This window comes from Apodemus sylvaticus, chromosome 5 (assembly GCF_947179515.1).
Source record: "Apodemus sylvaticus chromosome 5, mApoSyl1.1, whole genome shotgun sequence".
NCBI lineage: Eukaryota > Metazoa > Chordata > Mammalia > Rodentia > Muridae > Apodemus > Apodemus sylvaticus.
In genome coordinates, this window is record NC_067476.1 from 154155572 (window position 1) to 154443929 (window position 288358).

The window sequence follows — 288358 nt, forward strand, 5'->3', positions numbered from 1 at the left end:
CGGTCTGGCCTGAGCGACAGGCCCAGACAACTTCTGCTTCACCTGCTACCCTCTGACCCAGGGTTCCTCCAGAACCTGCTGTCTGTGAGCTGTTCCTTAGGGACCACTAGCTAGCTGAGCCTTTCCTGATTCCTCTCCTTTGCTGGGGAAGGGCGCCCTGACTTCTTGGACACAAGAAGCTATGGCTTTTGCCAAAGTGTCTGTCTCTGATTTGCAAGCTCCAAACTCAATTGACCAGGACTGGGCCACCTATCACCACGTGCCACCCAGCACATAGCAGCCACTGTGACCCTGTTGGGACAGATTAGGAATAAAGATCATCACCCCTTTCGATAACCAGGAGAGGACTCATAGCAGAGGCTGCGCCGGCTTTGGCGCCAGGGGGAAGTGACACGCGAAGTTTGATTGATGATGATCTGGGGACCCTGTCCTGGTAGTGAGAACAGGAAGTGGTCTGGTGGGGGGGGGGCAGGGCTGACAGGTAACCCTACATCCGGCTGATGTAAGATGCAGATTACCAGGCTCCTCCCCCTTGTGACTCTCCGTCCCATAAGTCTGGATTCCAACCCAGGAATATGGAATTTTGATCAAGGCGCCAAGGCAGAGGTCTGGGATGATTACTGACGAACACAGAGCCAACCTCCAATGAGCCTCCCAGCTTACAACCTCTCAGAGGCAGAAACAAGGTAGCAAAGTCGAGCTGGGCAGTGGTCTCAGATACCCCTTCTCGATTACAGTCACCAGAACAGTTTTTAAAAGCCAAGCCCGGGCTGCAACTGCAATCTCAAGAGAGGAGCTGTTAAGACTTAAGGAAACCGGAGGCTGGAGAGATGGCTCAGCGGTTAAGAGCACCGACTGCTCTTCCAAAGGTCCAGAGTTCAAATCCCAGCAACCACATGGTGGCTCACAACCATCTGTAATGAGATCTGATGCTCTCTTCTGGAGTGTCTGAGGACAGTTACAGTGTATTTACATTAAGCTATCCATCACCGAGCTGGGTGTGGCTGGTTAGGCATGCCCATAGTCCCAGCACCTGAGGGGCAGAGACAATGGGACTGCTTCGTTTGAGGGCAGCCTGGGCTCCAGAGGGAGGGAACTGCTCTTGGTGCCGAAACCAAACAACTCTCATCTTTCTTTTCAGAAATATTTGCCAAGTAACTGCTGCAGGTGCTGAGACACGGGCTACTGCAAGGCTATCCCGCTACCCCGGTAACTGTGAGCAGGCTCTCCTGACTCCCCAACACACTATGGATCCAGCGGAGACCGGTTAAAACATCCTGTTCCCAAGCCGCAGCAAGGCACTAGTTCAATCTGGACACGGGGCTTTCAGCATAAGCACTTAAAAAAAAAAAAAAAAAAAAAAAAACCAACCAGCCAACCAACGAACAAACAGACTTTGTACATGCTTCCTGATGAGGAGCCTGAGGTGACAGCAACCGATTCAGAGTCCACACCATTGCAGGGCCTAGGCCTGACTCTGCACAGGTTCCAGGCTTACAGAGCACCTTCTGGTGGTCAGGGCATAAAGGAGCGTTGTACTGGGGACATCCAAGTGTCTTAGGGGTGGGGACTCCAGCCAAGATCTTGATCTCAAAAGGAAACGCATCTTCTTCCCAGGTCCTTATGACAGGGGCCCAAGGTCGGACTCTGAGATTTGGCCAAGGGAGCGCAAGAGAACCACTGTAGTGGAGATGAGTGAGCTGTTGAATCCTCAGCCACCCCACCTAGCCTCTGCTAACCCTCAGCCCGCTGGTCCTCAACCTCCCGAACGCTGCAACCAACCCCTTAATACAGTTCCTCATGCCATGGCGACCTCCAAACTGTGAAATTATTTTTGTTGCTACTTCATACTGTAATGTTCCTACTGTTGTGAATCACAACATAAACACCTGTGTTTTCCAATGGTCTCAGGTGACCCCTGCGAAAGGGTCTTCTGATATACCCAAAGGGGTCATGACCCCCAGGTTGAGAATAGCCGCTCGACCCCCATGAGGACTAAACACTTCCGGTCAGGCGGGCATCTATCGCCTGTGCCTGCCCAGAGTCTGTCTTCCTTTATCCTGTTAATGGCTCCCCATGCGGCTGCTCAACTGAACCCCATGTTTGTGAGGCAATTATTCCTCCACTGAATTATACTGCAGCCTCTGGAAAGCTGCTCTTGAGATAGCCTTGATAGATGTATAACACAGTTGTCCCATCATGCCCATCAAGGAAGAGAATAAAAGACCTGGACCTGGCCAGTCAGAGAATTTTATCTCCAAAGACATATGGGATCCACAAAGGTGGGGTCCATGACCGCCTTATTCAAGGCCTTATGTACAGTGGATATAGACATGAATGGAGCTTGCATAGATGTTTGAATAGAGACATGTTTGGCTGGACAGATGGACAGATGGATGGGTGGATGGATAGATGGGTGGTTGTTTAGATGGGTGAATAGATAGATAGATAGATAGATAGATAGATAGATAGAAGATAGATAGATAGATAGATAGATAGATAGATAGATAGATAGACAGATGAGTAGATAGGTAGATTGACATATGAATGGACAGATGGATGAGTGGACAGATAGATGGATGTGTGGACGGACAGATGGATGAGTGGACGGACAGATGGATGAGTGGACGGACAGATGGATGAGTGGACGGACAGATGGATGAATGGATTGACAGATGGATGAGTGGACGGACAGATGGATGAATGGACGGACAGATGGATGTGTGGACGGACAGATGGATGAGTGGACGGACAGATGGATGAGTGGACGGACAGATGGATGAGTGGATGGACAGGTGGATGAGTGGATGGACAGATGGATGAGTGGATGGACAGATGGATGAGTGGACGGACAGATGAATGAGTGGATGGACAGATGGATGAGTGGACAGACAGATGGATGAGTGGACAGATGGATGAGTGGATGGACAGATGGATGAGTGGACAGACAGAGGTCATGACTTTGTATGTGTGTTCCCTTTAACTATCCTCCGCTCCAAAGCTAAACCTCATGGGGATAAACACTCAACTGCCAGGACTGCCCCCCATCTCGTCTTACTGTGCCCAAGAGCAAGCTAAGCTCCTGAAGGAAAGATGACTTCTCACTGACAGAGTGCTCCCATATGCCAGCCTTGGGAAGACCCAGGCCGCGCGTGCCATGAGGGACACTAACTTGGTCGTCCTCCAGAAAAGCAGGCATCTTCTCAGACCGTCTCACTCTGACCTCTGTACCAAAGCAGAGTTCTTGCAGGGAGGGCTCGGACCAGGCCCTGCCCCAGAGCGGTGTTCTTGTTAGAGCTTGGAGCAAGGGGGCTTTCTTTTCTCTGGGCTAGCTTGAAGGCTAGAGCCTTGGGCAGGGGAATGCATACTTTTAATTCAGAATAAATAACCAAGATCTTCAGGCAAGGACTGAAGGCAGAAGACATGGCCTTGGGACAGAAGGCATGGGGTTGGACAGAGGCCCTGACAGAGCAGCTGGGGGCTTCCTCTTGCTCTGCAGCTGGCATCCTGGTCAGGAGCATTTCCATGTCCCCAGACTCCCCAGCAAAAGCACAGTGGGAAGAAGTGAAGGAAGTCACTGGGTTTGAAGCTTGCAGCCCATTTGGTCAAGTTAAAAATGAAGTAGAAAAGCCAAGTTCTACATTAGCTGCTCCAGAAGTCTTGACTATCGTGCCTAGCCACCTGCTCCCTCTCACTCTTTTCTTTTTAAAAGATTTACTTATTTATTATAGGCAAGTACACTGTAGCTGTCTTCAGATAGTCCAGAAGAGAGGGAGTCAGATCTCGTTACAGATGGTTGTGAGCCACCATGTGGTTGCTGGGATTTGAACTCAGGGCGTTCGGAAGAGCAGTCAGTGCTCTTAACCACTGAGCCATCTCTCCAGCCCCCACCTGCTTCCTCTCTTGTGCTTTCTGCCAGTGGATTTGATCTGGGAAATGCACAGGATGACCCCGAGGTCCCCTCTGGTGCCAGCCTTTTTTGGCCATGTCTTGGTTCAGACATCACCTCCCCAGAGAGACCTTTCTGCCTGCCCCCAAGAAGGGATAAACTTTCAACAGTTAATCCTTCTTTAACATAGGTCCTAAGTTTTGTGTGTGTGGGGGGAGATAATTAGGTTCAAAAATTTCACTGTGAAATTCAAGATTTGTTCATGAAGGTGTTCACCTGTGCGCTTCTGTGTGGAGGAGGCCAGTGGATAGCCTCAACTGCTTCCTCTGACATGGTCCTCCTTGTTTTGTTTTGGGATAGGGTCTCTCGCTGGCCCCGAGCTTACCAAGGAAAGTGTTGCTAGTGGAGCAGTAAGTCCCAGGGACCCGCCTATCCACGCCTCCCTAGTGCTGGGATCACAGGCAAGCACTCGCACAGTGATCAGAATTTCGTTTTTGTGTTTTTCTAATATGGGTTTGGGGGCTTGATCTCAGTGCCAGCTGGGCAAGCGCTTTGTGGACTGAGCCACCAGAGCCACCAGACAGCCACCAGAGCCACCAGAGTCACCAGAGTCACCAGAGCCACCAGAGTCACCAGAGACACCAGAGCCACCAGAACCACCAGAGCCACCAGAGTCACCAGAGCCACCAGAGAGTCACCAGAGCCACCAGAGCCACCAGAACCACCAGAGAGTCACCAGAGCCACAAGAGCCACCAGAACCACCAGAGCCACCAGAGCCACCAGAGCCACCAGAGCCACCAGAACCACCAAAGTCACCAGAGCCACCAGAGTCACCAGATCCACCAGAGCCACCAGAGTCACCAGAGCCACCAGAGCCACCAGAGTCACCAGAGCCACCAGAACCACCAGAGCCACCAGAGCCACCAGAGCCACCAGAGTCACCAGAGCCAAGCTTCACTGGTTTCCCGGGTCTCTGCCAATGTCCTCAGGTCTTCAGTGTCCCCAGGACACAGAGTATGACAAGATAATGGGCCCAATGCTTCCCCCTGGGGGACAGATGAGGGACAAAATGTGAGAAAAGCCACTCACTCCCTGGTCGGCTAGTGCGATGGCACCGGGGACTGGTAAACGGGAGGCTGTGACAATCAATGTCGCTTTGCAAGTTTGCACCAAGCCCCAAGCATAGGCTTGTGGCCTCTCACGGTTCCTACAAACATTTCATCTGATTGGACGGCTCCAGAGACGCACTGCATGCAATGGTGTTTTTAAAAGAGGGGAGAACCTCTTCTGTGTTCACGGAGATACCCTGCTAAGTTCATCAGAGAGTCCCTGAAAAAAGCAAAATAATAAAAAAGCCACAGATAAAAATAATAATAAAGTACATATTAATAAGGAGCCGGGGGCGTGAACACACACACACACTTCCAAACTGACCTTTCAGAAGGCCAGTGGCTCCCACGGGAACAAACACAAATGTCTCACCAGGGCTGGCACTGAAAGGTAACTAAGACCAAGGCAACTCAAAGGCCCCGGGTCTCATTCGATCTCTTCCCAGAGTACAGAATGCAGCCTTTTCTGTGCCTCGGTTCCCTTTGCTGCCAACCGGGGGACCCGTCAGCATCACCCTCCTGGGGTGTGACAGGCACAGACACCAGCAGCCCACACTTGCAAGGACCTTGAACATGGCTCAGGGCTCAACTGTTAAATTCCCACTCGCCTTGGAGGAAGACGCTGTGGGGTTTCCAGTCTGTGCGCTGCCTGGATCCTGACTGCAGGTCTGTGCGCTGCCTGGATCCTGACTGCAAAGTTTAAGGAATAAGCCGTAAATTCTGGCCACAAACCTCACATCCTGCCAATGGCCTCCGTGACCATTGGCTGCACAGGGCAGAAGCTGAACACTACAAATCCAATCAGAAAAGTAGGAGCCCTCTCTTCTGGGTCCCTGAAGCAATCGCCCCTCCGGTTCAGTGCATTCTGGGAGTTGTAACTGCTCTCACTGCTAATAGCATGACTTAATGACATTTTACTGCTGGGATCTGGCTGACTGGGGTAGGAAAAGGATCAAAATCACCAGGCAGAAGGAGGCGTGCTCATAATATCAGCACTCCAGAAGCAAGGCAGGAGGATTGCTACAAGTTTGATGCCAGCTTGGTCTACATAATGCATTTCATCTAAAGATACATTGCTACACTGCCACCCTCAAAAAAAATCAAAATGGGAGAGATGACAAACCCCTAGTACTTCAACTCTATTCTTTTACTATTATTTAGTACATACACCATGGTGCACGTGTGGAGATCAGAGGACAGCTTTGCAGAGTCAGCCCTCCCCATCTACCATGTAGGTTCCGGGAATCGAACCCAAATCCTCAGGCTTGACAGCAAACCTCTCAACCTGGAGAGCCATCCCATCACCCTTAAACTATATTTTATGCCTTTTTATTGAAGCCAAGATTTTTACAAAACAAAAAGCCTCCATGACAAACTCCTGGGAGTTAGAGAGGAGTGACAGGTCTGTTTGGAGACAAAGTGGACTCTGGGAAATGACATACAAAGAACACCCATGCTGCCTCCCTTCAAAGTTGTTATCGTTTTTGTAGGTTATTGCAAGATTTTAGCATTTATTTTTGTTTTTAAAATGTCTTGGTGACTGGGTTTCTTGCTGCTCTCTGTGTCTGGGCCTGGGAATGACTTGCTCCACAGTCAGGCAAATCCACTGTAGGTGACTTCTAGTCACCGGGGACACAGGTGTTAGGGCTTCAGCCCAGGACTCACACACGTCAGGAATGCCCTGTACAACTGAGCTGCATGCCAGTCACTGGATTTGTGAGACAGGGTCTTGTTTTGTGGCTCAGCCAACTTTCAACTCACAATCCTCCTGCCTCAGCTCCCCCATGCAGGGATTACAGGTGCATGCCACCACATCCAACAATCTGCGAAGTCAGGTGGTGATGGGGACAGATGCTAAGCCACAGACCTCCACCTTGGGGCGCCACTGTCCCCCATCCCCAAACAAGGCACATAGCAAGCATCCTCTTTGCTCCCCGGTTTGAATTTTTATTGTATTTTCTTTTTTGAAACAGAGTTTGGGGCTGGAGAGATGGCTCAGCGGTTAAGAGCACTGAGTGCTCTTCCAAAGGTCCTGAGTTCAAATCCCAGCAACCACATGATGACTCACAACCATCCGTAATGAGATCTGATACCTTCTTCTGGGGTGTCTGAAGACAGCTACAGTGTACTTACATATAATAAATAAATTTTAAAAAAGAAAAGAAACAGAGTTTTACATAACACAGGCTGGTCTTAAACTTGCTATGTAGTCAAGGATAGCCTTGAACTCCTGGTCCTCCTGCCTACCCCTCCAGAGTACTGGAATTAGAGGTGTGTCCTTGTGTCCCTGGTGACTAGGAGATACATCCTGACAACGGCTTTCTCTCGAAAGCTAGGTGAGCGGAGCCTTCTATGAGCTGTGTCCCCCAGCACCGCCCCCTCCTATGCAACCGGCATGCGCCAGTGCCCACTTGTCACGTGAAGTCCTCTTATTCTCTGCTGTCTCTGCGTGACCCGGAAATGCAAACATCCCGGCCTTCTGCACCGCAGCAGCTCTCCTCCCTGCCCCGTTAGCACTGACAACGACATGTCACATTCAGGCTAAGGGCTGACATTGGTCATGTGTAGCAAGAAGGAAGTCTCCTGGAGTTTGGTACAAAAATATGTGTAATCCTTCAGGAAGGACCCTGGAGTCTCCTTTGGTGGGCAGAAGGTAATAGCTCAAATTTAAACACACACACACACAAGTAACAGCAAAAATGGCAGGAAGCACAGTCCCCAGTGGGCCTAGTCTGAGGGCTTCAGACAGGGTCTCAATTAGACCCAAGAACACCCTGGGTGTAGTAATATCCATCACGCTGCTCCCCACATCAGGAAATCGGGGCCCTTGCCGGTGCTGATGTTTGGTACTTGAGTTGCTAAAATAGAAAGCATTCATATGGAACCCCACAGTGTCCTGGACACCATAGTTAGAGTGCCGGGAAGCAATCGGCTGAAAGGCAGGGAGGATTTCCTCCTGAACATCTCCTCCATCCACACCAGTGTCTGTCCCCTGCCTGAGCTCCCAACAGCTTCCCCAGCGACCACTCCGACCAGGCTCCAGGCCTCTCCTGTCAGTCCGTGCTGGCCTTTGAGGTTAAAGAGGCCACATAACCTGCTGTGGAAATTTTGCCGTGTCTCTGATAGTGAACTTCAGATCCCTAACTAGGTCCTTCAGGACTGAGCTGTCCTGGCACACATCTGTGGTCTCGGCTTCCATTGCCCGCCTCTCTGCTCTTTTGCTGGCTTCAGCCTGGGCACAGACTACCCTGGCAGGCAGCCTCATCCCCGGGTGCCTGTGTGAGCCTCGGCGGGAGCCTGTGTGAGCGTCCGCGGGAGCCTGTGTGAGCGTCCCCGGGAGCCCGTGTGAGCCTCCGCGGGAGCCTGTGTGGGTCAGGACTCACTGAGAAGAGTCCTTTGCAGATGTGAACAGGTGACGATGAGACCATTCAAAAGCCAAGGAGGCTAAAGTCCCAGGGCTGGGGCCCTTGGAAGGGTGAGCACCAATCAACCCACAAAGGCCACAGCAAGACAGAGGCAGAGTGCAGGGATGCAGCCACCAGCCGCAGCAGCCTGGACTGCCTGAGTCAGAAGAAGCCAAGGTCCACGCTGAGCCTTCAGAGAGCACGGCCCGCCAGCACCCAATTCCAGACTTCTAACCCTTAGCACAGTATAGAGGGGCTTCTTCCCACGTAAACAGCACGGTGTGTCGACCAGCTACAGTAGCCACAAGGAACCGGTCTAACCAACTATGTGTGCATGCATGTGTGTTCATATGTATACATACATGTTCAAATATGTACATACATGTGCAGGCAGACATGCACTTGTCTCAGAGCACAAGGGCAAACTCTTGCCCACCAGCTCCATGTCCAGCATGCTTAACAGGAAACGGGCAGATCAGCTGCTGTGAGATCAATGTGTGTGTGTGTGTGTGTGCGCGCGCGCACACACATATGTATTGGTATATTATTGGCCTGTGTGTGTGCATGTGAGGGCCATCAGGTGTCTTCTGCAGGCACGCTCCACCTTATCTTTTTGAGTCTGGGTCTTTCCAGGGAGCCTGGGGCTGATGGCTTCTGCTGGATTGGCTGGCCAGGACCCATCTGGCTCCGCCCTCCTCTACCCGGGCCTTACACGCACGCATCCATCCCCAGTATTTTTGTGTGAGCGGGTGCTCAGATCTTCATGCCGCTACAGTAAGCTCTTAACACACTGAGCCATCTCACCAGACCATGGCAGCCGTTCCAAATACCGCTCAGCTCAAAACTTACTATTACTCTCTTATGTGTAGGGAAACTGAGGCACAGGAAAGTGAGGTTCCTCACACAACATCACACAGCTCTTAAGGAGCAGATGTGGATTGGACCCTGGGACCAGCACACACAGGCTGTTGATTTTCTGGGGTATCATAAATTGTTCCTGGGATTTCCCCCTGGAGACTCACAGAATAAGAGGCCTTGCCCTGCCTTTCAGGGACTTACAGCCATAAGAAACAGCTTCAGAAAATTCGAGTCTGCTCTGGAGAGCTTCCTTCTGTATTGCTGAGTTGTGGGAAGACAGGTTGGGCTGTCTGGGGAGCCAGTGGGCACTAGCCAGGGAGGGGTCCTGGCAGCCCTGTCCTCAGCCTCCTTGCCGGCCACCGTCCTCTAATGACAGTGAAGAAAGATGTCTTTATTGCCCTGAGAGGCAAGGCTAGGGGAGGCACCTTCTCTGTCTGCCTCAGTTTCCCAGCTCTGCCTTTTTCATTCTCTCCTGTGTCTCTCCTTCCAGGCTGTGTCAGAGAACATCATTGGGCTGGAGAAAGACTCCAGAGACAAGGTCTAAGTGATGTGATGTCAGCGGCAGTCAGAAGTTAGGGTGGTGTCTGCGAGTACCAGAGACAGCTGAGCCTGCGCCTCAGATTGACTCTGTCGCTTTCTTACTGGGTAACCCTTAGCCAGTTCCCTGGGCCTCACTGTGCCTTCTCTGTGCCTCACTGCCCTCCTCCAGGGAGGAGGGTATGGCATATACCAAATACAGTCTCGGAAAAAAGGAAAAGCCATTGTAAGCTAAGGCAGACAGCCCAGACAGCTGAGTCAACACAAAGTTAACGGGGACAGTGGTGGCTCATCCCGGGCCAGGCCCTACACTTCTCCTTGTGTATGTGACTTTTGGCAAAGCTGGTCTTTCTGTCCTTGCCCGTCAGATACCAACGCTGGGTACGCACTCACCGCATGTTAAACAGAGCTAAGTCTTTTGTATGCATGGTTTCGTGTGACGCGTGCCAGTCCTACGAAGACTATACTGTCATTATTCATTTTTTGCAAGTGAGGGCATTGAGGCTTCTGACGTCATCACATCTTAACCCAATCTGTGTCATTTCAAAGCTCCAGCAAGTTTTTAAAAAGACCTTAAGAGGTCCAGGGGACTTTGGGTGTAGTTCAGTCAGTGAAGAGATTGCCTGAGTTCAGTCTCTAGAACCTCATATCCCAGGCATGGTAGCTCACATCTGTAAACCCAGCAGTCTGGAGGTAGAAGCAGAAGATCAGAGATTCAAGGTGATCCTCGGTCATAAAATGAATTTGAGGCTAGCCTGGGCTCCATGAGACCCTGTCTCTAAAGAAGGGGGCAGGGTATGATCTAAAGAACATGTATTGGAAGAATTTTGGCTGATGCTCAGTTTCTATACAATGTTAGTTTCTATCTTTAATATGATAGAAGTTGCAACAGGCATTCACAGAGCATTTGTGATGAGAAAAATTGTGTCTGGAGTTTGTTGGTTCCTACAATCACCCCCCCCCCTTTTTTTTAAAGCCTTCTTAGAGATTCCATTTTATGGATGAGGAAATTAAGATATGGCAAGGTGAACTTAATTTCCTGATCTCCCACAGCTGTGACGTGGCCAAACAGATAGCCCAACCTGGTCAGGGAGCCAGGGCTTGGGAGGGAGCAAAGCTCATCCCAGGTTTGTTTATCTCTGAAATACTTTCCATCACCTTTCAGATAACACTGAACACTCCCCTTCTACATCTTTAAGCTCCTCTGGGGCTTCAGACCAATTCTGCACAGCGAGCTTGCGGGTCTTCCTTGCCGTGCAAATGTTTCTATCCCGTGCCCTGGGACTGCCCATTGGCACTCTCCCTGGGATGCGGAGGCTTTGTCCAGTGGGCAGCTAGGTTTAATGGTGCCCCTTGCTTTTTACTCTGGGGAGCCCTAGGCTGGGAACAGTGATTGGCCTATCTCAAGTCAGCTAGCTGTCTGTGATGCCTGGAGCTGTCTTCTGTGTGCTTTAGTGCTGTGTCATGTTGGCAAGGATCAGTCTGGCATTCTGCATGCTGCCCATGCAAGCACAGCGTTGTACACACAAGTACCATTCCTGAGCACTTGAATACCAGCTGAGGAGTGGGACAGGGACCTGTGTCCTCCCAGGCCTTTGTGGAGAAGCAACGTTCCCAGCCCAGAGCAGAGGGTCACAGTGACCACAGGAAGGCACAAAGCAGGAGCCAGGTTTCTCCTCTGAGTTCTCCCTGTGTCCCTCTCTTCCTCCCTCCCGGAGTCAGAATCTGGCATTTGTCTGTCTGTCCTGTCGTCCTGCCCCTCCCCACGCCCCCACCCCCAGGTCAGAGCATCTATATCTTAGCTTTGCTTTGTTCTGCAGTAAAAACCCACTCCAAGGCCTTGACATGTGCATGGCCTGCCTGGGAGCATCACTCTGACACCTGATGTAATATTAGCGCTTTTTTTTTCTCTTGATGTTATGTCACTGTACCAGTGTCAGTTAAGCACACTAACAGAGGGCAGGGTAGACTGGCCCTAGGAAAAGGTCCCAAGCGCTGGCAGGATCCGGCTTTCAAAAGTCCCGCTCTACTAAAAATAAGCTGAGGTTGAAGGTGGCTAAACACACCTTTTACAGAGCCGGGATGGAGGCTTGGATCCGGCTTTCAGCAAGACCCCCCTCTCACCCTCCATTCCCAGATTACTTGCCAAAGCTGTCATTTGCCTCCGCCGCGCCCCCCAGGACTTCGGTCCACCACGCTGAGCACAAAACCTACATTCAACTCAGATTTTATGACACGAGGCTGACTCCTCCTACGCGGATGTATTCCGCTTAACCCTTCAGCCTTTCAGCCCTTCCCACTCGGCGGTGCCCCTGTCCCTCCACACAGGCTGGCCTCACAGAAACCATCCAGATTTCTGACTCCCCACCTCAAACCCCTCACAATCCCAACCAGATGGGCTAGACTTCATATCATATTCTCACTCATTAACTCTCTCCCGTGAGAACCAAATTGGTTGACTTCAAGGTTACATCTAAAAGGAAGAAGATGGAGCAGAAGCGGGGACAGTGGGGCGTCTGTGATCCCTTTGGCAGAACAAGATCGTGGTACTTTAAACTGCGGTGAGGTGGGGGGGGGGGCTGAAAGAGCCCTCGGACATACCCCAACAAGAGGGAGAAAACGGCTTAAATCACTTGAATGAATGGTCCAGAGCATCTGTTGATGTAACTACTGGAAAGCGAGGTCTTTCTGTATTAGTAAATAGCAAAATGTCAAGCCTGTGTTTAAAAAAAAAAGGTAAATAATAATGGTGACAAGGACGGTGGCCTCTGCTGTCAAAGCCAAGAGCAGCAAGAGAATAAGCGGCGGTTAAAAGCAAGACCCCCTCCTGGTGTCCTGACACACACACACACACACACACACACAGGGAAACCTGCCTGGAGACACTTCCTAGAATCACCACCAGCGACGGCCAGGCTGTGCGCGTGCGCCCCTGTTTCGCCGCATCTATGCTTCTACCTGCGAGCGAGGACAGCGTGGGGTGCCTCCCGGAGGGGTAGGGGTAGGCAGCGAAGCGGGGATGCGATGAGAGGATGCGGGAAGGGATGCGAGCGGGGATGCCAGTGGCGGAGCGGTTACCTCGGTCTGCAGACCCCATGGTGCGGAGGGGCTGGCGGGGGCCCGGCCTGCGCAGTGCGGGGCGCTGCATCTGGAGGCGCCGGGCTCAGCAGGCTGGAGACCGTGTGCTGCGATCTGGCGGAGCGGCGCAGACGCTGCAGCGCCTAGGCTCCGCTCCGGGGCTCTGGCTCTCCGTGCTCCCGCTCCTGTGCTCCTGCTCCGGCTCTCCGTGCTCCCGCTGCCGTGCTCCGAGCTCCGGCTCAGGCACCCCGGGCTCCCGGGCGCTCCGCGGTCGCTTACTCCAGCAGCAACGCGACTTCCTTCCCCGCGCTCCGTGTTTATAGGCTTTCAATGCAGTAAAATAACGGGATTCCCTCACTGTTTCCTCCTGTTTACTCAGCGCCATGGAAACCCCTGGATCCCGTCCATCTCCAAAACTAAGGGCTTTCCTGAAAACTTCACACTCAGGAATCCATGACGTCGCCTCCTCCGCGGCCAGCCAGCTCCGTGGCTTCTTCGGCCGCCAAGCACAAGTCCCTGATTGTTCGGGGCAGAGAAAAAGTCAGGGAGAGGGAGGCGCGCAGGGGTGGGGGCGCGGCCCGCCAGGCCCTGCAGGAGCTGCGTGCAAACTCGCAGACAGCCACCGCCTCCCCGCTACAGCCTTGCCTGAATCCAGCCTCCTGACACCCCGCTTTCCGAGCGGGTACCCCTTGGAGAAAGCTCCCCAGGATTTCAGTCAGCACCCGCCCCAGGTTGTCCAGGAGCCTTTGGGCTCTTGCCCAGGGGCGTCTCCTTAGGCACTTAGTGCCTCTGCCTGTCCAGATTCTTGAGTGCTCAGGGATGAAGAGCAGCAAGACGAAGGGAAAAGAAATAAATAACAGCGCCTGTGCCAACTGTCCAAGATTTTTTTTTCCTCAAAGAGTTTATTTTTAGATTCATTTAGAAAATCCAAGGTTTCCAGTATTACTCGGAGGGTCCAGCAAGAAGGCCGAAAAAGAGTCGCCGAAACCAGGCAACGCGTGTGTTTACGCATGCTGTGCATAAACAGGAAAATAGAGGGGAGGGATGTCGGGACTTCTGCAGCCTCAGGAAGAGATGTGTGGGGTGGCACACGTGGCTCCCACCTGGGCCACGGCTGGAAGGAGCAGGGAGCAGCAGGGCAGAGCTGCAGCCGGCAAGACGACAGGGACCCGCCTTCAACTATTTTGCTTCTCCACCTGCGTGTTCTATGGGAATGTCTGGGCTCAGAGATAAAGTCAGCTTTGATAGGCACATTTGAAATACTGTTGTGGGCTCTGATAAAAACCCTGGGAGCACCCTGGGCTCGTGAGTCATCACCCGCTCCCACAGGAGACGTGAACTTTAAGGGATACTGATTGGGGGAGCAGACTCCGCCCAGGGGCCCACTTTGTTTTTCAGGCACATTGCCCACAGTGGTCCCTCACGCCCCTGCAGCTCCCAGAGTGACCACCAAGACCAGTTAGAACCCTGCCTGAGACAGCCCCACCTCAATCCCGCAGAGGGGACTCTCTCTGAAGTCTTCCTGGGCCCCGGTGGACCTTGGCAGGATAGCTCAGGAAACCTTGTACCAATCCCAAAGGACAGCCGTGAATGTCTACCTACGATGTGCCCCCTAAGAAAACAATTCGAGGCAAGGAAGTCATGCTGCCTTCGAACTAAACTAAGTCTCAGAGCCGCCAACATCTTTGTGGCTGCTCTGGGAGCGCTCGTTATCAGGCTGGTTTGACGGGGCAGGAAGACAGCTGTTAGTTTAGTCGGCAAGCACTAACATGCAGACAGTGCATTGGGATATGCGCAACAGAGCTGGTAAGGAGGTCTCATTCCTGAGGCCTCCAAACCCACCACCCACAACAGGAGCAGGACACGCATCCTAGCATTCCCAGGTTGCAGGATTTTTGGGTTTCAAGAAGAGAAAGTAGAGAGAGGTTGGTACCCACCCGTGGTACCCATCATACGCACGAATGAGGCTTCATTTCTTCTTGCTTCTAACATGCATAGTTCCCACAGACGACGTAGTACACTGTGTGTGAACATGTCCCCTAACTCAGCACCTACTGTGTGCCAGGTCTTCGGTGAAGAGTCTCTCTAAATCCTCACACATGTGCAAAGCCATACACAGTAGGAACTGGGAACAGTCGGTCGGTCCTGCACGAACCATCATGGCGGCCAGCAGCTACGAGTGGTTGAGATGAAAGTAACTAATGATTAAATAGCATGCCAAAAGCAGCTCTTTGATGGCACGGGCATCAAACGCGCAGGTGTTCAAAACCAGGTGGCTAAGGGCTTCCCGCGCTGGACGGCAAAGCGTAGGCCATATTTAGTCTTCCAGACTGTTCTCATGGTCAGCATGGCTCAGGCACTCTGAAGGGTCCCCCACTCCCCACGGCTGGGGTAGCCTGGTCACCACATTCCCACGGGGCAAAATGGAGACGCTGGTAAGGCTCACTACCCAGAGCTGAGCTATGAGTCAAACAGACGTGTTTGATGGAAGCGCTGAGGACAGTAAGGTCTGTAATAAACGCTAAAAGTACATATCTTTAAAAAATAATAAAGCCTTCCCACGGTCAAGGCGTGACTGGTGACTAGGCAGGGGACCGGGCTTGTCTGATGGTGTTAGCTAGAGGCCACTCTTCCCGAGACCGAGCCAGGCCAACTAGCTACAAAGCCTCCTGTGAGACCTGGTCCTCGACCAGAGGCAGACCTCTTGCCTGTCATGCAGGAGGCCCTGGGTTCCACCCTTAGCGTTTAATCGTATTCATTTTATCTTTATTACATTTATTTATTTGTGTGTGAGTATACGCCAATGTGCATGTGCCGTGGTACCCACATGGAGGTCAGAGGGCATCCCGTGAAAGTCTGGTCTCTCCTTCCATCACGTGAGTTCCAGGATGGAACCCAGGCTGTAAGACTTGGCAGCAAGTCCCTTTGCCCCCCGAGCCATCTCGCCCACCCTCATTGCTTCCTATATTTATTAAATGTATTTATTTTGAGTTTTTAAGGCAGGATCTTCGGGGCTGGAGGGATGGCTCAGCAGTTAAGAGCTCTGACTGCTCTTCCAGAGGTCCTGAGTTCAATTCCCAGCAACCACATGGTGGCTCACGACCATCCATAATGGGATCCGATGTCCTCTTCGGGTGGGTCTGAAGACAGCTACAGTGTACTCATATACATAAGATAAATAAATTAATCTTTAAAAAAAAATAAAGACAGGATCTTCTCAGCCCAGGTTGCCCTCCAACTGAGAATCCTCAAGTCTCCACCTCTTCGAGAACTGAGATTATAGGTGTGGGCCATCCAAAGCCCTTAAAAGAGAAAAGGAAACAAATTCAGTTCCTTTATCGCTCCTACTGACCGAGGTCTGGGAGCCCCACTTACAGATGAGCACATCGATAATTCTTCAGGAGCCCGTGTTCACACGGCCGGCCCCAAGGTGACCCCGACTCTGGCAGCTGCAGACCCATGTTCTTGGCGGGTAGCCTCTGCCTCCCGAGGCCTCCCTGGGAAGCTCCGCCCCTGCGGCCAGCAGCAAGGCAGGAAACCAGCATTCTGGGCCTCCTCTGGTGGACTCATTATCGGGGATAATTTTAGACTCGGGTCCCACCCAACCTCAGGCCTTGGAGGCGAGTCCCCATCTCCACAGGTGCCTGGAGCGGCTCGGGGACGCCTTCTGGAGCTCGGAGGATCAGCACTAGCCGCGAGCTTTTAATGGCCTTCCCTCTTTGTCACAGTTAAGCATTTCCCCCTTTTTAAAGCCCAATTAATACTACCAGGCTGGAGCCGGGGCCTAACAGCTGAGTCACCCAATGTGCCCTCATGAGTCGCAGCGCGAGGCCCCCTCCGAAGCTCTTCTTGAGTTCCTCAGACAATTTCTTTCCTTTCTTACTGCCAGAGCAAGAAATATTTTGTCCTTTTGAACTGATCCACCCACTGTTTTTCACTTCTGTGGCGCACTCCCCTTTGCTGAGGGGGTGCTCCGAGGGGGGTGGGTGGGTAGCTTCCGCCCACTAAATTATCCAAGAGACAGCCCCAAAATAGAGCCTCCCAGCTGGAGCCGGGACTTGGCAGCCGGGAGGGGAAAAGGCAGAGAAGAAACGGAATGGATGTGAAGAGAAGGGACCCAGGTGGCCTCGGGCACACCTGGGCTCTGGAGCCGCTGAATCCCTCGGGACCCTTTCCTTAGATGCCCCCCCACCCAACAGTCTCATAAACAGACCCGCAGGTGTTTCTGCCAGCATGCCACTGGCTGGCTCTGCCCAAGCTGGACATCTGCACCAGGACTCAGGGCAGCTCAGATGGGGCTCTCCTTGTATGTCTCCTCCCTTGCGGCATGCAGACCCCATATCATCTCTGTCTATACCCCAGGTGGGCCTGTAAGCTTGTGGGCCTGTAAGCTTGTGGGCCTGTAAGCTTGTGGGCCTGTAAGCTTGTGGACCTGTAAGCTTGTGGGCCTGTAAGCTTGTGGGCCTGTAAGCTTGTGGGCCTGTAAGCTTATGGACCTGTAAGCTTATGGACCTGTAAGCTTGTGGGCCTGTAAGCTTGTGGGCCTGTAAGCTTGTGGGCCTGTAAGCTTGTGGGCCTGTAAGCTTATGGGCCTGTAAGCTTGTGGGCCTGTAAGCTTGTGGGCCTGTAAGCTTATGGACCTGTAAGCTTATGGACCTGTAAGCTTGTGGGCCTGTAAGCTTGTGGACCTGTAAGCTTGTGGGCCTGTAAGCTTATGGACCTGTAAGCTTGTGGGCCTGTAAGCTTGTGGGCCTGTAAGCTTATGGACCTGTAAGCTTATGGACCTGTAAGCTTGTGGGCCTGTAAGCTTGTGGACCTGCCTCTGACAGCTATCACGCCATGTCCATGGAATACTTGCTGTGCAATGGACATTAACTCGCCAAACCTTCAAACGACCTCATGACAATCATTTCATCAAGCAGAGGATGTGGCACAGAGAGGTTGTGCAGGATGTTATGCCCAAGGTCACCCAGCCAGTAAATGGCAGAGGCGGGATTTGAACCCCAGCCACTTAGCTCCAGAACCTACATTCTTTTTACCCACCAAGCTTTTCTGCCTCCTCAATGGCTATGAAAAACACCTATGACAGATCCCTGTGCTCAGCCAAGTGTCTGGGATCCTAGCTCTTGAGAGATTGAGGAGGAGTGCTGTGAGTTCGCCATCAACCTGGGTGATGTAGCAACCCCATTTCAAAGCAATAGCAAAACCAAAGATTTCTGAGCTCCGTAGTTTCATGAATCTGGCCGTGGCTGGGAGCCGGGGGGGGGGGGGGGTGGGTGGGTGGGGGGAGGGGGGAGGAAGGGGAAGGGAAGGAGGGGTACAAAGAGCGACAAGGCTCAGTGGCCATCGAGGGAATGAGAGATGGGCCACATGGATGGTGTGAGCTGGAGATACCAGAAGGGGGAGGGCAGGTCAGCCTGGTGGCACGGCCTCCTTTCCCATTGGATGAAATGGAGTGAATGCCTCAGCTGCAACATTTTCCATGGACCTCTCAAGTCCCCCATACCTGCCCTCCACCCCATGTGACCTCCTTCCCAGGGCTCTGCAGAGTCGTGGATGCTCTGCTGACCTCTGTCCCTTCCCTGGGGTCTCTCCACATGACCAGTCTTCCTGAGACATCAAGTCACCACAAGACCCCATGCTCAGGCCCCACCCTCAGGTCACCTCAGGGTGAGACTGAATCCCATCGGATCTCTCTAGAACTCTTCCTGGCCCCAGCAGCCAGCCTGGCGACCCAGAGCCCTGGACTTCATGTCGTTACATTGTGGACATACTCACGGCCCCTCCCCTAGGTTCCCTATGGCCTCCCTGGCTTGACCCTGGTCAGTGGCCCTTTTAAAGATGGGCTTCCCTCTCCTGTCAAGCAGGCCTGCTTTCCTTCAAGAAGAAGAGGCCAGGGTTAAGTGTGCTGGGTATACAGTAGGAGCTTAATAATATCAGCTTACAGCCATCTTGCCAGGATAGCCACCAGACAAAAACCCAGTTCAACTGAATATTCCCCTGCCTCGGGCCCCTCCGTCCAGCAGGAGGTCTGCTGAGGCCCTTTGCGGGCCTTCTTGGTGTCTCCATCTTCATAGTAGAGCCCTGTGGCAATCTCATGTGGGGTGAATGGGACACATCCAGGTCTTTGGAGAGGCCACCTGCCAAGAGTCACCCTGAGAGGTGACAGCAGTCATAACAAGGGGTCATCTCAGGATGACCTGGGCCACCTAGCCTGTGAGGCAGGAACTTGTCTGTTAAGCCACTGAGTGGGGAAGAAGTCACAGAAAGCTGCCACCATGGCCTCCCAGGCCCTGGCCTGTCCCCTCTGTCCCACCCTATCCCCTGCTCCAGCCCCTGTCCGGAATGCTTGTCCCCACAACTCTGTAGCTGGCTTCTTTAAATGCCATCCCATGATTTGGGGGGAGGTAGAGACAGAGTCTCTCTATGAAGTTCAGGCTGGCCTTGAACTCCTGATTCTCACAGTCTCTCAAGTGCTGGCAGGACAGGTGTGTGTCACCTCACTCTGCTTCAACACTATTCTGTGACATTCTCCCATGACCCTCTCTGAAATGTGTCCCCTGAGCTGCTGTGCAGCCTCCCATCCCTGTGATGCTCTACCAAATGCCGCCGAGTCTCTATGGCACTGTCGGCTTGAAGTCCAGATCCACTTGTGTCTCGTCTGTCTGCTCCACCTTCCCGCAAAATGTCAGCTCCCCAGGCCAGGGCTCTGGATTCACAGACTGGCTGTGTCCTCAGCACTGGGACAGAGGCCTGGCCTACAGCCTGCCTCAAAAATGCTCATCGAGTGAATGACAGAGGGCCAGCTTGTCTCGTCTGTTTTGTTTACTGGTCATGAGTCATCTTCCCACCAGACTAGGAAAATAGGGGCCTGTGTGTCCTCCTCGGGCTTTGGCGAGACTTCTAGAACGGGTGGTCCCCGCTCTGTAGTCCTATCTCATGTCTACCTCAAAGCAATTCTGGCAGGCTCCCCCAAGCTCACCACATACAACTCATTTGGGCTTCTCATAACTCTCTCAGATGAAACCTCCTATAAACCCACTTGTGGCCAGGGAGGAAACTGAGGCACAGAGCCCCAAGGTCACCAAATAGTAAGCAGCAGACTGTGAGAATATGGGCAATCATGGTATGGGTCCAGCAGATATTTGTTGACTGAATAGCTGACAGCTAGCCAGGCATGACTGTACAGTCAGTCAGCCACCTGCTCAGCTGGTTGCAGGGGACCCCAGTCATCCACGGCCCAGGTGAGATGCTCCTGTGACTGGCAAGGGAGAGGGAACAGGCGGAGGCTGTCCCCGGGGGAGGCCTTCCCCAAGTTGTGGGATGGAAAGGTTCACCTCATCTGGAAAGAACTCCCCGTTCTGTGGCTGCAGCCCTGAGTGAGGTGTCTCCCCAGCCCACTCCTTGCAGGGCGCATTGTCTTGCTTTTAATAGCTTCTCTAATCTGTTCTTGGAGCAGCTCCTGACTGACTATTCCCAAAATAATCCTCGGTGCCGCTTTTTCCAGCTCACAAATCCTGAATATTGCTCCCCTCCCCATCAGCCACTGGTCCCAGGGTCCCCAGGCAGGAATGTGACCCAACGGGAGCTCGCCGAGGATCTTGGAGAGAGCCCGGCTGCCCCTGCCAGATCATGGGCTGCTTGCTGACTGTGAATTTCCCCCTCCACAGCTCCAGCCTGCAGCGCTGGGCTGGGACAGCCCGCCAGCGCAGCCCTCCCTCGGAATGCCCCGGGCTCCCCCTCGGAGAGATGGGAAGATTTTCCTAGAAGCTGGGGAAGCTGGAGAGCTGACGTGGAGGGAAAGGAAACTGGCTCGTGGTCAGCTTGCTTTCTCTCTCCCGCTGTGGGCAGAAGAAAATGGAGATGGGGGAATCTCCCTTGCAAAGCCAGGGACTGGGGGGCGGGGAGGGGGCGGCAAAAGAGCTGCGTGTAGCCCAGGCTAGCCTCTAGCTTGCTACATAGAACTAAGGCTGACCTTGAACTCCTAATCTTCCTGCCTCTACCTCCCACGTGCTAGGGATGCAGGCATGTGCCACCACATTAGGTTTTTGCAGGGATGGGGACTGAACCCAGGACATTATTACGCATGCTCGGTAAGCTATCGGCTGAAGACAAGGCTCAGCAGGACTTTCTTTTGTTAAAGACTGCGGTGCCCGGAATTAGAATTTTATTTTTTGAATATTCAGTGCTCTGTGGAGCTTCTTGTAAGTTATTTTCATTCAATAAACATCCTGGCATACCTCCAGGAGGCTAGGCTAGACTGGCGACGTGGCTGGGCCCTGCTGAGCTGGCAACCCCATAGGGGACTTGCAGAGGAAACGCACAAACACCGAAGACACCACTATGCCCAGGAACGGCCACACAGGGATGGAGAGGATGGCACAGACTGAGAAAGAGGCGGTCTCCATCGGGGCTCCAAGCTGAGCACTGCTGTGCCGAGCCAGAGGCCAGGACACAGACCACGCAGACATCTGGGGGCGCATGCGCTGAGGCCAGGAGCAGCGTTCACTCCTTCACAGGGTGAGGTCCCTAAGGGTCAGCAGGCTGCACCGAGCAGGGATCTGCTGCCCGGAGAAGATTTGGGGAGCATCGCAACATGTGGGGTGGTGCGGTGGGGGCCGGGGGGGTGGAGTTGTCTTCACAGACAGCAATAACCACCAAGCCTTATTGGGTAATCACACTGTGCTTTGGTCTCCTTTAAGCATTTGGCACATGAACCTGTTTGATCCTCAGAGCCTTAGAAAGAAGAGATAACAAAAAAGCCAAATGAATTGCCCTAGGTCGCATGGCAGAGGAACCCGAAATCCATCCCTTGAGAGGGTAGGCAGTCTCTTCACTCTCCCTCAGCTCTTCTGGTCAAGTAGGAGCTCACGGTAGGAGCCATTTTGGACCATGACGTCAAACGCGTGTGAAGGAAGGCAAAGTAGAGATTCTCTGGCCTCTGGTGATCATGGAGTCTCCATAGCAACCCCCAATCTCCTGCCCAGATTCTATTGTAAGAGAGAAATAAATAACCCATTTGTTTAGCCCACTGCTATTTGGGGACTTTGACGAGGACAGTTACATCTGTGATTGCACCAACATGAATCTTATTTTAAGAGGCCCTGGAGGCACCAAGGAGAGTGACAGTGAATGACACCATCGGACATGCTGTGTCAGGAAGGCAGCCAGAGTCGGGGTTAAGTCTGTCTTCAGGGTGGCTAGCCTGCGTACTAACCCCTACACTGCCCTCCCTAGGCACGCCTCAGTTTCCCTAGACAATCAGCAAGGAACCAAAATGGGGCTTAAAATAGCACAGGCTAGCCCAGGAGATGTCTAAGTGGAGAGGCGCTCGCTGAGCAAGTACGGGGGCTCAAGTTCAGAACTCCTGTCCCCAGCATCCACATAAAAAGCCAGGCATAGCTGTGCATGTCTGTTACTGCGTGGGATAACAGAGAGGCAAGGGCAGGAAGATTCCCATCCCTAGGGCTCCCTGGCCAGCCCATCTAGCTGAGTCCCAAGTTCAGTGAGAAGTCTGGTCTCAAACAATACCATGAAGAGCTATAGAGGAGGCCACACCCAATAGTGACCTCTGACCTCCACATTCACACACACATACACTGACCCGTGTGCATATGTGTTCACATTCACGTGAACACCTATTTATACTACCGCCAACAGCCATCCCTTTCCCACACACAACATGGTGCCTACTGGAGGCCTAGAGCTCAGGAGTGTGGCCCCGACCTACACCCTCTCACTGCGGGGCTGGCCAAGCCTGCACTGAACCTCACGCCCAGCACTGAGAGCCTGGTAATTCACACCTTCATTTCCACCAAGCCAAGGACACAGCACTAGGTGACCCTGAATGAGTCCACCCAGAACCTGGGGCCCCTGCGTACAGAGAGAGGCACAGACTGGGACCAGAGCATTTTGCAGAACACTGTCTCTGCAGTCTAGCCCAGGATATTGTTACTGGAGGGAGCCCACACGGAGGTGGGCGGGCACCCCACGGGGCAGCATGCTGCCTCCCTATGGGCCCCGGGAAGATAAGAAGCCATACTTCCCCAGGATGTACTCGGAACCTCCTGCCAGTTCCTCTACACTTGGCAAAATATTGCTTTGTGGAGCCAACCCTATTTTTCCATTAATGAAAGTATTTTTGGGCTCCCAGCAACAATGAGTGACTGTTACAAAAGACGTAGACCCTTCCAAGGTAAACAGAGCCTTCCCCAAGCCCGCCTGCTCAGCCACTGAGCTGGTTGCAGCTGTTCTGGGCTCTGAGCCCTACTGGGGTCTGCAAGGGCCAGCCTGGGGCCTCCTGCCCTGATGAGGACCCAAAGCCAGGACATATTATTCAGGGTACCCTGGGATTGTGAGGGCCAACACTCTACCCTGATCCATGCCTCCAGTTGACTGGGTCACTCATACACATGTGGGTTGAGGTCTTGCTCTGATCCCAGCACTCCCTGACAGAAAAAGACTAGTTTTGATCCTGTGGTAGCACAGGTCCACAAAGCAACAGACGTGGAAAAAAACTTCCTTCCCCTCCCTTCTGATGAGTGGATGGATGGATAGATGGGTAGATGAGTGGTGGTAGGGAAAGAGTATGGATGGGTCAATAGATGGATGGATTCGGGGGTAAATGGATAGGTAGACAGGAGGGTAGATGGGCACATAGGTGAGTAAGTGAAGAGTGGATAAAAGGAAGAGTTGATGAGTGAATGGATGGGTGGATGGATGGATGGATGGATGGATGGATAGATGGATGGATGAATGGATGGATGGATAGATGGATGAATGGATGGATAGATGGATGGATAGATGGATGGATGGATGGATGGATAGATGGATGGATGGATGGATGGATGGATGGATGGATGGATGGATGGATGGATGAATGGATGGATGAATGGATGGATAGATGGATGGATGGATGGATGGATGGATGGATGGATGGATGGATGAATGGATGGATGGATAGATGGATGAATGGATGGATGGATGGATGGATGGATGGATGAATGGATGGATGGATGAATGGATGGATGGATGGATAGATGGATGAATGGATAGATGAATGGATGGATAGATGGATGGATGGATGGATGGATGAATGGATGAATAGATGGATGGATGGATGAATGGATGGATGGATGGATGGATGGATGGATGGATGGATAGATGGATGGATGATGGATGGATGGATGGATGGATGGATGAATGGATATGTGGGTAATGGATAAAATGAAAGGTTAATGGGTTGGTGGATGGCTTGATTGATGGATGCATGGATTGGTGGATGGGTAGGTAGATGGATGGGTAGTAAGGAGGAGAGGATATGTCAGTGGATAGGTGGGTAATGGATAGATGGAAGAATGGATGGGTGGACAGGTGGGTAGGCGATGGGTGTGTCCATGAGGGACAGGTGGGTAGGGGAGTGGGTGGGTTGATGAACAGGTACATAAGTAGATGGACAATGAGTGGATGGAAAGACTGAGCCCGTGTGGTGATGTCCTCTGATATCCTGGAGCCAAGATGGCAGCCAGGCACTGGGCCTCTGAGGCTTGCCGGCAGCCAGAGGGTCCTCCTCAAGGTGCCTCCTCACCCTCATGGCCCACCCGTCCTCTACGCTGCTTGAGTGGGCTCACCGTTTGGTGACGGTTTCTCAATGAAGAGAAAGAACAGGCAAGGAGGCTGAGACTTAGAGGTCCCTCCTAGCACATTCTACTTCTTGGGGCTGAGTCGCTTAACCAGGCTCTCCTCCATTACCTCTGACCGGAAAAGTGACCAGGAACTTATCAGTGTCGTTTCACACCACAACAGCAGTCCCTAGACAGACCTGAAAAAAACGCCCCTGACCAGAGTATGCACTGAGCATGCCCGGTATGTGAAAACCCGGAAGTTTGGGTCTGGACTGTGAACAATTAGACCTCCGCTGCCAGGGAAAGGATCAACAGAGAGGGTGATTGGGGGCAGAGGCCCTTTCGATGCCCATTTACCTTGTCTGTGAACTAGAACTTAGGAGAGCTGGTCTTTTAGAATACCAGCATCCTGGCTCAGAGGGTGGGGGTGGGGGCGGACTAAACATTCCCTCTTATTTCTTTTTTGTTTAGCTCTGCTGAAGATGGAACTCATAAGGTTCTACATGCTAGGCTAATGCCCTACCATTGAGCCACGCCCCTCCAGTCCCTTACTGGAGGATGGACCGATCCAGCTGCTCCACCAGTGAGCCCACACCCCCAGCTCCTGATTGGGAAATTGCAGGCAAGAACTCTAGCCCTTGGAGCCACACCCCAAGGCTCTCACTGGAAGATTCTAAGCTGAGCTACAACCCCCTCGCCCTTTTTACTATATCTTCAGCCCAGTCCAGAGACTGGACAAACGCCTACAATTTCTAGCCCACTGCCTGCTTTTATAAACAGCTTGTTGGGGCACAGGTTGTGTTTGTTCACAGGCTGCCCATTGCTGTTCTCCTGCGGTTGTAACAAAGTGGGGGGGGGGGGGAAGAGTTCGCAGTTTTTTCGGGGGAGGGGGGGCGTGGTCAGAAACGAGCACTTCCAGCTGCCCTTCCCAGAATGCTCACTGACCCCTGGCTCCGGAGGGCTTAAAGACCATTTAAATGCATCTGTTTTGAGGGCCGATCCATGCCAACTTCTTAATCTCCTCCTAAACCAGCCCAGCCCCAGCCCATGTGTGGACAGCGACTTCTCCCAGCAGGGGACAGATGTGGGCAGATCCAAGTTCTCCCACGGGGTCCCATGGCAGCCCCATTTGGGAACATGTGTTCACCCTTTGATGTCTAGGAGCCCTGGGCCGAGCTGGGAGATAAAGAAAAAGAGGCCCTCGAAGCAGAGGGGAACTGGCAGGGAACAAGTTTAAGAGAAATTCTGTTTACCTACTTGAAACTGATTTTCCTCCTTCCCTTCCTTTACCCCCATCCCCACCCGGTCACTTCGAAAAAACCCACCAACCAGGTTCTTCAACGCTGGTTTTATGTCAGGTGCCCATTCGGTGTGCGGCAGATACTATAAAACCTGCACAGGAGCAAAATGAACTAAAATCCAAGGTGGACGCCTCCTCAGAAAGCTACGGCCCAAGGAAGGAGGTAACCGGGACATTCCTGACAGATGCCTGCTGAGGGGTTTTGCGTCTTTGTGTAGTCATTTTCCCTCCACCCCATGCCCCTTCTGTAACCCCTGCTTCTAAGTTTACGGGGACAGAAGGCCTTTCCGAGGGCCTATTTAAGTAGTTCAGGAAAGACTGACTCCACCCCTTTGGTCTTAGCGAATCAGAATCCAGAGTGACTGGCTCCAGCCAATAAGAACCAGCCCCGGGACTAGGGACGAGCCTTATTCAGCACAAGATCATTTCGTGTGGAGGGGTTTATTTGTCTTGTTTCTTGAGACAGGGTCTTCCTATGTAGCCAAGTATGATGTTGATTTCTCCGCTTCCAGCTTCCCAGTTCTGATATTACAGACGTGGGCCTTGTTACCAGGCTGAAAACATCCCTTGTCCACTTTTGACACGCTCCCAGTGGTGATCTGTGCCTGGGTCTCACCACGAGCGACGGTTGAGATGTACTCATTCTACATCACTATGTACATGAACGTCCCATTTAACTAGATGCCCCGGGTTTTACCCAGGATCCTACCAGTGTGGACCATGTGTTCAAACTTGAACTCAGGCCCAGCCCAGCCCAGCCCTTCAGCAAAGGCATCGGAGTTTCCAGGGCACCATCACCTCCATGGTCCAGAGACTGTCTGGCTCAGGACACAATTTGCTCTCAGGCAAGGACTCGGTCCCAGCAATAAAGATCTAGGGCCTGTGGGCTGAACAGATGGCTCAGCGGTTAAGAGCACTGGCTGTTCTTCCAAAGGCCCTCGGTTCAAATCCTGGCACCCACGTGGCAGCTCACAACTATAACTCCAAGATCTGACACCCGGATGCAAGCAAAACAGCTTTAAAAAAAAAAAGTTTCAGGGCCTGGCCTCACAGTAGGAAACATCGACATGGCCACCCTTGTAGCTTGGCTCTTAGAAAACCTCACAGGTGCAGCCTGCAAGCTTAGGTTTAGGCAGCGATCTACAGGGCAGGGGGGCCAAGAGAGGGCCTGGCTCTCCCAAGCTAAGGCTTCCCACACAGCCCCTGGAGCCTCTGGCTGGAGGCCAGGGCCTATGAGCCATGTGTCCTGGGGAGAAAGGGGGGAATCTGCAGGCAGCAGAACAGAGGACTCCTACCCGGGTCCAGGCTGGGCAGAGTCAGCTTGGAGGAAGCTCGGGTCACCTGGGGCAGGTGCCTGCCTCCCACCTCCAGCTCCTCCTCGGCCTTTCCCAGGCCCTAGTCCCAGTGGCTTGTCGCTTCCTGGCTTCTGTTTTGTTTTGTTGGTTTTTTTGGCTTTTTTCTTTATTTTTTTTTTAAAAAGTTTCCTTTGTTGTTACCACTTAAAGTAAATAAATAAATAAAGCAAACGAACAAAGAAGCATCTGGAAAGCTTTGTGGAAAGCAGCACCAGCTCTGAGCACTGCCCCGCCCTCCACTGGGTCAGGGCGCCAGAGCCAGGGATTCCCAACTGGCTCCCAAATGCCAGGCTCCTCTGTGCTCCCAAAGGCCCAGCTTCTCCTGGAGGGAAGGGATACTCCCTGATCCCCAGGGCTGCTTACATACTAGCCTGACCAAGAGGCCCACAGATTCCTAGGACCTCCCTCCTCCTGCCCAGGGCAGCTGGTCCCGCTCCGCTCAGGCTGGCCCTCTCTTCTCTACCCTGGAAGACGATGTCCTCGATCACATTTCCACCCGTGTCGCGTCTCCAGTTCCTGCAGTCCAGGTCCACCCTCCCTCCTGCTACAGCTCAGACCATAAGCCACTGCTCAGCCAACCATCTCTGGTGCCCCATTGTCTCCTGCAGTTGGTAACATTCAGGCGCCTGGTTATGTATCCCAGCATGCCTTTCTTTCTTTTTCAGCTGTAAACCACTCTCTGTGGGGTTCTTACAGGTCTGGCACAAGGACTCTCAGGTATTCAACTCCGGGCTTGTGAGGTTTGGAGATTTACTCAATCAGGTCCAAAAATGGCAGACTTCAGTGAGTCAGGGCAAGAGCAGCAGAGGGTCACCTTGTCGCCCCACGGGAAGAAGCCACTTAGGAAAACCCATCTAGAAGAACGGGATGGAACTGTCATTTCTAGCTCCTCCCAAGTCCCTGGAAAACAGCCTTGCCTAAAGCTGGCTCTATCCATTGACTATATCCCTGTCAGCCAGAGGATTTCTCATGACAGCAGCCCTCCCTCCGCAGGGGAAGAGGAGCCCCACTTCCCGGCTTTTGTTCTGGCATTTTCTCACACCTCTGAGAACAGTCCTTCTTGACCAGTTAGTAGAAGTTGCCCTGGGTTCTGAGCCCTGTGTCTTCCCTGAAGCTGGGCCGGGGGCTCACAGTGCCCTCTTCATATGACACATACGACACAATCTCACCCATTGATTCAGTCACTAACTTATTTACAGATGGGCTTTCGCAGCCCAAGCTGATCTCAAACTCCCTATGCAGTCAAGGATGACCTCGAACTTACGATGCTCCTATTTCCACACTATCACATCACTCCAGTTCATGCCGTGCTTGAGGTGGAGCCTGGGGCTTCACGCATGCTACGCAAACCCCTCCACCAGCCAAGCCCCTACTCTCAGCTGACGAATCTTCCCTGCAGCCTTTCTGACTGAGGTGGGCCCCTCTTCCTGAGAACGGCACAGTTTTCTCTTCTTTCCCTCCTCGTGGACAGGCCTTGGGCGGATGGGCGACATCACTTTCAGCTCTGTCTCGGCAGTGTCTCCTCACCTAAACAGAAAGAAGTACCTTTGTGTGCTGTGCCTCTGGACTCACAGCAGCCCAGCCTAGTGCCTCAAAACGCATGCACCCCACGCCCTGACTTAAAGCAGGCCTTGTGCCTGCTGCAAGTTGGTTACCTCATCTTTTTTTTAATCAACACTCTGATGTTCCTCTAGGGTCTGCTCCATCTCGCTTTCCCTGGGAGCTGAGGTAGAAACACCTTCACCTCTCTGTGACTCCTCAATGTCGTGCAGGCTCTGGCCAACTAGGCTCACCATGCCGTCCATGATGACCTGGGTTGATGATGTGTGAGCAAGGCCTGTGAATCCACACTTTCAGCTTTTGCTGACACCACCGAAAGACGGGTGAGCTCTGCTTGCAGGTGGAGTGGGGGGGGGCAGGACCCCAGAAAGCAGAAGATATAAACACAGAGCCAGAAAACAGTAGTACCCCTGACACAGCCATGAATGAAGCTGAAGCTGGGAATGGTTTTTCACAGAAACTAATAAACCCTCTGTGGCCCCGCCTTCTGTTGCCTGTACCGCTTTTGTCTGCCGACAAAAAGGCTCTAAGCCTTCATCCTCACATTTATGCTAATTCAGAATATATCCGGTAGCCATTAGTTGCTTCTGTATCACATAACTGTGGGCAGGGCTGCGTCTCAGCCTTGTCACGAGCCCTCTCCTACACCCCAAACTCTCACTCCACCTGATACCCATCCAAGTGGGTCTCCTGCCAACATCTGGACCTCAGAACACCCTGGAGGTTCTCTTGAATGCATAAATTAACTACTCTGTGTTTGTCACCTTTTAAACTGCAAAATCTACCGGATCAGATAGCATCAGGTTCTCAAGGGCCAGGAGAGCCTCCCACATCCGCAGATGTTCATCAGACAGCCCCAGCTTAATGAGAGCGCTCCACAACTCAGGGACCAACCTCAGGCATGCGAGACCATGTCTCTCAGCTCGGCTGAAGCAGGTGCACGCCTGGACTCCAGTCCACCGGCTGATTTCAGAGACACTCAGCTTTGAGGGAGGCTTGGAGAGACCCCATCTGTTCCTGCAACTTCCCCAGGCCGTTAGCATGTTGAACAAGATCAGAAAGCCCTACCCAATCGTGATTCATTCCCCAGGACCCTAGCCACGCCCTGAAGCAAATGTCAGATTTCACACGTTTAATGAACCCCATGCTTGAAATCTGTGGCCCGTAAAATCTGATTTACACTGCCATTAAAACCCTTGGTGCCTACAAGAGAATTTGAGACGTTCTCTGTGTGCGCAGAGAAGGGGCCTTTCTTTCCCCCCCAGCTCCCCGAGACATTAATTCATGGCAAGGCCTAGAAATGTCCCTGAGAGCCTTATTTCAATTACAGTATTTCTTTCAGCACCTCAGATTTACTCATTCTAGCTTGCAGCAGGTTAGACAGGAGGAACAAAGCCAGGCCATGCAACCGTTAGCCCCTCGGAAGACAAGCGGGGTGAAGACCGAGCGGAACCGCCCCATGAAGACAGAACACAGCTCACCTGGTACTGTAATTAAACCCTGCCTTAGCCAACACCTCGTGGCCACAGTGCGGCCGCAGCCTCCTTGATTTATTGCTGGTAACACCTGGTGTGGCTTTTGTCCCTAGGTCCACAGTTCCATTTAATTCCATGGGGGATGGGGGTGCCTCATGGCTGGGTGACTGGTGACCTCCACTCAGCTGCCCCATGGAACTGTGCTAACACAAAGCAACCAGGAAGAATATTCCAGAAGGAAGATCTTGGGGACATCTGGATGCCCATTTCCCACTGGCTGAGAGGTCCATTGTCATGTGCACACCCTGGGAGATCAGAAACAAGGCTGCCCGGCCACCTGCACACTCTTGCATAGCTGAACACTAAGGCCCAGCCTGATTGGTGCACAAGGTATCCAAGTGCTGACCAATGAGTGGTAAAAGGACTTCTAAGTTTCCAAAGGTAGTCAGGCTGGTCAGGTGGCTCAACAGGTAAAGGAGGTTGTTGCTTAAGATAGAGTTCATTTCCTTCCAGAACCCACCAAAGGTGAGAAGAGAAACCAACTCCACAGGAAGTCTTCTGACCTACACACATATGCCACAGCACACACACCCATATTACATTACACACATAATAATAATAATAGTAATAATAATAGTAATAGTAGTAGTAACAATAACAATAATAATAATACTTTTTAAAGTTTTCAAAGCCAGGGGCTAGAGAGCTTGCTCAGTATTCTTGCAGAGGACCAGGTTTCAGTTCCCAGAATCCACATAGCGGCTCACAACTGTCCAAACCTTCAGTTTCAGGAACCTTACACCCTCTTTGACTTCTGCAGGCACCAGGCACACATGTGGTGCCCAGACACACATGCATGCAAAAGAGCCACATACAAAAAAAATTTTTTTAATCTTTAAAAATTCACATTTTGGAAAACAATTTCAAAGCCAATGAAAGGAGCCGCTCGCAAGAATGCTCCGTCCTTGACCAAAGGTTCTCCTCAGGGATCCGGAGAGCCACTGACCTGAAACCCAGTGGCTGCTTTTGACAGGGTGTGGTCTGGAGCCTATAAGGCTGCAGTCTGAGGCAGAATTTGGTGGCAAAGCCAGTGTCACCATGACAACAGACCTGAGCATCCTTCATCTTCGCCCCTAATAGAAAGCAATGGGGTTCTTTGAGGCTCTTTATCCTGTGGCAGCTGCTCCAGGGGGAACTGTCGATAAAACACCCTGCCGTGTGACCTCAGAATTTCAGTCTGACACGAGCAATTCCAGTGGGGACAAAAGAGTCCCCAGGGTCTTGCTGTGGGGTAAGGAGCATCCCTGGACTCCTTCCCCACTGGTCCTTGCAGTCTCTCCCTCCTCCGCAGTCCCAAGCAGAAATTCACGTTTCTCTGATGCAGGTTTCTGCTCCACGCAACCAGAGAAGTTGTGACTGGTTCAGACATGACATGTGTGTACTGTACCAGGCATACAGTGACCACAAAAGAACACAGTTTACTGGATCACTGGCTCGCTCATTCAGCAACCTGTCTTATACAGCTCAGGCCCAGCTGCCTAGGGATTGCACCGCCCGCAGTGGACAGGGGCCCTCCGACAACAACAGTCAAGAAAACACCTTGCAGTCTGATGGAGGTAATTCTCGAGGTGAGGTTCCCTCCTCCCAGGTGTGTGCCAAGTTGACAGCCGAGACCAGCCACATCTTAGTGGACAATGACACCCCACGACTTGTCAGCACCAGTCATACTACGTCTGTCTATTCCTTAGTGCTCCGAGCTCTCCTGACCCAGGATAGTATCATAGGCTTTTCCCTTTCCCTGGACACTTCCCTCACCTCCATGAATGTTAGCCCATCTGATATTGCTAAAAAGCCACCTCCTCTGGGTTGTCCTCCATGATCACCAAGTCTTAAATAGCCTCCCCCTTTCCCCACCCCGGACCTCAGGTCAGTCTCCCAGGGAGACTTAATCTTCCTGTGTAATTGCTATTACTTGGCTTAATTTTTTTCTTGGTGTCACATCTACTGAAGACACACTACCCATCCTCTCCCCCTAAGCACCCAGAATCCCAAATGTGTCTAACCACCATCTTCACATCTCAGTGGTTGATGTTGAATCCAGGTGCCCCTGGAAAAATCAAGTGACAGGGTTGCCCAGGGAGTCACAGGACTGCCCAATGAGGCAGGGATGGCAACTTGGAAGGAGAGGCATCTGGGCACAGACCTGGTGGAGGCTTGCTGCCTTCACACCCTTACAGATGTGCTATCCTACGGGTGCAGGGCTAGAATCCTCATATTCCCAGAGCCCAAAAGCTTCCCTCTATCCAGAAGCACGCCATAATGCTCATACAGGAAGTGCCAAGCATTGACTTCAGACAGCCCAGGGGCTGTCCTCCCCAGAGTGACGGCACCCCGAAGTGACTCACAGTACGAGGCATGTGCCCCATCCTGAGGTTGGCTCTGTTTGTAATTAGAAGGTGGGAACAGCCACAATGACAGCAGCTACAGAGTGTGGCAACCCCCACCCCCCACCCCCGCCCAGGAACCATGTTGGGGATGGAGGCAAAGATGGGCCCTAGGGAATTCTGGGAGTCAGAGAAATGGAGCATCCCTGATGGAATGTCTCAGCCTTCTGAGACATGCCATCAAGGAATGCAGCTGACTGGCAGAGGGTGATGTGGCAGAGGGTAATGGCCTGGAAGCCATGCCAGGGGATGATAGGCCACGGGATGGTGCCCAACCTGGCTCTCCTGAACACTTTTCGTCATCTCAGAGAGCACGAACCCTCTTCAAACCACTCCGCAGGCCGCACACATTCACATAGCTACAGTGGGCACTGGGACTGAACCAGGACCCACAAGCCAGACAGAAAACCAAACCAACCCAAATCAAAACCACCACAAGACACCACAGCATGGCTGCTGGGATGGCCCGGATCCAAGATGTGGGTGATAAAGAGGATGAGGAGAAAAGTGACAGGGCGGGTAGGGTGGGGCAGGGTGGGGCGGGGAGTGCAGGACTGGTACTTCTGAGAACATCTGTATCCAGAAGTAAGAACTCCCTCCATGCTGGACAATAAGAAAACAACCTGGTTCTGGGGGTTTTGTTTTGTGGTTTGTTTGACAGGGATCTTCCAGTTTGGAACCTGCCATCCTCCTGCCTCAGTCTCCCAAGAGCTGAGAGGACACTATATCCGTTTACAATGTTTTGTTTTGTTTTGTTTTAATGGACAAAAGAGACACTTCATCAAAGGAAGATCTATATGACTGAGAACGTAAGATGCTGCATTACCTTCCTCAAGAACCACACACCCGTTAGGATGGGTGGAAACCAGGGCTCTCTGGAGCAGCGTTATTGAGAGGTATGTCCACACAGCACAGGGGTCACGTATGTAAACCGCAGTCAGTAGTCTCTGGCAAGCTTACAGCCTTGTACAGTCATTGTCACCTCAGAGGAAACTCAGTGCCTGCAGAAGGCCCTAACCATCCAATCCCCTGGATGACTGGCTGCTTCTTCACATAGATCTACATCTTCTGACACGTCATGGAGTTCCCACAGGTTCTTCCACGTCCGGCTTCATCTACTTGCGTTGTTTTCAAGGTTTCTCCCTGTATAGCAAGCACCGTGTTTCGTTACTTTTCATTGCTGAATGGTATTCCACTGTGTGGACATACCACATTACATTTACCCTTCGGTTAGTTATGGAGGCCAGCGTCGCACCCACTCTAGGGCTCTTAGGGATGTCTGCATGCACTGTAAACATCTGCATGCACTGTAAACATCTGCATGTACTGTAAACATCTGCATGTACTGTAAACATCTGCATTACTGTAAACATCTGCATGTACTGTAAACATCTGCATAAAGCTTTTTGCCTGGATGTGATTTGGTTTCTTAAGGAGGGCACTTCATTGCTGGCTCTATGACCACAATGATTTTAACCATTTAAGGTCTTTCCTATTTCACAGTGTATGGCTTTAATCTCAATGAAACTGCTATTTAATATTAATTGTTTAAGCAGCAGTGTGCCAGGCCCATTTGCAGGCCTGGGCCGTCTTCGCACTCCAGCCCAGTCACACGCTCTCACTGCTCCACACCCTCGCCGACACTTATCGCGTCCTTTTCCCTTTAGCCATCTGTGAGTACTAGGCAGAGTCCCACTGAGGGCAGGAAGGCCATTTCCTCCAATGCAAATCCAACCCCTGCCATACTGTAACTGGCACAGAAACTCACCAAGGGCCGACTGGCCTAGATCATACACCTGGCCATACACCTGGCTGTATCCGAGATAGTTTTAAAAAGTTGAAAACAACTGAAAAAGATGTCAGACATTTTGAGCTCTAAGAGTGAAGGAAATGTCTTTGGACAGGTCAGATCTGCGTGCTCTAATCTCTCCAGTATGTGGACACCTCTAGTGCACAGGAACATGTCAGTTGTGCCATGAGACTTCCTGGCCTTTGTATCCCCTCTGCTCTACTGCTGTCCCCCCCCCCACCTGCCATTCCTGCCTCCCTCAGAAACTGGGCTTCACTGAGTAAGGCTGTGTTCCCAACTTTATTATAATCTAGGCACAGCAACAAGGTTGTTTGACCAAGATGTTGGCAAAAATGACCCACGGCGGAGTCTGGAAAGGCCCCACATCACGGAGAATGCCCATGTCCTTCCTCACTTCCCTGTGGCTGAGCCGTCAGAGACTCCCACCACGGTATCAGATCACGAGGATGATGGCCCAGCTTGCGTTTCTGTGGCCTGTGGTGGCCTGAACCAGGAGGGGCCCACAGGCACGTACGTCTGAATGCTTAGTCGGTGAACTGTTTGGGAAGGATTAGGAGGTGTGACCTCGTTGGAGGAAGTGTGTTACTGAAAGTAGGTTTCGAGATTCCAAAAGCCCAGACCAGGCCCAGTCTCTCTCTGTGCCTGTGGCTTGAGGATCAGGAAGTAGCTCTCAGTTACTTCTCCAGAAACATGCCTGCCTGCCTACTCCCTGTCTTCATGATGATGATGATGACAGACCAAGTCTCTGAGACTGTAAGCAAGCCCCCAGTTAAATGGACTTCCTAAGCCCAGCCTTCTCTTACGTAAGAAAAGAAGTATTCTAGGTTACTTCTGATGCTGTGGTTAAAATATCTGAGCAAAAGGCATCATAGAGGAGAAAAGGTTTGCTTGTCTGACAGTTCCAGGCCGCAGTCCATCACTGAGGGGAGGCCAAGACAAGAACTCAAGCAGCTAGCCACAGTCAAGAGCAGAGGAAGATGGGTTGCACTCAGACCACCCAATTGCTTCTGTTTCACTCAACATAGTTCAGAGCCTGCTGCCTAGGGAATGCGCCACCCATAGTGGACTGGGTCTTTCCATATTAATTAACATTCTAAACAAACCCCCCATAGACATGCCCACAGGCCAACCTGATCTCAACACTCTCTGGGCAAACCTCTCTTCCAGGTGGTTCTAGATTGTGGCAAACTGACAGTTAAGACTAACCAGCGAAGGGAACAGGTCCCATCTGATTTGAGTGTGTTGTTAGGGAATTCTCTATGACATCACAGCGGGTGTCTTCCTCTTGGGTATGTCTTCCTAGTACTATGTGAACCTGTTTTGCCCACAGTGTTTGCTCATCTACAGTGGGGCTTGGGATACCTGCCCTGTGAGATGCAGGTGTGTATGGGGTGTGACATGGGGGGGGGGCAAAAAGGCAGAGCCCCACCCAAGCTCCTGAGTCCCCCAGATATCTGCTCCACGATGCAACGCCTGAATTGCATGTTGCATGATTTCCTGCTGTGCACATTTCAGCAGACTTTATAAAACACCAAACTAAGCAAAGGCATAGCCTTCGGATGTCGGGAAGGTTTGCTGAGTCCCTGCCCTGGTCAGACACTAGCAGCTATAGGACCATCTGAGATCTAGTTCCTGTCCCCCTAGGGACTCCAGGAGCAGAGGACAGAGACAAAGCTACCGTCCCCATGTGGGCACCAGCCAATCCTGCCCCACCTCGCCTCTCAAGCTTTGGAATTTATTAAACTCAAGCAAATTCTGCCTTCTGTTTTATTAATGAATGTTTTAATGTAAAAAGGAAAAGAAAAAACTTTGAAATCATTTTCCAGTTTGATTACTTCCATGCGGTCTCTCCTAAAAACCCTGAGCACACAGATTCTTGGAGAGGCAACTTTACTTTTTCTGTGGTCATATAGGCCTCAAGCCCTGCAGGAGACTGTGCCCCAGCTGGGTGCCCAGCCAGCCAGCACACCAGAGGTGAGGCCTTGTCTACCTTGGAGCAAAGACTCTAAACCACAGGCCTGATAACCTGCAAAGAACAAGGCAGGTGATGTTCAGAGTGCCAGGCAGCTAGGGGCCAGTTTAGGCAAGGATCGTGGAGCTTTGGGTGCGGGGCTGGAGGTGGCGGCGTGGGGGTCGGGTAGCTGTGGCGAGGAAGGTGATGGTGATGTCTCTGTCCACCCTCTGAAGCTGCCTGTGATGAGAACCTTGACGTGTCTGCACCTCCAGTCTTGTCACCTCATTGCTGACTCTTGGAACTGGTGAGGAACTGAAGCTCAGAGAGGTTAGGAAACCGATCCCAGATCTCAGAGAGGAAGTCAAGGGAAACAGCATTCTCACTGGGGTTATATCAAGCCCACCTGACCTCTGACCTATGACCTTTGCTCCCTACCCCCAATGCCAGTGTGCCCCCAGTGTGACAGATTCCCTTTATACCTCTGCTCCATTTGGCTAAGAAGTGGTGTTGTATGTATGTATATCTGGGGACGGGAGTGGGGGGGGGAGGGGAGAAGAGGAGGACGGGGGGGGGGGGGGGGGGGGCACACGTGCACATAAGCACATACATTCACGGGCTTCTGGGTGGCCCCAGCAACATCAGTGTCTTCCTCAAAAGCTCTCCTCCTCGTTTTTCTGCAACAGGGTCTCTCCCTGGATCAGGAGCTTGCCGATTCTCCTTGGCTGGCTGGAGCTGCCGGCCTCTGCCCTCCCCCACAGAGTTTACTCCATGTCTGGGTCTGGTGTGCACAGTTCTCACCAGGGTTTCCGGGGAATCCAAACGCAGGTCTCTAAGCAGCGTGCACAGCAATCACTTTGCAGACTGAGCCAGTTCCCCAGCTCCAAGGCAGGGCTTTGGCGGCTCTCCTTCCATCAAGGCTGCCCTAGAAGGGCAGGAAGCTCCACGGCTGTATGTGCTGACCCAGCTCCTGGGAGGCCCTGGGCCATTTTCTCTAATGCGCCTGCTGATGAGCGGCCTGACAATTTTATGCTAAGTTATGTGCATACAAAGTGGCATCTTAGATTCTAATTGCCAGCAGCATCTTTGAAGGATTCCTGCCTCATTTCCAGGGCAATCACCCACCTCAGTGTCTCCGGCTGATGAGCTGTTCCGGGGCCAACTGACTGCCTGGCCCAGCCCCGCTGGAATCGGCAGGGTTCTGGGTGTCATTAGCGGCTCCGATTTGCCTCTTTACAAATCTGTTTCATATATAAGGACAAATGAGGACACATTTTTGCCTGTCTTTAGGACACTCGCTGCATTCTTCTGAAGAAGAAGCCGGCTCTTCTTTCTTCAGGGGAGGGAGGGGGACCTGAATGCGGCCTGGGCACCACAGTTCTGACTTCACAAGGCTTTGCTTGACCCAAATGAGCATGCTGGGGACAGGGCACACTCGGTGGGGTTTGCCTCTGCATGTTCAACCTATACATGTTCAACCATCCTTAATTCTGAGCGGCTGATCTCTGCATCAGAACTTGAGAAAGAAGCCACCTCAACCCCCCCAGCCACCTAGGCCGCAGGCTGAGCAAGACTCTCTCGTGTTGTTTACCTAGAAAGCAAGCACACATCTCATCCAAACTCTAGACTTCAGAGTCAGCCGGGCTGCCATGCAGCACCTGGAATGGGCAGGACAGCCTGCAGAGGTGGTCTTGTGTGAGCCCCCCAGGTCAAGGGGGAGCATGGAGGGAAGAAGGAAAACAGGACCCAGCTCAAGTGCAGAAGGCTGTCACTAATGCTATAGACCTCCTTGGCCCCACAACACCTCAGCTCTCCTACTGTGAGCCTTTCTGACATGCCTAGTGCTTCCTGCCCCAGGGCCTTTGCACATCACTGCCAGAACACTCTTCTCTTCTTTCCAGGTCCAGGTAACTGATTCCCAGCCTTTCTCTGCCTCTCATCATCTCCCATCCATTACACTTCGCCTAGATCTGTCTTCTTTACTAACTCGCATCTCCACTAGGTACTAGAATTGCATCTGTTGGTGGACCACGTGTCTGCCGCACACACACAAGCACAGAAAAATGGTGCCATCCCTCCAAGACAGGATCGGTGTTTCCTCACACACACTAGGTGCTCTGTCTTCACAGGGTAGAAAAAAACAATATACCCAAACTTTAGCATAATCTATCCGCCATCCACCCCCTCCTCCACTTTCTTTTTGCTAGACTTTCCAGTCTTTCTCAAAGGGAAGACCCCCAGATGGGTGACTCACCAAGAGACAGTCTCTCTCCCTCTCTCCCTCACCCCCCCCTCTCTCCCCATTCTCCTCTGAACTCAGAACACCAAGTTCTCCGTATGGACAGACAGAGCCCATAGCCACACGCTAAGGAAGGGACCTGGCTTGTGCCCCAGCCCAGGTCGTGGGTGACTTCATGGTGACTCAGTTACCCTGAGTTCTAGGGGATTCTGTTTCAGAATCAAACCTCAGCGTGGAGAGGAGGGCGGAGCTCTGCCCTGGCATCCACACCAGCAGGCAACAGTCTGTAAAGATGCTATGGAACAGGTCACTCATAAAAGAGGGGGGCAGGGTGGGGAGAAACCCCAGCACTGGGCTCTGAAGGAAACCTGATCTGGTACTTCGTGATCCTCCAAAAATTCGCCAGCCCCCCAAAGTGCTGAAACTGCCCCTCCAACCGCAGCCACATGGGGATGAAACCAAATCCCACGGAAAGATTTGACTTAAAAAAAAAAAATTATGCAATGTTTGGGTGAAAAAAAAAAGCGGGGAAGTAAGAGGAGGTATCAGAGAAGGGGGAAAAAATAACCCACTCAACTTTTTCCCAGAGCCCAGCAGGGTTATTTCTGTCCTTTAATGATAGATTCCCTGTGGCTTCTAGGGTAGTTTGGAGAGGCGCGAAGGCGGGGCCCACTAGGTTATGTAACCCATTTAAAGTCGGAAATTAGCAAGGCCTGAATGAATCCTGTTACTGTATTCCGACTTCTGGAAAGCCTGGATCCCGACAGTTCTATTTTGAGGTGAACCAATCCATCACTCCCAGGTCACCTCACAAACACCACCGGGCCGCCTTGTCACCCTGCAAAGTTTCATAACAAAAACAGCTGAAGTGCTCAGGGTATCGGAACATTGTGTCTCTAAACCAAATCGCCCCAACAGGGAGTTGGCATGGCTGCCAGATGCCAGTGGCTCAAAAATGCAAATGGTTAATACTAAGTTAATATTCATCGCCCGCATCCTCCCCTCTGCTTCCCGGACGTATTTAAAAAAAAAAAAAAAAAAAAACACTAAGCACAGCAAGATAGTCTTGTACATCAACATGAAAAGAAATGTCTGTTTTTAACTCAGCCTTGGGCCATGAAATAAACTCTGGAGGCCTGAGGGAAGCAGCTGGAACTTGAGCAGCTAGCTCTACCCAGGGCACCCTGTGTCTATCAGTCCTCAGGTGCCCCCTGGTGGCCGAGATGTTTAGGGGCAGCCTGGGCAATAGAATCTCCTCACAAGGGGGTCCTGAACTCCTCACCTTAGGTGCGTGGGGCCTCTTTGCCCAGGGCATTGCCGCTGGTGCCAGCAGCTAAGTCACCACTTTATCTGACACATAATGAAGGATGCCCTTCCCTCCAGGGACCACGCTGCTGACTAAACTGCCTGGCCAGCTGGATATTAGAAAGCGCTTCCACACACAGGCCATTTTATATTGTCATACAGGTGATGAATTGGCACGAGCCCATTAGGCTGTGCAAGTTCAGCATTGTTGCCATTGGTGACCCAGCACATATTAGTGTGGAGTTCCCTATGCACCTTGACCTCTGCCCGCTGGGAGCCAGAAACTACTGAGGATATCATCTGACAATGTCACACATCTCCCAGGGACAGTCTCCTCTAACTGAAGAGACTGGATTACACTAATGAGATACCAAATTCTTTATTTTTAAACCTCATGTGTATCAACATAGAAATGTACTCCTGAAGCCTTTGCCCCTTGATGGAAACCCTTCGTGTTGAAATGTGAAGCTTTGGGCTTTTTTCTCTATTTTTGTCCATCGGGTTTAAAATCTGACAGGTCGCACAGTGAGGCATGGTGGAGGATTAGAACTGATGTACCACTCTATCTGGCTTTTACATGGGCACCTGGGGTCTGAACTCAGGTCATCAAGCTTGCCCCACAGCTGTGTCCCCAGCCCCCACCCCACCCAAACAACTTTTAACTGGGAAAAGTTATTTGCGTTTGTTTTGCCGTGAGAGAGACACACAAGACGGGAGCATGGTCCGACCTGCCTCGTGTTTCATCACCCACAGACATTAAAATGACCCCCAACGGCAGAGAGAACACGAGCTTTATTGGACAGCAGTACCAAGACACGCTGGCAAACAAAGACCACTGCCTGGACTAAGCCAATCACACAGGGCACCACAGAACCGAGAATTCGAAGCATCTGGACGCTCCTGCTAAATAAATTAAAACATGCTGAGCTCAAGTGTCTTGTCTCTGTCTCACCAGAAAGCAATGTCCCCGTGAGCACCTAGATCATCACATGCACAGCAGTCCACCAAGGAAGGAACACGGCTCCTGTGTGAGTGAGCCTGTGGCCCCCACACTCACTGCTAGTCCATCTCACCCACAAACACAACAGTCACTGACACAGCCCTGCCTGCACCCAGCAACCTGCTCAGAGCACGTGGGGCCAGCGGGGATGGGGTGCCGGAAGCCACCTAGGAGAGGCCCCCACAATGTGTCCGTAGCAGGCCTCCGGGCTCTAGGTTAGAGTGGCAGTATCCTTCCACAGCGATCCCCCTGCCCCTGAAGAACTGGATGTTAAGTGTTGAAGAGAGAAACAGAGCACACTGTGTCTCTACAGCTCCCTCCTTTCTTCCCCAAGTGAGAAGAGGCCTGGGGGAGACAGGTCTGTCTGCATATGTGTGTGGAGTGCACACACGTATGTATGCTGGTGCATGTGCATTTGCGTGTTTGTGTAAAGCTAGAGGTCCATCCCCTGAGCATTTTGAGGCAGAGTCTCAAAATTTGACCTGGAACTTGACCACCGGTTTAGTCTGGCTGGACGGAGAGCCCTGGGGATCCTGCTGCCTCCAGAGACTCACAAGGCCTCACCTCTGTGCTCCGGCTCAGGCTCGGGTCCTCACGCTGACTGGCCTCTTGTCCCAGCCAGAGAGGTGCAAATTTTAAAGGAATGAAAACCAAGTTTTCTGGAAACGGCGCTTAACTGCTTTTCCAGAGGACCTGAGCTTGGTTCCCAGCCTCAAGGGATCCAGTACCTCTGGCCTCTTCAGGTATTTAGACACACACACACACACACACACACACACACACACGTAATGTGGAAAAGAAAATCAAATGTTTCCGTAAACACCAGGAGTGGTATCACTGACCTGCTCAAGTCAAATGCCAAAAATAGTTATAAAAAAAAACCAAAAAAACAAATAGCTCTGTGTCTTTGCATGTATGTGCATATGTGTGCATTATGTGGAAGTCATGGGGCAACTTTCAGGAACTATTTCCCTCCTTCCACAGTGCAGGTCCCAGGGATCAAACTCAGGGCATCAGGCTTGGCCGAAGGCACCTTCACCCGCTGAACCCTCTTGCTGGCCCCGGTAGGTATCCTTGTTAAACAGGATGCAGCAGAATGTGTAGACTTGAAATTTTGGCAAAAGTTTAAGATGCTGTCCTTAGACGCGCCCCCCCCCCCCCCAAGACAAAACAAAGAGGAACAAAACTACAGAGGGGAAAGCAGGCATGAACTTTCCAGTGAGCACAAAATTCAAAACACATTAAAAAGCATCAGACACCCCCAAATTTCAGGAGTACGGGAATACAGATGTTGGCGGAGGTGTGGAGGTGTGGAAGACCAGGACAGAGGCTTTCTTAGTGGGGAGTGAGGCTATGACCTGCCGAGCTCTCAAAGGTGAAGCCATCCCAGCTCTAGAGGACTGGTCTGGTCTGCTCTGTGCTCAGTGTCCCCAAGCAGAGATAGCGTGCCCCTGCTTGCCTAGCGTCATAGCGACTTGTGTGTGCACCTGAGCTCTGTGCACAGGTGTGACTGTTCACATCTTAAAGGAGAAATAAGAGAAACTACAGCAAACCTGCTTGTCCTGCCTGAGGCCATTATCAAAACTAGACAAATTACAAGGCTTTTCTGAGGGGTGTAGCTAGGGCTGTCCTGTGGGGTGGGGCTATTTGTATTCAAGAGGGAGGGACTGCACCCAGAGGCCCACCCTCTGACTTCAGGTTAAATGCTGTGTTGGGGACATGGGACACTTGGTGTTCCCAGGCAAGGGGGTCAGTGGAATGTAACAGAAGTTCACTTCAAATGGATAGACCAAGGAAAGGGCCTAGAAAATGATACTGTTAAAAGGTTGCAAATCAGGATGGGGAGAGATGGCTCTGTGGTTAAGAGCAATGATTGCTCTTCCAGAGGTCCTGAGTTCAAATCCCAGCACCCACATGGTGGCCTCTTCTGGTGTGTCTGAAGACAGCAATAATGTGCTCTCATACATAAAATAAATAAATCTTAAAAAAAAAAGTTGCAAGCCCAGGCTCAGTCTCTGCTGGCCTGCCGTCTGCTCTCTGGGAGCGCCCAACTGCTCTGGGCTCTTAGCTGAGGTGGCAGTTCGGTGTGTGTAGCAACAGTTCGGTGTGTGTAGCAAAGGGTTGTGGTCTCTTGGTCAGCACCTGGTCCCTGCCTTTCGTGGCCTAAGGGGCCTAAGGAATGCATGATAGCACATTTACAAGTCCTCAGTCACTCAGGGACATCCACGCGGTGGTGCGACCAAGCAGCTGATCACGGAAGCCCCACAGGGCCTCATGGGGTACCAGCAGGGTCTGAAGGGCTGAGGCCATCCAGATGGGTCGCAGCCTTCTCCAGCTGACAGGGGCAAGTCATCCTCTGTGCAGGACTAGGCTAGGGTTTGCAGCAGACACTGCACAGATTTATCTGAAGGCTCCAGTTCCCCAGGGTGACTTCTAACCGCCCTGGGACACTGAGCGAGACCTCCTCCACCAAGATGTGGGGTTGGCTCCACCTCTCTGAATCACTGGGGCCATGACCTCATTCCTGAACTGTCACTCAGTGTCATGACACACCTCCGCCCTCCAGAACAAACGGCTACGGTGGAAGGGAAAACATTGGCAAAGCACAAGATTTAAAGAGAGGTTGCGAGGTCACTGGACGCTTTTTAAGGAAGAGCAAGATACAAGGCCGTATCTCCAGGGTGACGCCGGCCACGCTGGCCATACTGGCCGGGAAGACCCCACTCCTGGCTTCCCCTCAGCCTCCTCCTGGGAAGGAGGAGCCTAGGAGAAGCCTCTGCTTGTCAGCTGGGTCCTCCCTCTGTAATTCCCCCTCCTCTCAGGAAACGGGCTGCTGGGGAAGAGCAGGTCCCAGAGCCCTGACCTCTCCGCCCCGGCTTCAGAATATCTGAGTCACAGCCACCATGTTGTCTAAACAATGAACAGGACTCTTATCTCGCTGTCGACACATTAAAGGGCTGTCCATCCGGCTGCTACTTCCAGTTAGAGCAACTCTGCTCAAAGTGTCAGCTCTGGGCACTGGCTGTCAGCACTAGGGTCACACCGCTGGGCTGTTTTATGAGGTGGTAGGAACAGTCAACTCAAGGGCGGCTGCGGGCTGTCAGAGCGGAGGGAGCCCAGCGCGCAGCCGCCAGCATCATCTCTCTCTCCCTTCTTCTTAGCCTGTCTTTCTCAGGCCAGAGGTCCCTGCAGCTCCACAGGTGGGGCTGTCCAAAGGGACTCTTCAAATTACACCCTCCTCCATCTACACAGTGTTGTGTATATATGTGTGTGTATGTATGTATGTATGTATGTATGTGTGTGTGCATGTTTACATTCATGTGTGCATGTGTGTTTGTATTCATGTTGTGTGTGCACGCACATGCGTGCACATGCGCATGCATGTAAACATATGTGTACACACTACAGCAGTTTTACTACAAACCCTGACTAGCCTGATACTCACTAAGTAGTCAAGGCTGACCTCAAACTTGCAGTAATGCCCCCGCCTCAGCCTCCTGAGTACTGGGATTCTGAGCATGTACTATACCCAACTTCCAAACTTTGTACTTTTCTGACAACACTTTTTTTTTTCCAGATAGGGCTTATGGGACCCTGGATGGTGGATTGGAACTCTGTCCGTCTAGACTGGCCTTAAACTCAGATCTGCCTGCCTCTATCTCCCGAGTGCTGGGGTTAGGGAAGGCATGTGCCTTCCTAAGGGCCAGAGCAATGTGGAGAACGCAATGTGGGGTAAGACTGCTTTAAAAGAAAAAGCCTGCGACCTTCGAGACAGAGACTTTTATCACATGACAAGAGGTTAAACCGTAAGGAAGCTTGCAGTGACCCACACAGACCCCAGCTGGGCCATCAGGTCCCCCATCTTCCCCCTCACCACAGCATAGCACCCAAGGTTCCGATAGGTACAGCTCTCAGGCCCTCCCTCCCGTCCTGCCAGTGTTCCAACCCCGTTAGGTGCTCAGTCTCGCCTCAGTGGAGCCTCGTGTGCCAGCCGAGACGGCGCCATCCACCTGCAGCGCTCCTGTGTGGACCTTGGCCACGCCTGGGAGAGCGCAGGCCGGAGGCCCCGGCAGCCTTGCAGCTTAGGAGGTGAGCTTCGAGTAGCTGGGGGGAGAAAACCGTCTCCGCAGGTACTTGAGGACATAGAGGGGGAGGCAGCTGACCAAAGTGATGACGGACACCTTCCAGAGGAATGACAGGGTGGCAATGAAGTAGACATCTGTAAGAAAGAAGATGGTCATGACGGAGTGTTATACAGGATGTACCCATGGCCACCAAGGAAGCATTCCGTGTCCTGTCCCGCATTCTCTCCTGCAGAGGGCCTGCCGTGGGCCACAGTACGCGTGACCCTCATTTCCTCTCCCTTCCAGGAGCTAGGCGAAGGCCCTTCCGGAAGACATGGCTCCCACAGGTGTTTTTGATTCTAAATGACAATTGGTTTCTTCTGAGCCCCAGAGCACTGAATGTGACATTCAGTGAATGCACGGCTCTGCTCGTCAGTGGCTGTGTGGGCTCCGTGACATCACAGGAAGCCAGGAGAGGGACCCACAGGGCAAGGTGGGCAGAGGCCACTGGGTGCGATCGATCAGGCCCGCTCGGAGCAGGGCGCTCTGTGCTGTGCTGGACGGGGGAGCGAGCTGTGGACTCCACACAGGACATGCAGGGATAAGCCCTTCCTAGTCTTGTGCACAGCGTAGAAGGGAGGAAATCACCAGTGACATACCTACTACATGCTGGGCTCAGGACCCACTTCTGTACCTTTTTCATCCACCTGTTCAACTTCCAAGGACACAGAGGCACCCTCCCCAGGCAGGGACCACACCTCTGTACTCCCTCACACCCAGACCTTTGGGCACAGTCAAGTGCTCAGAAAACCTCTCTGACCAGAGATCCGCGTCCACTAGCGGCTCCCTTCCCAGGATGCTCTTTCTACCATCGCTGGCGGCTTCCCAGGAGCGGCTGGGGTTGGGAGAAGAGCCTGCAACCAAGGCGCTCCTCGGAGAGTCGACTGTCCCAGCTCTCCTCACGGGTGCCCTCTAAGGAACCCTGGCCGACTGTTCCCTCCCATTTGCCTCCTCCAGTGCTACCCGTTAGCCGTGTCTGTTGGCGACACTGTGACATTAAATGCATGGATCTGGTCACACAGCCATGGTAGTGGCTGCCTCATGCGACCCTCTCATAAGCCACTGGCCTCCTGTCCCCTCTAACCAAGGGCAAAGTCTCTGAAGGGGTAGACCTGCCATCTGGGTTGCAGGAGCGAGGGGCGGGGAGGCAGCCTGGGAGACACGCTATGCCCTAGGGGTGTCTGAGCTCGTTCCGGTCCTATTTGGACAGTCTGGAAGACAGACTCTCCCTCCTGGCCTCCTGAGATGACACAGGCCCCCAGAACATCACAGTCCGGAGTCTTGGGTCCGTCCCAGCTGAGGGGCAAGGAGACCCAGCAGAGAAAATGTTGGGTTGCTGGAACTGGGTCGACTCTAGAATTGTAGTGGGCGTGGGGGGACCAGAGACAGGTCTGAGCCAGAATGGGTGGAGTCACCCTGGCAGCTCGCCACACGTGGGTGAGCACGGGCAGAGCTAACTGCGACCTGTAGATGCCTTAACACAGGTGAGAGGTCACTACAAAGCAAGTGTGGGCTGGCCCCTTGGTAGCAGACACATTCAAACCCATGCCTGCAGCTGTCCCCACACTGTCCAAACTGCCCCACCCTTCCCTTCCCAAGTGTCCCCACTCCCATGCTGTCCCTGCTGCCCAGCACTCCCCTCTACAACCTCTGCCTTCCCTGAGCGCTTCACCGGCTGCCCCTGTGCTGGGCTCTCCTCTTCCCCATGCCCCTCCACACTATCTAATCTACGAACTCCTGGAGGACAGGTCACCTGGGTCCCTCTAATCTCACCCTGGTCCTCTCTCTGCAGCCTGGATCCCATCAGCCTCTTGTGTCCATGGGATGTCCCTTCTGACCAGAAGGGCCACTTGCCCCGCCACCATGGCTCAGGGCGGGCACTCCTGGTGTACCAAATGGGCCAATGCCCACTGCTGTGACGGACAGCCATGACGGACAGCCGTGACAGACAGACAGTAGTAGTTCTCATGGGGCCTCTCGTGGCCCCTAGAGAGCATGGTCGGGACTCCTGGGGACAGGAGAGCTGTCTGGGCAGGATCAGCCCAGGTTCCCGGGTGCTGGTGGGCCACACTGCACTCGTGCGCGGACTGAGTTTCTGACTGAGGTTTCATGGGACTCTTGACCCAAAAAGAGTAAAAGAAAGGAATAAAACTTGGAAAAGTCTGGCTCAGTCACAAGGCTAACGAGGCCCCGTTGCCCGTCCCAGGAAACGGCTCCGTTATTTATCCCTGGAGATGTTCCACATCCCAGGACAGCCACTGGAGGAGCAAACACAGCCATTCCTGTGTACCCGGGAAGGGGGCAGGGCACAGCTCTCAGCAGACTCCACAAAGGCTTTGGTCCTTACAAAGAAAGGAACCTAGTTTTCCTGACGTATGCACTCTGTACACGCCTCCGGGAAACAACAGGCTCTGCGCGTGCAGTTGTTAGATTTTGCGGACAATCTGGATGTCTGTCCAGCAGACATCTTTTCACTCAAACAATCTGGATCAGCAGTTAGTTAAATCTGAAGATACAGAGCTTGCTGATAGAGCTCCACTGTGCTTGATGAGTTCATTAGAGACCCTCCCCCTTCCTAAGCCGGCCGGCTCTGCGGATTTAAAGACAGGCGTTTGCCAGATGTGCTAGTGCACGACTTCAATCCCAGCACTAGGGAGATAGAGGCGAATGGCTCTGTGTGAGCATGAGGCCAGCCTGGTCTACACAGTAGGTGATCTCACTTCCGTCCTGGGGCTGAGGCTCGGGGTCTACACTTCCATCCCCGGGCTCAGGCTCGGGGTCTACACTTCCGTCTATCCCAGGGCTGAGGCTCGGGGTCTACACTTCCGTCTGTCCCGGGGCTGAGGCTCGGGGTCTACACTTCCGTCTGTCCCGGGGCTGAGGCTCGGGGTCTACACTTCCGTCTGTCCCGGGGCTGAGGCTCGGGGTCTACACTTCCGTCTGTCCCGGGGCTGAGGCTCGGGGTCTACACTTCCGTCTGTCCCAGGGCTGAGGCTCGGGGTCTACACTTCCGTCCTGGGGCTGAGGCTCGGGGTCTACACTTCCGTCTGTCCCGGGGCTGAGGCTCGGGGTCTACACTTCCGTCTGTCCCGGGGCTCAGGCTCGGGGTCTACACTTCCGCCCGTCCCGGGGCTCAGGCTCGGGTCTTACCGATGAACTCATGGAGGAACACCAGGGAGGCGATGTAGCAGGCCAGGCTGAGCAGCTCGGCCACCGTCATGAGCCAGTGCCACGTCTGGATAGTGAGCGCCACCATCAGTAGCTCGGTGAGGATGAGGGACGTGAAGGAGATCGCCACAATGTGCACGAACTCCGACTCGAACAGCAGCAGCGCCCCGTACATGATGGTGCTCCCTGCGGACACCGTAGACAGCGATCAGAGGGGGTGTGCCGCCTGCCGCCCACAAGCTGCCGGGACAGCAAAGGCCTTGCTGGACCGAGGTGAGAGTGGGAGGGGCGGCGCCACGGGACAGAACTGCACTGTCACCTGGACAAGGACTCACACAGAAGACGGAACTGCCCGGGAAATTAAGCACCACGCATCCTAAGGGACTGCCTTCATGTTTATGATCTGTTCCTGAGATGGGTTTCACGCAGCCGTAGCTGGCCCTGACTTTCTGATCCTCCTGCCTCCGCCTCCCTCGTGCTGAAATATCAAGTGTGTGCTGCCACTCTGGGCTCACATGGTGCTGGGGATCAAATCCAGGACTCTCTTTGTGTTAGACAAGCACTCTGCGGAGAGCTACATCCCAGACTGTGACTGTACTTTACAAACATGGTGAGGGTGCAGGAGATGAGGATGCAGGAGATGAGGATGCAGGAGGTGAGGGTGTAGGAGGTGAGGGTGCAGGAGGTGAGGATGCAGGAGGCAGGAGAGAAGACCACTTGTTGTCTTTTGACAGATGTGTGCCTTATGCTCTGACACAGTTTCAAACACCAAAGAAACGTCTCACTGACCGTTCCGTCCCCTTCAAACTCCTGGGCTCTGAACATTTTGACTTATGCCACCCACAGGGCTTGAACCGCCAAGGACACAAACCAGCACCCATGGTCACTAGTAAGTTCCGTGTGCCCGCCTCGATACACAGAGACCAGGGCACAAGAAACATGACTGTGCTATAAAACACACAAAAATAGAGTTCTGAGAGGAGAAGGGACAAAATGAACTCACACGGGGACCTTAGATATTCTTAAAAAAAACATCACCTTAAGCAAGCGCTTCTTGGCTTGTTGTCTGTTTTAGTGTTGTATTGTGTGTGTATGTGTGCAGCATGGCAGATGTCTGGGGTCAATCTGGAGTGTTGGTACTCTTCAGTCACGTGGGCTCCAGGGATGGAACTCAGGTTTGTCAGCAAGAGTCCTCACTCTCTGAACCATCTTGCCAGCCCATAAGCAAGCGCTTTGTTAGTGGACCTGGGCAACTCCTGTTGTGTCTTAGTCTCTGTATATGTACGTACACACACACACACACACACACACACACACACGAATGAATGAGGTTTGGGCCTAAGTCCACACAGGATGTCCATTTATCTTATATACCATGTGCTTACCCAGAGGTCAGGACTCAAAACCTTTTGTGCTGAACATTTCCGCTAGGGGCAGTGAACTGTTTAGGCATCTCTCTGACTTTGCCAAGCCAAGAAGCGACCATGCTGCACTGCAGACCCCTGCTGGGCTGTGCCCTGCCATGCTCCCTGCTCTATCTTAGGTCCCCGCTTCTCTCCGTTACTGCCCCCCTTCCCCTGAAGGTCAAGGTTCAAGCCAAGCACAAGCCTTGCTCTCCCGCCCCGACTTACCTTGATAGATGCTGATTAACACCCAAATTAAGAACGTCTTGTAGGACAGTGGCCGCCCCTGGATGAGAAACATGAAGACCAGAGGTTAGGTGGGGCTGGAGGCTCACGGCTGCCGGCCTTGGGGTTCTTGCCACTAACCACGGCCAGCTTTTATCACAAATATTCACAAAGCCCCTCCTTCTACCTCCCCACCCCCGGTTGATATGGAATAAAAATGCCATCTTTGAAAGATAAGCAAGAGTCGGTATATGCCTGTCTTGTCAGCTACATTAAGGGCACTAAAGCAGGAGGGTGGTGGGTTCGAGACTAGCCTGGGTAACTTACTGAGATCACTGGAAAAGAAAGCTAGGATAGGATAGGCCTTTAATCCTAGCACCCAGGAGACAGAGGCAGGTGGATCTTTGCGAGTTCCAGGCCTGCCTGGTCCACTCAGCCCGCTCAGGCCAGCTGGGAAAGCGGCTCAGTGGTGGGCTGCTTGTCTAGCGCTCTCAAGGCCCTGGGCTTGTACAGAACAGAACAAAAACAACAAGAAGGAAACCCTACAGGTGCCGCTTGCTCCAGGGGCACCGCTGGAGCACCGCTGCGGGGCAGGCCTGGCGGCTCCCGGGAAGCACAGACTGCTAGCGGTGTGCACTGGCCATTCCTGCACAACTCTACACCTTCTGCTCCACAGCAAGCAGGCTCCATGCCTCTGCCCCGTCAGACAGGAGGAGCAAGTGTGAAGGAAGAGGAAGGGAAGGCAGTGGGAAGGGGTGAGGATGGTGGCGTGGAGGTGGGGGAGGCCTGGGCAACCTTGAGGAGGTCCTTGTAGAGCTCAGGATACAACATGGCGACTTCCGACTTCACATCTTTGTCCAGAACCAGGGAAAACACAGGAAACATGGTGTAGATGGTAGAGTACCTGGAGGAACGACCGCAAGACATGGCTCACCATCCCTGGCTCACCATCCCCGCCTCCGCAGAGGGCGCCGCCTCCCTGCCCGCCTATCCATGGCCAGCCCATCATGTCACTCCCGGCTCTTAGAGATTCAGGATATTAGACAAAGGTGAGAAGTCACCTGTTCTAGTCTCTATGCCACTAAACAGAACTGTGTGTGTTACAACAGCGCCAAGGAGGGAGGCAGAATGGGGGAGAGGGAGGCAGTAAGGTGTGTGTGTGTGTGTGTGTGTGTGTGTGGTATGTGGTGTATGTGGTATATGTGGTTGTGTATGTGTGTATGGTGTGTGTATAAATGCGTGTATGTGTATGTAGGTATGTGTGTATGGTGTGTATGTGGTATATATGTGTGTGTGTTTGTGGTGTGTGTATGTGTAGTGTGTTTGTAGTGTGTATGTAAAACTGTGCCCCCCCCCCATCTAACAAGGGTTCTTAAGTGTTGTTAAGTCAAGGAGTCTCAAAATCAGAAGCCAAGCAAGGTGCCTCGGAGGCCGTCCCTGTGTCTCCCTGTGGGACGTGAGGAGAGCGAGATCGTGCAGCGACTTACCCAATGATCAGGAAGCCTTGGTAGAGAGGAACTGATGCAAAATAGAACACAGAAGAGAAGACGGCCTGCATGAAGGAGGGGTGGGTGTCACTGAAGGTCACAACCCAGGCCTCATCCACGTAAGGACATGTGCTTGTTACAGGGGTTTCTGCGGCTCTCACAACACCCTAGGATGTCTGGACTATTTCACCATCTCCACTGAGACCCAGAGAGGGTCAGGGGCTGGCCCGAGAACACAGTTGTGACAGGCCAGAAGAAGAGAGCCTCCACACCAGACTGCAGCATCTTCTGTTGACACAGCGTCCTGGGTGAGGTTGGAAGGCCTGATATCCAGGTGCTGAAGTCACTGTAGAGAGGCCCTTTGGGAGTCAAGCCAGGCCCTACCTAAGGCGCCTACATCCCCAACAGCTCAGAACCATAGCCTGAGAGGCGTGTGCCCTGAGACCAAACTGGGGACACGGCTATTGAACTGATGTTTCCACAGTGGCCATCTTAGAGGTCAGGGTGGAAGATGTTAGTCTGGAATTTGGAAGAAGTTTTGTCTGCCTGTGACTGACTAGTGTTTCAATGGAGGAAGGGCAGTGAGGACCTTTAAGCAGAGCTTCTAACTCTGGGAACAGTGCATGCTGGGAAGACCTGCTGGGGAGGCCAAGCGCTAATGCCTCCCAGATCCTAACATCTGCACACTACTGGAAGGACTGTGATTTCCAAGCGCTTCCCCCCCCCCCCAGAGCGGCAGTTCTCAACCTAGAGATCACGACCCCTTCAGAGGTTCCATATCATAATTTACATTATGATTCCTGACAGTAGCAAAATTACAGTTATGAAGCAGCAACAAAATAATTTTATGATCGAGTGTCACCACAACACAAGGGACTCTATTGAAGGACTGGGAAGGTTAAGCGCCACCACCCTGGTATAAGCCTAAGGAATGCTGGGAGTGCTGTGTGAAGGCTATGTGGAAAAATTTAGCTGGGCCAGGTGTGGTGGCACACACAGTGATCCCTGCATGTCTGAAGTGGAGGCAGGGGGATGAAGGGTTCAAGGTTAATATTTGCTACATTAAGAGTCTGAGGCCAGGGCTAGAAAGATGGCTCAGCTGTTAAAAGCACTGACTGCTCTTCCGGAGGTCATTGAGTTCAATTCCCAGCAACCACATGGTGGCTCACAACCATCTGTAATGAGATCTGATGCCCTCTTCTAGTGTGTCTGAAGACAGCAACAGTGTACTCAGCTACAGTGTACTCATATAAATAAATCTTTAAAAAAAAAAAAAAAAAAAAAAGAAAGTCTGAGGCCAGTCCAGGATACGTAAGACCCAAGACCAAAAACCAAACCAAACCAAACCAAACCAAAAAGTCCTTAGCGCCAAGAGGGGTTGAATCTCTGCAGCAGGCCAAGCGCTCCTCCTGTTCATACTAAGGTGCAGAGTGAAGGCACACAGAAACGCCCGCCTGCTGCAGCTCTGCTGAACACCACAGCCACAGGAAGCCGGGCTCCTCCGACACTTTCACAGCCTCGCCGTGGGGAAGTCACCTTGCAGTGCCCTATCGCCCAGCTGGACTGCACAAACGTGCAGAGCCAGGGTTAATTACTCTGTAAGCCAACCTCAGAGCACCTTACCCTAGAGCAGCCCCGTTACACCAGCCATACAGCCTGCATGCAGGGATCCCTGCTGCAGGGATGCAGGGGGTGCTCATGGGAGATAAAAACACTTGTTCATTTTGTTCACCAGAGATAGATCATCATCGCAAGGTGCGGTGTCACGGACAGGGCTAAAGGAACAGTGCCAGCCTCCCTTCTGAAGCTTCCAGAACCTTTGAGTGGATAGCAACAGGAATGCCTAGGTACTGCAGATGCTAGCCCATCTGTCTGCTTTTGTGTATGTGTTCGAGGACATGATCATTAATCTCCCAGTGATTAAAACCACAGCACGGCCTAGTCCTGTTGGTGAATTAGCATAACTGTCTGATGATGGATTAGCATAAATTAAAAGTGCAGATGCAGCCTGATGATCTGCAGCAGCTGTGCGGCTTTAGAACACCCCCTCCCCCTTTCTGCAGCCGACCAGAGGGGAGCTCTCCTGTGAGCAGGGCAGGCACCTCTTACATGGGGAGCTGCCTTTCACATACTGCCACATGCCTTTCCTATAAACTGCGTGTGTGCGCGTGTGCGTGTGTGCACATATGCACATACACATGTGTCTGCATTTATTGTGTGTGCACATGCCTATGTGCCCATGAGCTTTCTACAGAATTGGAATGGAGGTCAAAGGTCAACTGTGGGATCCAGTTCTCTCTTCCTCCCACGTGGAAGATCCAGGCTCTCGCTCACAGCATCAGGCTTGGAGGCATGCACCTTTCCACACTCAGCCATCTCGCCAGCCTGCCCATGTTCAGGAAACGCCCTGCTTGGTTTTACCGATGATTGACCCCTTGGTTTACAAGTGCCAAGTTCAAGGGCGAGGCAGATCCTATCAGTCCACTTCACAGGTGGAAAGGTCAGCTTGGAGTCGGTGTGCCCACGGCCCTCACAGGTCCTCAGTGGCACAGGCCGTATACCATCCACCATCCATACAGCCTGCATGCAGATGGGGTGCTCACGGGAGATAAGCAAAAAGGGACAGGACTCACACGTTCTTATCACCAAACTCAAGTGTTATGGTTATACATGCTCTGCCCAGGGAGGGGCACTATTAGGAGGTGTGGCCCTGTTGGAGTGGGTGTGTCACTGTGGGTGTGGGGTTTAAGACCCTCATCCTAGCTGCCTGGAAGCCAGTCTTCAGATGATGACATATAACTCCCAGCCCCTCCTGCACCACGCCTGCCTGGATACTACCATGCTCCCACCTGGATGATAGTGGACTGAACCTCTGAACCTGTAAGCCAGCCCCAATTAAATGTTGTCCTTGTAAAAGTTGCCTTGGTCATGGTGTCTGCTCACATCAGTAAAACACTAAGTATTTCAACATAAGGCCTGCAGAGGGGCTGGGGTAGGAAACCCTTCTCCTATGAGGTTTGAGACTGAAGAGCAGGCTATGTTGTACCTCCCTAGGATGAACAGATTTCATTCTGATTCAACCTCAGCCTTTCTACCTGTAAAATACCTCAGCTAGTATGAGAAAGACAGGACACACTGAGTCCACTACACATACTTAGCAAATAGCCAGGGTACAGAATACACTTGAGAAAAGTGAGTTAAAAGCAGGGGTAGTGGCTCGTGACTATAATCCAGCACTTAGGCTGAGGCAGGAGGATCACATACTAGCACACACTCTAGCCTGGGTTACTCAGCAAGACCCTGTCTCAAACAGAGCACCTATTTTTCTGATATGGTCGCCACCCCTTGGCCCTTGTCTCTGCACACAGAAAACAGGAGCCGGAGCATGTGTTTGACTGTAACTCCACCTCTCCCTCTGGGGAAGCAACAGTGAGGTGGGGGTCCAGGCAAAATGCTGTCGGCTGGGGTGCGGCCAGGTGGAGATTGGGACTGGCAGGTGGGGCCGCAATGCCAAAGCACTGTCCAACTGCTGGGCTTTCCATGATAATGACTGTCCCGAGCACCTGGGCACAGGGCTGACCGCCACCCACCTGGCCAATGTGCCCATGTGTAGCAATGCAGAGCTGCTAGCTGCTAACCCAACCTGGGCAATGTGCCCATGTGTATACCTGATAGTGTGCCTGTCTGCACCTGTGAGAGACGCCAGCTGCCACCCACCTGCACGGTGTGCCCGCCTGCACCTGTGAGAGGCACCAGCTTCTTTCCTACCTGGGTGCCACACCTATGTGAAGGGTACCAGCTGCCGCCCACCTGGGCAGCGTTTGTCTGTGTGCACGTATGAAGAGGTGACTCTGGGAGGTACCAGCCGCAGCGCACCTGCATGGTACTGATGCAGAGGCTCCTGTGGATCACGAACTGACTGAGGGCTGCCGAGCGCTTGTAGCTGTTCCGACCGTGCACCATGAGTAAGCGGCCGAGATGCTTGAACTGGGTGATGGAGAAGTCCGCCGCCAGCGAGGCCTGCTTCCCTTCCTGCAATCGGCACACAGGGGTCAGGGTGCGTTTCTCTTTTTAATTGAAACAACAGGACATGACAAGGAGACCTTTGAAGGCATCCAATAACAAGATTCTCTGGTTTCAGGCTACACGCAGTTGGTGGTCCAAGTCAAATTTGATTTAAAAAGAGGAATTTACTTAAATAGAAAACATACTAAATCACGGAGAGTTGTAATTTGGAGGTCAAATGAATCTGGTATTAAGTTCGCCTCCACCCCCAGTGTATATGAGAAGCAAAAAAAAAAAAAAAAAAAAAAAAAAATCATCCAATAGGTGCTTTGTAACATTTAGGGCCCTGCAGGGTAAAACACAGGGGAAATCGGTTGCCAGTCACAGTGGTAGAACATTCTGGAATGATTCTGCATGCTCATGCATGTGGAGACAGCTCACAGTGCACTTGCACAGTGCATTCTTGTTTTAAAAGGCAGGTGTTTGACACGGTATGGGGTGCCGGTGCCTAACCACGTAACACGGAAAATATAAAGCCCCCCCATCCAACGTTAACTCTTGTCCCCATGGGCAACTGAGAGGGAGCTGACCCAAGGACTCGCTGACATTCCGAATGCCTGAGCAAGATGGCTCAGCAGGTAATACAGAGCCTGCTGCCGAGCCTGCTGGTCAGGGTTGGCGCCCCAGGACCCACGTGACAGGAGGAGAGAACTGAGTCTCACAAATTGTCCTGACTTCCACGTGAGCACTGGGACACACACACACACACACACACATGCATATTCACTAAATAAATAAATAAGCAAATAAATAAATAAGACGCAGCCTGTATCAATGGCATAAATATCAAACACTCTTCAAGAAAAAATAAAAGATCAGAGAAGTGTTTTACATTAAAGAAGATTAAAGAGACATGAGCGCACGCTAATAAGGGGAATTCGAGGTCTTGATTATTTCCTGGAGCTTCTTTTGTTCTTAAGCTACAAAGACATTTTGGGGACAATCGGGCAAAATGCCCATGAATCATTAGGTCAGCATTACATCTGAGGCCCCAGGCTGCATGGGTGGGGCAGGGAGGGTAGAGCACAGCTGCTGTGCTGATGCAGGGGGATGCCACTTCTTAAGGCCCCTGCGAAGTACTTAACGTGAAATGTGTGGACTCGGTTTTCAAAGGGTCCAGAGGAAGAGAAAGTGGGCAGCGGGAAGGAAGGGAAGGCTGACGGAGCTCACTGCCCGAGTGAGTGAATTTAAAAATGACATCTAAAAATACACATAATTAGAGTGTATATGCTTGTGTGTTTGTGTGTGCACATGTGTGTGTGCATGTGTGTATGTACTTGGGTATTCAGCTATGCATGTCGACGCATATGCATGCTGGTGTGTGTGTGCATGTGTGGATGGGTGCACACGTGTATGTGCGTGTGTGCACATACACATATGCATTCTGTGTATCTCATATGTGCATGTATGGGTGTGTGCATGTATGTGTGTGTCTTTGTGTATATGAGAGTACAGCTATGTATGTCCATGCATGTATGTGTCTGTGTGTATTTGAGTGTACAGCTATGTATGTCCATGCATGTATATGTGTCTGTGTGTATATGAGAGTACAGCTATGTATGTCCATGCATGTATGTGTGTGTCTGTGTGTATTTGAGTGTACAGCTATGTATGTCCATGCATGTATGTGTGTGTCTGTGTGTATTTGAGTGTACAGCTATATATGTCCATGTATGTATGTGTCTGTGTGTATTTGAGTGTACAGCTATGTATGTCCATGCATATGCATGCTGTGTTTGTGTGTGCACACATATGTGTATGTGTACATTTGAGTGTACAACTATGCATGCCCATGCAGATGCATGCTCCCCCTCCACAACAGGACACCTAGCATCTTCCTCTCGTCTGCTCCATGGCTCTGCACGGACCCAGGGCCTCGGGGAAGCAGAAGCCTGCGGGTTAGGCCAGGCTGGGGGTCCAGGGAGCTCTCAGGAGCCACCAGCTTCCATCCCCCAGTGTTAGAGTATCGGTGCACTTGAACTTGCTTGGTGTTTTATGTGGGTGCAGGGGATGTGACCCCAGGTCCCTACATCTGCAGCATAAGCTCTCTCACCCACAGAGCCACACCCCCAGCTCAAGGTGACACTTTTTCCAAACAGAAAGCTACAGCACTGAGTTTTGCTGAACTGGGGTCAGAGCCTTTGGGCCAGGCCCGGGCAGCAATCCCCATCATTCTGTGTGAGTTCAATGCGGTAAGAAGGGCGCTGTCACGGGCGGTTCAGAGACGACAGCCGTGATAACAAGGCTGCTCCGAGCACGGAGCTGGGGATGTCAAAGCACAGGTCATAAGAGACTTCAAAAAATAATAATAAATTAGAGTGAGGGTTAGAAGTGAGTGCTGTCCCTGTCTCTGCTGGAGAGAAGAGTCCAAGACGTAACAGACTGAAGCACGCTGCAGGATGGAGCGTGTGGTATGTTGTTAATTTAGAAGTATACATGAAAATAATATATATATACACATGTGTAGACGGTATCTATGACAAACCGCACACACACCCATAACCAACACTGCACAGAAAGTACTTCTACCCAGTGTTACTAGTTTGGTACAACGAAGAGGCAGGGTGGGCCTACCTTAAATTATTTATCCACTGTACAAGTACTCAACTGCTTTTACATGGTGAAACCTAAAGGAATCATGATGTAGTTTTTAATAGAAGGCAAAATGTTTTATTTGTGTCTAGCAAACAATAAGAGGATTCTCTCAGGTGTCTTTAAAGATTTATCTTTAATTCTGTGTGTGTGTGTGTGTGTATGTGTACACACGTGCACAGAGGCACATGTGTGGGGGGTATGTGCATAAGACCGCATGCGCCCTCCGGGGCAGAAGAGGGCTCCGGGTTCCCTGGAGCCTAGAGGTGGTGCTGGGAACCCAACACAGTCCTCTGCAGTGGGGGCACACTCTTAAGCACACCCGAGCTCCTCCCAGCCGCCACGCCTTCCCCCTCCCCACCCCCACTACCTTTTGGGTTTTCTGAGATAGGGTTTCTGTGAGCTGTGGCTGGCTGGACCTGGCCACAGTTTTGTTGCTTCTACGTCATGATCACTGAAATTAGAGGCGTGAGCCACCACAGCTGGCTCAAGCGTGCTTCTTAAACCTACACTTAAGAAATCTGGGGGCTGGAGAGATGGCTCAGCGGTTAAGAGCACTGACTGCTCTTCCAAAGGTCCTGAGATCAAATCCCAGCACCCACATGGTGGCTCACAACCATCCATAATGAGATCTGACGCCCTCTTCTGGCATCTGAAGACAGCTACAGTGTACTCACGTATAATAAATAAATAAATCTTTAAAAAAAAAAAAGAAAGAAATCTGTACAGATTCTGGATACAAAATCTCCCCCAGGAACCACATGCAGACTGAACATTGGGACACGCTTCAGAGAAGCAGAAAGAACAGGAGTTTGCAGCAGCCCAGGATACATGAGACGCCCCCCTCACTTCAAATAAAAGAAAGAAAACAAAAAGATAAATGACTAGAAACTCCCGCTGGGGAGCAAAGTGGACGCCCCCACACTCACCTTGCCCTCCACGCCCACGCCACAGTCGGCTTCCTGGATCATGCTGACATCATTGCCTCCGTCCCCTGTAGAGCACACAGAAGAGAGAGGAGAGGTAGGATGGGAGAGAGACAGCTCACACATAACTGAGTGTGGACTGTGTCCCCCTCAAAGGACCTGTGTGTCAGAGACCAGGTGGCCTGCCGAGCATCTACAACCACGGCAGGCCCTCCTCTCAAGAGGAGTGTGTATGGCTACGGCCAGTGGTAACCGGCCCACAGATGACGTCCCCAGTCTTTGCACACATGGGCGAGAAGGCTGCCACCACTGTCACCATCCTGCTGAGGTGTGAATGAAGGCCCACATGGGTAAAGGAAGCCACAGGGATAACCAGTCAGTGACCATTGTGTTGAGAGGGTTGAACCCGGATCTGACCTTCAGCATGGGGTCCGCACCCCTCTGGAATGTCAGCCATCTGCCACATGGACAGACCCCTCCCTTTAGGCACGTTAGTCTCCCTTCTCTCAAGGGACATAGTAACAGGAGCCGCGGAGGGGAAGCTAAGTGTCTGCGGCCTAAGCCGAGAGGCCTGGGAGTCTGAACTCACAGCAGCAGCAGCAGGACTCTGGCTGCTTGAGAAAGGTGACCTCAGAGCAAGCACAGGACAGGATGTCACAGGACTGGGCCAGCAGGACAGGGTCTCAGGCACTTGAGTGCCACCACCCACGCATGCCTGCTGACTGCCCAGGCGGGCGACTCCTTCCTACCCCCGGGCGAGCCTACCTACTGCACAGGTGAGCTTCCCGGTGCGTTCCTGGAGCAGCCGAACGATCTGGGCCTTCTGGGTCGGGGCACAGCGGCAGCACACCACAGCCGGGCACTGGCACGCCAACTCCATGAACTCATACTCATAGTACTTGAGGCAAACCTGGCCAAGAGGTGAGGGCACGAACAGGGGGCGGGGTCAGCCAATGCTGCCACCTCCCTGCAGCCCCTGGCAAGAAGAGATAAGTGCCCGGCGCTCACCTCCAGAGAGTCTCCAGAGATGACCAGGGCACAATCATGCTTCCTGCGGAAGGCGTTGAGCTCAAGGTGGGCCTCCCCGCGGTTGGTCACCTGAAAAGGGACGGAGATGGAGAAGGTTTGGCTCTCTAGAGGCGGCCAGACAAGATGAACACTGGCCTCTAAGAGCCTGTGTAGACAATGTCCTTCCTGTCACCCGCTATTACTGAAGGACGCTGTGGCCCGGGAGCCTGTCTGGGTGCCTCTCATCCTTTGCTGCTTTCCAAGGACTAACACCCGCAGGCAGTCCGATGGGCCAGGGACCATGAGGACCCCTGAATTTACTCTCACCCTCGCACTTGGGGACACTGAAGTGGTGACATGATTGTTCATCCGTCAGGAGCCATGTGACCAGAGCCCTGAGAGCAGCGCTGACCCAGGCATCTTTATCACTTTTACCACAGATGCTGCTTTCGGCTTTGGCCAGCGTGCTCGGCTACCGGCAATGGCAAAGGCAGCTCTGGGACCGAGCAGAGCACAACCGCCCGAAGGGTCAGAGTTCGAGTTCAGGGCTGTGAGGTGGAGCTCCACGGCGCTAGCTGAAGAGATGCTCGCCTGGGTCCCCTTGCCCTTCAGTGACCTGCACAACCATCCGAGGCCACCAGGGGTGCTGCTCCTCCCTTTAGAGGCTCGTTCTAGGTTCCAGGTTCCAAGACACACAACCCCACCACCCAGGGCCCCAGCGGTGCGACACTCTACCAGGCGGAAAACGTGGATGTCTTGGTTCCTGGTCACCAGATGTGCGTTCTTGGCGGTGCATGTGGCTGTCTCCAGCTTGTCCCCCGTTAGCATCCAAACCTGAAATCACATCAGGCAGACAGTCCTGAGGGTTGGGGCTCTGAAGCTGGCCTGTCCCCTGGGGCAGTGAGGCTCCCAAGAACATCAAACCTCCTGAGACTCAGTCCCTGTGATCCCCAGGGACAGCCCACCATAGGGCTGGGGGCTACTGCTAGTAGAACAAAGGCTGATAATTGCCAGAGAAAGAGCCAGTCGGATTGGGATGTGGTGGGGCACAACTATAATCCTAGCACTCAGGAGGCTGAGGCAGGAGGATTGCTATGAATTTGGGGCTAGCCTAGGGTTAAGTTCTGGGAGACTCGCATGGCGCTATCTGTGCCCCACAGAGCCTGTGTCTCCCACAGGATGGCGGGAAGGGTCCAGAGGTAGGTGGGTACCAAGACCCTGAGGCTCCAGTGCCGGCTGCTTCATCTCACAGGGTGAGGCCCTGCAAAGTGTCACCAGCCTTCTTGGCTCCGTTTCTGTGTCTGTCCAAAGGCTGGCGTGGGCTTGAACCTCAGATCTCTGCCCAAAGAGGCCTCTCTTGCCTCGAACAGGAAAAAGGGAAACCCTGTCCACACTGTAGCAATAAGACTCTTGGCTTGGGGGCGGAACAGCATTGAGGAAGAAAACCTGGGGGCAAATCTGACCTCATAAGGTCGGATAGTAGGATACCCCGGCCCCAGAAGGGCAGGGCCTAGACACCACCACCCCCAGTGTGGCATAAGGGCCCAGCTGGTCCTGCTGGCCACTTCCTTACCATAAACTTGCAAGCATAGGTGCTGATCCACAGGGAGACACACACACACACACACACCCCATATATCACACACACACCACACATACACCACACCCCCACACTCCCACACATACATATATACCATACATACCACACCCCCACACATACATACCAAACACACACACACACACACACCAAATATACACACACACCACACACACACATACACACACCACATTCTACATACCACACATACCACACATACCACACACACACAAATACCACACACACCACATATATGCACACACACCACATATATGCACACACCCACACACCACACCACACCACAAACACATACCACACACACACAACATTCTACGTACCACACATACCACATATACACATACCACACACACCACATACACACCACATATATGCACACACCCACACACCACACCACAGACACATACCACATACACACCACATATACACAAACACCACATACATATACCACACATATACCACACACACACACACACACACACACACACACACACACGCAGATAGACATACACACACATGCATCCCCACATACCCAAAGTCATACACACTACACATACCACACCCACAAGTGCACCTCTACAATACCACACATACACATGCATACATTCATGTACAGACACACCACACACATAACACATGTGCACATATACACACATGCATGCACACAAAGATATGAGGACACACATACCACACACTCACATGCATACACCACACACATGTACATGCGCACACAGATATACACACCATACTCACATATGCATAGACAATACACACACACACACACACACACAAAGAATGAAAGGCCACTCTGAGGGCTGGGCTGTGGCTCACTGGGTAGAGTGCTTGCCTAGCACACATAGATCTAGTTCAATCCTGGCACTCGGGAGATGAAAGTGAGAGGGTCAGGAGTTTAAGGACAACCTGGGTCATCAGTCGTCTGAGCAATGGCCTGGACTTCACAATAAGTCGGGCGCTCCCCCAAGGGCTCACTGGTCCTCAGACGCCCTCTACTGGCCCTGCAGAATAGCGGTCTGGATTGTTCCACCCCAACAGCAGCTGAATACAGTCTGCTCCGTGGGGCGGGCGTCCCTTTACACTGGGCCAGAGCAACAGCCAGCCACCGGCTGGTCATTCAACTGAGTCACACTGTGCAGCACTGGATACGAGGCTGCTCTGAGTGCCGAGGAGACAGGTGCCCCTGACCTTCCGGGAGAGGTCCTGTGGGGAGGCAGCCAGCAGAAGCACAGCCCCAGAAGACGCTCTCCCAAGCCAGGCCATCGGGGGTGGGCGCTCTGGTTTCCCCTTCCTCCTTCCATTTCATCTTTCATTTCTTTGCTTTCTCCCAGGCTGGCCCTGAACTTGAGATCCTACCACTGACTCTCATGTGCTGGGACACCAGGCATGGGGCCCTACGACTGGCCTTCAACCCTCGATGTCCTGAGGAAGGTCCCACGGCTGCTGCCCGGTCACTGGCGGAGCTCTGTCATGCGCTGCGCGGGCAGCCCTACCTTGATGCCGGCATTGCGCAGCGTCTCCAGCGTTGGCCTGACGTCGGCCTGCAGCTGGTCCTCCACACCGGTCAGGCACAGCAGCTCCATCTCCATCTCCAGGCTCTCGATCACCGTGGCCACCTTCAGAGAGCGGTCGTGCACGCTCAGCTTGGCCTGGACGTAGCGGGCCTGGGGGATGGAGAGTTGAGGCTGTGGTGCACCGTGCAGCGCCGCCCCCGTCAGCGGGGCCTCTAAGGAGAGATGGCCGGCCTCCTGAGGATGACTGACTTCAGCCTGACCCACTTACTCCCTTTATCTGGCCACGAAGACTAAGGGAAGCCCAGACCCCCCTCATGGGGCTGCACGAACAGTCACAGCATGATCCTAAGGGAGAAACCTGATATCTAACACATCTTACAAACGCATCTGAGGGACAGGGACAAGCCTTTGCTGGGGATGGGCAAAGACCCTAGAAGCCTGTCCCTAAAGTGCCCCCTGCCCTGGCACTCATGCTTGTCACCGTGTGCCAGGGACCAGGGACACAGGCGTTAGCCAGACAAGGTCCTTCCACTGGGAAAACAATCTACGGAGGAGAGAACAGTCAGCAGAACAGAGGCGGAGTGTGTCTCTAATCTACTTATTTCATCCCTCAAAAGTAGCCAGCTGGCTCATGGCTTAAATCAGGCAACCTGGCCCTCAGGAAGCTGATGCAGGAGGATTCCAGGCCAGCCTGGGCTACAAGAAAAACCCTGTCTCAAAACAGTAATGAGACAGAGACAGACAGACAGAAGCAGGGGCAGGAGATAAAGAACAGGTGACCTACTTCAAACCTTCCTAAAATAGGTGACGGCGAAAGTTGGTCACACAGAGAAGGGGGGAAAGTGGTGGGCAGCGTGGGAAGGCTTCTTGGAGAGGCAACATGTGAACATAAAGTGAAGTGGAAGGTCATGAGCGAACCCCACGCTGTGCACATGGCGTGTGCAAAGGCCCTGCGCTAATAGGGAAGCTGGAGTGCTCAGAAAGACCAGGAGGCCAGAGCAGAGAGCAAGAAGGTGTATTCCTAGGAGAGGTGACTCAGGAGGTGGGTCAGGGGTACAGGCAAAGGTCTCACGAGCCACTTACCTCAAAGTCTTGGTACTGCTCCTCTGTGAGGGACTTCTTGGCCACCACCAGCACGCGCAGTCCCTCCCGGGCCATGTTACCACACTGCAAAGCAGACAGCAATCAGATCAGCGGGGAGCTGTGCTGAGGCTCAGGTCTGAGGATATCGCAGGGAAGACTCTACAGTGCCCAGAGCCAAGCTTCTAGCTGGAACAGCAGTCAGGCAAGTGGGAGGCTGAGCCTCACACACGCATGGGTCTTCGGTTTCCAGCACTGCGAGTTCCAAAGCCTGGATCCACGCTCTAAGGTTACACACAAGCATGGCTCCACTGCTCCTGCATGCACCCCCAAGCACCCCTAAAGCACAGCCCCAGGGGAAAGAGACACTGAGGCCGGCTGGACATCTGTGTGCCCCTCCTGGCCCTGTAGGCATCTCATCTGCAATCCCCTAGGAGGAGACCCTCATGGCTGAAGGGTGGGTGTGAGCACCGGCCTGAGGCTGAGGGTTGGTTAGCCTGCTGACATCCACCAGTGCTCCTCCCTCCGAGGTGGATAATGCACAGCTGAGAAGCGACCACAGAGACACACCCACTGGCCCGTGAGGAGGCCCGGTCTCTGCAGTGCGGGCTCCCAAGATCCTCTCCAAGTCCCTGCCCCAGCCTCACCTCCTCCTCCAGCCAGTCATTGTACTGGACAATGCCGGCCATGACGACGTCTGCTCCCTTCATGTAGAAAGTGATTTCTCCCGTGGACTCATCCTGGAAAGGGGCGCAGGAAGTGAGGGGCTTGCGGCTAACACCAGTCCCCGGCCTCACTTGCTTCCTGTGACAGGCAGTGTGCGGGGCGCTTTAAAGAGCCCAGCACTTTTAAATGGGTTTTCCTTGGTTTTTTTTTAAGCATATATTTTTAATTTATTTGTGTTGTATGCATGGGTGTTCTGATCTATGCCTGGTGTCCTCGGTCCCTGGGACTGGAATCATGGATGGTTCTGAGCTACATGTGGGTGCTGGGAATTGAACTCGTGTCCTCTGGAAGAGAAACCGATGTTCTTACTGCTCCAGCATCTCTCCAGCCTCCCAGAGCTTTTACACTTAGCCAGAGATAAACCATCAAGTGGGGGGGAGGGGTAGCTCACTTGGGGGCAAAGGCCACAGAAGGCAGAAGCACGCTCTGCTGGGAGCATTCGGAAAACTGTTAGGTGATAAAGCAAGATCAAAGAGAGAGCCAAGACTTTGTTTGGGAAGCTGTTGCCATTCCGACCAGAACCATCGAATGCAGCTGCTTGTTCCGATCGTGCCCACGGGCTGTGCAGCGTCAGCACACTAACATCAGGGAGTCGGAATGTGCAGTTCGGGGTCCTGCACACTCCAGCACTGTTCAAGTTTGGGGCCACTCTGGACCTTGCAGGATGGCAGGCAATGATGCGGCCTCCACCACCGGCAGCCAGGAGTCTCTCTCACACACACACACACACACACACACACACACCACCCCCGTGACGACTCATCTTCTCTCTAAACACTAGGAACCGCCCTCTGGGGAGACATCCAATCTGTCCATACCAAGACTGTCATCCAAGGATGTGCAAGGTCCCATTCTTAGCTATCCTGGGGCTCATGTGCCCACAGGCCACAGGCTGGACACCTGCATCATGATAGAGCCCTGCATGAGAGGGCGTATACCCACAGTAAATGACCTCTCATGTTTTGGTTCAATTCCCAGAAACCACATGGTAAGCTCACAACCATCTGTCATGGGATCAGATGCCCTCTTCTGGTGTGTCTGAAGAGAGTGACAGTGTACTTACATAAAATAAATACATCTTTAAAAAGAAATAAAATGAAGAACAAAATCTCGGAGTGCCTTTAAGCCCTGCCCAGCTATCAGAGCGACACACGCATCCATTCTCTCCCCCAGCCAAGCAGAAGCATCTACATTTTGAGTAAGGTCAACTGCGTGCTCTGTCCAGGAAGGACAGCCCGCAGGCCAAGAGAACATGAAAGCAGCGTCAGGGGTTTTCGTCCCTTCCCCTTCCTGAGAGTGGTGCTTAATACCACACTGCAGGAAAGACCGCCCCACCCAGCTTCCTCTACCAGAGGGGCTCGGGCCAGCTCCGTCTTTCCGTCCAATATAAACACGGCAGCCATTATCTCCTCGGTGTGAGTCACTCCCTCCCACCCAGTTCACGCCCGGTTTACCGTGTTCCCATGCTATGGCAAGATGACACCATAAACAGACAGAGATGGGCTGGCCAAGTCACATTGCCCTGTCCCCTTGTAGTCCACCTGACACCTGACTACAGGCCTCACTGATTCAACGACAACAGTGTATCTGTCCTCTGGCGGTGATCCGCCTCCGCTAACTCCACAGGAAGCTGAATGGGACGTTTTGTGCGAGGTGGGACATATGGTTCCTTCGGAGAGATGTGCAGAGAAGGCCTAGAGCAGGAGGCTTCCCTGACCTTCTCTGACCCCTCAGGAGGCATGATCTCAGACAGACGAGGAGGGAGAGGGGGAGTGTGGGACCAGGCTGCGGCGTGCATACTGGGAGCTTGCTCACACCAGTCTGAAAGGCTGGATACAATCTGCTGGGCGAGGAGATGATAAATAGCCAAACACCGTCCGGGGCAGCAGCTCGCACCTGTGATCCTAGCACTTGGGAGGTGGGAGGCTGACACGGGAGGGAGGGTTGCTGGGCCTGTGAGGCCAGCCAGAGCTCTAACAGGAGATTTTGTCTCAACTGCCTCCACTCACTGAGGAGAGAAAAAAAAAAAAAGAACTGAAAGGAACCTGTCCAGTAGACACCGGGACAGTCCCAGGCACGCAACAGGCCCATGACCACCACACAGTAGAAGATGGATTCTCAGGTCCCGTACAACACACACATATGGCCAGGTGCCACTAGATGCCAGCAGGACCCCCATTCTTGGATTGTGACAGCTATGAAAGTCACAATTTTTCAAATGTCACTACAGCGAGAGGCGTTGAGCTAGGAAGCAAGTGTGGGTGGTCAGTACAAAGTAAAGAAATCATCCCAAAGCCGGAAGTGGGGGACAGGCAGGCAGGGGTGGGAAACCGGCTCGCTGGCAGGCATTTCCCAAATCCCAAGGAAGCCTTGAGAAGATATATGCTCCCAGGAGATAGCGTTGTCAATAACCAAAAATGAAAAACAGCCTATTCAGAAGGAGAAGTGGGGACCAGCGAGACGGCTCAGTGGGTAACGACACTTGCTACCAAGGCTGGTCAGTCTGACCCCTGAGGCCCACACGGTGGAAAAAGAAAGCCAACGCCCACAGATTGTCCTCCCACCTTCACACGCAAGCTGTGCAGTCTTAAAGGAATCAATATTCACGGTTAGGAATCTGAAGAGACAGCGCCACGGCAAAGACAACCCGCTGCTCTGACAGGGGAGCCTGGTTCAATTCCCAGCAGCTACACGGCGGCTCACAACCATCTGTGAGTCCAGTTCCAGGGCAGCCAACACCTTCTTCTAAGCCCCAAGGCCACAGGCATGCTGTGCATGTTACATACATACAAGCAAAACATGCTTACATATAGAATAAAATAATTGTTTTTTGAGACAGGGTTTCTCTGTGTAGCCCTGGCTATCCTGGAACTCACTCTATACAGAAATATGCCTGCCTCTGCCTCCCAAGCGCTGGGATTAAAGGTGTGTGCCACCACTGCCCAGCCTAAATAAAATCTTTTTTGTTTGTTTGTTTTTGTTTTTGTTTTTTGGATTTGGTTTTTTCGAGACAGGGTCTCTCTGTGTAGCCCTGGCTGTCCTGGAACTCACTCTGTAGACCAGGCTAGCCTCAAACTCAGAAATCCACCTGCCTCTGCCTCCCAGAGTGCTGGGATTACAGGTGTGCACCACCACTGCCCGGCAAATAAAATCTTTTTAAAAAGGGAAAAGATCTAGAACAGACGTGCATGCACGCATGTAATTTAAAAAAAAAAAAAAGTCAAAGGAAAGGAATGAAAATCTTCCCATCAGAACTCAACATACATATTAAAATCAGTAAAAGGTGTCTTAATGGCATAATAAAACTTCTACTGTATACACACACACACACACACACACACACACACACATTTCAGTAAGGAGAGGGCAAGCTAGCCTGAGATAAAGTTAGAGACTAAGTTTATTAAATGTCTATGGATATTTACAGTCATATGCTTAGGGAGAAGGCTGAAATGAAGGCCCTTGGTATGTCGAATCGCCGGCCCCCAGATCATGGCAATCCTCCTGCCCCAGCCTCTGAAGTGCAAGGATTGCTGGTATGAATCATGCCTGGCTTGATTTCCCTTCCTGTAAGACCCTTAACTGTGAAGGCTGAGTGTTTTAAAAACTGAATGTTGATTAAGATGATGATGGTGGTGGTGGTGGTGGTGGTGGTGGTGGTGGTGATGACGATGATCATCTAGGCAGGGTGAGGGGTGGGCTAGCCTCAAGTAAAAGCAGACCCGGGAAGCCAACTGGACTCTGTACATTGCGTGGGAAGACATGGCCACTGCTCACAAAGTATGATACATGTCTGGGAACAAGATCCCATCACAGCTAAAGGAAGGGCGGTGTGCGCGGCTCCGTTTATTCTCAGACTATCTGATGAGTCAACCCTCAAATGACCTCAGCAGCGTCCGTGGCCCTTAGAACTTGAAAAATACTGGCTGGGACCAAGTGAGAGTGACAGTGGACGGCGCTGACTAACTCCGGGAAACACCCACCCGAGGGACTCAGTTGCTGATATCCCTGAGCTCAGACGTGTCCTGGAGACCCAAGGGTCAGGCCAGGTGCAGCCGTAGGAAAAGCTGCAGCTGTGTGGGAGGGAGCCGCCCTGCCTGACATTTGCCAAGGACATGCGTCCCCAGGGTCATAAAGTCCCAACTGGCATCTGGGATCTAAGTCAGCTCGACGGACATTTCAGAGCACATCCGTAACGTCAATGGGTCTACAGAGAAGCGGTTCTCAGAGCCAACGAATTCACAGTCCCTGGATGGAAGCAGCCCTGTCCCCAGGCCCCCCAGAGATGTGCTGGTCACACAACTCACTCTTGTCAGGAGAGCAAGGCTAACAGGACAGCCCATCTCCTCTGAGGCTAGCTCCTGTCCCGCTCGCTCTCACTCTCGGTAGGGTGAAGCCAGCTGACAGGGTGCTAACCCAGGGAGAGGCCACCAGAGCTGTAGCTGAGGGTGGCCTCCGTTTAACTGTCAGCAAAGGAGGAAGGCCCCGTCCTGCAGCCCACGGAAGCTGTGGGTAGTGGGCCTTGTCCCAGGGTGCCAGCCTTTGAGACACTGGGCCAGAGGAGTCCACTTCCCCCAAGCTATACCCGGATTCCTGGTCACAGAAAACACAAGCGTTGTGCTTTTAATGTACCTGTGGGGCATTCTAGTAGCATGCACAGTTAATACAGCACCACCCCACAGTTAATACAGCACCACCCCAATACAGACCTAGAGCCGTGGGCTTTCCCACGTCCTTCCTGTCCCTTCTAAGCGCTAGCATTCACTTGGGAGCCCCACAGCCTGGGGCTGAACTCTGACCTGTGACCTGTGTGAACTTGGGTATTTTTCCTTCAGGCTTTCTATGCCTCAGTTTCCTCCTCTGTCACACAAATCACACAACTGACTAGTAAGCTTATGGTAAATAAGACTCCAGGAAGCTTATCCCGGAGGGGGAGGACAGCCCCCACACAGCAGACCTGCCCAGCTGCTACCTGGGACTGTTACTGTTGGTCCCCTCACCACAGCCACCTCACTGTTAGAACCACCCTGACAGCCACCACTCCTGCTGGATGCTGACAGCCTCTCTCTCCCTGCTGATGGTCTCCCACTGCCGACGACCGTCTGGCCACGAGCCCCCGAGATGCACCCACCTCTGCCTCCCTCGAGGGGGGTCTGCAAGCGCACACCACACCCGGCCTTTTCACATGGGTTTTGGGAATCAAACTCAGAAAGCACTTCACCTACTGAGGCAGCCCCCAGCCTCCAGCCCCTAGCTTCAGAATTCTTTGTGCATGAACAAAACACACCCTGAGCAGAAGATTCCACACCTGACTCAGCGCGTAGGCAAAATAAAAATGACCCTAAAAAAACAATGTCTAAAATCACCCGAAGGCTGCTGTGTACAGTGCTGAGTGGAGGTGGATTTCATGTTAGTATTTGGGGACCGTCCCTAAGCTGGCGCAATATCTAATGCAAACATTCCATGCCAGCCATGGATGTTCTGTAGAAAGATCAGTCAGCACATACAGACACACAATGAAATACTACACAGCCACAAAAAGGAAAAACTAGTACACACGATAAAATAGATGCACCGTGAAATCCCTTGGGAAGGAGGAAACAGAAAACCACACATTATACTATTCCTTTTATAGGAAGTGTCCAAAATGGGGACAGGACGCTAGGAACATTGCAGTGGCCTGATAGCTGCAGGGTTTAATTTTTTTTTAAGATTTGTTTGTTTGTTTGTTTATATCTGTAAGGGTGTTTTGCCATCATGTAAGTCTGTAGGACATATGCATGCGATGTGCTCAGAGGCCAGCAGAGGGCGCTGGACTGCTGGAACTGGAGTTACAGACGCTGGGAGCCACCATGTGGATGCTGGGAGCTGAACTGGGGATTCTGGAAGAGCGGACAGTGCTCTTAACCATTGAGCAAATCCTACAATCTGTTCTTCTTTCTCTTTTTCTTTCTTAAGATCTATTTTATATGAGCACACTATAGCTGTCTTCAGACACACCAGAAGACGGTGTCAGATCCCATCACAGATGGTTGTGAGCTACCATGTGGTTGCTGGGATTTGACCCAGGACCTCTGGGCTCAGTGCTCTTAACCGCTGAGCCATCTCTCCAGCTCTTCTTTTTCTTAATAATTGTATTTTGACTGATTATTATGTCTGTGTACAAACTCGGGAGCCTGTGGAACTCTGCATCTTCAAACTCTATCAGCTTTTAAACGGTTATGTTTTCATGGTTATTTATACTCTGTGAATTTGTCCTCGTGCCTTTGTTATTTGGAGTCAGGCCTCACCCTGTATGGCGCAGGCTAGACTTGAACACAGTGACCCCCTGCTTCAGCCTCCCAAGCACTGGGACGTAGATGTGAACCTGACTGTGAGTTTCATCTATGAAATACAGGAGGCAGGCTGGAGGGACAGCCTCTGCTCTTTCCAGAGGACCTGAGTTTAGGAGCGGTGGGGGGACAAGGGAGAGGAGAGAGAGAGGGGGACTGGGAGTTCAGCTTGCTTAGTATGTGCAAGACACTAAACTCCCACATAGCAAAGTACACCGAGGGGGGGGGGGGGGAACTGTGAGGACCAGCGAGCTGGCGCAGCAGGTTAAGGGGCTTGCTGCTAAGTCTGACCCTGTGAACCTGAGTCCCGGGATCCACATGGTAAGAAAGACATCTCCTGCAAGTTTGTCCTCTGACTGTTATACATACACAGTATATTCCTCCCTGACTCCTGCTCATATCCACCGAGTAAGTTTAAAATGTAGTTTTTATGACTAAGAATGAGAATATCTTACTAGGAGCTCCTAATGCATGCTCAGTGCTTCCCTGTGGGGGGGTGGGGAGGAAGGGGCAATCTCTCTCCCTTACCAGTCTGCCTGTCACTCACAGGGCCCCAGCAAGAAGTAAGGGTCCCTGGCGCATGCGAACTCCAATGAAAAAGGCCACTGAAGGGCGGGGTCGGGTGGGGGAGGGAAGGAGTGGGGAAGGGAGGAGGGCGGGACTCACCCGCACGATGACACCCATCCGCTTGCTCTCATAGGTGAACGGGAAGACCTGCAGGATGGTGAGATTCAGGATCTGGTCACCAGGGGTCCTCAGCTGCATGGAGGACTGGTCTCGACCCACCAGCGTCAGTCCCACACTTTCTGTCCACTGGACCAGGGCCACCTGGAGGAAACAGGGCATGGAAGGTCAGACACCCCGCACATGAACACCGGAGGAGGAGGGAGGGTGGAGGCAGAAGGGACTCATCTGGTCTGGCCGACACTGCCCTGGCCCCCGGAACCAACTGCACACCACGGGCCAGTGGATGACATTGCCCTGGACCCCGAACCACAGTTATCTCTGGAAGGCTTTGCACCAAGCCTGTTACCCATAGGGCAAGAAAGGGCAGGGCGCCGTGGGCTCGTCACCCCTGGCTCTCCTTTGGCTGGGTACACTGTCCACTAGACATGCTCTAGTGGGTGATTCTGCACCCCTCCCCCTCAGAGGGGGTGGGAAAGGAAGGAGCGTGCAGCGACATCTGGAGCATGTGTGGCTATCCCGACTTGGAAGGAGATGCTACTGGCAGCCGGAGCTATAGCCCAGGGCCCCCTATGGTGATCACACGCAGAGTACAGCCCTCCAAGGACAGAGCCAGGGAGACTGATCCTCCAGTCAGGAGCACTGACTCCCAAACGTCACAGAACTGCCCACAGTGATGGAGAAGCGGCAAGAGCCAGGCCAGGAGGCAACCTGTACCCTAGAGGGCCGCTTCGGTCCCCTCCGGCCTCGGCAGGCCACACCCACCTTAACAGACTCACAGAAGGCCTAAAGGAGAATGACAACCCCGGACCAGTCAGGAGCCCTTCCTCAATCACCTAAGTCTGTGTCACTGGGACCACTGCCATGACTGGACAGCTGATGGCCTCTGAGGCTGGGAAAACATGCCTTCCCGGGACTGTGGGCAGCGCAGGTGGGATTAAGGGTAAGAATGCAGTCTTTCTAGGCAACCCACAAGGGAGCCGGCCTTTCAGGCTGTGGCCAAGGACTGAATTCTGCTGACACTGGAGACGTTAGAATGGGGGAAGGAACTAACAACCACAGAAGGTACAGCATAATAGCGACTCTCAGCTGTCAACACCAGGAATTAGCTAAAACCCAAGCAGTGGGGCACAGCTGTGAGAAATTCATTCATTCATTCATTCATGTTTTTGAAACAAAGCCTCTCTATGTAGCCCTGACTATCCTAGAAGTCACTCTGTCAACCTGGCTGGCTTCAAAGTCACAGAGATCCACCTGCCTCTGTCTCCCATATGCTGAGATTAAAGGTGTGTGCTACCACCACCTGGCAGAGAGATTTTTTTTTTAAGATTTATTTATTTATTATATGTAAGTACACTGTAGCTATCTTCAGACACCCCAGAGGAGGGCATCAGATCCCATTACAGATGGTTGTGAGCCACCATGTGGTTGCTGGGATTTGAACTCAGGACCTCTGGAAGAGCAGTCGGTGCTCTTAACCACTGAGCCATCTCTCCAGCCTGAGATTTTTTTTTTTCTTAATCAGATCATTTGATTTGGTTGTTTTTTTTGTTTGTTTGTTTTGTTTTGTTTTGTTTTGTTTCTGAGACAGGGTTTCTCTGTATAACCTTGGCTGTCCTGGAACTCACTCTGTAGACCAGGCCTCGAACTCAGAAATCCGCATGCCTCTGCCTCCCAAGTGCTGGGATTAAAGGCGTGCGCCACCACTGCTCAGCTTAACTTTTTTTTTTTTAAGATTATATTTATTTATTCATGTGTGTGAGTATACTGTTGTGTCTTCAGACACCCCAGAAGAGGGCATCAGCTCCCATGACAGATGGTTGTGAGCCACCATGTGGGTGCTGGGAACTGACCTCAGGACCTCTGGAAGAGCAGTCAGTCAGTGCTCTTAACCCTGAGCCATCTCTCCAGCCCGGAAGGCTCACTTCTAATCTGGTGGTTCTGAGGTGGGAAGATCTTCCCTGGATCCGGGCAGCACCTTCTGCTGGCAGCCAATGTGAAGGGCATGGACGGGATGAACTTGATCTCTGCCTGCCTGCTCTTGCTCCTGAAAGTAAAGTTCTTCCCTTCCAGCATTAAAGCCTCCATCTTGAGGACTCCGGTGTCTACTGATGACCAGCTGAGACCTGCAGCCTTGCAGACTGCATGATTACTGGGTTCTTGGACTCTCAGTGGGGAGACAGCCAGCTGGACTAAATGGACGGCAGCCTGGGGGCCATTCTAATGAATCCCTTTATATGGAAGTGTATCCAGTTCTGCTCCCCTGGAGAACAGACTAGCACGTGCAGCCTGGAGGAGCACGCTGGTGACCGGATCCGACAGGAGCCCCATGGCTGCGCTGCGGCCTGACCTGATGTCTGAGACCTGTCAGACACCTGTCTGACCTGCATTCCCGGGCTGCAACAGCTCCACAGTGAACTTCTCAAGGCCACTCACCTGCTGGCAAGACACAGGCAACAAGGCAAAGGGCTTCCCGGGCTGGCGGTGGCTCGGTTGACAGAGCGTGGGCCCCGAATGCACCAAGCCTTGGGCTTGAGCTCCAGCCCCTCATAAGGCAGCCACGGGGGGCATGCCTGTAATCCCAGTGCTCGCGAGGTGGGGACGGGGGATCAGAGGTTCAAGGCCAACCTCTTGAGGTGATATTGGGCTACATAAGATTCTGGCAGTGAGGAAGAAAGGCACCCCACTTCTCATAAAGCTTAGTCTTAAGGGGGTTGAGGAGACAAGTCTTTGGCAAGGGCTGACTTGATAACTGTGGTTAAACCAGGAAAGGAGACACTTGACCGTCTGCTGGAAATAAGAAAAACCAATCATAGCACCCTAAAGGGAAATTTTAACAGATGCAAAAACCCACTGAAATCCTTGGTTCAGCCAGACGTGCTCTGTGAAATACCTGCCGCCTCGCCTAGAACTATGGGATGGCTGGTAACTGCATCTCAACAAGTGTCCCCAGGAGACCTGACCAGATCACACAAGACTAGCTCAGGGGAGGTCGGAGGTCAAAGGTCAAAGTACAGTTTCCTGAGTGCATATAGGTTTGCAGCTCTGCATAAAGATGCGCCGGGGCATACGGTCAAACCACTGTGTATTCCTGAGTAGGCTCTCCAGGGGATCCCAGGCGGTGCTGCCTATTGTGTGCTCACATCCCATAATACACTCCTGTGTGCTCCCCACGGGGCTCCAAGTTCTGCTTCTGCTGGGACTGTTCCACACTACCTGGGTGTCACCCTGGCTGACCCTAAGGTGGACCACAGTGAGCCTCAAGTCTGAGGTCCCTCTTTCTACCGCCTCGAATTCTCTATCAATAAGTAATTTCAAGCAAGTGAGTTCTCGATTTGCAAAATCCTATCTTCAGGGATTTTGTTTGTTTGTTTTGTTTTGTTTTTTGGATTTTGGTTTTTTTCAAGACAGGGTTTCTGTCTGTCCTGTGTGTACATGTGTGTACATGCATGTGTGCACGTGTGCATCTGTGTGTGCATGTGTATGCACATGTGCATGTGAGTGTGTACGTGCATGTGTGCATGCATGCATGTGTGTGTGCATGTATGTGTGTATGTATGTGTGTGCATATGCATGTTGTGAAAGTGCATGTGTGGTGCAAGTGCATGTGTGCATGTATGTGTGTGTACATGCATGTGTGTTCGTGTGTGAGTGTGTGTGTTGCCCTTGGGTGAGCATGAGTAAGGATGCTTATGGAGGGGTGGGGCGTGGCTCCCTTGTAGGGCTGAAATAATGCATATGAAGCCCTGGCTCCATCTCCAGCAGCGGATAAAACACACCATACTGACACACGCCAATCCTAGAACTTGGAGTTAGCGACAGGATGATCAGAAATTCAAGATCTTCCTCAGCTACATAGCAAGTCTGAGGCAAGCCTGGGCTACATAAGACCATGTCTCAGAAAAAAAAGTCTCTAGAGCAGCAGTTCTCAAACCTGTGGGCCAAGACCATTGGAAAACAAGAGTTGTTTACATTGTGATTCATAGCAGTGACAAAATTGCAGTCATGGAGTAGCAATGAACTAATTCTGTGGTTGGGGTGCCCACAGCATGAGGAGCCGTGTTAAAGGGTGGCAGCGTGATGAAGGCTGAGGACCAAGAGTGACAGCTGAGAGGGCCTATCGGGGTTCGCTTGTTACCCACCCTCTGGGCTGATGAAATGGTGATGTGCATATGCTGTAAGTCACTGTCACTGCCTTCAGACACACGAGAAAAGGGCATCAGATCCCATGACAGACACACAGACCATGTGGTTGCTGGGATTTGAACTCAGGACCTCCAGAAGGGCAGTCAGTGCTCTTAACTGCTGAGCCACCCCTCCAGCCCCCACATACACTTACTTTTAATTATTATAAAGTACGCATCCCAACATGATTCAAAACCTGGAAGGAAGGAGAGAGTTGAGATTTCCTTCCTCCCTTCCTTCCATTGGGTACCATGGTGGCCCATGTGGGGTGCCTCAATCAAACACAGAGCTTGCCGATGAGGCCTCTATCCATCGCTAGGATAGATACAGATTCCGCTCCACCATCTCCTCCCTCTGCCTTCTTAGGCTGCATTATAGGTGAGCAGACAGGGCTGCCACGCCCACCCTGCACTTCATGGGCTCTGGGGATCTGAACTCTGGTCTTCCTGCTTGTGTGGCAAGCCCTTTACCCAGTGAGCCACCTCACAAGCATCTCCTCATTTTCTCCCCTTTCCTTCCCCTCCCTTCCCCTCCCTGTGAGTCTGAGGCCACCCTGATCTATAAAATGAGTTCCAGGATGCATGCTCCTTCCCTGCACCCCCAGGGTGGCCACACATACCGAAAAGAGAAAACACCCCACTGTGCTGGGAGGTAAGACTAAAAGCGTGGCTATTTCATTTCCTAGTTATGGGATTTCCAGCAGAGGGCAGGCAGGGCCCTGTGCTCTGAAGCTGGGACCCACAGCTGATGCAGACACGTTCACCCCTATCCATGCACAGGCTGACCCTACAGGCATAAATTCAGGAAATCCTGCTTCTGCGACCAGCGGAGATTACTCCAGCCACCCGGGGGCAGCAGCCTGTGTCGTCATCATCGTCCCTGACAAGCTGACCTTGGGATGCTACAAGGCTTTGCCAAGAGTGACTTTCAAAGGCATCATGGGACCCAGCCAAATACGAAAGGAATCCCCCAGGGACTCTCAGGACAGGAACAGCGCTGCTTTCTTGAAAATCTGACCTGTGCAGCAAGTCTTTCTCCTGTCACGTGGCATGTTTATATAAACACGCTAGTCACCTGTGTAGAAGCCTCTAACACCATTTAGAAGACAGATCTACACGATATTAACAGTGGCTACAGCCTTTGTGGATAAGAGCTTACGTTTCTCTTCTTGTCTATGTTATGCTAAAGATACAAGCTGTGTTTCAAAACTAAGTTGTTTTTTTTTTTTTTTTGGTTTTTTTTTTTTTTTTTTTTTTTTTTTTTTTTGGTTTTTTTCGACAGGGTTTCTCTGTGTAGCCCTGGCTGTCCTGGAACTCACTCTGTAGACCAGGCTGGCCTCAAACTCAGAAATCCGCCTGCCTCTGCCTCCCAAGTGTTGGGATTAAAGGTGTGTGTCACCACTGCCCAGCAAAAAACTAAGTTATTTTTTAAGAGAGGGTTTAAGGAGGCTGGTGATCTAAGTCCAATCCCTAGAATCCACTGCAGGAGGAGGAAAACTGTTCCTAGAAGTTGTCTTCTGAACTCCACGTGTATACCACAGGTGACACTCTCACACGCATACACATTAGATAGATAGATAGATAGATAGATAGATAGATAGATAGACAGATAGATAGACAGATAGATAGACAGATAGATAGATAGAAAGAGATATAGACATAGAGATTGGCACAGATATAGATATATAGATGTAGATATATAAATACAGATATAGCCGGACATTGGTGGTACATGCCTTTAATCCCAGCACTCTGGGAGGCAGAGGCAGGCAGATTTCTGAGTTCGAGGCCAGCCTGGTCTACAGAGTGAGTTCCAGGACAGCCAAGGCTACACAGAGAAACCCATTCCTGAAAAAACCAAATGCAAAAAAAAGAAAAGAAAAAGAAAACAAAATACAGATATAGATGAGGCTGGCAAGACGGTATGACAGATAAAGGTTCATGCTGCCAATACCTACAGCCGGAGTCTCAGCCCCAGAACCCATATGGTAGAAGACAGGAATTACCTCTTGAAAGTTGTCCTCTGAAGCCACGCATGCACTGGGTCACACATATTAATACACACATGTAAGTAAGTAAATGTATTACAAAAATTTTCTTAGTATCAGATCCTCCCAGACTATGGAGGGCTCCGGAGACAAGGAAAAAAAAAAAACCCTTTTGTTGTTTGTAATCACAGATCAGAAACTTGGAAAAACAAGAATCCCAGTCAGAAGAACAGATCACAAAATCACCTCAGAACACCTTCTCACAGCCCAAAACCAGGCACAGCGACCCTGCAGAGAGAAAGCTGGCAGAGCAGACACACCATGCAGCGCGTCGGTATCGCAAACTCCAACGTCATCACACGCCCCACAGGGTCCTGGTCCCCAGTCACAAACTACCAGAAAAAAAAATCATCCTTTCACACAGCACAAACCCCAAAGGGTCCCAATTAGGCTCCTGAAAGAAGACAAGGTGAAAAAGATGGAACCCGATGAGCTAAAGAGGCCATGTCCTCATCGCTTACAACAGAGGAGCAGAGCCTGGCCACGCCTCCCATCTACCCCACTCACTGATGACATCACTGTAACAGTGGACCAGAGCCTGGCCACGCCTCCCATCTACCCCACTCACTGATGACATCACTGTAACACTGGACCAGAGCCTGGCCACGCCTCCCCATCTACCCCCACTCACTGATGACATCACTGTAACACTGGACCAGAGCCTGGCCACACCTCCCATCTACCCCACTCACTGATGACATCACTGTAACAGTGGACCAGAGCCTGGCCACGCCTCCCCATCTACCCCACTCACTGATGATATCACTATAACAGTGGACCAGAGCCTGGCCACGCCTCCCCATCTACCCCACTCACTGATGACATCACTATAACAGTGGACCAGAGCCTGGCCACACCTCCCCATCTACCCCACTCACTGATGACATCACTATAACAGTGGACCAGAGCCTGGCCACGCCTCCCCATCTACCCCACTCACTGATGACATCACTATAACAGTGGACCAGAGTCTGGCCACGCCTCCCCATCTACCCCACTCACTGATGACATCACTATAACAGTGGACCAGAGCCTGGCCACGCCTCCCCATCTACCCCACTCACTGATGATATCACTATAACAGTGGACCAGAGCCTGGCCACGCCTCCCCATCTACCCCACTCACTGATGACATCACTATAACAGTGGACCAGAGCCTGGCCACGCCTCCCCATCTACCCCACTCACTGATGACATCACTATAACAGTGGAGCAGAGCCTGGCCACGCCTCCCCATCTACCCCTCCACTTACACAGGGTCCCCAGCTCACAAGTTGAGAGCAGCCACATTTCTCCTAGAACACTCGTTTTGAGAACCAGTGGTCACAGACAAGCAAAGCTTTTGGGCTGAGCTACCCCACTGCACCACACAGATTACAAGGAAGAGTCTTCCCCAGGGGCAAAGTGACAGGTCTGAAAGAAAGATATTCTGGTTTCCCTTGACCTATGGCTTGGAAAACGCTTACGCGGTGCTATATCCTAGTCACATGGGTCACAGAGCCCTGCTACCTTGAGGCCACACCAACCTCAAGCTACATGAGACACTGTCCCCAAAACCAAAATCCCTTGCTGTAATCAGAAGCCAAGTTCTGTGGGCAGGAGGGACGGCATTGAGAAGGCCAGGCCCAGAGTGAGCGTGGACAGTCAGGGCCACCCAGACCAGGGATGAAAGAAGGGGCATGGCTGAGACCCGCCCCAGCCGGGGTTACCTCATCTGGGCTGGACGCCTGGTACACGCGGCATGAGTCCTCAAACTGCTTCTCAGCCTCGGCCTGGTCCGTCACACCGTTGGACTCGTACACGGGTGTCACGTTGTGGCAGAGCGCAATGGCCTTCACAGCCTCGTGGACGCGGCTGCTCATGGTCCTTCGCACCTTGGTAGTGACCGTGGGGCCCTTCTGAGCCGGTGGATCCTGGGCCTGCTGTGGAGATGAGCAGAGACAAGGGGTCTGAACCAGTTACAGTAACGGTGGTGTCTCCCTCCTGTTCAGCACGTAGGACTCTGGGTTGAATCCCCAGTACAAAACACCATAGCAACTGTGGAAAGCGGTTGAGGGAGATGCTGAGGTCAACACACACCCATCACATGGCTCAGCGTCCAGTCCTCTCAGTGCTGGGCCCGTCAGACCAGCCAAGGCCGATCCCACAGGCTCCAACACTGTCTTCCCTCCCTGCTCCACTCACTGCCTCGGAGCCTTTGCTCTGCCGATGCCCTCTGCTGCAGTCCTATTCCCTCTGGAATTCTGCAAGAGTGGCTTGCTGGTTCTCACCACACAGGCCTCCACGTGCAGGTTACCTCAGAGAGACCCTGAGGCCCCTAAGGAAGGCGCTCAGCCCCTTCGCTCCTCACAGCAGGTCAGGCACACCATTCCCTGGCCTTGATGCCTTCCCCACCTAAACCTGGTTGCTCTTCTGGTAACTTTCTCCTCACAGGCCCCAAGGACAGAGCTGTCAGTGTGAGTTAATTACCATTGTATTCCGCAGCCAGAGCTGGCAGGAGAGGTGTTGCCGAACGAATAAAAAAGTCAACTATTAGCACGCCTGTAATCCCAGCACTCTGGGAGGCAGAGGTAGGCGGATTTCTGAGTTCGAGGCCAGCCTGGTCTACAGAGTGACTTCCAGTATAGCCAGGGCTACACAGAGAAACCCTGTCTCGAAAAAACCAAATCCAAAAAAAACCCCAAATAAACAAAACAAAAAAAAACAAAAAACAAAAAAGAAAAAAGAAAGAAAGAAAGGAAGGAAGGAAGGAAGGAAGGAAGGAAGGAAGGAAGAAAGAAAAAAGAAAAGAAAAGAAAAAAAAGGAAAGAAAAGAAAAAAGGAAAAAAAGCAAACTCAAGTATGCACTTGTACTTGAGGTATGGCACAATTCACGCGTGTCTGTCTGCCTGGCGTGCACGAAGCTCTCAGCTCCATCCCCACACCCTATAAACTACAGCATGACAGGCCTGTTTTCCCATCCCTGGAGAAGTAGAAGTAGGAGGATCAGAAATTCAAGGAGGCTAGCCTGGGCTACATTAGACCCAATCTCAGTAAAGGAAACAACAAGCACACGAACAATCCCTGAAGAAGGGGGTTGGGGGGATCTCAGTAAAGGAAACAACAAGCACACGAACAATCCCTGAAGAAGGGGGTTGGGGGGGTTTCAGCCTGGTTTTCCTCCATCTCTAGGAAAACTAAATGCTAAGGCCCAGCAAGATGGCTCAGTGGGCCAAGGTGCCGACAACACAGGCTTGCTCCCACGACCTACAGACAGCAGGGAACAGACTCCTGAAGGCAGTCCTCTGACCTCCACACACGTGCCCTGGCCCATGTACACACAAATGTACACCACACACAAATAGATATTAAATCGGTGGCACTGAGCAGTTCAGAGTCCCATTCTGGACAAAGCGTTGCCTGTAACAGCTAAACAGGAAGTGAGAAATACTTATGGGGTTCCTGGAGTCCACATTCCATTGAAAGCATGTACACCCACCCCAGCAGGAAAAGAGCCGTGTGAGACTTTACCTCACATGACACTTAACACCCATGACACATGGTTGGCCCAAACTAAGAACAGATGGCCTGAGAAACAAGAAGGTGACATCCATTTAAATGTTAATACTATTTTTAGTAGGGGCTATTAGACTCCTCGGATAATTAGACAATTACTAAATTACTCTGGCCACTGTGTGGACACATGGGGCTCTGGCTTCCTGCTCTGTTAACCTCTGGTGTCAAGAGCACACCAGTTGCACTTCCGGGTCAAAGGGCACAACATGGTAACAATAATTAGAGCAAGAGATCAGAACTCTAGCTTCTACCGCTCATTAGCCGAGTGCTTTTAATTATGAAGATTTTTAACTTTAAAATTATCCAGGGAACTAGAGGTTTACAGAGACGCTCCCTCTGCTGGAGATGGTGCTCTGCTGGTCTGTAATTTACGGCCTAACAAATGTGTGTTACGGTGACACCAAGTCATGCTTTCATTTTTGCCCACACCCCTCAGCACCTGGACTGGGTCCTAACGTCAGATCGGGGTCCACATCGAAGCCTCTGGCGAGGCAACGGCTGGGGCTGGAGAATGAGCAGCAGAAGGCCGAAGGTGGGGTGAGGGGCTGAGAGATCTCCGGGGACAACCTCTGGAATGGAACGAGAACTCACCAGATTTCAGGGTGCCAGGCTAGCTCAGTCGGGGCAATACCGCACAGGAGCCAGCGCTTTGGCTACGGTTTGGGACGAGGGCTGTGGGGTGTGCGCTGGAAGGACCTCCCAAGTCAGGCCAGGAGAACCAGGACAGCCAGGGTCCCACAGAGGCCGCCATCCCCAACCAGGGACGTACTTCTCGGGCAATAAGAAGGTGTGGAAGGTGGCGGGTCACACGGGTCACCTCCATTTCCTACCTTCCCACACCAACGTCCTCCCCACTTCCTGTACGATGTCTCAGGGTGGAGAGGAAATGGCCATGAAGGCGGAGAATCTCTCTCAACTGTTAACCAACAGCGCCCACCCAGGAACTGAGCAGGGCTCAGTGGGCAGAGCATTTGCCTAGCTCGCACCAGTCCTCGGACTGATCCCCAGTGCTACACTGTAAGCCCAGCACTCAAGTTCAAGGCTATCCTCAGCTAAAAGTAAGTTGGAGGCCAGCCTACACCACATCAGACTTTTATTATTTTTATTTCTGTCCATGTTTTGGAGAAGGGAGGCATGAGTGTGTGTGCCACACACAGTAAGTATGTGGAGGTCAGAGAACAGCTGTGGTGGTGAGCCTGTCCTGCTGCCCTGTGGGCTCAGGGCATCAGGCTTGGTGGGTGGCAGGCACCTTCGCCAGCCTCTACATGAGACTGTGTGTGTGTGTGTGTGTGTGTGTGCATGAATATACATGTGTCTATGTGTCTGTGTATTTACTTGTGTGTGTATGTTTGTTTATGGTGTATAGGTATATGTGTATAATATGTATGTGTGTAAATATGTGTGTATGGTATATGAATGTATGTGTTTGGGATTTATCCTTGGGTGGGGAATGGGGACTGTGTGGGGGGGGGGGGGTGAGTGGATGGGTGTGTATGTGTGTCTGTATGGTGTGTTGTGTGTGTGTGTGTGTGTTTGGGTGAGTGGATGGGTGTGTATGTGTGTCTGTATGGTCTGTATGGTGTGTTATGTGTGTATTTGTATGTGTGTGTGTGCGCGCGCGCACGCCTCTGGGGATGAATATTCTGCTAGGCTTATGACGGCTGGAACCCTCATATGGAAGCTGCACTTATCTGACCGTGTTCATTGGAAACCTCTGCCACACTGACCTCTGCCACACTGACCTCTTGTCGCCACACATTTCTTCTTGCTAAAAACTACCAAGGGAAAAACAAAAACGGACATTAAGCACCCACAGGGATGGGCTAAGGTTCTTTTTGCCCTGGAGAAAACTCCCTGGTTCTGGTCATCCTACAGAGGGAGAAAGGCAGAAAACACCAGAGAGAGAGAGAGAGAGAGAGAGAGAGTGTGTGTGTGTGTGTGTGTGTGTATGTGTGTGCATGCATACATGCATATGTGTATGTGTATGTGTGTGGGTGAGTGTGTGTACTCATGTATGTATGCATGTATTTAAAATATGTGTGTCTTAAAACATTGGAGGGGCTGGTGAGCTGGCTCAGCAGGTGACGGCAGTGGCGGCCAGGACTGACAACCGGAGTCCCATGCCGAGACTGCACGTGGTGACAGAGCTGAGCTAATGCCTCCAAATCACCCTTGACGTCTATGCGCACTCCCCCTGCTCAAAAAATAAAATATATAAATGGTTTTTTTAAGTGTAAAGCGTTAGATGTGTAGGTTTTAGATTACATTTCAATTTTTATAATCAAGCCAAGGGGACTTCTTCCTATCTCTCTGGCCTAGTAGAAGTTTTACCTCATGAACTGGCCATTTTCTTGTTTGTTTGGCCTTGTAGTAATAATCCAGAGTTTCCCTTCCAGGATGTTTGAGAGCACCACTCTCTTTATGAGGTCCATTTAGTTACAATCGCACTCTTTACACTGGTCACCTGGGCGCTTGTAAACCTCCGTCTGCAATTGGACACGCAGAGGATAAACACAGGTAGGATTCCGGCTCCCTCAGTAGTAAGTACACGTCAAGGACCGCACCTGACCAACTCCCATCTGATAAATTCCACGGAGGTCCCGGGGTCAAGCTCACAGTCTCAGGGCGAGGTCAGTGCTGTGTGGACTGCAGTGCAGGGGAACATCATGCTAACACACACTAGTCTGCTCTCCCTATGTCCCACATGTCTCAGGCCTGCAGATTACACACTAAAGCTCTCCACAGTAAGGATGAGGCAAACCCCACCCAGCTGCGCTCACGGTGGCTGCTCTGCCCTGGGTGGTCGCTGGGTTCACTGCTGGAACAGGTGTGTGGCCAACAGCCAGGGCTTCAAGCTCTGACCCACACAGTATCTGGTTTGGGGCTGCCTTAAAGACTAAGAAGTTCGAGGAGGCTCGGTGTATGTGGCCTGGTCCCCAGAACACACATGAAGAAGGAAACAAAGCCAAAAACAATGTGAGAGGGAGGCGGTGTCAGGGGGATCACAGCAAGCTCAAGACTAGCCTGGTCTACACGGAGAGCTCCTGGCATCCAGCGGTATAGTGAGGCCCTTTCTAAACAAACAAACAAACAAACAAACAAACAAACAAAGCAAGCAGTACGAGGCCCGAGGAACAATGGACATGCCACAATTAGCCAGTTCTGGTGACTCTTTAAGTTTACTAAAACTTACTGAATTTGTCCCTTCAGCATGGCTGAATGTTTTGGTGCATAAAGTGTATCTCAGCAGTTATTCAAATACATAGAGTGGCTGGGCATAGAAGCACAGGCCTTTAATCCCAGCACTCGGGAGGAAGAGGCAGGCAGATCTCTGTGAGCTCAAGGCCAGCCTGGTCTACACAGTAAGACCCTATCTCAAAAACATACATACACACACACACACACACATACATACATACATACATACGAAGTCATCTGAGCCTGTAGTTCAGTTGGTAGGGGGCTTGCCCAGCACACACAAAGTCCCGGGTTCGATTCCCCAGTACCACATGAGCCAGATGTGGAAGGCGCAGACCTGTGATCCCAGCTGGCACTTGGGCAGTATGGGCAGATGAGGCAGCGAAGGGCACCGGTGTTTATGCAATGAGTGTGTAGCTAGTCTGGGCTAAAAACAAGTAATTAAAAAGTAAGGCCGTCGGCTCGGGTGCCGAGAGCAAGACTTTACCTGGGTATAAATGCTGAAGATATGACTCTGCACTTCGTCCATGGAGTCCAGGCCGTAGGCCACCGTTCCCAGGTGCAGCCGCTTGAATACCATCTCGTTCTGGGTCAGGGTTCCTAGGACGCAGGAGAGAGACACACTCATTCCTTCCTCCTCTGAGAGTCAGTGTCACCTGCTAGCCTCAGTGCTTCCCTCATGCAGGAGACACGAGAGGGACCCACACTTCTTTTGGAAAGACCATCATGGGGACAGGACTGTACCGATTCCCTGGGGCTGTCAATCGGGGTACCTGACTTGTTCCCTGCATTAAGAGGGTGCCATATGGCATACACAGGGCCCGTCAGCCTGGACTGAGCAGAAAGACACACTGACAGATGGGCAGACACACACAACCCCCATGCCGGCCCCACAGACACCATGCTGGGGACCTGGTGCTGACATGTCTGGAACCCATTTCTCTCCCAGCAGTTCTGCTACACTGATGGGTGTTATGGGTGGACCCCAAAGGCTCCTCTGTGTATGTGGGGGCGGTGGCTCAGGAGGGTGCTAACTTCATCAGTGGACTGGCCTTGGCTTAGTTAGCACTGAATTGGAATGGGGAGGGGGGAGGGAAGGAGCTCTTCCCCCTGGTATACTTCATCTGCCAACGAGATACAATCTAGAATTTCCTGGGAAGAGAGTCTTGATAAGGAATTATCTTGTCATGGGGATGTCTGAGGGGACTGTATTGATTACAAAATGATACAGGAGGACCCGACCCACTGTGGGAAGCACCATTCCCTAGACAAGGCGACCACCAGCTAAGCCGTAAGAATACACGCGTGCACAGGCTTGCTCTGCTCGACTGCGCATGTGCTATGACCAGCTACTTAGAGTTCCTGCCTCAGTTTTTCCTGCCTGAGGCTGTGACCTGGAACTGATCAACCCTCTCTCGCCTAAGTTGCTTTTTATCAGAGTTTGTCATAGAAACAGAAAATGAAGCCTATAAAAAGAGCACTGACTGCTCTTCTGCAGGTCCTGAGTTCAAATCCCAGCACCCACATGGTGGCTCACAACCATCCGTAATGAGATCTGATGCCTTCTTCTGGAGTGTCTGAAGACAGCTACAATGTATTTACATATAATAAATAAATAAATCTTTAAAAAAAATTATCCACTTTTCCTTCCCAGTCGTGCCCTGGCCACAAGCTCTGGCTCATTCCCTGACCGACTTGTAACATATTTAACAATTTAAACTATTCTGTCTACCACGCAGTCAGTCAGTGCTCCTTCAGTGCTGGCCACTTCTTCCTTCATGTCTTCCCAGTGTCTCCTCTAGATTTCACTTGAACCTCCAATCTCTCCTTTTATTCTCTATTTCCCAGAATCCCCTTTCTCTCAATGTCCCGCCTCCTATTTCCTGCCTCATTGGCCTTTGGTTTTTTTATTGACAGATGAGGGCTGTATAAGATTCTCGCTACAGAAACCACAATGGAAGTTGATCTTGTCCCTGGACCCCATCTCTCTGCTTCCTTGAATCACCACAGACCTAAACGGATGGGAGCCAGACGGCCAGGGACAGAGCCATCTAAAAGCCAGGAACCTTTTCTTGCCTCTTATGTTACGGGAACAAAAGTGCCAAGTACAGTCAACCACCAGCCTCCTCGGGCTGGCTTCCCACACCTGCCTGGGTCAGGCCCTGCTATGGCCAACTCTGTGTCTCTGGGAGACACTTTGCCCCTCTGTTCTGCGACCTGCCTGTAAATTCTTTTTGACCTACAGGGTTGACACGGGAATGAAATGTGGAGCGCGCTTTGCACGTCAGTGGTCCCATGCCGGTGTCTGTTGACATGACCAGTGGCATCAAACACTCTAAGTCCAACAGTGAGGAAGGAAGCTAGCTGCCACCACTTCTCCCACCTCTAGAGGGAGGGCCGGGGCTGACTGGAATCCACCAGCGCAGGCGCAGCCCGTCTGCACCCACGCAAGGTATTCACCTGTCTTGTCTGTGAGCAAGTAAGAAATCCTGCCGAGCTGCTCGGGAATTGTGCTGGAACGCACCACGGTCCCGGGGATTTTGGAATCCCTGCGGATCATCCAGCTGTACACCATCTTGCCCATGTCCAAGTTCACACGCAAGCTAGGTAAGAAGCAGGGCACAGGGTCAGCAGGACAGCGCTGAATCACATAGACCGCCACACGCGAGTGCCGGGCACACAGTCACAACCCCACCCAGGAGCGGGAAAGTTCACGGTCTGCACTGCAGGTCGTCCTGCACAGGAAGGAAAGCTTTTCCTTTTTCACCGCTGGCCCTTGGACAGGTGAGGCGGCTGAGGGGTGACAGTGCCTGTCCACACCCCGCGCTCAGCATGCTGGTGCCCGCCCCGCCCGGCCCCGCCCCGCCCCACCTGATGGGGATGATGTTGGAGAACAGGAGCAGGAAGCGAATGATCTGCAGGTACCAGCGGCCAGCGAAGTGCTGCAGGGCCACCATGACCAGCGACACCACCACCAGAGCCCCGAACAGGATCTTGGTGAGGCAGTTCACCTCCAGGTCGAACAGGCCGATCTGGGGAGGAAGCACAGGGCGCAGAGGATCACGGGGCAGCCCACAGCCTGCGTGGAGGGGGGAGGTCTGACTTCCGTGAGCCAGCTTAAAGAACGCCATGCTGGACCAACTGCCTGCTGGGGTTGGGATCTAACCTGGTGCAAAGCGGTGGTCTAGCATACACAAAGGTCAGGGTTCCAATCGAACTAAAGGAACTGTCTGTGTTTGCCTTCACGTGTCTCAAAACGCAACAAGCACACCAGATTGGTCATGTCATAAAAATACAGCTCAGAAAAGGGCTCCAGACGGGCAGTGGTGGCGCACACCTGTGATCCCAGCACTCTGGGAGGCAGAGGCGGGTGGATTTCTGAGTTCGAAGCCAGCCTGGTCTACAGAGTGAGTTCCAGGACAGCCAGGGTCTACACAGAGAAACCCTGTCTCGAAAAAACCAAATCCAAAAAAAAGAAAAAGAAAAAGAATAGGGCTCCGACTTCAAGCTAGCAACAGGTGCAAGAATGAACCTGACTGGGGGCTGTGATGCACTGTGCTGACCGCTATGGCAAACCTCTTCACAGCACAGCAGGCTGTTTGGTTTCATAAACAAAGTCTTGCCACTTACAGCACAGGCTGGCCTTGAACGCTCTCCAGCCAACCATAGCCCTGAACTCCCAACTGCCCATCTCCACCTTGGGAATGTCAGGGGTGACGGGCTCGAACCAGCACACCAGCTTGCGACACTCTGAGACCGGGAGGGGGAATGGGGGGTGGGGGGTCACGCATGTAAGAGGAGGAGCTAAAACGCTGAGGGGACACCGACCTGCTGTGTGCTGATACATGCGCACTCAGAGGTGTACACACACTCACAAGCATGCTCACACACGTGCACATGCACACGTGCACACACTCACACATGTGCACGTGCATGCACACAGGCTCACACAGGCTCACATCTGACAATCAGCTAGTGAAAGGCAGATTTTGAACCCAGTCCCTCCCCACCAGCGCCCACCATTAGCGTGGATTAGCGTGGATCAGCGTGTGCCGGAGCCTCATATACCTTACTTCGGGGATCAGAAGTATTCATGACACTCCGCAATTCTCTGCCAGTGTAGAGAACAACGCCTACCACAGTGCCTGGAAACGAGAAACCATCGCCAAATGAACATGGAGGAAGAGAAAAAGGGAGGGAAGGGGGAGGGAGGGAGAGGGAGGGAGAGGGAGGAAAAGGGGGAGGGGGAGAGAGAGGGAGGATGTGAAGGAGGGAGGGGGAGGCAGGGATGGGGAGGGAAGAAGGGAGGGAGAGGGAGGGAGGGGGAGAGGAGGGAGAGGGAGGGAAGGGGGAGGGGAGAGAGAGGGAGGATGTGAAGGAGGGAGGGGGGAGGGAGGGATGGGGGAGGGAAGAAGGGAGGGAGAGGGAGGGAGGGGGAGAGGAGGGAGAGAGGGAGGGAAGGAGGGAGAGAAGGAGGGAGGGGGAGGGATGGAGGGAGAGGGAGGGGGAGGGAGAGGGAGGGGGAGAGGGAGGGAGGGGGAGGGAGGGAGAGGGAGGGAGAGAGGGAGGGGGGAGGGAGGGGGGAGAGAGGGGGAGGGAGGGAGGCTAACAAGCCCATCCCACCAGCCTGAGGACACTTTTCACATCCAGCAACAGTGAAGATGCAGCGTTTCTATGGTTACCTACAGCTCTGGACAGGGCTGGCCTATGGATGCGGCATCCTCTGATGGCAGGTGGGTCATGGCACAGGAGCTTATCTCTTGTGCCACTAGCCTTAGAAGCATCCAGAAGTACCTAGAACATTCTGTCTGTGTGGAAAACCTAACAGCCCCTCCCTTGGTTCCTGGCCCATTCTCTTGCCACGCTACCTTCTGCACATCTACCTGACTCGGCCCTTGAAGGAAACTCCTCCTCCTCCTCCTCCTCCTCCTCCTCCTCCTCCTCCTCCTCCTCCTCCCTCTTCCAGGTACACAAAGCAAAGCTCTCCCTCCCTCCCTCTAAGCAAGCCAAGCATTTTCCCTGCTCTGCCAACACTGTCAAAGGCTGGCATCATCTGGTGTTGGCCAGAAAGAGGATAAAACGGACCTCTGCACACACTGGCGGCTAGCGTGTAAAGTGGGACTGTCTACTTTGACAGAGAGTTAGCAGGACTGTCGAAGGGTAACTAGCTGCTCAGAGCCGGATGACTGTCCCCATCAAGGCAGGGGGAAGATGCTATACCACCGCCCAGAGAAGAAGAGTATGGAGAGAGGACAGAGGTGTGCGCCTTGTCAGAGCTGAGGGCTGAAGGTGAGGAGAAGCTGCTGAGGAAGTCTAAAAGTGAGCATCCAGCTCCCTGCTGGTAAGCTCCCGCCTCGCCTGTCCCCGCCCTCCCCCTCAGGACCACCCTCCCCTTAGCAAAGGGGTTTAAAGACATCTGTGAGGGCGCCACTCCCTACAAGGCAGGGCTGCCAGGGACAAAGACCAGAGTCTGAAGTGCTTGGGCACGCCTGCAGTGAGCCACAATGAGGCTCCTCTCAGAGGCCCAGCAGATGGCCGAGCAGGAGGGCTCTGCGCATGGCACTCAGCAGATGGCCTGCTTCGGGGAAGGAGGGCACCCCGCCCTCAGCCTGTTGCTGGAGCAGGTGGTTAGACAGCGGGACCTCAGCCTGGGCCACGCTGAGGACGCCCATGCATGAGGGAAAGGGTGGTAAAGAGGAGCACTGGAGGGGTGTCACCAGCAGGGCTCCAATCCCCCAGTGGTTCCAGGAGCTCAGCACCAAAGCTCTGTTCCAAGACTGGAACCCCTGCTCTGTGTGGCTGCGACCAAGGAAGAGGGACAGTCAGGAGGCCACCACTGTGCACCTATATGGTCTACAGAGACCATATCTCAAAACCCTGTCCCCCCAAAAAGTTTTTGGTTCTTTTTGATTTTTGGGATTTATTTTTTTTCCAGACAGGGTTTCTCTGTGTAGCCCTGGCTGTCCTGGAACTCACTCTGTAGATGTAGACCAAGCTGGGCTCGAACTCAGAAATCCTCCTGCCTCTGCCTCCCAGAGTGCTGGAATTGCAGGTGTGTGCCACCACCACCCATTGAGTTTTTGTTTTTGAGAAGATCTCATGTAGCTCAGGCTGCCCTCAAACTCACTACATAGCTAAGGATGGCCCTGGACCCCTGATCTTCCTTCCTCTACATCCTGAGCACTCAGATTACAAGTGTAATCCCCGTGTCTGTTTTACACAGTGCTGGGGATCAGACCCAGGTCTTCATGTTTGCTACGCAAGCACTCTGCTGGGGAGCCACACACCCACCACTCAGACCACAGCTCGAGTGGCACAACTGTTCATCTCAACCCTATCACAAGCGCCCCGCACGTGATACAAATTCTGGCCTCCTCCTGGGCCCTCTCTTTCTCTTCCTGCTTCCTGCTCTCGCTGCAGCCCGCTGTCAGTAGCCCTGCTGACCCCCTCAGACTACCCCTTGCTCCGCTGAGCTCCCAGAAGGCAATGATCCTGGCCTGGTTCCTGAGTTATTTTATAACCCATTTATTTCACATGAGCAGACACATGTCGAAGCTTTCAAAGGGAAGATCTGGAATATTCACAGTAGTTCAGCATGGCTACGATATCCCTGTATGGATCTGGGGTCAGAGACCATGAGCCAGACTATAGATTGGATGGGTGTTACCAGACACGGGGCATAGAGCCCATGAGTGACCGTGTGCTGGTCACGTGACAGGACATGATCATACCACAGACTCGGGAGACAGCCTGCAAGCTAGCCCTTTGCTATCCAGTCTGTGAAGAAACAAGCTGGAACTCAAGTCTCTGAAATGCACTAGTTGCCCAGCTCCGCACCCCCCAAGACTCTCCAGTACATTACACTTCCATTGCCTGGCAGCAAATATTGGATTGCCATGGCAACCGCATCCTCTGCAGATGGATGGTAGCTAAGTTAGCCGGACCTTTGGTGCAACCTGGCAAGCTTCCTGTTCTTTAAACTGGCACTGGGTACCGGTGGGCTGAGCAGTGTGGGGGGGGGGGGGGAAGGGTCCACAAGGGACACAGTAAGAAAGTCCCTATAGGCTGCCTGAGACCTGTACCACAGGAAACGGCCTGCGTTTAATTCTGTGTTCACACCCCAATCTGAATACAGTTAGCTGTCTACTGGGTGACATGCAGGGAAACTGAGGCTGGTGAGGAACACGGGAAAAGCCCAGCAGGATTTTCCCTGTCCAATCACATTAGGGCAGTAAGAGACCTGTGTTTGGACAGGAAAAGGGTGGAGGAGCTAGGAATGGGGGAGACAGAGAGAGAGAGCGAGGTCTCAGGAGGAGAGGGAAGGAGAGGAAGCCAACATGGAGGCAGACGGACAGGAAGAAGATCCTGATCCCGCGTGGTTTTAAACAGCTACACGCAGCTATGATTTTCATGAGGTTAGAAATATTGGGATAGGCGGGCAATGGTGGCGCACGCCTTTGATCCCAGCACTTGGGAGGCAGAGGCAGGTGGATTTCTGAGTTTGAGGCCAGCCTGGTCTACAGAGTGAGTTCCAGGACAGCCAGGGCCACACAGAGAAACCCTGTCTTAAAAAACCAAAAAGAAAAAAGAAAAAAAGAAAGAAAAGAAAAATATCGGGATAAAGCTTTTATCATTATCAACTGGCTCTGAAATTACTGTATTGGCATCTTGTAAATTGTGATTTTATTGTTATACAAATCTGATTTGATAATTAAGCTTTAAGAGTCTTGATTCTACCGGGTAATTAGGTGTTGAGATGGCTGATCGTGGGGTATGTGAGGCATTGTGTGGAAGGGAGAAGTACTCAGGACCCCACCCCCACCCCCCACCCCCGGTCATCCGTTGTGGCTCGCCAGTGCCAGGACTAATAATGCGGGACCACGGCTGGAGAGTTGGGGGGTCATTTTTTTAATATGTCCCACAACAGCCCAGTTCATACCCACTCTAAGCATCCACCTGCTGAAGGCCTGGCAGGCAGTACACTAGAGCCAGAATGCCTGCCTGCACTTTCTTCCCCATCAACAAGAAGAACACAGACCAACCTGTCCCTTTTCCAAGATCCCAGTTTGTCTACACTCTTCCCAGGAGATGGCGCTCCAAGGCTGTGTGACCCTGAGCAAGCGGCTCGCCCACTCTGGGATTCAGTTCCATGGTCCATTAGCCGCCTTTATTTCATTTTGTTAAAACCGGAACCAGGGGATGCTAGCAGAGCTCTGTAAAGGGCCGGTTATATAAAAAGCTTTTGACAGGGACTGTCTCCCGGCAACAGGAGAGCAACAAAGGCCTGCAGGGAGGGGGAAATGGCAAAATGGCCCTGGAGGAGTAAGACGCTGGACTGTCACCTAGGCCAACCTGACAGGCTAGCTGCCTCTGACCTCCACACACCAATGTGGTGCAGGCTGCTCCTGCCGAGGACCCGAGTCAGTTCCCAGCACCAACATAGTGGTTCACAATCACCTGCAATTCCCGACCCATGGAGTCAGACGCCCTCTTCTGGCCTCACCTAGTATGTGTCTTAAAACTTAAAACTGCACGCCTTTAATCCCAGCACTTGGGAGGCAGTGGCAGGTGGATTGAGTTCAGGCCAGTCTGGTCTACAGAGTGAGTTCCAGGACAGCCAAGGCTATACAGAGAAACTCTGTCTCGGAAAAAAAAAAAAAAAAAAAAAAAAAAAAACAAATCCAAAAAAAAAAAAGTAAGAATAATATAAGAACTAAATGCTGCAACACTGGCCAGGAAAAAAAAAGATGCTAAATCCCCAGGCAGTCCGAGAAAGGGTAACACTTGTTACAGTTTTTTTATTTTGTTTTCAGTCTTTTGCACTTGCTGGCCTCCAAATGACAGAGATCCCCCTGCCTCTGACTGCTGAGTGCTGGATTTGATAGTATGTGGCATCAAGCCTAGCCTTGTTTTGTTTATTTTTAAAGACAAGGGGGAAGAGGATGCTCACGCTGGAGAGACGGCTCAGCGGTTGAGAGCAGACTGCTCTTCCAGAGGTTCTGAGTTCAAATGCCAACAACCACATGGTGGCTCACAACCATCTGTAATGGGTTCTGGCGCCCTCCTCTGGCATGCATGCATATATGCAGGCAGAACACTGTATACATAATTTTTAAAAAGGCAGGGTGGGGGAGAGGGGTGTCTTGCTGTAGCCCAAGCTGGGCTTGAACTGGTACACTCCTGCCACGGCCTGCTCCAGCTGTTAAGGATGGAGAGAAAGTCAGGCTGCCAAGATGCTTAGCGGTTAAGACTGCTGCCCTTGCAAAAGGCCAGAGCTGTGCTCCCGGCGCCTACTCGGGCGGTTCTAAACTGCCTGTCCCGCAGCTCCAAGGGGTTGACATCCTCTTTCGCTCACACATCCACATTTACGTAAATAAAAATAGCAAAGGAAAGAGAATCTTGAACGTTGCAGTTCAATCACCAAAGTGTTAAAAAAAAAAAAAGGTCTCAGGATCACAGTATCTACCAACAGCCTAAAAGCAGAGACCTCCTAGGATCCAGGGAACAATACAAGAGCTTGGGGGGGGGGGGGAGAGAGCCTAGGGGGTGCAGGGGGCATGGGCTGCCGCAAGCCCTGCAAACCTAGGACACCGCAGGCCCCGCCTGGCACTGAGGCCAGGCCTAGGAGGCCCCACGGGAACAGACTCTTCAGGACGGATCTCCTACTTCAGGATGCAGACTATGGTACAAACAGAAACTCCCTCTGGTGTTTTCCCACAGAGACCCAGCCTTCCCAGCACTCTCCTGCCCCTGCCTTGGGGCAGATGGTCCTTGCAAAGAGAGCAGTCTCCGTGGACACAGCTTCCGACCAGAACACCCACATCATTCAGTTTCCGGTACTATGACGTCAACTGAAGTGACAATTATGAGCCTTTCCCCAGCGGATGCTTCAGAAGGCCCACGGGCCACGTGTGTCTGTGTCTAAGGCACACTCTGATGTCATGGGAGGGCCCTGGGAATGCTGCGCCGAGCAGGAGACTCCATTTGACTGACAGCTCGTTTTCTGTGTTCGCAGCGCCCACACTCCTCGACCGGGCCTCACCTGACGCGATGACGGTGCCCGCCCACAGTGTGTTCTCAATGCTCAGGCTCTCGCTAATCGGTGGGTCACTGTCTTCCTGAAAAGACCAAACACACACATTTGCTGACAGCCATCCTCGCCTCCCACGGGGATGATGTCCAGGACCCCCAAAGACATCAGCCTCTGACAGTGCTCAAAGTCTGACGATGCGCAAATCTTTTCTACTAAGTGACAGGTTTGGTTTGGGGCTGTCAGGAGTGACAGAGGCTTGTCCCAGCATACCCGAGGCCCTGGGTTCCAACTTTAGCATCACACAAATACACATCACACATATACACTCTCTCTCTCACACAGGTACATGTGTGCACGTACACACACACACAAATACATATCACACACACACATATACACAATTAGGTGGCAGTCTTGCCTTACATGGTGCCATACAGGCTTCTAATCTCTGCACTTGAGAGGCCCTAAGATCAAGATCAAGGTCACCCTAGATACCTAGAGGGAAGCCTTGCCTTTAAAAGGGGGGGGAGAGAAAGAAAGAAACAGAGAGGGGAAGAAAAAAGGAGGAAAAGGCTGCTTTTGCAGCTGGGGGCGTGGCTTCATGCTCCAGTGCTTGCTGAACATTCAGGAAAAACTGAGTTTGATTCCCAGCACCAGAAAAGGCAGGTTTTACATGAACTAATACAAGTTGGCTCATAGACTTTACTAAAATTTATTTTTGCAGTCAAGTGGTGGTGCACACCTTTAATCCCAGCACTTAGGAGGAAGAGGCAGGCGGATTTCTGTGAGTCTAACACCAGCCTGGTCTACAGAGTGAGTTCCAAGAAACCCAGGACTATACGAAGAAACCTTGTCTCAAGTCCTTCCCTGCACACACACACACACACACACACACACACACACACACACACACACAGGTTTATTTTTGCCAAGAGTGTTGGTGCAGCTTTGAAGACAGAGGCAGGAGGATCTCTGTGAGTTTGAGGGCAGCCTAGGTTACAGAGTAAGTTCCAGGACTACACAGTGAAATCCTGCCTCAAAAAAAGAGACAGAACATAGGCCATTTAACTTTTGTTCCAAGTGTGGATTTTAATCTTCTATTCTAAAAATAGCAAATTCAGGACTAGAGAGATGGCTCAGCAGTTAGGAGCTCTGACTGCTCTTCCTGAGGTCCTGAGTTCAATTCCCAGCACCCATATGGTGGCTCACAAACATCTATAATGGGATCTGATGCTCTCTTCTGATGTGTCTGAAGAGAGCAATGGTGTATTCATATACATAAAATAAATAGATCCTTAAAAAAAATAGCAAATTCAAATTCACTCTGTTATGAAAGACATGGAAACAGCCTAAATTCAAAGCTAGTGCACAGGGCTTCACTTCTTTGTGCTTTGTTTTGACAGGCTGGGTATGGATTCACAGCAGTCCTCCTGCCTCAGCATCCTGGGTACTAGGATTATAGGGACACGCTGATATACCCTGCTGGCACAGAGGATCTGCAAGCCAGCAGAGACTGCCTGACTGGAGAAGACAGGGGTTGTGCTTAGACATCAGCACTAAAGCAGGTGACAGACACCACCTGCCACTCTAGAACTCAAGCTCAAAGCCAGGAGAACATTCCAGCTGTGCTGTCCCCACAGAGAAGCCACTGTCAGCCTTCAAGGCCGGACGTTGGTACGGACCCTCCATAGATACAGCAGTGTGCAGCCCTGGGCATCGTCAGCCGGGCCGCCTGCCGAGTCTGGATTCAGCGCCACTCACCCTGGTGAAAGTCCCCAGGAAGTTGTGAATGTCGATGTTGGGCTCTTCAGCGTACACATACGACCGAATCTGTAGGAGATCCTGTTCCAGAGGAAAGGCGCGGTTAAAACAGCAGGCAGGAGCCAAGGCTTCTAGAGCAAACATGGGATCTCCCCAACAGACCCTCAAACTACAGAGCAACGGAAGTGAGAAGATCCTCCCTTGGGCCGTGCAGGAGGTGCTGTGTACAAACCCACACTCCCTGTGCAGACACCCACTGATGTCATCATCCCAGCCCCGGTTACCCGCAGAGAGCAGCCAGGGCAGACCTGCGCTGCACCATTAACAAGGGGACGGTAAGCAGCTCCTGCGTGAGGCCCTAAGAAGGACTTGAGCGCCTCGCATTCCTTACGATGGCGATCAAAACCAGACAGACAGAATAAGAAGTGCTGGCAAGGACACAAGAGAGACGGCATGGCCTGTGTGGACAATAGCCTGGGCTTCCTTGAGGTAGTCCACAAAAAGTTACCACAGGCTCCTGGAACTCCATTTCTGGGTGTACAACCCAAAGAACCAAAGGCAGGCACTCAGAGAGACGGTGTTCACCCCTGGGAGTCACTCGTGATTGCTGAGGGGAGCAGAGCAACCCCAATGTCAGTCACAGAGGAGGATAAACAAAGCGTTAGACATTCTCTCTGTACGGGTTGGTTACTAGGCTCCAAAACAGGAAGCGCTCCCGCAGCACACTGCACACGAGGTGAGCCCCGAGAGCATCGCCCCCAAGAGAAACAAGCCAGTGTCACGCACACAAAAGACAGCACATGATTGCACGGGGTCCCTAGAGCAGTCAGAGATGGCAAGCAGTGGCAGCCAAAGGCTGCGAAGGGAAGACATCGAGAGTCTCGAAGACACGCTGGTGACATTTCCTCAGTAAAGGGAATGTGTCTAATGTCCTTATATACAGGTTAAGACAATAATTTTAAAGAGAGAGGGAGAGAGACAGAGAGAGAGAGAGAAGAGAGAGAGAGAGAGAGAGAGAGAGAGAGAGAGAGAGAGAGAGAGAGAACACCATGTGTGCATGCCCGCAGTAGCCAGAAGAGACCTTCTAGGAACTGAGCTCAAGTCAAGGTAGGAGAGGCCTAATCATCTCTCCAGCCCCCAAGGTAAACTTTATGTGTTTTTTTTTTTTTTTCAGATAAACAAGAACTCAACTTCCTGGGGTTGGAGAGATAGCTCAGCGGTTAAGAGCACTGACAGCTCTTTCAGAGGTCCTGAGTTCAATTCCCAGCAACCACATGGTGGCTCACAACCATCCGTAACGGGATCTGACACCCTCTTCTGGTGTGTCTGAAGACAGCTGCAGTGTACTTACATACATGAAATAAATAAATCTTAATTAAAAAAAAAACCTCAACTTCCTGTAAGAAGAAACAGGATGAGAAAGGTGAGCTGTGTGGAAAAGACAGCTGCGTGGGAAAGACAGCTGCATGGGACAGCAAGAACAGGAGGCCCCACCCCTTGGAAACAAAGACTATGGGGACCTGGGGGCAGGCAGGGAAAAGAAGGGCAGACAGGGAGAGGTGACAGGGGAGTCCAGAAGTGGCCGCTCTCCTGGGGAAGAGGGAATTTATTACACTTAGTCTCCTCATTTTGTATGTGTATATCCAGATGGGAGATGTCTGTCTGTCTGTCTGTCTCTGTGTTGCCAGATATTTGATCATACTGTGATTGTGTTATTTATCGTGTTATTTATTTGTGTTATTTACTGAGGAAAAACCCCTGTAGCTGTGGTGTTAGGTCTTTTGGCTTTTGCTTTTGTTCTTCGTCGTTGCCGTCGGTGTGGCTCTCAGCCTCAGCGCACACCTGTAATCCCTCCGTCTGAATGACAGTAAAGTTAGTTTGTAGAAGGAAAGTGACGCCCAACTGAGAGGCAGACAAAGTGAACTATTATTTTATTTGCTTATGGATTTAGAGATAAGACCTCATGTAGCCCAGGCTGACCCTCAACTCACTATTTAGACCAAGGATGCCCTTGAACTCCTAATCCTACCGCTGCCTCCTGCGGGCTGAGATTTGAGGAGTGGGCCACTATGCCTAGTTTCCGAGGAGCTGCGGATCAAACCCAGGGCTTCATGCCTGCCAGGCGAGCAGGCCACTCAGTGATGGCAATCCCAGCCCAAGACACATTGTGCTAAGCAGCACACGTGGATACAGCCCAGGGGAGAGGGGGTCACCCAGCACACGTGGATACAGCCCAGTGTAGGGGGGTCACCCAGCCCACGTGGATACAGCCCAGTGTAGGGGGGTCACCCAGCCCATGTGGATACAGCCCAGTGTAGGGGGGTCACCCAGCACACGTGGACAGCCCAGTGTAGGGGGGTCACCCAGCCCACGTGGATACAGCCCAGTGTAGGGGGGTCACCCAGCACACGTGAGGCCCTGGGCTCAGCTGAGATACAAACGGAGAGCTAAGCAAACCGAGCTGCCTAGTTGTAAGAGCAGCTCGGGGACACGGCACCAGGCTAAACTCTTCAGGGCCCTGGATATGATCCCTAATATTACACATACATGCAAGTGCATACACAAGTGAACATGATTACTCATACTGCACACGCCTGCCCAGTGCACACACAGCGAACATGATTACTAACACATGCACACGCCTGCCCAGTGCACACACAGCGAACATGATTACTAACACATGCACACGCCTGCCCAGTGCACACACAATGAACATGATCCCTAACACATGCACGGGCCTGCCCAGTGCACACACAGTGAACATGATCCCTAACACACTGCACGGGCCTGCCCAGTGCACACACAGTGAACATGATCCCTAACACATGCACGCGCCTGCCCAGTGCACACACAATGAACATGATCCCTAATACACTGCACGTGCCTGCCCAGAGCACACACAGTGAACATGATTACTAATACTGCATGTGCCTGCCCAGTGCACACACAGTGAACATGATCCCTAATACACTGCACACGCCTGCCCAGTGCACACACAGTGAACATGATCCCTAATACACTGCATGGGCCTGCCCAGTGCACACACAGTGAACATGATCCCTAATACACTGCATGGGCCTGCCCAGTGCACACACAGTGAACATGATCCCTAATACACTGCACGGGCCTGCCCAGTGCACACACAGTGAACATGATCCCTAATACACTGCACGGGCCTGCCCAGTGCACACACAGTGAACATGATTACTAATACTGCACGGGCCTGCCCAGTGCACACACGGTGAACATGATTACTAATACTGCACGGGCCTGCCCAGTGCACACACGGTGAACATGATTACTAATACTGCACGCGCCTGCCCAGTGCACACACAGTGAACACGATCCCTAACACATGCACGCGCCTGCCCAGGGCACACACAGTGAACACAATCCCTAATACACTGCACATGCCTGCCCAGTGCACACACAGTGAACATGATTACTAATACTGCACGCGCCTGCCCAGTGCACACACAATGAACATGATCCCTAATACATTGCATGGGCCTGCCCAGTGCACACACAGTGAACACGATCCCTAACACACTGCACACGCCTGCCCAGTGCACACACAGTGAACATGATCCCTAATACTGCATGCGCCTGCCCAGTGCACACACAATGAACATGATCCCTAATACACTGCATGGGCCTGCCCAGTGCACACACAGTGAACATGATTACTAATACTGCACGCGCCTGCCCAGTGCACACACAGTGAACATGATCCCTAATACACTGCACGGGCCTGCCCAGTGCACACACAGTGAACATGATTACTAATACTGCATGCGCCTGCCCAGTGCACACACAGTGAACACGATCCCTAACACACTGCACACGCCTTCCCAGTACATACACAGTGAACACGATCCCTAATACACTGCACGTGCCTGCCCAGTGCACACACAGTGAACATGATCCCTAATACACTGCACGCGCCTGCCCAGTGCACACACAGGTAAAGGAAACGGATGCCTCAAGACAGTCATGCAAGATTACACAAATGCAAAATAATAATAATAAATTTTTAGTGATCTCTGTGACAATTTGAATGATTTAAGCCCAGGCATGCAGGCACTCAGGAGGCAGAGACAAAGGCAAAGGCAAAGGCAGGAGGGTCAGGAGTTTGAGGCTAGCCTGTGCTACAAGTTATAATCCTGACTTAAAACAGTAAAAAAATAGTAAATATGTAAATAATTCCAAAAAGAAGCAGGCCTTCAAGCAGACTGGGGGCGACCAACATCAACTAGAAGGGTCTGGTCACTAGTGAAGGCCGCTGGCCGCCCCTCAGCCCCTCAGGCAGGCTGCGCTGCACAGGAGGCACTGTGGATCCCAGGACTGCTAAGAAACCTGGAGATCTCCTTGTACCCTGAGCTGGGAAAGTCAGAGGAGCAGGGATGGAATGTCCTATCTCCATAAACCGTCACCCACGCACGGGTCCTAAGGCACAATCCCAGAGCACTGAGGAAGGTCTGGAGAGCTCAGCCCCACTCCATGGAATCCCCTCTGGAGGGAAGATAAGGCTTCTCTGGGAGAGGCTAGGGAGCGGGCTTTCTGCTCTCCATAGTTCTTTAACCAGGAACAGACTAATGAGGTACCTGAGTCAATAGCCCTGCTAGATTGCTTCAGTCCCAACACAATCCTTTCACTCTTACAAAAAAAAAAGTAAAACACCAGACCACTGCTCCTCTTGATTCCCCAGGCCCAAAAAGGCAATTACTGTCTCCTGATGCCGGAGCCAACAGGATCTTGTGTATTTTTAATGTCTCCAGTGAGGGCCTAGGCCATTCAAAGGGGAAAGTGTCTCTTAAACCAGAAGGCGCTTCCAATCTGAGGCTGCAGAGCGCTCCACCATCTTTGCTTCCGACTCCTGCACCAAAACCTCCCAATCATGCTAAGGATCAGGTTCCTTCCTCTAGGGAAACTCTACCAGGAAATGAAACACAGGCCCTCAGATCAACCCTCTCACAGGCAGGGAGGCTGCCAGGGCTCTAGGAGCACAGCCAGAAACTCACTCTGGAATTTCTTATTTAAAATGAACCAAGTAAGGGCATCTATGGCCAGTGAGTGTGGAAGGCCCGACTATCTTCATGCTGACATCACTGAGATGAGGCGTCTGCCCCTCCTCTCCACTGAGCCCAGCAAGAGCATCGTTCCTCTTAGCCATTCCAGATGCTGTGGGAAGCTGGTCTCTGAACTTTTCCGTCACACCTGGCGTGGAGCAGCAAGAAGGCTCAGTACGTGAAGGCACTCTCGGCCAATCCTAACAACCTGAGTGTGAGCAGGAGGACCTGCGGGTTACAAAGTGACAACTCACCCCCACAAGTTGTCCCATGACCCCCACACAGGTGCTGTGGCACGTGGGCAGACGTGTGAGCATACACTAAGTTAAAAAATGTTTTGGGCTGGAGAGATGGCTCAGTGGTTAAGAGCACTGACTGCTCTCCCAGAGGTCCTGAGTTCAAATCCCAGCAACCACATGGTGGCTCACGACCATCTGTAATGGGATCCGATGCTCTCTTCTGGTGTGTGTGAAGAGAGCGACAATGTACTCACACACATAAAATAAACAAATAAATCTTTAAAAAAAATAAAAAATTTTAAAAAGTTTTAATCAGCTGCTGTGGCAAACCTCTACAGAGGGGCTGCGCTCTGTGGCCACCTAGTTCTTTGTCATAGGACACGGCAGGGCACACACTGGTTGGTCGGTCGGTCAGTCGGTGTCTACTGGCAGGATTCTGCCTGAAGTGGGTCAGGAGGGAATGCCAGGCAAAGGCGATCAGAAACCGTGGGCTGTGGTTCTGTGGTAACAAAATTACCTGGTACATGTATGTGCAAGGTTCTCAGTTCAATCCCCAGAGCAAACAAAGGAAGAAAGGGAAAAAAAAAACAATACTAGGTAAAACCAAAATCAATGCAGGCACCCGCAGGCTAGAGAGACACTTGTGTGTGGAGCCTGTGTGACCAGCCTGCCGCACTGACCCCTGGGAAAGGGCCTCTCTCCTGGAGGAAACAACAATCTGAGGCGGCCACACCCTTGAGCAAGGGGCCAGCGACGGTCAGGGGACAGCGCCTGGGGCTGAGGGTAATGGAGAGGCCTGCTGCTGTCCTGGTCAGTGTTCTGTTGCTGTGAAGAGACACCATGCCCAAGGCAGCTCTTCTACAATGAAAGCATTTAACTGGGGGCCACTTACAGTTTCAGAGGGTGAGTCTCTGATCAGCATGCTAAGAACATGGCGGTACACATGGTGATGGAGAGGCAGCTCAGAGCTATATCCCAATCCACGAAGGCTGGGAGAGAGACTGGGCTTCTCCAACAGGGCCATGCCACTCCACTAAGGCCACACCTCCTAATCCTTCTCAAGTAGCGTCACGCCCATCCCTGTGACCAACCATCCCACACACTAGCTTACAGAGGCCATTCTTATTCACACCACTGCCCCAGGACGCGGTCTGCATGGTGGACAGCCTCAAGATGAGCAGCGCTCAACCTGTGGGTCACGACTCTTTTGGTCGATGTGGATCAGATATCCTGAATATCAGATACTTACATTTACAGTTCATAACAGCAGCAAAATTACAGTTATGAAGTAGCCATGAAATAACCTTATGGCTGGGGAGGGTCACCACAACATGTACTGAAGGTCGAAACCTTGGGAAGGCTGAGGGCCACTGATATAGACACTTAGCAGAAGGAAAGGCCTTTCCTTACAACGCAGCAAACTGGCATGGTCAGAGTTCACTCCTTGTGTGGGGTCGGGGCTGCAGCCGGGGAAGTGGAATCAACACAGGCTCAGAGTTCTCCAGTTCCCCACCAGCCCCACCTCACATGCCGCTGCCCCCACCCCCACCCTCCCCGCCATCCCACCCACCACCCCTACCATCGCCTGACCCCAAGTTCATCTGAGTGTGAGAACCAGGCTGTGAAGTGGCCAGCATACGGTGCTCTGAGAAGAGCTACTCACGGCTGCTGTGGGAAGCCTCTGAGTGCAGGCCACCGGGAGCCGAAGCTTCCAGTCTGTCTCTCCATCCAGCTGATCCGTGCGCAAGAAGCAAGACCCTGCGGGGAGATTTGGCCACCGTCTGATGCCTGCAGTTCAAGGGTGGAGCTGGGAGCCCCTCAGCAGCTCCCGGCCGTACCTGCTGCAGCCCTTGAAGAAACAGCCCGCTAATGGCCAGCGACTCGCAGAGAAAATATATCTCCACTTCCCACCCCCTGTACGAACGAGGTCTGGGTTCAAATCCTCTCTCAACCACTCACTACAGGATTGGGTTAGGCTCTTGTCTTTGCTGAGCCATCATCTGCCTTACAGAAAGGAGCCATGCTGCCTGTTCTAAAGTCCAGCGGGGGATGGGACAGTGGCCAACACAGGATGGTCACCCTTTCGGCCATCCCCAGGCAGGGGTGCAGGAGTTTCCAGACCCTCCCTCCTCAGGACCATCAGAATTTGGATGCAATGTTTTATCAGTTTCTGGCTTTGTATCTCAGAGTCTCGTGTTCCGGGCGTGTAGGGATGGAGGCAGTAAGGACCTCCAGGACTCTGACAGGGGCTAAAAAGGCTGAGCCGTGGGCTCAGGACATGGCTTTTGAAATAAACATGCCAGGGCCTGCCTGCTCTCATGGTAGAGTGACCCCCACTAACGCAGAACCCCCAAATCCACAATGCTTCAAAATCAAACATAAGGGGCTGGAGAGATGGCTCAGTGGTTAAGAGCACCGACTGTTCTTCTAGAGGTCCTGAGTTCCAATCCCAGCAACCACTTGGTGGCTCACAACCATTTGTAATGAGATCTGACATCTTCTTCTGGTGTGTCTGAAGACAGCTAGAGTGTACTTACATATAATAAATAAATAAATCTTTTTTGTTGTTGTTGTTTTTTGGATTTGGTTTTTTCAAGACAGGGTTTCTCTGTGTAGCTCTGGCTGTCCTGGAGCTCACTCTGTAGACCAGGCTGGCCTCAAACTCAGAAATCTGCCTGCCTCTGCCTCCCAGAGTGCTGGGATTACAGGCATGTGCCACCACTGCTCAGCGAAATAAATAAATCTTAAAAAATCCAACGTGATTGACTGATGGCTGAATCAGAGAGTCTCAGATATCCCAGAGTGCCCTTAACTCACAAACAGCTAAGGATAACCTTGAATTTCTGATCCTCCTGCCTCCACTGAGTGCTGGGTTGGCAGCAGCCTGCCAAGCGCACACATATGTAAAGGAACACAGATAACCATGTGGGTTTTGTGTGTGGTTTTTGGCTTAAAAAAAAAATAGGGCCTTACTGTGGAGCCCAGGCTGGCCTCCAATTCCATGTAATCCTCCTGCCTCAGTCTCTGGAAAGCTGGGATTAGAGGCATAAATCAGCATACCCAGCTTTACCATGCTGTTATTTCTTAAATGATTACTACACATTTTTTTCACTGCTTTGTTCTGTGAGGGAGGGTGTTATTCACACAGTGTAGACACGTATGTAGGCTGAAGGACAACCTGGGCAGATTGGGTCTCTCCTTCCACCATGAGGGTCCCTGGAAACACACGCCCTGCCTGCTCAACCATGTCACCAGACAAACTTTTAGTTTTGTTATTGTATTGGTTGGAGGTTTGGCTTGAGACATGGTTTCACTAGGTAGCCCCCCAATGACCTGGACTTGTTATGTAGAGTCTGGCCTCAAACTCCTAGACCTCATTCTGCCTCTCAAGCGTGGGATTAAACCATATGACTCCATAACCAGTCAAATTTTCTGGTTTTAATGACCAAAATTCACAGGCCTACAAGCACCCAAACACTTTGAGTTGGGAAGAACCCTTCCTCAGCGGCGTTCTGGTCCACCTGTGAGGCCCCACAATGATGTCTACCCTGTGACATTTCCAAAAGATGCTGCTACCAGATATGGTCACAGTCCCTGCCTGTGTCCTTACCGTTTTTCTCTGACGTCCTCAGGAAGATCATGTCAGCAGGGACCCTCTGGTTCTGGGAAATGAAAGGAAACTGGTTAACGTGACAGCCACGGGTGGGGTCTTCCCGGCCCACTGTTCTTTTAGGCCTCAGTCATAACTAAACGCAGGGCTACCCTGTCTGAAATCTGTAGGACCCTGCACGCTCTTAGCACGTTACTAACAACCACCACCACCACCACCACCACCACCACCACCACCACCACCACCACCACCTCCACCGAGTCCCCTGTTGAGAAAGCCATTCCTGAGGCTCCTGAACCCTGCTTTCAGCTCTGGAACCTACAGCCAGAGCTGCCCCGCCCAGCCCCACACCCCCTAGCTACAGGCACTGAAGGCAGCCCTGCAAGCTTTCTCTACTGCCTCTGCCCCCGCCACAGGGCTTTCCCGCCCTTTTGTATGTGCACATGAGAGTACATGTGCTCGTCTGTGGATGTGCATGCAAGTGCTTGCACAGGACAGAAATCCTTGGGTTTTTATTGTTGTTTGTCTTTTGTCTTGTTTTGGCTTTTTGGAGATGTGATCTAAAACCTGCCAGGGGTCTGCCTGCTTCTGCCTGCCCCGTGCTGGGATCGCAGGTGCCACCACACCCAGCTCTCTTCACACAAACCTGAGTCCCCTTTTCGTGTGCAGCAAGCATTTTGGGGACTAACCCAAAGCCCTCTTGTTTGGCTTGCAGCCAGGAAGGGAAGTTGTGAACAGTAGCTAAGGCCAGGTGGCATCTGTAGGCCTTTAATCCCCGCCTGGCGCATCTGTAAGTTCCTTGGTTTACACAGTGAGACCTCATTTCAGAAACAATAAACCAACAGAAATGAATACACAGGCCGGGGGCCGCAGCAGTCTGTGAGGCTGTGCTGGGAAAGAAGGGATATGACAAGTGGGGCTCTGTCCCCGAGCCTGCCCTCCGGGTTCTCTCCAGTTAACCTTGAGTGCTTGGACTTGACCATCTAATGAGCGGGCACCATTCAATTCCCACCGAACTAGGGTAAGACAGGTTCTTTATTCTGACCAATTATGATCTCCAGACTCTCTGGACCCCACCCCCAAAAGCTCTCACCTTCCAAACACAGACAATAAACAGGCAAGCCTGTGTCTGCTCAAGTGACAAACACTAACACAGACATTTAACCACCCTCCACGCTGCCCGCCCTAACCCTGTTCCCCATAAATCGGCTGGCAGACCCCAGGAGTCAGGATACACAGGTTAACAGTTCGGCAAAGGTGAGTTCAATAAATATTGTTAAGTGTCAATGTGGCAAGCTGCCTTGTAGAAAAGACATTATCATGAGGTGGGGGAGGGGGTTACCCCCCCAAACAAACACACCTAGCAGAAAATCAAATGTATACTCTGTATAGTTATGAACAGGGCTACTGGCTCCCCAGCATATGGGAACCTTAGGGAAATCTTTTTGTGTTTGTCTCGATGGAATGGAAGTTTTTCTTCCCCAGGTAGAGGTGTCTGCTAGCATCCTAAAGAGTTCCTTCTGGTCCGTCCACCAACAGAGCGAGGCAGGGCCTCATGGACTCTCGTGGACCACTCAGTACTCCAGCTCCCGCTAGCCGCCCAGCCCCTGAGAAGTTTCCAGACCCAACTCACCTTTTCCACAAGGATGAGATCTCCCACCTGGATGTTTGAACTCTTCACCTTTACGGTCCCTGCAGAGGAACAGAGCAACAGACCATCACGGTCTCGGACCACTCAGATCCTCCCGGGCAGCAAGGCCCAGGAGCGCCCACATCCCACCCTGCCTCACTAGGAGGGAACCTCCCTGCCCCTGCAGTGGCTTCGGAAGCCCTGTCTCCATTCTAACAACACCAGGAGAACTAAGGCTCTTCGGGAAAAATGGGCTGCCACTGATGTAACTTACCGTTTCTAAATCAACAAGCAACAAAGCGCAATTATTGTTCACCAATAAGTTAAATCATCAAGATAAAATGCACAGCACTAGGGAGATAGCTCAGTGGGTAGAGTCCTTGCCACGCAGGCATGAGGACTTGAATTCCATCCCCAGAACCTAGGGAAAAGCCAGAGAGGCATCTGCCACTCAGAGCACATGCTCTTCTCTGAAGGTCACTCAGAAGTGCCAGGGATTCCAGCTCCAGGAGGATCTGGTGGCCTTTTTTTGCCACCTTCCAACACCTGCAGACATATCACACGGGGCATGCTCACACCTATACTCACTCACTCACACACTCACACACTCACACACATACACACACACACACACACACACACACACACACACAACCTAAGCAGACTTAAGCCAGGCATGAGACATGGTGGTGCACGCCTTTAATCCCAGCACCTCCTAAGGCAGAGACAGGTGGATCTCTGAGTTTGAGGCCAGCCTGACCTACATAGGGAGTTCCAGGACAGCCAGGGCTACACAGAGAAACCCTGTCTCGAGAAAACAAAAATAAATAAGCAAAACTTAAAACAACAACAGAAAACAGGTACAGCCTTCCTCTCTCTGTAAGCCCAGGGCTGAGAGAGGGCAGAGCAGGGAGCTCTCAGTTCTCCTCACCCAGCTTAGCTGATCCAGGGCTTGCTCACCATGCCAGCTTAGGGACCTCACTAAGTCCAGGTTCAGCAAAACCTTTTGTATTAAACAAGAGAGTCAGGCAGTGAGAGCAGAACCTGCCGTTTGGTGAGTGGTGGTGCACACTCACCAAACACTAACCAGAGCTCACCTCCTGTGCACACTCACCAAACACTAACCAGAGCTCACCTCCTGTGCACACTCACCAAACACTAACCAGAGCTCACCTCCTGTGCACACTCACCAAACACTAACCAGAGCTCACCTCCTGTACACACTCACCAAACACTATCCAGACCTCACCCCCTGTACACACTCACCAAACACTATCCAGAGCTCACCCTCTGTACACACTCACCAAACACTAACTTGAGCTCACCTCCTGTGCACACTCACCAAACCCTAACCTGAGCTCACCTCCTGTGCACACTCAAAACACTACCTGGAGTTCTCCTCTACAAAACTTCTAACCCTGATACAACAAGGATGCCAAGTAGCTATCTGGTATTGCTTGCAGGAGGGCAAGTCAGGCCTGATAGTGTTTAATACAAAAGTAATAAGCACTGAAAGCTAACAGCCAGTACACTGCAGCCAAACCAACAACAATGTATCCCTGAGGCTCTGCAAGGGCTAGGCTGGTGTTGCACGCTAAGTCACTTGAGTTCCAACACACACACACACACACACACACACACACACGCACACGCACGCACACACACACACACACACACACACACACACACACACGTGCGCACAGAAACTGCTTTTTGCTTTTTCTTTTCTTTAACAGGATTTCTCTGTGTAGCCCTGGCTGTCCTGGAACTCACTCTGTAGACCTGGCTGGCCTCGAACTCAGAAATCCGCCTGCCTCTGCTCCTGAGTGCTGGGATTACAGGCATGTGCCACCACTGCCCGGCTCTTTTTTCTTTTCTTAAAGATCAAGAATGGCGATGCACATCTTTAAGACCAGCCCCTGGGAGGCAGAGGCAGAGGTTCTCAAATGAGTTCAAGACCAGCCTGGCTACATTGTGAGATCCTACCTCAAAATAAACAACAAAAAAAAAACTTTTTGATTTAGGGTTAGACAATTCCAGAGTTAGAGAAATTACAGGTATGGGGCCCAGTGGAATTTAAAATGGAGAAATTAGCCTGACTTGCCTTCCTGCTCCACCAGGGGCGCCAACAACAGCAGGCAGGGAGGGTTAGAGCTCGGGTGGACTCAGGCGCAGGGCTGGGGCTCCAATACATCAGGTGTCTGAAGCCCTGCCCCACCCTCCGCTCCAGGGAACTCCTCCTCAGGAGCCCAGCCCAGCGTAACCAAACTTAACTTACAGTCTTTGGTTCTATTAGCAAATATACACCAATGGTCTAACTTTAATGACCACACCCGGGTTCAGATCTTCATCACCAATGGTTAAGCCTAAGTCACTGCTAATCGGTCACCCCTGGATCTGCGAGTTTGTGAGCTTGATGGAGAACAGCTTGATGGGGATTCGTTCTATTGACAGTGAGATTTATTTCTGAATCCTTCACCCTTTTCCTTTTTATAAGAAGCATGAGGTAGGTTGCTTTTCCAACTAGACACAAATATATAAAAATATATGTATATGGAATATACATATATATAAAATAAAATAACACAAAAATTTTAGATGTTGCTGGGCAGTGGTGGCGCACACCTTTATTCCCAGCACTCTGGGAGGAAGAGGCAGGCAGATGTCTGAGTTCGAGGCCAGCCTGGTCTACAGAGTGAGTTCCAGGACAGCTGGGGCTACACAGAGAAACCCTGTCTTGAAAAACCAAAAATAAACAAACAAACAAACAAATAAATACAATTTAGATGCCTAGGCCCACAGTCTTTTCCTTCCACATCCAGTCCTGAATTCTGGAGTTCACTAAGACTCCTTCAGGCCATCTGTTCTACCTCAGCAAACCCTCCACTCCAGCATGGCTGCCGTTCCGAGGTCTCCCCACAGGTTAACCCTTCACTGCAAGCAAGCCAACTATACTGGCCCAGCCCACAAGATCTCAAGCGGACCAGAGAACCCACACATGACCGGACACTTATGTCACTCGCTTAAGCAGGGACTGTCACAAGGGGGTGGTGGGGAGGACGAGCCACGGGTCAACAGCTCAAGAGAGACCCCGAGACAGGAGAGCTGGCTGTCAGGAAAACCAACTGCCCTTCCAGAGGACTAAGGCTTTACGCCCAGTACCCACATGGTGGCTCACAATCATCCCTTAACGCCAGTCTGAGGGGATCGGACACTGTCCTGTGGCCCTGTGCACATGTGGTGCACAGACATGCATGCCTGCAAGACACCCATGCACTTAATGGAAACAAGAAATAAATAGAGTGACCTCTAGATCCACACCTGCTACAGCAGCAATGTGCAGAGCATCGAATGCGTACTCCTGCCTCACACGTGCTGGATGGTGGTAACAGGTGCGTGTGTGTGTGTGTGTGTGTGCGCGCGCGCGCACACTTGTGTGTGCACGTGTGCGCGCACGTGTGTGTGTGTGTGTGTGTGTGTGTGTGTGTGTACACACGTGTATGTGCACATGACACTGTGTGTGGAGGCTGATGATAACTTTCAGGAGGTAGCTTCCTCCTTCCCCTCTATGAGTGCTGTGGACAGGACTTAACCTGTCCAGTTTGCTGGCAAGAGCCTCTGTCCACCCAGGTGCCTCACCCGCCCTATTTCGTGAGGCACTAAACAAGGAGGAAAGAGAGAGAGAGAGAGAAGCAGTCTTCAGTGGCTGGGACTGACTCCCAGAGTGAGAGATGATTTAGAATCCACAACTCCTAAGCGAGTATTAACCACTCTCTTCCAGAAAGGAGGGAGCCAAAAGGAAAGAGCAGGAGGAGGGGTAGAGAAGGGAGAGGGAGGAGAGGGGCAGAAAGCGGGGAGAGCCAGGCCAGGAGCTCAGACTCCTCACTGGAGGGCCAGCAAGGTGTCTCAGTGAGTAAAGGTGTCTGCGGCCAAGCCTCATGATCCGAATGTGATCCCAGGGACCCACAGCTGTCCTCTGCCCTCAACACACACACAAACACACACATTATACACACGTTACAACACATGCACAATAATATACAAACACATATACTATACACATTACCCACAAACACACACATTACCCACACATTACCCACATACTATACACATTACACACAAACACACATACACACATACTATACACATTACACACACATTATACACACACATACGTGCACAAACACACACACTACACGCGCATTACATATATGCACACACATACACACACACTACAAACACACATTACACGCACATACATTTTACACACACATACACACACACTACACACACACATTCCATATACACACACAAACACACACGGTTTTTAATTCTTAAATTTTAACATGGGGTCTGCATTTGTCTTGTACTAAGCCCTGACTAGTCTACAGCTGGCTCAAGAGGAGACGAAGTACCAAAGCCTCCTCAGAAAGCACCCTGACCCCACCCTTTCCCCTTCTGGGGCCCGATACCCAGAATCTACCGCTAGGCCCTAAGACTCCTCCACACATGCCTTTTATTTACGTATTTATTTATTGTGCCAATGTGTAAGCACATATGTGCCGAGTGTGCAGGGGTCAGAGGGCAGCCCCGCCCAACATGTGGACTCTGGGGTGAGCTCCTGTCGTCAAGATTGACAGCAAGCTCCCTGGCTCACTGAGCCACCTCGCCAGTCCCAAGACTGCTTTTTGTTTTTTGATTTGTTTTCTTTCTTTCTTGGAGACTCCAACAGAAGCTGGAGTGAGATTCTTACGAGAAAATGACATGGAAACTCTCCAGACACAGCTCTGATCATTAACCGGCTTCTGATAGATCCACCCCACCCACTTTCACGGCCTGGCCCCAGCAGGCTCGCAGTGGGTTTATAAGAGGGGACAAACAGCCAGTGAGCACAGCTGTTTATGTCTACAGCGCCGGCCCTCACGCCTTTCACAGCAGCGGCCGAAGCGACGTTTCATGAATGACAGCCCCAGAATAAGAGCAGCCTGTCTCTGAGGCAGGGAGACACCAGATGTTTCCCTGACTGAAGCTCGCAGATGACAACTCAGAAAGCTCTGCTTATACTCCACCCCCACCCCGCGGAAGAGGGAAAACCATCCTTACACACATCCAGGGCACCGGCCCGCAGGGGCCTGGGTTTTGACCCCCCATACCTCGAGTTACAAGTCTACTTTTCATGGGAACACAGGGCAATGGCTGCTGGGGTGGGCTGGCCTTGCCAGCCCTGGCTAATGGATCATTCTCTAATCTAACTGTGGCAGTGACAAGCTGTAAATTCCACTCGTGTGTACATTTCCTGGGGCTGACATTACAACACCTCCGTGGGGGGGGGGGGGGAAGGGGGGGCGGGGCGCAGAGTTCAGAGGCTTAAAGGTGCAGTCTTCAAATTCAATCTAAACCCAGGAAAAGACTCACTCAGAAAACAAGCCCAGGCTGAAGAGTGGGGCCCTGAAGCACCTCTGCTTAAATCAGTAAAGAACAGGGAGGTGGGAGCTGGGGGGGGGGGGAGGGTAATCGATTTTAAAAATTATAAATGTATATTCAAGTTGTAAGTGATAGGGACTTTTCAATAAATATATCAATGGTCAAAATTGGTTGACAATGTCCCCAAAAGACAAGCAGGAAAGCCTGGGAGCAGAAAGTAGCTTTTGAGAGAAGTTAGCAGTACAGGGGGGATTCCCCAGGACGCCACGAGGAAAGATGACAACTCCCCCAAGTGATCCTTTGCCTTCCACAGGTGGGCCAGGCACACCCACAACCACACGCATAAGAAATAAATATGTGCGAGTCATCTGAAAAGATTAGCCATACAATTTTAATGTGAGATATTTAGGGTTTTTTTTTTTTAAACTAAACAACGGATCCACTTACCAATGAATTTCAAATAAGTATCACTTTGCATCTATCTGACCTCACTAGACAGTCTGTGGTAAGTCCCTTTTAAGAAAACTCAACTGAGTTGCTGGCCTTGACCTTACTGAGTTGGGGGCAGGGAGCCTAGATTTTTTCTAGGCTCAGAGAATAATACAGGTGAGGACGGACACACACACACACATACACACACACACACACACATACACACACACCAAACATTAGTAAATAAAATTAGGCGAAAGAAGTTTGTAGTGGTCGGAACAGTTCTGGCCCTCACGTCTGTGTTTGAATGCTTGGCACGCAAGGAGTGATACAATTAAGAGGTGTGGCCTTGTCAGAATAGGCGTGGCCTTGTTGGAGGAAGTATGTCACTGTGGTGTGGCCTTGGCCAATGTTCTCCAGTCTACCTTCAGATGAAGATGTAGAACTCTCAGCCCCTCCTGCACCATGCCTGCCTGGATGCTGCCATGTTCCCGCCTTGATGATAATGGACTGAACCTCTGAACCTGTAAGCCAGCCCCAATTAAATGTTGTCCTTATGAGAGTTGCCTTGGTCGTGGTGTCTGCTCACAGCAATAAAACCCTAACTAAGACAACGTTTTAAAGTCCAGCACTATGATTCTCTCCTTATAAAAATAAACACTGGGCAGAAGAAATGGCTCAGTGGTTAGAGCACTGACTGCTCTTGGAGAGGGTCCTGTTTGATTCCCAGCTCCCGTGTGGGGACTCCTGACCACCCATACCAGGTTCCACGCAGTTCCAGGTTATCTGTGGCCTCTTCGGGCACCACAGGCACTGCATGCACATAGTACACACACATACATGCAAGCAAAACAGCACCCAGAAACAGAAAAGAAAAGCATGCAGCCCAGTGAGGCAGAACCTGAAAAGCAGACTCGGTAGAGCTGTGAGTAGAGCAGGAACCGTGAGGGAGGCACGCAACGGCAGGAGGAGAGGGACACACTTAGTACCCAGCACGACCCTGAGAAAAGGCTGAGCTCTGAGTGGCGGCTTGCCATCTGCCCAGATGTCCCAGCAGGAGCGAGGCTACTGTGCTCTGTATGTTTCTGCTTACATGTTCTTTCAAAGCTAATTACCTCAGTTTCATTTAGCCCTGCATAGTGGGAAGGCAGGCCCGTATGAAGACCTGGGTACTCATCTGTGAAAATGCAAGTCCCAGCCCAGTGGCTCACCCGCTCACAGGCACCCCTTCCCCAAGAATCAAACGTATTGTTAAAAAAAAAAAAAAAAAAAGTCTCAAGAGAAGTTCATTTGCTTGGCCTTTCCTGACATAAGCTGAATCTTCCACTGCTGGTCTGCTCCCATTGTCTGAGGTGAACTATAATCTTTCTGAGTGACTGGCTTCGGCCGGGCCAGTTCCTTCACAACTCTCTCTGGCCTCATTTCCTGAACTTCAGCACCCTTGAACACTGCTGGTTAGAGAAGACAGGGTTTGATATGTTTTTTGATTTTTTTTAAGACAGGGTTTCTCTGTGTAACCCTGGCTGCTCTGGAACTCACTCTGTAGACCAGGCTAGCCTCAAACCTAGAGATCAGCCTGCCTCTGTCTCTGGAGTGCTGGAACAAGTTCCAGGTTATCCTTGAGGCCAACTCAGGCTACTTGACTCTGTCTAAAAGTAGGTAGGTAGGCAGGCAGGCAGGCAGGCAGGCAGGCAGATAAGACAAGATAGATAGTGTGAGGGAGACAGAGAGAGAGAGAGAGAGAGAGAGAGAGAGAGAGAGAGAGAGAGAGAGAGAGAGAGAGAGAGAGAGAGAGAGAGAGAGAAAGAGAGAGAGAGAGAGAGAAATGTTTGTCCCAAATGAGGATGAGACCTAATTTTATTCTCTGGCCTACATACAGGGCATGCACGCAGACACACACACACATGCATGCGCACACACGCACGTGCACACACGCATGCATGCACGCACGCACGCGCCAAGATCAAGAGCCCTCTGTAGCTCTGGCATTAGGGCTGCACACACTGGGGCAGCTGACCTCAGTATCACCCCCACTAAGCGCCCCCCTGCCTCCTGCACAGAGGCTCTTCAGGCAGGCCTGGGCTGCACCCATCAGTGCTGTCCTTATCTCATTTTGCTCTCTCAAATGTTTCCCTGTTATCCTAGAGCCTCAGCCAAAGTCTGAGCAATGGGTACAAAGAGAAAACTCTCCCTCCTTCCCCTCTTCCCTCCCCACCCCTCCCCCAACAGTTCCTTCCTTTGGAGTTACTTAAAACGGCTGACAAGGCCTGTAACTGGTACCTGGCTGGCTGTGGTTGTTGGGACAGAGTGTTCCAATTCCCAATCTGGACATCTTTCCCAAAACATGTCACTGTCCCTCTCTCCCAGTGCCACACTTAGGAGATCACAGAAGCACCCTTCCGAGAGGCTCCGGGCCTCACTGGGTCTGCCCTATGTTCATCCCGTTGCTAACCACCTCAGCCTCCCAAAGGTGTGAGGTACCACGGCTGGCGGATACCCTTACAGACATCTGACCACGGGTCTTGTTTCATTTTGCCAGGCCCTCTTCCGTTCTGTGAGAGTTCTGTGAGACTCAGGGTGGGGACGTTTTCCAGTCCTGAACTTCGTCCACACTACACTTACAAAGCCTACTCGCCACCCACGGCCCAGCCTTTGCACAACTCCAAGACTCCATACAACAGAAGCATCTCAGCAATGCACCAGGGGGCATCGGTCTGAGCCCTGGCATCGGTCTGAGCCCTGGCGTACCCAGGGATGGCAGGACCTGCCCTTGGGGCAGGGACAGGGTAGAGCTCAGGCCCCGGAGCCACTACTGCCAACGATGAGAATCCTGCCAAGAAGCAGAACTACAGTGTAAAAGGGGGGAAACTGATCCAGGCACTGTGGTGATTGTCTCAAATTCTCACACTGCGGAGGACGAGGCAGGAGAATCTTGACCTCCAGAACAACTCGGGCCACAAAGTGGTTCCCGTTCTCAAAAGACAAATCAAGCCGGGTGTGGTGGTTTGAATGAGAATGGACTCTGAAGGCTCCTGGGTTTGAATGCCTGGTCCCAAGTTAGTGAACTGTTTGGGAAGAACTAGGAGATGTGACCTTGATGAAGGATGTGTCACTGCGGGGTGAGCTTTGAGGTTTCAACTTGCGGATTGTGAGAGTTCCAGGTGGTGTGTCTGCCTCAGCCGCCCCACCCCAACCATGGCGATCATGGATGAACCCTCCGAAACCGTGCGCAAACCCCAACTAACCGCTTTCTTGTTTAAGATGCCTCCTCCCGGCAACAGAGCGGAACCTAGGACGCAGGGTGGGTAAGTGGAATGTGCTTCAGTCTCAGCACTTGCAGGGGCAGAGGCAGGGGGATCTCTGTGAGCTGTAGGTCACCTGAACGTACACAGTGAGTCATACATACATCCACAGAGGGACCACGAGGGCGACAGAGAGAGAGCAACGGAGATCGGTAAGAACAAAATATATCACGCAGAGGTGTAGACGTGTAATAAACCCGGCATGTTGAATAAATACAACCTAATAAAACCTTAATACTTGTATAAAATTGACCAGGAAACAACATCCAATGTGGATGAGTGGCATGGCCTGGAATCTACTGATCAAAGGTCTGAGCAATAGGTGGCATGTGGCATGTGGCATGTGGCATGTGGCATGTGGCATGTGGCGGCACACACCTGTAATCCCAGGCCTCTTGAGGCAGAGGCAGGTGGACCTCCAAGTTTGAAGCCAGCCTGGTTTACAGAGAGAGAGTTTTAGGTCAGCCAGGGCTACATGGAGAAACCGTCTCCAAAAACAAAAAAACAACGTTTACCATGGGGACTCCATGACTGACAGACTCAGCTTTCCTGAGGTTGCCACCCACAGTGGGTGGGACTTTATGGTGATGCAACTGTCTGGGGTCAGGGGTCACCCAGGCTCCTGTAAGTAACCATCACCTGTGCTCAGGAATCAAGTCCAAATAAACTCGCTGGGATTTCCAGTAATGAGGGGCCACTGAGGTGACCGTGGGGTGATGGCATTGGCTGTGGCTAAGACTGATAACTGCCTGTAAATTCAATCCTTAGAGCCGGGCTGTGGTGGCGCACGCCTGTAATCCCAGCACTCTGGGAGGCAGAGGCAGGCAGATTTCTGAGTTCGAGGCCAGCCTGGTCTACAGAGTGAGTTCCAGGACAGCCAGGGCTACACAGAGAAACCCTGTCTCGGGGGGAAAAAAAAACCCAAATCCAAAAAAAAAAAAAAAAAAAATACAATCCTTAGAAGGCGCTGTGGAAGGTGATAGGCTACCTGCTAGCCCACCATGCTAAGCATCTCAGAGTCTCTCGGGCATCCAGCTGATCTCTTTCACACTCCTAGTTTCCAGAAAGCAAGACCCTTTGACATAGAGTCATAGGCAGAGGCAGGCGGATTTCTGAGTTCGAGACCAGCCTGATCCACAGAGTGAGTTCCAGGACAGCCAGGGCTATATAGAGAAACACCGTCAAAAAACTAAAAATTTATTGGTTAATTAATTAATGCTCCCTAATGCTGAGTGAGGTCAGTAATCTCAGGGTACTTAAATGCTCTTGCTGTCAGCCAGGTCAGCTAACCTCACCAACATCCTCTCATTCCAAAGCACACTTGGACTTGTTGTGGTAGGAGCCACTGGCTGGGATCAAGTCTGGACTTCTCCAAAGGTGGACGTGGGTGGGGTTTTGAAGTTCTGTCATTTAAGGATGGGTGGAAAAGCTCAATGGGTACCTTGGCTACCTTGAGTACCCACTATGTGGGTACAACTTCCATCCTAGAACCAACACATCAGGAAAAGAGCCCTGACTCCTGTACAGACCACACACACACACACACACACACACACACACACACGTATACAAACATACTTTTTTTTTTTTTTTGGTGTTTTTTCGAGAGAGGGTTTCTCTGTGTAGCCCTGGCTGTCCTGGAGCTCACTCTGTAGACCAGGCTGGCCTCAAACTCAGAAATCTGCCTGCCTCTGCCTCCTAAGTGCTGGGATTATAGGCATGCGCCACCACCGCCTGGCACGAAACATACTTTTAAAATATAATAAAGTTGAGACTGGAGAGGTGGCCAGAGCTTAAGGTACCAGCTGCTCTTGCAGAGGATCTGGTTCAATCCTTGGCTCCCACACGACAGCCCAGAGGCTCGGAGGTTAATAGTGGTGTGTACACAGGCACACATGTAGGCAGGCAATACACATACCCAAACACAGAAGATTTAAAAAAATTTAATTTAAACAAAATCTTAAATCTATAATGAAATCAAGGTTCCTATGTCTGAAATGTATCCAGCAAGGAGTCAGTCTCAGGGGCTAGCCCCTTCTCCTTGGACAAAGACTTACAACTGAGCGGGGCGTGGTGGCGCACGCCTGTAATCCCAGCACTTGGGAGGCAGAGGCAGGCAGATTTCTGAGTTCGAGGCCAGCCTAGTTTACAGAGAGAGTTCCAGGACAGCCAGGGCTACACAGAGAAACCCTGTCTCAAAAAACCAAAAAAAAAAAAAAAAAAAAAAAAAAAAAAGAACAGACTTACAACTGGCCACAGTTTTACGATGACGTCTCCACAGGTGCAGCTGCTGCCTCTGTAACCCTTAGCTGCAATGCTTGACTGTAAGCGTTTCCACTGAAATGCCACCTTTGATAGTTGTTGTTTATTAATTTCTCTGTGTGTGTGTGTATGTGTGTGAAAAATGCCACCTTTGATAGTTATTTATTTCTGTCTGTGTGTGTGTGTGTGTGTGTGTGTGTGTGTGTGTGTGTAGGCCAGAGAACAGCACTGAGTGTTGAGCCTCAGGAGCTGTCCCTGCTTGTTTGTGTATTACTTATTTATGTGTTTTTGTGTCTGTAAGAGTGTTTGCCTGTACCATGTCTATACAGTACCCGTGGAAGCCAGGGAGGTGTCAGATTTCCCGCAACCGAAGTGACAGTGGTTACGAGATGCTACTCGGGTCCTGAGAACCGAATCTCTGTAAAGGCAGTGTTTTTCAGTGCTCTGCCACCTCGCCAGCCCCCAGCTTGTATTCTGAGACAGTCTCTCACTGGCCTAGGTCCAGGTCTCATCTATTCAGCTGGGCCAGGAGGCCAGTAAGCCCAAGAGACCCACCTGTCTCCGCCTTCCCGATGCCGGGGTCACAAGCACACATACACAATATGATATGATGTGATATAATATAATATGATGTGATATAATATAATATAATATAACATAATATAATATAATATCACATCACTCCTGGAGTTTTACATGGACTTTAAGGCTCCCACTCAGGTCCCCCTGCTTGCAAGGCAAGCACGTTACTGAGTTGCCTATTCCCCCAGTTCCTAAAAAATGTTTCCAAAAGCTATTCTGGGGCCAGCAAGATGGCTCAGCAGGGAAAAAGGTACCTGTCACCAATCCTAACAACATGAGATTGATCCCAGGGACCCACATGGTAGGACAGAAATGGATACTGTAAGCGGCCCTCAAGACGTCTACATGCACACCTTAAGACACTCATAGTTTCCTTTGTACTCCAACCCACACACATACAATAAATCCATATAAAAATAAAATAAAATAAAGCTGTTCAGGGATCACATGACCAGGAGGCACCTTCCCTCCCTCTCGGCCGGCAAAGGGAACAGAAGATGAGCCAGCGAGCCAGACGCGGCCTGAGGTAACTGACAGGACTAACTCTCAGAGACAGCAACAGTGGCCTGAGCTCGACCTCTTGATGTCTGAGCAACTGTCCCAAGGCCGGACCCACAACCCTGCTCCCCCAACCATCTGCAGCAAGTGACAAAGTTATAAGCACGCCTAGAAGCTCACCTCGTGACGTGAGCCGGCTGTAGACCTGGGAGTTCATCTCCTTGTCACGCACATAGCATCGGATCTCCTCCACTGCCTCACGGATGATGGTGACAGCCAGCACAAAGCCCTGCAGAGAGAAGGGACAGGGGTGAGCCCTGCTGAGACCAACTATATTCTCCTCAAGCTTAGGTAAGATAACTGTGATGGTTTCTAAGTGCTCAGCCCAGGGAATGGCACTATTAGAAGGTGTGGCCTTGTTGGAGTGGGTGTACCTTGTTGGAATAGATGTGGCCTTGTTGGAGTGGGTGTGGCCTTGTTGGAGTGGGTGTGGCCTTGTTGGAGTAGGTGTGGCCCTGTCGGAATGGGTGTGTCACTGTGGGTTAGGGCTATCCCTCATCCTAGCTGCCTAGAAGCCAGTCTTCCACTAGCAGCCTTCAGATGAAGATGGAGAACTCTCAGCTCCTCCTGCACCATGCCTGCCTGGATGCTGCTGTGCTCCTGTCTTGATGATGATGGACTGAACCTCAGAACCTGTAAGCCAGCCCCAATTAAATGTTGTCCTTGTAAGAGTTGCCTTGGTCATGGTGATAGAGCTGACATCTGAGCGAACGCCTGGGAGACCAACTGGGCTCTGCCACAGTGCGACCCTGATGGCACCTGGCTGCGGCCTGGAGGCTAAGAGCGGAATGCCCCGTGTATGCTTAAGAGCAGCATGTCCCCGAGAAGGCCACTGCTCAGGCCCCAAAGCCCAGGGACTGGGAACAAAGAACCTCTGTCTGTCCACAAACCCAAGATCAACCTCCTCACCAGAGGAACCCAGTAGGTATACAGGGCGCCAAGTCTCATCTCGGGGACGAACTGGGAGCAGGCGAGAAGCAGGAAGTAGAAGTTGAAGAAGTATCTGAACTGACTGAACAACACCTGGAACGAAGAACAGGGGACATCAGCATCTTTGGAGGACGGAGGAGCTAGGCAGGGACCAGAGGGAGGGGGAGGGGGACACTCCTGCAGAGAGTGCCTCGGGCAGTGACTCTCCACCCAAAGTCTCAACTGGGAGTGTGGCCCAGTGGGCAGTGTCCATGGCTCTCATCCCAGTCCCCATCCCATGTGCTCCCCTTGACCCCACCCTGCCTTCTGCACATATGACATCCCCGGTCTCAATCCCAGCATGGTATGAACTCGTATGGCTATAATGTCAGCACATGGGTGGTGGAGGGTTAGAAGTTGAGGGTCATCCTTGGCTACACAGGAAGTTCAAGACCAGCCTGGAATACATGAGAGCCCCAGCCTCAAGAAGCAAACTGTGAATGCAAGGACAGCTGCCAGGAGAGCCACACGGAGGAGCCACCACGTCAGTCAGTCAGTCAGTCAGGCGGGGACACTTGTCCCATGGGACAGCTTACAGGATCAGTTCTCTCCTTCCACTCCGTGGGCCTCTCTCCTTCCACGCCCGTGGGTCATGGGGCTGGGCAGTCAACGTCTTGACCACTGAGCCGTAGTCTCCCTGATCTGCATCTTATTTTCTCCTTTAGTTGTGTTTCTGGGCACAGGGTTTCTCTGTGTAGCCCCGGGTGTCCTGGAACTCACTCTGTAGACCAGGCTGGCCTTGAACTCAGAAACCCACCTGCCTCTGCCTCCCAGAGTGCTGGGATTACAGGCGTGCGTCACTACCACCTGGATGCCTCTGCTTTCAAATGATGGTGGTAAAGATGTGTGCTACAAGCCCAGCTCTATGCTTTCTTTTCTTTTGTAAAAAAAAAAAAATTATTTCATATATATATACACATATACATACACACACACACACACACACAACACACACACAACACACACACACATACATATCCTCAGACACACCAGAAGAGGGCATCTGATCCCGTTACAGATGCTTGTGAGCCACCATGTGGTTGCTGGGATTTGAACTCAGGACCTCTGGAAGAGCAGTCAGTGCTCTTAACCGCTGACATCCCTCCAGCTCTATGTCTTAGTTCTCAAACTGTGTATTTTGGAAATACAACTGGTAACCTGAAACCCTGTTTGTGAATGGATTCTAATGAGAGACCATTGTGCTATAATGTGAAGACAAAGATGTCCACCATGGGATTTTCAAATGACAGGTAGTTAGTTAGTTAGTTAGTTAGTTAGTTAGTTAGTTAGTTAGTAGAGGGGCAGCACACCCCATGGTGCATGTGTAGAGGTCAGTAGGCAACCCGCAGGAGTCAGCTCACTCTCCCCTCCATGTGGGTCAAACTTGAGTTGTCAGAACTCATGTAGCAAGTGCCTCCACCCACTGAGCCACCCTACCTGGCTGGTCTTTTATGTTTGCTTGTCTGTGTTCCTTGAGACAAGAAGCATTCCTGGCTGCACTCTGACCCTGCCTCTGCTTCCAAGTGCTGTAATTAAAGGTGTGCTCCAGTGGTGGCGCACACCTTTAATCGCAGCACTTGGGAGGCAGAGGTAGGTGGATTTCTGAGTTCAAGACCAGCCTGGTCTACGGAGTGAGTTCCAGGATGATCAGGGCTACACAGAGAAACCCTGTCTTGAACCACCCCTCCCCCACAAAAAAATGGTATGTTCCACCACACATGGCCCACCATAGAAAATTTTCTAACTTTTATTTTTAGATTTATTTTTCTATTTTGCGTTTTGCCTGCACATGTATACCCGAGTGCCACATGCGTGCCTGGTGCCCAAGAAGGCCAGGAAGAACAGTGGATCTTCTGACGCTGGGGTTATGCATGGCTGTGAGCTGCTAAGTGCGCTCTGGGAACTGAACTCAGGTCCTCGGCACAAGCAGTAAGTGCTCTTAAGGGCTGAGCCATGTCTCCAGGCTCGGCCCCCTCTCCCCACAAGAGACCTTTAACAACATAATGGAAGGCAGGGAGACAGGATCAGTCAGCATTCTATCAAGGGTGGGGGAGGGGCTCGCTGGGCCCTCCCCTCCCTGAAGAGCTCTCAGGCAACTAATAGTTGCTGGGAGAGGGAGAGGCTTTCTTCAGTGGTGTGGACACGGGAAAGGCTCTGCAGGTAAGGTTCCCATGTTCCTTCCTGCAAAAACCCTAATAAAGTTAGCGAGTCACCAAAAGGAAAGGGAAAGCAGTGAGACCTGGGAGAAGGGGATTCTATCTGAGAACAGAGAGAACCAGTGGGAACGAGAGGGAGATAAGGGAGGGAGGGCAAGGTGGCAAACATGACCAAGAGACACTGTACACAGGCATGAGGCCCCCCATTATGTATAATATGTGCTAATTTAAAAATAGCGCATGGCCAGGTGTGGTGGTGCACAGAGCAGGCTTTTAATGCTAGCATTTGGGAGATAGAGGCAGGCAGAGAGATCTCTGCTGGCTGTTTCGGGTCAGCCAGAGCTACGTAGCAAGTCTCTGACTAAGAAAAAAGAAAAAAAAAAGGAAGGAAGGAAGGAAGGAAGGAAGGAAGGAAGGAAGGAAGGAAGGAAGAAAAGAGAAGAGAAGAGAAGAGAAGAGAAGAGAAAAGAAAAGAAAAAGGGAAAGAAAAATCCCTTCGCACTGGCCTTGAATTTCCCGAGCTGTGCACGCACTCTGCACTCGCACACAGTGCAATCGCTGTCACTTCTCCTCCTTCCTGACCTGAGCTGGCCTCCGCTTGCCCCAAAGCAACCATAGCTGCTTGATGCGAAAACGTCAAGGGTTCTTTAGAAAGTCAGTTGTGTTAGATGGTGTTTCCTTGCGGGGGCAAACACATGACAGAGTGTTCTCCTAAAGTAGACACAGATAAAAAAGGAAGGCAGGGTTTCTCCAAGAACCGGGAAGGACGTTGGTGTAGAGGGCATTGGCTACCATGAGTTCCGGTGCGCTGTTGCCGAAACCACAGATGCGTGGTCTTCTGGCCAAGCGTCTGTGGGTTCATATTGTCGGCGCATTCACTGTGGCCCTGGGAGTTGCTGCTGCCTATAAGTTCGGTGTGGCTGAGCCAAGAAAGAAGGCGTATGCAGATTTCTACAGGAATTATGACTCTATGAAAGACTTTGAAGAGATGAGGAAGGCTGGTATCTTTCAGAGTGCGAAGTGATTTCAGAATGCAAAGAATTCTTTGGACTGTGCTCCATAGAACTTCATGCTGACCTGTGTTCCTGAACTATGAAACATGACTATGTGGACTAAGGAGTAGTTCTCTCTCAATAAACAATAATTATATGGGGAAAAAAAAAAAGGAAGGCAGACTCACGAAGGAATGTTTGGCTGAAGCAGACACAGGAGAAGGGATGTTCTGCTAAAGCAAGCATGTAAAAGAACACGTGACAAAGGATTCTTTGCTAACAACACACATGTATTGGTCTGCCTTACATGGCTCAGCTGAGCTGCACTTGTCAGGACTCTATAGAGAGAAACACACCACAAAAACTTCTGGTGGTGTGCTGCAGTTTCTTGCTGGGCTGATTAACATGGACAGTGACTGAAGCTGAGTTTGGCTCGCTAACAGAGCCAGCTGTACGACGCTTGTGGCTCATGCTGAGGCCTGGCTGTCTCTGCGAGGTAGTGCCACCGCTGCTGACTCGCATTTGCTGTCACGACTCTACGGAACTAGACTATTGTATCTGTGAAGTGTCTGCAGGAAGATCACACTGCCTCTACTGACCTGAGAACTAAACTACCGATTGCCAGACAACACAGACAAGAGCTGCTCCAAAGAACCTTTCTGAACAGGTCCACTCCCCCGTATCCCTTCTTTCCCACTATCTCTGGAGGGTGGTGGGCTAAAAGGGAGGTTAAAGCGTTTAAAACCCATCATTAAAGATAGGTTTAGGGCTGGAGCGATGGCTCAGCAGTTAAGATCACTGACTGCTCTTCCGAAGGCCCTAAGTTCAAATCCCAGCAACCACATGGTAGCTCAACCATCTGTACAGCTACAGTGTACTCATATGCATAAAATAAGTAGATAAATCTTTTTTAAAAAATAGATTTGAAGCTGGGCGTGGTGGCGCACGCCTATAATTCCAGCACTTGGGAGGCAGAGGCAGGTGGATTTCTGAGTTCGAGGCCAGCCTGGTCTACAGAGTGAGTTCCAGGACAGACAGGGCTACAGAGAAACCCTGACTCAAAAAAAAAAAAAAACAAAAAACAAAAAACAAAAAAAAATAGACTTGAAATTTTTTTGGAAGAGGTGTCAGCAGCATCTGGTTCTGTCTGGACTTTCAAGGTCTATGCAGGGCAGGATTAGCCTGAAGAAGGAAGCAGGACTTGGGGAGCACACTGTAGCCATGGAAGTCTTTCACCAAAGATATATTCCCAGACATTCTATAAGGGTTCCCAGACTGCCCTTTGGGAATCAAAAGGGAGGCCAGATCCAATGTCTTTTCGATAACATACCGCGACTACATAGCAGCCCGTTTGGACGGACCGGCTGCCTTCCTTCCCAAGGCTCAGACCATCCCAGCATGAAGGACTACCTCCCTTTTGACCCATTTTCCCTCTTCCACCATACACTCAAATAAAATGAATCAATGAATAAACAATAGGTTTAAAGAAGTTAGAAGTCACAGGTGCTCATCAATGGCTATGAGTGTGTCCCCAGCTTCAGGTTCGTGCAAGATCAAGAGCAAGTGCCAGGGCTCCAGGAACGTTTGTGGGCACGTGTTTACACTTCGCTATGCGTGCGCACATGTGTGTGTGTGCAGCAAGACCAGTGGTCAACACTGGTGTCTTCTGCAATCCTTCTCTGCCCTAATTTTGTTTTGGAGAAGGTTCTCTCACTGACCTCATCGCTTGCTGACCGGCTAGACAAGCTGCCCAGTGAGCGAGCCCAGGAATGCTGTCCCCTCCCTGAATGCTGGGGTCACAGCTGCCCTGGTTTACATGACTGCTACAGAGTGAGACTCAGGTCCATGTCTGTCCCAAGTTCTGTCCCAAATGAGGCATCTCCCCAGCCCTCCTGAAACATTTATTTACACACACACACACACACACACACACAGATGACACAGAGAAACACCATGAGCCATGAGCACCACTGATGTCCTGTCCTGCCATCCTGACTATAATGCTGTCTCCAAAATGCCCGATTAACAGGAAGTTGCTCTACCCCACAGGTGGACCAGTGTGGACGGGACATCCCCTGCTGGTGCAGTCTCTTCCGGTCAGGAAAGATGAAGAGTCAGTGGTAAACAGAGCAGAGAGGACACTCATGAACTCGACCACAGGGACTAGAGTCTGCTGAGACTAGAGCCATGGTGTAAAGTCTCATGGAAAAAGAAAAACGTGGCTGTACATACCCCAGGAAGAAACGTGAAGAAATTGTACTTCTGGTTGTTGATGACATTTCGAGGGTACCGCTGGTCCCTCTTCTCGGGGTGTCCTAACCAGACAGTTCGGGGCCTGGGCTCCCCTCCACCGCAGCATCTCAGCCACTCACAGCACCTGTGGGAAAGACAAACCCACAAGATCAAGACCACACCATGTTATCAAAGGCCATGCGCCTTATCGAGGCAACACCCACATCATTAAGACCAAGTCTGCACATCTGAGTCATGCCCACACCATCAAGGCCATGCCCACAAGTGCCCATGCCAGAGATTCACATCAAGACCAAACCTACACCATCAAGGCCACACCCACACCATCAAAGCCACGCCCACATCTGTCCACTCTCCTCACAATGCTTTTCTCTAAAGGGTCCTGGCCAAGGCAGGGCCACAGCCATCCGATCTGGGGTAACAACCTATCTTCACTGGCCTAAGATGCAGTGGTCCAAGGTGCTGTGCCCCTGTGACAGCTGATTGAGAGGATTCACCATGAAAACAAGCCCCTGGGTGTGTCCATGAGGGAGGTTCTAGATGGCTGGGAAGAACCACCCTAATGCGGGCCACACCGGGAACGGGAACGTATGGACCGCATGGACCACACCGTGGGCTCCCAGACTGAACAAGGAGAAATCCAGCTGAACGCCAGCGTTCCCTGGTCTCTGCTTCCTGACCGCGGACACGATGTGACCAGCTGCCTCACTCTCCTCTGCAATAGCCTCCCCACCATGAGCGACTGTGAGTGGAATGTAAACCCTTCCTCTCTAAGCTGCTTTTGTTAGGTATTTAATTTAATCACACAGTCAAGCAGTAACTAATGCAATCCTGAAACCCAAAATTATTTCAAAAGAGCATTTATTTAAAAATAAGAAGCATTTAAGCTAAGAAACTTTATATACCTCAGTGAGAACTATTATGCGTTTCGTACATTTTACAGACAAGAGAAGGTGGTGCAGAATGAGGCCCAGGAGCAGAGATGTGGGCGACAGGCAGATCCACCCTCGACCTGTGTGGATTCCCTCCCTGCTAAACCATGACTATTACGTAAAGGATAGTGGGGGAGCTCCTCTCCACCCCAACCATTCTCTCTTTAGTAAATGTTAAAGGCACAAAGCAGGAAAGGCCACATTTCTGTGCCTAGAGAACCTGGAGATGGGCCAAGAGCCAGCCACTGGCACAGAACCTGCATGCCACTCCCGGTTCGGCCCTCCCGAAAGAAAGCACTGGTCGCTGGCACCAACCCTGATCCCGGGTCTCACACAAGCCAAGGAAACACAGCAGGCTCTACCACCAGCACAGGAAAGCCACGAGGAGAACCTGTGTCAGGAGAGCTTTCAAACAGGGGACTTGACAATGAAGCCCCCTAAGGCTACAGTGAAACCACCACACACACACCACACACATATACACACACACAGTGTGTGTCTGTCTCTCTGTCTCTGTCTCTGTCTCTCTCTCTCTCTCTCTCTCTCTCTCTCTCGATGCTCACTCCATGCTCCTGCACAGGCACAGGCTGGGAGGAGGAAATTCCCAGACCAGCCCCTGCAATATCACCAAGCAAAGTAAAAACCAGCCAACTATAGTTGCTGCCACTCACATAATGACTGGTCCGCTGTGGACCCTCCTTCACCCCTTCCTCCTGCAGGTCGGGACTGGGTGGGGTGCCGGGGAGTGAGAGTTAAGCCCATGAGGTCCATGTGTAGCAGGACCCCGAGGCGGAGCGAGCCGGCGAGCTGCCTGCTCAGATGCTCAAAATTTCCATGATGAAATACAATGCTCCTTCTTAAAAATAGCATCCTCGTTCCAGTAAGCTCAGCTGGGCGGGGCATGCTGGGATACGGACAGGTGCTGCAGCCAGTGACTGCTGCTGGCCACTCTCTAAGACCAGAAGCTCTACAGGAAGTCCCCAAGGACTCCACGTTCACCACACGCCTGCTCGCAGTGACCACACTGGCCACGAGGGGACACTAGCTGAAGCCCTGTCACCTGACAGGGAGGTTAGAAAAGTAAGAAAGAGGAGAGAGAAGACTCTGTCTTCTCTAGAGAGCAGGGAGGTGCAGAGGGAGGAAGGAGACTGGACTCAGGCGGCATCCTTCACGCTGTATCTATGGCCTGACAGATGGCTAAGCGGCAAAAGCACTGATTGCACCAGCCTGACGGTCTGAGTTCGATTCCCAGAACCCTCAACGAACTTCCTGAGAGTCCTCCTGACCTCCACGCTCACGCCACACTCCCACAAACATGTAACATAAGAAAAAGAGCTGAGTCCCGGAAAACACCACATAGCTGATGGGACATGAAAACTAGGTAAGAGAATCTCATTTACTGCCCCTGCAAGTTTTTGTTTTGTTTTGATAAAGGGTTCGGAGTATCAAGTAAGCAGGTTATTGTTCCTTAGTAACTTATAGTCGTGTGTGTGTGTGTGTGTGTGTGTGTTTCTGTAGGTATCTGTGATTGTATCTATGTGTATATGTGTCTCTGTGTCTGTTTGTATGTGTGTCTATATGTATATGTGTCTGTATGTGTTTGTGTCTGTATATGTATGTCTTTGTGTATATGTCTATGTGTGTGTATGCCTGTCTATGTGGCTGTCGGTGTGTCTGTGTGTGTGTCTGTGTATGTCTCTCTGTGTGTCTTTGTGTATATGTCTATGTGTGTGTATCTGTGTCTATGTGTGTGTCTTGTGTGTCTGTATGTGTGCACACAAAGAACCAAGATGTCCACACCACTATTCATACGTAAATCAAACACCAGAAGTAAGGCCAGCCATTCCTCAGCAGGAGACTGGCTAAAAAAGTTTCCAGAGACTAGACATAAACGATTTCCCATCGGCCTTGAGAGCTTCAAGCATGAAATGGCTCTGTCATCACCTTGTGCTACAAAGCAAAAGACCAGAGGAGATAGTGCGTGCCTTGCAAGCCCGAGGACCTGAGTTCAATGCCCGGGCCCGTGTAAAAGGCCAGAGATGGGCGTTCATCACTCCCTGCTTCCTGACTGAGCTGCCTTAAGTTCATCAGGTTTCCAGCACAGGCCATCCCGAGTACTCACGAGCCAGGTCCTCAGCTGGACCATGAATGAGTTCTTGCAGTGCACAACTCCCCCAAGCTGAGTGCTTCCGGAAGGATCCACCCTCCTCCTCTTACAGACTACCAATGACGACCAACGAACCATTCCACCAAAGCCCGACTTGGGACCTGTGTGAATTCACTGGGTTTAACGACAGACATAGATGAGGATTGCTTCCAGGAGTCGGGGTGACCCCAAAGCAGCAGGGCCACTGAGAAGCCACCCCAGCAGGGACGCTGACTTCGCCATAGCTGCATGGATGGAGTGCCCTTCGAGTTACCCATCTGTAGTCTAAAACACTGTAGCACCTCTCAGGTTAGGAGGCCACATACGATTGGGACAAATGACATAAAACTAGCCAAGGGGGTGCAGGCCATGAAACAATCAGAGAAGACTGGTCCACATGGAATAGTCTGCCATGACGGGGGAAAGTATGAGGTCGGAGGAGGAGGAGGAGGAAGAGGAGGAGGAGGATGCATGGAGATGGAGGGGAGGGAAGAAGGAAGGAGCAGGAAAGGGTGGAAAAAGAAGAGGAGGAGGGAGGGGGAGGAAGAAGAGGGAGGAACAGGCGCCAATGAGAGGAGGACACAGGGAGGGGGGAGCAGGGGGGAGGAGCGGGAAGAGGAAGAACAGTAGTAGAAATGACAGGGTGTCATCATCAAGACAGGGTCTGGGTCTTAATCCACATGCAGGGAGCTGCAGCAGCAGATTGAAAGGACCTTATTTATAAATTTCATTTTACACTTATGTGCATGACTGTTTTGCCTGCATGTGAGAAGGTGCATGTGTACCACATACATGTAGGGCAGAAGTAGTCACTGGATCTTCTGGAAGTGAAATTACAAACATGAGCTGCCACGTGGGTGCTCAGAACTGGACCCAGGTTCCTCGCAAGAGCAGCCCCCACCCCCAATTTACATCGTTTAAAAAAATCACCCTGGAGATGGGAACAGACGCTTGCCACCAAGCCTGACAACTTGAGTTCCATCTCCTGGGTGTCCGTGGTGGTGGATTTGGTTTATTGCTTCTTTATGTTAATTGGGCTCCCCCCCCAAAAAATTACATGAGAATCGGCATGTAAGATGCTGCGGGTCCCTGGCCCAAGTTGGTTCTAATTGGTGGAAGAAAAAAAAAGTTGCCGGTGGCCATTGGCTGGGCAGAGACGGAAGCCAACTTTAGATTTCCCCTCGCGCGAGTGTGTGCACATGAGGGAACCAAGCGAAGAAGGATTTAGTGCCACTGTGCTGGGGAAACAGCAGGATCAGGCTTGAGATCTGCAGACAAAGAGATCAGCAGACAACAATCATGTAGGAGCCTGGGAAGAGTGGCCTGGGGGGGGGGGGGCGCCCCATTGGGTCTAACGTAGTATCCTAGTCAGGGGTTCTATTCCTGCACAAACATGACCAAGAAGCAAGTGGGGAGGAAAGGGTTTATTCAGCTTACACTTCCACACTGCTGTTCATCACTAAAGGAAGTCAGGACTGGAACTCAAGCAGACCAGGAAGCAGGAGCTGACGCAGAGGCCATGGAGGGATGCTTCTTACTGGCTTGCTTACCCTGGCTTACTCAGCCTGCTCTCTTATAGAACCCAAGAATACCAGTCCAGGGATGGCTCCACCCACAAGGGGCCCTCCCCCCTTGATCACTAATTGAGAAAATGCCCACAGCTGGATTTCATGGAGGCATTTCCTCACCTGAAGCTCCTTTCTTTGTGGTAACTCCAGCCTGTGTCAAGTTAACACACAAAACCAGCCAGGACAGGTAGCAAAGATGGCATACAGATTTTAGTAAGTAAGAACTCAGGAGTATCAGAGGGGAGCCATTAACATCATGGAAGTTTGGGAGTGGCCCAGCTATTGATCTGGGCATATTAAATATAAGGCTGTGTGTGTGTGTGTGTGTGTGTGTGTGTGTGTGTGTGTCTTTCATTCAAGAATCCACAACACTGGAGGGGTAGCAAGGAACACACCCAGCAGCTGCCAGAGAGATTGAGAGGATTAATCAACTACTACTACAGACCACCGGAGAAGAAAACAGACTCCTGGGTTGTCCTCTGACCTCCACACATGTGCTGTGTATGCACAGGCCCTACACAAAATAAATAAATGTAAACCCACACATCCTAATTTTAAACAGCCATCCTGCTGCCAGGCAGAAAAGATACTACAGTGGACAAGAATGGGAGGGGGGAAAGAGGGAGGGAAGGGAGGGAACGAGTGAATCAAATCTCTGGGAAGCGGATGCCACTGTCCAAGCACAAAGACCCCAACCCAGATGAGGGTGGCCCCAGTGGGGGCCTGCAGGGAAGTGCACAGACCCTCAGTGGGCTGTGGAGTAGACACACACTCTCCACAAAGCTCAGTAAGTGAGTTGCTGTTTTCACTTACTGCACAAGCCAGGTGCTAGCACATCTGCTGGCAGCTGGAGCGGTGAGAACTCAGGGACTTGCCAGCATCCCCTGCTGTCTCTGCTTCACCCATCGCTGAGCCACAGAGGCAGGCAAGGAGCCCAGGCCTGGCTGGTCTGGGCCCAAGCCAGGCGCTCCGGTACGCCACTCCATTTCTCTTTGTATTTTTTTTTCTTTCACTTGTGTGTGTGTTTGATTCACCATCTGTTTTGTAGCTGGGGCTTGGCCTAAACTCCATCTTCCTGCATAAGCCCACACCTGGCTTTTGCTGGTTACATTGTTTTGTTTGTGACAAGGTATGTATCACCAGTTCTGAGCCAGCCTAGGAGTCACTGCATAACTGGGTACGGCTTTGAGCTTCTGATCCTCCTGCCTCCACCTTCCAAGCCCTGGGATTACTAATGTGTCACCCCGGCCCTCAGTTTATGTTGTACTGCAGATCCTACCTGGGGTCTCAGAGCTAGCTCAGGAAGGACTCCCTGGACACCATCCCCAGCCCTGGTGGGATGTTCTTTAACACCCAAGAGAACTGCCACACCACCACAATGAAAGTTCTATCCCATGCTCTAGACTGGTTGGAGGATGGGCTACAAGACAGAGACATTTAAGAATGAGACACGATGCTGGAGATTTCTGAGTTCGAGGCCAGTCTGGTCTACAGAATGAGTTCCAGAACAGCAGGGCTACACAGAGAAACCCTGTCTTGAAAAACCAAAAAAAAAAAAAAAAAAAAAAAAAAAGAAAGAAAAAAGAAAAAGAGAGAGAGACGCTGGGGGCAGGAGAGATGGCTCAGCTGTTAAGAGCACTGACTGCTCTTCCAGAGATCCCGAGTTCAATTCCCAGCAACAACATGGTGGCTCACAACCCTCTGTAATGAGATCTGATGCCCTCTTCTGGGGTGTTGGAAGAGAAGACAGTGTTCTCACATACATAAAATAAATACATAAATCTTTACAAAAAGAAAAAAAGAAAAAGAAAAGATGAGGTCTGTCTTGCTTAACTACTTTGAGAATATGGAATTATACCCAGGATTAGCAGAATACTTAGTGCATAAAAGGAATTGGATTAATTATAGGTTTTTCTTCTTGTGTGCATGTTTGCAAGAGACAGAATCACCATGTAGCCCTGGCTGGCCTCGGCTCACTATGTAGACCAGGCTAGCCAGGAACTCACAGACACATCTGCTGGCTTACAGATGTGCACCACCACCTCTGACTATAAGATTTAGTTATGTGCCCAGGTATTTTGTCTGCACGTATGTTAAGATCCATGTGTACCTGGTGCCAGCAGAAGCCAACAGAGGCCCTGGGTCCCCTAGAAATAGAGATACCGGTGTGAACTGCCACTCGGGGGTTAAGAGCAGCCATGGTCCTACCCTCTGAGCCTTCCCACCAGGCCTAAGTTCTTACACGCTATGTTTCAAGTTTTTTTTTTTTAAAACAACTTTTTCACAACTTTATCATCTGCTGATAGCAACAGCTTTTCAACCAGATTGAAATGTAAAGGGAGCAGCAAGACAGCTCCACAGGAAAAAGCATTCAAAGCTTAAGCTGACGAGCTAGGAGCCAACTGAGGAAGGGGAAACTGAGTCCCGAGGGCAGTGTCCTGACATCCGAGTGCACACCACGGCACATGCATCACCGTCATCACCACCACCGTCATCACCACCACCATCATCATCATCACCACCATCACCATAACTATAAAATTTAAGGGGATAGAGAGATGGCCCAAGTGTTGAGAGCCCAGGAGACCCAAGTTCAGTTCCCAATACAAATGAATATTGGGTGGCTCTCGGACTGGATCTCAAGTTCCAGGGGATCCAATACCTTTATTCAATCCCAGCACTCTGGAGGCAGAGGCAAGAGGATCATTGTGAGTTCGAGGCCAGCCTTGTCTACATAGCAGGTTCCAGGATAGCCAGGGCCACATAGAGACCCTGTCATAAAACAAAACAAAAATCTGCTGTGGGGCTGGAGTGCAGTACACTGGCAAAGCACCTGCCCAATATATGCAAGACATCAGCACAGCAAGAAAATTGTGTGTGCACCTATAGATTTCTCTATTTATTTATTATTTTATATGAATATACTGCAGCGGTCTTCAGACACGCCAGAAGAGAGCATCAGATCCCATTACAGATGGTTGTGAGGCACCATGTGGTTGTGGGGATTTGTACTCAGAACCTTCGGAATACACTTTTTTTCTTTTTTTTTCCTCCTTTTTCTTTTTTTGGTTTTTCGAGACAGGGTTTCTCTATGTAGTCCTGGCTGTCCTAGAACTTACTCTGTAGACCAGGCTGGCCTCGAACTCAGAAATCCGCCTGCCTCTGCCTCCCAAGTGCTGGGATTAAAGGTGTGTGCCACCACGGGAAATACACTTTTAATCATTTGCTAAAATCCACATCTATTTTTGTATCTATAGAAGTCTACAGGGCTGGAAAGACGGCTCAGGGGTTAAGAGCACTGGCTGCTCTTCCAGAGGTCCTGTGTGGTACGGAAGCTGGTAGGGCGGACCGAAGAGCACGGGGGGGGGGGGCAAGGAACAGGGGCTGATGGGAACATTACCATGATGCACATACACTTCGCAACCTATTTTTTACATGAATTAATTTTAAAATAAATAAACGTAATTAATAAATAAATACTGATCAGGTGGGATGATCAGGCAGAGTTCTTATACGTACGGCATGTAAGGGGTTCTAGGTTTTGTCCTAATACTGCAAAGTAAGGCCCATCCTTATCTGTGAGGATGTGAGGCCTTCAGCAGGCTCGCAGGTCATTCACTTCCCCGAGGCAGGCTGCCCGCCGTGTCTGACCTGTCTGTGTTGATGATTAACTCTGGCAGGCTGCACACATACCCAGGGCATCGAGTCCTCCTTCCTTCCTGCCTGCACTTCCTCCTGATCTGAGCCCATTTCGTCACAGGTTGTAAAACAGGTGTAGCACGCGGCCCACAGCCAGCGCTAGGCACCGTGGGAACCTAGAGAGTGCCAGCAACAGCCGTGTGTGGTGGAGCATGACTGTGGTCCCAGCGCATGGGCGACAGACACAGGAAGAGTTCGAGGCTAGCCTAGGCTGCGCAAGACCATGCCACATGGGAGTGCTGTCTCTGAGCTTCCAGACTGGCAACCTTGGCAGGAACCTGGGGGCAGAGGCAGGACCATACCAGGCACTCCCCAGAAGCAGCTCTGTCCACTAGCTCCCACCTCCCCGCGCCAGTTAACACCTACTCCGTATATCACGACACCAAGTTTGTTTTTATGTTTTGTTTTTTGAGACAGGGTTTCTCTGTACAGCCCTGGCTGTCCTGGAACTCACTCTGTAGACCAAGCTGGCCTCGAACTCAGAAATCTGCCTGCCTCTGCCTCCCAGAGTGCTGGGATTACAGGCGTGCGCCACCACGCCCGGCTTGTGGCACCAAGTTTTAAGGTCCATGGACGGAGGCTACACAAGCCACCCATTCCTTCTGGAGACAATGGGCGGCTGCTTGTAATACCAGCGCTGGAGGGCAGAGGCAGGAGGATCACTACAAGTTCAAGGTGAGGCTGACTACACAGGGTGAATCATGTGTCTTGGTTAGAGTTTCACTGCTGTGAAGAGACACCATGACCATGGCAACTCTTACAAGGACAACATTTAATTGGGGCTGGCTTACAGGTTCAGAGGTTCAGTCCATCATCATCAAGGCGGGAGGAGCATGGCAGCACCCAGGCAGGCATGGCACAGGAGGAGCTGAGAGTTCTACATCTTCATCTGAAGGTCGACAAGACTGGCTTCCAAGCAGTTAGAATAAGGAGTTTAAAGCCCATGCCCACAACAACACACTTCTTCCAACAAGGCCACACATACCCCAACAAGGTCAAAGCTCCAAACAGTACCACTTCCTGCGCCGAGCATATACAGACCATCACATTCCACTCCCTGGCCCCCATAGGCTTGTTCGAACATGAGTCTATGGGGGCCATACCTAAACATAGCATAATGCAAAATACTTTTCAATCCGACTTCCGAAGTCCCCATAGTCTATAGCAAGTCTCAGCAATGTTCAAAGTCCAAAGTCGCTTCTGAGATTCACCCAATCACTTAACTGTAATCCCCAAAGCAAGACAAAAAATCAGCTGGGCAAACGCCAAATTCTGCATCTCCATGTCTGATGCCAAAGCAGTCTTCAGATCTCCAACTCCTTTTTCATCTTTGTTGACTGCAATAAACTTCTTTCTCCTGGGCTGGTTTTGCCTCCTGTGCAGCTTTTCCTGGCAGATGGCCCATGGCTCTGGCATCTTTAACATCTTGGGGTTTCCAAGTCAACTTCAGTTTCACAGCTTCTTGTTCTAATGTCTGGGATCCACCCAAGATCTTCTAGGCTCCTCCAAAGGGCACATCACCTCTCCAGCTCTGCCCTCCGTAGCACTCTAGGCTCAGGTTGATCCACTCCACTGCTGCTGCTGTTCTTGGTGGTCATCCCATGGCACTGGCATCTCCAATATGCTGGGGTCTTCTGCTGAAACTGGGCTTCACCAATAGCCTCTCATAGGCTCTCTTCATGGTAACAAGCCTCAACTTCTTTGCATGACCCCTTCAGTCCTGGGCTGTCAACTGCAACCGAGGTTGCATCTTCACCAATGGCCTTCCATGGCCTCTCACAGTGCTGAGCCTCAGCTGCTCTCCATGACCCCTCCAACCTTCAAAGCCAGCACCACCTGGGTGACTCTTATACATTACCAAGTCCAGCTGCAGCACGAGGTACAACCTGGGCTATCTCTGGAACATAGCCTCTGTGCTCTCAGAAAACACCTCCCAGAAGATTTCACTTCAGTGATGCTGGTCTCTTCTTAATCACCGCTAATTTCTTAGCCCCAGCTAACCAGCAACAATTGTCCCAATAGTCCCTTCTATTTTTCACCCTAAGGCCAGAGCCACATGGCTGAAGCTGCCAAGTTCTGCTGCTTGCTGGAGCTGGACCATGGCCCCCTTATTCTATTACCAGTTTTTCTACTTCCAATTCCCTCACTCCCTAAGCTTGGCTTTCCTGAAACCAGCAAGGCAGATTGCCTTGAACTCAGAGATCTGCATGGCTCTGTCTCCTGAATGCTGGGATTAAAGGCTGGACCTAAGCTTTTCTCTGCTTAGAACTTGCTCTGTCCCAGGCTGGGTTTGAACTCAGAGATCTGCTTGCCTCTGTCTCCTGTAAAGGTGTGCACCACCCTGCCTGGGCCTAACCATCTCATGGCCACTGTGCTCCAAGACCCAGATCAAAAGCCTGTGCCCTCCATTTCTGAACTGTAGTTCGTGGCCAGGTTAAAAGTCCAAGTGAAAACAATAACCAAGTAATAACACCTAACATGATAGAACTACTCCCTGTTTAAGGGCAAACAAAAAAACAGTAAGCTTAGCTGGGTGGGATCCTGCCCCGAGGTCACCACCCCTTCATCTTTATCTCCTCAAACCCAGGACTTGGCTCCATCTTGCTTCCTGACGGCCTTTATTACTTGAATCATACATTTCGCATTTTTCCTTTCTCGACTTGCTGTGCTTGTTCAAAATGCTCTTCATAAAACCAAACTAGAGAATGAAGTCTCTGCTGGGCTTTTTTGAGACTTCCTTTGTCAATGCAATTAATATAAATCTTGTTACCTTAGCCTCAGGTAGATGTTAGGCCCTGGCAAAAAGCAGACACATTCTTCACCAAAATACCACAAAAACAGTCTCTGGGCCACATAGTGAAACACCTTAGGCCTGGTCTGCACAGCTCAAATCACTCTCAGCTACAGTCCTCCATATTCCTACTAGGCTGGTCCATTAAGCCCCACTTAAAGCATTCCACTGCTTTCCAAATCCAAAGTCCCCAAATCCACATTCTTCCAAACTAAAGCATGGTCAGGCCTATCACAGCAATACCCCAGTCCACGGTACCAGCTTCTGTTTTGGTTAAGGTTTCCAGTGCTGTGAAGAGTCACCATGACCAAGACAACTCTTATAAGGACAACATCTAACTGGGGCTGGCTTACAGCTTCTGAGGTTCAGTCCATCATCATCAAGACAGGAGGAGCATGGCAGCATCCAGGCAGGCGTGGTACAGGAGGAGCTGAGAGTTCTACATCTTCATCTGAAGGCTGCTAGGAGAAGACTGGCTTCCAAGCAGCTAGGATGAGGTCTTAAAGCCCACGCCCACAATGACACGCCTACTCCAACAAGGCCACACCTCCTAATAGTGCCACTCTGAGCCAAGCACATTCAAACCACCAAATCAAGTCTCAGAGAAAATACAGAAGAGCTGGGTATGATGACACGAGACTTAATTCTAACACCCAGGAGGCAGATGCAGGGGGATCTCTGTGAGTTCCAAGCCAGCTAGAGCAAGTCTCAAAAAACCCCAAACCGGGCCTGGACACATGGCTTGGCAATTCACAGTCCTTTCTGCTGCTGTGGGAACGAGAGCTCGATGACTAGTGCTCTTCTCAGACTGCTCACAGCCCTCTGTAGCTCCAGCACCCAGGGGCCTGACACGCTCTCTTGACCCACCCTGACCCCCCTCAGAAAACCCATGGTAGCAAAACTTTCAGAATATCAGAATAGAAAAAATATCAGAATAGAAAAGATCTCCTTTTTTGGGGGGGGGGAATAAGGGGGAATCAAGTCAGAGTTTGTTTTTGTAGCTGTTCTACAAGTCACTCTGTAGACCAGGCTAGCCTCAAACTCATAGATCCCACCTGCCTCTGCCTCCTGAGTGCTGGGATCAAAGGCCTGACCCTCATTTTTTTTTTTCGTAAAATAAAAATCCCAACAACAAATCGCTATTAACCTTGGCATTTTTCAGAGCGGAGCTCACTTGCTCCAGGTCATGGGTAAAAGCAGCTCAGCCCAAACTTGAACCACACAGTCTTGTTTGCATACACAGTCTCTGAAGCCAGTCAGGCCTTGGGGAAGGCCACCTCACAGTGAACTTTCCTCTCCCTTCCCCGGTTCCCATGGAGACCAGCAGCAAGACACTGCAGCAGCTCAGTGGCCAGAGGGCGGGGCCTTGTTACAGAGAGGCCTCATCAGGGCCACAGGAAGGCTGCCAGAACCCTGTGAGTGACCCCTGCAGTGAGTGACCGGAACCCCAGCACCTGGGAGGAAGCAGGAGAGTTAAGAGTTCAAGGTCAGCCCTGGCTGCACGCTCTATTCCAAAATAAATAAAGGCTGTAGAAATGCTGTGTCTGTCCCAGGAGGGAGGCCGGGAAGGCCTGGAGCGTGGGGCCTGTTGAGTGATCAGGCACTTTCAGCACACAGACACAGGCCCCTGGGCTCCTGCTCAGCACACAGACGCAGGCCCCTGGGCTCCCGCTATGCTCCAACCACCCCCTTTTCAGGGAAGCCAGACACACTGCATCCAGCCCTGTCACCCACAGAAGCTTGAGATGACAAATTGTGACCCGCACCTTGTCATCCTGGCCACGATGGAAACTTTGAGACCAGCCTGGGCTACATAGTTAAGACTCTACCTCAGAAAGACCAAATTAAACTTACTTAGTTTTGCTTTTGAAGAACCTTGCCGAAACCTTCAAAATAAAATGTGGCCAGATCCCCTCGAGCGTCTATTGACTTGAGAATGTGGCCAATAAAAATTCCTCCAAAGACAAGGTCCTCCATGAAGGCTTAGCCAGTACAGGAGCTCGCGGCCAAGCCTCCGGCCTGCCCGGTCCCCAGGCCCACGGAGATGGAAGGAGAGAACCAGTTCCACAGCTATCTGACCTCCATATGAGGACCATGGGATGCTGCTGCCCACCTCACCACGACAACAATAAAATGTTTGTTTAGACAAGATCTCACTATGTAGCCCAGGCTGGCCTCATATCAGAGACTGACCTGCCTCTCAAGCACCAGGATTGAAGGTGTGTGCCACACCTAGCATAATATATATTTTTATTTTAAAAAATAATATAGGTCCAGGCGGTGGTGGTGCACGCCTTTAATCTCAGCACTTAGGAGGCAGAGGCAGGCGGATTTCTGAGTTCCAGGCCAGCCTGGTCTACAGAGTGAGTTCCAGGACAGCCAGGGCTACACAGAGAAACCCTGTCTTGAAAAAACCAAATCAAAAAAAAAAGAAACTCACCAACTTGCCATCGAGGGAAACAAACCAAAGTGTTAACGGGAGGCTAAGGCTTGCTCATGACTGCCAGGGGCCAGCTCACGACTGCCAGGGGCCAGCCCCAGGGACCCAACACCCCCTTCATCCCTCTACTACCACATACGTGCACTCCAGTGTGTTCACGCACACACAGATTTTTAGAGGTTGAGCTTCATATAACTCTAGCAAGCCGTGGCACTGGTGTAGCATATGCAAAGGCCCTGGGTCCCAACCCCAGCACCATGAGGCGGTGGTAATGATCATTTAGGTGCCGTATCATTAACTTTCCTATAACGGGAATTATCACGTTAATACCCAGAAGGAAGAGCTGCGATTTAAAAAAAAAATCCCACTGGGAAGCTCAGCCCAGATGACCTATAGCTATTATCAAGTCCTCTGAGATATGAGGCCAGCCTGGGCTACGTGAAGTCCTGCCTCAAAGCAATCATCCGACTGGGGCCCCAGAGCTGGGGGTTCTCGCTGTAGTTCTGGGCTGTACAAGGTCTTCCGGGTCCCACAGGCCCCCTCATGCTCTCACCCACTGGCTCAGGAGGGACAGTCACAATGACTACATCCCCAAGGCTCAGCCATGGGTTAGTGACTGCTGGGCAATCTCCGTTATACCAGAGCTGAGAAGCACCAGCTGGAGGGGACCGAGGGACCTTCGAGCACCAGGCCCGTGTGGCTTCAGTCTGCTATCTGAGACCCAGGGTCTGAGAAGAGTCTGGAGACCTCACTTAGGCCCAGAAACAAGGGCTATGGAAGGAGAGAGAGAGAGAGACAGAGACAGAGAGAGAGACAGAGACAGAGAGACAGAGACAGAGAAGAAAGCAAACAGAAAGGATGGGGTGGGGCAGCTGCGGGGCAGGGCTGCAGAGTTCTTTCCACTGCAAACCTCATTCCCCTGGAGCATCCACCAGCAGACCCCATGCGATTCCTCAGACACGCCTTTCACACCTAGGGCAGGGCGCTGACACCTAAGACTCCACGTTCACCCGAGCCTTCCCTGGCTACACGGTGTGTCTTGGTGTCCACACAAGCTAGTGAGGCCAGGAGTGCACCTCTGGTGTGCCCAGCACTGAAGCTGCCCCCCATGGAGTCGGTACGCAGTAAATATTTACGGAGCCCGTGAATTCGTGAGTCACGGGGGCTATTTTTAGTCTGCGTGCTCGGCTGTAAATTTCAGTTGGCTTTTGGGTGAGTGTGCGGAGCGAGCAGATAGGACTGCCTTGGCTGGGCCTTGTGTGACATGGCCTACAGGACCAGGAGTGTCACTGGGCTGGGCTGGCTTACCCAGACATCTCTCCCCAACTCGTTCCCTCTTGTCTCAGGTGTCACTGTGCTTTGGACCACAGAGTTCAGAACCAAACTCAGACCCAACCCCAACCGGAAGAATGAAGCATTCTTCCACAAACCAGAAACTCGGGCCTTTGTCCTTCTCTCTTCCCAGTCCAAGACCTGGTCCTGGCTAAGCACTCGCTCTACCGCTGAGGCACGCCCACAGCCTCTACAACGCCATTTAACATGTTATTTTGTGCAAGGCCTGGGGTGCACACTTGGAATCCCAGCTCTCTGAGGCAGAGGCAGAGGCCTGCTTAAGTCTGAGGCCAGCCAGGGCTATAATGCAAGACCTTGTCTTTTGTTTTGTTTTTTAGAGACAGGGTTTCTCTGTGTAGCCCTGGCTGTCCTGGAACTTACTTTGTAGACCAGGCTAGCCTCAAACTCCGAAATTCACCTGCCCTGCCTCTCAAGTGCTGGGATTAAAGGTGTGCATCACCACTGCCCAGCTAATGATCTCATTTTAAAAGGTGAGAATATGGGCTGGAGAGATGGCTCGGAGAGTAAGAGCACTGACTGCTCTTCCGGAGGTCCCGAGTTCAAATCCCAGCAACCACATGGTGGCTCCCAACCATCTGTAACGGAATCTGACGCCCTCTTCTGGTGTGTCTGAAGACAGCTACAGTATATTTACATATAATAATAAATAAATCTAAATAAATTTGAGAGTAAACATTTAAATATGTTCTACTTTCTCTTTCATCAACATCGTTTCATCAAACGTTTCCTTGGGGTATAGATCAATACTAGCTCTGAAAACAAACACCACTTCTGAGAATATGGAGTGGCTAGAGATACCAGCTCAGCCTGGGTAGCACTGAGAGCCACTGGCTTGAGCAGAGGCTTTGACTCAGTCAGCACAATGCCCTGGGACCCATCTCCAGCCCCACAAAACCCCAGAGTGGGGGCGCGCTTTTTCTACTAATTTATGAGGAGAAAAGATGAAAGGGGGAGGGGAGAGGAAAGGACAAGGGGAGGGGGACAGGGGGTGGGGAGGCCACACAGGTGCTCAGAGGACAACTTGTCTCTCCTATCACCACAGGGGTCCTAAGGACCTAACGCTAACCTTCACACTTGTCAGCAAGTGCCATCCCCATTTATCAGGATCCGTGAGGAAGAACTCCTGCAGACATCACAGTCAACGGTTGCTCTATGACTTTTTTGTGTCGTTGCAAAAGATCAAAAGTTTAGACATTAAAACAATAAAGACAGCTGGATGGTGGTGGCGCACGCCTGTAATCCCAGTACTTGGGAGGCAGAGGCAGGCGGATTTCTGAGTTTGAGGCCAGCCTGGTCTACAGAGTGAGTTCCAGGACAGCCAGGGCTATACAGAGAAACCCTGTCTCGAAAAAAAAACCAAATCCAAAAAACAATAAAGACAATATTCTGCTCAATTATGATGGCATGGATCTAAGATGACGGGACCTGTTCTGGGTGGCTGGCGGTGCCTGGGTCCCTGGACTGTGCTTCCCCAGACACCATCAGGGTCTCGAGGCTGGACCTGGGATCCCTTGACCATCTTGTTCTATCTTATTGCATTTTATATGGTTATCTGGGGGGGGGGGAGGATGGGGCCACTTGCTTGTCACAGCACACACGTGGAGGACAGGAGACAGCTCTGGGGAGGAGCCTTCTCACCTGGGGTCATCAGACTCCCCTTTACCCCGAGCCATCTCAACAGCCCATGTCTTACTTTCATTCTATGTGTATAATCATGTTTTATCTTAATGATGTCTTTAACGGCCTTCCAAATACAGTCACATTCAAAGCTAGGGTTTCTGTATAGGAGTCTGGGGGAGGGGACTACAGTACTGCCCACAGCACTTCTCAAGCAAGCCCAGAGAATGCAGGGAGACCCTGTGTTAGAGTAAAAGGTCAGGGGAGAGCTGGAGGCTCAGAGGGGCAGACCCGGCCTAATCAACAAAGCTAAGCAAGGAGCTTCTTCCCATTCGCGATTAAAAAGCTGAGCTTGGGCTGAAGGGATGGCTCAGCGGGTAAGAGCGCTGACTGCTCTTCCGAAGGTCATGAGTTCAAATCCCAACACCCACATGGTGGCTCGCAACCATCCGTAAAGAGATCTGACGCCCTCTTCTGATATCCAAAGACAGCTACAGTGTACTTACATACAATAAATAAATAAATCTGAAAAAAAAAAAGCTGATCTCATTATGGGGATCAACACCCAGATAAGTGTATATGGTGCCCAAGGTTTGGTTTTGTTTGAAGACAGATGAGACACTTTAAAAGTACAATGGGTATAGGGTCACTCAAAGGGAGTTCCAGCTGCATGAGCCCAGGCTAACTCTGCCCCATTAAGAGTCATTTACTGGGCTGGAGAAATAGCTCAGTGGTTAAGAGCACCGACTGCTCTTCCAAAGGTCCTGAGTTCAAATCCCAGCAACCACATGGTGGCTCACAACCATCCGTAATGAGATCTGACTCCCTCTTCTGGAGTGTCTGAAGACAGCTACAGTGTACTTACATATAATAAATAAATAAATCTTTAAAAAAAAAAAAAAAGAGTCATTTACCAAAGCCCGGGAACAGTGCTGGCTGTCACTGCGTAAGGGCAGGGTCATGCTGGCATCCAGTGGGTGGAGCCATGATAAAAAGACAGGCCACCGAACCCTGCCCATCAGTCCTGCTGAGGACAGCAGCCCACCCTGGCCAAGCCTGGCTCCATCTATGTAGACACAAACTGCCCAGAGGCCACCTGTGGCCAGACTCTGCCACAGCAGGATGCCGTTACCACTGCCTCTCCTCAGGGAGAGCAGCCATGGCTACTCTCTGAGAGGCAAAGGGGAAGCTCTGTGTCCAGGCAGGCAAAGGCGTGTGCCACCACCACCCGGCTACACACACACATTTAAAAATTTAAAAATAAATACTCAGATTACCCAATCTGAGCCAGGTATGGTGGCACACGCCTGTAATCCCAGCACTTGGGAGGCAGAGGCAGGTGGATTTCTGAGTTCAAGGCCAGCCTGGTCTACAGAGTGAGTTCCAGGACAGCCAGGGCTACACAAGAGAAACCCTGTCTCGAAAAACCAGAAAAAAAAGAAAGAAAAAAAAGAAAAAAAAGAAAGAAAGAAAAGAAAAGAAAAGAAAGAAAAGATCACCCAGTCCAGAATATAGTTCAAATAGGAGACTGTCTAGCATGCATGAAGCAAGGCCTGGGATCCGTCCCTGGGACCAAATAAGCCAGCTGTGGTGGTGCACCTCTGGAAGCACAACATGCAGGACCCATGTGGAGGCAGAAGGGTCAGAGGTTCAAGACCATCCCAGGCTACATACCAAACTGGAAGCCAAAGATACCTGAGACTCAGCACGCGTGCACACACACACACAAAAGCACAAACATACATGTGTGCATACAGCCATACCTTAGTGGACCCTTTGGCAGAACACAAATATCTTTCAGACCCTGCATGGTGAGAGTCTCTCGTTTCCTTCCAGGACCTACTGAACACCGCACGTCTGGTCAGAAGCAGATGTCACAGGCCACTGTCCCTGAAACTGCAGCCATGGCTCCCAGCATTTGGGCGGCCTCCTGGCTTCCTCTCAAATGACCCTTGTTTTCATTTACACTGTGGAAAAGAGACTCCCTGTTACCACTACAAAGAGACTGCAGACATCACAGGCCCCGCAGAACCACACGGGTAGCTCCCTGTTTCCCAGGGCCTGTCCTTGCACACTGACCACAGAACAGAAACCTGCTAATGAGAACCAGCTCCAGCCTCACTTTAGTGAGCAGACAGGTGCTTAATCTCATCGCAGCTTGACACACCACGGCTGGCCGCTACCCCCGAGGGCACGGCTCACCCTGTTCTCAAGAAAAAACAGAGGAGGAAGGGAAACTGAGGTCAGGATATGGGAGAATAAATTAAAAAAAAAAAAAAAAACAGAGAGAGAAAGAAATGAGCTATATTCCATAAAGACAATACAACCAATCCTTTTGAAAGACCAAGTCTTAGGGGCTGGAGAGATGGCTCAGCGGTTAAGAGCACTGACTGCTCTTCCAGAGGTCCTGAGTTCAATTCCCAATAACCACATGGTGGCTCACAACCATCTGTAATAAGATCTGACGCCCTTTTCTGATGTGTCTAAGGACAGCTACAGTGTACTCATATAAATAAATCTTAAAAAAAAAAAAAGACCAAGTCTTATGTAGCCAAGGCTAGCCAGCCTCAAACTTACTATCTAGCTAAGACTAGCCTAGAATTCCTGATGCTCCTGCCTCTACCTCCCCAGTGCTGGGATTATCAGTGTGCTTCACCTATAAGAAGATTATAACAACATAAAAATTTTATAATCATATAAAGAAATTATAACGCATCTTTTTCTTTAAAAACTAAACCGAAGCTGGATGCTGTATGAAAAACACCTGTAATCCCAGCACCTGGGAGGCAGAGGCAGGCAGATCTCTGAGTTCCAGGCCAGCCTGGTCTACAGTAAGAGTTCTAGGCCAGCCAGGGCTACACAGAGAAACCCTGTCTGCAAAAAACAAACAATAAAAACTGAACCAAACCCCCGGGGTGGGGCTAGCCTGCTAGAGCAGCACCTGTCCACCCAGCAAGCGCAAAGCCCTAAGAATGGAATCCAGACCCAAGAAACATGCTAAGGAAACCCCGTTGTAAAACAGCGAATAAACACCAAAGTCCACTTCACCTGAAGCAGAAGGCACTTCCTGTCCGTGACTGAACCCGAGGAGCTAAAGAGAACTCCGGCAGCTGATCCCTCCCTCGCTAGCTCAGGTCAAGGCAAACTGCAGCGGCTCTTCTCCATGGGGACCGACCGGCACCCATGGCTCCCCTCCCCCTCCCCCGGGGCCCTACCTGGGCTGGCATTCACACATCCTCTGGTATCCACAAGGACAGGCACATCCGGTCCCCTTGAGTGGCAGAGGGAGGGACTCTGTGGCTGGCAGCGGATGGCACCAAAGCAGTTGGCAGAGGGCAGGGGCAGGGAGGTCACTTCCTGATGGGCCACGGCCAAGACTTCTTCCCACTGTCTGCACCCAAGAGCGCAGAGCCCTTCTGGAGGCACCTCAACCCGATCGATCTATAGATCAGGAGAAAGGACCGGGAGGGAGGGCGGCTCTAGACTCCACCCGGCAACGGAGTCTCCTCCTCAAACACACCCCGGAACGCCAGGCACGAAGGCCACCCCTCTTCACACTGAACAAAGGAGTTTATTGAACACATTCTGGGTGTGATAGCTCACAGCTGGAATCCCAAGGGAGCACTGCAGTTTGTAGCCAGCCTGGGCTACAAGAGGCCCGGTCTCAAAAAAGGCCAACCAAAGCTGGGCTGGAGAGACATGTCCACGCTTAGAGTGGTTAAAGCATGCGTGTCAGTGGGCTTTTAGACAAAACCGTCTAAAAGCTCACTGACACGCATGCTTTAACCACAGCAACTTTTCAAATGAATTATGTCTTTAAAAACGTGTCATGCCCTACTGGGCAGCGGTGGCGTCCGCCTTTACTACCAGCACATGGGAGGGAGGCAGAGGCAGGTGGATCTCTGAGTTCCAGGTCAGCCTGGACTCCACAGCCTGTCCAGGACAGCCAGGGCTGGTTATACTGAGAAACTGTCTTTAAAAAAAAAAAACCAAAAAATGCAAACCCCAAGAAACAAACCAAAAGCAGAGCTGTGCGGGCTGGGCAGGAGTCCTCCCCCAACCAGGAGTCCTCCCCCGGCCAGGCTTGTCCGAGTCTTCACTTCCACCACAACTGTAACGCTCAGCCCTTCAATAAACACCAAAGGCCACTGTGCTGGTGAACCAGGCAGGTTCAGGAGTCAGACACCTCTTGGGTCTTAAATAAACATTTGCCATTCCTATTGCTACTCCCACCATACACCCACCCACACACACGCACACACGCACGCACACATGCATATGCACACACACACACACACACACACGCACGCACAGAGCAGGAACTGACAACAGGAGGCTGGAATCTCTTCTGTCAAGTAGCCAACAGACATCATGAGACAGCCAGCCCCCACAGAGGCCCCATCTAGACCCCAGCAGCACCACTGGAATGGGCGCCCCAGAGAGCCTGCCCGGTCTCTCCGCTTCCCTTCTTGGAAGCAATCAATTTCTAAGGTGATTCTAATCACCTTAGAAATCAAATTCTAAAGTTCCAGAGAGTCATTTCCCACCTTCTGAAGGCCTCCCAGCCATGAGACACCTGTCTCCTTATTCCAAGATACCTGCACAGCATCTCTAAAAAGATATAATTGTTCTTTAAATGCCTTACTTTCTGGTTGCTGTGACAAAACGCCACGGTCAAGCAACTTAAAAAAGCCAACGTTTAAATATGTGCCAAGGTTCTCGAGTGACAGAGGACAGCTTTTAGGAGTCAGTTCTCTCCTGTCACAGGGTCACAGGACTCAGACTCAGGTAGTCAGGCGTGGCAGCAGGTGCCTGAGCCACCTCGGGCCCTCTGTCTTAGTCAGGGCTGCAGCAGCGGGAAGAGACCCCATGACAGAAAGCAAGTCAGGGAGGAAAGGGCCTGTTGGGCTTACACTTCCAGTCCATCTCTGGAGGAAGTCAGGACAGGAACTCACACAGGGCAGGAGCCTGAGGCAGGACCTGATGCAGAACCCACAGAGGGGGCAGCTTACTGGCTTGCTTCCCACGCCTCGGTCAGGCTGTTTCCTTATGGAACCCAGGGCCACCAGCCCAGGGGCGGCCCCGCCCACAATAACTGGGCCCTCCCCACCATCATTGAGAAAGTGCCTTACAGCTGCAGATCTTACAGAGACATTCATTCCTCTTACCTCTCAGTTGAGGCGCCCTCCTGTCAGGTAACTCCAGCTTGTGTCAAGTTAACATAAAAATCTACTTTTTTAGACTTTTATTTGCTTTTACCTATGTGTACGTGTGACTATCTGGGGACATCTGCACAGGAGCACAGGCGCCTGGAGAAGCCAGAAGCTGGGCTCACAGACTGCTGTGAGCCATTTGGGGTGTGCACACGAAACTCTGGCCCTCTGGAAGGAGAGCAAAGAGTCTCAACTTCTGGGCCATCCGCCCCGACTTTGGTTTTTTTTTTTTTTTTTGAGACCTGCCCCACTATAAAAGGGGCTTTGTGACCCCTCCTCCCTCCCTCCCTCTCTCTCTCTCTCTCCCTTTCTCTCTCTCTTTCTCTCTCTCTCCCCTCTCGTCCACTCTTCTTGCCTCTTGCCCACCCCCCTCTCCCCATTCTTCTCCCCTCTTTCCACATGGTCATGGCCGGCTCTCACTCCTCTATCTCTTCTTTCCCCCTACTTTTCTATAGTAAAGCTGTAAAATCTGGGCTGTCTGTTCTTATAAAAATGCGCCGTGCTGGAGCGATGGAACAGGCCTCAGCGTCTCCAGCTGCAGGACCAGACCAAGGACTCTCCCGCCTGGCCGGGCTGCCTCCACAGGTACACAGCTGCTCAAAAGGCCCACACCCACACACATAAAATAAACATAAGAAAGATGGGGCTGGAGAGATGGCTCAGCGGTTAAGAGCACTGACTACCTTTCCGAAGGTCCTGAGTTCAAATCCCAGCACCCACATGGTGGCTCACAACCATCCGTAATGAGATCTGACACCCTCTTCTGGGGTGTCTGAAGACAGCGACAGTGTACTTACATATAATTAATTAATAAATCTTTTTTTTTTTAAAGAAACAAGATGGGCAGACAGACAGACAGACAGACCTAGATGTGGAGAATTTAAAGTAGCTTTTCTAAGCTTTCCCATCCGGGAAACTGCAGTGGCCTTGAACCCAGCTCCTGGGCTCAGAGTCCAACTAGCCGAAGACCTTTGACCTGGAACAGAATGCAGCTCAACCAGAAGTCACGGTCATGATGTCATCAAATGGTTTCCAGCCCTGCGGTGCAAATGCCTTGCTTCCTGACTGGATGGTTCCAATGTCTTTCCTTCCTCAGACTCAGCTCAGGGCCAGCGGAAGCCTCGGCACTGGAGGGGAGTCTCTATGACGTGGTACCCTGGTTATGTTTTTGTTTGAGGCAAGGTCTCAAGTAGCCCAGGCTGGCCTGAAACTCAAAAGCATTGAGCCATTTCGCTCCCCCTTTTGTGGGGATTGTCATGAGGCCCAGCAGACTGGGACCACCAGTTTCCTCTCTGTTCACGCCACTGACCAGTTATGACTCAGGAAGACCTCCTGTCTCTGTTTCCCCAGCATCCCAAATACCAAACTCTTCCCCTTAGGCTGGAGAGATGGCTCAGTGGGCACAGCACTGGCTGCTCCTGCAGAGACCAGGGTTCAATTCCCAGCACCCACATCACGACTCACAATTGGCGGTACCTCGGTTCCAGGCCAATCTGACACCATTTTCTGGTCTCCACGGGCACTGCACACACAATGCACAGACACACATATACACAGTCAAGGAAACATTCATAAAATAAAAATAATTTCTAAAAAGTTGCGACCTAACTGGCCCAGAAATCAGATCTCCCTGCCTCTGCCTCCCAAATGGTGGGGTTAAGTTTATCTGATACAGCATCCACCTTTGGTTTAGTTTTTAAAGAAAAAGATCAGTTTTAACCAGACAGGTGGTGCACGCCTATAATCCCAACACTGGGGAGGTAGAAACAGGAGGATCAAGAATTCTAGGCCAGTATTAGCAACATAGTGAGTTTGAGGCTAGCTAGCCTTGGCTAATAAGACTTGGCTAATAAGAGATGCCCTCTTTTGGCCTCTGGGAGCACTGCAGACATGGTACACACACACATATGCTGACAAAACACCTATGCATATAAAATAAAGATAAGCCCATCTTTATTTTGTATTTGTGTGTGTGTGTGTCTATATGTATGTATGTGGTGTGTGTGCGCGGGGGCTGGTATATGTCTCAGCGTGAGGGGGAGTGTATGCATGGGAACACACGTACGCAAATGTTTTGCCTATGAGTATGTATGTGCACCACGTGTACCTATGAGCACAGGTGCCTGGCACTCAGTCGTCAGGAGGGTACCTCAGACCCCTGGACAATGGAGTAGGGAATGGTTGGTTCTGAGCCACCACGAAGGGCGCTGACAGAAACCACACCCTGGTTCCCTACCAGAGCCACAAGTGCTCTGAACTGCTGGGCCATCTCTCCAGTCTGGAAATCAGGCTTGAAAGAAAACAGACATGGTTTACCTCATGCGTGCATCTGGGAGCAGGGAAACGCCAAGGGACCACAAGGCTGGAGCTGGGTCTCTGCGTCCACCTGTGTCACGGGCCCAGCTCAGGCCAGGCTCTGTCTTCAGAGCCACCTCCATGGGCTCTGGTAGCTCTGCCTACTCTGGAACGCATGAGTGTAGACCAACGTGGCTTCAAACTCACAAGAGATCCGACTGCCTCTGCCTCTGCCTCTGCCTCTGCCTCTGCCTCTGCCTCTGCCTCTGCCCCTGCTGGGATCACAGACCTGGATCACCATATCCAAGTGATTTTTTGGTTTTTTGTTTTGTTTTGTTTTTTGTTTGTTTGGTTTTTTGGGGGATTTGGTTTTTTTCTTCGAGACAGAGTTTCTCTGTGTAGCCCTGGTTGTCCTGGAACTCACTCTGTAGACCAGGCTGGCTTCGAACTTAGAAATCTGCCTGCCTCTGCCTCCCAGAGTGCTGGGATTAAAGGCGTGTGCTCCATCACTGCCACCCACAATTTTTTTTTAATATAAAATTATCTGGCCTCCTCCCTCTAGACCTCTGAAAGTCAAATCACTTCTACCCTGTAAACCACCACTTCTACCAACTTTTTGTTAACACTCTTCTGATATGCACGGACCCAGGCCCTCAACCAGGACTTCCCATTTAAATTCAGTGGGGAACTTTGGAAAGACACATACAAAGAGCTAGGCCGGGTGGCAAGGGCCATCTTTCCACCTAATCTACTAGAGTGGGTGAGGCAGGAAATGTCGCCAGTTAAGTCCCTCGTGCTCCGAGAGCCTTCAGAGCCAGAAGAATTTCAGGAGACCCCCGACTTAAATAAAAGGCAGACACAGCTGAGGACACAGCTGAGCGTATTACAGCTCTTGCCTGAGCCCAACCCCCAGCACTGGGAAAGAAACAAAGACTGGCACACAGCCTCCACAGCTTGCACAGGACATCCAGCTTGGATGGGAACCCGAGGGCGCCCAGGCACTTAGAGAACCCCCAAGCATCCCGCAGAGTCTATAAGCCGCCTCCCCATTATACTGTGTACGGCGCCCAAATCCGTGTAAATACTACATAATGGATCACACCGGACCACGGAGAGCATGCTGGCACAAGTCATTTCCATTCCCTACATTTCAAAAAATCAGCAGGTGGCTGAATTTGTGAGCCGAGAGGCCGCCGTCGAGAGCCCGTCAGGGATGGGCTTCAAGTTCCCAGGTAAACTCATGCAACACCTTCTAGGCAGAGAGCTTGCTTAAATCAGATTTTCAGAACCACCACCAGGCACAGTCCCTGCATTTAACAAGGAGACTCGAATCAACCGAGGCACACTAGAGTCTGCTGATCTTACTAATTAAAGTGTTTATTGCAGGGACTGGGGTGGGGTTCCAGGCAGAGGTCTGACTGCGTGCCTTCATCAAAACACACATTCTGGGGGCTGGGGGGTGTAGCTCAGTGGTAGAGTGCCTAGCAGGGCGGGAGGACCGGGTTTGGTCCTTGGCACCATCCAAACCCCAAACAGTAAGAAAGCCGACAAACACAAACACCGCCCGCAGGAAGTGTGGGGCAGGAAACGTGGGAACCGTGTTCCAGCACCTTCCCGCCCCCGCCCCCACCACCACCCCAGGCTTTCCGTTTCCGTTTCCCACTCGGTAGACTTGAGTAGTGCCTCCGAACCGACCGAGGCTTCAGGGAAGCCAGGCACAAAGAGCCCACAAGATGGCAGCTGGCATCTCTCCTCCTTACACAGATACCTGGCTAGCAGCCCCACCCAGCTCCGGCGTCCCGCGGCCGAGCTACCGGGAACCCCAGGGAGGGCGCCCCACACCCCGCCCTGCCGCATCGCTTTACCTGCGCGGCCCGTGGATACGCACCTCCCAGGTCCCACCCCCAGGGGCTCCGATTGGCGGGTGGAGGCGCAGCCTGGGACACTGCATTCTCCCCGGCCCGACCCCTGTCCCCAGGGGGTCGATCCCGCCCCCACCGCCAGCCCCTGGGGGTGCCCCGCACGCCAGCACAGGCTCCCAGGGGCCGCGGCAGGTGTCCCCTCCTCCCTGCCCGCGGCCTGGCCACTCACCCGGCGCGCGGCCTACTGTCCACCCGCTTCTTGTGGCGCACGGGCTGCAGCGGGATGCTGTCCGTCATGTCGCCGCCCGCCGCGCCCCCTGCGCTCCCCGCGGCCTCCGCGCCGCCCCGGGGCAGGGGGAGGAGGCGCCGGCAGCGGGCGGGCCGGGCCCGCAGCGCAGGGGCGAGGTCGCGAGCGCCGGGCCACGCGCGGAGCCGCCCGCGCGGCCCGACCGACGGACACGGCCGCACCATGGGCCCCGCTCCGCGCTGCGCCCACGCGCGCGCCCGCCCGCCGCCCGGGGCCGCCGCAGTGTCCCCGCCCCGGCCTGCGCCGCGCGCCCCCCACGCGCGCCCACCCGGCCACGCGCCCCCCGCCTTGTCCGTGCGCGGGCGCGGGCGCGCGCCCCCGCCGCACTCACCCCACCCCGGGCATTCTCTCCAGCTGGCTCGGCGCCGTGTGCACACACCCCGCCCTGCTCACCCCACCTCTACGCCGCGGACACCCGCACACACGGCCTGCCTCCTCGGCTGCAACCTGCTCCTCATGCTCGGGTCCCCCGAGTTTCGGGTCGTGGTTGGGGGCAGGAGATGGGCAGGTTTTCGAACCCCCACACACCCTGTGGCATCCATCGCAATCACACCTCTCGCTCCAGCTGCATTCCTAAATCACAGTAACAGACTCACAGCTGCGCCTTCACCCAAACACCCAGACACTGGGTGATCGCATGCACAGGCTGTGTCCGTCAGTCTGTCTGCATAAAAACAGGGCGGCAGAGAATAGCTCAGCATTTAAGAGCAGCCACCATTGCTGGACACACCTGCAACTTCAGCCCCCGGGGATCGGAGACCCTCTGCTGGCCTCCAGGGCACCTGCGCAGACGTGGCATACACTCCCGCAGGCATATCTACTTAAAAGAACAATGAAAACAAACCTTTTTTAAAAAACAGCACATGGGAGCCGAATTTGGTGGTATATGCCTTTGATCCCAGCACTTGGGAGGAAGAGACAGGCTGAATTCAAGGTCAGCCTGGTCTACAGAGCCTTGGTCAGCAAGGGATACACAGAGAAACGCTGTCAATAAATAAAAAAACAAATAAATAAATAAACTAACAATCAGTCAATCAGCATATAGAGGGCTAGAGAGGTGGTTCATCGGTCTTGTGCACTGGCTGCACTTGTAGAGGACCTGGGTTCGATTCCCACCACCCTTGTATTGGCTGATTAATGTTGGCAGTTCAGTTCCAGGGAAATGATGCCCTCTCCTGGCCACTGTCGGCACTGCATGCATATGATTCAGACATACATGCATACATGCAAAAAATAGTAAAAATACACAAATCTTTTTAAAAATGAGTATGTATGTCAAGTCCCTCAAGCTGTAACACCGTGTAACTACCATAAACGATGCTGAGATATGAGGAGCAGTTTTCTGCTGATGTTTTCTGCCAGAGTCCCTATCTTCTACAATATTTTCTCCATCAAGGAAAAGAAAAAACCTGACTGAGATTCCAAATAAAGTCCCCAAGGAAGGAGGCATCAGAAGTACCTTTCAGGAGAAAACACCATTTTTCCACCAGCTGAGCTGGCTGGCTTGTTTCCCCTTCGCTTCTAGAATGGTAAGGTCCTAGGTTTTGTCCCCAGCACAACGCGAAGGCGCGCGCGCACACACACACACACACACACACATGCACATACACCCCAGCCATGTGGCACACACAGCTTATTAAGTGCATTTAGGCAGACCATACCTCCGCCCCACATCCCTCCCCAACTTCTCAAACAAGGTCTGTACAGCCCTAATTGACCTTGAACTCTAGTCCAGGCTGGCTTCAAAGAAACTCACCAGCCTCCGCCAGCCAGAGCTGGAATTAAAGGTGTATACTACTATACCCAGCCACAGATAGACTTGTAGTGGATTTAACTACATCCTAAAGCTGTCAGGAAGTCCCAAAAGGCCTGTCCAATAAATCCAAATAACTAAACCTGTTTCCTGAGCAAGGCACAGAAACTCAAGAGTTGCCAGCACAAAACCACAAGGTCATCAGGGAGCAGGGCTAGGCTCCAAACTCCAGCCATCAGGATTTGGGCATCGGGTCACAGCAGAAGCACAGTTACCAGAACCCTATAGAGCGCCAAGCAACCATTGTCCCACACACATTTGAGCACTCCCTGGCCTCCTACAGCAGTTTCCAGAGGTGAAACTCCTCCCGGCAAACCCATGCTCTGCAGGGGTCTATTTCCTTGTCAGTGACTGAACTCCACGACAGTCCCTGACTCAGGCAGCCTTGGAAGGAGCATTAGCAGGGTGTGCATGCCAGAAGCACTGCGTGGGCAAGGCTCCAGGGCAGCAGAATGTGCCTGTGTGTGAAATACAGTCTCCATTGGTAGCCCAGGCTAGCCTCAACTTCCCAATCTGTCTACCTCAGCCTCCTGAGTGCTGGAGTTAAGTACAAGCCCCACCTAAAAAAAAAAAAAAACAGCCTACTTCTTTTTTTTAAAGTCTTCACTCTCATAAGACAATCTCTGGTAAAGCCTTGGTGTCCAATGAGTTGGAGGCTCTCCTGGGCTACTTGGGGGAGTTCCAGGCTATCCTGAGCTACATGAGGGAGACCCTGTCTCAAAAAAAAAACCAAAAACAGCCCTACCCACTCAATGTGTCCCTGATTCCTAGGTGTCTAAAAAGATCTTTGAGACGGGCAGTAGTGGCACACGCCTTTAATCCCAGCACTTGGGAGGCAGAGGCAGGTGGATTTCTGAGTTTGAGGCCAGCCTGGTCTACAAAGTGAGTTCCATGACAACCAGGGCTACACAGAGAAACCCTGTCTCAAAAAAAAAAAAAAACAAACACCAAAAATAAATAAATAAAAATATCTTTGAATAAGGTGATCCAGCCCGGCTCCTGCTTTCCAGAAATCAGAAACACCAACTGGAGCCGGGCGATGGTGGCTCACGCCTTTAATCCCAGCACTTGGGAGACAGAGGCAGGTGAATTTCTGAGTTCATGGCCAGCCTGGTCTACAGAGTGAGTTCCAGGACAGCCAGGGCTACACAGAGAAACCCTGTCCCAAAAGAAACCAGAAGAGAGAGAGAGAGAGAGAGAGAGAGAGAGAGAGAGAGAGAGAGAGAGAGAGAGAGAGAGAGAGAGAAAGAAAGAAAGAAAGAAAGAAAGAAAGAAAGAAAGAAAGAAAGAAAGAAAGAAAGAAAGAAAGAAAGAAAGAAAGAAAGAAAGAAAGTCCAGCGGGCAGGTTTCCGTGACTGGCATGGCTTCCCGGTGGATGGCAACAGGTGTGAATTGGATTACACCTGAACCTCCTCCGCTCAAGCCACAGGGCTTCAAGCTCTTACTGGAGTCCTGTAGGCTGCCTACATCTTCGTCAGGAGTTCTGGCAGGGATGTGATGAAATAGAGGGCAGGGAACGTGGGGGGCTCAGGATGACTCAGAAATTTTTTTTTTTTTTGGATCTGACCAGTGACTTGTCTCAGGTGAAGGCACTGGCTGTAGCAGAACAGGAATTTAGGTCCCACACCCACATAAAGGTGGGACTGAGAAGACTGGGGGGGGGGGGCTATCTGACCCAAGCTGAGACTTGACTACACAGGGATATCATCTGACCCACACCTTTCATATGGGCACTTGCGAAGACGTGTACGTGTGCGCATGTGCATACACACTCTTGAGCAGACACACCTGTGCACACTAGCAGACACAGGTACACACACACACACAGAAATGATAGCTACCCAGCCGGCTCAGCAGTTAAAGGTGTTTGCCACCCGAGGCCCTGGATTCTATCTCCACAGTCTTGGTGGGAGGAGAGGAGCAGTGGCTGCTGAGTTTCCTCTGACTCCACACTCACGATTGGCTCACACACACTCTCACGTACACATACGTAATAAAAAGTACAACTTTTCAAAAGGTTTTGAGTAGGGCATGGTGGTGCATGCCTTTAATCCCAGATTTAGCGGGCACAGGCAGGCAGATCTGAGTTCCTAGATATAGTAGGAGCTATTTTCACTTATTTTCAGGCCAGGGTTTCTCTGTGTAGCTCTGGGTGTCCTGGGACTTCATCTGTAGATCACATTAGTCTTGAACTCAGAGATCTGCCTCCGATGTAAAGGTCTCCAACCGTCACAGATCAGAAGCTTGGGACACATCATGGGACACAACTTCTTGGAAAGCAGTGCTTATAGGACCACTCGGGAACTACAGAATCCATTCTTAAACTCAGTATCATGCAGCCCAGACTGACCTTGAATTTACCTTTTTCCTCAATTCCAAGTGTGGGGATTACAGGTGTGGCCCCGTGCCTGGCTTTAAACTACAATACCATTGTTTCCAGAAAGAGTTCCAGGAAGTGCAGGGGAATCCAAAGGAATCCAACTCACCGCTCTAAGGGCCTTGGAACAGTCCAGGAACTAAAATGGAAGATACATTCAACAGGAAAGAAATTGTCCTTGGAGGGATCTTTTGGAAGGTCACAGGAGCCCTAAGATAAGACTGAATATCCTACCACATCCTCCGGTCACAAAGACCAAAACCTGAATTAGCTCTGGGCTATTTTGTTATAAATGGTTGCCAAGGAAATGAGGACGGTCCAACCCGGTTTTAGCAGTAATCAGCTAAGTTCCCCTTCAGTTTGTAAATTCATTTCAACCTTCCAGAAGGAGTGTAATTTAAGTGTTCTGCTTAGCTTGAGGGCTATAGGGTGAGGCCCACAGATAAGGCCAATTTCTTAGAAGCTCATTTTTCCTCTCAAAAAAGGTCAAATGCATTTTAGCATTAGAATGTGTTTCTGTATTGTATTTCAAAATCCTTAGTGTTGTTTGCAGTGCTGGGGGCTGGTTCCCCACCCCCACCCCCAGGGCATGATTCATAAATTTAAAAAAAAAAAAAAGGCAGTACAAGCCACCCATGAGTTTGGGTTGGCTTGCAAGGTCTCCACAGCTCCACCCCGATGGCCTTTGACACAGGTCAGTTCACTCTTCAGCTTACTCTTCAGCTGCAAAAGCAGTATTTTGTTGCCCAGAATTATCCATATAGCGCAATCTACAGCGATTTCTAAGTTTCTAATTTCTAGACAAGACTAGGTAACGTCACAGCTCTGAAAACCAGCCCTTCCCTTTCCTTATGTAAAACTGGTGCTCTTAATTAAACATTTTGTTTGGATAACCAGCTCCAGAGAGGTCTCAGTACTGGCAGAGCCCTTAGCAAGGAATGGTACTAAAGAAAGCTAGGGGGTGGATGAGCTGCGAGTCACATGTGGACATAAAGAAGATCGCTAACTAGCTCCTGGACACTAAGTGTTCCCTGCCCCCCACGGCCAATGCATGCCTGGAACCACAAGTTCCCAGTGGCTGCCATGTGAATATGAACAGGTCATCCTCCAATCTGTACCACATTAGACCCTGTGTCAAAAAAATAAAGGGGCTGGAGAGATGGCTCAGTGGTTAAGAGCACCGACTGCTCTTCCGAAGGTCCTGAGTTCAAATCCCAGCAACCACATGATGGCTCACAACCATCTATAACAAGATCTGACTCCCCCCTTCTGGGGTGTCTGAAGACAGCTACAGTGTACTTACATATCATAAATTTTTTTTTTTTAAAAAGCCACCCTCCACACCCACCCTAAAGGGACTATTTAGTGAGTTCTCAGTCAGACTGGATCATGAGATTTAAAACCACAAAAGCATGTAAGAAAGAGTAAAGTCATCAACCAACGACACCTTGGCCAAGTCTGATGGCCCTAGTTCAAGCCCCAGAACCCACTAGTGGGAAGGAATCCCACCAAGTGATCCTCTGGGCTCCAGAAGCAATCTCCCACTGTGTGTGCACCCATGGTTTGCATAATGAATAAATGCACCTGGGGCTCAGCAGCGGGTGGGCGCCCCCCTCACACAACCACACGGAAGGGACCTAAGCACATGTGTGTTCCAAGACTCTAAAGTTCATCAGGGGAGAACATACCAGAAGAACTTCCACACAAGGCTGATGGGAGGGGAAAAAAAAACATTCAGCTTTATTTTGAAACATAATAGCATCAGCAGGTAAAACTATGGCGTAGTCCACACATTCATTCACAGGGCGTGAGAAAGCCACGGTTGGTGTGTTCTGGTAAGGATACCCACGTCACAGTGTAAACAGGTGAGCAGGCGAACCGGTGAAGGCTTTATCACGGGGTTCACTTACAATCCCAGAAGGAAAGGCACAACTTGGCAGGAAAAAAAGAGAAAAAAGAAAAAAAAAAATTTTGGATCCTAAAATCAGGTGCAACAACTCAGAGGAAGCACTGGTCCGCAGTCTCCATCTTCATTTGGCAACGGCATTCAACACGGCGGGAAGAATTTTCTGCCCAGAGACCGGAGAAATGACTCTCCTTCCTCACTAAACCATCAAAACACTGTTACAACAGCTGTTCAAAATTATTACAGGAACAAAAATGTAATTAAAAACAAAACAACAACAACCACAACCAACCCTCCCCCCCCCCAGAACCAACCATGAAGACTTGAGCTTTGGGGCCCTTCTTACCAATACAACAACTCTTAGGTTTAAGACCTGGCAATACTTGGGTGGTCACGAAAATAGCAAAATAGAGACTTTTTGGCTACAAAAATAAAGATAATTGAGGTAGATAAATTACAGCCCTCACCATCCAAGACTTGCTGGTCTCAACTCTATAACCTTCACGACAGCAGGGGGTGGGTGTGAAAATCTTTAGGGTTTGGGAATAACGGAAATAACAGGAGAGCCTCCTGGGGCTGCCGGGAGTTTCTCCCTAAGGAACACGCTGTTCTCCAGCGCAGCGGGCACTGAAGACAAGTGAGTAAAATCTCCCAGGGTGCCCACTCTGGTGCCTGTCTGTCCACCCCTGGGTGTGGGAAGAAGGTGGATTGTGAGAGATGGGGGAGGGGGCACTCTTGGGGATGTAAGCAGCAGGATAAATTGTGGGCTTTCCCAGGGACCAAGGTCGGTGTATGGAGGATGTCCTATCCAAGGTCTTAAGGCTAAAGGAAGTGGGTTAATTGAACCTCTTTAGTTTCCTGACAAAACGGAAGATGAAAACAGGGTCGGGAGGCATAAAACCAGGTGCGTACATTTACCCGCATTAGACACCACGGAAGGACACAGCACCCTCACCCCTAGACTGGGTTAGTAGTTGTCACTTCCACTGTGGTCCAATGAGTCCCAACTGTTTCACTTCGAAACAGGTTGATGACAGTCTTTGGAAACAGCCATGAGGTCACACAAAGCTTCTAGTAATACAGTTCGTCCCAAGTTAACGAAACTAGTTTTCAAAACCCGCTTCTTTCCAAAATGGTTTTTAAAAGAAAAAAGTCTGGTTTTTATTTTTAATTTTTTTTTTTTTGGTTTTTGTTGTTTTTTCTGTTTTTCACTTTTCCTCCATTTCGTTTTTTTTTTTTCATTTTTTTTTTTTTGGAAAGCAGCACAGCGACTGTGTGATTGTAGGATTGCCCAAGGCTATGGTCACAAGCCACATCACTTGCATATCAGGAAGGGGGTATTTAAAAAAAAAAAAAAAGGTGGGTTAAAAAAACAAAAAACTAAACAATAAAGCAGACTCTAGAATCTCCAGCAGACTCCTCGTCCTCCTTTAGCTGACTGCTATCTTATTTTCTTCCAGAAAGTGAGGGAACTGGTGTTTGGACACCCCGTCTGGAACGGGGATGGGGATGGGAACGGGGACGGCAAGCTTTTCCGCGTTCCCGCTCATGGGCACGCTCACGACACCGCTCATGGGCGCGCTCTGAGCGCCCTCCAGCTTGGAAAGTGTGGCACTGCTCACCACGGAGCTGACCCCCAGCGACACGGGCAGCGTGGGGGTGCTTCCACTCTGGATCACGGAGATCTCGTTGGTCTTCATGGCCAGACCCCCGTTGAGGACGCTCGTGTACTGGTTCCACGCGGCGGGGTCCACGCTCACCGTGGGGGACAGGAGCTCCTTGGGGAACACCTCGGGCGCTCTCTTTCCCTCGGCACTCAGCGCAGCCACGGGGTTCTCTATGGCCAGCTTCCTGCCCCGGCGGGCGGAGTTATTGTTGGCCCCATGAGTCATGTAGTGTACCTGTGAGGGGGACGGCACAGAGGCTTTCATCAGATGGCCCCCTCCGGGCTTCTAGGCAAGCCCAAGGTTACCTGGCTTCGTGGTGAGTGTATAGTAGAAGGGGCAGCCTGGGCTACAGTCAGATGTTGTATCAGTAAGCCAGAAAATAATAAATCCAGGTTGTACAGTTGAGAACACGTTTGTGTGTGGGCACCACACTGCCCGGCTATCACCTTTTAATCCCAGCACTCAGGAAGAGGCAGGTGGATCTGAGTTCAAGGCCAACATGGTCTACAGAAGGAGTTCCAGGACAGCCAGGGCCACACAGAGAAAATGTCTCAATTAAAAAAATTTTTTTCTTTTATTCTTTTAAATTGTGTGTGTGTGTGTGTGTGTGTGCGCGCGTGTGTGTGTGTGTGTGTGTGTGTGTGCGTGTGTGTGTGTGTGTGTGCGCGCATGCATGTGCACATGGAGGCCAGAGACATCAGGTGCCCCAAAGTTGAGATTGTTGGTGGTTGCTAAGCCATCAGGCCCAGGTGTTAGGAAAGCCAACAGAGCTGGGTGGTGGGGCATGCCTGTAATCCCAGCACTCTGGGAGGCAGAGGCAGGCGGATTTCTGAGTTCGAGGCCAGCCTGGTCTATAGAGTGAGTTCCAGGACAGCCAGGGCTACACAGAGAAACCCTGTCTCCAAAAAACCAAAAAAAAACCCAAAACAACAAACAGGAAAAAAAAAAAGAAAGCAACAGACCTTCGGCAGTGTGTTCTCCCTTAACCACTGAGCTATCTCACCAGCCCCTGACTGCCATTCAAAAGCAGTCTCGGGGTCAGGCTCTACAGCCCTCTCTAGCATCCTTAAGCTGCTGCCAGCATCTGCTGGGAAAGGCCTGCTGGCCCTTATGCAGTAGTTCGACTCCAGCATCCTACCTGCTCGACTCCTCAACAAGAAAAGCACTCCCAACAGCCAGGGCCAACGGACCAATTAAAAGCTTTACTTCTAAATTAAGGCAATTTCAGTTCCTAGCCTGAAGTTCTGGTCAACATTTTTTTTTATGAGGCAGGCAGATTTCTGAGTTCAAGGCCAGCCTAGTCTAGAGAGCCAGTACCAGGACAGCCAAAGAAAAGCCCTTTCTCAGAAAACATACAAACAAAAAAACAAGACAAGGGAAGAGACAAGAATCTCTCCTAGCTGAGCCTGACATTGAATACTGGCTTTCCCTGCCCACTGCCCTCACTCCCCTCCCCCCAGGAGTGGAACCGCCAAGGCTGGTTTAGAAGGCAACAGAGATGCCCCAAGGGCCTTCTGAACACTAGACAGGCACTGCCAGCCCGGCTTCAGCCAGCACCCATTCTGGGTGCCTTTCTGGGTTCTTGGTAGTGCTGGAGATGAAACCAGCATCTCCCCAACACCAAGTGGTGTGAGGCATCCCACAGAGGTGCTGAGGACTGAGTTCAGATCCTCTGCGAGAATACCAAGTGCATTTAACCTGAGACATCTACCTAGCCCCAGACCGCACCCTCCTCCAGACTACTGGATTCCAGGAGATTTACCACATCTGACTGCAACACTTTGTCACCAAGTTCAAGAGCATCACAATTTGGGGCTGGAGAGATGGATTAGTGAGTGGTTAGGACCACTCATTACTCTCATAGGACCCAGGGTTTGATTCCCAGAACCCACAAGGTAAGCTAGTTCATAAATAAATTACTACAATGCCAGAGAACCTTCCTTTGATGTCTGGGAGGTCAAGGCTCTGATGTGGTACACATACATATAGCATGCATGCAAAATACTCATAAGCTGGGGACTGGAGAGGTGGCTCCGTGGTTAAGAGCATTCACTGTCTGTCTTCTGGAGGTCCAGAGTTCAAATCCCAGCAACCACATGGTGACTTATGACCATCTGTAATGAGATCTAATGCCCTCTTCTGGAGGGTCTGAAGAAAGCTACAGTGTATTTACATATAACAAATAGATCCTTTAGAGGTAGCCTGGTCTACACTGCAAGTTCCAGGACAACGTAGTCTTACTATGTGAACCAAGCTGGCTGGTTTCGAACTCAAGAAAACCCCAGGGTTTCTGCCTCCGACATTGCTGGGTTTAAAATATCTGGGACACATGAACCAACGGACGTCTCCTGTGCCCACAGATGTCACACGCTAAGCCCCGATGGAACCTACCTTCAGGTTGCCTTTCGTGGTGAAGGCCCGCCCGCATACGTTACACACGAAAGGCTTTTCTCCCGTGTGTGTTCGCTCGTGGATCTGCAGGGCGCTGGCGGACGAGAAGTTCTTTCCACACCGTGTGCAACAGTGCTGCTTGGCCTGTCGGCGTGGCTGCGGCTGTGGCTGTGGCGCTACCAGGGGTGTCATGCCAGAGGGCATGCTGGGGGGCCCCACAAAGGTGCCAGGTACTTCAACTTTGACGAAGGTGGGCTGTGCTCGGATAAATGGTGAAGGGAGGCTGGTACGACCTAATATGGTGAAGGGGAGAGATGTAAACTTTTATCATTTTAACACCAACTCACTGTTTAAATAAAACAAACGCTCCACAATTGCCTACTAAAATTTGCTTCCAGAAATTATTTTTATTTTTCATTTTTATATTTTTATTTTATTTTATTTTATTGGTTTTTCGACACAGGGTTTCTCTGTGTAGCCCTGGCTGTCCTCGAACTCAGAAATCCGCCTGCCTCTGCCTCCCAAGTGCTGGAATTATAGGCGGGCAAGTGCTCAATCGCTCGCCTGGCCTGCGTTCTTATTTAAAATAAAACAGAGACTCAAACACTTTGGAAATTTTACCTCTTTTATGGTTTAAAGTATAGGTAACACAGAAATATGTGTGCAGATAGCCCCTAACTAAGACTCAGCGTTAAAGTCCGGGCTTGTCATCCCAGGTACTTGGGAGGGCGAAGCAGGAAGATCTGGAGTTACAGAACTCCAGCTCCTATCCTCCTGCCGGCCCACGCACAAAGCCAGGCGTGGCAATGCACGACTTCAACCCCGGAGGTGGAGGGGAGCTACAAGGTCAAAGCCACCCTAGTCTAGTGAGTGAGGCCCTACCTTAAAAAAAATTAAAAAGATGGGGTGGGAGGAGGAGGTCGACCAGAGGAAAGACGCCCTAGGTGGGGATCCCAGCAGCAAAGTCACCTTTCAGCCAGACCTAGGCACTTGGATTCAAACGAGGTGGTTAGGATCAATGGACACCTCTGCTAATATATCGAACAAGGCGGTACCCTTCCTATCTGAACTCGTTTCATAGCCAGACCTCAAAAATCAGGCAAATACCGCTTGATTTCCGTAGTCCAAATAGTGCCTATGCCTCTGAACACATGGTGATACGGCTAACATCACCCACGTATATGTCCTCATGGGGTCAAGAAAAAACAACAAAAACCAAATCAACGTTCAGATTGCATACACTCAACCTACTAGAGCCGCGATAAACAGAGAAAGCCTACTGGGTGCCAGGATAAACAGACAAAGCCTACTGGGTGCCAGGATAAACAGAGAAAGCCTACTGGGTGCCAGGATAAACAGAGAAAGCCTACTGGGTGCCAGGATAAACAGAGAAAGCCTACTGGGTGCCAGGATAAAGACTGCCATTAGATCCTGTGACCCAGAACAGAACAGCTAATTGGTCCTAAGAAGCTGTTTCAGGTCACACTGTCAAGGTCAACCTAGGCTCTTTTTCTGGTGACCTCGAGCCCCAAAGGGATATTAAGGAACATCCAAAGCTTCATCACCTTCGGTGTCAATGTGGCAGCTCTCGACGCCCTCGGCCTTGTGACCCTCAGGAGACCGGGACTTGACACTTCCAGCTTGGCTATTGGCGGGGGACACTGCCTGGTAGCACATGGTCTCCGCTGCGGCATCTGGGCTTCGGCTCAGACACTCCCGGTCACCGGCAAGCAAGGAGGATTCACTGGTCAGGCAATTGTCACCGCCCTCCTGGGAGCCGTTTTCTTGACTGCTCTGCCTCTGCAGGGCCAGCACGGGAAGAGCCCCTTTCCCCTGAGTCTCCGGGGGAGCCATCACAGGAAAGCCCAGAGGGGGCGACACCAGGTGGGTACTGGGAACCGGCGCTGAGACTGTCGCGGGGCCGCTGGGAACATCCTGGGAGCAGCCCTCCTCGGCTTCCATCCCTTCCACTGCGTCTTCCTGGCAGGCACTGCTGGCGCCACCAGCCTCACCGACGGCCATGGGCTCGGGAGCTGTGAAGTCACAGGGACTCTCTGGCAGAGGTGTGTTGGGGATCTGACCACCCATGTGCATCCGGATATGTTGCTGTAACATGACGGCGTTGGTAAACTTCTTCTGGCAGATGGGGCACGAATGCTGGGTCTTTACAGCCATGTTGGTTCGGTGGACCCCAAGGTGGGTCTTCAGGTTGCCTTTGGTGGAGAAGGCCCGGCCACAGATCTTGCACTGGAATGGTCTTTCCCCTGTGTGGGTGCGGTAATGCATCTTCAGGGAACTCTGACAGCTGAGGACCCGGTGACAAATGAGACACTCGTTGGGGTCAGTAGTGGCCTTGTCTATGTTCTCCACTAGCTGCTGCAATTTCAGGGTCTCTGACCCTGACTCTGGGGCCCCAGTGCCCTGGAAGCCCCCAGCCCTTGGGGGGTTATGCATCATGCCCACCCCAAGGAGCGGAAGGCCCCCCTCATTTTCTGGAGATGGCCCTGGCTGTAGGTCGCTGGGCAAGGAGCCACCCACGAGGTCCTTGGAGTTAGGCCCTGAAGCGATCTTTTGAGGTAGACCTACAGAAGGGGTTCCCGTGACTGGGACAGGCTCAGTGTCTACAGAGAGACTCGATTCATCTACAGGCGTGGGGACAGGGAGCGCATAGTGAGATGCGGAGCTCACCACTCCTTTGTCCTGGAATTCAGCGAACAGCTGGGGGTTTGCCTTCACCTGAGGGTGTCGATGGAAGTGGACCTTGAGGTTGCCCTTGGTGGTGAAGCGGTGACCACAGACGGGGCACACGTAAGGTCTCTCTCCAGTGTGGGAGCGGAGGTGAATCTGAAGGGAGCTATCGGTCCCGAAAACCTTGCTACAGTACCTACATTTGTGCTTACCGAGGACGACTTCGTCCTTGGCCTTGACATCTACTACGGAGGCTGAAAGGTTCTGGGGTTTCCCTTTTCCTTTCTTGGACTGGTCAAGTGTCACAGTGGAGAAGGGGCTCTGCAGGAGCACAGAGCCCGGGGTCTGAGGTAGCAGGGCGTTGGGGAGGCGGGACATGAAGTTAGGGAGGACACGAGTCCCGTCAGGCTTCAAGGTGAACGGTGTAAACCCCGAGGACAGCGAGCCGGCTGCAGAGGGGACTCCGGCATGAGGTAGCTTGGCTTGTTTCAAGGCATCGAGAGACAGAGCCGGGTTGGCGGCTTTCTGGCTGAGCAGGGCCACGGCGGCAGACACCTGCTGGGACACAGACACCTGCTGGGACACGTGGTTGCTTAAGGCCTTCAGCGTGTCGGCGCCGGCAACTCCTGAGTGCAGGGCATGCGCCGCCCACATGTTCACCTGGACTCGGATCTGTTCCGTGAGCTGGATCTGCTGGAGCTGCTGCTGCTGCAGGCACAGGATCTGCTCCAGGACCCACGGGATGCTGTGCGCGGCGGGGACGGGGGCCATGGGGGTCTCCATGCTCCGCTGGTTCACCGCCACCTTGGTGCCACGGAGCGCCTGCAGAGTCACATTGGTGTTGGCTACTTTGCCTTTGGGTAAATAGCTTATGTCCTGGGGTATGGGCGGCTGGGGGGCCTCTGTCTTCACGTACAGGATGGAGTCCGCACCCAACTTCTCCTTCAAGTCCCCCGAGCTGACACTGTTCTCCTGGAGACTGTCTTTATTGCCTGGGCTGCCCAGCTGGTGGCTCAGGGCAGCTCTGGAAAAGTCCTCTGAAGGCACTGGTGCCTCGCTGTCATTCATGATGAGGACAGGAGGGTTTTTAGTGCAACTTTTCTTGTGCTCCATAAACTCAGAGACACTGAAGAACTCGGCACAGCATTTGCTGCAGATGTGAGTGTCCTCCCGCCGGGGCCGCTTCACCGGGGCGAAGTCCTCTGAGGTGCCATCGCAGTTCCCTGGGGAGTTCACTGGAGCACCTGTGAAAGGTGACAAAAAAGATGTTGAACATGCTGCCCTGAAAAAGGATGTGGAGTGATCGCAGCAACGCGAAGATCTCTATCACTGTGTCCTGACTTGGGAGGACTGCGTGCGTGCGTGCGTACACATATCCCAGTCCTACAGGATAGATAAATATACATAGATATATCCTATAGGACCAGAACAGGATACAGGAAATATGTCTCCCTAGAAGACACAAGCAAGCCTCGCACCCCAGGCCCGCCTGGCACAACTATCTGGAGGGGATCTTTTTTAGGGTCTCACTTAGCCCAGGCAGCCCCAAACCTGCCTTGTAGCAGAAGCTGGCTCTGAACTCCTAACCCTCCCTACCTCTTATTTCCAGAGTGCTGAGATTACAAGAGTCTGTTACCATGCCTGGATTGGACAGGGCTTTTTAAAACCTTTAAGCTTGGTCTTAGACTCAAGTGTTTAGCATCACTGCAAGAGGGAGACTAGGAACCTGTGAGACACTGTCCCGGAGAAAAGGGCCCCAAGAGCCACCAAGACAGAGACAGAGTCAAGGGCCCTCACAGAGAACTGCTGAAGCCACAGGAATCTATCAGTTCCCCAGAGCCCTGAGGAGGAATCCGGCCAGATGCTTCACAACCATGAGAATCAAACAAGTGATGTTTAAGCCATCCGACTTGTGGTAGTTTGTTACAGCAATGAGATACACAGCTATTTTATATAGGAACTTTGTAGCCCACCTTAGTAGTGATTTCAATAGCAATCCTACCTCAGTCTCCCAGGAGCTAGGATTATAGCTATGTGCCATTACGCGCCCACTAACTAACCTCATCGTTAAACTAACCTCATCAATCCCCGATGTCTCCCTCAATGCTGGCTTGCACAGACTAATTGACAGACAACAACACTAGACATTGACAACACCACAGATAATCGGGAACAGGGTCAAATCATACCTGGCATTGTAAAGTCTTTGACAATGGAAAATTAACCCCTGACCCTCTCACCCAAGGGCCCCTCCCTTCCCAGAAGGGAAAACCTCAGGTGGGTGGGACCACATGGCAGCAAATGGTTCCCCCTTAGAAGGACCCCCACAGCCTACCACGACAACCAATCAGTTTAAGGGCTAAACTGTTTCAACCAATAGTATACAGCCCAGTTGCTATCACTGAAAACTGCCCCCCTTAAACTGTATATAATAGAAGTGTCTGCTAGTGTGTGCCTGCTTCTCCTGAGTGATTGGGCCCCAAGGAGTTGGAACAATATGACGTCGCCACCAGCTTCCTTCAAGGGGTCCCCGGGAATGCAGCCCTCAGGCGTCATAGATCACATCCAAGACAGGTGACATGCACAGGTGTCACCCAGGAATGACAGGGTTTAAAGAGGTTTAAATTAGGGGCCAACAAGACATCACCAATCCATCCCAGTTTAGGCAGGCCCATGGTATCAGGGACCTGGGAGGCTAAGGCAGAAGGATCATGAGTTCAAAACCAGCCTGGTAGCTGGGGCCTTTAACCATCGCGCTTGTGAGGCAGAGACTGTCAGATCCCTGGGAGTTCTAGGCAAACTAGCCTGGCATATAAAGCAAGTTGTGGCCAATAGCATTAGCGGCTGTTTTGGGAACCAGCTCAGTAGGAGAGCTTGCAGGCTGGTCTGACTTATCTCCAGCACCACGTACAATCCCCTGGAATATAGACCACTGTACTTGAATCTGATGACAAGGATCTTTCTACAAATACATCTCCACGGGAAAAGCGACGGACACAGACTGGCAAAGCTGCAAACAGACTCCATGCCCTCTCAAGGAAACGCGCTAAAGACAAGCTTTTATGTAAATATACAAAAAGCAAAGGAGGGCTGGAGAGATGGCTCAGCGGGTAAGAACACTGACAGCTCTTCCAAAGGTCCTGAGTTCAAATCCCACCACCCACATGGTGACTCACAATCATCCCTGATGGGATCCGATGCCCTCTTCTGCGGTATCTGAAGACTGCTACAGTGTATTTACATATAACAATAAATAAATTGAGCAGGACTGAAGGGAACAGAGGTCCTGAGTTCAACTCCCAGCAACCACATGATGGCTCACAATCATCTGTACAGCTACAATATATTCATATACATAAAATAAATAAACCATTTAAAAAAAAAGAAATAGCAAACTAGAGATAAGCAATGGTGGCCAACACCCCACAACTCCTCCACCCCACAACCCCTCTGTTGGCTGCTGTTCCACTCCTAAGATGTTAAGTATAAAAGAACCAAGTTAGAGCTGTGCTGTTTGGTCGCCTCAAGGTTGAGACACTGCAAAGGTGATGTCATCAACAGCCTGGTGCTCAGGATTCTGAGTCCTCCTCCCTCTACTATTTGTCTGTGTCCACATGGGTGGGTTTGCTTAGGCTAGCCCACATATGGAAGTCAGAGGACAGCCCGTGGGAACTGGCTTTCTCCTCCACCTCCTAGAGAAGACTAACTTGGGTCATCAGGCTTGGCCAGTGTGTCTTAACCAGCTAAGCTGCCTTACAGGTCTACCTTGAGTCTTCTGTGTTGTTTTCTGAGAGTCTCACATAGGCTACACTGAGCTCTCCCTACCCACTGCCCCGCCTCTTCCTCCCAAGTGCAGAATCCACGAGTGAAGAAGGGGACACCGGGTTCAACCTAGAGCCTCCCTATGGAAGCGCCTTAGCACCCACTGCACGACCCATGTGGCCACCAAGTTCGATCTAGCATAGCCTTAATAAAACTCTCAACTGTTCCTGATGTTTAGAAGAGATAGATAGGATGGAACATTTGCAGGCACATGTGGCTGAGGGAGTGACAGTCACCCTAAATATCGACGGCCAAGGCACAGAGTTTCAAGTACTACTGACTGGACTTAAACCTTAAGAATGTTTATTTATCAGGGGTGTAGAGATGGTTCAGTGGTTAAAAGTACTGGCTGCTCTTCCAGAGGTCCCCAATTCCCAGCAACCACATGGTGACTCATAACCATCTGTAATGGGATCTGATGCCCTCTTCTAGGGTGTGTGAAGACAGCGACAGTGCACTCATATAAATAAAAAATAATTCTTTTTTTGTTTGTTTTTTGTTTTCGAGACACGGTTTCTCTGTGTAGCCCTGGCTGGCTATCCTGGAACTCAGAAATCCACCTGCTTCTGCCTCCCAAATGCTGGGATTAAAGGCGTGAGCCACCAATGCCAGCCAGATAATTTTTTAAATAATTTTTTAAAAAAGTTTATCGGGGCAGTGGTGGCGCACGCCTTTAATCCCAGCACTTGGGAGGCAGAGGCAGGTGGATTTCTGAGTTTGAGGCCAGCCTGGTCTACAAAGTGAGTTCCAGGACAGCCAGGGCTACACAGAGAAACCCTGCCTCGAAAAAAAAAAAAACAAAAAAAAACAATAAGTAAATAAATAAACAAACAAACAAACAAAAAGTTTATCATGGCCAGGCAGAAGTGGTACACGCCTTTAATCCCAGCACTTGGGAGGCAGAGACAGGTGGATTTCTGAGTTCGAGGCCAGCATGGTCTACAGAGCGAGTTCCAGGTCGGCCTGGACTACGCAGAGACCCTGTCTCAAAAAACCAAAAAGTTAATCAGGGGGCTAGAGATGGGGGTGTGAGCAGTAGCTGCACAGGACCGAGGTTCGACTCCCAGGACCCACATGTAACTGGAGCTCCAGTTCCAAGAGGTCTAGTGTACTGCTCTCACCGGTGTGACCTGTGTGTACACGATACAACATATCCACATACATACATACATACATACATACATACCCACCCACCCTCAGGTAGAACACTCAAGACACAAAAGCTAATAAAAGGTCTGCATCGGTGATGTATGTAACCAGGCCATCAGAGCAGCGACTTCAAACCCAGCCTATGGCTCTCTCGGCAGCTTTCCCTGGGGCGAGGGGGACGACAGGGGACCCTAACAAGAGTTAGGTCTTTCCCTAGTACACATGTGTCCTGTGAAAACAATGCTCCTTTTTCTCAACAGTATAAGAAAGTCCAGGGAATGGGGACTCCTGCAGGATAGGAAGCCACAAAATAAGAAGACTTTAACTTTAATCCCAGCATGAGAAGGGCAAGGCGGCTGGAAGGGCACTGCACCCTTGCTCTTCCTCCTCTCTTAACAATAACAGCAAAGAGCTAGGGGCTGGGGGCTGGGCAGGCGGAAGCACACACCTGCACTCTGTTCCCAGCACAAAGTGATGGCACACTCCTGGAATAGCAGCACCCAAAGAGGCAGAGATCAGAAATTCGAGACCATCCTTGGTTAAGTAGGAGGTGGCCTCAGACACAGAGACCTGGGATAAACGAATTCAAAATCAGGATGTAAGCCTGATTCTTACTGCCCTAGCGGTTCCTGACTTCCGGGCCAGCCTGGGCTACCCTGATATAGAGACTGACCCAGTCCAAATAACACAACTTTCAGGACCCTCCAGAGCACAGCAGGCACTGGTCTAGTACCGGGGCTGCTCTGCAGGGAGCACTTACTATTCTTCCAGAGGACCAGGGTTCGATTCCTAGCACCTACCTGGTTGTTCTTACCAGTAACTCTAGTTCCAGGAGATTCTACATCTCAGACACTAACCGGGCATGAAGTCGGTGAACATAACAAAAAAATACACAAATAAGTCAGATAACCAGCCGGGTGAGGTGGGACACACCTTTAATCTCAGCATTTCAGGAGGCAGAGGCAGGTGGATCTGAGTTCAAGGTCATCTTGGTCCTTTTTCTTAAAATTTAAAAAAAAATCTTTTGAAGAAAACTCCGCCTGGGAGGAAAGGAACAGGTAGCCCTCCCTGCAGATCTGAATCATATTCTTTTCCTCTGTTAATTCCCATGTTAACTAACAGCTACCAACAGCTCCTGGTCTACCAAGTTTCCATGTAAGTAAATGAAAAACAAAAACAAAAACATCCAAAAATAACTTTGTTTTCTCTCAGAGAACCACAGAGTCTTTACTCTTGTTCAAAACAGGGTCTCACAGGCTACGCTGGCCCCACACTCACAAGGCAACCTCAAAGATTGTTAAGCACCTACCTCAACCAGGATTATAAGAATGTTCCAGCACTTCGGGCTTTGCCTGAATTTTTAGGAAAGAAAGGAATTTTTGAAAGGCAGGAAGCAGGCTGGGCAGGGTGTGGGTGTGTACAGACATGAATGTCTACAGGGAAGTGAAAACATTGGGAGTCTTGGTTAAAAAGCCGTGTGGAAGGTCCTTTTCTGATTGAATCCAAAGACTAGCTTGCCTCTGTCTCCAGAGCACTAGAGTGTGTGCCACCAGTGTCCCTTGAGATGGTCCCTTTAAATTGGTACCAACTGAATCAGAAGTGCTTCTGGTGAGTCAGCCCCTCCATCCCTCCGCCCTCCAGCTCTGCTCTGGAAACTAACAATGCCCTGCAAAAGGGCACAGTTCACTCCGTTTCAGTTTCACCTGGTTAAGTCTGTCCTCCCTCCCATGCGGGGTCCAGATGACCCTGAGCCTCTGAGACTCCCTTTAGCTTCATATATGCTGGGCCAGCACTCTACCGACTGGACCACATCCCTGTCTGCCTTTAAAAGGTCAGAACATAGCATGCCCTAGACAGCCAGGGTAATGTAGAGAAACCCTACTCCCCCCCCCCAAAAAAGTAAATAAATAAATAAAAGTCAAAGAGTTCTCCAACCATAACCACATTGTGCCACCTTAAATGTCATTTTATTAACACAATGTTACCATTACTATAATATTCCCCAGATATCCATAAAGGAAGTAGACAGCATACACCAAAGTTGGAGACTCTGAGGGTTACTGTCTAGCACACCCTCTGGTTTGCCCCCCAACCCCCCACACGAGGTATTGAGCCCAAGCCTTCACACCAGCTAGGGGGGAGTAGCTCTCCTACTGAGCAGTATCTCCAACCCCCAAACTTTAATCTCCGGGATTTAGCATGCCCACATGCAATGCAAACACTATGCAAATAGTTTTCAGGCTGCATTGTTTAGGGGAGAAATAGCCAGAAACAATAGCCAGGACAGGGCTCTCTTTGTCATTTTCCAGATGCTTGCAGAGGGAAAGAGGAGAGGCTAAATATTTTCATTTCTGATAACTGTTGCTAGATCACTGGTCCTCCTTTCCCAGGTATCCTGTGTATGCTCAACATTCGGCAGAGAGGGGATCTATGGCTCAAAAAAGGTTAAGCACCTCTGCTCCAAAAGGATGCACCAGCTCCCAGTGATTTACTGCCGGGATACCAACGCCTTCTCTGTATACACAAGGCCCGAAAGCCCCTCTCCCCCTCCAGCCTGACCACCGACCGCAGCAGCACCATCCTACTTAAAACTGTAGCCGATGTTTGCTTAGGCAGTAAAAAAAAAATGACCCTACCTGGTCCATACCACCATCGGCAAATAATGGGACGGAGTATTTGCCAAGGGGCAAGAGGCGCCTGTTAGGAACAATTGTTGGCTATGCTTAAATGAACGTGAAGGGAAGGAAAGCAAAGTCCACAAGCGGGGGCTTCGCCAGCAAGTGGGGCTTCCATCCCCCACCCCGAATTTTAGGAATGTTATCTCTTCAGCATCTAGTTATCCAGTAAGTTGGAAGAATGCAGTAAACCCAGCAGGGGTTTTCAATTCAATCTTGCCCGGATGAATGCAAAATGACGCTTACTATTGTATAAGAAAGCTAATCAACCAGGAGGCCAATCCCTGGCAGATGACACTCAAAACAGCTAAAAACAAAAAAAAAATTGAACTCTGTATCTTGATAAAAGCCTGGTGCCTAGGGCTTATCTGCAGGTCCGGTATTAAAGACAATGAGCCGTTTACCTAAAGAATACAGTATCTTAGGCCCTGCCCTACCTCCAGGATAAATGCTTACCCAAAAAAAAAAAAAAAAAAAAAAAAAAAAAAAAAAGGAATTATGTATTACAGATCCAGCCAGAAGGGCTTTCTTTTTTTAAACAGTTTCACACAGCAGGTCTTATAACCTACATACTGCGGGTCGAATCTGACCCAAAATTAAGTTTCTACTTCACCTAGCACTGCAGAAACCAAAAGCTATCATGAAGTAAAGTTCAGGGAACCTGTGGAAAAGATTTTGAAAGGGTAAAAGAGAAGAAAGCCAGAGTGGGTGAAGACACCAGACACCGGCCACAGCTAATGAAGGAGCCCAGAGAGACCAGCTCTCCTCCGTCTTTGGCAGCATACACTGTGGATCAATAATTCAAGTTTTTAAGGGTAGGAGGCTCAGAATACGATTTATATAAAATATACCTCGCATAAGTAAGGGATTCTTGCCTCAACTGAACTAGCTTGCCAACTTCCAAGAGAGATCAGAGGTGTCTCTCCCTGGGAGGAAGAGACGAGGCTCTGTCTTAGAGCCTGTACCAAGGTTTTAACCTGTGCTAGCGGTATCTGTTAAAAAAAAAAAGTACAGATTAAAGTGATTATGGTAACCTTCCAAATTCACCACCTATTCATTTTTTTTCAAACCACAAACCCCGAGGAAGAAACCCAAATTACATTAGTTCTGAATTGCTGCTGGAAAGTCTCCTTATCACCCACAGTTTCTAAAGGCAACTTGAAAAAAAAATCAATGGGGGGGGGCGGTTTGGTGGCAGATTCCTCCAATCCCAGTTTTAGAGGCAAAGACAAGGCTGGGACAGGTTAGAAAGCTGTCATGGCTACTATGCAGACAGATGGGGGGGGGCGGGAGAGGGGGGTCACCAAACCAAAGCAGGTTCAAGCACTTAGGCTGCCCCTTACAAAGGAGAAGGTCCCCATTGCTCTAGGACCAGGAACAAACACTCCCGTGGATTTTAAAGTCTCAAGTGGGAGTAGAGCCACAGACCCACCCACTCTTGCCACCCAGGAGCCTATTAACTTTCCCACGAGTAAAATACCAAAGCTACTTCAGTTGTGAGAATTATCGGTGAGGTCCTGCAAGGTCCCAGGCTGGAGCCTGCCACATAGCACTGGTCATCCTAAATGAAATTACCTCAACACGCAAGGATTCTATAGCAAACCTCTTCACTACCACTGTACACAGAAGGGCCCAAAGGCTGGTTGAGTAAGGGGGTAAACTAATCCACCTAGGCAAGGTCACACCCAGATGGAATGCCTCTTACCGAATCCTGCCAAAATCCCCTTTCCCAAAATTCGCATTTGACACTTCACATCCAAAAGGAGGATATTGGAAAATAACCAGGCCTCAAGGCACCCAAAATGGTCCCCCTCCCCAGTTCCCTACTTAAACTGAAATCTGCTAAACCCCCATCACCAATGACAAAGTATCGTTTACTGGCGGTTGAGCACCTCTGGGGGGTTGAGGGGCGCATTTTACATGCAATTAAATGAATAAAAAAGGCCGTGTGCAAATTAGAACCCCCTCCCCCCCTTTGGGGGGTAAGACTAAATTCTCGCCAAGCACAGGCTGGTCAACGGAGGAAAACGAGGAGCACTAAATTACTAAAAACCTGGGAATCGTAATAGCTGAAGGTTGTAATCCAGTTTAGCACAAAGGGCATTTGGAACCCTTTTGAGAAAATGCTAATTTTCCTTTAAGTACTGTAAGCCCCTTCTCCTTGACCACCTGCGGATTTTTTGATCTGCTAATTATTGCCCGGATTTCATTTTCCTTGCTCAAAAAAAAAAAAAAATGCATTCTCCTACAGACTGACCCAAGAGGGATCTAAAACCTTCCAAAAGATTTATTTATCTAAACTAAGGGTGATCCCAAAATACAGCCATTAAAAAAATTTAAAAAAAAAAATCTTCCCAAGACCACAATCGAAGTCCCTCTACCTGCTGCAAACACATTTTAAGAACTCGTGGAGAAGATTCACAAACACTGATGTTGATGCGGACGGAAAGTAGGGTCCCCGCAGAGATCACCAGGGTGCGGGTCTCCGACCCTGCTAGCCTCACTCACCAGGTGTGTGTCGCGGTCCGCACATGACCGGTCTCCAGAGGGCGCACGCACGCCAGCGGCCGGGCTCGGACCGCGAGTGATCCGCAGAAAACTCGCTTTCCAAGCCGCGGTGGCAGCGTGCGCCCAGCGGCCTCAGGGTGCAACCAGGTTAACCGCGACTCCGGCCAGCGGAGATTTCGGAAGCCCTTCCATAGCAAGCTACCCCTCTATGCCGCCCACTCCCGGAGTCCCAACCACCAGTCAAATAGAAAAAGAAAAACAAAAACAAAAAACCCAATAGTATGCGCTCACCCCAAATGGAGGGGGAAGGGAGGTCATCGCAGGACCAGGGGAGGGGTCAGGGCCCGGAGCTCGCCCCTCCTCTCCAGAGGAAGCAGGCGGGCTGAGGGTTAACCCTTTTGTTCCAGGTGGACCAGGCGACCAAGCCTCTCCATGATCTGCCCCCCCACCCCACCCCCAGCTCCCCGGGCCAAGGCACAAAGAGTCCACCACAGCTGCCCGGCCCTATGATGTGGGATGCTCCAACGCCCCAAAACTCACATCCGTCCCCTCGAACAAGCATTGACCTTCCAGTTTTCCTGGGTGGGGGTTGTTGGGGGATACAATGAAGTAGAAGGTCACTGAACTTTGATAAACTTGGTAAGTTTGGGAAAAGTGGGATGGCACTCCCGGGAGAACAGAAGCGCCCAAGCGGAGCGCGCAGAGTCCACCGCACACCGCCCACCATACGCGGAGAGCTGGAATCGAGCGGGAGGCCCAACTCCTCCCAACGTTCCCAGTTTCTCCGGCGACAGTCCGGCGGGCAGGGACGAGGGGCTCGCCCGCAGCTCACGGCCGCGCTGAGGTCCTGAACTCCGTGGAGGCGCAGGCCGGGTCAGCCGCAATCCGACCTCTCCCCTTTCACCTCCCGGGCGTGTGCTGAGCAGTGCCGCCCGGGGGATCCGTGCAAAAAAATAAGTAAATAAAGGAGCGGGGGTGCGCTCCCGCGGGGGTGACCATGCACCCGCTGCCCGGGCCCCGGCCCGCACCCTCCTGCTGGCCGCGGTTATTTTTAGATAGTCGGAAATCAAAGATGGCTGGAGGTCAGGCCCCGAAAGGTTAGGGCGAGGATCGGCAGCAGGCGGCGTAGCCCCCGGGAAAGGCGGAAAGAAAAAAAAATAAGTAAACAAAATATCTAAGATTACAAAAACATAAAATAAAAGCTCTCAAAGGGAACTAAACCCAACAGCTTCCCCCGCCCTCTGCGCTGCGCGGGTGGCCCGTACCCCGGCCTGGGGGTGGGGAGAGGTCGCGCCCCCTCCCCCCACTCGGCCTGGGAGGGGCGCGTGCAACAGATCGCCCTCCTCCGGGGGGTCCCCCAGAGGTGCGCCCCTCCCCCAGGGGCCCCCAAGAGGGTAGTAGAGAGGGTGGAGAGGCTTGGGGGGGTCTCTTTCTTTTAAAAGCCGCGCCACTAGAGAGGGAGTGAAGGAAACCCAAGTTACCGGCGAAGGGGGGTGTTATGTATCCAAGGGAGGGAAACCAATTACGGGACTGTGGACAAGGAGAGGGAAGCTGGAGGGAGAGGCAGAGTGTAGAATCAACTTTACAATAAGAGGGAGAGAACTGGAGGGGATTTGCAAAGGAGTGGGGGGATTGGGACTGCCTCAGAGGTGGGAGATTGAGGCTCCCTCCCTCCGCTTCTCTCCTTTCCCGGAACAGAGTCCGGAATCCCCATTCTAGAATCGGCTCCCGGAACCGGCGCCCTCGAGGGACGCGCGGCAGTGCTAGGAGCGCCCTCCCGGGACGCACAGACAGTCAGGCGCACGGACGGGGCCGCAGCCGCACTCACCCGGTTCCTCCGCCGCCGGCGCCTCTGCGCGGTCGGGGCTCGGCTGCTGCAGCGGCTGCTCGCCCTGGCCCTCTTCCGAGTTGATGTGCTGGGGCTTCGCCTGCTTGCGCCTCGACATGGTGCGCGCATCGGGGCGCCGGGAAGAGCCCTGGTTACTTGCCCCCTCTCGGCCACCAATTCCTCGAGTTGGGAAATTTTACCCCCCTTCGGTCGGAACGCGCATGTCCCAGTAATTATTATTATCAATAATGCATTGCGATTTATCATGAGCTCTGACAGCTGATTGGCCTGGGTCCAAGACCTCAGAGATCATTTAAATAAGCCCTCATTGATCAGGGAGGGGAGAGGCATGCTGGGCCTTGTAGTCCGGCCCTACATGTGACAAAGGCGTGTCCATCTGGGAAGCATAGCTAATTAGCATCCGGGCTCAGATTGGCCGAGGCGTGGACGGACTGGGGGGGGGGGGAGAGAGAGATCATCCTCGCGGCCACTACCCGAATTCTGGGACGGAAAAAGGAAAATTGGCTTATTGAAAATCAGGGCCGGACATGAAAGTTCTAGAACCGATGTATCTCGGTTACGCGCGCTATAAAATTATTGTAGTAATTGGCGTAGTTGATAACTACCAGCTGAGAAAGGTCTCTCCGCTCACAGAAAAATATGTCGGTTCAACTTTTTACTCTAAAATTAAACCTGACAAGAGACTCGAGAACCTTTTCAAATTTTTTTTATCGAAATGTTAAAATTGCGTTTTGAAGTGGGGGGTGGTGCATTCTGTCTAACCCAACTCTCCAAGCTGCCCCCACCTCCCCAAACCTACCTAATTTTAAGCTATTCTTACCCACCAGGGTTTGCATCCTTAAAATGCTGAGTAACACTCTCTGGATTCATATTCACGAGCCAGGCTTTGTTGTAAACTTCCTGAATTTTCAAAAGCACTTCTAAGCCACTATCTGCTAACTGTAGAAAGGGCAGATTAAAAGCAAATTTGCTAGAGATGATACCGGAATAACAAGCGGATACATATTCTATCCCAGAAGCTGTTCAGTCCCCAGAGGGAAAAAGGGGGTTCCCTCCCAAAAGGTATGTGCATGTTTGTACTTAACTGCTTTCTAGGACACTGCAATACAGAACTGATTTACAGAAAAACCACTTCCTTCTGAGGTTGTAAAATCCTGATTCAAGGATGCCTAGAATTTTCTAAAAGGGTGTGGATGGATATAAAAATTCATTTCACAAATCTACCTAAGCTTAACTGGCTAACTAACTCCCTTGCACAGTGTATGAGGTCAGTGTAGAAGAAGTCCAACTAACTGGTCAGCCAGTCCCTTCTGTGGCTCTCCTACGGGACGTGTGCGCAGGTAGACCTTTATTTGACGTTGCCTTCCTTATAAGAGCCTAGGCAGACATCAGCCTTTCCTCCATCTTTCTGCTTTGCATTTTCTTGATTAGCTATTTGTCAGTTTCCTGTTTCTGAGAAGCTAGTGAGGAAGGAAGACAGAGAAGGGGGGGGGGGAGCCTGACCTCATGAGCACACTCACCTGTGCCTATGGACAAACCAACGCTGAATACATCAGCTGGACCACAGCTTTGATGTGCGTAGCTATTGCTGAGACCTTACAGAAGAAATGCCCGGTTTCCAGTTCTGACCTTTCTTTTGGAACATATCTTGAATTGCTTCAAGCACGACATCTAGGACAGCCCCTCCTGCCAGGCAGGGTGGAGTTGGCCAGGAAGAATCTGTTTTCATGCTACAGAAAAGCACTTTAAGATTCTAATACTGAGTCAGAAGGCAAATTAACACCTGCCTTCTCTCTGACTAATCTACCAATATTCTCAACACCTTTCTGGGAAGGGAGCAGAGCAGGCGCTATAACTCACAAATCTAAAAGGAATGGACAGTTTACAGCTCAAGAAGGATGAGCCCTTTAAGGGAAGTACTGGGTAATAATAGTTCTTTCCCTTTATCTAGCTGGTGACAGCTAAAGCGTACCAACCAGATCTGCCCTGGAGCGAGGCAGGACCCTTGGGCCACGTCAGTCAGGAGAGTAATGAAGAAGATGAGGAAAATAGTTTTCTAAGGTAGGAAGATCTCAAGTTGGAGGGGAGAGCCTCCTCTGAGAGAGAGGAGAGAGAGAGATTAGGAGGAGGAAGAAGCGGAGGACAGTAGCTTTTTATTTCTTTTTTTTTTACGATTTATTTATTTATCATATGTAAGTACACTGTAGCTGTCTTCAGACACTCCAGAGGAGGGTGTCAGATCTCATTTCGGATGGTAGTGAGCTACCATGTGGGTGCTGGGATTTGAACTCAGGACCTTCAGAAGAGCAGTCAGTGCTCTTAACCACTGAGCCGTCTCTCCAGCCCCTTTATTTCATTTTAGTTTTAGTTTTTTGGGGGTTTCTTTTGTTTGAGACAATGTCTCACATTGCACAGGTAGCCTTGAGCTACCTGTCCTCATGGGCTACACACACACACAAACACACGTATGCACTTCACACACACACACACACACACACACACACGAACGCACGCATGCACGCACGCACGCACGCACTTGGGTTTCAGGCATGAGATCAAACACCATGACTACTGCACACACTCCATATTTATCAGCTGCCTTCGTTTTGTGAACCCCAGCCAGGAACCGGCAGACAGAAGTGGAAGAAGCCTTTGGAGAGGGCCAGAAGCTGACAGAGGACGAAGAGCAGAAGGCAAGTTGTTATTTAATAGCTTACAATGCCTTGAGACACCAAAAGGCCTAGGTGGGGCCAGATATAGGAAAGAGATAGGACTTTAGGGGAATGTCTTCTGTCAGGTAACAGGCTTGCAACACCTCTCCGTTTTCAGGGTTGGCACTAGGCAGTACCACTCAGGTGGCAACTGGAAAGATTTTCAACTGTGTATGAATGCTGAGCTGCCACTGTTCAGAGAGATTCCTGACACATAAGCCCACTTCATGGCCGTCCAAGCTCCTATCTCCCTTGGCCACATTTATTTAATAATTTGTTTATTCATTGACTGGGGTCCTCTGCAGCCCAGGCTGACATTCAATGCACTGTATAGCCTAGGATGATGGGAAACTCCCATCTTCCTCACCTCGAATGCTAGGATCGCAGGTGTCTGGCTCCCTCTGGAGCTAAGGATGACCTTGAATGTCTGTCCACCAATGATTGCAGAATTGTGCCTTCAGGAACTTTCCGACTGAGATGTATAGGTCTTGGCCTCTCCACCAACCACTACCTTCTATCTCTTCCCTTCCACTCTCCCCTGCTCTTAGCCTACTCCAGAGCCCCAGTTTCATCATGCCCCCCGCAAACCCAGCCTTCCTTCTTCCACATTATGACACGTGTGCCCCACCTCTCCCCTCTGCCTCCTTTGGTGCCTACCACCTAAGAACAACTCTTTCTTTTATGGCATAGACTATAGTTCAAGATTTAGAACAGATTTCTTTTTGTGGGGGGTAAGTTTGAGGCTAGAGGATCAGACAGGGTATCAAGTAGCCCAGGCTGGCCTCAAATGTGTGGCAATCTTCCTGTCTCAGATTCCCAATGGTCTCTCCTTATACCACGTGGGTCCATGAGATCAAACGCAAGACATCGGGCTTCGCAGCAAGCGTCTTTGGCAGCCCTGGGTTACGTTTTGTTTTATTTGAGACAGAATGACCTCCAGCTTCATAAATAGCCAAGGGTGACCATGAATGAACTTCCGATTCTCCTGCCTCCACCTCCCAAGTACTAAGATAACAGGCATGCACCACAGTTCCCCATTTGATGGAACCCGGGGCTTGTTGCTTGGTGGACAAGCGTTACACTAACTAAGTACATCCCCAGTTCTAATGGTCTTGATTCCTGATATTTTTCAGCTTCCTCCAGTTTCTCCTGTCTGTCACTTCATCAGAGCTGGAGGATGAAAGCATCCCTTTGTCTGCCTCTCACACCGAAGCCTCCATTACGTTTGACAGCCTCAGCACCATGTCCTCTCCACGTCCCTGTGGTAATGGGACACGGCTGTCACGATAACAACAGGAGCCAATGGTTGTGTTGCCAGGAACCGTGAGTGTAAAATAAAGCCTTGAAGGCAACGACGGGAGAAGAGGAGGCGTGTGAAATGATGCAGGCATTACAGACAGCTGTTGGCAATCCCTGAAATTAAAAGTGGAATTATCCAATGAAATAGAAACAAGCGAGCAGGCTCTGAGAGAGATAGGTATTGGGCTGTCTGTGTTCATAGCTGAATTATTCACAACACTTGCAAGGTAGCAGTAAGACAAGTCTGTCCATCACGGGATGAATGAGCAAACACAGTGTGGAATGCAACCCAATGAACTGTTACTTGGCCTTTCAAAGGAAGGGCATTTTCCAAGCTGGGCATAGTGGCTGCCATCTTTAATCCCAGCAACTTGGAAAGCAGAAGCAGGCAGATCTCTGTGAGTTTGAGGTGAGCTCAGTGAGTTTTGGGAGAGCCGGGGCTATAGGCTATATAGTCAGACCCTACCTCCAAAAAAAAAAAAATCGGGGCTATAGGCTATATAGTCAGACTCTACCTCCAAAAAAAAAAAAAAAAAAAAAAAAAAATCAAAAATCTAAAAGCCAAACAAACAAACAGAGAAGGCCATTCTGACCCTTGCTACAATACAAATGAGCGATGACATTATGATAAATGTAATGGGTCAGGCACAAAAGACAAGTCCTGGAGGTTTTAGAGAGGAGTCTGCAGTCGCCTCTTGGTTGGGAGATGAGTCGTTGAGACCAGGCAAGGGGGCCCAGGTTTGCAAGAACAGGGATCTGGATGAAGAAGTAGGGTTTTTTTGTTTTGTTTTGTTTTGGCTTTGGTTTTTTGGTTTTTTGGGGGTTTTTTTGTTTGTTTGTTTTTCCCCAAGACAGAGTTTTTCTGTATAGCCCTGGCTGTCCTGGAACTCACTCTGTAGCCCAGGCTGGCCTCGAACTCACAGAGATCCCCTTGCCCTGCCTCCCTAGTGCTGAGATTAAAGGTGTGCGCCACCACAGCCAGCTTTCCTAAAGCATTATTTTTATGAGGACAACTAAAAGCCACACGTGCAAAGGGGGCTAGAGGGTCCGTCCCTCTCTGAGGGTCCCTAAGCAGAAGGGAATTGACTGTGCTGCAGTAAAGGGATTCTTAGCCGCGTTCCACCACGCACCTCCGAAGGGGCTCATGGGTCTCAAACGCATACGCTCACTCAAGTGTGCACGTGCAGGAAGTAGAGAAGAGGTTAATTTGGGAAAGGGAGGAAAAGAGGGAGAGAAGGAGGAGCCAAGAAAGGGTAAGGAAGAATAAATATGATTGAAACTATGTAATGTACAGTGGGGGACTGGAGACATGGCTCAGCCGTTAAAGTCCTGGCTCACACCCCAAATAATGTACAGAGTGTTGGTAACACTCACCCTTAATCCTGTACTTAAGAGGCAGAGACAAGGAGATCTCTGTGAGTACAAAGCCAGCATACTGAGCCCTAGGCAAGCCAAGGGGGCACAGAAAAACCCTATTACAAAAGCAAATTAATGAATATATATAATATGAATGTACAGAACTGTCATAATGAAACCCATTAATATATACTAATTTAGATTTTTAAAAAATCAGTCATGGTGACTTATGAGTATAATCCCAGCACTCAGGAGGCAGAGGCAGACAGATTAATGCAAGTTTGAGACCATCCTGGTTTATATATCAGGTTTCAGGTTCCCAGGTTTGGGATAAGACCCTGCCTCAGAATTCTAGGACAAGCAGGGCATGGTGGATGCCTTTAATCCCAGCACTCCAGAGGTATAGGTGGGTCTATCTCTGTGAGTTCAAGGTCAGCCTGAGCTACATAGTAAATTACAAGATAGCCTGAATTACATAATAGATAGACCACTGTCTCAAAACAAAGCAACAACAAAAATTCTAGAGCAAAAAGAAACTGAAACTGAAAGCCACTATTATCAAGACTAGATTACCAGGTTGGGGAAGGGGTGACATGAGACTTTGATCCTCGTACTCAGGAAAGAGAAGCAGATAGAGTTCAGTGAGTTTGAGGCCAGCCTGGTCTACATAGCAAGTTCTATGCCAGTCAGTGTTGCAGAGTGAGCCTCTTTTTCAAAATAACCTACCCCCAAGCCCAAACAAAATAACATAAATGAGTAGCCCAAGGATATTCACTTTGGAGACTGAGCAGGAAGGAGGATGCTTCGAACTCCAGGCTAGCCTGGGCTACATGAAGAGACTCTGTCTCTAATGTCAAACCAAAATCAAAAAGAAAATAGGAAAGCAGTGAGCGTTTAGCAATCCCTAAGAAAACTAAAAGGATTACAAGTGTGTGTGTATGTGTGTGTGTGTGTGTGTGTATTCGTGTTCTCGGCTGGCCCTTTAAACGTTGTCAAAGTCTCATATTCTGGGTGTCTGCTCATTCATGCCAAGAAACACAGTGACTGGCTAGGTGGCCATTGCTACTTTAATTTGGGAGATTAAAGGTCTGAGTTTGGAGAACAGTGGAGGAGGAGGGATGGGGGAGAGGGTCAGGGGACAGGAGGAAGGGGAGTTGAGTGGATTTGGTATCTGCCCCAGATGGCCAGCCTAGAACCTAGAAGGAGTTCCTCCACTTTTCCAAGATTTAGCAGCGGAGTGAATAGCTCAGAACTCTTGCTTGTAACTTAATGGGAATGCATTACTATGGGGCCGAATGCCCAGTTTTCTAAGTGTCCTGGAAAGGAGCCCTGCTATCGGGATGATTTAGGGCTGCAACATTAGCTAATTGCAAAGGGTAGCCCTTCTCTGGCGCCCCACACCCGAGCTTGTCATTAATTCCCAATCATTCCTGAACAACTGTAGCTGCTCTGACTCTTTGTGGCTGCTGCATCGATGGCTACAATTGTGTCCTTAAAACAAAGTCAAGATGCTGAATGGCTCTGCCGGTGAATGTTTCCATGGAAACGTGAGGACCTGCAGATGCCCAACATCTGTGAGAAAAGCTGAGTCCAATGGCGGGACTGGTACCCCACAGCTGGGAGGGAAGGGACAGGAAGATCCTTGGGGCTCACTGCCCATCCAGCCTAGCCTAGTGTGCTCTAGGTTCAATGAGAGACTCTGTCTTAAAAGGTCAAATGGAGAGAAAAAGAGGAAGACCCCGATATCAGCCCCTGACTCTACATACGCACACCTCACATATACACATTCCAGAAAACCAAGCAGGGAGACTCCTGTCTATAATCCTTGTATTCAAGAGGCTGAGGCAGGAGGTTTGCTTGCTATAAATTCGAGACCATCCTCAGCCACAAAGCAAATTCAGTAACTGGGTTAGCCTTAGTTACAGGGTAAGACCTTGACTCAAACAACAAAAGTAGGGCCCTGCTAGCTATGTAGGGAGAGCAAGGTATTCTTAAAACTAAACACACACACACACACACACACACACACACACACAAGCAGGAATGAATTGTCAGAAAGGATTCTTGCTATCTCTCAGTCCCTCAGTTAAAAGGAGATGAATGAAGAACCTATTCTTGGGGTCATTTTATTACACATAATTGATGAGCTCAGGCTAGCCCAAGCACATGATCAGGCTAAGTTCACCTTGATGGTTCCTTCAGAGAAGGACAGTTTTATCCTCTTCAGTCGCAAGGTCTGAGGACAAGTGACTATAGTAATCTAGCAGGCAGAAGCATTCAGTTGCAAGCAAGGGATTGCATATTTTCCTTTGTTCCATGTATGAATGAATGAATGAATGAATGAGACCGGGTTTCTCCATGTGGCCCTGGTTGTCCTAGACCTCCCTTCAACAGGAAGCAACCAAGGTTCCTGTGGCTTGGCTTCTGCTGGTACTGTATAGATTCACAGCCCTGACGAGCACTCCCTCCCAGAAATCCTGCTGCATTCCCTCCGTGGGATCTTGTGCAAGACCAGAGCTGGCTGAGCGATCAAACCGCAGGGATCATCCCCAAAACACGCTTATCAGGAGCCTAGAGGATTGTGTAACTGGCCGAGAGGGAAATGTATAGATTTTCAAAAACAAGTTGAAGGTTCAATTGATCGGACATCTGTTATGTGTAAAACATTTTCCATTTTACTCTCTGCTTGAGCAACTCTGCTTCCTTCTTACATATTTTATAAATGACCCCCACAATCTGTGTCAAAAGGTTTTTTTTTTTCTCCCCTTCACTTCTCTCTCCTTTTGGATTATCTACAAGGCACAAATATCACCCAGACCCTACAGAGGCCAGTTCACTCCACAGCAACTTTGCCTTTAAAAACATGGGGGGGAGGGTTTGTGTCAATGGCCAAGTTTGGTCATTGTAACCTTGATGAAAGTACTAAAGACCAAGCCAGCCAGCCCCCCCCCCCCATTTTCTGTCCCTAAATGTCTACCTGTCTTTACAATCTAAATTATAATAGAATAGAAACTTGTCAGAACCCTAGAGCAACTCCAGTCCCACAACTAAGAATGTTAATTTCTGCAGGCAGTGGTGGCACACACCTTTAATCCCAGCAAAAGCTGCCTTTTATATATGTGTATACACACACACACACACACACACACACACACAACACACACATGTAAAAAAGTTCAAAACAAGCTGCAATTTTTTTTTTTGGTTTTTTCTTGGTGTTTTGTTTTGTTTTGTTTTGTTTTGTTTTGTTTTGTTTTGTTTTGTTTTGAGACAGGGTTTCTCTGTGTAGCCCTGGCTGTCCTGGAACTCACTTTGTAGACCAGGCTGGCCTCAAACTCAGAAACCCACCTGCTTCTGCCTCCCAAATGCTGGGATTAAACGCGTGTGCCATTACCCAGCAAATCCAGCCGCCATTGAAAATTAATTTCTGTGGGCAGTGGTGGTTCACGCCTTTAATCCCAGAGCTTGAGAGTCAGAGGCAGGTACATTTCTGAGTTCGAGGCCAGCCAAGGCTGCATAGAGAAACCCTATCTTGAAAAACAAACAAACAAACAAAAAAGTGTTAATTTCTGGGGCTGGAGAGATGGCTCAGCGTTCAAATCTCTTCCAAAGGTCCTGCGTTCAAATCCCAGCAACCACATGGTGGCTCACAACCATCTGTAATGAGGTCTGATGCCCTCTTCTGGTGTGTCTGAAGACAGCTACAGCATACTTACATAGAATAAATAAATCTTTTTTGTTTTGTTTTGTTTTGTTTTGGACAAACAAAACTCAGAAAAAATCCATCTGCCTCTACCTCCCAGAGTGCTGAGATTACAGGCGTGTGCCACCACCACCCGGCTAATAAACCTTTTTTTTTTTTTTGGTTTTTCAAGTCAGGGTTTCTCTGTGTAGTCCTGGCTGTCCTGGAACTCACTCTGTAGACCAGGCTGCCCTCGAACTCAGAAATCCGCCTGCCTCTGCCTCCCAAGTGCTGGGATTAAAGGCGTGCGCCACCACTGCCCAGCCTAATAAATCTTTTTAAAAAATGTTAATTTCTATGAAAAAAAAAGGGTAGCTGGGCTGAGTTCGAGGCCAGCCTGATCTACCGAGTGAGTGCCAGGACAGCCAGGGCTATACAGAAAAAACCAAAAATCAAAAAAAAAAAAAAAACAAAAAAAAAAAAAAAAGAGAGAGAGAGAGAGAAAAGGGCTCCAATGTTCACGAAGCCATCCATAAACACCCAAGATGGCCTGTGCTTGAGAAGAGAAGACCATCTCCGGCCATGCAAGGGAAGATAAAATGCCCCCTCCTTTGTTGTGACTTGTAGAGAGATTTTCATCCCCTCTACCCCTACCTCAGACTCTCAGGCAAACAAATGACTGGGCCCGTCTGCTGAGACAGCCAAGGAATGGGGCACCCACTTGGACAGGAGCCCCAAAGCCCAGCAGGAGGGAAAGATAGAAGAGGCTGAAGAAATGGAGGTGGAGGAGGACACAAATGTTGGGGTGACATAAAGATGGAGGGACAGGGGGGAGAATAGCATACTGACTGTCATAATTCACAGAATTAGGACATGGAAAAGCAGAAAATGGATGTTTTTTTCTGTAAGAGAAAAAGAGCGTGGGTGTGTGTGTGTGTGTGTGTGTGTGTGTGTGTGAGAGAGAGAGAGAGAGAGAGAGAGAGAGAGAGAGAGAGAGAGAGTTGACCCTGGGGATTGAATTTAGAGACTTGAATATTTAAAGCAAGTGCTCTCCTCCTGGTTCTCCAAAGCCATATCCACATTCCCCCTCCTCCCTCCCCCTTCCTCCTCTTTCCCATCTTCCTCTTCTTCCTTGTCTTCCTCCTCCTTCTCCTCTTCTTTCTTCTTTGTTTGGTTTTCCACTTTTCAGACCTTGGCTCTCTGTGCCGCCCTGGTTATCCTGCAGGGAATTAGCTTTGTAGATCAGGCTGGCCTCAAACTCATTGAGATCCACCTGCTGCTAGACTCCCAGCCTTTTTCTTAATTTTCTTTCCTTTCTTTTAAAGAATGTTACGGTTTTTGTTTTTACTGTGCACTGGTGTTTTGCCTATGTGTATTTCCATGTGAGAGTGTGTCAGATCTCCTGGAAATGGAGTTACAGACAGTTGTGAGCTGCCATATGGGTGCTGGGAATTGAACCCTTGTCTTCTGGAAGAGCAGACACTGCTCTTAACCACTGAGCTATCTCTTCAGCCCCATTATGTATGGGTGGGTTTTTTTGTTTTTTGGGTTTTTGTTTTGTTTTGGTTTGGTTTTGTTTTGTTTTTTTATTTTTGAGACAGGGTTTCTCTGTGTGGCCCTGTCTGTCCTGGAACTCACTCTATAGACCAGGCTGGCCTCGAAGTCAGAAATCTGCCTGCCTCACGTTTTCTTAAGTTACATTTCCATGTACTTATTTGCAAGAACACTCTAGAATACTCCCATGATGGTAAAATGCTTGTTTGACATTCGACTGTGGCTTTTACTTGTGTCAGCCAGCAAGCAACAAGAGCTGTGAAGACAAAACAAGCAGAGATGAACAAAAAACTACCTGTGACTCCAGCTCTGGGGGACCTGACACCCTCCTCTGGCCTCCTCAAGCAATAGACATACATGTGGTATGCATATATTATTCATACATACACGCATACATACATACATACACACATAGATACACACAGGCATGCATACATACATACACACATAGATACACACAGGCATGCATGCATACATACACACATAGATACACACACATACATATATAAATACACATACATGCATCTATACATACATACACACATAGATACATACACACATACATATATACACATACATATACACATATAAATATATATATACACACATACATGCATACATACATACATACACATATACATAGGCACATACTAAATATATACACTCACACATACACACATATATACATACACACATACATGTGTACATACTCACAGGCAAATACTTGCACACAAAGAAAACAAAATAAATCTTTTTTTTTAATATTTTTATTTTCTATATTTTTTGTTTACATTCCAAATGATTTGCCCTTTCCCAGATTCCCCCCTCCCCAAAATAAATCTTTTGAACTAGTACTTCTTCCTTTTTAATTTTACTCTCGCCCAGACTTGCCTGTGCTGAGCGTGTTCCTCTGCTGGCCGCGTCTCCAGCCTGCACTGGCTCCGGATATCTGCTCCCCGTCAGGTTGCTAAGTGGACACCTTACATATTTCCAGCGTTCGTGGACACTCCGAGCCTGGTGTCATGACACACACCTGTCATCCCAGGCCTTGGAAAGCAGAGACAAGAGGCCAGCCTCAGCTGCACAGGCATTCCTGAGTCGGTGTGGACTAAATAGTGAGACCCTGTTACCCAGAAAACAAAACAAAGCAAAAAGAATATCCCAGAAGGAACCAGGTAGATGGTGTTGGCACATGTCTTTGATCCCAGCACTTGGGAGGCAAAGGCAGACAGATCTCTGAGTTTGAAGCCAGCCTGGTCTACAGAGGGAGTTCTGGGACAATCAGGGATACACAGAGAAACTCCTCGGTCTTGAAAAAACAAGACAGAGAGAGAGAGAGAGAGAGAGAGAGAGAATGTGCTTATAGTTGATTGCTGATGTCACAGGATCTGGAAACACGCAGGCAACAAGTTTCTAGGCACTCCTGAGAGATTTCCTTCTGTATTATGTTAATTGAGACAGGAAGGCTCCTCTAAGTGCGGGCAGCACAATTCCCTGGTTTGGGTTCTGGTCTGCACAAAAAAGAACCAAGCACCGACATTCATCACTGTCTGCTCCTGACTTGGGATGCAGTTCCACCCTCTGTGGTAAGCCCCGGGGCCAGGCCTTCCCACCAGGGTAGAGGCTACTTTTTCCTTTTAACCGTAAGATTTATCTATTTCCATCTATGTATCTATCTGTCTGTATGTCGGTCTGTCTATTTTTGGTTTTCTTTTTTCTTCCTCCCTTTCTCTTTTTCTTTCTTTTTTTTCTTTTGTTTTTTTTCGAGACAGGGTTTCTCTGTATAGCCCTTGCTGTCCTGGAACTCACTCTGTAGCCCAGGCTGGCCTCAAACTCAGAAATCGTTTTGCCCCCGCCTCCCGTGTGCTGGGCTATTTTTGTTTTTCAAGGCAGGGTTCCCTGTGTAAGCTCAACTATCTTGGAACTCACTCTGTAGACCAGGTTGACTTCGAACTCACAGAGATCCACCTGCCTCTGCTTCTGGAGTGTTAGGATTAAGGTTTGTGCCACCACCACTTGACTTTGATGTATTTTATTTTTATCTTATGCATATAAAATAAACCTCTGCATATGTAGGCGTGTACCACATGCATACAGGTGCCCTCCACAGCCAGAAGCAAGTGTCTCCTAGAACTGGAGTTACAGGTGGTTGTTCACAACCACATGGTGCTGGGAATTGAACTTGGGTCCTCCGAAAGAACCAGTGCTCTTAGCTGCTGGGTCACCTCAAAAGCCCACTGGACCATGAGGCAAAATAAACCACCCCTTTCTCCCTTTAAGTTGCTTTTGTTAGAGTATTTTACCAGACAGGGAAAAGTAATCACTTAGTAAAATTCTTACTTGTCTTGTGGCCAAAAGTATCGGAGACAATTTGCAGTAAGATTTCCACAGAAAAAGATAGTATTTGAGGGGTTGGGCAACACAGTTCAGTTGGCAAGGATCTGAATCAGATATTCAATATCCATGAGGCATGTAATACCTATTTTTGAGCCCAGTTTTAAGGTAACAGAGACTGGAGTGTCTCTGGGACTAACTGGCCAGTCAGCCGAAGATTATTGTTAGTCCCAGGTCCTATGAGACATCCTGTATCAAAAAAACAAGTTAGGCCGGGAGGTAGTGGTGCACACCTGTAATCCCAGCACTCTGGGAGACAGAGGCAGGCGGATTTCTGAGTTTGAGGCCAGCCTGGTCTATAGAGTGAGTTCCAGGACAGCCAGCCAGGGCTACACAGAGAAACCCTGCCTCAAAAAAACCAAATCCAAAAAAAAAAAAAAAAAAGTTAGATGACCTCTGAAGCATGGCACCTGAGGTTGACCCCTGACTTGACCCTTGACCTCTGGCCCTTGACCCTGACCCCTGACACATGTGTACTTCATGGCATTCACTCTGCTAAGGGGAAGAACTCACAGTAGATAAGTAAATGATTATGAATAAAACAAAGCCTGTTATATAAGTTTCTTGGATGGGGAAGACATGCCTCATGTATCAGAGGCTGGCCTCAAATTCGATCTATAGCTGAGGATAACCATGAGCTTTGATCTTCTTGCCTTACTGTCTGAGTGCTAGAAGAAGTGTGTACTACTAGGTTTAATTTATGTGGCGTGGGGGAATCTAACCCAACACTTCATACATGCAGGGAAAGTACCACATCCACAGCCCTGGTTTGGCATCTTATAACCACATAGTAACCCTGGCTGGCCCGGTCTCACTATCCATCTCAGTTTGGCTTACCTTAAACTCTTTGATTCTCCTACCTCAGCTTCCCATGAGACTTTTCAACCCAAAATTTAGGGTGCACTTGTTCCTACGCCCATCTTGGGGGAGTCTTCCTGCAGGCTATAAGCTCAGCTCCAGTCTAGGCCAAAGTGCAAGTGCCTCTCTGCGGTCAGGCATTTCCAACTGGCCACGTTCAATTCTTAAAGGGCAGTAAATATTTGCAAACTTCGAACAAATGGCAGGAACCAGACAAAAGCGTGGATCCATTTCAAAGACTCACTGACAGCTTGGGAGGCAGGGGAGCCCTGTGGCTTGTGGGGGAGGGGCAGCCATTGGCTCTAGCGACCCGTGTTCTCCACTGCAGGAGATGCAGGGATCAGCACATCCGTGGAGACAGTCTTGGCAGTGTTATGTTGATGAGTTTTAAAAGTGTGCGAAATATTTTATGTGGTTTGTGCAAAAGGGTTAGTGACATAAATAACCAGCAGAGAGAGAAGATGACTTGGAAGAAATGGAGGTCTGTGCATTAGCCAGGCCTAGCCTGCAGTAATCCTGAGTGTATGCCCCAGCTACTGTGTGTGTGTGTGTGTGTGTGTGTGTGTGTGTGTGCATGTGTGCACTCGCATGAGCGTGCACACATGCATGTGGAAGCCTGAATCGGTGTTCGGTTTCTTCCCTAGTCACATGATATCTTATTTCTTTTAAAATATCTACTTTTATCATTTTTAATTATATCTAGGTGTGTATGTATGCATGAGTATTACATGTGAGTGCCAGCCAGAGGCATCGGATCTCCTGGAACTAGAGTTACAGTGTCAGCTGCCGGGATACCGGGAACCAAAGTCAGGTCTCTGGGTGAGTAACAGAAGCTCTTAGCTGTCTCTCCAGCCCTCTCTAGGGTTTCCTTTTGAGATAAGTCTCTGGCTGAAAGCAGAGATCCCAGATTTGGATACCCTGACTTTCCGGGAGCCTCAGAATCCTCCATCCTTCCTCTGTGCTGGGATTACAGGGGTTACCACCATACCTGGCTTTTTTGTGATTGTTTTCATTTTTTCAAGAGAGGGTTTCTCTGTACAACAACCCTAGCTGGCCTGAACTTACAGAGATCTGCCAGCGTCTGCCTCCGCAGGGCTGGGGTTTATGCCTGGCTCATACCTGGCTTCGTGCCACAGTGTTAGGGGTCAGAGTTCAGTGTGTTTGCTCACTGTATCCCCTGAGCTATCTCCTTAGTCCACGTGGACCCATTCTCTGTGTTATCTGCCATGGGGGTAGGCGCTGCAACCCTAAGACACATTCTTGTGGACTTTATTGTCTTTTAAAAAAAAAATGTTCCCTGACAACCTGGTACTAGTAGCGCATGCCTTTAAACCCAGCCCTCAGGAGGCAGAAGCAGGTGGGTATCTATGAGTTTGAGGCTAGCCTAGTCTATAGAGGGCATTCCAGGATAGCCAAGGCTACACACGGAGAGGGGGGCGGGGAAGAGGCTTTGTCTCAAAAAAAAAAGAACAATAAAAGGTACCAGCTGGGGCCCAAGAGATGGTTCAGTGGAAGAGCGCATCTGCCTTTCTAGAGGACCTGGGTTCGAGTCCCAGCTCCTACACAGCAGCTCACAATTGTCTCATGCCCTCTCCTGGACTCTGTAGAGAGACACCAGGCAGGTTGGGTGGCTAACAGCCACCTGTAACTCAGCTCCAGGAAAATCAGATGCCTTTGGCCTCAGTGGGTACCTGAATTTATGTGTGCAGGTGCACTCATGTACACACACACACACACACACACTGAAAGATACATCTTTAAATAAATACATATAAAGTTATTTGTGCGGTGGCAAGCATATTGGGTGAAGGTGCGACTTAAACTCAGTGCCTTTACCTGCTGAAACATCTTGCTGCCGTGCTCAAGACAGGTTTCCCTCACTCTCTATCCCTGGAACTCACTCTGTAGACCAGGCTGGCATCAAACACAGAGATTGGCCTGCTTTTGCCTCCTGAAGGCTGGCTCCCGCCATTTTTTTTTTTTTTTTTTTTTGTGGTCTTTGTTGTTGTTGTTTTTGAGAAAAGTTCTCTCATTCTGTGTCCCTAGCTAGAACTCATGTAATTGGCTCTCTGAGTGCTAAGATTCCAGGCGGGAGCCCACATACCTGGCTTTTTGCTCCTTTCAACCAACAGCAGTGGCCCTGGCCAGCGATGGGATGGACCAAGGAAGAGGAGGAGGGGCGGACTCCCTGACTGATGATCCTTACCTAAGGCTCTGGTCATCATCCTTTCCTGCTGCGGGCTTGCAGTTTCTGCTGAGGTCTCCCTCCTCTTCCCTTTGCACGTGAGAGCAGGGAAAACTCACATGGCTGGTAGCACCAGGGTAGACATCCCTGTGGGTCCCATCCCTGCCCCCGCCCCCGCTACCCTCCCTTCTCTCTTCAAGACAGGGTTTCTCTATATAGCCCTGGCCTCCTGGAACTCACTCTGTAGACCAGGCTGGTCTCATAGAGATCCACATGCCTCTGCCTCCCAAGTGCTGGGATTTAAGGTTGCGCCACCACGTCTGCTTTTATTTACTTATTTATTTATAAGTAAATGTTTACTATAGTAGTTTTAAGAGATTTTTTATGTATGTAAGTGTTTTGCCTACGTGTATGCTTGTGTATCACTTGTTGCCTGGTGCCCTCAGAGGCCAGAAGAGAGGGCTTCAGATCCCTGAGATTGGTGTCACAGACAGGACAGGTGTAGACCACCACGTGGCTTCTGGGAATCAAACCAGGTCCTCTGGAAAAGCATCCAGTGCTGTTAACCACTGAGCCATCCTTCCAGCCCCTATTACATCCATTTATTTATAGTGTTATGGTGTGTGTGCATGGGGGTGCATGTGTGTTATTGTCCCACAGAAGGGGACACACGTGTGGATCAGAGAACAATTGAGCAATTGCTTCATTCTAACGTGGGCTCTGGTGGGGCCGGTCAAGCTCAGGCTGGGTGACAGACACCCTTACCCACTAAGCCATCTCATCGGCCTTAATTAATTAATTAATTAATATGTTTGTAAAAAATTATTTATATTACACTGTAGCTGTCTTCAGATACATCAGATCTCATTACAGATGGTTGTGAGCCACCATGTGGTTGCTGGGATTTGAACTCAGGACCTCTGGAAGAGCAGTCAGTGCTCTAACCACTGAGCCATCTCTCCAGCACCCCCCTAATTTATTTTTCACTGCCGTGCTGTGGATGGAGCCCAGAACTTATGTGTATGTCCGACAGCACTCTACCAACTGCTCTAGATCCCTAGCCCCTGGGGGCTCCTTGTGGATTCATTCGTGGGTGGGCTGGGGTAACAGATCTGTGCCGGGTGGGGGGTGGGGGCACCTCGAGGTGTTTAAAAGTAGCCCCTGCTTTGTATCTGCAGCTACTCAAGGGAAATAAAGCCGTTTGCTTATAAAGAATTTCCATAAACATTTCTGAGGATGTGTATTAGGGGTAATCTTGGGATGCGCATTAAACTAAACAGCATAGTATAAACACATGACCAGGCTCAAAGAGGAGAATGAATGGTCCAGGTTTGCCCTGGACCCCGGCCTTACACAAGGCAGGGAAACCCTGCAGCTCCGGGTCCTTTTACAAAGAGGCAGAGACAAAGCCAGGGCACTGGAGGCAGCCTCTCAGAGCCTGGGGCTCTTGCTCTCTCTCTGTCTCTATCTCTGTCTCTGTTGCGCAAGCCCATGCTCTCTCTCTCTCTCTCTCTCTCTCCCTCTCTCCCCCTTTGCTCTCCCTCTCTGTCTCTGTCTCTCTCTCCTCCCCCCTCTCTCGCTCTCTCGTTCTCTCTCTTCCTTTTTGGTGGTAGCGTTCATATAGGCATTCCTGTGTGGGGTGTGGGTACATGAAGAAGCCGCACATCAGGGCTCTTCCTCTGTGCCCCTTTATTTTATTTTGGGGACTGAACTCAGGACCCCCTTAAAAGGCAAGAACAGTAACTGCTCTTAACTGCTGAGCTATCCTGCCCTGCCAGCCCCCAGCCTCAGGCTGGCTGGCTACCATGCTCCTGGGAGTCTCCTGCCTTTTACTAAGGGCGGGAATTACAGTCTTGCCCTGATTTCATGAAGGAGCTAGGAACCCGGACTCAGGACCTCCTGCTTTCAAGGAGCCATCCATCCAACTACACCATCTCCGGGGACAGGCTCTTGAACCCTCAGCAAACTCTGAGTCTGCCTCTACAGTGCATTGCTGTGGATACTTGAAGCCACTTCTACAGAGATAGTTGAGTGACCGCAAGATGGACCCGTCATTTCAGCTGCTCAGGAGACGGAGGCAGGGGGATTGCAAGTTCGAGGCCTACCTGGGTTCCAGAGGGATATGAAAACTATGTCCACCTGATACTCTCAGAGGATACTTCTCCAGGTGGCAGGCACTGTGTTACTGTGATAAAAGATTCTGCCAGTGGTGCCGGGCAGTGGTGGCGCACACCTTTAATCCCAGCACTCTGGGAGGCAGAGGCAGGCAGATTTCTGAGTTTGAGGCCAGCCTGGTCTACAGAGTGAGTTCTAGGACAACCAGGGCTACACAGAGAAACCCTGTCTCAAAAAAAACAAAAAAAAACAAAAAAAACAAAAACAAAAAACAAAAAAAAAGAAAAAGAAAAAAAAAAAGATTCTGCCAGTGGACTGAAGAGGTGGCTCTGTGGTTAAGAGCACCGGCTGCTCTTCCAGAGGTCCAGAGTTCAATTCCCAGCAACCACATGATACAACCATTTGTAATGGAATCTGATTCCCTCCTCTGGTGTGTCTGAACACAGAGCACTCACATATAAAATAAATAAATAAATAAATAAATACTCTGCCAAATGAGACCAGCGCTAATTAAAAGAGAACGCATTGTCTCATCTCCTCCTGCTGCAGGGGAGGGACAGGGATGGGGATGACATTGTCACCATCTTCCGGACAAGGACAAGGACACACAGCAGCAGAAGCCTATGACTTCCTCAGAAGGTAACTGCAGCTTGGTAACCGTGTCCCATGCCTGAGGGTCTGTCTACAGTATCAGCATCTGGGAGTGCCCTAAAGTGACGAGGTTACAAGGTTACCTTCTCCTTTGTCTCCAGTCTCCTGCCCAATCAGATCTCAACTTTGCTGTGTGTTTACTACTTGGTTTTGTTTCTCAGACAGGGGGTCTCATTCTGTAGCCCAGGCTGAACTCTCTATATAGCCCAGGGTGGCCTTGAACTTGTAGCAACCTGCCTGCCTCAGCTTGCCAAGTGCTAGGATTTCAGATGTGAGCCACAAAACCCAAAGTTTCAATGTTCTTTTTAAAATGTTTTATATTTATTTATGTGGATGTGTGTGCCCAGTCGAGTATATACCACATGTGCGCAGTGCACACTGGGGCCAGAAGAGGGCGTCAGGTCCCCTGGAGCTGGACTGACAGGCAGTTGGGAGCCGCCTGATGTGGGTGCTGAAAACCAAAATTGAGTCCTCTAGAAGAGAGGTGAGTGCTCTTAGGTGCTGAGCCATCTCCAGTTCTAAGCCTGATTTTTTTCTTTTTTAAGATTTATTTATTATATGTAAGTACACTGTAGCTGTCTTCAGACACCCCAGAAGAGGGAGTCAGATCTCATTAAGGATGGTTGTGAGCCACCATGTGCTTGCTTGGAATTGAACTCAGGACCTTTGGAAGAACAGTCAGTGCTCTTAACCACTGAGCCATCTCTCCCCCCCCCCCCCCTTTTCTTTTTTTTAACCTTGATTTACTGATCCTCCTACATCTATCTTTAGGGTATTGACTAGGATTACAAGAGTGGTATACACGAGTATACCACCACACCCAACTTTCTGGTGGATTTTATTTATTTAATTAATTTAATTAATTAATTAATTTATCGACACAAGGTTTCTCTGTATAGCTCTGGCTGCCCTGGAATTCACAATGTCTACCAGGGTGGGGCTAAAGGTATTGGCAGCCATTGCCCTGGCTTCTGGTGTATTTTAAATGACTCCTCCAAATCAACTCTCAGTATATTTTGTTGTTTATGTTATGTTCTGACGTGTCTGTACAGATATGTATGCCTATACACCTAAAGCCATATCCAGCATTGCCCTATGTATGTTAAATGTGTACATATGAACACAAAGGCGCACAGTTTACATTGCATAATTTTTCCTGGAAAATAGTAGAGTCTGTTTCATATCCTTCCCATTTCTGGTTGTTGTTGTTGTTGTTGTTGTTTTTCAAAGGTTAGTGTATTATCTATCTATAGAGAAGGTGTGTATGGGTGTAGGTGTGCCACAGCAGACAGTGGCCATCAGCAGACAGTGCCCATCAGTAGACAACTTTCAGGAGTTGGCGCTTACCTTCCGCCTCATCCCTGAGTCAGAATCTCTCTCCTCACTTCTGTCTCCAGCTGTGGAGCAGCACTCCAGGCTAGCTGGTCCCTATGTGGGCGATTCCTCTGTGTCTGCCTCCTGTGTCACTGCAGGAATGGGACAGGAATCCAGACTTAAGAGATAATCACTTTCCTGAGCCATCTTTCCAGCTCTCAGAATTTAATTATAGAAGAGGTAGATTATTGAGATTTTTTTGTAAGATTAAAATTTAAAATGTTTAAAAAATTAGCCGGGCGATTGTGGCGCACGCCTGTAATCCCAGCACTCTAGGAGGCAGAGGCAGTTGGATTTCTGAGTTTGAGGCCAGCCTGGTCTACAGAGTGAGTTCCAAGACAGCCAGGGATATAAAGAGAAACCCTGTCTTGAAAAAACCAAATCCAAAAAAAAGAAATGTTTTAAAAATTAATGTCGCATTAACATTTCATAGACACCGAGGGTGGGCACAGTGGCACACATCTGCAGTCTGCACATTTGGGAGGTGATGGCAGAAGGGTCATGAGTTCAAGGTCATCCTTAGCTACATAGTGAGTTTGAAGCCAGCTTGACCTACAGGAGACCCTAGTCTTAAAAAAGCAAACAAACAAGATGGGAAAAAAATCCAAAAGAAATGTTTGGGTCTTATGCAACTTGAGTTTTCTTTAGAGGAAAAGAAACAAGTTAAAAAACAGTCAGCTGGGTAGTGCTAGCACATACCTTTAGCACTTGGGAGACAGAGTCAGGCAGGCTCATCTCTGGATTTGAGTCCAGCCTGGTCTACAGAGTGGGTTCCAGGACAGCCAGGGCTACACAGAGAAACATTTTAAAAAGAAACAAAAATCAAAAGACACCACCACCACCAAAACCAAAAGAAAAAAGGAAAGAAAAAAAAAAGGGTAAAACCAAAGGGTAATTAAGGTAAAGAGATACAGAGGAGGCCTGGGATGGAATGGGTTTGTGTGTTTACTGCGCTAGCACAAAGCCCTGGGTTCCTTCCCCAGCGGCTGTGCCTGGCAGTGCAGGCCTAGAAGTTCAGTACTGTGAGGACAGGAGAATCAGCAGCTCAAGGCCTCCTTTGGCTCCACAGTACGTTGGGGGCAACCTGAGCTACAGAAGACCCTGCCTCAAAACACAATGTAGGCAAAGGTTTGAAAACACACCCACCCTGGCTTTTATTAATTAATTAATAATTATTATATTCATTTTCTGTATACCATATCATGTGTGTGGCCAATGCCCATAGAGTCTAGAAGATGCTGGGTGCTCTAAAGCTGGAGTTGTGGAAGGTTCTGAGCAGTGGCTGGGAAGCTAGCCTGGATCTTCTTCAGAGAACAGTAAGTGCTCTTTTTTTTTTTTTTTTAGATTTATTTATTATTATATGTAAGTACACTGTAGCTGTCTTCAGACACTCCAGAAGAGTGCATCAGATCTCACTGCGGATGGTTTTGATGGTTTTGAGCCACCAAGTGATTGCTGGGATTTGAACTCATGACCTCTGGAAGAACAGTAAGTGCTCTTAACCAGGGAGCCATCTCTCCAGACCCTGGTTTATTTGTTTGTATGTTTGTTTGTTTTGTTTAAGACATGGTTTCTCTATGTAGCCTTGGATAGCCTAGAACTGACTGTGTAGGCCAGGTTGTCCTCAAACTCACAGAGATCTGCCTGCCTTTGCCTCCTGAGGGCTGAGATTAACAGCATCACCACATCCCCCAAGTTTAGTTTGTATTTATATCTCTAGGAAGCCACGGCTCTGACCGAGAGCAGGGAAGGATACGCAGGAGCAAATGCTGGAATGCGGGAGAAACGTTCTCACCCGTATTCTTTCCATTTTGGATACTTGAGTGCTTCAGCTTTCTAAAACCCATCTTGCGCCTTCCTTCTCCTCCTCGATGTCCTGCCCTGTCCCCTGCTCCTTCCTTTCTCCTGGTCCTGACCTGGAAAATCTTCTGGTAAAAAACAAAGAGAACAAGCCAGGCATGGTGGCGCATACCTGTAATCGCAACACTTGGGAGGCAGAGGCAGGCAGATTTCTGAGTTCGAGGCCAGCCTGGTCTATAGAGTGAGTTCCAGGACAGCTAGGGCTATACAGAGAGACCCTGTCTCGAAAAACCAAAAAAAAAAAAAAAAAAAAAACAAATCAAAACAAAACAACAAAAAAAGCAAAAAAACAACAAAAAACAAACAAACAAAAACAAAGAGAACAGACCCCAGGCTATGATCACACAAACAGTTTTGGTGGCTGCAGCACCTGTCCAGGCCACCACACCTTAGACGCTAGTTTGTCAGGGGTAGCGAGGCAGATTAGCGCAAGACTTGGCTTGCTTCCACAGATTCAGAATTACCTGCCAACAGCTGCTTATGAAATATTCAGGGTACACCAGGTCCCCGGGCACTAGCGTGAGGCCAGGGATGCTCATGGCACACTTGGACACCAATGCTTAGGGGACACCGATGCTCAGGGGACTTCCCCTCTGAGCCTGCAGCCCCTCCCCCTCCAGTCACCTCCTGGTGCTTCAGGACACCAGGTGAACACCTGTCCACAGTCCTGAACAGTACATGGGAAGAGCACAGGGCATGGGGTCTACAGTCAAGGCCCTGTGCTCCCGTGCAGAGTGGATCCATTAAGAAGCATATCTATCCGCTGGTGAGATGACCCTGGGGGAAATAGTACGCAAAAGGGTTGCCACAGAAGCCTGAAGTCGTGAGTTCAATCCCCAGAGCTCATTCCTGCAAACCCTCGGTTTACATACAAGTGCTATGTCATGCCCACATGTACACACACACAGAAGCATAGATAGATAGATGGATGGATGGATGGATGGATGGACGGACGGACGGACGGATGGATGGATAGACTGATAGATAGACAGACAGACGGGTGGAGAGAGAGAGAAATGTAATTTAAAAGTAATAAATAGGCTATCTGATGGTAGTGGTGCACACTTTTAATGTTAGTGGAAGCACAGATAGGTGCCTCTGAGTTAAATGCTAGCCAGTGTACAGAGTAGGTCCTAGAACAGCCAGGGCTACATAGAGAAATCTTGTCTCAATAAATAAATAAATAAATACATAATAAAATCAAGTTCTGTTTATTTTTGTTGGGCTGAGAACTGAGCTCAAGGCCCTGCGCTTGCTGGGCATGTGATCCGCCACAAGCTTTACCCACAGTGCATTTGTTTTTGTTTTTGTTTTTTATTTTGAAACAGGATCCTGCTAAGTTATTCAGGCAGGCTCTGAACTTGTGATCCTCCTGTCTCAGCCTCCTGAGTGGCACACCAACTAAATAAACAAACAAATGGAGACTCTCAGGACCTACTCAAGATGTACTAAGTAAGAGGAGATCACACGGGAGACCCAGCACATTTAGATTGACAAGAGCTATGGTAAGTTTATATTTCCACATACCAAACTCTGTGCATATGATATGCATAGATAAGAAGATTATATCTTTCTACCTATCTTTTTTTTTGTATTCTTTGTTTACATTCCAAATGATTTCGGTTCCCCCCTCCCCATAAGTCCCATAAGCCCTCTTCCCTTCACCCATTCCCCAATCAACCCCCTCCCACTTCTCTGTCCTGGCAATCCCCTACATTGCTTCATCAAGCCTTTCCAGGACCAGGGCCCTCTCCTTCCTTCTTCTTGGGAATAATTTGATATGTGAGTTGTGTCTTAGGTATTCAGAGCTTCTGGGCTAATATCCACTTATCAGTGACTACATTCCATGTGTGTTCTTTTGTGAATGAGTTACCTTACTTAGGATGATATTTTCCAGTTCCATCTACCTATCTATTTATCTACCTATTATCTGTCTGTCATTGGTCATTCTTCTATTCAGCTATTCAGCTATACACTGGCCTTAGAAGACACTAGAACCTATGTGCACATACCCCCTCCCCATACACACAGACACTACAAGCACACAACACATATACACACACTTAAAAATGAAAATAAAGCTGGGTGGTGGTGGCGCACGCCTTTAATCCTAGCACTTAGGAGGCAGAGGCAGGCGGATTTCTGAGTTCGAGGCCAGCCTGGTCTACAGAGTGAGTTCCAAAACAGCCAGGGCTACACAGAGAAACCCTGTCTCGAAAAAAGAAAGAAAGAAAGAAAGAAAGAAAGAAAGAAAGAAAGAAAGAAAGAAAGAAAGAAAGAAAGAAAGAAAGAAAGAAAGAAAGAAAGGAAGGAAGGAAGGAAGAAAGGAAGGAAGAAAAAAGAAAATAAATCTTGGGGCTGGAGAGATGGCTCAGCAGTTAAGAGCACTGGCTGCTCTTCCAGAGGTTCTGAGTTCAAATCCCAGCAACCACATGGTGGCTCACAACCATCTGTACCTCTAGTTCTGAGGAGATCCCGGCCTCTCCTGTAACCTGTGTATGCACTGCACACACACACACGCCAGCAAAACACCCACTCGTGTAAACTAATTAGTTAATATAAAAAAGGAAAGTCTGTACTGACACTCAGTGTCTTGGCGAGCTACCTTAAGAAGGACTGTGGATGCACAGGGCAGCAGACTGGGAGATTTTGGGTCAGGAATTCAGAGGGCAGCCATGTTTTAACAGATACACTTCTGTATTAACTGATTTAGTCTACAAGGGAAAGCTGTTAATGTATTACTTGGGGAGCTTGAATTTAAATCTCAGATAATCTAAAAATAAAGGTTTGGCTGGAGTAGAGAGGTAGCTCTGTGGTCAGTCAAGCTGCTAATTCCTGTGCACCTGACCCTGGTTGTGTTCTGGTTCCCGAGAAAACAATTTGATCCAAAAACCAAACAGTCCTAGAAATCAGAAGGTGTTAATATTTAGTATCTTTCTTAAAAATCATAGTCAGGCACATGCCTTTACTCCCAGCACTGTGGGGCGGGGTAGGGACCAGAGACTGGTGGATCTCTGAGTTTAAGGCCAACCTGATCTAGAGAGTGAGATCCAAAACAGGCAGCACTGCAAGGAGAAACCCTGTCTCAGAAAACAAACAAACAAAACCAAAGAAACGTCCTGGAACACAGGAACAAGTCCCACCCCACATTTATATTCTCTGGGAGTTCAGCCTGTATCCATCTCTTTACTACCTCACCATATTAGCGCACAGTCTGGTCCCTGGAGCAGCTGGCTGTCAGGGTGGTGGACAGGGGCCCATTCTTTCTCAGTTCTGAACAAGGAGATCGCCCAAGGTTAGCTGTCTATTTATTTATTTATTTATTTAGCTCTGATTCTAACTCCATAGCTTTCATTAGTAAATCCTGTCCCAGATCCCCACCTCCGCCAAATACCAGCATTTTTTAAAAATCTAATTCTTCATGTGCATCTACTTCTCTTCCTTTGAGACAGGGTCTCACTGTGTTGGAATGGAACTCAAAGTGTAGACCAGGCTGCCTCAAATTCATAGCGATCCACTTGCCTCTGTCTCCTAAGAGCTGAGATCAAGGGCGTCCCCAGCCACACCTGACTGGAGGAGAACCAAACAAGGAAAGTGAGTAGAGGAAGGGACCCGGGTCGGATCCAGAACACCTCCTGGCAGCTCCAAGGCTGGGAGAGCGCGTGGCCTTCGTAGCCAGTCCAGTTACATACAACAAAAAACAAACAAAAATCCTTAATCATTTAAGACAAATTCAAGGAGGGCCAAAGTCCCTGGCTTGGCTCTCTGTCTTCCTCCCACTTTCCTGAAGCTGAAATTCCACCTAAAACAATGAGAAAGAAAATCCAAGCTTACTTAGGTAAACAGCAGCGGCTCCCAGGGGCCAAAATTCATTGAGAGGCTCAAACAAAGGGCCTTTGTGCTGGGATCAGCTGCCTTTAACTTAGCATACAGTGGCCTCTTGGTTCTGGAGGCTCCAAAGGCCACATGTCATCAAGGACCCCCCAGGAGGGACAATTAGAATAAACATCTGGGAGAAGGAGTCAGCTCTCTTGGGAGTTAGCACCCAGGCAGACAGGATGGCTCTATCCCTGTGCTCCGCCCATTGCCTCCCTTTACATCTGGGTCTGTGGTAGAACCAGAGGTCTCCATTTGGATCTCTCAATCTGGGGCCTACCCTAGGATCTCTCAATCTGGTGTCTACCTGAAGAGTCTACCTGGGGTCTCCACCTGGAGTGTCCACCTGGGGTCTCCACCTGGGGTGTCCACCTGGGGTCTCTACCTGGGGTGTCCACCTGGAGAGTCCACCTGGGGTATCCACCTGAAGTGTGCACCTGGAGAGTCCACCTGGGGTCTCCACCTGGGGTGTCCACCTGGGGTGTCCACCTGGGGTCTCCACCTGAAGAGTCTACCTGGAGTGTCCACCTGGAGGGTCCACCTGGGGTCTCCACCTGGGGTGTCCACCTGGAGTGTCTGCCTGGGGTCTCCACCTGGAGAGTTCACCTGGGGTCTCTACCTGGAGAGTCAACCTGGGGTCTCTACCTGGGGTATCCCCCTGGAGTGTCCACCTGGGGTCCAGATGATCTGGAAACACACAAACTCTTCTCCAAAGACTATTTCCACCCACATTTGGTTTCTCCCAAATGACTGAGTCAAAGAAAAAAAAATGGCCCTTTAAAGATTGCTTGGATCAGCTCACCTCTAATCCTAGCACCAGGTGACAGGGGACAGCCTTTGTCTGTGAGTTCAAAGTCAGTTGTGGGTATACAGTTAAGTTCCTAGGAATTGTTGGTTTCCGTACTGTCCATCAAATGTGCATAATAGGGCTGGAGAGATGGATCAGCAGTTAAGAGCACTGACTGCTCTTCCAGAGGTCCTGAGTTCAAATCCCAGCAACCACAGGGTGCCTCACAACCATCCGTAATGAGATCTGATGCCCTCTTCTGGAGTGTCTGAAGACAGCTACAGTGTGCTCACATATAATAAATAAATAAATCTTTAAAAAGAAAGAAAGAAAGAAATGTGCATGATACAGACATGAGTGCACCTGCCTTGGTGATTGGGCATGTGTTAATTCCATCAGACTTCAGGGAGGTGAAGGTTGTATACTCACGGGATGGCCTTAGATCTGCCTGGACAGGAAGTGTCCACTTAGAGAAGATAAAGCCAGTGTCTGGTACTCGGCAGCCACGGTTACTCTCCAGGAAGCAACAGCACTCAAGGGCTGTGGTGTCCCGGGAGCTGCCTTAGGTCAGAACAAATTCAGGCCACACTACAAACAGACACACTGAGTGATCTTAAAAATTAGGGTACATTCAGGACAGATGGGAGGGACGGAGGAAGGGGGAGGGTGGAGAGAGGGGCTGCAGAGATGGCTCAGTGGTTAAGAGCACTGGCTGCTCTTGCAGAGATCCACAGTTCAGTTCCCAGAACCCATGTCAGGCAGCTTGCAACTGTAGCTTCAGGGATCTGATGCCCTCTTCTGAATTATCTGGGCAGGAGAGGACACGTGGTATATATTCACGCAGACGTATAAACAATGTTTTTTGTTTGTTTGTTTGTTTTTTGGTCTTTCGAGACAGGGTTTCTCGGTGTAGCCCTGGCTGTCCTGGAACTCACTCTGTAGAGCAGGCTGACCTCAAACTCAGAAATCCATCTGCCTCTGCCTCCCAAGTGCTGGGATTAAAGGCGTACTCCACCACTGCCAGGCTAACGATTTTTTTTAAAAAATCCATTTTAAAATTTTTCTTTAGATTCATTTTATGGGTATGACTGCTTTGCTTCCCTGTGTGTCTGTGCCACCACAGGTGACCCTGAGGCCTGTGGAAATCAGAAGAAGGCGTCAGATCCCCTGGAACTGGAGCTGCAGATGGTTGCGAGCTGCCATGTGGGTGCTGGGAATCAAACTGAGGTCCTCTACAACAGCAATGGTGCTCTTAACAGCTAAGCCATCTCTACAGGCCCTAAAATAATCTTAAACTAAAGGGGGAGGGGGAGAGGGAGAGCCTGGAGAGATGGCTCAGCGACTGAGAACACTCGCTGCTGGGGCTGGGACTCTGATCAGGTTCCCAGCACCCATGTCTACCTGCTCACAACTGTCTGTGACTCTAACTCAGGAAGTTCTGCATCAGTCATGTGTCATACATTCACATGAGCATATCACACACACAGGCGAGCACACACACACACATACACACACACACACACACACACACACACACACACACGCAACGGTAAAATAATACTTTTTGGGGGGTGGAGGGTTGGGTTTTTTGTTTTTTTCGAGACAGGGCTTCTCTGTGTAGCCCTGGCTGTCCTAGAACTCACTCTGTAGACCAGGCTGGCCTCGAACTGAGAAATCTGCCTGCCTCTGCCTCCCAAGTGCTGGGATTAAAGGTATGCGCCACCACTGCCCAGCTAATAATTCTTTTTTTAAAGGAAAGAGAAAGGGAACAAATTCCATTTCGCTCCACGGCATAAATAAAATCCCAAGGCCAAGAACAGAGGGCTAGCCTGGGCTACAGAGCACATCCAAGGGCAGCCTGGGCAATGTAATTAGACATTATTTCAAAATACAAAGTAACAAGGGCAAGGCACACAGGTGGAGAGGTAAAGCACTCATCCTGAGTATGTGAGGCTCTGGGTTCGTTCTCTCCCCTAGCACTGTAAAAACAATATCAACCAAGCACAAAAAAGAGCTGTGAGCTGTCAGCCCACCGTTTTGTGTGCCACTGCCTTTGGGGGTCAGTTGTGGCTTCAGTGTTTATTTGCATTCTTGTAAAGCTCTTTTTTTTTCTCTTGAATTCAGGCATATTCTGGCAAGCTATAAAATTGGCACCAAAGGTCAGGGAGACCCTGCTTGGCTTTGAGATGGACCTGGCGCACGTGTTTCTGGCTTTCATTTACTATTTATCTTTTTACGGGCACAAAGGTAGTGCGAGTGGTTATCCTCTGTTTGCATTCCCTGGTGGCTAATTGTGTTGGTTTCTATTCACAGTGTTAAGATAAAACAACCCACAGAAGCAGCTTACTGGAAAGGGGCCTTGAACTCATGGAGATCCACCAGCCTCGTCTTCCCAGTGCTATCTGTGATTAAAGCCGTGTACCAATGGACCTGGCTAGGAGGAAATATTGCCACGTCTAATATTTGATACAAGTCTAGTAGATAGAATATAAAAGAGGCACTATCATTTTAGCCTGTCATTCTAGCCTCTCAGGAGGCGAGACAGGAGGATCACAAGTTCAGAGCCTGCCTGAATAGCTTAGTAGGATCCCATTTCAAAATTACAATAAATAAATAAATAAATAAATAAATAAATAAATAAATAAATAAATAAAAGGACTGTGGGTTAAGCTTGTGGTGATCACCTGCCCAGCAAGCACAAGGTTCTGAGTTCAATTCCCAGCTCAACAAAAATAAATAAACTTTTTTTTTTTTTGGTTTTGATTTTTTTGGATTTGGTTTTTTTGAGACAGGGTTTCTCTGTATAGCCCTGGCTGTCCTGGAACTCACTCTGTAGACCAGGCTGGCCTCGAACTTAGAAATCTGCCTGCCTCTGCCTCCCAGAGTACTGGGATAACAGGCGTGCGCCACCTCCACCCGGCATAAATAAACATTTTTACTTTTGGTTTTTCTAGACAGGGTTTTTCTGCATAATCCTGATTGTCCTGGAACTCACTCTGTAGACCAGGTGGTCTTGAACTCAGAGATCTGCCTGCCTCTACTTCTTGGATGCTGGGGATAAATTTAAATATATGTGTGTGTGTTTGTGTATGTGTATATGTATGTATGTATATGGATTTGTGTGTGTGTATATATGTATATATATTTGCATGTATATATGTGTATGTTTTTGTGTATTTGTGTTAATGTGTGTATGTTTATGTGTATGTTTAAATGTGTTTATGTGTATGTATGTGTATATGTGTGTGTTTTTTAATGTGTTTATATATGTGTGTGTTTGTGTGTATATGTGTGTGTTTGTGTGTATATGTGTGTGTGTTTGTGTGTATTTGTGTTTATATGCATGTATGTTTATGTGTATGTGTGTCCTTAAATGTGTTTATATGTATAAATGTGTTTATATGTGTATGTGTGTATATGTTTGTGTGTGTAAATGTGTTTATATGTGTATTGTGTATGTTTGTGTGTGTGTGTGCACGTGATCATGCCACATATGTAGACGTCAGAGGACAGCTAGTGGGGCTACGACCTCTCCTTCCATCCTGTGGAGCCTGGGCACTGAGTTCAGCTCCTCAGGCTCCGTGGCAGGCAGCTTTACCCACTGAGCCACCTCACCAGCCGCAGGGACGTCACAACCCTTACAACCTCACGACAAAAAGACAAACAGCTTCATCAGGATGTAAGCCACGGGTCTGAATCAGACCAAAGTCAAATTACACAGAGGTTAGATCTCAGGTCCTCTGGGACAGCTGTGACGGGATGAACGGACACGCGGCTCAGTGGTGGCGTGCTTGTCTTGCACGCTCAGAGACAACACTGAAGCACACGCACGCACGCATGCACCCACCCACACACCAAGCAAATAAAAATGCAATACAAGCCGGGCGGTAGTGGCACTCGCATGTAATCCCAGCACTCTGGGAGGCAGAGGCAGGCAGATTTCTGAGTTCAAGGCCAGCCTGGTCTACAGAGTGTACAGCTAGGGCTATACAGAGAAACCCTGTCTCAAAAACAAACAAACAAACAAACAAAAAATCCAAAAATAAATGCAATACAGACTATAAAACTCGGGTGGGAACATGGAGGAAGAAGAAACATAGCTGACAGGAATGGAAAATGAAGCCACTGTGAAGAAAATTGCCAGGTTTCCCAAAAACACTAAAATAGATGGACTGTATGATCTGACAGTTGCATCTCCAGGTATACTGTAATCCAAGTTCTTAGGAGGATGTGACAAAGGGTTGCCAGGACTTGCTGTGAGTTCTAAGCCAGCCTTAGGTATGAAGCAAGACCACTTCACAAACAAACAGCAACCCCAAACAAACAACTCTAAACATACTCTCAAATACACATACATACACTGTTGAGATTGGTGTCATTCATACCGAGTAGCCAACAGGATGGATCACATGAAGTCAACTTATGCTATATTTGCCTATCAGAGGGAATGGACTGTTGATATGCAATATGCAATACAACATGGTCGAATTTTGGAAACGGTCTGGAAAGTAACAAAAGTCAGACACAACAGTGGCATGTTCCATGCACTCTTATTCTGCCTTTTAAGACATGGTCTTGTGATGTCATTCTGGCCCTAGAACTTACGTGTATGATTCCCCTGCCTCTGCCCTCCCTGAGTGCTGGGTTTCAGGCATTCTGGGTTTCTCTGGGTCTTTTCTGTGGGTGCTGGAGCTGGGCCCAAGCCCTCGGGCTTGCACACTAAGCCCATTACCCATAAGCCATCCCTGCAGCCTTTCCTGTCAGTTTTTTAGAATTAGTTTTTAGTTCTAGAGGCGTGGGAATCTGCTGCAGTCTTCCAGTCAGCATGGGTTGTGTCCATACAGGGCGTGCTGAGGAGAAAGCTGGCCTGGGTCTGGTGGTGGAGTGCTTGTCCTGGAACTCACTCTGCAGCCCAGGCTAGCCTTGAACTCACACATCTGCCTGCCTCTGCCTCCTGAGTGCCACTGGGCCTTGCCCTGAGTTTTACCTCAGTGGAGGAGGAGGAAGAGAGGATAGAAGGAAGCTGAAGGGGGAATTTCTCCAAATAACAGTGGCCCTGAGCGCGAACATTCATTATTTTTCAACATTTGACTTTTGGGATCCCTTTCCCCCTAATGCTGGAAGCGCACCAGGCTGATAAGAACTGTATCCTAGAGGCTAGCCAGATGGCTCAGTGGTTAAGAGCACTTGCTGCCCTCCCAGAGGACCAAATTCAGTTCTCAGCATCTGTGTCAGCAGGCTGAGCCTCCTGATACTTCAGCTCCAGAAGAGCTGATGCCCTTGTCTGATCTCTGCAGACACCAGCACACATGTGCCGTACACTTACACAGACACACACACACATATACATGTGCATAAGTAGGGATAATATAAATACTTTTTTTAAAGTGCATATGAGGCAAATGCTTTATCACTGAGCTATATCTCCAATCCTTGAGTTCTTCTTTTTTTTTTTTTTTTAGGTTAGTCCATGAGTTCTTGAGATGGCATCTCACTATGTGGGTGAAGTTGGCCTTCAGCACAACTCTGATGGGGATGGTGATGATGATGGTGGTGAAGATGTGTGTGTGTGTGTGTGTGTGTGTGTGTGCCGTGGCCTCTGTGTAGTCAGGACAACCTGCAGGAATCAGTTCTTTGCTTTCACTGTGTGTCATCAAGCACCTTTACCCATGGAGCCATTTCCCTGGCCCTGTCCTCCAACTCCTGATCTTCCTGCCTTAGCCGCCCCCCCCCCCCCCAGCATGCTGTGTTCTGAGCCCTGCAAGCCTCAGCTTGGCAGAGGGTAGCCCTGCTCCCCTGGACTGGGGAATGGAGTGACCGTGTGAAAATGTGTTCTTCCTTTTCTCTTACTGCACTCAGGACCAGGGTTTCAGGCGTCCTGGGTCTCAGAGGCTCAGAGACAGGTCCCCAGCACCACGAAGCAGAGGCAGGAATTGGAGGTTCCAGACCAGCCTCGGATACACAGCTGGAGAGGGGAGCCAGCCTCAGGTACACAGCTGGAGGGGGGAGCCAGCCTCAGGCATAGCTGGTGGGGGGAGCCAGCCTCAGGTACACAGCTGGAGGGGGAGCCAGCCTCAGGTGCATAGCTGGTGGGGGGAGCCAGCCTCAGGTACACAGCTGGAGGGGGGAGCCAGCCTCAGGTACACAGCTGGAGGGGGGAGCCAGCCTCAGGTGCATAGCTGGTGGGGGGAGCCAGGCTTGGATACACAGCAAACTTGGGGTGGGGGAATCCAAAACAAAAACAATACAAGCACCTGGCTCCAGTTGTCTGTTCCATTCAGAAGAAGCAAAACCATCCCTGTGAAAGCAGACCTTTGCCACCAAGCCAGACTCAGGAACTATCCACATGTTTCTCACCCGATAGACCAGTTATGACAGCTGGGCCACAAAGATACCCCTCTCCAGGCCCCCTGCTCCTGTCTAGGGCCCCCACAAGGCCCTGCACTTCCCTTAATGACTCTAAGGCATCCAATAAGAATGGATGCACATGAGACGGAGAGCACCTTTTAACAGTCTGGGGAGGTGGCATCCTCACAGGGCGGTGTAAAAAGAGCAAAATGATTTTGGATAAACCCTGAAGAAATTTTAGTGCCCAGCGCAGCGTAAATCAAGCCCTCTGCAGATGCAATAAAACAACTGTTTAGTCTGCATGGCTCATACCCGCAGACCTCGGGATTCTGGGATTTGATCTTATTGCTGCAATAAACTGTCTAGACAGCAATTAACAAACTACTTCTCCTTCAGATGTTTGGAGGGCCAGGGAAGCGGCTTCAGCATTTACAAATACAGGGGCTTCTTCCTGGCCCCCCCGTAATGACTGGGTAGGGAGAGTGGGCAGGACTGGAATCTGGCCAGAAGGATCCTCATGGAGGCCTCCTCTCTAAGAACAACCCCCTCACCCCATCCCAAGAGGTTCTCATAGATATCTTTGAGCCTCAGCGTGCTATTCTGAAGCCAAGATAGAGGATGGTGACCAGAATGGATTTTATTTATTTAAAGTGTTTTAATGACACTTTGTGTGCACGTGTGCACGTGTGTGGGTGCCACCGTCTGTGTGTCAATTAGAGGACCGTTTGAGAGAGTCTTCTTACACTCTGTGGGGCCCAGGGATTGGACTATGTCATCGGCCTTGGTGCTCGCCTTTACCTGCTGACCACCTCGGTAGCCGGTTCACCTATCACCCACCCAAATGTTAGGGCCTCTGTGCCAGGCAAGGGCTCTACCATCCAGCTTCATCCTCCCCTGTCACAGAATTAACTCATTTTTATTTTTTTCTTCAGGGTCTTATGTGGCCCAGGCTGACCCCAAATTCACTGTGTTGCTGAGGATGACTTAAGTCCTAGTGTTCTGCCTCCCAAGTACTGGCATCTCAGGTGTGTGCCACGTGAGAACTCAGGTGTGTGCCATACTGGTTCTTTGGTGCTGGTCAGACCCAGTGCTTCCTGCATAACTGTAAGCATCCTACCAATAAAGCTTCATCCATCCCTGCCCCAGAGTTAGTTATTTTTAAAAATGGAACACTTCAGGAATTTGTGCATCATCTGTGTGCAAGCCCACGGGCCATGCTAATCTTCTCTGTATCCTTCCAATGTCAGTATCTGTGCTGCCGAAGCGAGCCCCAGTTATTTATTTTTTAAGTAGGTAGCATGATCTGTGTAAGCTAAACCCGTTGCATCCTGTAGAGGAGAGTCAGAAGGAAGCAGGCTTGGTTTGTTTTATTCTTTTGAGACAGTTTCTCTGTGTAGCCTTGGCTGCCCTGGAACTCACTCTGTAAACCAGACTAGTCTCAGTCTCACAGATCTGCCTGTCTCTGCCTCCCAAGTGCTGAGATTAAAGGGATATACCACTATGCCTGGCCTTAAGATTAATTTTTTAAAGAGCTGTGTGTGTGTGTGTGTGTGTGTGTGTGTGTGTGTGCCTGGAATAATGGTGCACACTTTTAATCCTACCACTTGGGAGGCAGAGGCAGGAGAACCTCTATGAGTTTGAGATTACCCTGTTCTACTTAGTAAGTTTTGGGATAGCTAGTGGAGAGACCTTGTCAAAAAACATTTTTTATATAAGTGCTTATGGGTGTATTGTGTGTGTGTGTGTGTGCATTCTTGTATGCACATAAGTGCAGGTGCCTATGGGTGGATTGTATGTGTGCACACGCTTGCATGCGTGCCTGTGAGTGCAGGTGCTTGAGGAGCCAGAGGAGGACTCCAGAGCCCTAGAGCTGGATTTACAGGCAGTTGTGATCTACCTCACAAGGGCAGTGGGATCAGAACTCGGGTCCTCTGTAAGGCAATATATATTCTTTTTGTTTTGTTGTTCTTGTTTTCAAGACAGGGTTTCTCTGTGTAGCCCTGGCTGTCCTGGAGCTTGTTCTGTAGAACAGGCTGGCCTCAAACTCAGAGATCCACCTGCCTCTGCCCCAAGAGTCCTGGGGTCAAAGGCGTGTGCCACCGTGCCCAGATGACAGTATATGTTTTTGCCCACTGAGCCGTCTCCCTAGCCCCTAGCATATTTTAATTCTATATAATGAAGGGTTTCACTGGGACACTTTTCTTTGCATATACATGACATTTCAGTCCCACCATCCTCATGAAGGAAACTGCATCTTGTTTTATTTTTGTCTTGGTTCATTTGGTTTGGTATTTTATTTTGGCACTTTGGAAGCAGAAGCAAGTGGATCTCTCTGTTTGAGGCTAGCCTGGTCTACATAGCAAATTCCAGAATAGCCAAGGCTACATAGAAAGACTCTGTCTGAACAATTTTTTTTTTTACATTTAGCATGTGTGTGTGTGTGTGTGTGTGTGTGTGTGTGTGTTTGCGAACACATGCGCACCCGCGCTTGTATGCATGCACATTTGCAGGTGCACCAGGGCCATGGCCAACATTTAGAGGTCAGAGATCTATATATGTAATTCATTTCTCTCCCTGTACCATGAGGTCCCAGGGATTAAACCCAGGTCAGGCACCTCTTTCCAGCCCAGGAGGCATACTTCAGCAGGGCGGTCTGTATGTGAAGTTCCTCCAGGCAGGTACCTGGTGCCTCAGAGTCAGTCTATATGTCATCCTCAGAACAGGGGAGAGGTTCTGCCCAAGGTTCTGAGCTGAAGTAAGAGTCTGGGGCTAGCCACGTCTGTTCTGTTAAACAGAGCACAGTGCAGACTCTTAGGACTCCTCAGCTTCCAGCCTGACAGCACAAGGTCTCGATTGCTCCAGCATGCACTTAGCCTCCCTATATCTGAAGACAGCCTGGGTGAGGGGAGTGTGCCTCCAGACCCAGCCTGACCTGGTTTTGTTTGTTTGTTTTAAGGTTTTGAAGGATAAAGTACTTGTGTGTCCTTAGTGACATTAACATTTTCACCACGGACTTGCTAGAGTGGCCACATCTTTCATTCCAGTACCAGGAGGCAGAGGCAGGTGGATCTCTATGAATGCTACTTTGTGGAGAGGAAAAAAAATGTCTTAAAAAAAAAGAAAACAAAATTTAAAGTGTGGCCAGGGAGCTCAACTCAGTTGGTAAATCGCCTGCCGTACATGCTTACGAAGTGCAGGTGGTTCCCAGGACCTGTCTATGCCATACAGCTTGCTGGTGTGCCTACTGTGGGGGATGTGGAGACCGGAGGATCAGTGGGTTTCACTCCCTGGCTATCTTAGACTAATAGGTAAGCTCCAAGCCAATGAGAGACTGTGTCTCAAAGGATATGGTCCCAGGATGACCCCTGAGGGTGCCTTCCATCCCCCGAATGCTCATGGTCACACAGACATCTGTACACACAAGTGTAAAAAAAAAATATCATTCATTCATTAAAATGTAAGAAAATAGCCAGGCATATAACCCCAGCAGTTGAGAAGTTACAGCAGGAAGATGAGAACTGAGGGTAGCCTGGGCTACATAATGAGACCTTATCTGAAAAGAGAAACAAACACACACACACACAAACACATCTACACAAAAGGAAAGAGAAAATTATTTAGGGACGCAGCCCCTGGGGTGGTGGTTTCCATCTGGATGACAAGAAGAAGGCACTCTGTGTGGTCCATCAAGGTAGCTTCCAGAAAATGCCAATCAAATTGCTGGGGAAGTCGGTCAGAGAGAGGTTGTCAGCAGGGCAGTCCCAGATCAGGAAAGGAGACAGACTGGAAGGAGCTCACTAAAGAACATTCTAGAACAATGGAAATGGCCTCTAGTCTGTCCTGTCGCTGATTACAAGTGTCCACACGTGTTGCGCTGTACCTATGAATACCGTTTAAGTGTTGGAACTTTAAGAAGTCAGAGGTAGGCCTGGAGAGGTGGGAGATGGCTCAGTGGTTAAGAGCACTGACTGCTCTTCCAGAGTTCAAATCCCAGCACCCACATGGTAGCTCACAACCATCTGTCATGTGATCTGGAAAAAAAAAAGTCAGAGGCAGGGGGATGCTCAGTCACTAAGGTGCTTTTTTGCAAACTTGAAGCCCGAGCTGGACTCAGGTGAAAAGCCAGGTGTGAAGCCTGGCAGTGGTGGTGGCACACGCCTTTAATCCCAGCGCCAAAGGCAGGGGCAGGTGGGTCTCTGTGAGTTATAGGCCATCTTGCTCTAGGTAGTGAGTTCCCAGACAGGGACAGCTACATAGTGGGAAGGCCCTGTCTCAAAAACAAACACAAACAAACAAAGCCGGTGGAAAGGTACATACGTGTAATCCAGCGCAGGGGAGATGAAGGTGGCGTGATCCCTGGGGCTTACGGATGCTCAGCGCGCCCTACCAGGCAAGCTCCAGACCAGTGAAGACCGTGTCTCTCTCAAACAAACAAACAGACAAGGCTGGAGCTTGAGAGATGGTGCATGGGTAAAGAGTGCCTGCTGCCCCTCTAAGGTCACTTCCCAGCATTCATTTCCAGCAGCTCACAGCCCCTGCCCAGTCCAGCCACAGGGGCTCTGATATCCCCTTCTGGCCTTGGGCACACACACAGAGACATTCTCTCTCTCTTTCTCTCACTCTCTCTTTCTCTCTCTCTCTCTCTCTCACACACACACAAGCATAAAGTAAATCTTTTAAAAAGATAAAACTGAGTTTGGTGTGCATTTGTTTAATACAAGAACTCAGGAGGAGGCAGAGGCAGGTGGATCTCTGTGAATTTAAAGCTAGCCTGTTCTACACAGCAAGTTCCAGGACAGCCAAGGCTACACAATAAGATCCTGACTTTTTATTTATTTATTTATTGTTTTGTTTTTTTTTTTCGCCCAAGACAGGGTTTCTCTGTGTAGCCCTGGCTGTCCTGGAACTTACTCTGTAGACCAGGCTGGCCTCGAACTCAGAAATCCACCTGCCTCCCAAGTGCTGGGAATAAAGGCCTGTGCCACCACTGCCCAGCCAAGATTCTGACTTTCAAACAAAACAAAACAAAAACAACAACAACAAAATAGGCCACTGGACTTTCCCTAAGAAATGAAACCAGAGTGTAAACTCAAAAAGATCCACCTGCCTCTGTCTCCAAAGCACTGGCTTTAAAGATGTGGCCCATCATCCTCAGATTAAGTGTTAAATTACTTTAAGATTTATTTATTTTTATTTAAGTGCATGGGTGTTTTGTTTCATGTTTGTCTACGTAGCACATGTGTGTCTAATACCACAGAGGCCAGAAGAAGGCATTGGCTCACCTGGTGCTGGGACTTCAGATTGTTGTGGGCTGCCATGTGGGTGCTGGGAATTGAACCGGGATCTCTAGCAACAGGTACTCTTAACTGATGAGCTGTCTCTCCGGCCTATTTGATTCTTTTCTGAAAACCCTGACTCTGGCTGGCTGGTGGTAACAAACATCTTGAATCTCAGCACTCAGGAGGCAGAGGCAGAGGCAGGCAGATCTACAGTGCTCTAGGACAACCTGGGATTCACAGGGAAACCCTGTCTCAAAACAAAAGAAAACAATCCTGACTGAGGCCCAGGCTGGCTGTGGTTAACAGTGCTTACTAGCTCTCTCCCTTGCCTGCCCACCCGCTCACCCTCCCGTCCCGCTCTGTGGGGTTCCCTTTCTTCCTTCCCTGGCTTTTTAATCTGCTGCTGTTTTTTTCCTAACAGTTTCCAGGTTTTATTCTTCTTGGCTGTGTTCACAGCATTTCCAGCAAATTCCTGCTTGACAGACAGTCCTGGTCTCATCTTATCACATGCTAATTACTGTTGAGTTGCGAGCAAAGTCTAAATTTACTCAAGAGCTTCATCCCCTGTAAATACAAAAATGTAAGACACAAAAATGGGACAACTTTGAAGTTAATGTAAAAACTTGACGAGGTGAACCCTAGTGGCCCCACCCCCACCCCCTTTTGGTTTTTAAAGATGGAGTTTCCCTGTGTAGCCCTGACTGTTCTGGAACTCATGCTGTAGACTAGGCTGGCCTCAAATGTAGAGAGATCTGTAACAGTGTGTCCTGCCACTGCCAGGGAACCATTCCTATTTTTTAAAAAGTTGTATGTTCTTTTTCTCTTTCATTTGGTAGTGCCAGGAATGAAACCCAAGGTCTCCTGCACACTAGGCAAATGGTCTACCTCTGATCCATGTCTTCAACACACACACACACACACACACACACACACACGCATTCACATGAACATACACACACAAACACACACATATAACATATAATATATTTGTGTATATGTACATATATATGTGCACTGGCAAATACATATATACATACACACACGCATACCCAAGTGCACATACATATAGCACATAGTATGCATGGACAAATACACACACAAACGCATACACACGTATACACACATGCTTTCCTGCAGAAGGTAGCTAACGATAGCTTATAGAAGTACCAGTTGTGGTTGTCTGTGAGGAAGGGGCCACAGAGGGGCCACATATCTTAGTCACTTTTGATGATGTCATTTGTGTATGTGAATGTGTACACGCACACACATACCATGGCATCTGAGTGGAAATCAGAGGACTTGTGGAAGTCGCCCCTCTCCTTCCATCTTACAGTGTCTAGGGACTGACCTCAGGTTCTCGGGCGTGTCAGGAGGAGCCTTTGTCCACTGCATCATCTCACCAGCCCCGCACCTATACTTTTATACTCTTCATTCCTAAGACGAGGTCTCTCTGTGTAGCCATGGCTAGCCCCGAACCCATTCTTTATCCCAGTCTGGCCTCAGAGCGATTCTCCTGCCTCAGCCTCCTGAGTGCTAGCATTACAGATGACAGCTCCCACATCCAGCGTATTTCACACAGTTTTAATGATTTAGGCATTGTCTCCGTGTCTGTAGTTGTTTGTATTTTGCAGAGCTGGTGACAAACCTCGGGCCTCTCACATCTCAGCATGGGCTCTGCTCCTGAGTTATATCCCGGCCCTCTCTTCAGTCTCTGTGTGCGATTCAATGATTCTGCAATTTAACATTTTTGGGAGGCAGGGATTGAGACACAGTCTTGCTGTGTAGGCAGGCTAGCCTCGAACTTGGGGACTTATAAGCCTCCTGCTTTAAACTTTGAATACTAGGACTGCAGACATGAATCCCCACCTACAATTAAACATTCTTACAGTTGTTTTTTTTTTTTTTTTTTTGGTTTTGTTTTTTTTTGGTTTTGTTTTTTGTTTTTTTGGTTTTTTTTTTGGTTTTTTGGATTTGGTTTTTTTCAAGACAGGGTTTCTCTGTGTAGCCCTGGCTGTCCTGGAACTCACTCTGTAGACCAGGCTGGCCTCGAACTCAGAAATCCGCCTGCCTCTGCCTCCCAGAGTGCTGGGATTACAGGAGTGCGCCACCACCGCCCGGCTTCTTACAGTTTTAAAAAATTCTTATATTTGTGTGTGTGTGTGTGTGTGTGTGTGTGTGTGTGTGTGGCATGCAGAGGACCACTTTTGGCAGTTGCTTCTCTCCTTCCATCATGCGGGTCTCGGGAATTGAACCCAGGTCCCCAAGTTAATGACAAACGCCTTTACCTGCCAAGTGATTTCACCTGCCCCATGTTGCTATTTTCTTTTTTCTTTTTGTTTTGTTTTGTCTTTGAATTCTAAAATTTAGTTTATTCTAAATATCCAATTTTTCTGTTGACCGTCACAGGGATAGAAATTAGACAGGTTCCAGTGAACTAGAACATTCCGTTCTACCACCGGGAGGCAGTTTGTAGCCTAGCAGTGAACACTCACACCCCAGGAGCAAGGTGTGAAGATCGCTCCCCCCCACCCCGGACCCCTACTAAGTATGTGCGCCCCCATGTTCCGGGCAAGCCAGTTAGGCGAGCACTCTCAGCTCTTTGAGACCGTCTAGTCTTGCAGATGGACAGGCCCTGCCTTTGTGTGGCCTTAAGAAAGTTATTTATGGAGGACGGAGACAACGCTGGGTGGACGAAAGGTTGGGCTGTAAAGGAAAGCAGGGCCTTGGAGGGGCAGGTCTCTGCTATAGCAGGGACTCTCCACATAAGATAAATCACCCTGGACCATTAAACCTTCAGGAATGCTTGTAAACCTCCCTTGACTCTCAGGGAGCACACTGTCTCCCTGGTACCCATGGGGTGCGGGGGTTCATGGCCTTGCCCCAGCCACCAGCTCCGCACAGTCTCACCCTCCTGGGGCCCTGGCCTGGGAACCTGAACCAGAAAATCACTTCCAAAGCCATCAGTTTGGGTGGACAGCTGTCCCTGCTTGCTAGAATGAACGAGTTTGCTGGGACAGGAGATGGAGAGGACCCCAAAAATAATCAGGCAAGACCGTGGTCACCTTGGGTAGAATAGGGCTTCATATTGGTCTGTTTATATCTAGCACGATTTGCCAAGGCCCTACTGTGTGCCAGGCACCAGCCAAGAACAGTCCTCCCCCCTTTATTTTGTTTTGTTTTGTTTTTCGAGGCAGGGTTTCTCTGTGTAGCCCTGGCTGTCCTGGAACTCACTCTGTAGACCAGGCTGGCCTCAAACTCAGAAATCTGCCTGCCTCTGCCTCCCAGAGTGCTGGGATTACAGGTGTGCACTACCACCACCCAGCAGCTCTCCTTTTTTTTTAATTTTAAAATTGCATTGATTTAGGGTCAGGCATGGGGGTGTACAACTTTAACCCCAGCACTTGAGAGGCAGAGACAGGTGGATTCTCTGTGTGTTAAAGGCCAGCCTGGTCAACATAGTGAGTTCCAGGAACCAGGTCTTTCTAGAGAAACCTCGATTCCACCTCTGTCTGCTGGGCCAGAGAGGGCTTTCCCTCCACTGCGTGAGTTCCAGGGATAACCCAGGTTTCCTGACTTGGCAGCAAGAACCCTTACCCACCAAGCCACCAAGGTGGTTACCTTGCCAGCTCAAAGTCAGCCCTTTATTTGGTCTTTCTGGTTTAATTCTCACAACCTACTGGGCTTGGTGCCCGTATATGTTGGGGATTATAGATGGGGGCCTCGCCTTGCGAGGGAGGGCTCGGGGCCAGCATTAACTCACTTGACAGGTAAGAAAGCCAAGGCTGGCTGCACCATCACTCTCCTCTGCATTCCAAGGCCTGGGCCCTGAGAGTCTCTGTCCCCCATTCCCCTCTCTCCCCCTCCCCCTCCTCCCCCCTCCCCCCCTCCTTCTTCTTCTTCTTTCTGCAGTGCTGGCAATGGAGCCTAATGCCTGCCAGTCAATTGCTGGCCGCTGGGCCACACCCTCCCCCCTTTCCGTCTCCTACTGAAATCGGAATTTGGGGGCGCTCCCGAGAAACTCCCCACGAAAAGGGACTTGGGAACTAGGCAGGGTAGCTTATGCCTGTCATCTCCTGGGAGGTTGAGGCAGGAGGGTTTCTGTGAGTTCTAGGCTCACATGAGCCATAGTGTGAGGCCCTGTCTCCAAAAACTAAGGGACGGAGGGAGGACTTTGGGGTCGGTAGTGAGTACATGCTTTTGTTAACACAGGCAATGCAAGACTCCAGGTGATCTGTCTCCATCTCAACTTCACCTCCGCTGAGACGCACAGATTCTCTGGACCCCTTCTTTGCCTGGCTTGGTGAACCCACAGCAGTGACTGGTCAAACCCAGCACTGCGCGCCTGACTACCTGGGACCACCAGAAATAGAAGGCAGTGGGATTTTTCCACCAACCTCAGGATACCTCCAGTTCAGAGGGGGAACCCCAGGAAAACATGTGCTAGCCCACCCCACCGTCACTCCCGCCAAAGTCCTCTCTAGAGAACTTTGTAGCTTTGAGATTTGTGGAGATTTGGCCCTAACCACAGGCTCAGCTAACAGTTCACTTTTATTAAGGTCCTACTGTGTGACAGGAGTGTGCATTCTTACTTTACAGTTCTCTGTGAAGCAGGTAACACATTCTATTGCAAACCAAGGCATGGAAAGCTGGGGGGAGGGGTCCATTTAGAATGTGGCCCGGCTCAGGGCCCTAGTCATTGGTAGCTGGTGAGGCCTGGAGGTAGTTCACAATACAATGTAGGTACAATACAATGTAAGGGTGGTCCTGGCATCTTTGTGGAGGGCCAGGGATTCTGTGACATGTCCTGCATGGCACCAAACTGTTCCCTTTCCTTTAGAGAGGAATGGTTGCCATTCCAAAAGCTCTCAGCTCTGGGGATCAGTATGTTTGCTGTGGCATGCCACCCCACCCCCCACCCCTATCCCCCACCCGCACCCCACCCCCCACCCCCACCCCACCCCCACCCCACCCCCGCTCCTGTCATGCAGTGGGCATGATAATGGCGAGGATGACCGTAGGTGGGCACAGGCCCCACTGGCTTTGCCAAGTCCATTGGTCCATGTGGTAACCCCAGCACTGGAGAGATAGAGGCAGGAGGATTGCTGGTAACTTTGAGCCAGCCTGGTCTACACAGTAAGACCCTGTCTCAAAAGTTTTTGTAAAGGTCTGGGTATGGGGTGCAGTTCAGCTGGTACAGCACTGGCCAGGTGAGCAAAGCCCTGGGTTCGATCCCAGCACTGCCTAAACTAGGCTTGGTAACTCAGGCCTACAGTCCCGGGGAAGGTAGTGGGCAGAGGCTGTGTTCCAACGTCGTCCTTGGCTCCAGAGTTTGAGGCTCATTTTTCAAAATTCTAGAACCATAGGCCTGTGTTGCCACTGGACCAGAGCCTCTAGAAGCAAGACAACCTCTGTGGCACAAGGAAGCATTCCCTAATTGCCCGGGCCTTTACAGGTGTGCTTTGTAAGAGGAGGGGGGCTTTACAGATGTGCTCTGTAAGAGGAGGGGGAGGAAGAGGTGGAGGTGGAGGAGGAGGGAAGGAAGGGAAAATAAACAAAAAACCAGTGCTGGCAAGATGGCTCCTCAGGTAGTGGAGCTTACCACCATCAACCCAAGTCGCCCTTTGACCTACACACACACACACACACACACACAAATAAATGTAAAAACAGTAACAACAAAAATCCAGCCAGATGTGGTGGCATTTTGGGGTACAGAGGCAGGAGGATTGCTACAGATCCTAGGCCAGACAGATCCTGCCTCCAAAGTAAATCCATTTGGTCCCTGTGGATGCCATAGCTGAGACTGTAATAAGCAACGTCCTGGAATCCCAGTTGTGATCAGAAGGTTCTATGTGGTGACACCACGGGACAAGGACAATGGGTCTCACAGTGGTGTGTGTGTGTGCATGTGCATGCGCATGTATGTGTGTGTGTGTGTGTGTGTGTTCCTCCCCCATAGAAACTAAAGGCACCTTAGCAGAGGAGAGAGGGTGTCACCCCAGGGGACCCAGCAACCTGTCATCTTGGACGTTTTAATGAATTCACCAAGGCCGGGCTCCAGGGGCATTTCCATTTTATGGCGTCTTTTTCATACTCCTGAGGAGAGGATTCTGAATAAAAATGCTTTTTATTATTAGCATTTGGTTAAAAACATCCTTAATGAGGTGTTACGAGGCATCCTACACCCCACTGCGGAGGAAGCAAGAGAGATCATAAAGTCCTGAAAAGCCACAGGGCAATTTGTGATCCTGATGGCACCCCTTCCTGAGGCTCCTGACGGCGGCTGGCTTGCGGGGACCATCTTCAGAAGGACACTTCCTGCAATTTACAAGCCAAGCCACTCCCCGCCTCATCTGCCTGGAACCGTAGGAAAGGCCTGCGCAGGCTCTCTGCCTTCCCCTGAGAACTGCAGCATTGTGCCCCCTTTCCCAGAGAAGTCTGACCCTTACAAGTTGTTTGCCTTTCTTTCCCGACTGGTAAGGAATTTAACAGTGGGGGGAAAAACAACGTAAAGAAACCAAAACAAAGCAAAAGCCAGGCCACTTGGACTGCTCGGCAGGGAACCGCTGTGTTCCTGAACAAATATTGTGATATTTTTTTCTGGAAGGCCACCAGTCAGTGACCCTCCTGAAACAGACCCACTTGAAGGCTGCGGGGTTTAAGATTGCCCGCTCGCTGGCTGGGCAGAGATGAAACTGAAGGCAGACAGGCTCTAAGGATACCATGTATCGAACACAGCTAAGCTCACCTTCCAAAAGCCTGGCTCCGCAGAGATTGAGGGTTCAGCGGTGTGGACAAGGGGTGCGTGCAGAGGGAAATAGAGGTTGCTAAGGAATAAATCTTCAGACACAAAGTTTCAGTTGCGGGGAAGAGGTCAGGAGTGTGCCCTCCAGTTCCGCCTTCGTGCTCTGCTGTGCGCGTGTGGCAGGTCCCTCTGTGCAGTGGCCGCCTCAGAACAGAATAATGCCTGCAGATGATATAAATCCACCCCTACGCTGGCAGTAAGAACCTCTGGTGGTCTCATTCAAAGATGTAGCTTGCAATAACACCATCCACTCCTTCATGACATTCACTGACCGCCATGCTGGTCTCTGAGTCATCTCTGGCAAGGCCCACCTGTTGCCACACCTGGTGTGACCTCCGTGTCATCTCTGAACCCACATTGTGGAAGGACAGAACCAACTTCTGCAAGTTGTCCTGTGACCTCCACATGGGCACCACGGTACTCCCGCACACACATACATGCACAGAGTTAACTGATAAATCAACACATCTAACTTTTAGAATTTGAGGAAGTGCAGACAAGATGGCTCAGTTTGGTACAGGTGATTGCTGTCAAGCCCAAGCCTGAGGCCCTGGTCCCCTTTGGGGACAGTAAGAACCGCCTCCAGAACGCTGTCCTTTGACCCCTGCACAAAGACCGTGGTATGTACCTGCACCCACACACAAACATAAATCAATAAGGGAAAAATTAAAATATAGCATTTATGACATCAAATATATTACTCTCAAGCCTCATAGTAGAGTATTGGGTGGGTGTTTTTTTCATGACTATTACATTTTGTTGGTGCTTTTGAGATGGGCACTCATGTAGCCCAGGCTAGGCTCACATTCATTATGTACCTAAGGCTTGCCTTGAGCTCTATTTGGTCAAGGATAACCTTGAACCCCTGATCCTTCTCCCTCCACCTCCCGAGTGCTGGGGGTTGTAGACTGCAGCACCGGTGCCGGGCCTTAAATTATCAACACTTCAGACCCTATTTGATTTTCTCAGGTCTTTTAGACTGCCTTAAAAAAAAGATTTATTTATTATTATATATAAGTAAACTGTAGCTGTCTTCAGACAGCACCAGAAGAAGGCATCATTATGGATAGTTGTGAGCCACCATGTGGTTGCTGAGATTTGAACTCAAGACCTCCGGAAGAACAGTCAGTGCTCTTAACCACTGAGCTAGCTCTCTAGGCCCAGTTGTTACATTCTTATTATTTACTGTCACTTTACTTGAGTAAAGCAAAACCAGTCAACTAATTTGGGCAGAGGTGGAACACAGCTTTAATCCCCACTCGTGGGAGGCAGAGGTGGGTGGATCTCTCTGAGTGTGAGGCCGGCCTGGTCTATAGAGTGAGTTCTAGGGCAGACAGAGCTACACAGAGAGACCCTGTCTCACAAACAAACAACAAACCAAAAGACAGTGATGTGAATGTCATTTTGCGTGACATCATGTGTAGGTTCACAGCACATGAGTGAATGGGTGAGAAACGTGAGTTTCACCTAGATGAGGTAAATGACTTATTAGAGCAGGGCGGGAGATTTGAATTCGGGAACAGCTGACACAAACCCGTCTCTAAATCCCGCAAAGCTCAGATTTGCCTACCAAGAAGGCATAAGGGAAACTGACCACAGGTTGTAAAACTGTTTTCAAAAGCTGGGGGAGGGGATGTGGCCAGAACAGCAGAGATTTGGGGGCAGAAAAAAAGACCCTGGGAATTGGCTAATTAAACAACCGATTTGAGAGTGATGAGGCTGAGAGCCAGCTAGGGTCATAAACCAGCAAAGAGATTTCGGATGAGAAGAAAGGCCCCCAGCTGCTCCCAAGGTCCCCATAGTGTGTGGTCAATCACTCCGACTCACAAGCCAGAAGCTTGCGCCTGTCTGAGCGCCACCCCTCCACGGCCGGGCCCCTGGGAGGGGCACAAACCATGGAAGGGGCCAGGGTGCTTACGGAAGGATTAAACGGGCTTAAGACAGGACACGCTGACTGGTGCCTGTCACACGGTGACTTCCGAGAGGATCCCGGCCCCCTGGCTGCCGCTGACCTGGAAAGGGTGGTTTGGGCTGGATGAAGTGAACATAGGAAGAAATCCATGTGTGAAGTGCCCCCTTTACTCTGTGGTGAATGACGAGTGACGATCAGACCCGGATGTGTGCTTTCCTCTTCCTTCCCTTTGCCGGCGTCTCACTGGACAGCCCAGGCCGGGGTCTCACTGGACAGCCCAGGCTAGCCATGAGCTCCTGGTCCTTCTACCTCAGTCTCCTAAAGCTGGGATTCCAGGGCTGTGAACCACCTGGCTTGCCAGATTTATTTTCCTAAGTGATGTATCTGCTCTTTCCACGTCCCTATTAATATATTTTCATAAAGCATCTGTGTATTTAAGAGGGGACTAGTGCTGGGAAGTGGTGGCACACGTCTTTAATCCCAGCACTTGGGTGGCAGAGGCAAGCGGATTTCTAAGTTCAAGGCCAGCCTGGTCTACAGAGTGAGTTCCAGGACAGCCAGGACTACACAGAGAAACCCTGTCTCAAAACAAAACAAAACTAAACAAACAAACAAAAAAATGACTAGTATTTGAGCAGAGGAAGACCCCTCCCTTCCACCCCCTTTTTTAAAAGTTTTGTTTTGTTTTTTTTTAATTTATATGAGCACACTGTAGCTGTCTTCAGACACACCAGAAGAGGGAATCAGATTCCATTATGGATGGTTGTAAGCCACCATGTGGTTGCTGGGAATTGAACTCAGGACCTCTAAAAGAGCAGTCAGTGCTCCTAACCTCTGAGCCATCTCGAGCCCCTCCCTCTCTTTGTTTTTTGTTTTTGTTTTTTTGTTTTTTGTTTTTTTTTTTAGCAGAGCTGAGGACCGAACCCAGGGCCTTGCGCTTGCTAGGCAAGCGCTCTACCACTGAGCTAAATCCCCAACCCCTGAGCCCCTCCCTCTTAACCACCATCCTGTTTATAAAGCAAATAACACAACTAAGGAGCCAGACAAATGACTCCACAGATAAAAAACTTTGACAGCTCTTCCAGAGGACTTGGGGGGGGGGTCAATTCCCAGCACCCGTGACGGCTCACAACTATGTGTGACTCCAGTTCCAAGGGATCCCATGCCCCCACACAGGCACACATGTAGGTAAAGCACCAACACACACAGAGGAAAAATAAATAAAACATTAAAAAAAAAAGAAATTAAAATGGGCACACCTGAACAGACAGGGAGAAGAGGCTTTGGACAGCCAGCTCAGCACCCTTAGTCTTGGGGGCTCTGGGAACCACAGCTGCGGTGAGGTAGGTACCACTGCGGACCTCCTAGTGGGTGCTCTAATGGGCCTGAAGGGGCCCTGGAGAGGGCTCCATGGCTGGAACACTGCAAGTGTAAGCATGAACCTGAGTTCAAATCCTAGCACCACCCATAAAGCTGCACGGGACTGCGCTCCCGGCAACCCAGCACGGTTAAGATGGGTGTAGGGAGATGGTTAGGGACCCAGGCTCAGTCCCAGTTTCCATCTCAAAGAACAAGTCAGAGGGTAATGGGGTAGGAGGCTAGATGTGTCTTCCGCTGGTCTCTGTACCACATGAATATACAGGCATATGTATCCCCGAATATATAATACATGTCTGAGCATCCCTCTCTCTCTCTCTCTCTCTCTCTCTCTCTCTCTCACACACACACACACACACACACACACACACACACGACTTATCCCTCTCCCTACCCCGCAAAGAGGCCTCCAACGAGTGTCAGTAAGGACAGAAAGAAACCAAGACTCTCAAATATCACTGGTGGAAATGTAGAGAGCTAAGCCCACTTAGGAAATCGGTTGACCATTTCTCAAAGTTTTAAACACATACATTTTCACTTAGCCCAGTTATTCTGCGGTCAGACATTGAACATAGAACCTAGAGAACCAGAGATCCACCCACACAGAATTCAGCACCCAGATGGTTAGAGCAACATTATTACCCTTGATAGTTAAAAGTAGACAGACAGGCAGACATGTGAACTGTCATGCCACACAATGGAATATTATACAGCCATGAAAAGTGTGGGACCTGTCTCTAAGTGTAAGGGGACTTGTGGCCCGAGCCTGGCTGCTGGAGTTTGATCTCTTGGAATCTACATAAAGGTGAAAGGGAAGGTCAAGTTGTCTCTTGACCTCTATGCACGTGCCATAGGCATCATGGGTGCACACACACAATGATAAATAAAAATTTAAAGTCAGCATTGTGGGAAGTCACTGGCAGAGCTGATTTAGGGCAGAGGGACTAAGGATTCTTGGGAACACCTGCAGGTGCTTTTGGTCTTTGGGACTCGGAATGCAGTAGTCAGCTGGTGAACAGAGAGGATGCCACTAAACACCCCATGGTGCCCAGGACAGCCGCCCACAGTGTGGGGGCTTCAAAGGTCTGCCGTCCTGAGGCATTTTAGTTCCTGAGGCTAGGAAGCAGGCTGGCAGGAGGACTGGGGTGGGGGCGGGGTCTTCTGCTTTGGGGGATGCTATATTTCTTTTCTTTCTTTCTTTCCTTTTTTTTTTTTTCTTAAGATTTGGATGGGTTCAGCTACTGACCCTGACCGGCTCTGGCACGTGTGTCCTGACTGCCTGACACTCTGTGGAGACTTTCCTTCCACAGGCTCTGCAGAAGGGTTACTCTGAGACTGGGGGTCCAAGGTCAAGTGTCTGCAAACTAAGGAAGTGCAGAGGAGGCACACTGCCCAAAGCTGAGAAGGGCTTTCACATTTTTTTTTTTCATGACAGGGTTTCTCTGTGTAGCCCTGGCTGTCCTGGAACTCACTCTGTAGACCAGGCTGGTCTGGAACTCAGAAATCCACCTGCCTCTGCCTCCCAAGTGCTGGGATTAAAGGCGTGCGCCACCAGTGCCCGGCTTTTTTTTTTTTTTAATTGTTAAAGAAACAGAAAAAGAAAGAAAGAAAGAAAGAAAGAAAGAAAGAAAGAAAGAAAGAAAGAAAAAGAAACAGAAAATGCAGGATGGTGGTAGCACACACCTTTAATTCCAGCACTTGGGAGGGCAGAGGCAGGTAGATTTCTGAGTTCAAGGCCAGCCTGGTTTACAGAGTGAGATCCAGGACAACCAAGGCTACACAGAGAAACCCTGTCTTGAAAAAACCAAAAAAAAAAAAAAAAGAAGAAGAAGAAGAAAGAAAGAAAGAAAGAAAGAAAGAAAGAAAGAAAGAAAGAAAGAAAGAGCAAACGTGTTCTAAGCAGGGTCAGAGAAATGTCATTTTCTGGTGGAGCAATACAGGGGAGTCGACCCACAAGGAGTCCAGGGGGATAAAAACTGTCACCGTCAAACCAGAGGACCTGAGTTCGTTCCTTGGAACCCACATGGTGGAAGTCGAAAGTCAACACCTGCAAATTTTCATGACCTTTGCATGCCCCTGCCCTCCCCAAAATAAATAAACAACAACAACAATAATAATAGTAATGGTCAGAGTGCTGAGACTGTGGCGTGCTCTGCCCCAAGTGGTGCCATCTGTTGGAGCTTCCCCAAGGCTCTACAAGACATGGCAAACATGGAGTCCGGCGCTGGAGAACGGGAGGATGCCATGAACTGCTCTGTTCTGGACAAGCAGTCTGTCATCCTCACACAACCCTTTACAGCCACGGTTCCCTGCATGAGACCTGAGCAAGTCCAGCCAGCAGAACTCAGTGGGTTAGAAGAAGGAGACCTAGCCCAGGCTGGCCGTGAACTCACAGAGGTTCGCCTGCCTCCTGAGTGCTGGGACTAAAGCCGCGCGTGCGCCACCAGGCCCAGCTACTTGCCCCGCCCCCTTCTTTTTAAAGATCATCACTCTCTGAATGATTTCCATGCGTAGACTGAGGTGCAGAGGCCGGTGGGCATTCTTAAGGGAAGCCTGGGCTAGCTAGCGGGATCAGACATAATGCCGGGAGCTCGTGAGAAAGTCTCCTCCACCCCCTTTTCAGGGAACCTAGGAAAGGAAGTCCCGCCGCCAGTGATTTCAGGGGCTCTGAAAATAAAAGGGGAGAAGGGCGGGCCCTCCTGTCCGTTTTCCGGCACAGATCATACAGTAACTGAACGACCCTCTCTACTTGCTTAATGCTTAACTTTGTGATCTCACAGGAATTACTATGTCCAGGGCAAATTTACTCAACTTGCTGCTTTATTTGCTGACTGTGGGTCTGGCTGACAGCCACACTGTTTGCTGACAGACAAGTGGACAGAGAGCATCTGAAGACTGGCTGGCCTGGGGAAACGGACTTTTTTTTTTTTTAATTTTTTGAGACCGGATCTCACTGTGTAGCCCAGGCTGACCTGGAACTTATGATGTAGACCAGGCTAGACTCAAACTCACCAGCGTCTGCCTGGCTCTGCCTCTCACGTTCTGGAGGACTGGCAAGTTGTACTCTAATTTGTTTATTCGTTTAGACAGAGTCTCCTATATCTTTTACAAACCCGACAAAGTTTCCCGATTTATCTAAGGAGGGTGACCTTGAACATCTAAACTTCCTGCCTCTCAACTGCTATACCTGGTTTGTGCTGTGCTGGGGATTAAAATCAGGGCTTCAGATGCATACTCTGTAAGCACTCTAATCCAGCCTAACTTATTTTGATTTTATTATTTTTGAGACAACATCTCACTGTGAAGCTCTGGTTGGGGTAAAACGTGCCACGTAGACCAGGCTGACTTCAAACCCACAAAGTTCTGGATGCCAGCATCTGATTTCTAAACCTTCTTGGTTTCATGAGAGCGAACACTTCCATCCCTGCAGCATCTCCAGGGACTGAAGTAGCATCTGTCAGGGACAGGAAGCACAGGCATAAAATGGGGTGCATTTCTGGTGGCTCTCAACTCAGCTCACAGAATGCTGACATCAAATTTGAGGAAGTCATTGAGTGGGCTGGAGAGGTGGCTCAGTGGTTAGGGCGCTGCCGGCTCCTGGAGAACTGGCTCACAAGCACCTGTAACTCCAGCTCCGGGGAATCATCTGACACCCTCTTCCGGCTCCCCAAGGCACCTGCCCACACATACCTGCCACGCAGGAATAAAAATGAAAATAAATCTAAGCAAAGTAACAGCGAATAGGGAGTGGATGACTGTGGTTCCCAGAGGACTTCGGAGGGTGGCCCCGGCCACTAGCAGACTTTTCCAGTCCTTTCTCTGGAAAGCCCCGACCTGTGCTACAAGTTGAAGAACCTGTCTCCAAAATGCACAAAGGACAGCCAGGCCAGAAGCCAGCTTGTGATCTGTGTCCAAAACACAGTGGCTTCCTCCCCCCACAGAGCTAATCACCTGATCTGAGTCCCAGATAGCACTTGTCTTCCCCGGAGACTGAGACACAAGAGGTGGCGGCTCTGCCCAGAGCATTCCCATTCTGTTCTGAAGCGAGATCCTAAATCGTTTTACAGGAGAAATATTCACAGGCCTCGGCGTCTGCATTCAAGGGCTTTCCTTTCACAGTGAAGGTGAGAGTGGTCAGCCCAGTGAGGAGGACACGTGAAGCAGGGAAAAGAAAACCTTTGAGAGGGTTAGGGATAATGTCTGTGTGGTGCATACACTCGGATTCCAAGGGATGGAAAGAAACAGTTTGTCCTGGTTAAATGGCTGAGAGAATTAAAATCACAAGAAGAGTGTTCAGGCCGGAGATGGTGAACACCTTTAATCCCAGCACTTGGGGAGCAGAGGCAGTTGAATCTCTGAGTTTGAGGCCAGCCTGGTCTACAGAGTAAGTTCCATGTCAGCCAGGGCTACACAGAGAAACCCTGTCTTGAAAAAACAAACAAACAACAATGACAATAAACCAGACATTTATGATGTATGGAAATTACAAAGTTCATATCTCAGCATTTGAGGAGGAAGCTGTAGGAGCTGAAACGGCTCACCTGTGAAGTGCATGCTTAGCACATGTCAGCCCACGCTTTGGGATGGACACAGGGCTTCCCTCCGGCAGGCTGGGCAAGCGCTCGCCGAATGGCCAATTTCAGGCCTGGGGCTTACCTTTTTGGCAGCCAGGGCAGACCAAGAAGGAGAGTTGAAAAGCTCCAAGCTGTGTGTCTCTGTGACCAGAAAGGCTGCATGCCAGCAGCCCTGTAGGCTGAGGAACTCTAGCAAAGACTGGGCCCCCTGTGTGCTTTAGAGTTTGAGAACTGTGGTTCTGAGATGGATCTCTGCTGTGAGGGGGTGCAGGTGTGAAGCACCTGGACAGGCCTCTGTAACCAGGCCGGTGTGGAGGCCGGTGTGAAGACAGGCCTGTGTGGAGGCTAGTGTGGAGAGTGTAGGCATTAGGAGTACACACACACACACACACACACAATCACAGTGATGTCATCCTTACAGAGGGAATCTTTGGCAGGAGAACCAAAACTAAAGGCCTGAGAAGGCTACAAAGCAAGTTCAAGGTCAGCCTGGCCAGAAGTGGTATCTTTTTGTTTGTTAATTGTTTTGCTTTTTTTTTGTTTGTTTGTTTGTTTTCGAGACATAGTTTCTCTGTGTAGCCCTGGCTGTCCTAGAAATCACTCTGTAGACCAGGCTGGCCTCTAACTCAGAAATCCACCTGCCTCTGCCTCCCAAGAGCTGGGATTAAAGGCACGTACCACCACCGCCCGGCTTGTTTTGTTTGTTTGTTTGTTTGTTTGTTTGTTTGAGACAGGGTTTCTCTGGGTAGTCCTGGTTGCCCTGGAACTCACTCTGTAGACCAGAGCAGGCAGAGATTTTATCTTAAAATTATAATCAAAATCAACCTTTCTGCCGGACACATCTTTAATCCCAGCACTTGGGAGGCAGAGGTGGGCAGATTTCTGAGGCCAGCCTAGTCTACAGAGTGAGTTCCAGGACAGCCAGGGCTACACAGAGAAACCCTGTCTCAGAAAAAAAAAAAAAAAATCAACCTTTCCCAACTCCCTGCCCCGCCCCAAAAGGCACAAGAGACAGAAAAGGGAAGCAGGCCCAGTGTGTGCGCACTCTCAGTGCAGCACTAGGGAGGCAGAGGCAGGTTGATCTCTGTGAGCTCACAGCCAACCTGGTCTGCATGGTGAGCTTCAGGACAGTCAGAGTTATGTAAAAAGAAGTTGTCTCAAAACAAGAAAAGGGTTGGAGAGATGTCTCAGTGGTTAAGAGCACTGGCTGCGCTTCCAGAGGTCCTGAGTTCAAATCCCAGCAACCACATGGTGGCTCACCGCCATCTGCAATGCCCTCTTCTGAAGACTGCCACTGAACCCGAGAACCGGAGTTCTATCCTTGAGGCCCACGTGATGGAGAGAGAATGTGCTCACTGTTCTCTGACCTCCACGTGCACGCTATGATACACACACACTCACACACACACACACACTCACACACACACACACACACTCTCACACACACACACTCGTACACACACACAGGAATGAGTAAGTGTAATTTTAAAAAGGTTTTAGTCAGGCACAATGGTGGATGCACTCGTGAGGCAGAGGCAGGTGGATTTCTCAGTTCAAGGCCAGCCTGGTCTACAGAATGAGCTCCAGGACAGCCAGGGCTACACAGAGAAACCCTGTCTTGAAAAAGAAAAAGAAGAAGAAAAAGAGAGGAGAGAAGGGGACAAGAGAAGGGGGAGGGGAGGGAAAGGGGACAAGAGGGGAGAAGCAGGAGAGGAAGGAAGGGAAGATGGGAGAAGAGGGAAGAGAAGGGGGAGAGAGAGGAGGGAAAGAAAGACAGGATTGGAGAGGAGGGGAGGAGGAAAGATGGGAGGAGGGGATGTTTAGTTGGCCCTGGTGCCACAGGTCTGTGATCCTGGCTTCTCAGGCGGTTGAGGCTGAAGATCCACGGGCAAGGCAGCTGAGCACCATCACATTCCTGTGGGCCAGGGAGCAGATAGCTAGATCCTTTTCAAAAAGATGAGGAGAGCTGTCTCAAGCAAAGGATGCGGATGCGTTCTCTCGACCCTTGCAAAGCAGAGCTGTCGACATTAATGTCGGAAGTGTAGAGCAGGCAGACCCACTGAAGAAAAAACAGGAGTTAGTGGGGTCAGCAATCCCTTTTCGATCGAAGCAGAACTCAGAGCTCCTTACCAGGAGCTGTCTGCAGAGAGAGTGGGAAGCTGTCTCAGGGGCTGAGGCTGGAGGATGCCACTCAATTGCAGACCTCCGGAGACTGAATCCATCGGAATCACCCCGGAGCTGTGTGGACTCTTAAAGCAGCCTCTGGGCTCGGTTTTATTTAGGCGTGCATTTGAAATATAAATATTGCTGCAGACACTGTGCCTCTTGTGGCCAGGGGCCTGCCCAGTCAGAGCACAGTAGACAGTTAGCAGAGGACAAACAGACAGGACAGGGAAGTAACCACAGTGGTTCTCGGCTCCTGCAGAACGGGACTGGAGGCATCTGTGGAACCCAGGCCTCTCTCCAAGCACCTGTGTAGGACAACATCCCTCAGGGAGTGCCTGAGGCGCTCGTCCATTTGACTGAGTCCATCCAGCACAGCTAACCACAAAGCCACTTCTGAGGCACAGACATCCCTGTTCAGGTCCTCAGAACCGTGATGCTGATGCATCTTTGGTTTTGATTTGTTCTGTTATTGTTTTGCTTTGTTTTTTTGTTTTTCTCAAGACAGGGTTTCTCTGTGTAGCTCTGGCTGTCCTGAACTCACTCTGTAGACCAGGCTGGCCTCGACTTCAGAGACCCGCCTGCTTCTGCCTCTCAAGTGCTGGGACTAAAGCCACTGCCAGGCTGTTGATATGTTTCCTGATTGAAAAGAAAACCAGGAACTCAAGCGGTGGTGACTCAGCCACGGTCCCAGCAATGGAGAGACTGAGGCAGAGGCATCTGTGGGCATCCCGGAGTGGCCTGGACTAGAAAGAGACTCTGGCTTATTTGGGAGGTAGGGTCTCACTGTACAGTCCTGACTGGGACTTACTATGTAGACCAGGCTGTTCTTTTTTTTTTTTCTTCTTTTTAAGATTTATTTATTTATTGTATGTAAGTACACTATAGCTGTCTTCAGACACACCAGAAGAGAGCATCAGATCTCATTACAGATGGTTGTGAGTCACCATGTGGTTGCTGGGATTTGAACTCAGGACCTCTGGAAGAGCAGTCAGTGCTCTTAACCGCTGAGCCATCTCTTTAGCCGAGACCAGGCTCGTCTTAAACTCCCAGATATCCACTTGCCTGTCTCTCACATGTTAAGGTGTACACTGTTAAGGTATAAAGGTATAAATGCCCAAGAGACAGTCTTAAAACAAACAAACAAAACAGACCAGAACTGGGCGATGGCTCAGTGGGTGTGGTGCCAGGACCTGAGGTGGGAACCCCAGAGCCCAGAGCGTCCTAGGGCGAGTCTGAAAGCCCAGCACCTCTATATCAAGGTGGGAGGCGGAAACAGGACATCCCCGGAAGCTGGGAAGTCTGGGAAGTCTGGGAAGATGGGCGTTTCAGACTCCGAGCATCTGCATCAGAGGATTGAGAAGGAGCTCGGGCATCTGGGTGGCTCTTGGGCGCCTGGGCAGTCTGTTCCTTGCACGTGTCTGGACTACATCTCTGGATGAACAGGTTGTGAACAGTGAGAGCATTACAGAGGACGAGGCATTGGCGTGGAGAGTGAAGGCAAAAGGTGATCCTGGCCAATCGAGGCTTTCTGCAGAGGCCCTTCAATGGCTCTGTAAGCCTCCAGTAGGCTTTCCGGTCCACAGGGATTCCTCTCTCCCTAGTGCCTCCAGGTTACAGTGGCCAGCTTTAGGCAGAGTGAGACACTTCCTCTTGGTTCGACACAGCATTGGGACTAGTTGTCCCTCTGTGCTACAGACAGCACAGAAGGCCACATTGTGAACTGACTCCTGGTCTCCCGCTTCCTTGCCTGTGTGGGTTGGTGGGGTTGTGACTGGGGTGAGAACTGACCTGTGGCTACCCAGGTCCCCCTGAGAGTCACATCCTGCCTGTCACACATTTCTCAGAGCCAGCGCCTGCTGCGGTGTTTCTGCTTCCATTGTTTATTGATTGTTATGTGATAAATTACCTCAAACCTGGCGTCTTCAAGATGATAACCATCCCCTATCTCAGGGTTTCGGCAGGGTCTGGAATCTGGGAGTGGTGCAGGGACAAGGGTCTGGAGTGGAGTCTGTCTTAAAGTGGCAGTCAGGATGTCGCCAGGTCCCATTACCTGACGCCAGTGGAGGGAGATCTGGCAGGTACAGACACTGGAGGCCCCGCCCAAGCCCCGGCCAGCCATGAGAAGTCATTTTCTAGAAGGCATGCAAGGACCTAGGGCAGTATCTTCATAACTAAACACTAAGCAGGATCAGATCAAGGGTGTGGCGGCATTTCTGGTGCCTTCACATTTATTGTTAGGGACAGAGCTTGCTGGTGGAGTGTCCACTTGCTGTGTGCAGAGCCCTGACTTCCACTCCATGACTGCAAGAAATCACGTTTATCTGTATCGTAAAGCCGGAATTATTTGACTCATGCAGGCAATTAACTTTTCTCACTATGTAGCCTTAGCTGGTCTGGAACTGCTATGTAGACCAGGCTGGCCTCGAACTCTTAGAGCTCTGCCTGCAGCTGCCTCCATTATGCTGGGACTAAAGGCGTGCACCTTTATACGGGATGTGTCTTGTTTTACTGTGTTTGCAAAGCAGGCGGTCATCACTGTTTCTTTATGACCGATGATAGGAAATCAAACCTATCTCTTCAGTCCTGTCCCATTGGAGAGCTGTGGAAAGGCAATCTCCAGGACCCTATGCTCACCCTTGCCGGAGTGACTGTGGCATTTTGTTTTGTTTTAGTTTTGTTTTTCTGTCTGTCTGTCTGTCTGTCTGTCTTTTTTTAAACAGAGCCGAGGACCGAACCCAGGGCCTTGTGCTTGCTAGGCAAGTGCTCTACCGAGCACTTAGTTCTACTAAGCTAAATCCCCAACTCTGAAACTAGTTTTTTGTTTGTTTGTTTGGTTTGGTTTGTTTTTCGAGACATGGTTTCTCTGTGTAGCTCCAGTTGTCCTGGAACTCACTCTGTAGACCAGGCTGGTCTTGAACTCAGAAATCCGCCTGCCTCTGCCTCCCAAGGATTGGGATTAAAGGCGTGCGCCACCGCGGCGCTGCCCGGCCTTGTTTGGTTTTTCGAGAGAGGGTTTCTTTGTCCTGGCTGTCCTAGAACTCACGACCATGGCATTTTGATTGCAGACTCAATGGCAGTGGCAATTGAAGGGGAGTGAAGACATGGGTCCCACAATGCACAGCTTATCATAAGCATTGATTAGCTCTCAAATAGTAGCTTTCCCTTTTCTCTTTCGGCTTCTTGTCTCTCCCTCCTTCCTTTCCTCCCCTCCCCCCTTTCTCTGACACAGTGTTGGTTCATCCCCTGATGGCTTATAACTCCCTCTGTAGCATAGGCTGGCCTGGAAATCACTTTGTAACCCAGGCTGCCCTGAAGCCCACTCATAGCAACCCCCAGCCTCAGCTCCTGAGTGCTTCTGAGATTACAGGTGTGTATCACCATCTCCAGCAAGGCCTTTCTTAATTTATTGACCTAGTTCAGAAACGTCTGGAAACAACTTCTGAGCTTCCAGGATAAGACACTTGCGTGGTTTCCTCCAGATTCGGAGGCAGTCCTCCATTACTGCTGAACTTAGAGCTGAGCCCTGGGATGTCCCTACGTCATCCCCGTGTACTCATGTGACTCATGCCCAGATCCAACAGTCGTTCATCCATTTCTGTAGCACTGTACAGCCCATGTAGGCCTCAGACCTGAGGACACTCTCCCGCCTCTGCCTCTGAAGGGTGGGGTTGAAGGTGACTGTGCCGCGCAGGCCTTTGGACAGCCACTGTTACAGTGGTCAGGGTTTAGATAGCTCAGTTTTCTAGGCTCTCAAATGTCACGTGTCCTTGTCCTTGTCCTTGCCCCGCTGTGCTGGGGAGAGCCTCCTGGCTGTGCTCACAGACCTAGCCCTGGCTCCCTCCTGGGGACCACTAAGATCATGTCAGTTCTTTCTCTCCCATCACCATCCTCCTGGTCCAGCCTGCTCTACCTGGAGATCTCTGAAGTACTGGCCTCTCTCCACCCCTTTTGCTACTTTCTGCACACAGCCCTGAAGCTGCTCCATGTTCTCGACGGAGCAACAGTAGGACCCATAAAAGAAAGGTGGGAAGTCGGAATGGCAGCACATATTTATAATTCTACTGAGGCCTTGAGGCTAGCCTGGGCTACAGAGTGACTTCCAGGACAGCCAGGGCTACACAGACAAACCCTGTCTCGAAACCCCCCCCCCAAAAAAAAATTCTTCAAAATAAAGTGCACTACCACCGAGTATTTTAATTTTACTTTTTATTTTGGGACTGGACCCCCCCCCCCAAATTAACTGGGAAGCTGTGAACTCACGGTGCAATCAGATAGCCTTGGATTTGAGATTACCTAATGACCTTTTCTTTCTCCATTTTCCTTTTCCTTTTTTATTTTGAGACAGGATCTCACTAATACCCTAGGCTAGCCTCTCACTTCTTGTCATCCTCTGTCCTCAGCTTCCCACGGCTCAGCTCATAAAAGATAACTGTTAACAGGTCAAAACCAAGATTCCTCACAAGGAATGTTACGTGGCACCAGGTAATAACAGAACTATGCTGGGCAGAACATCTATTCGTTTATGTGTGTATTTATTTTGTGTATGTGTGTATATGTGTGTGTGGCTTGCACACAAGAGTTTAGGAACCCTTGGGGGGTGGCGGCGCACGCCTTTAATCTCAGCACTTGGGAGGCAGAGGCAGGTGGATTTCTGAGTTTGAGGCCAGCCTGGTCTACAGAGTGAGTTCCAGGACAGCCAGGGCTACACAGAGAAACCCTCTCTTTAAAAAACTAAAAGAGCCGGGCGGTGGTGGCGCATGCCTGTAATCCCAGCAATTGGGAGGCAGAGGCAGGTGGATTTCTGAGTTCGAGGCCAGCCTGGTCTACAGAGTGAGTTCCAGGACAGCCAGGGCTACACAGAGAAACCCTGTCTCGAAAAAACCAAAAAAAAAAAAAAAAAAAAAAACTAAAAGAGAGAGAGAGAGAGAGAGTTCAGGAGTCCTTGGAAGTTCATGTGTGTCTTCGTGGAAGTCAGAGGTCAAGGCTGGGTGTCTCAGTCTTCTATCCCTTGTTTTTTTAGATGGGTTTTTCTCACAAAGCCTGGAGTTCACCTGCTGGCCACTGCCTGGCCATCGAGTGCCAAGGATTCTTCTGACTCTGCCTCCTCAGTGCGGGCATTAGAGGTACACACCGGTGCACTCAACTTTTTTCTGTGAGTGGGTACTGGGGACTCAAACTCAGGTTCTCTTGTCAGCACAGCAAACACCCTACACTTGAACCCCAGAGGTAGCTTAGCCATCCTAAAGTTAATTCAGTTCATCTCTGCTGTATCTGCGTCCTAGGCATGGGACTCAGGGTTAGCATGTCCCTGACCGTCCTGAGGCGAGGTTCCCTATAAGGCTGCCTGGGATTCTTCAAACATGTATCATAAAAGGGGAAGATGTGGTGAAGTGGGAAAGAAAAAAAAGAGACAGGGTTTCTGTGTGTAGCCTGGGCTATCCTGGAACTCACTCTGTAGACCAGGCTGGCCTTGAACTCAGAAATCTGCCTGCCTCTGCCTCCCAAGTGCTGGGATTAAAGGTGTGTGCAACCACCACCTGGCTTCTGTTGAAGCTTTTTGACAGCCCAGAACTATTATCTCATTTTATTTTATTTTTTTTCTTTTTGAGATAATAACCCTGGCTGTCATGGAACTCCAGCTGTAGACCAGGCTGGCCTCAAACTCAGAGATCTGCCTACCTCTGCCTTTAGCTCTAGAGGGCGAGATACAAGGCTCCTGAGAACCTGAAGGCCAACATCCCACCCCTCCTCCTTCCCTTCTCCCCACATCCTCCATCTTCCATACCCCTACAGTATGCATTATACACACACACTTACTCATACACATGTACACAAAGTATACACACACACACACACACACACACACACACACACGAATAAATTAATACAACTTGAAACAAGGCAAACGAGTCCACTGGTAAAGTGAGATATTCAGGGTTGAAAGATCCAGTCTGTTATTTATTTATTTATTTATTTATTTATTTATTTATTTAATGTAAGTCCACTGTAGCTATCTTCAGAAGAGGGGGTCAGGTCTCAGTACAGATGGTTGTGAGCCACCATGTGGTTGTGGGATTTGAACTCAGGACTTTCAGAAGAGCAGTCAGTGCTCTTAACTGCTGAGCCATCTCTCCAGCTCCCCCGTTTTTTAGTCTTCTAAAGAAGATCAAGTGTGAACTGAATGAACCATGTGGAAAAGATACTTGGGGCAAACCAGGCATGGTGGTGCATGCCTGTCAGCCCAGCTCTTGAGATGTAGGGTTATGGGTGTGAGTGAGTGTGAGGCTAGCCTGGACTACATAGACAGACTTAGTCCTTAAATGGGCAGCTGAGGGGGCTGGAGAGTTGGCTCAGAGGTTAAGAGCACTGGCTATAGCTGGGCAGTGGAGGTGCACATCTTTAATCCCAGCACTTGGGAGGTAGAGGCAGGCAGATTTCTGAGTTCGAGGCTAGCCTGGTCTACAGAGTAAGTTCCAGGATAGCCAGGGGTACACACAGAAACCCTGTCTCAGAACCCCCCCCCCCCAAAAAAGAGCACTGGCTAACTGGCTATTCTTCCAGAGGTCCTGAGTACAATTCTATAATTCCCAGCAACCATATGGTGGCTCACAACCATCTGTGATAGGATTTGATGCCCTCTTCTGGTGTGTCTGAGGACAGTTACAGTGTACTCACATACATAAAATAGAATAAAATCTCAAAAAACAAAAAAGAAGAAGAGGAGAATGAGGAAGAGGTGGATGAGGAAGAGGAGGACGATATTTGGGAAGTGCTGTGGTTATATAAAAATCCTTCTGTTTTAGCTCCATGACCTAAGGGGCTTAGTGATAATTCACAGGCTATAATTTCAAATTCCTAAGGAATCATAAAGAACACATGGTATTTATGATCATCCCTGAGCTTACACAATCTCTATTCCATCTCAGAAACCAGGCAAGGGTGGGCCTGGTCAGTCCCTGGCCAGCCACGAAAGCAAACGTGGTTAAAATCATCTGCGGAGATTCAGCCACCAGGGCCTGGGAGATGGGATCCGTGCTCGCCCTTCTGCAAGTCTGAGGTTTTTCAGAAGGAAAGCTAAAGAGAGGTCTAGAAACCAGAGGATCTTCTGAGATTCCTCAGGCAAACACCAGGTGCGTTAAGCCCACTTAGCATATGCTTAGCATATTCATTATATTACAAACAGGCCTGGTTATTTATTCATGTATTCATTGTTTTGCGATAGTTACTGTTATTGAACCCAGGTGAGCTTCAGACTTGGCACAGTCATCTTTTTTTCATCTGTGCAAGTGCCAAGACTGTGTGAGCTACCGTACCTAGTGTAGGAAAGTGATTTTAATTAATTAATTAGATTTTTTTTTTATTTGAAGCAAGGCTTCCTGTAGCTCAGGCTAACCTCAGACTCACTATGCAGTTAATGATGACCTTGAATTCCTGATCCTACCAACTCCACCTCCCTGGTATTGGGATTATGGGCCTGCGTCCCTCAGCCTGGCGGATTGAGGGTGACTTTTTTTTTTCTTTTTTCTTTTCTTCTCCCCTCCGCCCCCAGACAGGGTTTCTCTGTTGTAGTCCTGGCTGTCCTGGAACTCACTCTGTAGACCAGGCTGGCCTCGAACTCAGAAATCTGCCTGCCTCTGCCTCCCGAGTGCTGGGATTACGGGTGTGCGCCACCACGCCCGGCTGAGGATGATTTTATAATTTATTTTATTTCAGAGTGATGTAAATACACAGTAATATATTAAAGAAAAATGCCCCCAGGCCAGTGTCTTCCCCTCTAGTGTCCCATGCTCCCTGTGATTCCGTGTGCTTGCCCTTGAAGACAGTGTTCCAGCTTCACTCCTGAGCCACCTGAGGCCGAGGCTGGACCGGGCTGCAGTCCGCCTTGCCCTTCATTTTTACCTTCCAAGATTCCGCCTGGATTCCGATATCAATCCCTATGCCCCATGGACTCGCCTATCTTTTCAGAAATTCCGTTTATTCTCTGCAACGGGAGAAGGCGATCCCATGGGTCTGGTGGGAAGCCCGTAACTGTTGTAGTATCATTTCTGTTCATGACAGAGATCAAATGTCACTTCTGTGAAGTGATCAGTTAACTTCCCAGGGAAAGGCAGCTAGCTATGAAGGGGAGTTGAGTGTGGACTATAAACAGTGGCTGGGGTTTGTGGGTGGAGGAGGGGGATGGAGGGGGCAGGAGGAGGGAGGGAGGAGGGTGGGGAGGGCGTATCTCAGTTCTTAGAGCCCTGGCCCAACACTCAGGAAGCCCAGATTTCAGGTCCCAGAACCACATAACCGCATGCGGAGGCCCACTCCTACCACCCCAGCTCTTTGGAGGGGAAGGCAGGAAGCGGCTCACCCGTTCAGGGCCATCCTTAGGTACGCGATGACTTTGAGGCTAGCCTTGCCAGCTCCAGAGTCTGTCTCAAAGGAGGAGGATAAACAGTTGGAACTCAACCTCAGAACACCAGCTTTCATTAGAGCTTGTAGACGGCTCTCTGTCTTTAATCTACGACCCTTGGAAGACAGCATTGTTGATAAATGCACAACAATATATACACTGTTGATATCCGAAACCAAGATTTTGGAAGATTCAAAGTCCATAGACCACACCCCTATTTACGCAGTGAACGCCTTGGGCTAGAATCCAAATCACAGCTTGTCACTCAAGGGCAGGACCCAGCCCCGGGATTTCACAATGGAAGCTTCATTTCTTCTCTGTTTTTTGTTTTTTGTTTTTTTTTGTTTTCCAAGGTGGGGTTTCTCTGTGTAGCTCTAACTGTCCTGAAATTCTCTATAAACCAGAGAGGCTGGCCTTGAACTCCCAACAGAGAACTGCTTGCCTCCGCCTCCAAAATTCTAGGATTAAAGATGTCTGACACCATACCTAGCTTAAACTTGTTTCTAAATAAATGAATCTAAAGAGTAAAATTTTGACTAATAGTCCAAGCACGGAGTCCATGTGCTGTTAACTGGATGCAACTGGGCAAGTTATCTGTTAATTAAGCTAGCAGTGGCCTGGCAGTGGTGGCACAGGCCTTTGATCCCAGTCCTTGGGAGGCAAAGTCAGGTGGATTTCTGAGTTCGAGGCCAGCTTGGTCTACAGAGTGAATTCCAGGATAGTCAGGGCTACACAGAGAAACCCTGTCTCAAAAAACCAACCAAACAAAAAGCCAACCAAACCAAACAAACAAAAAATTAGCAGTGTTTACCACAGCCTTTTAGACATTATTTATATGTGTGGGGGGGGGGAGGGGGGTCTTGTATCATAGCACATATGGGAGATTGCAGGCCAATGGGTCTTTCTTTCTGCTCCGTGGGGCCCAGAAATGATCCTGGTGGTGAGGGCACTTAACCAGTTGAAGCTTTTTTTCTTTTTTTTCTTTTTTTTTCTTTTTTTCTTTGGTTTTTTTTTTCGAGACAGGGTTTCTCTGTGTAGTCCTGGCTGTCCTGGAACTCACTCTGTAGACCAGGCTGGCCTCGAACTCAGAAATCCACCTGCCTCCGCCTCCCAAGTGCTGGGATTAAAAGTGTGCACCACCACCACCCAGCTTCTGTTGAAGCTTTTTGACAACCCAGAACTATTATCTATTTTATTTTATTTTATTTTATTTTAATTTATATGAGTACACTGTGGCTGTTTCTAGACACCCTAGAAGAGAGCATCAGATTCCTTTACAGATAGTTGTGAGCCACCATGTGGTTGCTAGGATTTGAACTCAGGACCTCTGGAAGAGCAGTCTGTGCTCTTAACCGCTGAGCCATCTCTCCTGCCCCTATTATCTTTTTTTTTTTTAGAGACTTTTTAATTATTTTTAATTATACGTATGAGAGGTTATGCATGTAGGGATTTGCAGCTGGTATGGCCCTGAGATCAAGTCACGATTGTGAGTTAAGACCTCTAGTACCAGAAGTTAGCAGTGCTCAAAAAATTATAACAGTAGCCAGGTGGTGGTAGTGCATGCCTTTAATCCCAGAACTTTGGAGGCTGAGCCAGGGAATGTCTGTGAGTTGGAGGCTAGCCTGTTCTGCAGAGCTAATTCCAGGACAGCCAGGGCTATGCAGAGAAATCCTGTCTTGAAGAACCAAAAACCAGACCAAACCAAACCAAGCCAACCACAAAAATAAGCAGTTACCATTATTAATTTAGAACCTAAGCTCTCACAAATTAACAAATCCGTTGCCATCTGAGCTGATTCCTCATGGGTGAAATGTCTGCTCCCATGTTGAAGGTGTCGAAGGGGTTTTGTTGCTCTGGGGACAGCGACAGAGGGTAGAGTTATTGGACTGTTGTCAAGGTTTTCCTAATAAAATCTCGGAGGAAGAATGGACACCAACAATGTAAGAAGGAAAGAGAGAGAGGAGAAAGGACTAGGAGAAAGGGTGTGTGTGGAGGTGGAGCATGGAGCTCCTGGCCAGCCTGGGTTACAGTTGCATGGAGGCAGTGTTGGCACTGTCTGGACTCCACCCACCGTTACCTGGCAACAGTCAGGCAGGGCCTGGCCCACTGTAAAGGGTGGTGTTTGCCCTTTTCTCTCTTGCCTCTCTCACTCTCTCAGCTTCTCTCTTGCCCTCTTGGGCTCTTCTCTTCCCCCTTCCCTTCTCCCCTCTGTCCACATGGTCATGGCCGGCCTCTACTTCTCTACTCTCTCCCTTTCTCTGCCTTTCTCTGCCTCTACTACTCTCTTAACTCCACTCCCCATCCCCTAAATAAACTCTCTTCTATGCTATACCACCTGTGTGTGTGGTCCCTCAGGGAGAAGGGATGCCTTGGTCTGGACCCGCCGAGGCACCCCTTCCCCCACACCTCACCACACCCCCATAGAACATACTCTTATACCTATTTCTCTTTTGATAATCACAACAGTCAGGGCTAGGTGACACCCTGTCTAAATGAATAAAAATAAGTAAGTGAATAAATTTTTAAAAAGGAGAGAGAGAGAGAGCCCAATTCCACAGGGGAAAGACTCACTGCCCATTCCATAGCTGGCCTTTTCTGATGAATAAGCTGGGTCACACACAAACCACAACAAATGTGACCACATAACGGATGGATCCATGTGACCTCTGAACTCACAATTAGCACCCTTCCCCCACGTACAATAGATAAACATGGGGGGTATAGTCATCTCTCAGGTGTTACCCTGAAATAGCCTCAGCCGAAGCAGCTCCTTCCCTCAGGAGGTGAAGACATCGTCCATCCTCCTTATAAGCATGTGTGACAAGCCTCAGCGTGGTCCCACCGAAGTCTAACTTGGCTGGATGGTGAGTTGATTGGGTTTACTGGAACTTAGATGAAGATGGGGGACCACAAGGCAGCCACCCCTCACTCGTCTCACCCAGCATGGATGATGGCTTCCCCAAAGCTGCACAGATGGAATTCCCAGCTCTGGTAACTTTTTACCATGTTGTACTGACTGGTTCTGTGTGTCAACTTGTCACAAGCTGGAGTTATCCCAGAGAAAGGAGCCTCCCTTGAGGGAAATGCCTCCACGAGATCCAGCTGTGGGGCATTTTCTCAACCAGTGATCAACAGGGAGGGCCCCTTGTGGGTGGAGCCATCCCTGGGCTGGTGGTCTTGGGTTCTATAAGAAAGCAAGATGAGCAAGCCAGGGGAAGCAAGCCAGTAAGCAGCACCCCTCCATGGCCTCTGCATCAGCTCCTGCTCTGTGTGAGTTCCTGCCCTGACTTCCTTTGGTGATGAACAGCAATGTGGAAGTATAAGCTCAGTAAACCCTTTCCTCGCTAACTTGCTCCTTTGTCATGATGTTTTGTGCAGGAATACAAACCCTGACTAAGACACCCGTATCTACTCTAGCACCTCTTGATGCCACAAGGCCAGGAGCAGGGGGCAGAAGCTGGAATCTCGGTGAGGGTACCGTGGCCCTCCATACCCCCTCCTGTGAGGGAACACCAACAGACAAGCTGGAACTCAGGGCTCTTTGGTAGGCTCAGCATCTTTAGCTGACACTGGGCTCCAACTTCACTCTCAGTTCAGTTTTGTTAGCTTTTTCCCGGGTGGTGGGAGCTGTGTCTGTGGATCACAGTGTAAGACATTTAAGAAGCAATAGCACTTTGCACCTCAGTCCACCCAGGATCTCTCTCCCTTTTCTTCCCTTGGTGGGGTCCCTATGTGTTACCAAAGCTCATCTGGAACTCTCGGTCTCTAGCAAGTGTGAGTCACTGTGCCTGGTGCTATCTCTCTACAGCTGGGGGTTCTCTCTCTCTCTCTCCCTTCCCCCCCTCCCCTCCCCCTCCTCTTCTCTCCTCTCCTCCCCTCCCCTCCCCTCCTCTCCTCCCCTCCCCTCCCCTCCCCTCCCCTTCTCTCCTCTCCTCTCCTGTTTTCTTTCCTCTCCTCTCTTCTCCCCCATCCCTCTCTCCATCCAGAACAATCCATTCCTGACTGAGTTTTCCTGCCTTGACCAGTCTTCAGACCAATGATGCTCACAGGATTTCAAGCAAGCTGTTCTTTCAGCAGGAAAAACAAGCCAGGAGGATCCCTGGCCAACCAGCGAACTGATTTAAGGGAAACTTCATATCAACCATTTGTCACTTTGCCAAACAAATGGTCGACCTGATCAATGCACTTTTATGTGGCACTAAGGTGCAGGCAGGACTGAAAACAGGCTCCTGTCATGGATTCTAGCTAGGGGAATCTCTGGAAGAAAGAGGAAATTCAAGGTCTAGAAATAAAGACTCTCTGGGTGGAGAGGGAAGAGAGAGGGGGAAGGAGAGAGAAGAGAGGGAGGAGGGAGGCAGAGGAGACATCTTCAAAATGTTTAGTTACAAGACTTGCTTCCTTGTTAGTAACAAACCAGGTAAAGAGAGGCAGAGAGACAGAGAGACAAAGAGATTGAGAGAGGAGAAAGAGAGAGATGGGAGAGATAGGAGAGAGACAGAGACAGGAGAGAGAGGGGGGAGATAGGAAGAAGGAGGAAGAAGAGGAGAAGAGGGGAGCAAGAAAGGGGAGGGGAAGTAGGAGGGGTGAGTCTGGATGCCGGAGGCCCATCCCCCACACACACACCTGTGCTGTCAGGACACTTCCCGCAGGATTCTGGGTATTTGCTCTCTTGCTCTTTATTTCATTGCTGATTCTGAATCTACGTGACTGCAGGTTACACCTTAGACGGTGAGAACAGGACTGATACGATGGGGTGGGGACGGTCCTCCAACCAGGGCGCAGTGTGAGAAGGGAGAATCCAGCCCTGTGTGGTGGGGCCGGAACCTTCAACCAGTGGTCTTCTCTCTCTCTCTCTCTCTCTCTCTCTCTCTCTCTCTCTCTCTCTCTCTCTCTCTCTCCTTCCTTCCTTCCTTCTTTCTTTCTTTCTTTCTTTCTTTTTTTTGGTTTTTTTTTTTGGATTTGGTTTTTTCGAGACAGGGTTTCTCTGTGTAGCCCTGGCTATCCTGGAACTCACTCTGTAGACCAGGCTGGTCTCAAACTCAGAAATCTGCCTGCCTCTGCCTCCCAGAGTGCTGGGATTATAGGCCTGTGCCACCAGCACCTGGCTTTGTTTCTATTTTTTTTTTAATAAGTAAATCTTCATTTTTTAAGATTTATTTATTATATGTAAGTACACTATAGCTGTCTTCAGACACACCAGAAGAGGGCTTCAGATCTCATTACAGATGGTTGTGAGCCACCATGTGGTTGCTGGGATTTGAACTCAGGACCTTCGTAAGAACAGTCAGTGCTCTTAACCACTGAGCCATCTCACTAGCCCTTTGTTTCTATTTTTGAGACAGGATTTCTTCCTGTAGCCCAGACTGTCCTCCAACTCAGAGAAATCCACCTTCCTATGCTTCCTGAGTGCTCAGATTAAAGGTGTGTGTCACCACCAGCTGGCTTCAACCAGAGATGCTTAAAAGCAGGAGGCTGAGCAAAAGTCTGAGGGAATAATTATAGAGGTGACATAAATTATGAGCATAGATGTAGTCACGTGATCACAGTTAGCCACTTAAAATTGTTACTTAAGAGGCCAGACATGATTGTTGGTGCACACTTATAATCCTAGCTCTCTAAAGGAAGAGGCAGGAGGATCAAGAGTTTAAGGTCACACTCAGCTGTATAGTGAGTTTGGGGCCAGCCTGGGCTACTTGAGACCCTGTCTCAACAAAGAGAATCAAGTAAACAGGAAATGAAACTGGGGTGGTAGTAAAGACCTGTCATCTTAGCTACTTGGAAAGCTGAAGCAGGGGAATCTAGAGTTCCAGGTCAGTGTGGGAAACAGTTCTGGGCTAGCCTGGACAACTTAAGGAGTCCTTGTCTCCAAATAAAAACAAGAAAAAGGGCCAAGGATGTAGTTCAGTGGTGTTGGTGTGTCTGAGCTCCAGGCTGGATCACCAGTGACAATGTCCCCCACCAAAGGTTCTGCAGACAACTGAAACTGAACCATCCATTATCCATCTGTCCAGTCTTTCCTCGTCCATCTGTCGCTCATCACCCATTATATCACCCACCCATCTGGGCAGCCATCATCAATTAATCCTCATCCACCCATCAGTCATGCATCCATCTTTCCTATCTTTGTATCTATCTCTCTATCTCTATATATGTATGTATGTATGTATGTATGTATGTATGTATGTATCTATCCATCCACCCACCCATCATCCATTCATCCATCCACCCATTTTCCTCCCTTCCTTCCTCCCATCTTTTTGTTTTGTTTTGTTTTCTCGAGACAGGGTTTCTCTGTGTACCCCTGGCTGTCCTGGAACTCACTCTATAGACCAGGCTGGCCTCGAACTCAGAAATCCGCCTGCCTCTGCCTCCCAGAGTGCTGGGATTAAAGGCGTGCACCACCACGCCCGCGGGCCCCCCCCCCCCCCCCCCCCCGCTTCCTTCTTCCCATCTTTATCCCTCCATCTAAGAAATCCTGAGAAATACAACAGAGGCGGGAACTTGGCTTGGAGCCAGGTTGCTTTGGTTTGAGGCCTGATTCCCTCTCTCTGACTTAGACTGAGTGGCTCTAGCTCTCTGCCTCAGCTTCTCCATCCATACAATGGATGCATTGATAGCACTTCCCTCCAACAGAGTCATAGGCTCTACAGGAGCCTGGGTCCTGATGCCCAGAGCCCATGAATGGGCTGTTTCATGTCAAGGAGAGTTTAGAACTTCAGATAGAATGAAGGTTTCAGACACGATGACTATAAAACAGATTTACTGGATTATTGGAGTGCTGGGGTTAGCACTACTTGGTTGTGTAGGTGACGTGAATATAGTTCCTGGGAAGGCCACTGAGGGGTAGGGGACACTGTCTGCTCTTACCCAGACCCCGGTTCTGTTCCCAGCATCCACGCTGCAGCTCTGAGTCGTTTTAACTCCAGCTCCGGGGACCCCACGCCCACTTCTGGCCTTTGCAAGTACCAGGCATGAATATGATGTCCATACGTATGTGTAGTTAAAATACTCACGCACACAAAATAGAGATAAATCTTAACAACATTTTCTCCAGAGCCGGGCATTGGTGGCATATGCCTTTAATCCCAGCACTTGGGAAGTAGAGGCAGGCGGATTTCTGAGTTCAAGGCCAGTCTGGTCTCGAAAGAAAGAAAAACAAAACAAAACAAAAAAACACAACCAAGAAAAAAGATGCTCTGCAATGGATTAAAAGTCGGTCCTCGCCAGCCAGTGTGATGGCGCACGCCTTTAATCCCAGCACTCCGGAAGCTCAGGCAGTCTCATTTTTGAGTTCGAGGCCAAGTCTGGTCTACAGAGTGAGTTCCAAGCCAGCCAGGGGAACCCTGTATCCATCCATGTAGCCATGGCTATTCTGAAACTCACTCTGTAGACCAGGCTGGCCTGAACCGGGTGTGGGGGCGGAATCGAATGAATGAATCCACAAAGCGGCAGCTGGACCCCCGACAGTCATGTGACTTTTATGAGATGCAGGCTTCTTTTGAGTGAGCTGCCAGGCCTTAGAGTCATTTTGTGGAAATGACACAATAGCCAGAAGGAGGAGCCTTGTGCTTGGTATTTATTCTACAGGATTTCTTTGTTAGGGCTGAAAAGGAATTTTTTTTTTTAAATATACTTTTTTTTTTCTGGAGCTGAGGACCGAACCCAGGACCTTGGTCTTGCTAGGCAAGCGCTCTACCCCGAGTTAAATCCCCAACCACATAATGTACTTTTTTTAAAAAAATTAATTTTTTGTGTGCATGATTTTGCTGGTTGCTTATTCGACCTTGTGTAACAGCCTAGAATCTGGGTCGCTTAGCAAATGTAATTAGTTTTGCGTGTGCAGCAGCCGTGAGCGCGAACGCAGTTAGTTCTTTGCCCAGATCGCTGCTCTGAGCATCTTCTCCCTGCATCGTAAAGTTATCATCTTTAATGAAAATATGCTCGCTGTGGGGGAGAACCTCCGAGCCATTTGGTCCTTTCTTGCCAGCAGAGGGAAGGGACTAAAGGCTGAGCAAGGCTGAAGGGTTTTATTGTCACGTCGTAAACAGGCAAATGGCGTCTGTCAATACAAAGCCTGGAGAGCCCCAGTCTGGGGGAGGCCATCGAAAGTGCCAAAATGGATTTCGATTAAGCGCGGTTCCACATCTCTTTATTTTGCTTCCTTCACTCTCCAGCATAAGAATGCTATAAAAACATGCAAACAGGGAGCAGATGACCATTAAACCCCTGCAGGGCCACCTCTCACCGAGCGAGAGCGCGACAGTAAATAGTTCTCATCAAACCCATAACTAGGCGGAGGGACATATTTGCTTGCTCAAGCTGAGCCTGTGTTGGTGTTCTGTGTAGATTTTTCTCTCCAAGAATAACGCAGTCTTCTTGCCTAAAGTGCTAGTTCCCACACGCTTTTCATATTTGGGTCATAAATATCTTTTAGACACTGGTAAAAATGGCCAAGGTGTTTATGAGCTGCAGAAAAACCACGATGACGAATGAAATCAACGGTATCCCACCTAGAAGGAGCAGAGCTTGGGGACAGGGAGGCCAGAGACAGCCCCACCCCTATCCCCTTCGCTGCCCTGGGAGTCGTTAAGGGGTATGTGTCTCATAAAGATGTTTACAAAGTGGTCACAGGGATCCGGGCCTGGGCAGGTGTGGGACCCTGCTAGGCTGGTGGTTAGAACCGGGGCCTGGCTGCCTAGAGGTCACTTTCTCCTTTGCAGCCAGAGAGGATCATGGGACAGCCTAGGGCACCGGAAACTGGAAAAGGGATATCAGAAGAACCTTACAGAGGCCACCATTCCTAGGATGGATTCCAAATCTGAGCATCAGCTGGCTGGGGAGTGGCAGACTGCGGCAGAAGTGTTGAGCCAGAGATGTCCCTCCTACGTGCTGCTGGGTCTAGATTTGTTCTGATCTGCAAAGAGATCCACTTTTCCTCCCCCTCCCTCCCTCTGTCTCTCCCTTCCCTCCCTCCCTCCCTTCTTCTGTCTTTCCTTTTCCTCCTTCTGTCTTTCTAGTTCTCCAACATTTAAGACTTAGTATATTTTAAAATGTTTGTTACATTTTATTTGTGGTGCAAGTGTGGAGGTCAGAGCACACACACAGACACACACACAGGTGCACACCATTGTGCACATATACACAAACCCCTACCCCAAGAAGGAACACAACACAAAACAATAAATAAGTAAATGGGTTTGGGGAGGAAATAAAGTAACACACTAGACAAGTTTTAGTTCATTTGCAGTGACTCAAAGAGATAACACAAGGTGACCGATTGACTATAGTAATTTATGAGTGTGTGAGAGGGGCAGCCGTTACTGAGCTTGGGTGACAGGTACAGGGTCCCTTCACAACTGTCTGTAACTCCAGTTCCAGAAGATAGCCAATATCACCCAGACATACATGCAGGCAAACAACAACACATAAAAAAAGAGAAATCATTTAAAAAAAAAGGTTTTCCCTCAAAAGCTGACTTTATGTCTGATCAGCTCAAGTTGCCTATAAAGGGATATGAATTCTATTCTGGGACTTTCAGCTGTGCCAGGACACCCCAACCCCACCACACACTCACACATTCATACACTTATATATACACACTCACAGACACACACTCTCATATACATATTCACATGCATTCAAAATATACACACTCACAGACTCACACACACACTCACAGACATACACTCTCATGTATATTTACATAACACACTCACACATTTAAACACACTCATAGACACATATTCACACACTGACACACACTAGCCCTCACAGCCACTCACTGACATACCTACAAAGACACACACAGTCACACATTCACAAACTCTCACACACACTCAGACATGCACATTCACACACTGACACATACTCACACACATACTAACACACACTCACACACTCAAATTCACAGATATACTCTCACACTCATAGACACACTCATACACTTACACTCACACACTGACACACACACACACACACACACACGGACAAAAGGGCTTAACAGCACCCTTAGAGCTAATGAGAGCTCCAGTTATGCCTTTGTTTCGTCAAAACCAACGCAAAGTAAGTTTCTGTTTGTAGCTTTGATTTTTATTGTTTAGGATAAAACCAAGTTCAACTCCCTGGCTCCTGAGAACTTGTAGAATTTTAGTTACTGCTAAAAGGAGATTAATTTGAACAGAAAGACCTATGTTTTTTATGAATCTTAGACCTGTGTTCTCTTTTTCCTTCCTTTCTTCCTTCCGTTCTCTCTCTCTCTCTCTTTCTGTGTTTTAGCTTCTTTTAAAATTTTTGTTTTGTTTTAAATACCACCATAAAACCACAATTTGATGTATCATTCTTTTTAAGTACAGAAGTTGGCACAAAAGTTTCTCCCAGGACGTCAACACTTCATTCCACTTCATTCAAGTTTGGGGCCAGTTTTTATTTGCTTGTGTGTGATTTTTGAGTGGACTGGGAGTAGCTAAAATTTCAACAAAGTCAACTTGTGTTTCTCCCTCATTGTCTTTCTGTTGACCCAACAAACAAGCCCAGAGTGTCTTGGCTTAAGGAGAGGGAGGCTGTGGGCCTTGGCAAGTTTTCTCACTTGCAGAGAGGGAAGAGGAAGCGCCTATTCCTGTCAATTATTGACATCTCACTGTAGTCGCCAGATAATCTTTTTTTTCCACAGTCTGTGCTCTCCAACCCAACTTCAAATTAAGAACGCAATTGACAGCCCAGTGTATGGGAAGCAAGTCCTTTGTGCGTGCTGGAATGAGCAATTTTTCCTCTGGGCCCACGAAGCTGTTTAAACAGAGCTCTGTTGTCCCTCTCAGAAGTGGATAATAGGAAACTGAACTGAAATCTGGAGGCTATTTGGCCTCTTCCACTCGGAGGAGACAGACGTAGCAGCTCCAAACCCTGGAGCGCGTGAACACGTGACCAGTTACCCACGCTTGAATATTTTCACCGGAGACAGGAGGGGGGAGTCTGTTGGGGGGGGCTGGTGCCCATGTTTTAGGTAGTCATGGGTGGGATGGAGATTCATCACGTTGGGATTCTGACTCCGAACCAGACCGGGGATCCCACCAAACAGGTTTTATCTAAACCAAGATAAAAGTCCAGGAAAAATCATGGTGATCAGAAGACTAGCAGGCGTTGCAAGGACTACTGCTTCTTCAGTGTGTGGTGGAGTTCCAGGGGGAGAACACGGTGTCTGCTCCACACACAGGAGCACAGAGGGCCAGAGACAACAGCACAGGAGCCTTGAAGTTGGGACTCAAATCTGGGTTACTTTAGAAAGTATCTTCTTTTCTTCCTCCTCCTCCTTCTCCTTGAAATTTAATTATTATTATTAGGCAGGATCTCATTTTGTAGTCCTAATTGACCTATAACTCCATACATAAGCCAGGTTGGTCTTGAACTCACAGAAATCTGTCTCTGCCTTTTCCAGTGCTAGGATCGAAAGTGTGGGTCGCATTGAAATTGTTGTTATTATTATTAGAAAAGATTTATTTATTATATTATATTATATTATATTATATTATATTATATTATATTATATTAAGTTCACTGTAGCTGTCTTCAGACACTCCAGAAGAGTCAGATTTCATCATGGATGGTTGTGAGCCACCATGTGGTTTCTAGGATTTGAACTCAGGACCTTCAGAAGAGCAGTCAGTACTCTTAACTGCTGAACCATCTCTCCAGCCCAATTTATTATTATTATTATTATTATTATTATTATTAAGACTAGGGCTCTCATTAAACCTGGTGCCCCAGGGGTATTCCAGTCTCTGCCTCCCCAGCTCCAGGATCACACGTATTCACTCACTCCTATGTTCAGCTATTTAGGTCAGTTTTGGGGATTGAACTCAGGTCCGCATCATCCTTGTGTAGCAAGCACTTCCTGTACTGAGCTATCTCAGGTACTTGTCACAACGATACAAAGTTGCTATTCTTTTACAAGTCATAGCCCTAGAGGGAGCATCCAGCACACTGAACATGAAAATTCAGTGAGATTTACAGCATCTCGGAATTATCATCTTAATTAGGCTCAAGCCTTCACAGAACTCGCACAGTCAAGTTGGAACGAGTGAGTCAACAATGCTAAATGAGATAAAGGAAGCATGTGTTTTTAAAATTCTATCACACTATAAATTATAATGTTTTATAATTATCATGGGAGTTGGCACAAATCTGTAGAGGTCAGAGGACACTCTCGGAAAGTCTGTTCTCTGCTTCCACCACGTGGATCTGGAGAATCAGACACAGGTCATTAGGTTTAGCAGCCTGTCTTTATCCACTGAACCATCCCACCATCCCCCACAAATGTTTGATATTTGCATTTGTGCATTTGAAATGCTGTAATAGCACAGCACAATCTCACTTTAGTTTGGGGCGGGATGGGGGAAAGGCTGTGAGAACAGTCTTGGGCTCTGAATGTGTCTTCTGCTATTAAATATATTAAATATATTTTCAAAGCCAGAGGAAGTATAGGTTGGTGGCCGTTGGAATCCGATATTTTCCATATAAATGCATATCACTCTTCTAAAAAATAATTTTAGGCTTTCAAAATCCGTTCCTCGGGGCATAGCTGCTGGTCCACCAGGGATGCGTTCATTTCGCCCAGTGTAAACCCAGCGCCATGCAGATGAGTTGGGGAAGATGCACTGTTGTTACACTAGACCCTTTTCAGCTTTAAAACGTGGACCTTCACCAAAAACTCTGACCTCCGTCCCCCTCCCATCCCGAGGCAGAGTGGGGATGAGGCATTGAATTACCAGCTCGTCACCGACGCCACGGGCTCTCTTAGTCCTTTGAACAGGAGCTGGGCTTAAGAAGAAAGTTTTTCTTAATAAGTAGCTGCTCCCGCTTTGATATGCACATCTGGATGCGAGGTCTTATCTGCAGCCAGCTAAGACTGCTTCCTGTGGGTAAATGATAAAAGAACAGCTCAAAATAACAAAAACGGAATAAAATGTGCCAGATGCCTCCGAAAAGCCGGACAATGTGAAAGAAAGCAACTATTGACAATTGAAGGAATCATTTTAGAGGCCTACTGGCTCAAGATTTTTTTTTAAGGGATTAGGAAGAAGAGAAGGGGGGGGGATGCCAACCTCGGCTGACAGGCTCTGCTGTATTCTGTTGGAAATGAAGGGGGGGGGGGAATAGCACCGAGCATGCTATCAATCACGTTGGGGGTTAATTTTGCTTCTGTCCTGGCCTGTTTCTGAAGCTTAGAAAAAGAAAAAAACTTCCCTTTTCTTTGTCGCCCTCTGTTTAAGCACAGTTAACTCTGAGGCCCCGACTCAATGATTCTGATTCACAAATTCTTTCAGGAATGACAAAGGATTTCACACAGACCGAAACCACCAAGAAGAGTAACCCTCGGGTGGGGAGACTTCCTGCGCTCTCTCCCGTTTAGTTTTAAAGAGTTTAAGTTTTCTTTTATTCTGATCTCTTCCATACCCGGTATTTATTTCTCTTTTTAATTTCTTTACCACCTTTGTTAGAAAGAGTTCTTATGAAAACCTTATGATTATCTCAGCTTGGGAGACATTTTGAAGGAGCTTCGGTTCCCCTCCTCCGCGTGGACCGGTCTGATGTTTTCGGAGTTAGGGTGGAAAGGCAGAACTGTCTTAGGTGACACACAAATACGAGTCTAGCGCTCTCTTGTTCATTTCAAAGCTTGCTTTGTAAACACAGGCTGGCGATTTCAGTTACTCTGTGGCTGATTGTAACTGGTATGTTAAAAAGCAAATGAAACTTTGGGCTCTACATAGTCACTTCTTAGAGTGGAAACTGAGGACGGGGGTGGGGGAGGGGACCGGGAGGACAAGCTGCCCCCCCCCGCTCCCCGCCGCCCCCCAGCCTAACCAGATAACGCCTGCATTGATTCCACATTAACATACAGCAGCATGGGAAAATGATAGACTCCTACGCCACTGTCATGGCAACTGAAAAAATGGCTGCTTTAGAGGGGTGGGGGGAAGAGGGCCACAGGGAAAGAAAAGCCACCGCCTGTCTCTCTCTCTCTCTCTCTCTCTCTTTTTTTCCGGTTTGACATCTGTTGTTTAACATACAAAATTGTATTATCGTGATGAAGCCGCCGCTGCCCGGCTGAAGTCTCGCCTAGGAGTTAAGGGAGTGCTGCCCCAGTTCTGAAGGAAGTGTCCCCCCGACATTTCCACCTAGAGCTGAAAGCGCTCCCACCCCACCCCCTCCTCCCCATCACTCCAGGTGTGAGAAAGAAGCTTGACTCTCCGAGGAAAGGTGGGTGTAGGAGCAGGGCAGGGAGGGGCCTGTAAGGCACCCACCCAACCCTGCCAGGTACCCTCATCTCTTTTCCTTAAAACAGATTTTGGGTTTTTCAAAAATGCCATTTTGAGAGGGCAGGTCGTCGTCGCCTGCCCAGCAACAGATCCGGAGAATACAGAGATGGTTTGTAAACACAGGTGCGGCCCAGGGTTTTAAAATGGTTATTGAAGGACGGGAAGGGCTTGCCCCTCCCCCACAGAGCCCAGAACTTGCACACGTGAGGGATTTCTACTCGGGAGGTGGCTTTTATCTCCTTCTTTCTGTGGCCCCTTCCCAAACTTGTATAAAGAGAACACTCATATAGCACCGAAATGTTCCAAATGGGACCGTAGAAACTGATATTTAGGGCTCCCAACACTTATGTAAAACTTTCATATTGCCCCCAAAACACGTATTACCTGGGGGAGATTACTTCTTTGCCACACACACACACACACACACACACACATTTTTCCTTAATAAGTGATTTGGGCTGGCCAGATGGGTCAGTGGGTAAGCCTTGTTGCCAAGGCTGATGAAGGGAGTTCAAATCCAGAAACCCACCCCAGTGGAAGAAGAGAACTCACTTCCAAAAGCTATCCCCTGACCTCTGAGTGTTCACGTCTACATGCACACACTCCCTCTAAATAAATGCATATTTTTTTTTAAAAAAATACAATTTTAAACGCAGCAATTTTAATCACAAGGGAGAGGGGGGTCTCCCAAGGGTAAACAGCTCGCAGCAGGGGCTCAGAAACAGCTGTGGAAGATAGTTACAATCCTTATAGCCCCAACTGAGCCTTTCCAGGAAGGCTGAGATTAAACCCCTGATAGGGAAAGATCAGATAAGCCCAAACAATGGGCATTTATATAATTGCCGCCTCTCTTCAGCAAAGTTAGCATTTTTAAGGTGGGGAAGTAGAAAAGAACAGAACAGAACCCACCCCAAGCCCGGGCCCCCAGTTAGCAACCTCTATCTGTACTAAGAGGGTCCTGACAAATGCAGGCTTGGGAGGGGCACGAAGAAACCTAGGAAATCTGAAAGGTCAGAATAGCGTTGTTTGTTTTTCCAAATTGTCGAGTAAAGTTACAAGAAGCCACCTGGGTAAAGCCACAGCCTGAATCCCCAGATAAAGTATACAGGGGCTGCAGGGTGTCTCCAGTAGATTGGAGACTGGAGGAGGAATTTACTTGGGGGGGGGGGGAGGAGACCAAAGGACATTAGAGGATCAAACCTAGCTAGGAGGGGCACGCTGGGTGCTAGGCGTGAAGGCGCCGGCCTCTTCACCCTGCAGGGACTTTTCGGGAAAGGGCGTTGGCCAGCCTGCTCGACCCTAGTCTTGAGTATTTTTTTTCTCCTTTTTTGTTTGTTTGTTTTCTGCTTCAAGGTTACATCTGCACAGTCTTTGTTCCTGGGGGCCGCGACTTTGACATTTGCAATTCTAGATTTTTTTTTTTTTTTCCATTCTGTTCTGATTCCGGAAGGGCGGCCGGCTCACCGGTTTTTTTTTTTTTTTTTGTGTGTGTGTGTTTTACATAGTCATATTTATTGCACTTCAAAGGAGGGAAGCCTTCCCACCAGGGGCCCTCAGACTCTCCTGGGGACCGGGGGCTCCTGTGAGATCTGAAAGGCATAATTGTGGGGGTGGGAGACAGAGTTCTCCCGGGGAACTTTTCCTTTTCGAATCTTCTTTCTTCCTAAGTCTCATCCATGGGTTTTTTGAAAACCTGAGCATGCTCCCCAAAATCGTTCAATAAAGTGGCTCCCCTATCCTCCCGCACGGTAAGAGAGTCTCCCGGTGAGTTCACAAAGCGGGAACTGGCTTCAGATTTTCTGGCTCAAACTCCAGAAATCGAGAAATTACACCAGTCGGAGAAGTTTCTCAACAGCGGGGATTTAAACATCACAAGAATCCCTGATACACTGAGGGCGGCTTCCGATGCGACCAGCATCCGGGTCTTATCACTTGTGAACGTCGCCTCGCCAGAGCTCAGCAGCTGGCTCTTACACCTAACTCCAGCTCCCCAACTCTGAAAATTGGGTCAGCCAGTGAGGGTCAAAGGCTCGGAGGGTAAAGACTTCCCGCCAAGCTTCAGCTGCTGTGCTGAACCCCGGGACCCGCAGGGTGGGGAGAGGGAACCATGCTTTGCAAGTGGTTCGCTGAGTATTTTGGTGAGGGGCTGACACACGTGCGCTCCAAATCCACAAAATGACTGTGGTTGGAGACAGACGTGTTAAGGAGAAAACTAAGGTTTAAGAGAGTTATTTTTTAGGGCTGGAGAGGTAGTGCAAAGGACTCGAATTGGGTTCCCATCACCCCTGTTGGGCAGCTTACATTGCCCTCTTCTGGCATCCTCTGGTATTACATGCATGCGTGTGGAGTGCATACATACACATATAAATAAAAATACAATGTAGGGCAGCTCAAGACCCACAATTAGGAATGTTAATTTCTGCCGGGCAGTGGTGGCGCACGCCTTTAATCCCAGCATTTGGGAGGCAGAGGCGGGCGGATTTCTGAGTTCGAGGCCTGCCTTGTTTACAGAGTGAGTTCCAGGACAGCCAGGGCTACACCGAGAAACCCTGTCTTGAAAAAACCATAAATAAATGAATGAATGAATAAATGATTATGAATAAATAAATACATAAGTAAATAAATAAGTAAAACAAAACGAATTGCTTTTCTCATCATCGTCATGAAAATCCCTGACGGGAGGAACGGAGGGAGGATACACTCTGGCCCACGATTTCAGAGTGCGTCGTGGAAGGCTGAAGGAGTCTCACTCGGTGGCAGCCGCTTGTGCACTTGGCAGCAGGCAGGGCACAGGACACTTAGGATCGGAACAGAGGACAGCACTTCATCTTTAAACATCCACCCCAGTGACCTGTTTCCATCACCTTTAACCCTTGAAAATCACCCCATGGGCTGGGCACTGAGCTTGAGCCTGTGGGGAGATTCAAAGCCCGGCGGTGAGGTCAGAAGCCTGGGCTCTAAGCAACAGGCTGTTTACCTTTTCTGTCATTACTTCACTATTGATTTACTTTTTAAGTTGTCACACAGAGCAATAAGGTGTTTGTTTGTTTGTTTGTTTTTGTGAGTGCCTTTAAAAGACAAAAAAAGGGGGAGGTGAGGATGGCCCAGTGGTGAAGAGTATTTGCTGTGCTTGAAGAGTTTGGTTTCCAGCATCCGTGTTGGACAGTTCATAGTAAACTGTAACCCCAGCTCCAGGGGCTCCGACTTGGCCTCAGTGGGCATCTAACTCAAGAGGACACACACACACACACACACACACACACACACACGGAGGCCTGATTCTTTCCCTATGGGAGGATCTGGGATAGAGTTACACCATGCACGTCCCTCAGATGCAAGTACCAACCGTGGACAAAATTTACACCTGATGCCACCATTTTCTTCCCTTAACAAGAACCCAAAGGTCAGGCTGGAGAGATAGCTCAGCAGTTAAGAGCACTGACTGCTCTTCCGAAGGTTCTGAGTTCAATTCCCAGCACCCACATGGTGGCTCACAACCATCTGTGATGAAATCCGATGCCCTCTTCTTGTGTGTCTGAAGACACCGACAATGTACTCATATACATAAAATAAATAAATAATACTTAAAAAAAAAAAAGAACCCAAAGGTCACCAAAAGGTGGCATCAGATCATGGATGCCAAAGAGAACCAGCCCTCCCCATTCCTGTGTCCCGGGCCGGTCGTCACAGTCACAGCATGGCTGAGGCAGCCTGGTCACAGACTCATGGAGCAGGTGTTGTGTAACTGCTTCATCAGCTCTCGGGCCCACAGACACCTAGGAGCCGGATGGAGGCCAGATACCTCGGCCTCCACTTTGTGTCCGTACTTTCGCTGAAGGCACAGAGATAAGTTACTGCCCTAACACAGCAGGCCCTTCGATTCCAGGAAGAGCAGAACCTAGAAGAACAATTCACTCCCCCTTAAACAAGGATAATTCCCCAAGAGGGTGGGGCCACACTCTGGACAAACTGCCTGACTTATCCCCTCAAGCACTGGACGGGGAAGGACTGCAGGAGACCAGCTCCCAGGATAAGGATATCCATCAAGAAGAGCAGCCTTCTCCCCCCCAGCCTCCCTCCCCCCAAAGGCTTAGGTAGAGCACCTTGCTCCATCTTGCATTTAAGCCTAAAGGTCATCCACTTCCTCCCCCCAAGGATGGACTCAGGGGGTCTCTGGATCCCTTTGTCTTTATGCGGTTTGGTTGCACTGAGTAAATCTCCTCTCTCTGCCTCTCACCAGGACTCCTTTCTCCAATTGGTGTATTAGGGACAGGTGGCCAGCCCTTGCCTGTTGGTACTGCTGGGACCCAGACTTGCACCCTAAAGATACTCCTAACACCCTCGCAGTAATGTCCAAAGCAGCAGGAGGGAATCTGTACTGAGCAGCCATCTTCTCCGTGTTGGGGTGGGGTGGGGGGGAGAAGGGGAGGAAAACCCTTCAGAACGTCTTTTTTTAATTTTTGTTTTATTTTGGTTTTTCGAGACAGGGTTTCTCTGTGTAGCCATGGCTATCCTGGAACTCACTCTGTAGACCAGGCTGGCCTCGAACTCAGAAATCCACCTGCCTCTGCCTCCCAAGAGCTGGGATTACAGGCGTGGTGCCATCACCGCCCGGCTCAGAACGTCTTTTTTAAGGTGCGTTTATTTTATGTGTATGAATGTTTCGTTTGCGTGCATGAATGGACACCAGGAGCATTCCTGATGTCCTCAGAGTTTAAAAGAGGGCAGGGGGTCACCTGGAACTGGGGTTATTATTGGTAGTGAGACACTATGTGGGTGCTGGGAATTGAACCTGGGTCCTCTGCAGAAGCAAAGAGTGTGCCAAACGTCCGATCATCTCTCCTGCCCCGAAAGTTACCTCCTCTTCTATTTTGGTGGTCACAACTGGGTGACATATTTGCTTCTGGAACAATCTCTGGTTAGTGATGGGCTCTTATCAAGAGATAAGGTGTGGGGAGGTGGCCGGGAACCCTGCCACAGTCACTTTTCATGAGTAATTCCTTGGACCCGCTACTGCTCGGCCTGCTTGCTCGTATTCCAGGCTGGAAAAGACCAGTTTAGTGCCAGGGCAATAAAGGGGGTGCTCTGCTGGAAGGTGGGGTCCTCCATTACAGCAACCATCCAGGTACAGAAACACCCAGCCGCAGACAGCTGAAAGTGGAAAAAACCGGAAGAGGCAGGCTTCAGGCACTGCTCAAACTGTGACCTCTCCCAGAAGGACAGAATTCTGGGACAGAACTCTTCCTCAGCCTTTCTCTCTGCCTAAAAGTAGCCAAACACGGGTCCCAAGGAGATGGCTCACTGGGAAAGGTATTTGCCACCAAGCTCGACCAAGCCTGAGCACCCGAGTTTGATCACCAGAGCCCACGAGACGGATGAAGAGAAGCGACTTCCTCTGTCCTCTGTGTGCATGTCGTGGCATTTCTGCGGTCATATACAAAATAAATAACAATGCAAAAAGCAGCTAATGATTGATGAGAAATACGTTCAGAGCCATCTTATCTTCCTGGTGTTTGTTTCCCTAAGATTTATTTATTTACTTGTGTGTGTGTGTGTGTGTGTGTGTGTGTGTGTGCGCGCGCGTGCCTGAGAGTGTGTATGCATTTGCACTCCCCATGTACAGGTGCTCATGGAGGGAGACGAGGTCAGGTCCCCTCGAGTGGTTGGGAGCCAAACCTAGGAGAGCAATGAGCACTTCTTACCCCTGAGCCTTCTCTGCGACAACTGCTGTTTCTCTTCTTTATGCAGAGAACGAAGAGAAATGAACAAAATGTGCTCTGGTCTCATCCCTTGATTTCTTTTTTTTTTTTTTTTTAAGATTTATTTATTGTAAGTACACTGTAGCTGTCTTCAGACACACCAGAAGAGGGCATCAGATCTCATTACTAATGGTTGTGAGCTACCATGTGGTTGCTGGGATTTGAACTCAGGACCTTTGGAAGAGTAGTCAGTGCTCTTACCTGCGGGGCCACCTCTCCAGTCCTCATCCCTCGATTTCAAAGGGAATGAAAGGGTCAGTTTCTCCATTGCCTCACCTACCCCCCATCCCCATCACCCCCTACCCCCCACCCACAGTGGGAGAAACAATCCCTTCCAGTGGAGAAGGGGACTGTGGGAGGTGGTGTCTAGTTTTTAGTTCCTTGAATCTTTTTGGTTGTTACTTTTTTTTTTTTTAAGACAATGTCGTGTAACCCGGGCTAGCCTAGAACTCCCCCCTTACCACTCAGGCCTCTGAGGACTAGAATTCCTGGCATGCACCCAGCTGGATCTCTACACCTTGGAGAAAGCATTTCTCCAAGCTACTTCCTTCTACTGAACTGAAGTTGAGATTTTGATCTCAGATGGAGGGCAGGGTTGAGGCAGGTGATGGCTAACGCTGTGGAATGGTTGCTATGGTTGCTGTAAGCCAAGCATCATGTAAAGCACTTTCTTGTATAAAATGCATTTCATGCTTGGTTGTGGCAGTGCATCCCTGTCACCCCACTACTCCAGGGAGATCAGGAGTTCAAGACCAGTCTCAGCTATACGAGACAGGGTCTCAAAAACAACAGGCCAAGAGATGCTTCTGTGGACAGAGGACTTTTTGTCAAGTATAAGGACTTGAGTTTGGCGGCCCAGCGCTCACATGAGGAACTGCTAAGCATGACCACGTGTAACTCCCCCTGCTGCTGGGGGCTTGGGGACAGATGACTTCCAGGGACTCTGGCCAGCCAAAAAGAACCCCAGGCTAAGTGACAGGCCCTGTCTCAAAAAGCATAAGTGGAAGACATTTAAAGAAAGACACCAAACAGCAGGCTCTGGCCTCCATACTGCCATGCTTGGGGTTCTGGTGAGCATGTTCATGCACACACACACATGTTCAAATACGTGTACATGAATGCACACATATACATATTCAAATACATATACATGCATGCACACACATATCAAATACACATGTGTGCACAGACATACACATTAAAATACACATGTATACATGCACACACATGTATCAAATACACATGTGTGCACACACACATATTCAAATACATATGTGTGCATGCACTTACATATGTATCAAATACACATATGTGCTTTCACACACATATTCAAATACACATATGCATGTGCACATATGTACACATATATTCAACTACATATATATGCATGCACACATGTATCAAATATATGTAAGTGCTTGCATACACATATTCAAATACACATATTTGTGTGCACATATGTACGCACATATTTAAATGCATATATGTGAATGCACACACATGTATCAAATACACATATATGCTTACACACATATTCAAATACACATATGTGTGCACACATGTACACACATATTCAAATGCATATACATGAATGCACGCACATGTATCAAATACACATGTGCTTGCACACACACATTTTCAAATACACATATGTTGGTGCACACATGTATACACACAACACATTCAAATACACATATGTGTGTTTACACACACACACACACACATACATGCACACTAGGATTCCAAGCTGGGTTGCATGGACCATCACACTACAAAGTAGACCTCTTCCCAGGGCCCCTTTACAGGCAGAAGCTGAGCTTTGTGGAGGTTAAGGAATTGCAGCAGGAGCCAAAGGACTAACAGCCCTGACACTCCAACACTGCTGTGCAGGGTGTGTGTGTGTGTGTGTGTGTGTGTGGTGACTTGTTGGAAGGAGGGTGCAGCACCTGCGATAAAGTGGGGGGATGAAAGGATCCCCGATTCATGGGATGCAGACCTTCAATCCAGTGATAACCACACTTATGGTAGAGAGGAAGAAAGGAAGTCTGGAGCAGCTGCTGCGTCATGGCTCCAGGCCCAGGCTGACTGGAGCCAGCAGGAGGTGGACCAAGCAAGAATTTTTTGCCTAGAGCATCAGAGCAAGCACAGGCTCTGATGCCATCCTCAGAGGTGTTCTCTGGAAGTCTGGGAGAAAACAGCTGCTGCTCTGAGCCAATCGGCTCTGGGTCTGTGGTAATCATTACAGGAGCTCCGGGAGATAGCAGGTGCTACTGGCGACAGGCGACTGGCGACTGGGCCACAGTCAACCTGGCTTCCTTTCTGTAGTTTTCAGCCCTCGGGCTTGAATGACAGCAGCAACTCGGAGGAGCCTGTGCCTGTGTGCCTGTGGCCATCTGAGGGGGTGCATACTGAATGCCTGCGTGCAAACCAAAGGCGTCTAACTGGAGTGCTTGCATTCAACAGGGAATACTTGTTTGGCAAAGGCCTGGAGTCTTGGTTCTCTCTCTCTCTCTCTCTCTCTCTCTCTCTCTCTCTCTCTCTCTCTCTCTCTCTCTCTCGCTCTTGCTCTCTCTCTCTCCTACTCCCTCCCTCTCTCCATCCCTCCCTCCCTCTCTCTCTCTCTGTCTCTCCCCCCTCCCTCCCTCTCTGTCTCTGTCTCTGTCTCTGTCTCTGTCTCTCTCTGTTTTTGGTTTTGTAACCATCCAGGAACAGGATGTAGGATTGCTCCAGTCAGTTAAGGGGCAGCATCTCACTGTTCTGACCAAGCTGGCTTCATACCAGGTGTCTGACCCTGTGATGAGGCTCGGGAAGGCACAGGGATGCTGTGTTGAAGGGCTTCCTATCGATAAAATCTCCCAGCTTTGGCCTGATATCTTTCCACACACCTACAATCCCAGTACTTGGCAGATAGAGTTCTCCCCATGTCCACGGCCAGCAGGTCACAGGGTCTAACCATGTGGCCCTGACCAGCCAGGAGCTTGTCATGTAGACCAGGCTGGCCTTGAACTCATGGAGATCCACCTGCCTCTGTATCCTGAATGTGTACCATTAAACCCAGGTTCCACGGGCCCCTAAGTGACATGCCAGCCTAGGGGCTGACAGTGGTGACACAAAGCTCTCCTGGCTGGTAGGTCTGCACTTCCTGCACTTCCCAACCGGGACATTTCTGAGCTTCCAGTCTTCTCAGTGCCCTCAAGGCACGGCCTTTCCTCTCAGCCCAGCTGGACAGGATTAGTGACCTGAGCAAGGCCATTCTATCCTGGCGCTCCGCTCCGTGAACTCTGTGAACACCTCGAGAGAAGGTGAACATCGCTCAGATGACTACAGAAACTTGACTTTCCGCACTCAGAAACTCACCCTGGCCATTCAGGCATTTATTTATTTATTTATTTATTTATTTATTTATTTATTTAGGAATCTCTTATAGACTAGGTTGCCTCTGAAGCTGCTATATGGTGAGGCTAGCCTTGAACTCCTGATCCTCCTGTGTCTGTGTCCCAGGAGCGTAGATTATAGTGTAGATTTGCTCAATACACACCCACTCACTCAGACACACACATGTATACACACTCACAAAATCACACACTTACTCATACACTCATACACACTCATACACTCATACTAACTCACACGTTCACACACACATACATACTCACACATACACACTCACACACACATAAGTACTCACACTTACACACTCACACACATCCACTCACTTATACACTTGCTCACACTTACACTCACTCACACACTTACTCATACTTGCCCACTCCCACTCACCCATTCACTCACTCTCTCACATATACTTACTCAGACACTAACTCACACACTCACATCCACATAGCTAGTATTCTTAAGAGTTCCCATTTGTGAACCTGACTTTGTGTCTGGGCTGTGATGTCACATCCTGTCATTTATTTAACCTTTCAGGTTATTGACTGAGCCCTCTTCTGACCGGGACCATGCCCTCACCCACGGTTTCCTCAGACTGTATGGAGGAGCTGCTGAGCGTCCATTTCCCTTCTACTCTTTCTCCCTTCTCTTTTTCTCTTTCATTCTCTCTCTTTTTCTTCCTCCATCTTGCTGAGGTAAAGATGGCAGTATCTCACACTCTGTGGGTAAGAATCCCAGGTACAGGGCCACCTGTTTGTTTTTTTTTTGGATTTTGTTTTTTTTCGAGACAGGGTTTCTCTGTGTAGCCCTGGCTGTCCCGGAACTCACTTTGTAGACCAGGCTGGCCTTGAACTCAGAAATCCACCTGCTCCTGCCTCCCAAGTGCTGGGATCAAAGGCATGCGCCACTACCGCCCTTGCCCTTTGTTTGTTTGTTTGTTTTTGGTTTAAACTGAGGTTTATTGGGTGAAGCATCATGTCTGTAGAGCCTAGGTTCCCTTCTGCCTCCTTCCTGTGAGTCTTGGGATCCTTCGCTATCTGTTTCCCCTGCTTTGGGGCTTTGGGAATTGAATTTACTACGTGTGAGACATCTCCGTTTCCATTTTAAGACTTGAGAATATGAGGGATTTTTTTTTTTGCCCTCTGCGCAAATGGGATTGGTTGTGTAATGGATCCTCAGAGCAGCTGGCCTGCCATTTCCATGCCTCTGCTAGTGTCTAATAAAGAGCAAAGTTTGTTTTGTTCCCCAACATTTTAATTACTACTTAGATGCCTGGGCTGTAATTTTGCCACTATGTAAATTACATCACCAGCAAGGAAAGCCAGCAAACAGTATTTATTTCCTTCCTTCCCCTCAGAGAGTGTTCCTTCTAGAAGTATAGAAACTTCATTAGCAAGACCCGACTCCCAGTGCCACCCCGCTGGTTAGATTTTTAAACCAGTCCCCAGAGCAAAGAACAGACAAAAATGATACAAACCCTCGGTATCACGCTCAGCTCCTTCTGACAATCTATCAAGCAATATGTCACAAGAAAAACATTTCCTTTTTAAAGCCATAACGAGGTCTTACAGCAACCACCAGGAAACCTACCAGAATTGGGAGCCCATGGTGGCTTGGTGACACACTCCTGTGTCAGGTGACGTCAGGGAGGTGCTTGCCAACTGCACATGGAAATTAAACGGAAGCCTAGCTTAATTTTTATCCATGTGGAAGAATGCTTATTATATACATTCAGCTGAGAAGGACCCAGGACCCTGCCTTCTCACAGGATCAGTTTATTTTCTTTTGATTAAAAGCTATGTAGGTGGTCCCGGCAGGCAGAGTGGCCTTCTTTCAGGCTCAGCCTCTCTCCTGGTGCTCCACCTCCACTCCGGCCCCCTTGAGAGCCGTGCTGGTCTCTAAGTTGCATGTCGTGGAGGATGCTCTTGACCTCTTGATTTTCCTGCCTGGCTTATATGATGCTGGGGATTGAACCCGGGACCTTGCACATGCTGGGTGTGTCCTCTCCCCTCTGAGCCACGACTGAGCAGTGTCATAGGCTCAAGATGGCAACATCTGCGTGGAGGCAGCTAGAAACAGGGGAAGCAGGAGAGGCTAGAGACACGAGCCCGTGCCTGAGAGTGCTTGCTGCTTTTCCAGGGGAGCCCGAGTTCAGTTCCGGGGGAGTCTGACACCCTCTTCTGGCTTCCATACCAAGAACACACAAGGTGCACAGACATGTATGCCGGCAAAACACCCACGCACGTAAGATAAAAAATGACAAGTTTATTTTAAAAATTAATAAAGCCTTGAGCCATTTGGAGTTTGCTCTCTCTACTGCCTGCTGTGGATCAGGAAGCCCTCAGCTTCCCCCCCTCAGCCCAGCCTGCTGCCTCAGCCTCCGCTCTCATGCATTCTCTTCTTCTTTTCAGAGACAGGGCCTCACTATGCCTAGCACTCACTCTGTAGACCAGGCTGGCCTTGAACTCACAGAGACCCATCTGCCTCTTTTCTTTTTTTAAAGATGTGTGTGTGTGTTTTATGTAAGTACACTGTCACTGTCTTCAGACACACCAGAAGGGGACATCAGATCCCATGACAGATGGTTGTGAGCCACCATGTGGATGCTGGGATTTGAACTCATGACCTTTGGAAGAGCAGTCAGTGCTCTTACGCACTGAGCCACCTCTCCAGCCCACCTCGGCCTTGTAAGTGCTGGGATTAAAGGTGAGCAGCACTATGCCTGCTGCATTCCCATCCCTCAGAACTGTAACCCTTTTCTTTTTTGCTATATGTTCCCTTGGTCATGATGTTTTATCACATCAGCAGAAAACTAACTAAAGTCACCAGGCATTAAAGAACTCTATCTTGGGGCTGGAGAGATGGCTCAGCGGTTAAGAGCACTGACTGCTCTTCCAGAGGTCCTGAGTTCAAATCCCAGCAACCACATGGTGGCTCACGACCATCTGTAATGGGATATGGATCTGGTGCCCTCTTCTGGCACACAGGTGTGTGTGTATATGTAAATATATATATGTATATATATGTATATATATGTGTGTATATATGTGTGTGTGTGTGTATGTATATATACAGTATATGTGGTGTATGTGTATATGTATATATATCTTCAAAATTTTAAAATCTATCTTGGGACTGGCCAGATGGCTCAGTAGGCAAAGCACCCACCTCCAAGCCTGACCACCTGAGTCAGACTCACAGGACAATGGAAGGAGAGAACCAACCAGCTCCCACAGGTGCCCACTGACCTCCACTGTGAGCTGTGGCAACCACCTGCTACCTCCTGTCAAATATATATGTCACCTAATAAAGGAAAAGTGTTCTCTTAACTGATCAAGCCACCCCGTTTGCTCACAGAGCTCTGGACTCACCCAAGGGTAGGACAGACAGGAAGGAGCCAGTGGACGTGTCAGCTGCTCCTTGAGGCCTCAGCGGGGACAGCAGGAGAGAGTGACTATGGAAGCGGCACCTGGCAACCACGAGATGCGCTTCTAGTTTTAGTAGCTGTGTCTTTTCTTTTTGGTTTTTGAGACAGGGTTTCTCTGTGTAGCCCCCCCCCCCCCCATGTCGTTGAACTTGTTATGTAGACCAGGCTGGCCTTGAACTCAGAGATCTGCCTGTAACCCTAACCCTCTGTCTCCTGAGTGATGGGATTAAAGGTGTGTGCCACCATTGCCTATTCATTTCCATTTTTAAAACTCAAAAACCACATTGTCCTCTCTCTCTCCCTCTCTCCCCCTCTCCTTCTCCCTCTCTCTCCCCCTCTCCCCTTACCCCTCTCCCTATCCTTCCCTCCCCTCCTCCTCCCTCTCCCTCTCAGTCTCTCTCAGTCTCTCTCTCTCTCTCTCTCTCTCTCCTTTCATTATGGACTCAAGTGACCCAGGCTAGCCTCAAACTCACTGTTGTAGCTGAGGATGACCTTGAACTTGTGATCCCCTTTCCTGATTCCACCTCTGGAGTGCCGGCATTACAAGTGTCTGTCATCTATGCCAGGCAAATGCCCCCTTCTTGACCCTTGGAGTCACATAAGTCTTTGTGTTGGGGCTGATCTGAGAGGGGAGGGAAGTCTGAAGTGTTCCAAAGCCAATAGCATTCTCCCTCCCTATGACAGCGCACTATGACATGTCCTATTGTCTGGGTGCCAGTTTACCTGGTGACCAGGCTTAGTGACACACTTATTTTAACACCTGGGAGGCTGAGGCAGAGGGATTGCAAGTTCAAGACCAACCTGGACCAGAACCACATAGGGAAAACTTGTTTCAAACCAAACAAATAGCCCTGGTTGGTATAGACTTCTGACACTTAATATACATATTAAAATATAGTTATATTTATATAATTATACATATATGCATAATACAAGAGTATAAAGTTATATATTCATGTTTCTATGTACAACAAAATACCTTTTTTTTTTTGGATTTGGTTTTTTTGAGATAGGGTTTCTCTATGCGGCCGTGGCTGTCCTGGAACTCACTCTGTAGACCAGGCTGGCCTCGAACTCAGAAATCCGCCTGCTTCTGCCTCCCATAGTGCTGGGATTAAAGGTGTGCACCACCACTGCCCAGATAAAATACCATTTTAATTGATACAAATACTGTATATTTGTGGATATATATATATATATATATATACACATATACACACACATATACAAATAAATATAAAATATTTGTGGATAAGTATATATATATACATACAAATAAATATAACAAAATATACAGCCGGGCGGTGGTGGCATATGCCTTTAATCCCAGCACTTGGGAGGCAGAGGCAGGCGGATTTCTGAGGCCAACCTGGTCTACAGAGTGAGTTTCAAGACAGCCAGGGCTACACAGAGAAACCCTGTTTTGAGAAAAACAAAACAAAACAAAACAAATAAAAATAAAAAATAAAAATAAAAAACCCAAAATATATAATATATAATTAATAATGAAATAGGAAGCATATAGAGACATTTGTACAGAACATTCAAAAACTCAAAGGAAAGATCTGTCTTTCTGTATGGAAAGCATTGACAGGGACAGTCTAAAAATCAAGGAAAAAAACTAAAAGACACATATATTGAAAGGAAAAAACTTAAGTAAACAAGAGGCCATTCAAAACCCAAGCCTCAGTGACATGGTATCTAATTTCTACCAAGGCAAAATGTAGACCAGATGGGATGTGCTGTCCACAAAAAGGAATGTGGCTTGTTCTGGGAACTCTGTGTGTGTGTGTGTATGTAGTGTATATATGATTGTGATTTGTGTCTGTGTGTGTGTGTGTGTGTGTGTGTGTGTGTACCCATCTCAGGTACAGTGTCTGGTGCCAGGATATTGAGTCACTGCACAATGAGGACAGAGGGTTTTGCTCAAATCCCCCCCCCCCCCCCCCGCCCCCCGAAAACATAAACAGCTTCTGCCCTCCTCCTGTGGTTCCATCAACAAACCTATATACAACTCTACCAATGTTCAAGGAGGTGAACTATGGAGGTGGGGGTGGGGGTGGGGGTGGGGGTGGGAGGGGTAGGAGGAGGCGGGAGGTGGGGGGCACACAGTAATGACATCACGGGACACTGATGGGCAGTTGGAGGGACAAGCACAAGACACAACAACACATGGGTGACCTTCAAGCAGCCACAGGAGGGTCTGGACCCAGCAGGGATGCCTGGCTTCCCCATAGAGCCGCCTCCTCTCTTCTGTCACCTCCATCCCCAGCCCCACCCACAAGACCACATACAGTTAGAGAATTGTATTCAACTGTTGGGAGTGGTGGCTGGATACACAGGTGAAGGTCCTGTGACCCTCTCTGCCTCTCCTTCCACAAGAGAAGGCCAACAATCGACAAGCTCAGTTGTGGTGTGATGTGGGAGCAAGCCAGATTAAACTCCTGAAGATGGCAGCAGTCTGGTGTGAAGGACGGCCTGCCTGGATGGCAGCGGGTGACTGTGGAGAAGTCCCAGACGTGAGGGAACATTGAGAGACAACACGGATGATGTTTGCCCTGTACCCAACATTTTCAAGTGTCACCTCTTGTCCTGAGCGCAATACAATGGTTTCTTTTGCCTTTATAGAATGTTCAGAAGCCAGGTGCGTGGGTGTCCTGTGTGTGTGTGTGTGTTATATCAGCACTTGAGAGGTGGAGGCAGGAGAATTGTAAGCTGATGACCAGTGTGAGCTAAACAGGAGGCATTGTCTCAACAACCTACCAACATCAGTGCAAACTCCTGGAAGATGGTGTGTTTGTTCTGTCTCACAGATGTGGGGCTGAGGCATAGAGGGCAGAAGCCACAGGCTCCCTAGCTGATAGGGAACAGAGGCAGGGTTTGAACCCATGCTACTCAAGGGCCCATGGCTTCACCCTGGACCAGTGGGTCTCAAAGGTGGTGTGGGTGAAGGCATTTTGATTCCCGTGGCACATCTGGTTGTAGCAGTAGCGGGTGTCACCAGAACCCCTGCAAGCAGAGATCAAAGGTGTCCCTGAAAGTCCTGCAGCACAGGGACATCCACCTGCCCTGCGGGACTTACTTTGCTGAGGCTGTTGGAAGCAAGTCTGGTTGATCTGAAGATGTGGCTCAGAGGTGTAGTAGAGGACTTGACCAGCGTGGGTGAGGTCCTGGTGTGTTTCATGAAACTCAGTAGTATAGTGCAGCGCACTCTGAGGGGTCCCCCTGAGGAGTCAGCCACCCGACAGACCTAAATAAAGGTTTATTAGTGGGATGGGAAGGGGGCTTGGAGAGGGGGTCGAAGCAGAGAAAGAGTGGGGCAGAGAAGGACAGAAAAAGAGGAGAGGGAAGAGGCCGTCTGGGGACACATGGGGAAAGGGGGGAGAGCAGGGTGGGGAGGGGGGTAGGGGGAGGGAGAGAGGCCATGAACAGTCTTCTTTTATGCTTGGCTCCTGGTTCATACCTGTCAGGAGAAGAAAGCTATCGCTAGGTTGGGCAGAGCCTAGAGGAACTCGCTAACACCTGGGGTTGGTCCTTGGCGCTGGCAAACCTGAGGCTGGTAAGAAATCCAGGCATTGATTTCTTTGGTCTTGAGACAGGGTTTCAGGAACCCAGTCATGCTAGACTCAGTCTGGCTACGTAGCCAAGGCTATCCTTGCATTCCTGATCTTTCTCCTATTTCCAGTGCTGGGATCATAAACGGGCACCGGGCACCGCACCGTCATACCTTGTGATGTTTGTGATGGATGTGTCACACACTAGGCCCAGGGAGTGGCACTATTAGAAGGTGTGGCCCTGCTGGAGTAGGTGTGGCGCTGTGAGCATAGGCTTTAACACCCTCATTCTAGCTACCTGGAAGCCAGTATTCTGCTAGCAGCCTTCAGACGTAGAAGATGTAGAACTCTCAGCTCCTCCTGCACCATGCCTACCCGGATGCTGCTATGTTCCTGCCTTGATGATAATGAACCGAACCTCTGAATCTGTAAGCCAGCCCCAATTAAATGCTGCTTTGGTCGTGGTGTCTGTTCACAGCAGTAGAAGCTCTTACCAAGACACACCTGGTTAGCTTTCTGTGTCCCTCTTTATTTGAAATTGTTTATTCTTATATGTATATGCACATGTGCATGCGTGTGTGTGCCCGTATGTCTCATGTGTGTGCACGTGTGTGTGTGTGTGCCCCCGTATGCCTCGGCACTATGTGGATCCTGCTCAATGGGGACCAGGAATGGGAATCAAATCCCACTGGAGCTGGATTAGTTGTGAGCTGCCACACGTGTGGGTGCCGTCATGCCAACCTGTGTCCTGCAGAAGAACAGCTAGGGCCGTTACCTGCTGGGCCATCTCTCCAGCCCCAGCCTACTGTTTTAGTAAAAGGCAAAATCAGGGTGTGGTGGTGCATGCCTGTAATCCTAGCCTTCAGGGTGCTGAGGCAGGAGGACTGCTACGAATTTGAAGCCAGACAGGGTGATGTGAAGCAACAACAGAGAAATAAAAAGCCGGAGCTGGGATTCACAAGCACTGCAACGCCTGTGGCAATCCCACATCTTAGGAGGTAAAAGCCGGAAGGAAGATCAGGAGTTCAGAGTCATCCTTGGCTACATAGTGAGTCTGAGGCCAGCCTGGGCTACACGAGACGGTATATCAAAACAAATAAATAGGTTGGAGAGATGGCTTGGCAGTTAAAAGCACTTGCTGCTCTTGCATGGGACCCAGGTTTGGTTCCCTGAACCTATGTGGGGGCTCGCAAGCCTTGACAACTCCAGCTCCAGGGATCTGACACCCTCTTCTGGCACCTGCACACATGTATCATATGCACAGAGATAATAAAATAAATATGAATTTTAAACATGTTTCAATGAAGATTATTAAACCACACCACACAATACACACAATAACATCTTGAAGGATAAATAATATTTAAGCCAATGTGGATATATTGGTTTGGTTTTGGTTTTTTGAGACAGGGTTTCTCTGTGTAGCCCTGGCTGTCCTGGAACTCACTCTGTAGACCAGGCTGGCCTCAAACTAAGAAATCCGCCTGCCTCTGCCTCCCAAATGCTGGGATTACAGGCGTGCGCCTCCACTGCCCAGCTCCATGTATTTTTCAGTTCTGCAAGTTCACAGTTCACACTGACCAGAAGATGGGAAAGAAGTTCAACTCATTTTTGCCAAAATAATGCAAGCCGGGAACTTTCCAGTCCTAGAAAAGTCTGCACGCAATCAAGATGCCACTACACAATAAAAGTGAGCTATTTTACCTTGTTGAGGCAGGGTCTCAGGTAGTTCAGGCTGGCCTTGAATTTGCCATGTAGCTGAGGATGGCCTTGCCCTTCTTCACCCTCCTGCCGCCTTCTCTCAAACGGTGAATTGCAGACCAAACCGCTGTACCTGGTTTGTGTGGTGCCAGAGATCAACCCCGCTGGTTCATGAGCGGAAGGCCAGCATCTCACCACAGCACCTCACCAAGGAGGCTCCTTTCCAGGCCCCGCCCCTCAGCTCCCAATATCTTTAAAAGTCTCCAATACGCTCTGGAAGAAATGCCTTTGTGTTTATCTCTCTTCCTGGCAAAATGTGAACAACTTGTCTTGCATTTGTTGTATTTGTTCTCTAACAAATGGAGCCTTTTCTCTCTTTCAAATTTTGATTACAGTGTGTGTATGTGTGTATGTGTGTGTGTGTGTGTGTGTATGTGTGTGTAGAGGTCAGAGGACAATCTCCGGGAGTCTCTTTTCTGCTTCCATGTTTTCCATGGATCAAAATTGGGTTGTCAGTTTTGGCAGCAAGCACCTTTACACACGGAGCCCTCTCACCAGCCCAGATGACACATTTTTAGAGCCGACAACCCAGAGTTCCACTCTCACAGAATTCCCTGTCTGCTTCATCTCAGCAGAGAACTCACAATCTGACACACAATTGACATTCATGTTTGCAATCTATATGGAGGAAGAAGGAGGAACATTTTATCTAGTCCTCTTGTTTTACCATTTTTTCTTTTTTTCTTTTTCTTTTTCTTTTTCTCTTTCTTTCTTTCTTTCTTTCTTTCTTTCTTTCTTTCTTTCTTTCTTTCTTTCTTTCTTTCCTTTTTTTTTTTTTTCCGGTTTTTTGAGACAGGGTTTCTTTGTGTAGCCCTGGCTGTCCTGGAACTCAATCTGTACACCAGGCTGGCCTCAAACTCAGAAATCCGCCTGCCTCTGCCTCCTAAATGCTGGGATTACAGGCATGCACCACCACCGCCCACCTTGTTTTACCATTCTTAACAAGACTGAGGATATTAGCTTGGTGGTGAAACTCTTCTCTAGCATGTGTGAGGTCCTGGGTACAAGCTCTAGTTACATACACACATAGAAATGCACACATAGAAATGCACACATGCATACCATATACCTTTTATAAGCTAGGAGTGGCCGGATGGTGGTGGCACACACCTTTAATCCCAGCACTTGGGAGGCAGAGACAGGTGGATTTCTGAGTTCGAGGCCAGCCTAGTCTATAGAGTGAGTTCCAGAACAGCCAGGGCTACACAGAGAAACCCTGTCTCAAAAAACGGAAAAAAAAAAAAAAAAAAAAGCTAGGAGTGGTGGTGCACACCAGTAATCTTAACACCCAAAAGACAGAAGCAGGAAGATCATCATACACATAAAATTAGACTGGTCTATCTTGTGAGTTCTGGGCCACCCAGGGCTACAAAAGGAGCCCCTATTTAAAACAAACAAGCAATCAAAGCAAAACAAAACAAAAACCTGTAACAACTCGGTTGTGGTTTTTATACTTAAGTCTCAGTGCTTGAGAGGCAGGAGGAGCTCCATGTATTCCAGACTAGCCAGGGGGCAGCACAGTCGAGACCCCATCTTAAAAACCAAAGTGAAAAAAACCTCCAAGCAAGCAGAGGAGAACAACAATAACAAAATATCAGCGGAAGCGCAAGGTAAGAAACGCTAGGTAACATTTCGATACTGTGATTAAAAAATCTAGTCTCTCCTGCTTCTCCTTTACTAGACTTTTTAGGAGTAGGATTTAAGCAATCTGCAAGTTACTAGTTGGAGTTCCTAAGGTTATTTCTCTCCTCGGCCCCAGGCTGCTCTTCAGCCAAACCCCTCTCCTACGGCTTTCATCCTCCAAGCGAGACCCTGGCTTTTATCCTAATGCCATTTTAAAACAGGAGCATATGTTTCCGGGAGTAATTAGTGCTTGTTTAATACAAGGACCCCGCAGGCTGGAAGGCTGTGGGTCTGAATTGTTAACAGGCAAAGCAGTGAAAAGTAGCACAGCATTAGCAGATAGCATAAATAGTCAGGCCTGACCTCCGAAGGTCAGGGAGAGCTAAATAACTGGGTCCGGCAGTGACTGATTTAAGTCTCTGCGGCCTCAATTTCCTTTCTGAGGGTGTACTCTTGACATTCCAGGATTCGAGCTGGAGGCTGGGGACAGGGGACAGGCGCGGACCCTCTGTCACGGAGCTTCACGTGGTGTGCTTGGTTTCGAGAGGAAAAAAAGAAAATAGCCAGCAGTATTTCAGGAGCCAAATGAAATTATGTAAACAGAGCGCCGCCGCGATCCTGCGGCTGGCACGGGTGTTGCCGGAATCATTTAGGATGAGGCCGTATCCAGCAGAAGTGTTTTGGACTTCATACCTTGCTCCCTTGGGTTGACAATTACTCCCTTATCTTAGAGGATGGAAATCTGGGGGCGACACTTCCGCTGGGCTCAACCAAATGATAAGCTTTTCTTTTAAAAAAAATATATGCTAAATTTGATAGCTTGTAAAGTCAGACTTCCAGCCATTTAAAAAGAAATTGCAAGATACCCTCTCTCTTCCCCACCCCTCTTTTAATTTAATTTTATTTTATTTTACACGTCCAGCTGCTGTTAGCTTATTTTTTTAGGTGAGAGTTCTGTATCTAGTTTTGATTAAGAAAAGAATATTTAAAGAACAAAAAATCTTTGGGTGATCCCCAAATCACTCTAAGACCCAGGGGGACCGTGCCTCAGGACCAAAACAAATTTGTCACAAATCATCATATAAAAGAACAGCAGGACCTAAGCCCGGGGCGCAGGGGCATTCATCCGTCGTCTGTTTGGGAAACTCCACCCTCCCCCTGCCATGTTCAATATCTAATTGGCATTCTGACCCTTGAGATGACTCAACATCTGCGACTCGGATGCGTCCTGGAGACCCTTTGTTCCTTGCAGCGGAGTTCGAGGGGTTCTCCACGGATACACAGGGCTCACACGGGCTTTTGTGTGCTGTGGCCTCATGGAGCTGACACAAAACTTTTGCTGGCCCATATGGAAAACTGAGCGCCCTCCAGGGTCCCACCAAACCGGGCTCTACTGGTTTAAACATTAGGGATAGCCAGAGGATAGGGCAGCGACACATCAGTTTCGCTTCTCTTTCACGGATCTCATTCATGTGTATTAGCTTTATATAACATAGTATAATAATGGGCTTCATTGTTACACATATATGTATAAATATATAATGTATATACGATCATATATATATTATATATGTATAAATATAATGTATATTGATCAAATTCTTTCCAAGTATTGGGATTAAAGGCATGAGCTCCCACCGCCCAGTTTATTTTGATTATATTTATCCTCTTTCCTTTCCTCCCTCCTTCCCCACCCGCTTTGAGACAGAGGCTCACTATGTAACCCTGGCTAGCCTAGAACTCATGGAGACTCACTTGCTTCAACTTCCTGAGTGGCATAAAAGACGGAGAGCACCACATGTGGCGAAAAAATATATTTTTTAGGTGTATTTATTTATTTATTTATTTATTTTGGTTTTTCAAGACAGGGTTTCTCTGTGTAGCCCTGGCCGTCCAGGAACTCACTCTGTAGACCAGGCTGGCCTCAAACTCAGAAATCCACCTGCCTCTGCCTCCCAAGTGCTGGGATTAAAGGCGTGCGCCGCTTAGGTATACTTTTATTTATCATTCGTGTGTGTGTGTGTGTGTGTGTGTGTGTGTGTATGGGTACCTTTCAAAAGCTAGAGAAGGCATCATATTCCTTGGACCTGGAGTTACATATTTGTGTGTGTGTATGCATTTGTGTATGTATATATGTGTTTATGTATGTATGTGTGTAAGTATATATATATATATGTGTGTATGTATGCATGTGAAAATGTATATATGTTTATGCATGTTATGTTATACATATGTGCATGTGTATGTATGTGTCTGTATACGTATGTATGTTTGTGCATGTGTACGTATGTGTGTATATATATGTATGTATGTATATATGTTTATGTGTATATGTATGTATATATGTGTGTATATGTATGTATGATTGTGTATGTATATGTGTGTGTGTCTGTAGAATTTGATTCAGGAAGTGAGGATGATGTTACCTTAAGTCCTTAGTGAAAGAATGAGTTCATATCCATGAAACTCAGTAACTAAAAGAAATAGGAAATCCACAAGGAACAAGATTTCAAAATTTGAGATAAAACTGTCAGCGGGCAAGGTTTCAGTGGGTGAGTTACAGGTGCCTCTGCGTCCGTTTCCCTCGGCCTCTTTATTTTATTCCCTTTATTATTACTAGTGCGTATGCATTCATCCACGCACATATGTGCCAAGGCTAAGTGTGGAGGCCAGAGGACAACTCTGGTGGCCATGCTCTCCTACTACATTCACGTGGGTTCTGGGAATCTGATACAGGCTATCGGGCTTTGTGCCAGTGCGGCCAGGCTTTTACCCATCAGGCTTTGCGTCTGTGCGGCCAGGCTTTTACCCATCAGGATTTACACCTGGGGGTTTGGGGGTGGGGGTGGGGCCAGGCTTTTACCTGTCAGGCTTTGTGTCTGTGTGGCGAGTGCTTTTATCCACTGAGTCATCTCACTGTGCCGTGAGATTATTTTATTTAGTTTCACGTTTTATTTTTGGCTTATTTGAGACAAGGCCTCACATTACGAAGGTAGCCTTCTCTGTAGATCAGACAAGCCTTGAACATGTAGCAGTCTTCGTGCCTTTGACTCTCGAGCCATGCACACCACACCAAGCCTTTCTCCTCTTAAGTGTTTAAAGCTCATCCTTCACGGTTACACATACTAAAACAAACAACAGCAAGCACCTAGGATGTCTGCTTACCCTGGATTTATTAGGATCAAATCCAGAGAAGGTTACTGGCGGTGTTTAGTTCTCTGCGACTTTCAGGGTGAGAACTCACCGTGGGGCTGGCAGGGGTGGTGGACTGTGGAATTCCCAGTCTTTAGCATCCTTGGCCCCTAAGCATAAAACACAAACAAACAAACAAAATCCTTATGGATTTTTCTATCCTGTTTATTCAAGAGAAAAGCCAGAGGCCCTTTGAGAACAATTGTGGACCGTGTGTTGGGAAGGGTGGCATGAGCCTGGCCCCTCTTTGCACCCAAAGTCTCATTTTGGCCTAGCCTGGCCTCCAGGTGCTGGGCTTCCAAATCTCTCCTTTCACTGTATACTGCCCTCCCCGAACCTAATCCCCTGTCAATCATGTCGGGGCTGTTCTGGGAGCCAGGCCTGCATAGCATCCACGACTCACAGCCCCTTTGATGCATTTTATCTTCTCTTATCCCCACAGACACACCGTGACCCTCTGCCAGTCACAGCCACTGAGGTCTGACACTCCTTCTTTGAATGGGAAATGGGGAATTTTCTTGGACAGAAATCATTGTTGATCCAGTAAGACCTTTGTCAGGGAATTTTCAAACAGATAGTACCTGGAATCCTGGATGCAGCGGCTGTTACCAGCGCTAAGCAGCCTGGTCTGGTCAGTTTCTCTGTAAGTTTTCCACTGGTCAAAACCCAGAACTTAGTTTTGTTTAATTTTTTTTTTTTTTTTTTTTTTTTTGGTATAGGGTGGAGGAGGTGTTCTGAATGAGTAGGGTTTCTTTTTTGTTGTTGTTTTTTGTTTTTTTGTTTTTTGAGTCAGGGTTTCTCTGTGTAGCCCTGGCTGTCCTGGAACTCACTCTGTAGACCAGGCTGGCCTCGAACTCAGAAATCTGCCTGCCTCTGCCTCCCGAGTGCTGGGATTATGGGCGTGCGCCACCACGCCCAGCATGAGTAGGCTTTCTAATATGTGCTAAAGATAAAAAAAAAATACATGATTGAATTTTGATGCTCAACCCTTCTAGACTCATGCAAAGAAGTCTGGGCATGGCATATTCCTTGGTACAATAAATATAAATGTGATGGTGATATCACACTAAGTCGCTCAGTTGAAATTTTTTACTGGCTGCTGATGCTATTGTTTTTTATTTACATTTTTTAATTTTTAAAAAATTTTTATATGAATACATTGCAGCAGTCTTCAGACACCCCAAAAGAGAGCATCTATCGGATCCCATTACGGATGGCTGTGAGCCACCATGTGGTTACTTGGAATTGCAATCAGGACCTCTGGACGAGCAGTCAGTGCTCTTAACCACTGAGTCATCTCTCCAGACACTCCGGAAGAGGGCGTCAGATCTCATTACGGATGGTTGTGGGCCACCCTGTGGCTGCTGGGATTTGAACTCAGGACTTTCGGAAGAGAAGTCAGTGCTCTTAACCACTGAGCCATCTCTCTAGCTCCCCCTTTTTAATATGATAGTCTTACTGTTTTAAATTTTTTATATTTTATTTTGAGATAGTCTCATTATCTAGCCCTGGCTGGCCTGGAACTCACTCTGTAGACCAGGCTGGCCAGGAATTCCCAGAAATTTGCCTGCCTCCCAAGTGCTGAGATTAAAGATATGCGCTAGGATACCCAGCTTGTCTACAAGTTAAAAAGCAGAATTATATATATATATATATATATATATATATATATATATATATATGGCGAGGGGAGGGGCTAGGCACAATTCCGGTATGATACTGAACATTGACATATGATAGAATATTAGAATATGCTCCCAGCACTTGGGAAGCAGAGGCAGGCAGATTTCTGAGTTTGAGATCAGCCTGGTCTACAGAGTGAGTTCCAGGACAGCCAGGGCTACACAGAGAAACCCTGTCTCAAAAAAACCAAACCAAACAACCAAACAGAAAAGACAATAGGCTACAAGCGATAATTCTCCTTCACCTGAAACTTGAAATCTTAGGTTTCCGAAGTTGAGTGGAAAGGAATTCTTACAAAGGGATTGAGGGGCACCCCCTATAAACCAGCATGCAGGAGGCAGAGAGGGTGCCTCCACCCACCCACCCCCTCCCCCTCCCCCATTCATAACTGTATTAGTTAGGGTTTCTATGGCTGTGATGAACACCATGACCAAACATAATTTGGGGAGGAAAAGGTTTGTTTCAACTTACAACTCTCCGGGCACACTGCATCCCCGAGGGAAGTCAGGGCAGGCGTTAAGGCACCAGAGGCCATGGAGGAGTGTGGCTCACTGGTTTGCTCCTCGTGGCTTGCTCAGCTGTAGCTCCCAGGCTCACCAGGGCAAGGTGATGTCACCCACAGTGGGCTGGACTCCCCCGCTCCCCGTCAATCACCGATCTGGAAAATTCACAGCAGGCTTGCCCACAGGCAAACCTGGTTGGGGCATTTTCTCAATCGAGGTTGCCTCTGTTTAGAGAACTCTAGTTTGTATCAGGTTGACATAAAAAAAAACCTCACTGACACAATCTTGTTTGCTTTGAGCTCCTCCCCCATGTTGTTAACCGCGTTGAAGAGGACAGTAACCAGAACGTGGTGGTTCCCACAGTGTGCTGCCACATCCTTGTGAGGAGCAGATTTAAGTGGGGTTTTAAGCATGTTTCCCTCTTTGAATTCCATCCGGTGACTTTTTACTCTGTGTGCATAAAACTGCTTTCTATGATGGCCTCTCATTATTCAATTTGTCACACATCCTATGGCAGGGATGGGCAGGTACAACTGTCCAGGCGAGGAACTTTCAGTTCCTCCTAACGTAAGGGAAAGAGCTGGGGATGGGGCTCAGTGGGTGGAGGGCTTGGCTAGCACACACAAAGGGTGGGTTCGGGACCCAGGACTGCAGAACCTGGGCATTGCTGTGCATGCCTGTAATCCTAGCACTTGGGGAGTGACTTAGTCAGGGTTTCTATTCCTGCACAAACATCATGGCCAAGAAGCAAGTCGGGGAGGAAAGGGTTTATTCAGCTCAGACTTCCGCACTGCTGTTCATCACTAAAGGAAGTCAGGACTGGAACTCAAGCAGGTCAGGAAGCAGGAGCTGATGCAGAGGCCATGGAGGGATGTTTCTTACTGGCTTGCTTCCCCTGGCTTGCTCAGCCTGCTCTCTTATAGAACCCAGGACCACCAGCCCAGGGATGGCACCACCCACAAGGAGCCCTCCCCCTTGATCACTAATTGAGAAAATGCCCCACAGCTGGATCTCATGGAGGCACTTCCCCAACTGAAGCTCCTTTCTCTGTGATAACTCCAGCCTGTGTCAAGTTGACACAAATACCAGCCAGTATAGGGGGCAAGAGGATCAGGAGTTCAAGGTCATCCTCAGCTACATAGCTAGGGTTTTACTGCTGAGAACAGACACCATGACCAATGCAACTTTTTTTTTTTTTTTTTTAAAGAAACTGATTTTTAGGTCTAGCCTGCCACCTTTTTGGGACCTCTTGTTTCTGTCTCTTCTCTCCACCCCCCCCTGCACTTTTTTTAAAAAAAAGATTTATTTTATGTATATGAGTACACTGTTGCTGTACAGATGGTTGTGAGCCACCATGTGGTTGCTGTGAATTGAACTCAGGACCTCTGCTCTCTCAGCCCCACTTGCTCTGGCCCAAAGATTTATTATCATATAAAAGTACATTGCAGCTGTCTTGAGACACACCAGAAGAGGGCATCAGATCTCATTATGGATGGCAGTGAGCCACCATGTAGTTGCTGGAATTTGAACTCAGGACTTTTGGAAAAGTAGTCAGTGCTCTTAACTGCTGAGCCACCTCTCCAGCCTTTCTTTTTCCTTCTATCTATCTTTCTTTCTTTCTTTCTTTTTTTTTTTTTTTTTTTGGATTTGGTTTTTTTGACACAGGGTTTCTCTGTATAGCCCTGGCTGTCCTGGAACTCACTCTGCAGACCAGGTTGGCCTTGAACTCAGAAATCTGCCTTCCTCTGCTTCCCAGAGTGCTGGGATTACAGGCGTGCACCACCACTGCCCGGCTCTTTTTCTTTTTTCTTTCCTTTCCTTTCTTTCTTTCTTTCTTTCTTTCTTTCTTTCTTTCTTTCTTTCTTTCTTTCTTTCTTTCTTTCTTTCTTTCGAGTGGTTAATTCTTGCTTTGTAGGCCAGGCTGATCTCAAATTGGCATTATAGGCATGTACCCCCTACTCTGGCTAAAAATTTAAAATATAATACTTTAAATTTATTCATTGAGCATTTCATACATGTGTACAATGTGTTTTGATCATATCTTACCTTCCAGTTCAACTTCACAGCCTTTTTTTTTTCCCTCAAGTAACCGGTTCTCTCTAGTTCGTGCAGCCCCCCTGCCTCCCCTGCCCCAGCTCCAGGTTAGACTAACGACCGGCTCCATCTTGTGCAGATCTCGCACTGGCATCTGCAAAGGCTGGGACGTCATGAAGTCTTTCTCGCCTCCACTGTGTTCTCTGAGCCTCGGGGCAGGGCGGGATATGTCTCTTCCATTTATGGTTGAGCACAGGTTGAATTTTATGTTGGGTTTTGAAAATGCTTCTCATAGCAGAGCCTGGTTGCATAGGCTGTAATCTCAGCTGGGAGGTAGAGGCTCGAGGGTCAGGAGTTCAAGGTCAACCTCCACACTGTAGTGAGAGAGCCTGGACTACTCCAGAACCAGTCTCAAGATGAAAGCAAACAGAAAATTCTCCTTATCGAACCGTCCTTGGATGATGTCCATTCCCTCCCACCCCAACTTCAGCTTCAAGTCTGTGGATGGAAACCAACCAACCATGGGGGGAGGAGCTGCCCCCATCACGGCCTCCAGTGTGGGGAGAAGACTGTTTGGCTGCGGCTGGACAGCTTGGGTTCCAAGCACTGATGCCAAGAGGCTCACAACTGCCTGTAACTCCAACCCCAGGGGAGCTGGCTCTCTGCTCCCCCCAACCTGGGCCTCATGGGCACATGCACACACACAGATACTACATAGACATGTTTATCTGCATGTGTGCCTGCAGGCCAGAAGAGGGCGGCAGATCTCATTACAGATGGTTGTGGGCCACCCTGTGGTGGCTGGGAGCTGAACTCTGGACCTGTGGAAGAGCAGCCCTTGGGTGCTTGTTTGTTTGTTTTTGTTTGTTTACTGTTTTTACTTGGGAAGTAGAGGCAAATGATTTGTATAAGTTTGAAGGGCCAGCCTGGTCTATATACTCTCCTTCCTTCCTCCCTCCTCCATCTCTCTCTCTCTCTCTCTCTCTCTCTCTCTTTCTCTATTATATAGCTCTGGCTGTCTTGGAACTGTCCATGTAGATCAGACTGTCCTTGAGCTCTCAGAGATCCACCTGTTTCTGTCTCGCAAGTGCTGGGATTAAAGGCATATGCCACCATGACAGTCTGTAAGACCCTGTTCCAAGGAGCTGGAGAGATGGATCAGCAGTTAAGAGCACCGACTGCTCTTCCGAAGGTCCTGAGTTCAAATCCCATCAACCACATGGTACCTCACAACCATCCGTAATGAGATTTGATTCCCTTTTCTGGGGTGTCTGAAAACAGCTACAGTGCTCTTACATATAATAAATAAATAAATCTTAAAAAAAAAACCCAGGTCGGACTTGGCAGTAAGTGCCTTTACCAACTGAGTTAGCTTGCCAACCTCCTATTGGCCTATTTAAAAAAATTCCAGTTCTTAGTAAATTAAACCAGTGGGCTCTGATGAAAGTGCCAGAAACCGCGAACGAGATTGCGAGGCTAAGTCCAGAGACTCCGAGAGCAGTCAAACCCTAATGTTTCATGAATCACGGCTTTTAAGGCCAAATCCAGACAGAAGAAAAGAGTATGGTCTCTGCTGTTCGCTTAATCCCCCCTCGGATCCAGTTAGGGTTTTACTGCTGTGAGGAGAAACCCTGACAAAGGACATTTAATTGGGGCTGGCTTACAGGTTCTGAGGTTCAGTTCGTTATCATCCAAGCGGGAACATGGCAGCATCCAGGCAGGTATTGTGCAGGAGGAACTGAGAGTTCTACATCTTCATCTGAAGGCTGTTAGTGGGAGACTGGCTTCAAGGCAGCTAGGATGAGGGTCTTAAAGCCCACATCCACAGAGCCACGCCCACCCAACGGGGCCACACCCACAGGACCACGCCCATGCTAACAAGACCACACCCACTCCAACAGGGCCACACCATCTAATACTGCCACTCCCTGGGCCAAGCCTATTCAGATCTTCATACCAGATGATCCTGAGGGTGAAACTGAGGGTTCTGCCAGGAAACTGTGACAGGACCTGAGAGACACAAATGGGGTCCCTGACCCGCTGCCCCCCAACAGTGTCTCGGGTGTGTTAATCCCAGCAACAGTACAAAAGGCTTCCGGTTTAGCCTCGCCAGCTTAGCCTTGAAGCTGAAACCCTGGCGGTCAGCGCCCCGCCGAGCCATGGTTCATCTGCCAGCTCAAAGTGTTCATTCAGGCCAAGGCCCCCAGGGATGCCCGGGGCGACAGGTACCATTTTACAGTCTGACCTGAGGGTAGCCCCTCTCACCTCACAATGACTTACAATTGGGCTATCCTTCAGGGGCCAGAAATTCTAAAAACTTCTGGGCTTTCTGTAGTTAATTTTATGCTTGATCTTTTCGTGTCCAAAATAGCAATGGGTAGTCATAGCAGTTTGTGACAAGAAAGGTTGATTCCGTGGCTTTAGACCTGTACCCGAGACACCGCGGGGTTTCAGAAGCAGCTCCTCAGGGGAGCACTGGCCCGGCATGATTCCCAGCGTCGTGAAAGGATCGTCGGAAGTTGAAAGAGACATCTATGGGCACGGTGCGTTTTTTGTTTTTAATAGTGGGGCCCTCAGATCGCATTTAGGAACATACCTGGTGATTCAAAGCTTCATTCTTCATTCTCTATGTATTTTTAAAATGTGGACATAGATCTTTGATGGTTGTGATGGCAATTCCTTGGCTGTGGTATGGGACGCACTGTTTTCTTTTCTTTTTTTCTTTTTTTTTTGGGGGGGGGGTGGGTTGGTTTTTTGGAGACAGGGTTTCTCTGTATAGCCCCGGCTGTCCTGGAACTCACTCTGTAGACCAGGCTGGCCTCAAACTCAGAAATTTGCCTGCCTTTGCCTCCCAGATTGCTGGGATTACAGGCATGCGCCACCACCGCCTGTCTTGGGGCCTACTGTTTTCAAGGGCAGACACTCAGATGATTCCTCAAGAATAAAAATAGAGGAAAACTGAAGGATTCATTTTTGAAAAAAGATTTATTTATTTTATGTCTTTAAAAGTCTGCAGGTCAGGGTGAGTGCAGTGTGGTGCTGGGGTTGTGAGTGTTTGTACAGCATGCACAAAGCCCTGGGTTTGATCTGCAGCACTGCAAAATACCAGACACGCTGGTGGACCCAGTAATCCCCGCAGCTGAAGTGGAGATGGCAGGACAAGCGGCTCTGGTCGCCCTGTGAACGGGGCTGTGTTAGTTACTGTTTTTAGTTGTGGTGTGGCTCAGCCTTAGCACACACCTTTAACTCTTCTGCTTGAATATTGTAAATAGGATCAACTAAAGTCAACGAAAGGTCAGGAGGTGGGACAAGCAACCAGCTGACAGAAAGTGAACATAGGATTATTTAGGAAAAAACCCTAGCTGGGTGCTGGTAGTGGCGGCGGCGGGTGGTGACAGCACAGTGACTTTGTGAACATTAGTGCCCTCAGATTCTGAGTACTCAGATGACACCTGTCAACAGTGGGATGGGGACATGGAGATGGCTCCTGAGGTGAAGTCGCTGCTTCCAAGACTGAGGACTTAAATTCCGTCCTGGAACCTGCATGAAAGGTCGTGGAACAAACAGGTTCCTACAAGCTGTCCTCTGGCCTTCTATGTCATGGCTGGCTAGGCTCTGTCTGGGCACACACATATATATATTAATACATATAAAAATAAAACAAATTTTATTTATTTATGTTTGTTTGTTTGTTTGTTTTTCCCGAGACAGGGTTTCTCCGTATAGCCCTGGCTGTCCTGGAACTCACTCTGTAGACCAGGCTGGCCTCAAACTTAGAGATCTGCCTGCCTCTGCCTCCCAAGTGCTGGGATTAAAGGTGTAAAGGTGTACCCCACCACTGCCCAGCACAAATTTTATTTATTTGTTTATTTGTTCATTTATTTATCTTTTTTATTTTTGAATTTTTTTTCAAGACAGGGTTTCTCTGTGTAGCCCTGGTTGTCCTGGAACACACTCTGTAGACCAGGCTGGCCTCGAACTGAGAAATCTGCCTGCCTCTGCCTCCCAGAGTGCAGGGATTACAGGCGTGCGTCACCACCACTCGGCCAAATTTTATTTTTTAAATATTTATTTTATTTCATGAGTATTCATGTTTACCTGCATGTATGTCTGGATACCACAGGGGAGCCTGGTGCCTTTGGAGGTCAGAAGAGGGTGTCAGATCTCCTGGAGTTACAGGCGGTTGTAAGCCTGCCTGGATCCTCTGCAAGAGAGGCCAGTGCTCTTAACTGCTGAGCCATCTCCCCAGCTCTGGGAAACAAGCAATGCATTGAGAAGCAGAGGCAAGAGCAGAATTGCAAATGGCTTTCTCTGTGCAGCCCTGGCTGTCCCGGAACCTGCTCCATAGACCAGGCTGGCCTCGAACTCAGAAATGCCTCCTGCCTCCCAAGTGCTGTGATCAAAGGTGTGCGCCACCACCGCCCGGCTGGTTGTTTTTGTTATTACCGTGGGTCCTGAGGACTAGAGTCAGGCTTCATGCATAGCAAGCTCTTTTCTGACTGAGCCACCTTCCTGGCCCTGCTTCCCGTTGGCGCACATATGTTTGTGTGAAGATGTTGGAATCCTGGAACTGGATCTACATAGACTGTGAGCTATGGTTTAGGTGCTGAGACTTGAACCTGGTCCTTTGGGAGAACAACTACCCTTGACTGCTGAGCCGTCTCTCCAGCCCTGTTGTCTCTCATTTTTAAAGACAGGATCTGAGGCTTGGAGGAAGGCTCCAGCGCGGTTAAGAACTCTGGAGTTAAAAGTCCCTGCATCTATGATGTGGCAGCTCCTGACAGAGCTATCTTCAGTCCCAGGGGATCTGACACTTGCATCTGGTGTCATAGGCATGCATATGGTGCACAGACATACGAACAGACAAAATACACACACATATTGTGATCATAAAAAGATAAGGAGCTATTAAGATATGTTCTATGGAGGTGTGCAGAGGTGTGGGGGAAGGGGCGCCTCAGCGGGCCCATGCCAAGGCATCCTTTCCCCCAGAGGGACCACACACAATGGTGTAGTATAGAAGAGAGTTTATTCAGGGCATGGGGAGTGGAGTTAAGGGAGTAGTAGAGGCAGAGAAAGGCAGAGAGAGGGAGAGAGTAGAGAAGTAGAGGTCGGCCGTGACCACGTGGAGAGAGGGGGAGGGGATGGGGAGAGAGGGGGAGCAAGGGGGCAAGAGAGTAAGAGAGGGCAAGAAGCCCCCTTTATAGTGGGCCAGGCCTACCTGACTGTTGCCAGGTAACTGGGGTGGAGCTTAGAAAGAATCCTAACACAAAATAAAAAAAAAAATCTTAAAAAAAAGAAACCTCCTTAAAAATTATGATTGGCATATAGGATAAAGACAAACTATTAGTACCTTCACATCTCAGTTTTATTCCCTCTGAAATAGGTTCATGTACGCTCACACAGGAACACACACACAGACACAAACACATTCATAGCCACACCCCCACCCCCATCCACTCCAACCACCCCCATATTCACACCCACTCACACACTCACCCCTCCAAACACACACAAACTAACCACTCCTCCCTCCCCTTCACACAACTCCCTCCAAACCATACTGAGAAACATCTCATGCCAGTTACAGCACAGCGTGAGCCAATCACAGATCCTTCTGAAACCACAATCCACGAGGCTGGTGTCCCTGCAGTTAGCACACCCTGGTCTCCTCGTCACAGGCTGAGAGTCAACAAAGGCCATCTTTCTCTACACTACCACATGCGTGGGTCCTCGGCTTCTAACTGATTCCAGGACCTGGGAATCCCCTCTGACCCCTAAGGGGCTTCTCTAATGCAGTCGGGATAACACGAGAGGCCGAGTCAACTCTGAAATCAAAGGCTGGACAAACCCTGCGTGAAGTAGAAGTGTTAGAAAGAAGCCTCCTCTGTTCCCTGCTTCCATAGTTCCTCTAGTTTACAGTGAAGCCAAATCGTTTGCAACTGAGGAATGGAGATGGAGAGGCGGGGCTGGGGCGGAAAACGGGAGGCGGGAGGCGGGAGGCGGGAGGCGGGAGCTGGTGCAGAGGATGCTGCTTGCTGCCTTGCTTTGCTCTTCCCGGCTGGCTCATTCAGGACCACCTGCCCAGGGATGGCCCCCCCACCAAGTGGGCTGCGGCCTCCCAAGCAATCATTAATCAAGTAAACGCACCAGAGGCTCCCCCTACAGGCCAGTCTGGGAGAGGGCATTTTCTCAATTGAGTTTCCCCTTTCCCAAATAGCTCCAGCTCGGGTCAGGTTGATCTAAAACTAGATACCACAGTGGATGAGCTCTAGGCTAAGCGAAAGATCACATCCCAAAACCACAAGGTGGATGGCCAGACATGGTGGTG

The 288358-nt window shown here is 49.9% G+C and overlaps 3 protein-coding genes and 1 pseudogene across 7 annotated transcripts; 1 reads left to right on the plus strand and 3 right to left on the minus strand.

The window, feature by feature from the left end:
- Nucleotides 1-44704: 44704 nt before the first annotated feature.
- Nucleotides 44705-152735, minus strand: Atp9a (ATPase phospholipid transporting 9A (putative)). 5 transcript variants are annotated; one of them, XM_052184395.1, is made up of 28 exons: nucleotides 152715-152735; nucleotides 126140-126284; nucleotides 120700-120813; nucleotides 119911-120019; nucleotides 107234-107292; nucleotides 105601-105652; nucleotides 103654-103748; nucleotides 96683-96763; nucleotides 94931-95006; nucleotides 88957-89033; nucleotides 87760-87920; nucleotides 87349-87491; nucleotides 85376-85488; nucleotides 79845-80057; nucleotides 71886-72047; nucleotides 64809-64901; nucleotides 64165-64248; nucleotides 63061-63231; nucleotides 60673-60771; nucleotides 59938-60027; nucleotides 59695-59839; nucleotides 58933-58997; nucleotides 55223-55378; nucleotides 51347-51411; nucleotides 50655-50763; nucleotides 49863-49920; nucleotides 48214-48417; nucleotides 44705-45158 (listed from the first exon to the last, which is right to left on the minus strand). In XM_052184395.1, the coding sequence occupies exons 1-28, from the start codon at nucleotides 152726-152728 to the stop codon at nucleotides 45022-45024; spliced, it is 3090 nt and encodes a 1029-aa protein (XP_052040355.1). In that variant the 5' UTR covers nucleotides 152729-152735; the 3' UTR covers nucleotides 44705-45021. The 5 variants fall into 5 exon arrangements, with proteins under 5 accessions (XP_052040355.1, XP_052040353.1, XP_052040352.1 ...); XM_052184393.1 differs by lacking the exon at nucleotides 152715-152735 and adding an exon at nucleotides 152306-152599 and having other exon boundaries at nucleotides 79845-80054; XM_052184392.1 differs by lacking the exon at nucleotides 152715-152735 and adding an exon at nucleotides 152306-152598.
- Nucleotides 123698-124074, plus strand: LOC127686310 (cytochrome c oxidase subunit 6C-2-like). Its single transcript, XM_052184397.1, has one exon. The coding sequence runs from the start codon at nucleotides 123709-123711 to the stop codon at nucleotides 123937-123939; it is 231 nt and encodes a 76-aa protein (XP_052040357.1). The 5' UTR covers nucleotides 123698-123708; the 3' UTR covers nucleotides 123940-124074.
- Nucleotides 152736-159746: 7011 nt separating the features above from the next.
- On the minus strand, nucleotides 159747-177429 carry Sall4 (spalt like transcription factor 4). The gene is made up of 4 exons (XM_052181576.1): nucleotides 177208-177429; nucleotides 164103-166469; nucleotides 162538-162830; nucleotides 159747-160380 (listed from the first exon to the last, which is right to left on the minus strand). The coding sequence occupies exons 1-4, from the start codon at nucleotides 177323-177325 to the stop codon at nucleotides 159910-159912; spliced, it is 3249 nt and encodes a 1082-aa protein (XP_052037536.1). The 5' UTR covers nucleotides 177326-177429; the 3' UTR covers nucleotides 159747-159909.
- Nucleotides 177430-211436: 34007 nt separating this feature from the next.
- LOC127686495 (uncharacterized) lies at nucleotides 211437-211549 on the minus strand (annotated as a pseudogene).
- Nucleotides 211550-288358: the final 76809 nt, after the last annotated feature.

What these genes read in the sequence shown, in the direction of transcription:
- Sall4 (XM_052181576.1), bottom strand. Translation starts at nt 177,325, where the DNA reads ATGTCGAGGCGCAAGCAGGCGAAGCCCCAGCACATCAACTCGGAAGAG. An exon ending in GCCGGCGGCGGAGGAACCGG is followed by an intron (nt 166,470 to 177,207) that starts GTGAGTGCGGCT and finishes CACCTTTCACAG; the next exon opens with GTGCTCCAGTGAACTCCCCA. An exon ending in CCACGAAAGGCAACCTGAAG is followed by an intron (nt 160,381 to 162,537) that starts GTAGGTTCCATC and finishes TCCCCCTCACAG; the next exon opens with GTACACTACATGACTCATGG.
- LOC127686310 (XM_052184397.1), top strand. Translation starts at nt 123,709, where the DNA reads ATGAGTTCCGGTGCGCTGTTGCCGAAACCACAGATGCGTGGTCTTCTG.
- Atp9a (XM_052184392.1), bottom strand. Translation starts at nt 152,547, where the DNA reads ATGGTGCGGCCGTGTCCGTCGGTCGGGCCGCGCGGGCGGCTCCGCGCG. An exon ending in AGGCGTCCAGCCCAGATGAG is followed by an intron (nt 72,048 to 79,844) that starts GTAACCCCGGCT and finishes TGTTTCCTCCAG; the next exon opens with GTGGCCCTGGTCCAGTGGAC. An exon ending in AGCAGTACCAAGACTTTGAG is followed by an intron (nt 63,232 to 64,164) that starts GTAAGTGGCTCG and finishes TCCATCCCCCAG; the next exon opens with GCCCGCTACGTCCAGGCCAA.